General features: G+C 41.7%; 2 protein-coding genes and 2 pseudogenes across 3 annotated transcripts; 2 read left to right on the top strand and 2 right to left on the bottom strand.

Annotated features, from left to right (window-relative positions):
- Positions 1–13,359: 13,359 nt before the first annotated feature.
- NCKAP1 (NCK associated protein 1) lies at positions 13,360–115,314 on the top strand. 2 transcript variants are annotated; one of them, XM_041773906.1, is made up of 32 exons: positions 13,360–13,596; positions 27,173–27,190; positions 28,233–28,343; positions 48,992–49,084; positions 49,277–49,333; positions 50,056–50,198; positions 50,282–50,372; positions 52,952–53,089; positions 54,191–54,239; positions 58,502–58,658; positions 61,064–61,120; positions 63,370–63,466; positions 63,860–63,966; positions 64,723–64,855; positions 67,370–67,451; positions 69,306–69,364; positions 75,371–75,516; positions 77,420–77,552; positions 80,580–80,699; positions 81,289–81,428; positions 82,271–82,402; positions 84,637–84,855; positions 85,040–85,170; positions 85,445–85,542; positions 97,909–98,002; positions 105,072–105,154; positions 105,551–105,631; positions 110,230–110,323; positions 112,283–112,399; positions 113,036–113,145; positions 113,490–113,579; positions 114,386–115,314. In XM_041773906.1, the coding sequence occupies exons 1-32, from the start codon at positions 13,489–13,491 to the stop codon at positions 114,500–114,502; spliced, it is 3,405 nt and encodes a 1,134-aa protein (XP_041629840.1). In that variant the 5' UTR covers positions 13,360–13,488; the 3' UTR covers positions 114,503–115,314. The 2 variants fall into 2 exon arrangements, with proteins under 2 accessions (XP_041629840.1, XP_041629841.1); XM_041773907.1 differs by lacking the exon at positions 27,173–27,190.
- Positions 115,315–126,427: 11,113 nt separating this feature from the next.
- On the bottom strand, positions 126,428–138,378 carry LOC121471709 (annotated as a pseudogene).
- A 28,132-nt stretch (positions 138,379–166,510) lies between these two features.
- FRZB (frizzled related protein) lies at positions 166,511–197,236 on the top strand. Its single transcript, XM_041722582.1, has 6 exons — positions 166,511–167,247; positions 174,168–174,215; positions 189,049–189,114; positions 193,095–193,299; positions 193,679–193,742; positions 196,844–197,236. The coding sequence occupies exons 1-6, from the start codon at positions 166,767–166,769 to the stop codon at positions 196,958–196,960; spliced, it is 981 nt and encodes a 326-aa protein (XP_041578516.1). The 5' UTR covers positions 166,511–166,766; the 3' UTR covers positions 196,961–197,236.
- Positions 197,237–213,191: 15,955 nt separating this feature from the next.
- On the bottom strand, positions 213,192–221,982 carry LOC121471708 (annotated as a pseudogene).
- Positions 221,983–228,746: the final 6,764 nt, after the last annotated feature.

Raw genomic sequence — 228,746 nt, 5'->3', positions numbered from 1 at the left:
CCCAGGGAGAGGAAACTTCCTCCTTCTCTTATCTGGGTTATAGGTGTTTCTAGCAGCGCACCTTGGCCAGACCACTGAAACCATCATCATGGTTATTCTTGCCAAACCCAGACTCCCTCTCACACGTACCAACTCCTCCTAGGCCTTCCCCCTCAGCGCAAGGCTGGCTGCCTCGGGACCTCATCCATGCTAACGAAGGAAAAGAGGGGCTGGAGAACTGGGGTCTACCTTTGGGATACAAGTATATTTCAAAAGCAGCCTTTGCAGTCAGGGCCATTACATTTTCTGGCTCGCCTCAAGCATGTGGGGACTTTCAGAAGGTCGGGCGGCACCACAGAATGCCTACAAAAGGCATACTTTGCGCAATGGCCCCTTCAGCCAACAAAAGGGATGATTTTGGCATTGGGTTTTGTGAATGCCACAGAAAACGCAAAGAACCCCAAGTGGAAACTTCACGTCGGTTTCCACAGGTTAGTGAATTTTATATCTAAATGTCCAACTCTGGGGATCCCTGGGCGGCTCAGCGGTTTAACGCCTGCCTTTGGCCCAGGGTGTGATCCTGGAGTCCCGGGATCGAGTCCCACGTCGGGCTCCCTGCATGGGGCCTGCTTCTCCCTCTGCCTGTGTCTCTGCCTCTCTCTCTCTCTCTCTCTCTGTGTCTCTCATGAATAAAAAAATAAAGTCTTTAAAAAATAAAATAAAATAAAAGTCCAACTCTATCAGTCATTGTCCACAGGCCACGTAGGACTGGAAACGGCAGTGCTTGCCTTGTCTTGACCATTTCTTTTTGGACCATCAAGGTTCCAGGTGTCCCTCCCTCAAGACCCATTTCATATAAAAGAATCTTGGGTTATGACCCAAGTACTTTGAAGGAGCCTGAGCGGTAGTTTAGTATTTCATCTACTTTCTCCTTTCTGCTAAGAATCTGAAGATGAGTAATACCATAATGCTTTAAGTATCAAGAGCTTACAGTGTTACTCATATCACATCAAGTTGGTGATCTACATGCTTTTATTATAGGGCCTACTTTACCAATAAATACACACCTTCTAGTTCTCAAAAACTAAATAGAAGACCAAGAACTTCTATCAAAAGCCTCAGCTAGCAGCAGACATGTAACAGGTTTCAATAAGACCTGAATATCCTTGTTTTCTTTCACTGACATGGAATTGCTTAGAAATTTCTTAGTAGGGATATGCTATGACTCCTGTGACTATAAGAATTTAAGTTGTGTTTAATCTATGTAATTATAAATAGTATCCTTACACGCAAAATTGTTTTTATTTTGGATTTTTTTTTTCCTTAGGGAATTTCCAGTAGTCAAATATTCAATTTATGTAAGTATTTATATACCTGTATTTAGAAGTTATGGATATTTTGAATGTTTTTCACATATATGTCCAAACTGACCTCCAAAAGGGTTACAGCACTGTTTAAAAGTGGTCTTTTTACTTCATAAGCAGCTTATCTTTATTTTTATTTATTTATTTATTTCACAGAGTGAGCACAAGCAGGAAGAGGAGAAGTAAGACCTTGGGACCATGACGCTTGATCCCAGGACCCAGGGACTGTGACCTGAGCCGATAGCAGTTGCCCAACCAACTGAGCCACCCAGGTGCCCAAAAGCACCTTATTTTTAAATTTAATTTTTGTTTTCCAAAGTATGAAGTCTTGCTGCTCTAATTTTTGGAAATCTCCTTTTTCCCGTACCATAAATTCATGAAGAAAATGCAGTTTGGATTTTTTGTGCTATAGGAAGGAAAAGGCATTTGATATCATGGATAACACAAAACTATAAAGATTAATATTTTTCTATGTTGTTGTAGCTCTTTTTCTTACAATGAATCTTAGGCTTAACTTAAAATTTACTAAACAATAACTAAATGGGGAGTATATTTATGAAGCTTGTCAAACTAATATAATTGCCAATATAATAAGCTAAATTTCCTAAAGCTATAGCCAATATTGCCAGCAAAAATGCTCTTCCATTATTTTTTTGGATATGAAAAAAGGAGAAACTGTTCTTAGGCTGAGTCAGTCAAAGTGATTTTTGTAATTTTCTTGCCAATTAGGGTAAATATCTAGCAAATGTTTAATAGTAACCTAAAAAAGGTTTTGTTTAACAAAATACTTTGCTATGATTTTGAATATTATCTGATCAAAAAAAATTTTTTTTGACTTACACCTACGTACCAGCCAGAGAGCTTTTCACATAAGCAAATTCTCATAGTCACAGTTGCCTGAGATGAAAATATACAGAACAAGCACTGGGTGAGTATTATTGTGGACAGGACAGGTAACAAAAGGCCTGGTGGCTTTCCTCCTGCCAGTCCTCAAAGACTCGTGAGTCACCTAGAAGAAAAAATATATCATTGTTTTTCAGTAGGTGGTTTATCTTTCTTTCAACCCAGTGACTCAGCACAATGAATGTGCTTGGTGCATTCTTTATTTGCTTCTCTGATCAAAGCAAGATTTAGGAAGCGCCACTCAGATAGCTGTGATATCACATGCTGCTAGCTTAGCTTCAGTTTGATAAAGAGATACGTATTTAACTGTTCTTAAATTTACCACTTGGTTTCGCTAATTGCTAGTCATGCCCCTTGGATATTTATCCTTATGGTCTCCTCTTTTAAAAAATCTGGCTAAACATTACCATTAAAAAACGTGAAAATAAAATTAACCCTCTTAAGAATACTATTTATAATTCTAGGTCCTTCCTTAGGAAACAATAACTACTGGTCTTTTTTTTTTTTTTTTAGATTTTATTTCTAAGTAGTCTTTAAATTCAACATGGGGCTTTAACTTACAACCCTGAGATCAAGTGTTTCATATTCCACCAACGGAACCAGCCAGGTACCCCTAAATAGTTGTCTTTTTTTTTAGTATTATTTTTTAAGATTTTATTCATTCGTGAGAGACACACAGAGAGAAGCAGACACAGGCAGAGGGAGAAGCAGGCTCCCTGCGGGGATCCCGAGGTGGGACTCGATCCCAGAATCCTGGGATCATACCCTGAGCCAAGGCAGATGCTCAACCACTGAGCCACCCAGGCATCCCAATAGTTGCCTTTTAAAAAATAATTCAAAGTAGGTGGATGAGGTAACTAGGTGATGGGCATTTTATGGAATAAACACTGGGTGTTACACGTAACTGATGATTCACTAAATTCTACCTCTGAAATTAATAATACACCATATGTTAATTAAATTGAAATTAAATTTTTTAAAAAAGAAAAATAATTTAAAGTGATCTCTTCATCAAGATCCCCTAGTTATTTATTATTTATATTATAATAATTTATTATTTATTATAAGAACTTAAGAATTTATTATTTATTACAATCATTTATTACTTATTATAAGAATTTAAATAAATTTAAATCTTCTGGTTTGGATTACAGACAAATTAAAATCCTTTACAGTCAAGTTTGGGAAAATGTTACGTGTCAAACTTGGGTAATGGGTACATGGGATAATTATACTCTACTCTTTTTATGTTTGAAACAATTTTGCAATAAAAATTAAAACTTAGAAAAACCTTCCTTTTGAATAAATATCTCTTGAAATTAAAGAAATACCTCTTTTTAAAAAAATATTTTATTCATTTATTCATGACAGACACAGAGACTCAGAGACACAGGCAGAGGGAGATGCAGGGACCCCGATGTGGGACTCGATCCTGGGACTCCAGGAACATGCCCTGGGCTGAAGGCAGGTGCTAAACCACTGAGCCACCCTGGGATCCCCTAAAGAAATACTTCTTGAAGTAAAAAAGACACATGAAGAAAAATAAATCTTTTGTATGAATTAAACAAAACTGTCTCCCATGGAGGGAAGGGGGAAAAAATCCCTTAATCTTAGCATTTGGTTATATTTTTACATGATGTCACAGAATTTGAGGCACCTTACTTAACTCTGGTAACTGTAGTCAAGTCCATCGTTTTGTGTCAAACTGTTACTTAATGTTAAATAATGCTGGTAGTGGTGGCGCTTGCACTTACTTTATATCCATGTTTTGCCTACCTGGAAAAGCATTAGCAGTGGAAAAAAAAATAGGGCCAATTATATGGTGGTAGAGTGGGAACTTGCCACCTGGCAGGAGTATATTATCAATGTTCAAGGACACGTTTCATGTCCAGGCATTTGAAAACCAACCAACACTGAATTTTCTTAGAATTCATTGCTTCTTCCATTTTTGTGATCCTTTCATGTATCCTAGGTCCCTTTCTTGCTCGAGTTAAGTTTGTAAAGTCTTACTTCTTACGAACAGAGTGTGTATCAGCAACAGATTTCCAAATGTGCGGCTTTATACAGAGCAGCTTTGAAAACCAAAAAGCTGGCTGAGTCTGCTTTAAGCAGCAGGTTTCTGAGACTAAATTTACAATTTCCCTGCAATCATTCCGAGGCCGACTAACTGTGGCTTATGTAATGTGCAGAAGCCACAGGAGCTCTTTAAAGCAGTGCACATTTCATTAAGGAGGCAGCCAGCCCTGTATTGCACGTAACAATAGGAGAAAAGGATAGGGAGGCAAATGATAACCTGCATGCAATTCAAAGCCTTAGTGCTCAACAGCAGTTTCCATCTTTTCCTCGCGCTAAGCTGTTTAGTCAAGGTATTCAACTGAAAGAAAAACAAAACAACTTGAATTTCTTGCTTTCCGGACTCTTTCCCACCTTCTGCTGGAGGTGCCAAAGTTCTGGCAGCCAGAGGTAGATAAAGAGAGAACCTGAGTCATCCATCTACAGTGGGATGTTTAGTCCTGATATTAGCCTGATAAGAAGATTACCATGGAGTTGATCTATCTAACAGATAACAGAACTACCATAACTACTTGCGATTTAAATCAATTTACAGGGACGCCTGGGTGGTTCTGGGGTTGAGCATCTGCCTTTGGCTCGGGTTGTGATCCTGGGGTCCTGGGATCGAGTCCCGCATCACGCTCCCTGCAGGGAGACTGCTTCTTCCTCTGCCTGTGTCTCTGACTCTCTCTCTGTGTCTCTCATGAGTAAATAAATATAACCTTTTAAAAAAATTTAAAAAATATATCAATTTACAAATGCTTACTGTTCATGTCAAACTATTCTATAATTAAAATCTGACATAAGAAAGTGTTTATGTATATACATATATACACCTATATGCAAAAGTTTGCTTTAATATGCTCCTAATATTTTAAATGCAGAACCTACTATATAAAATAAGTGATGTTTTGAAACTAGTTAGAAGTAGTTGTCCTTGCTTTATAAACTAAAAGTTAATTGCTTATCCTATCATTTCAAATATGGCACAAATAAAGAGCATTAGGAATGGGAGAAACACAAAAAGTATGAAAAATCGGAATAAATTCTGATTCTGGGGCAGCCCTGATGGCCCAGCGGTTTGGCCCTGCCTTCAGCCTAGGGCATGATCCTGGAGACCAGGGATTGAGTCCCATGTCAGACTCCCTGCATGGAGCCTACTTCTCCCTCTGCCTATGTCTCTGACTCTCTCTCTCTCTCTGTGTCTGTCATGAATAAATAAATAAAATCCTTAAAAAAATAAATAAATTCTGATTCTTGAAGTTTTATTGTGAAAATAGGAATTACAAATAGTGGAAGAAATGGTAAAACTTTAACATGCAGACAATCCAGGTGGGGCAGTTGTATATTTATAATTTCAAAGCAGGATAAAAAAAAGGATTTGGTAGTAGCAGCTTAGTTTTTAGGATAGTGGTTAAGTAACACTGGATTTGAATTTAAGCGGGAATACAAATTTGAATTTAAGCATCAGCGAACACCTGACTTATTGTAAACATTTAGACTTCAGTGATGTTTTAATGGGGAAAAAATCATCTTATAATGAGTTTATAATATTTTAGCATAATGTATATTTTATAATAAGAAATGTAATGTTCTTAACATTTGCACATAATCAACACTTAGAAGCTTAATGATTATGGTGTGTGTCTAACATGAAATAGTGAAAATATCATTTTCAGAAATGATTACTTTGTAATAGGAATCTGTCAAGCAAAGCAATGTTAATACAATTAGGTGGGCTTTTAATTTTTTTTTTCAAATGTTAAAGCGCAGTGAGTTAGCTATATTATTCCCTAACCACTTCTCTCAACTCCTTTGCTACTTTCTCCCTCCTTTGCATTCACTTCAAAAAAGAAAAATCACAACTTTCCATCTTTCTTTGTGCCATTCTCAATATAGAAAATTACACAACTGAGCAGACTGGGGCAGTAATAATAATAATAATAACCATAACAGTAGTAATCATAGGCAACATTTATTCTCAATTGTATAAGGTACGGTGCTAAGAATTATCTCATGCATTCGTCACAACAATGATGCCCATTTAAGGTGAAAAATTGAGATTTAGAGAGCTTTAGTCACACGTTCAACGTCACGTTGCTGCATGTGGCAAAGGCAGGATCCAGCTCTAGCAGTCTGACCTCAGAGCTTAGGCTTTCCTCTGCGAATCATTTAAATATATAACACCAAGCTCAAATGAACACTTAACATTTTTCTGACACATGACCTTCCGTTTAGTCTAATGAACTATTTGTTACGAATATGAAACACATTAATCCACGAAAAGCACTTGGAATAGAACATGACACATTGCAAGTACTCAGTAAATATTAGCTAATATTATCTTGTCTCTCCCTACAACCCCCAATCAAAAATCAGTCTGGCTCTATGTTATCTGCTTCCCCATCATCCCTTTCCTTCCTGTTTCATCAAAGCTTTATTTATTTATTTGAGAGAGAGAGAGAGAGAGAGAGAGAGAGAGCGCGCGCACACGTGTGCACCAGAGCTGGGGGGGGGGGTAGGAGAGAGAATCTCAAGCGGACTCCATGCTGAAGGGGAGGTAGGGGCAGGGCGGGGTGCAGTGGGGCCAGTCCCTGGACCCTGAGATCAAGACCTGAGGCAAAGCCAAGAGTTGGATGCCACCCACGTGCCCCAAAGCTTCTGCTCTTTTGATTATCCTATTTCTCTGCGCTGAGTTATAAAATCTCCCTTTCCATAGGATAATTTGGCAACCACCACTGAAAATAAACAAAAACCCTCCCTTAACCCCTCCAGATACTGCCCCAGTCTTTGGTCCCTTTCATAATTATTTTGAGTCTCAGTTTGCTGGCTCTTGATCTTAAAAGTTGGGAGTTCCTTAGGGCTTTCGACTGATTTTATTTTATTTTTTAAAAATACTTCCTCCAAAAATGATCTCATCTATCCCTGTGGCTTCAAATAATCCATATTCTGATGATCCCAGATTTGTATCTGGGACCTGATACAGACTGTATCTGACCTACGTCTAGGTCATTCCTTGGATGTCCATCCAGTTCAGTACACTCAATATCCCTCCAAATTTTTGAAAGACTGTTTACTTTTGGGGTCTGCTAAATGTAAAAATGTTGGGTCTCATATGTTCAGCTGGAACTTAAGTATCATCATAGGTTTATCCTGTATTCTTTTTTAAAGAATATTTATTTATTTATTCATGATAGACATAGAGAGAGAGAGAGAGAGGCAGAGACACAACAGGAGGAGAGAGAAGCAGGCTCCATGCCGGGAGCCCGATGCGGGACTCGATCCCGGGACTCAAGAATTGCACCCTGGGCCAAAGGCAGGCGCCAAGCCGCTGAGTCACCCAGGGATCCCCTTATCTTGTATTCTAATTCAAGTTTTGTTCTACCATTGACTTTGCTAATTTTCTATGCATTCTCATATTTAAAAGAAGACTTAAGATCAAACTAAAAAGAGCCACCAATATTTGTATATACTGATTCATATTTTATCATCTACCATTTTAAAAAAGATTTTATTTACTTATTGTAGAGAGAGAGAGCACGAGCAGAGGAGGGACAGAGGGCGAGGCTGACTCCCCACTGAACAGGGAGCTCCATACGGGACTGGGTCCCAGGACCCTGAGCTCATGACCCCAGCAGAAGGCAGACACTTAAGCGACCGAGCCACCCAGGCATCCTTGTCATCCACTACTTAAGTGTAAGTCTAAGCATAACACTTATCTAAAACAAAACCAAGAAACTCACAAATCCTTTGTATTGGGAAAATAAGAAGTGAAACCAATCATAAAATTTTTCATTACATTAGAATTTTTCTACAGGGAAAACTGAAGTTTTCTGGGTGACTTTAATAGGAAAGACAAGTCTATCATTAGTTTTGCAGAGCGGAAGCAAAAAAACACCTGTGAAGTGCCTTATCAGAGATCCAGCCCGCTAAAAGATGAATCTAATTGGGTGTGAATGGTCAAGATCAAGACTGTTAACAAATTTTTCATTGTTTTCTTTTTGAACTTTCTGGCTCGGTCCTATGTCTGGCATCTCTTCTGCTGATTACTGGAAACATCTTATGTTTCATTTAGGCCTGTCTTCGTTACTCCTTTGCAATACCAAGTTGCAATCTCTGGCTAAGTCTGAACTCCTTACTTCATTTACTACAGATACTGGGATACTGTTGCTCCATCTGTTCCCTATCCTCTTTCCTAATTATTTTCCAGTACAGTACATTTTCATGCCTGGTTGTCTTTGGATGTATGGGGTACAGAACTTCAAGTATTGATTTAGCCATATATGTTACTGTCTATGAACACTGTTAAACAGTGAAATCTTCGATTGTTCTTCTCCATACTTCTTCACCCCAACTTGGTTCTTCTGTTTGCAATATGGTCCAAACAAATGTAGTCTTTAAAACAATTTTTAAAAACGCCAATTCCTTGTAAAACTCCATTAATTTCTATTTTATAGGTGGTCTGACCCTTCCCACTTTTTTTCTTTCTGTGCTCGATTCTATCAGAATGTAGCAGTTTCCCAAAGGAAGGGATGGAGGATAGAGAAACCCAATCTGCTGCACCATGCTCTCTAAGGCTGTGAGAAATTTGGCCCTCTATCTCTGAAGTCTGATGGGGAAAAGAAAATGTTGCATTTGTCTTGAAGAACAAGTGGAACATTACCTTTGACAAGGAACATCCTAATCAAATGGCTCTATCCCAAGAACCCAAAATGATGGGTTTTGGGTTCTTTTGTCAACTCTCTCCTTGCCTTAAGCATGGAGGCACCACAAGGCTGGGACTGGTCTCATAAGTGATTTTTAAAATTAGACTGAAATATTCCTCATGATTAGCAAAAAGCAATACAGAAATAATTTTTATCCTAATTTTCTGGAGAAAATAAAGCTAAAGAAAGCTATCTAAAAAAGCTGGCATATTAGGGGAAAATATGACAGAGTCTAGCTGTTATTTGAAGAGTTTAAAGAAGGGTCCTAGATGGCAGTCATTGCATCCTGGTTTCCTGTGGCCGAATGAGGTTAAGTGTAGAAGAACTGGCAAAAGGAAAGCTGCATCGGTCTCTTAAGGAACATTCTTGAAAGCTTATATCCTATTGGCCAGAATGTCAGTCATATGGCCATAGTGGGCTGCAAGAGATGCTGGGAAATGCAGTTTTTATTTAATTTCTAAGGGAGAAAGAGACCATGGATATTGAAGGATAGTCTATAACCCTTGTCACAGTCAGCAATGGTCTCAAATTATCTTTATTATCCTCAAGTTCCTCAAAGTCATCTTTTGTTCTCTGGCTTTCTTTTTTTCTTCTTCTCCACTGAATTTTTTTTTTCCTGCCTTAGCATTCCTAAGCCTATATACTTACTGTTCCACTTTTCTTTCCACCTTCATTTCTCATTCTGTCTTTTGTGTATGTAATGAACATTCTTATTATTTTCCTGCTATTTTTGCCTTTACTAAAGTTGAACTTCGTGCATAGAATGTCATTTTCTACAGGTTTGTAGGTCCAAGACTTCACACTTTAATTCAAAGTTCAATTATAGGTTATTCTGAAAAGGGTTCCTAGAAGCTTCAGTTTGAAACCGTTCTCTTTAGGTCTTGTCCTATAGCCTTGTATCTCAGGCTGCCTCATGTTAGAGCTGTTTCCTATTTCTTTTCTCATCAGGATATGAGTTTAAGGAGATCAAAATTTATTATCGTACATAGCTGCATATGTCCTCAAAAAAAAAAAACAGTACTCTGCATATTTTAAGTATTTGATTATTTTAATGTATTATTTAGAACTGGATAATATTCATTAAATCCATCCACAATTGTTACTGTAAATGATCAAATGTTTTATAATACCTATATAAAGAGCTGTGTGCCATAGATTAGTTTCTGAAATTTTATGAGTAGAATTTTTATAATTGAATCATTGTAAAATATATTTGGGAGCCACAAATTATAATTCTATTATAAGTTCTTCTATAAGGCCAACTTCACTCCTCCTACAATTTAAATATTTTCTAGTTTGGATTTCCAAATCCTTACTTTGCATTTTGCTTAGAGTGAGTACATTTTGCCTGGCTTAGAAAACAATTTTTCAAATTTAGATACATAACTTTTTAAGAATCAGATTTATTGAGATAATTTATATACAATAAAATTCACACTTTCTTAGGCATACTGGTCTCAGCCAGTTAATTTTACTAGTTAATTTTCTAAGATTACTACAAATTTGAAGCTATTATCTACTTTCTATATCTCTGAAGGCTTACAATTTTAATGATCTCTGAATACGTTATAGGGACAAAACAGTAGAAATCTCTTAACTGAAGGGAAACTATTTGGAGATCTTTAGTACCAAAGGAACTGTTAAGACTATGCTTTACATGATGAGGGGAATAATTTATCTCCAGTAATGCTTTTAAAGCTTAGTTTCCTAATCTTTTTTAAAATTTTATGCTTTTCCAGAAAGCTATGTATGGTAGGAAAAAAACATAACAGGCACACTTTTTCATAATAGCCTTATAGGCTGATTAACATGATACAGCATATATTTTCAAAGACTGAAGAACCGAAAGAAAATATAAAATGATACATACTGACTACAACTGCCATAAAATCATCTGTACATGGTAAAATATATAATTACCTTAGCTCTGATAGTATAGTTTTTATACATATAGGCAGATACTTGAAAGGGTTGAATCTTAGCAACAAAATGCTTTTTGATGCAAACTGTAGAAAAAAAAATGCAAGAATTATGAATACTTCATCTAGATCTAGTCCCTTTTATTCAAATAGGCATATTCTATTTTCAGTCTACGGTCAATATGTCTAGAAATAAAAACTGGATAATGAACGAGTATCTACAGAGTTCTCCCTCTATTGGGTATTCTGAATTATAAGCAGGTACAAGTGTTCAAGTTCATGTGGAAACTTTTCTTGAGGAGTAACAGTTGTGTTCAAATTATAATATGGTGCCATTTCCTTGTTCTCTTTATACAACACTTTTGAAAAACTGGAAAATGATGTAAACTTTCTTTTTTCAAACAATTTATTTATATGAGCAGAGAGAGAGAGAGAGAGAGAGTGTGTATGTGTGTGTGTGTGTGTGTGTATGAGCAGGGGGGAGAGGCAGAGGGAGTAGCAGACTCTGGGTTGAGCAAGGTCCCAGGTGAGGCTGGATCCCAGGACCCCAAGGTCATGACCCGAGCTGAAGACAGATGCTCAATGGACTGAGCCACCCAGGCGCCCCGTGATGTAAACTTTCATTGGTGGGACTCTGTAGGTCTGCTTCTAGCTAAATTTGTTTGTGGTCGCCCCAAAGAGCACATCTTTCCCTCCACATCCAACATCTTTCAGTTCCCTTCTTGGCTGGTCTCAAACCCCTCATGCAGCTTAGTTTCTCCCAGATCCATCACTGTGGCAGGCTCCAGATAATCGCCTCCTCTAAAGTTTTAACTATCAGGTTGGAGAGTAACCAGATAAATTAAATCCCCCAACAGGTTACTGAGTAATAATAGCTCAATAGGTCATCTCTCTGAGGCGTCTGGATTAAAAAAAAAAAAAAAAAAAGGACTCTAGGTACAAAGCCTTCATTCAAGGCAAAGCAGTTCTATTTGCAGAATTTAAAGCGCAGTGTCAGGTCTGATTGGTGGATGTTGGATTCCTCTAACGTCCCTTAAGTCAAATGCATTCAGTCCATTCCCTTTCCCTTGTCAAGACGTTAAAATAAAGATTTCTGTAGGAATAGTACGTGTCTCAGCTTTAAAGACTTTAAAAAAGCCATTCATCATCATTTCCTTTTCCTAAAGCGTTTTGATCGATGCAGCGATAGCTTATTTGCTCTTAGAATGTCTTTTTTTTTATTTTTGCAGGTGCCAGAGCATTTTGTCATCCACTTAAAATTAAGGAATACACTGGGAACATCGACCCTGGAAGGAAGTTCAGGGCAGACCCTCCTGGCTCCGCTCAGGCCGCTGACCCAAGTGCCTGGTTCCTCCCCTTGGGGACCGAGGGCCGCGTTAGAGCGCGGCCGGGGAGCAGCACGCACAGCGGGCGGGAAAGTAGGAGGTTTCCAAGAGGAGGTGGGAGTTCGGGTGGAGGCCCCGCCAACGAACCTGGGGCTCCCGCAGGCCGGGGCCCACGAGACTCCTCTCCGGACGGGAGCCGCCAGGAACGGATTCCGGGCGCGGAGCATCTCCGGAGCTCCAGCCGCCCTCGCTTCCGACCTCGGGTCCCCACTGGGGGCGGGGCGGGGGGACGGGGAGGGAAGGGCTTGGGGCCACCGCCCTCCACCGCCCCCCACCGCCCCCTCCACCCCCTCCACCCCCTCCACCCCCTCCGGGGGGCGCTGCGGGGACTCGTAGGAGCGCCGTGTGGGGAGCAGGGGGGGCCGCAGGGACGCGCGACCCCTCTGGGGCCCGCCCGGGGATCCCGTCCCGGGCGGCGGAGGCGGGGAGGCCGGGCGGGGCCGGGAGGTGGGGAGGTGGGGAGGCGGGATGCGTGGGGGGGACCCCGGCGGCGGGAAGGTGGGAGGGCGGAGCCGGGGATGCGGGGGCGGGGCCAGGAGGCCGGGGGCGGGACAGAGAGGCGGGGCCCGGAGGCGAGGGGGCGACTGGGAGCCCGGGAGGGGCGGAGCCTAGAGTGCGGGGGGCGGGGCCGGGATGCGAGGCCCGGAGGCGAGGGGCGGGCCTGAATGCGGGGGGCGGGGCCAGGAGGCCGGGATGCAGGGCCAAGCGGCCGGGGGGCGGGGCCGAGAGGCGACTGGGAGCCCGGGGGCGGGGCCGGGGGCGGGGCCGGGCGTGGCGGCGGCGGCCCCCTCCCCTTCCCTCCCCTCCCCCCGGGCGCCGCTCCCCGTCCGGCCTGGCGGGGGCGCCCGAGCGTCGGATCAGGTGACCGAGCGTCCGTCCGGGGCTGCGGGAAGCGGCCTCGTTCTCAGCCGCCGGAGACGCCGCCGCCGCCGCCACACCTCGCGGAGGAGCCGGGGAGGGCGGCGCGGAGGGCGGCGGGGCGCAGGGCGGCGCGGGCGGAAGGGCGGCGGGCGGGAGGCGGCGGCGGGGGCCGCGGGGGCGCGGGCGCGGGCGGCTGCGGGGCCGGGCCCGAGGCCGGTGTGGGCGCCGGGGTCATGGGCGCGCTGCCCTGAGCCGGAGGCCGCGGCGGGGGACGGGGCGCGAGGCGGCGGCGGCGGCGGCGGCGGCGGGGCCCGGCACCATGTCGCGCGCGGTGCTGCAGCCCAGTCAGCAGAAGCTGGCGGAGAAGCTCACCATCCTCCACGACCGGGGCGTCGGCATGCTGACTCGTCTCTACAACATCAAGAAGGTGCGCGCGGGCCGGCGAGCGGGGGCGGGGGCGGCGGCGGGGGCGGGGGGCGCGGGGCCGGGCCCGGGCGGCCGCCGAGCGCCGCGGCCTGCGGGCGGGTCCTGCGGGCGCGTCCTGCGGCCGGGCCCGGGGCCGGGGTGACGCCGCGTCGGCCGTCCGCGCCCCCCCGCGGCCCCCCCAGCGGGGTCCCGGGGGAGGGGGAGGGGAGGGGAGGGGGAGGGGCGGCGCGCGGCGAGCGGGGGCGGCGGGGCCTGGGAGGGCAGGGGCCGCCCGCGGGGGGGCCGCGAGGGTGGAACCAGTTTTCTTCCGAAATACTTGTGGCCGTGAGTCACTGCGACCGGAATAACCGCCTCCCCCCGCCCCTCCCCACCTGGTCCGACGCCCCGGGCCCGTCCCCCGCTCGCTGCGGGCGCAGGACCGAGAGCGCCCCCGGTGCGGCCCGCCGCGGCCCAGAGCCCCGGGAGAGTCTGCAGATGGCTCCGCCGACTGAGCCAGGGCCCGTCCAGGTAGAGCGGACGCGGCCAGGCCCCTCCCTCCCGGTCAAGGCAGAGCCGGTCGGTGCGCCCAGGGCCTCGGTCGGAGGGGAACGAGGGCTCCGAGGGCACGGCCGGCCCCTGGGTCTCCAGCGTTGGCCTTTCCGTGTCTGCCGAGCGTCCCCTCGGGCTGGACGCCGCCGGGACCCCAGCGTGCGTCCCTCGGGGCTGCTGCTGCTGCTGCGGACACGGTTCTGAAATGCAGACAGTGAGGTTCGAGCGCGAAAGTAGATCGCCGCAGCCGTTTGCCGAGGATCCTGGCCGCCCAGGGAGGACTGTGCGCCTCAGGGTAGGGCACACGGTGTGTAGGGATCGCTGCTCCTGTGGCCCGGCGCGGTGCAGCTCACCCGAGCTGGCCCCCACCCAGCTCAGCGCGGCCTGGAGAGCCCCTGAAACCGTCCAGGTTGTCACATGGTGGGCGGAGCAGGAGCGCAGCATCTTTACAAAGAAGCCGTCGGCCTTGACCCGAGAGCCTCGGCCACACGCTTGTGCACTTGCAAAGAACTTGATTTTCCTGACTCACAGGCTGTGTTGACCTGAGCTTTCTGGCCAGATTATTATGCTTCTTGACAGACTCTGAAACCGGTTCCTCTAGGAGCTTTGTCCAAAAGGACGAGCAAGGCAAACAGTACTGAAAATTACTAGACCTGTGGTATTGTGGTTAGAGGAAATGGTTACGATGGTTTTCAGAAGAGGAAGTGAGAGTGACATCAAAAGTGATTTGGGTGTTTGGGCGACCTACCTTTCCAAGCGTGCCTTGAAACACGTTTATGGTGTAAAATACACCCAGACTTTACCTCCTCCACCCTCATATAAATTATACAGAAGATTAAGCCGAGTTTTAAGCGTTTCAACTCGTATTATTTCAGTTCGCTGCCTCAGAAGCATATTTTTTCACTTCCTGTTTGTTGAGGAACTTCAGGCTCTTCTATTACTGAGCTACTGAAATTTAAAATGGATCGAACCCCAATGGTGACATCCCAGGGTCAAATATTTTTGAGTTACTGGAATGTGTTTCAGCCTTTAACACATATTTAGAATTTATTGAGGAATGTTTTGTCTCCCCTGCCTGATGGTGAGTTCCCTCTGGGCAGGGAGAGTGCTGCTCATTTTTGAATTACTTGTGCTCAGGCCCTTACCTGGTCTACGGAGTCTTGAGTCAAGTCTTGTTGAAAAGGACGAAGACACAGTATGTCTTAGGTTATACGTATATGTTTCGCATATGAGCGTATGATCTTTATCTAGTTTTAATAGTGCCTTTGGGTTTGCTCTCCTTGTGTAATTTTGCATACACATGCATCAGATAGGTTTAGAATATTTCAGCCTGTAGAGTTGTCTGTAAGACTGGCACATCTTCCTGGCTGACTAGGGATTGAAACATTTGTTCAGAAATCTTGCCAAAAAAAGTGAGTAAGATTCGTTCACCATGTGTTTGTAAGGTTCATGCCGCCTGCATTTTTTATGACAGTATAAGCTACATAATCTTTTAGATCTCAATCTCAGAGTCCTCAAAAAAACACAAACCAAACCCTTCCACTACACAGTACATGTCTACCAATCACTTACTACGTTTTTACTAATGCATACGTGCATCACATTGCCTGTCAGGTCCAGTTGCTCTGTTTCTATTGGAAGTCTGCATGGAAATATTTTAGTGAGCATACACAATGAAAATATTTAAATGACCTGAGTAAGATAGCTTCATACTGTGATCAAAAATAATATGCTTTAATGCTTGTCATAGGAAGGTAACATGGTTGTTGAAAATATTTTGCCTTTTTAAAGAAAATTTCATCAGTTGAAAATTTTTTTGAGGTCTTAATATGTACAGATTATGGAAAATTTAGCAAAATCGTAGACACCTCAGGCATGTGAGAACACATGAAGGAGTATTTTAGAGAAAAGACAGGAAGGTGGTAGGTAGTTTTACATTTAAATTTATTTGTTTCTTGGTTTCTTACAAATTCTGTTTGTTTTTTTTTATTGAAAATATGTCTTTTTCCAGACCTGATAATGCTACTCACTTCTATCTTGACTTTTAACATTTTCCAGGCTACTTTTATATCTTTTACCGTGGCATGGTAGGCAGTGTGGTTGTGGAAGTGGAGTACTAGGCCAGGTTTGGGGGGACCTGCCTCCCAGTCTTGAGTCTGTCGCTAAGAGTTCTTTAACATTGGGAGATGTCTCGACTTCCCTGAACTCCATTTTTTCCTCATCTGTAAAATGGGAAAGTTAACTGTTAAAAAAAATGGGATCCCTGGGTGGCACAGCGGTTTGGCGCCTGCCTTTGGCCCAGGGCATGATCCTGGAGACCCGGGATCGAATCCCACATCGGGCTCCCGGTGCATGGAGCCTGCTTCTCCCTCTGCCTGTGTCTCTGCCTCTCTCTCTCTCTCTCTGTGACTATCATAAATAAATAAATACATTTTCTAAAAAATGCTAAAGTCCATTCCAGCTCTGATTATCTTTTCTCTAGAAGTGATAGCCCATTTTAAACAGTGCCTAGGCTCAGGTTAGTTTTCTGTAATACACAGATGGCAGTGCCTTCTCTGCCTACCTCACAGGATCCTGTACGAATATAAAAGACAGTAACAATGTGAACACAGTTCAGAGCTTCAGTGAACGTAAGGTAGTATTTATTTAGGAGTCTCAGCCACTATTTTTGGGCGACATTTGTTTCTCTGAAATTTTACTGCTATTTGCAAACACATTTCCAAATACCAAAACATTTTAGCTGAGTTCAGAAAATACTTGTTTTTTTTTTTTTTTTGTCTTTCTTTTCCTACCTGTCACCAACCTGAACTTGATGGTTCTGTACCACGAAGGTCTCCGGTAATACTTGCATAATTTTTCTTGTTACGTTATTGCCTTAATTCTAAGGGATAGAAAAGAAGAGCCACCCAACTATTGCAGACTTTTTTTTTTTTGAATGGCGTGTGTTTGCAGATTTCAATGCACTTCTACTTGTTTTTTAAAAAAATTCCTCAAAAAAAATTTAAAAAAAATTTCTCTTATTAGTGATTATTTTTCTTTTTCTTTTTTTTTTTTCCGTAGTTTTCCCCCCGTGATTTTTGGATATGTTTATTTTATGAGGAAAAAAATGAATGAAATAGCAGTGTAAAAAATTGAAAGTATTTGGCTGGTATCTGCTTATTTAATGGAGAAAAAAAGATGTGTGTGAAGGGTGTAGTGCAAGGTAAAGGGAGGGGGAGCCACCTTTAGCTTTCTCTTTCAGTGTTAACCTTTCTTTTCATTTAGGGTATTTTCTCTGTTCCTCAATCAGGAGCAGAAACATGCTCCAAAGATTGGCTTGTAGCAAATTGTAAACTAATAAGTATTATTAGTATGAGATTTTTTTCTCATCATTATGGGGTTTCATTATTAAGAGCCTTAAACATGTTAAGGAAACATACATCTCTTCATAAATCTGAATTATGTAATTTTATTTATTTATTTATTTATTTATTTATTTATTTATTATGCAATTTTATTTTTCAGGAAAGCTACTCATAAAAATAAGGATTTGATCATCTTTTTTGTTATGTTGGATGGTAGGCTGAGGAGATAAAGATCACTGAAAAATACTTAGGAAAACTTTTTTTTTTTTCCAAGTGGCAATGATAGATTGTCCCTTACGGACTTGTTAAATAACTTAATACTAAGCTTTTCTACCTAATACAAAAGGAATATATGTTTATTATCAGCAACTCAAACATAAGAGCATTGTGTCACTTCAGAAATTCTTTGCCTCCCCTTCTCCCACTTTTAAAAATAAGCCTATATACTTACATCCTTTTCTGTACAAATGCTAACATATGTGCATGCATATTTTATTATATTTTGATTAAATTAGACTCTTCACAAAAATAAAATTGAAGCAGCATGGTGCAGTTTGCATATCAATGAAATTAGGGTCCTTAATATATTGCTTGTGTACTTAGACTAGTAAGAAAATTATAAAGGAATGAACATACTTAACTATCTATATCCAATATGTAAAAAATGAGGGAGCTCAGATGAAAAGTATGTCAGTGTCAAAAGTTCCTGTCCTTACTGGTTGGGATGATTGAAAGATCTATTCCATATTCTTGTTTGATAGCATAGGAATGTTCACATTAACTGAAGTTCCAGCAGTAATTTTGAGTCAGCTCCAGTAGTTGCACATTTTAAATGTTACTAGAACTAAATAATTTCATCTCTTTATTGCCCAATAAAAATAATGTGTAATGAAATTAACACTTGCTGCCATTTATTGAGGCTTTACTGTATACTCTGTATTTTTTATTTTATTTTATTTTATTTTTTTAAAGTTTCTTTTTTTAATTTTTATTTATTTATTTATTTATTTAAATTTTTAAAAATTTTTATTTACTTATGATAGTCACAGAGAGAGAGAGAGAGGCAGAGGCACAGGCAGAGGGAGAAGCAGACTCCATGCACCGGGAGCCCGACGTGGGATTCGATCCTGGGTCTCCAGGATCACGCCCTGGGCCAAAGGCAGGCGCCAAACTGCTGCGCCACTCAGGGATCCCCTATATATATATATTTTTAATTTGTCTTTAGGTCTGTGATACATATACTTATTTATTAGTAAAAAATTTGAATTTGGAGAGATTAAATAACTTACCCAAGTTATAACTTACCTAAGTTATTTTGGGTAAATAACTTACCCAAGATATTTACTATATCTTTTTTTTTTTTTTTTAAATTTTATGTTTTACTAACCTACAACCAGTATTGGACTCTTAATTCATGACTCTCAATCAAGAGTCACATGTTCCTCTGATGAGTAGGCCAGATGCCCCATGCCCAATTCTTATTCTAGAAAATAATAAGAATTTAGATTGACACCTTTTTTTATTGACCACTAAGATGGTTTCTAATTTAATTATTTTGCCATTAGATTTATAGTCATTATTGACATTTTTGTGGGAGATACAATTAGATTTTTTTTTTTAAGATTTTTATTTATGTATTCATGAGAGACACAGGGAGATGCAGAGACACAGGCAGAGGGAGAAGCAGGCTCCATGCGCCGGGAGCCCGACGTGGGATTCGATCCTGGGTCTCCAGGATCACGCCCTGGGCCAAAGGCAGGCGCCAAACTGCTGCGCCACTCAGGGATCCCCTATATATATATTTTTTTAATTTGTCTTTAGGTCTGTGATACATATACTTATTTATTAGTAAAAAATTTGAATTTGGAGAGATTAAATAACTTACCCAAGTTATAACTTACCTAAGTTATTTTGGGTAAATAACTTACCCAAGATATTTACTATATCTTTTTTTTTTTTTTTTAAATTTTATGTTTTACTAACCTACAACCAGTATTGGACTCTTAATTCATGACTCTCAGATCAAGAGTCACATGTTCCTCTGATGAGTAGGCCAGATGCCCCATGCCCAATTCTTATTCTAGAAAATAATAAGAATTTAGATTGACACCTTTTTTTATTGACCACTAAGATGGTTTCTAATTTAATTATTTTGCCATTAGATTTATAGTCATTATTGACATTTTTGTGGGAGATACAATTAGATTTTTTTTTTTAAGATTTTTATTTATGTATTCATGAGAGACACAGGGAGATGCAGAGACACAGGCAGAGGGAGAAGCAGGCTCCATGCAGGGAGCCCGATGTGGGACTCGATCCCAGGTCTCCAGGATCATGCCCTAGGCTGAAGGCAGAGCTAAACCGCTGAGCCACCCAGGCTGCCTGAACACACAGTATCCTTAAAGAAACATGTACATAAACATAGTACAGAAATTGTTTTGTTTTGTTTTGTTTTGTTTTGTTTTTTACTGGAGATGACTTTTGTATGAACTTTCTGTGGATTTGCATGAAAAGATCATTGAGATCATACTAACTGTATCAGAACGATTTTTTTTAAATTAATTAATTTGACAGAGGGAGAAAGGCAGGGAGAGAGAGAGAGCACAAGTAGGGGAAGCAGGGGAGGGAGAAGCAGGTTCCCCGCTGAGCAGGGAGCCTGACGTAGGGCTTGGTTCCTGGACCTTGGGATCATGACCCCAGCCAAAGGCAGATGTTTAACTGAGCCACCCAGGCACCCTGGGTAATTATTTTTTTTAAGAAAGATTATTTGCAAGAGAGAAAGAGAAAGAGGGAGGCGGGAGGGCAGGTGGAGCCCCATGCAGATTTATTTATTTATTTGAGAGAGACTGAGAGAGCGTGCGAGCTCACACAGGCGCGAGCTCACACAGGTACGGGCAAAGGGAGAGGGAGAGAATCTTAAACTCCCTGCTAAATGAGCCCCACACAGGGTTCTATCCCAGGACCGTGAGATCGTGACCTGAGCTGAAATCAAGAGTGGGGTACTTAACCGACTGAGCTACCCAGGAGCTCCTGAATTTGGAAATTTGAATGTATTTTTTCATTTTAAATCTTACATACAGTTAAATGGTAACATTTTCAGGTTGGGCTCTCTGCTCAGCAGAGCCTGCTTCTTCCTGTCCCTCTCTTCTTCCCCTTGTTTGTGCACACTCTCTGTCTCTCATAAATCTCAAAAAAAAAAAAAAAGAAAATTCTGTAACATGAAATATAAGAAATGCAATTAAGAAAGTCAACTGGTAAGTTTGTTTCTTTCTGTCTTGGGCAGAAACTAGTAATTAGTATGTCAGTTGTATGCTTTTTCTCTTCTCAAAATGCGTTTTGTTGTTGGTGGCTTTTTATTATTGCCTTTATCAGTAAATGTAGTAAAGTCTTATTTGGATCCTATTAGACATTTGCAAATAGTATAATTAGACTGGCAGATTCTTTACTTATCTGACAGCGAGGAGACTGGCTCATCATTTTTTCAAATATTATTCTGCAGTGTCTTAAATAAGTTAACAAACTTCATACACTCTTAAATTGCTAATTTTTAAGTAGGGTTGTACATGTGCCAGTTTTAAAGGAATTTCTTGTTTTAAGTAAAAGCCTGTACTGGAAAATACTTTTGTAATTGCACAGCTGATTATTTTAGATACTTGACAGTAATAAAACTGCATTTTTAAAGAAGTGTTTTATAAATCACATGAACTATTCTTTTAGTTAATCCCAAATTTTGAGGGTTTCCTTTTCATTCATTCATTTCCTCTTTTATTGAATGTCTGGGGAGACAAATTAAGATGCGGTCTTCAGTGCCAAGAAATTCACATTTTAGTAGGTTACGAGAGATTTACAGATACTTACCTAAAATGTATTATGTAAGTGTTCTTATGGGAGTCTTGAGAAGGGTGTTGAAGATTCCATTCTGGGGAAGAAGAGATAGTAACTTTTGTGCTTGATTTTGAAGTACTAATAGCAGTTTCAGGTAGGCAGTGACAGGTATAGTCAGTCATTATTTAAGATGCCAGAACTTTTGTTCAGAATATATAAAGATAGATATATATAAGGTTACAAAATAATGCCCTAGTAATGTCTAATGTCCTTGCTGGCATACAGCCTCTGAACTTCTCTCTCGTTTTCCATACTTGCAGTATATTCTATAGCTTGAGAGAGCTTGATTCAAGATAAAGCTCTGATACTATTTTTTTAAGCTTTGGACAAGCTATTTAACTGTTGTTCCAGGTTATAGTTTCTTATAAATTGGGGAGACCAGTTTTAAAAGTTTTTTTTTTTTTTAAGATTTTATTTATTTATTCATGAGAGACACAGAGAGAGAGAGGGAGGCAGAGACACAGGCAGAGGGAGAAGCAGGCTCCATGCAGGGAGCCTGACGTGGGACTCGACCCTGGGTCTCCAGGGCTGGGCCCAGGGCTGGGCTGAAGGCGGCGCTAAACCGCTGGGCCGCCGGGGTTGCCCCCTGAAAAATGTTTAAGAGCAATAGTGACATACACATCTTCTTATGAATTGAATAGTAATTGGTAACTCATTTGAATCATTAAAGTTTTTAATAATGAATTTTGAAATACCTAATGCTTTGAAATATTTAAGTTTGTGAAATTCCCAGAACTTGTGCTTTGAGACCAAATACCATAATATATATTTTTAAGTTGGCCATTATTGGCTCTAAGTAACAGTTATTGATAAATTTGCATTAACTCAAAAGTATTTCCAGTAATTCCAGTATACTTGCCTATAAAGCCTCTTAATCTAAATTTTAGCAGTGAGTTGCTTTTTTTCCCACCTCAGCTCAAGGGGAAGTTCAAAGCAGATTGGTTGGCCAAAATGTAGGTGATACACAAGAAAACAAAACTATTAGAGACTAAACCACTTAGTTTAGTTTCTAAAAAACTGCAAGAATTTAAGGCTTGTTTTGCTCTTGATAATTTTCCAATATTTATTGAAAATTTTCATTGTATTTCTTTCATCATTTTTAAAATTAGAAAATAAAAGAATGATAGGTAAGTTGTTTCTATAGTTTTTGATTTTAGGTAATGTCTGTTTTCCCTCTAAGCATTAATGACAGTTAATTTCCTTTCAGACTCAACGGAGAATCTTGGTCCTGTTTTGCTTTTAGTTTTGCAAAACCTTTAAAAACTATGATTTTTCTTGTTTACTGAGTAAAAATTAAATTCCTGTTTCTAGCATAAATTGGTCACATTTTACATTTTCCTCTCCTTCCCTGACATATTCAGATAGGGCTAGTTTATTTCCTGTACTCTCACAAATAGCATTCTCACTCTGAACTCTGGAATTTTGTTCATATTTTCCATTATGTTATTATATTTAAAAAATTGGTTTGTTCTACAGTATTTTGGCAAAGGAATGTGTTTTATTGCTGAGTTAGACTAACAGTTAAAAATGAAACTGATCGAATTAAGCGGATATTTCCTTTTTAAAAATATTTTTATTTTATTTTTATTTTTTAAAAAGACTTATTTATTCATGAGAGACATAGAGACAGAGGGAGAGACACAGGCAGAGGGAGAAGCAGGCTCCCTGCGGGGGGAGCCCGATGTGGGACTGTGACCCATCCTGGAACCTCAGGATCACGCCCTGAGCCAAAGGCAGCCGCCCAACCGCCCAGCCACCCAGGCGTCCCCAGATACTTCCTTTGATAGTAATTACTCCAATTAAAGTTTTGGGCGGTTGAGGTAATTAAAGAATGGAGATCTTTTGTGTGTTTTTTTTGTATTTTTTTTTTTTACTTTTTTTCCAAGCATATATTTTTAAATAACCATTTTAGTGCTTTGGAATCTTTAGGTACTCACAGCTAAGCCTTGAGCAAGTCACTTAATTTTTCTGAAGCTCCTTTCCTCTCTGCTGAGAGACACTTTTTAGACAGTTTCAAAAGCATAGATGTTTTACACACAACAGGTGCCCAGTAAATTTTCTTTTTATTCCCCATTCTTCGTTTTTTTTTTTTCTCTTGATTGTTGCTTAACCTGTTACGAATAGATAGAAGACTATTTCTATATTTGATTTTTTTTTAACATGATACGTTTTTGAAAAAATACGTAGTATTAACCGTGTAAGGTTAGTCTGTGGGATGTAATCTGACGTTGTTACAGCCTGAGGGAAGGATTTGGGAAGGGGTTTTTTGGTGGTAGATCGGCAGAAAAATTAGTTTTATTTTATTTTATTTATTTTTTTTTTTTAGAAAAATTAGTTTTAAAGTCATACTTTAAAGTTTGGTCTTAAAGTTTTTAGTGAAAGATCTTTATTTTGTGGCCTGAATAAAATATAATGCGGTTTTCTAAAACATTTTTATTCTTTATTTTTGGTAGTAATATTATATTTATGTTTCATGAAGAAAATGAACTTGGAGATGTTGATTAATAATTGATACTGAGCTAATACTGAAGTCAAATGGAAAATCTTACTTTAATAATTGGGAACTCACTATAAATATCAATGTATTTTTGAGAAGTTTTATTTTAAAAAGTAGAAGATGATTACTTAGAACTTACTAAGAACTACTGTATCAGTCACTGGAATAAGCACTTTATGTGCATTTTGTCTTAAAAATCTGAGCAGTTTACCCAGTGAAGCAGGTAGTATTAGTGCCCTTAAGTTTATGGCTTAGAGAATTGAGGTTCAGAGATTAAACAGCTTGCCAGGAAGTCATATGGGCTGTGCTCCTGACTCAGAGACAGATTTTTTAATTATTATATTTAAACATTCCCTGTAACACGAGTACAATTTTATCTTCTACATTAAATAGTTCTAACTTTGTTGAATTTAAAGATAAATAGAATATTCATAGAAAATAAAGTTCTAATTGTGAGAACTGGAAATTTAAGTATATAGATATTTAAATTTCCTTTAGATCTTCTGGAATTTTAAATTGGAATTTTAAATTACAATATTTTATGCAATATGAAAGCTTGTTGAGTCAAGATAAAGTCACATACACAGTTTTGAGGTTGTGGGTTTTTTTTTTAAGTTCTGTGGTTCAGATATGGTTTCCTTTTTGTCTAGGAAAAGTAGCTGTTTTAACCACTCATGCAAAAAAACTTTTTCTTTTTTTTTTGATAGGACCATAAGGTTCAGTTATTTAGATGCAGTTTTGGCCTGTACTCCCTTTTTCTTTTTCTTTTTTGGTATGGGAAAGATAGAAGTATTCAAAAGTTTTGTTTGATTGAATTAGTAACTTGTTAAACCTTTGGTTCAGTCTTTGTGGTAAGCCTTTCTGATACATATCAGTCTAAAATTTATTAATAACCATTGTATGTATTTTCTTAAATGTGGTACTTCAAAGGGTGATATTTTTGAGAGTGAAAGATTAATTTTGTGTAATTTTGTAGTTGAATTAGGATGAAGTAGAGTTTCAGGTATACAACTGCAGGCAGTGTTTTTGAAATCTAGGTTATTTTATGATTTCTTTGTCCTCTGTGTCCTGAGAATGAAATGCTTTCAGTTAGGGTAGAGAAGAATAATTTTTATAAACTGAGATATCTGGCTAGTTGCAATTTTGCTATACTACTTTGGTATGGTAAGAAACCCATTTTAACTGAATTACTAAAAGTATGGCTTTTTGTCAGATTTTAATTACTTAGACATTAGTTTTTTTTTTTGGCCTGAGTGTTCCCTATACAGTATCACTGTTGGTATTAAGTAAATAAATCAAGCAGATTGATTTCAGAAAACAACAACAACAACAACAAAAAAAAAATAGGGCCTAGTTCTGTATAGTATCTATGAGCCTCGTGTAGTTTATTGGCATATTGGAGTGCTCATGGTATTCAAGATATTTGTGTAAACTGCATGCACACATGTGTGCACACACGTAATCGGCCTAAAAACTTTTTAGGGTAAATTGCAATTATTATCAACCTATTTAGCAGATGGAAAAGTTGAGGCACAGAGGAGTAAAATCATGTGCCTATGGTTCTGCAGCTTAGAATTGTTGGAGTTAGAATATGAACCTGGGCAGTCTTAGGACTCATGTTCTTAACTACCAGGCTAAACCCTTTCTGTAAGTACAACATATTTGGCATTCAGACTTAGGACAAATGAAGGAAATGTGTGATTGGAAGAGGGAATTTTAGTCATTATCATTAGTTCTGTATATTATGAGAAAGACGATTTTGCAGTTATATTCTTATGAGACTTTTACTTGGGTAATTATAATTTTGAGGCGGTTATTGGCAACAGCAAACATTTTTAGAGCATCTTAGAGTGCTTACCTGTTAGTCCTGCTAAGTACTGTACATGGTTTATCTGTCTCTTTTCTAATCCTCATAATGACCCTAGGAGGTAAGTACTAATTTCCCCATTTAAACATGAAGAAACAGAGTAGGAGGTATTTTGTAATATATTCAAGGTCCTATGGATCGTTAAGTGGTGAAGATTGAAACTCAGTAAGTCTTATTCTAGAATGTGTCTCCTGCCTCCTGGGATAGGATGTTTAGGTATGGCTCATTGAGCAGTGTGGAAAAAGGTAAATCAATTCCAAGGGAAAATTAAACAACCATTTATTTTTCCATTGAAATGAAATTGGATTCTTTTTGTTTTCAGTGTAAGAAGGAAGAGTTCCTCACATACATACATGCATGTATATGTATGAGAATACATAAGTTAGTTTGTAGATATTTGATTAAATTCTCATACAGTATAATTTGTGATCATGGGAAATGCATATGGTAGCCTGATGTATTTTCATTATTCTAAAGTCACTGATATTGTTGGAATGGAAAGCTAAATTTTAAAATACTGGAATATGGAAGATAAAACATACCATTAAAAAACTGAGTATAATTCGGAATCACGTTAGGATTCTGGACCACCTCAGGCGTATTTAGGGAACTTGATTTTCATTGTATTACATCGCTGTAAGGAAATGCTAATCTGTAGGTATTTCTATTTGGACAAACTCTTAGTATGTGGTTCTTAGTTATTCTCTTATATAGTATAATATTTTTGGGGAAGTGGATTAATTGGCAAATGAATTTATAAGAAATAATATTTTAAATGAACGATGGTCTGCTCTGAGGAAAAGTCAGGTACAGTTAGTATTTATGATGTTGAAATGAAATTTGCAAAGCTGCCTTGTGTCACTCTGGTTAAGGATTATGAAATTCTAAGTTTCTTGAGTTAATTTTGTTTTATCTACTTATGTTTCAGAATTAGGAGAATTCTTAACTGCATTCCTATTTCCGTTTGGAAAATACAGGAATGTTTGCATTGATTTTTATACTTTGAGTTGGAAGGGAGTTAGGTGAAATTTGAAAAGTAGTTACAATTTGAGCTGAAGTAAAAGAGTCATCCAATAACGATTTATTTTTATTCTTGGCTACCGTTTCTTTTTAAGGTATGTAAAATTTCACTGACGGTTTTGCTCCTACTTTTATAGCTGCATGTAGTCTTCATTTTTTTTCTTCTAGTATTATTTTAAGTTTATTTAGAAAGAGCACCAAGAAACTTACATGGTTGTACACTTACACAATAGTATTTAAATATATATATGAATAATATAAAATCTATTGTATACTAAACTCGCTACTTAGAATACCTTTAGAGTTGTAGCACCATATAGTTGTTTTGTTATTCATAGTCTGCAGTGCATAAAGTTCTCTACTGAAACGTATGTCATAGTTTGACAATCATTGTTTACACGTAATTTTCTCTCTTTTTATTACAATGCTTCCCCAGCAAGGACAAGTTTGGAAGGTTTGCAAAGCTTTTCACCTTCCCTCTGCCCGCTTGCCCGCTTTCAGATCAGTTTCATGTTTCATAACTTCTCTTTCTGCAATTCACAACATAGCCATAGTAAACAATGAAAGAAACATTAAATTGCAATACGGTATTTCCTCACACGAAGTAGAGATATATAAGGGAGAGACGAAACTTTGCAAAGGACACACTTAAAAAAAAATGCAATGAGAAGTTAAATAGCAGTGCTACAATTTTAGTAATTCCCTAAGAAATAACATCTCACTAGCACGCAGTTAATTAAATGTCACATCACAAAATGCTGAATAGTATTGATTATATTTGGTAGTGCTAATAGTTTAGGTAAAAAGTTCTTTCTAATACAGTTTACTACAGAGAATGCTGTACGGCTGATGTGGTCAAAATGTAAACATTCCCATTCATTCTGTGCTTACGAGACGAGATGTAGGACAGATGCAGATTCATTGTTTTAAGTGCTGCTGGTATGATGGAAAGATAGTGCTGTAACTCAGATGTTCAGAGGAACAGGCAATACACTTCAGTACTATAAAGACAATTTTAGCAGCTTCCAGTTCTTTTGAACTAGGGCTCTTGTATTAAAATGTTTAAAGTGAATGAGGAAGACATTTTGGAAAAGACATTTAAACATAAGCTTTTATTTTATAACACGTAGAAACATTTCCAGTACTCTTCTGAATATTTAATTTTGTAATATTTTATTAGCTTCAGATGAATACAATCCTACCTCAAACCAAGACTTTTATTTTCTTTTTCTTTTTTTTTAGGTTTGAGCTTTTTCCTTCACTGCTGTTCTGCGCTAACTGCTTTGAAACTTTCCATGCATTTTTTTCAGTAGAAGAACATCTCTGTACTGTCTCCCATTGCATATTTCAGCTGTGACAATCCCTGCACTTTGCCTATTCATTTTATCACCTGCTCACCAAAAACAATAAATATCTTTAATTTCTGATTACAGATTTGCTTTACTTGGTTTTAGAATAAGGATGCATTTCACCTTTTTATTACTGTTGTTTTATAGGCATGTGGAGATCCCAAGGCAAAACCATCCTACCTTATTGACAAAAACCTGGAATCTGCTGTGAAATTCATAGTCAGAAAGTTCCCTGCTGTAGAAACTCGCAACAACAATGTGAGTCATAGAAATTTTCGTATTACCTGATTTTTGCCATGTGTGAGAGAAAGTAATGGTTAGTGTAATACTTGAAGTAGTTGTTATTTGTCTAATTCTTTATATTTTGGTATGCCATTTATGTACGTTGATTAAGGGCTTTTCGGGACAATATTTTTATCTCTGAAACTGGAAAAAAAAGACTGAATCATTTTATTACAGAAAAAATAAAATCTTAATTTCTTACACACTTCTTCCCTTTCAAGTTGCAACAGAAAGTAAGGTAATATGTATATATATTCCAGATATTTGCATGACTAGTTGGGGAGTTTTTCTTTATGGTAATAAACCTTATTTTGAGGTAAGTGAATGTCTTCATAGAACTTGTATTGTTTTTAGTAATTAGCTGTGTTTATTCTAAAATATATTTGTTTAGTATTTCTACAATTGAGAAAACTTTCTGAAAAGTATGTAACAAGGTAATACTGTTGGACCTTTATTTTTCCGTATTTTTTCAGATTGGATACTTTTTCATAATATATAAAATACAGTCATACTCACAGTTTTCCTGATAGGTTACAGAATCTTTTGGTAGTTCTTTATGATAATTTCTACATTTAACTAATTTTAGAAAATTGGAGTTAATTTTTATCTCACTCTGGTCTTTTCATATGAATTTTATTGACTTGGAATCTTTCTGCATGTCTTCTTTTAAATTTTTTTCTGTTTGTAGTCTCATGTTATAATCTTTGTTCTCTTTTTATGTACAAACTTAGTCTAGAAATTTCTTTATATATATGGTCTCCCTATTCCTAAGAAACTGTTTAAAAAATATTTTGTCATCTTTTGGTTTCCTCAAATCACGTATATTTATTGAAGATTCATATTTAACCTATGGATATCACCTTTACTTAAAAATAATGTAGGAAGAAAACACCAGTCAGAATTTATAGTCTGGTAAAGTGCTTTTTAAAGAACTAGAAAGTCTGTGATTCTTGTAAGTACAAGTTAATAGAAGTCTCCCTTTGTTAGAATATCGTGTTTTATAATTGGTATATTAATGTATCACAATTAGTTCCTGATTACAAATGGGTGATTCAAAGTATGCACTTCTTAAGAATACCGTTATTTGTGTGGAGAATTCTTTTTTCGTTGTTGACACTTCTTTTTCTCTGGGCTCATAAAATCTCTGTGATATGAGCTCTTCCGAGAGTCATTTAAATTTAGTGTGTGTGTGTGTGTGTGTAAATTTCCATATAAAAATAACCATAGTTCCTAAATCTGAGGTCTTTTCTTAGAAAATTAATAAGATACAATTAAATACATATTCACTGTTTTTATAACAGTAACATTTTTTTGTTAAAGAGTAAATTAAGAATCTTTGCTCTTCCTGATTTGCAGGGCAAACTTTATAATGCTTCTGTTTTTTGCTTTTTAATAGTTTTACTTCCCTTCTCAACTTCTGTAGTATAAAACTGATTTTTTTTTAAGTAACAGTTTTATTAAGGTATCCACATATATCCAGTTTACCCACTTAAAGTGGGTTCAGTGGGTCTTTAGTACATCCACGGAGTTATGCATCCAGTACCACAATCAATTTTAGAACCTTTTTGTCACCCAAGAAACCCCAAACCTGTTAGCATTCACTTTTGTCAATCTCCCATCCCTAGGCAAACACTAATCTTTCTTACTGTATTGCCTGTTTTGGAGATTTCATATAAATAGAATCATATAACATGTGGTCTTTTGTGACTGGCTTCTTTACATTTTACATAATGTTTTTAGGTTTATCCAGGTTGTAGCATAGATCAGTACTTCATTTCTTTTTGTTGCCAAAAAATACTCCATTGTTCAGATACACCATTTTATTTATTCATCAATTGATAGATGTTTGAGTTTCTACTTTTTTTTACAATTATGATTAATGTTGTGAACATATGTATAAAAGTTGTGTGAACTTATGGTTTCATTTCTCTTGGATATGTATCCTTAGATGTGGAATTAGTCATGTGGTGATTTTTTGTTTGACCTATAAAGTCAATTATATGGTATTGTTGAATATTAGGCTGCTTGTGGAATTGACTCTGGTGTTTTGTTTGCAAAGCCTGACTTTTGTCTTAGAACCTTTGCATCTATTCTGTGATGCTGTTCTTTTGTATTTTGCCTACTGAGGTACTATGTACTGGGTGCTTAGGAAGTTTTGTGATCTCAGTTTTGATCTGAGCCTGCTAAAATCCTGGTGAGGGGTTCCTGGCAAACTTGGGTTACGAAATGAGAAATGAGTTCTGTTTTGTTTTCGTTTAATTTCATAGAAATATTTAATGGAGGTTTAAGGACTGGGAATGGTAGTAGCATCTGGGAATGATAGATACTCGTAGACTTCTGGCTGTTAGGTACACTGAAGATACGGTATTGATATCATGGTCGGGGTTTTTTTCCCTTATTTGGGTCATTGAGTCATAGTATAAATATGTGCCCCAGAGAGTATTTATCTCCCTTTATCTCAGGGAGAATTACTGGTTAGCATCGTTTCTATTTTGATTCAGATAAGCACCACAGTTTCATAAAAGGCCATCATAAATTGTTTTGGTGAAAATTAAGCACAAATTTATTTTGAAGTTTCCATGATTAGAGTCGTGTGAAAAGGCTACCTATGTGCTCACGGATGATTATCTTACACTCTAAGAAAGGAGGGCGCTGCTGACAGATCTAGCCGGATTGGTGCCTAACATAGCTTTAACAGTGATGCTGTTGGGCTCTGTTGAGTCAGTTTTACTGTCTTGCTCAGGCCCCTTTGTAACTAGGTAGAAATTTTTATACTCTCTCAATTTTGGGTTTAGGGAAAGTCTGGATCAAAGAATTATTATTTTTTTTTTCCTGAGTGCCCTGTAGGCTTCAAAGCAGGCTGATTAAATTAACATATAGTATAGGATATTATGTAATAATTTTTTAAATATTAAATAACAAATTAAGTAGTTTATAGCATCATTTACAGAATGACAAAGCAACTCTAATGTGAGACATAGCTTTAGAATCTGGTTTTATGTTTATTTATTTTTTAAAGATTTTATTTATTTGAGAGAGAGAGAGTGTGTGCACACACACACACACACACACACACACACGGCATGAACAGGGGAAGGGGCGGAGGGAGAGGGAGAAGCAGACTTCTCGCTGAGCAGGGAGCCCAACGTGGGGCTCCATCCCAGGATCCTGGGATCATGACCTGAGCCAAAGGCACATGCTTAACTGACTGAACCACCCAGGTGCCCCTAGAATCTCTTTTTAAACATCATTTTATTCAACTGAATAAAAGTGATACCAGTTTATAATTATACCAGCACTTACTGAGTGTCTCATATGTGTCAGGCTATGTATTTTAATAGAGTTAATAGATTTTCTTATTTAATTAATTTATTATTTATTTATTTTTAAAGATTTTATTTATTTATTCATGAGACACAGAGACACAGGCAGAGGGACAAGCAGGCTCCCTGTAGGGAGCCCCATGTAGGACTCCATCCTAGGACCCCGGGATCACGACCTAAGCTGAAGGCAGACGCTCAACCAGGCATCCCTTATTTAATTTTAAATTAAAGAAAGCATTTGTGAGCTGATTGTCTAATTTATCTATAACATGATATCTTCTAGTATTTTGAATATGTGACTGCCAGATGGGTGCATAATTTGTCTCCTGTAAGTTTCTAATGAGCATATAGAGGGAATCTGTTATTTTCCTGGATAAAGAAAATAGTAGAAATTTCTTATTTTATTAACAGGTAAAAATTGTTTTGTCCAGGAAATTCTAAGGGGCATTTTAAGGAAATGTTTGGGTGTATGTATGTTAAAACATTTCTTCTGAAATATTTTTCCTAAAATATTTTAAACTTATTTCCTGCTTGTTCCTGTGTTGTATTTCCATCCAAAAGCTAATTTGTGTTTTTTAAAGATTTTATTTATTTATTTGACAGAGAGACAGAGAGTCAGAGATCACAAGTGGGGGGAATGGCAGAGGGAAAGGGAGAAGCAAGAGTGCCCAGTGTGGGGCTTGATCCCAGGACACTAGGATCATGACCTGAGCCAAAGGCAGATGCTTAACCTGACTGAGCCACCCGAGCGCCCTAATTTGTGTTTTTTAAAATAGTAAAATTATCTGACACAGAGGTGTTATAAGATTTGTCTATTTACTGTACATTTCAGTATAAAATTTTGGATTTAATTCCCAAATTAATGGTAAAGTGATATAAATTACTGCCCTGTATATGTTGGATTAGGTCTTAACTCCCTAAGAATGAAGGCATTGTTGGTGAGGAGAGTGCTATTAACAATCTTACAGGGATTCTGAAGTGAGATATAGGCCATTATTGAAATAATTTGAGGGGCATCTGGGTGGTTCAGTTGATTAAGTGTCTGCCTTTGGCTCAGGTCATGATCCCGGAGTCTTGGGATCCAGGCTCACATCAGCTCTCTGCTCAGGGAGGAGTCTGCTTCTCCCTCTCCCTCTGCTACTCCCCCTGCTTGTGCTCTCTCTCTTTCTCAAATTTAAAAAAAAAAAAAAATTTTTTTTAAATAAAACTTGAAAATTAAGTTTTCAAACTTACAGGAATACCTTTTTTTAATTAATTAATTAATTAATTTATGATAGTCACAGAGAGAGAAAGGCAGACACACAGGCAGAGGGAGAAGCAGGCTCCATGCACTGGGAGCCCGATGTGGGATTCGATCCCGGGTCTCCAGGATCGCGCCCTGGGCCAAAGGCAGGTGCTAAACCGCTGTGCCACCCAGGGATCCCCCAGGAATACTTTTTTTGTAGATGTTAATTATCTCTGCTCTTAAGGAACACGGTATTATAGGATACCTTGTAATAAATTTAAGTAGCTTATAGCATCATTTACAGAAAGACAAAATAAAGCAATTCTAATGTTGGTTGTGAGACATAGTTTTAGAATCTATTTCTATTTTTTTATTATTTTTATTTATTTTTAAAAGATTTTAAGAGAGAGAGTGAGTGCGTGTGCACACACATGAACAGGGGAAGGGGCAGAGGGAGCGGGAGAAGCAGCCTCCTCCCTGAGCAGGGAGCCAGATGCGGGGCTCCATCCCAGGACTCTGGGATCATCCCTTAGCCAAAGGCACATGCTCAACCGATTGAAATACCCAGGTGCCCCTAGAATGTGTTTTTAAATACCCTTTTATCCCTAGTGCTGAGTACGTAAAAGAAAATAAATATATGTTTGATGAGTGCATAAGATTTCCTTTATTCAATCATTGTTTTAAATTTATATCAGAACTCAAACTTAGTAATAATTTTTTAACTTCGTTATGTTATTAGCTAAAAAATATTCTTTTTAGTAGAGCTACACAAATCCATCTCATTAATGATACTATTGAGAGTAAACTGGAATAAGAATAGGAGTCCCAGCTTCTTAAAAACATGAATGTATGTGGGAGTGGGATGGTGGTATGGAGGATGGGTACGGGGAAGCCTGACACACGCACTGTGGTTTAGTTAGTAGTTAGAAGGAAAGGGGAAGGACTTCCTTGTTTCTAGCTAATCTCTAAGAGAGCATGTGTTGTCTTGTCCTGGCTTCCATTATGATGAGGTAGTTAAGAGTTTGGACTTCAGAGCTAATAAACCAGAATTTGAGTTCTGGTCTTTCAACTTACTAGCTGAGTGGTTTGGGCGTCCTTTCGCATCTAAAAGCCTGTTGGTTCTTATCTATAAAATTATGATAAAACCCAATTCTCAAGAAGCAGTTTAATATCTTCTAAGTACTTCACAGATCTGTGTGACAAATTGCTTCTGAGAGAAGGAAGCTGTTACTTAGATTACCTCTCTTTTTGGTCTACTTCACTGGCTTTTTTTGTCCTTTAAATGTGGGTGTTTCTGAATAATTTCCCCCACCTCCCCACTCCTCCCTGCCCCCCTTGCCTGCAGTGTATATGTATGAAATGAAAACATTTACTTCCATGGCTTCAACTAAGTGATATACTCTCTTCTTTTCTCTGGGTTCTGGATTAGCTACCTTTTGGACAGCAGCACAAGCAAACTTCATATCCAGTATTGAACACATGATTGTGATCCATTTTGTTTCTCTTATGTGGTTTCTGTCTTGAGCCATCATCCTCTACTTGGTTACCTACACTAGAATTTTCAGAAATCCCTTTGACTTTTATAAAATGTCAAGTTATTTAGGGGTCATCAGTTTTAATACTTGTCAGTTTTAATAATGTCTTGAATTTATCCCCTTCAGGTCTGCATCTCCTGCTGGGAGAAACGCTGTGATAATCCAAACACTGCTTTTCGTCTTTTCCAATCTCTCTTATGTTGTCACCCTCTGCCTCCCACACTAGGGGAGACCAAACAAAACAAAACCCCTCTATTTCTCTGTGGTAACTCACATCTCTGTTTTCCTGGCCCAAGCACTCATCTTTGAATCCTTTTCTTTCTTTTTTTTTCTAAGATTTTATTTATTTATTCATGAGAAACAGAGAGAGAGAGAGAGAGAGAGAGAGAGAGAGAGAGGCAGAGACACAGGCAGAGGGAGAAGCAGGCTCCATGCAAGGAGCCCGACGTGGGACTTGATCCCGGGACCCCAGGATCACACCCTGGGCTGAAGGCGGCACTAAACCGCTGAGCCACCCGGGCTGCCCTGAATCCTTTTCACTAGGATATAGTAGGCCAGCAAATAATACTTTGGTTTTAAAAGGATTTATCTTACAATAAAATGATGTTACAAAAAAAAAATAAAAAAATAAAAAATAAAATGATGTTACAGTATTTTCATGGTATATTTTGTCCTTAGTATGTCTCTCTCTACGCTAATGGAATATTACGCTAATGGAAACTTGTATATACGCTAATGGAAACTTAAAGAGATATCTGGTCTTGACCAATTAAACTTTACCAAAATTAAGCAGAACTAACTAAAATATCTGTTCTTTGAAAAAAGAATCATCAGGGTGCTTGTTTGGCACAGAGAGCTCAGGTCATGATCCCAGGGTCCTGGGATCAAGCCCCACATCCTGCTTCTTGCTCAGTGGGGAGCCTCCTTTTCCTCCTCCCTCTGCCTGCTGAGTTCCCTGCTAGTGTGTTCTCTCTCTCTCTGTGTCAATAAATAAAATCTTAAAAGAAAATAAAAAGATATCATCAGTATTCATTTAATATTTTTTCTACATGTAATGGTCTTTAATTCTAACTTGAATAAACAGTAAATAAAAGAATGAACCCCTCATTAGCAGATGCAAGTAAGTCATGCTTAGATATATTTGAAAAGTATTTGAAATTGGTCAGATGCTGGCAGGGAATTGCATTAGCACTAATGACTTACCTAAACTGGTTTAAATGATCTTTTAATTTTTATCAAAATAATATGAATGCATGGTAATGAGTCAAGAAATTCAGAAGAATTTAGGATAAAAAGTGAGTATATCTCCTTCCTATTCCACTCTTTCCCAACCTGGTCATGTTTCTCAGAAGGAACTTCTATCTCTTTTTTTAAAATATTTTATTTATTCATGAGAGACACACAGAGAGAGAGGCAGAGACACAGGCAGAGGGAGAAGCAGGCTCCATGCAGGAAGCCCCGATGCGGGACTCAATCCCGGGACCCCAGGATCATGACCTGGGCCGAAGGCAGGTCCTTAACTGCTGAGCCACCCAGACGTCCCAGGAACTGTTATAAGAAATATGCTTATTCTTTTTTCTTTTATAAATTAATTTAATAGTGTTAGACAATATCTGTTATAAATTCTTTGCTATAAAAAAATGAAAGTTAATTTCATACTTCTTGCCTACTCTCCTCCCGATATTTGATAGTTTTTTTTTTTTTGGTTAATATTTTTAGATCATTGGTTACTTTCTTTTTAAACTTTAAATAATATAGTTCTCTATTTTTATAGCCTTACTCTTGGGCATATACTTAAATGTTGTCAAAATTGTTAGTGCTCCCTTTTGTTTCTGAACTCATAAAGTGTTCTGAGATTGAACTATATGCTGATTCTAAAAATTAAAAACTGGTAAAAACCTGAGTGATTATTTTGCATTACTTCACTCCATTGTCACACTGGACTTAAAATAACTTTTATTACATGTATTTATTTATGTTTATATATATGTAACAGTAAAATTAAATGGATTCTTCTAGAATTATTTTCATACTTAAATTTGTCTCAAAGGTATATGTTGATTTTTCTGGACTTACAGTAATGTGCCTTGATAGAATTCTTAAATTTATCTGTCCTAATAATCATATCACTTTTATAAGCTTTCCTTTTTTTGTGAAGCCCACCCTCCTATAACCCGCAGTCTTCTAACTTCTCTCTGGAGCAGACATAACATAACTAACTTCTCTCTGGAGAAGTTAGAACTTATGTTAGCTTATGTCTGCTGCATAGTTTTCATCCTGGGAAATCTTCTTTTTGTTGTCCGTGGGCTTTCATATGGAGTTTTCTTAGAGTTTGGGAATCCCTTGAAATTGTGTACAACGTTTGAGTGTGAATATACTTTCAGCTTTCATTGTATTCTCCAGGATGGTTTTTATGATCCCAAACCACATCTGCTTTGAATCACAGTATTGTGTACTGTATATGCTAATTATACAAAACTGTAATCATAACCTCTTCAGCTCATTGATGCTGTTTTCTTGCAAATGAGACTGCAAGTGGACATTATATTGGGGTTTTATAGCGTAGCCCCTAGCATAGCCCCCAAAGAGATACATTCCTGGTATTTGCAATCATCTCTATGTTTTCCTCAAATTTCCTAAAGTTATATCTTGCCTTTAGTGATAGCTTTTCAACTCTTTCTCCCTTTGGCTGTAATGGTGATTATGATGCCCTTTGTAATAACAAAGGATGCTACCAATACCTAACACTTGTTGATCTTTAATTTTTATTTTTCTTGGTCATTTGTTTGAAGGAGGCTTTAGCCACTTTTAGCCTGGTGCCCTTTGAGTGCTCTTAGCATTTATCATGGCAGGTCTGGTCTTTATCACAGCAAAAGTTATTTGCCAACATCCAGAATAAAAGACCACAAAAGAAATTACAATGGAGTAAATAAGAAATGTTGCAAAAACTCTTATTTTTCTTTATTCTTCTTCCTAGTGGTGATCTTGGCTAAAAATGTTTTAAATATGTATACCAATGATCTTTAGCTAAAAATAAATAGGGTAGTATATATTGTGTTAGCCCTCTGTCGATAGTGTTGGGTAGGTGTAGAGCATGAGAAAATTTAATTGCTTATATATTTTTTAAGAATTTATTTATTCATCTGAGAGAGAGAGAGAGCATGGATGTGCCAGTAGGGGGAGGGGCCAGGGGAGGGTGAGAGGGAGAGAATCTTAAGTGGACTCCACACTGAATGTGGAGTCCCAAGCAGGGCTTGATCTTATGACCCTGAGATCATGACCTGAGCTAAAATCAAGAGTCAGATGCTTAACCAGCTGAGTCACCTAGGCACCCCTAAATTGCTTGTTTTTTAAGAAGTATTTTACTTTGGGAACATATAGTGTATATACAAATAGCCATGCTTTACTTTGCCTCTAGGCCTTTGTTTATGTTGTTTTTACTCTGGAAAAATACTTTTCTCTATAATCCTTCACTAGGCTAACTTCTACTTGTTTTTTGGGTCTATCCTTAGATGTCATCATTCCAGAGAAGCTTTTCTTTTAACCCTTTCAAATTAGGTTGTGTGCTGCATGTATAGTGTTCTCCTTTTATCACTCATTTTTATCACTTTATTCATTTATTTAAAAATTTTGTGGAGTGCTGTCTGTGAGCCAAATCCTATTCGAGAAGGCAGTAATGAATAGACAAATTACTGCCCCTGAGGAGCTTACATTCTATTGGGTAGAGATAGAAAAGGATTTAAATGTAATACTAGGTAGAGGTAAGTTCTAAGAAGAAGAACAAAGCAGAGAGAGTGTGGGGGAGATGCTTATTTACTTAAAGTGACCAGGGAATGCCATTCTGAGGAGGATGAAATTTGTAGTCCTTGAGATAAGAGGTGATAGTGGCTTGGGGTAGAATGGTAGCAGTGAGAAATGTTCAGATGCTGGAAATGTTTTTGAAAATAGAATCAACAGTAACTTACTCATGAGTTGATATGGGATATATGAGACAATAAGAAATAAGACCCCAAGATTCTGGCTTGAGTGGATAACAAAATTTCCTTGGATGAGGACACAAGAGGAACGGGTTTGGGATAGGGGTGTAGAAGAGATAGTACTCACCAGCTCAATCTTAGATATGTTAAATTTGAGGGGCATACTAGAAATCTGAGTGGAGATGTTGAGTAGCCAGTTGTATATATGAGTCTTGAGCTCAGGCTAGCCTGCACCTGAGAAGTTGAAGAGGAATTACTCAGTGTTTTAAGAGGGAGAAGTGGCATAATCACTGAGTGTAGGAGAATGAATTGATAGTAAAAATTGGCGGTGAAAATGGAGTAGTGTTACTCGTTATGGTTTATGACCATGAATTCAGGTTGAGGTCAAGGCAGCACATAGCACATGTATATGCTTTCTCTCATTGTGGGTTTTATCAGGCAATAATGATAGAGGGAGACAGGGGCAAGGAAGTAATACAGTGAGGGGCCATTCAATCTTAAGATGGATAAAAAAGGAAATAGGGACGGTGAGTGAAAAGATGGTAGGGTAAATGGATAGGAGGTGCCTCCGAGTTCAAAGACTTGATAAGGATATACAGGTATTAAGAGGGTATTAGAGGTATTAAGTGGGAGTTATTCTTCCATTGATGCCATTTTACCTTGTCTCTAAATCTGCTATGAACACAAATAAAAAGGCCAGAAAGAAGCCAAGGCAGTTTAAGCATTAACGTTACTCCTGTTTATAGGCCTGTGAATTGAGGAAATTTAACATGAGCCACTCTCTGTCAGTATGTAAGAAAAATAATTCCAGTCTTCTCTGTTTTAAGATCTCCTTTAACTTTCCCCTCTTCCTCACCATCCTCACTACCCTTAGAAACTCTGACAATTCTTATTGCGGTCTTCCTCAAACTGGAGTGTGTGTGTGTGTGTTTTAAACCTCTTTCATGTAATTACTAGTTGGTGAGGGTCTTGTTTGAGCATTATACATGATAGTTTTTCGCCATGTACTTTGTACCTAGAAGTTAATTGTGGTGTAACCAGCTTCTAAAACTGGATATTTACCTAGAAAAAAAAGTGAGAATTACCTGTATATCTACATATACATCCCTCAGTAGATTATATACTGATTTAGAGGGCCATCATTTTATTGTTTTATCCCCAGGTTCCCCCACAATGCCTGATAATCTAATAGGTTAGGATATTTGTTGACTCAATGAATAATATATTATTACAGTCTTCCCTTTCCCAGAGGTTACTTTTCATATCACTTGCCGCTTTGCATTACATCTGAGAACTAGGAAGGAAGCAATTCCACTTTTAAGAATCTTCCCAAGAGGACCACCTGGGTGGCTCAGTCAGTTAAGCACCTGCCTTTGGCTCAGGTCATGATCTCAAGGTCCTGGGATCTCAGGGTCCTGGGTTCAAGCCCTGAGTTTGGCTCCTGATCAGTGGGGAGTTTGCTTCTCCCTCTCCCCTGCCTCATCTCACCACTGGTGCTCTCTCTCTCTCAAAGAAATAAATAAAATCTTTTTTTTCTTTTAAAGCATCTTCCAAGAAAAGAAAGTATGTGTCCACTTATAAAGATATGTTTATAAAAGCATTCATTATTCATAATAGCCTAGAACTGGAAACAGGTCAAATGCCCAGCAATTGATGAATAAATAAACAAAATGTGGTATATCTATTTAATGGGATACACTGTTCAGCAAAACACTACTGATACCTATTATAGTATCAGTGAACTCCAGAAAAGTTTAGACAAGTGAAAGAAGCCAGATGCAAAAAGCTACATATGGTGTGATTCTATCTTCTAGGAAATGTCCCTCTAGAAAAAGCAAATTTGTTGAGAGAGAAAGTAAGTAGTTCCTTGGTGCTGGGGGTAGTGAGGTAAGAATGAGGTTAACTATAAATAGGCACAAGGGAAGTTTTTGGGATAATGGAGATTTTCTCAAATAGGGTTTGTGGTTGCACAAATCTAAATTTTACACAAATTACTTAATTGTTCATATATTATCAGTGAATTTTATGGAATGTAAATTGTACCACAATAAAGCTATGAAGAACAAACAATTTTGAGCATCCAGATGTGGTATTTTAGAAAAAATGAAGTTTATCCAGAAATAAGCTTTTTGGTTCTCACTATGCCAAGCCTGTTGAGTTTACTTGGGCAAAATTGTAACCAGTCTATTTTCTAACACAGTGTACACGTCGTACATTTAAAAGATACTGATCAGGAGCAAGTGATGATTGATGGAAAAGAAATAAAAGCTTTAAAAAGTAAAAAGTAGGGCAGCCTGGGTGGCTCAGCAGTTTAGCGCCGCCTTCGGCCCAGGGTGTGATCCTGAAGTCCTGGAATTGAGTCCCACATCGGGCTCCCTGCATGGAGCCTGCTTCTCCCTCTGCCTATGTCTCTGCCCCTGTGTGTGTGTGTGTGTGTGTGTCTCATGAATAAATAAATAAATTTTTTAGAAAAAGTAAAAAGTATATCCAGCAAAGAGTGTTTAATGTTGGCTTGTTACCTTATATATGTCAGTAGCACCTGAGGCCATCTTGACATTAATAGCTTGGTATAATTACTGATTACAGTGATGACATCTAATCAGTAAGAAAAGCTTGATTTATTTCTGTGTCCCTAGGTTATGAAAGCAAGGTAATTATATAAAAATTTATAAAAATTAATTATTAAAATTGAATGTAAAGGAACTAGCTTCATTTATGCTTTTATTTTTATTGGAAAATGGTGCCAGTGTATGAGGTAAATTATATTAACAGTGTGCTGTCTTGGTCATGTTACACCTGACGAATCACACTATACTAGGACCTGTAATTAGTGATTTTTCTAGTATTAATAATAAAATTACGGTAGTTTCATCAGTTTGCATTAACTTGACTGTCTTGTAACTAGAAATCTTAAAACTTTCAGGATTTTTTTCTGATGCAAGCTAATGCATTCAGATGGTAAAATAAAGGTGGTTTTCATTTAGTGCTAGTTTTAACCTAGTACTACATAACAGACCACCCCAAATCTTACTGAACTTAAAACAACTTATCTTTCATCATTCTGTGGGTTGATTGGGCAGTTCTTGTGCTTGTCTTACCAGTCTTACTTACATCACAGCTGCATTTAGCAGATGGGTTGCCTGGTGGATGGGCCAGGGGATGGGCCTAGCTGGGCTTAGCGAGATGCTGAGCTGCTTCTTGCCACATGATATGATATCTGAGGGTTCTTCACACATAGTGCTTTAGGGCAGTGTTCGCAAAAGAGCAAAATCAGAAGTTGTAAGGCCTTAAGTTAAGAGTGTCATTTCTGCTGCTTTTTGGTCAAAGCAAGTCACAAGGCCGGCTGAGATTATAAGGGTGGGAAAGTAGACTACAACTCTTGATGGGAGGAGCAGTAAAGTCCTATGACAAAAGAGGCATGCATACAATGTTTACTTTTTTTTATTTTTTGCCTTTCTGTTCTTTAAAATATAAAATTCTGCTTTTCAGAATTAATTGGAACAGATGACTAGGAATATAAACTTGAGGGATCCCTGGGTGGCGCAGTGGTTTGGCGCTTGCCTTTGGCCCAGGGTGCGATCCTGGAGACCCGGGATCGAATCCCACGTCGGGCTCCCGGTGCATGGAGCCTGCTTCTCCCTCTGCCTGTGTCTCTGCCTCTCTCTCTCTCTCTCTGTGACTATCATAAATAAATTAAAAAAAAAAAATTAAAAAAAAAAAGGAATATAAACTTGAAAAGGTTTGCTTTAATATAAAAAAAAATGAAGAGGTTGACTTAGAGGAGTTCTTGGAAGCTTCAGTCTGATGAGGCTACACGTAAATACAAGCATTTTCTGAAAAGAAAATAGCTTTAGCTTTGCTTGTTTCTATACTACTTTTGTGTCATTGTACGGCAACTTGAATGTCGAAGTGAGAAGAGGTGTTTTGAGCTTTGAAATTTGATTGACCTGGATGGGCATTTTATGCTTTTATGGTCTGTTTCTGTATCTGGAAAGTGAGGATAAAAATATACCTGGATTAGGAAGATAAAAAAAAGTTCTAGAGATAGATGGAAATGATGGTTGCACAACAGTGCTAGTATATATCTTTTTAAAGATTTTATTCATTTAGAGAGTGAGAGAGAGAGCGCACACATGGGGGAGGGAGTAACTGGACAAAGTGGGAGGGAGAGGGACGAGCAGACTTTTCATTGAGTGCAGAGCCCTATGTGGGGCTTGGGCTCCATCCCATGACTCTTGAGATCATTACCTGAGCCAAAAACAAGAGTCGGATGCTCAACAGACTGAGCCACCCACGTGCCCCAATGCTGGTATATTTTTAAGGGTGAACTCAACACCTAAAAATGACTGAAATGCTTAAAGTAGATTTTATGTTATGTATATTTTATTGCAGTAAAAAAAAACAAAAAACATGTACCTTGAAAAGCACTTATGAGGATTAGATTTAGTAATAGACACTCAGTTATGCTTATTCACTAGGCAGCTTGTTAGGGTTACCTTCCCTAAAATTTATTTAACCTTTACTCAGAGAAATGTGTTTCTGAAATACTGACTACTGGTAGAATCATTTTATGTATGATAAAAAGAGAATCCTACAAAATCCTATGAACCTTTTTAAAAATGAGTACTCTGGGTGAATTTGGATTTTCAGGTAATCAAGAGATTTGCTTATATTGGATAGAAAATGTTCTTTTTAGATGTTTCTCGTTTTCTTCTTTTATGCTTTCTTGTCCCAGAAGGACATAATGAAATACTTTGCCCAACAGTGGGGATTTATTCAAGGGGTTAAATATTACTACTCTTTGTTAGGATACATAAACTCACTTGAGACATGAATTGATGCCTGATACTGCATTCATTTATAGTCAGCAGTGCAATTTAAAAAATTAATTCATGATTTTTATGTTGAGAATCTTGAAGATTGGTAATTGATTGACAGTTCATCTAATATGTGCTAGTGTTCTAGATACTGGAGATACAGTAGATGATAATACAACTGTCCTGGCTCTCATGGATTTAAATTCAAGTTGAGATTTTAGTCAATAATTAATGGAAATAAATACGTACTTTGATTTGGAGATAAGTGGTAGAAAGAACTAAAAAAGCAGGATAAGAAGTTAAGAGAGTAATGAGGAAGAAGAGACTATTTTAGAGAAGAGGGTCTAATGTTGGCATCTCTGAAGAGAAGTGTGGGAGTGAGCTATGCAAAGAAGTGGGGAAGAGCATCCCAGACTTGAGAAATAGCAGGTGCAAAGGCTTTGAGGTAGGGCCAAGGGTGGTGAAGTTGATTGAGCAGGAAGTCCAGTAGTTGACAACTACTGAGTGAGGCTAGAGGAACATTAAAGAAGGTGAGGTCTTAAAGATAGACAGGTGTCCTATTTAAATTTTTTTCTGAGGCACTGGTAGGGACTTTGTATTTTAAGTGTGATGGGAAACCATTGGAATTTTTTTAAAAGCCTTTTATTTTGAAATGATATTAGACTTTAAAAAATTGCAGAAATAGTGCAGAGTGCCCATATATTCTTCACCCAGTATCAATATCTTGCATAACTATTATTGGAATCAGTTTTTTGAGGTAGTATTTTTTTTTAAGATTTTATTTATTGATTCATGAGAGACACAGAGAGAGAGGCAGAGACACAGGCAGAGGGAGAAGCCGACTCTATGTAGGGAACCTGACGTGGGACTCGATCCAGGGTCTCCAGGATCAGGCCCTGGGCTGAAGGTGGCACTAAACCTCTGAGCCACCCGGGCCGCCCTTGAGGTAGTATATTGCTTTAAAATTTGCACTCTCCTGCTTCTATGTGAAGACTGAAGAGGCAAGAGATGAAGTCTCGAGACCAGTTCAGAGGCTAGTGTACTGTGGAGAGTTGATGAGGGTGGGAAGCTGACAGTTCCTTAAAAGAGATGTACCCAAGTAGCTTCTTGGAACTCACATTTTTAAAAACCTGCTTTAGAGTATCTTACCAAGAAACTGCAGAAAGCATTCCCTGAGACCAAACTTCTGTACTGGTTATTTTTTAAGAGGAACAAAATACTAGCATAATTTAGATCAAGAAAAATATTTATGTATAAGCAATTTTGATAATGAAAGAAGGTAGTAATTGACACAGGTGAATAAAGAACAAATAGCCACATTTATATGTCTTGAAAATCAGTGAGTTACTTAGGCATTGGTTCCTTTATTGTAAGTTGCCAGTAGTTTTTCTTTGAAAAAGAAAACTAGTAAATATCACATTTCAAGTTTTTACTTTGTGTGGAAAATGCTTCTTATTTTGGCAAAGATTGATTACCAGGATGTTTCAGTGCAAAGATATAATCTGCATGGCTAATCTTTATCCTTTTTATTTTCAATTTTTACATATTTTACGTGAACGTTAAGAATATGATCCATAGTTTGAAAGTTTAAGGAAAGCATTGTACAAATATTTTGCTAATGTATATAGTTAATTTATAGATCTATGATGGTGCTTATATTTATTTATTCATATTTTAAAAAGATTTTATTTATTTATTCATGAAAGACACAGGCAGAGACACAGACAGAGGGAGAAGCAGGCTCCATGCAGGAAGCCAGACCTGGGACTTGATCCTGGGACTCCAGGATCACGCCCTGGGCGGAAGGCAGGCGCTAAACCGCTGAGCCACCCAGGAATCCCCCCCATGATATGCTTTTAAAGTATTAATGAAGTTCATGAATTATTCTCAAAATTGTAGTTTTCTAATGTTCTGTAATATCAAACAATTTACTAATTTATGTACTATTTCCAGCTTTTTGTTTTTTATAAAAACAGTGAGGTGATGAATTAAATAAACCTTGTTCTGAATGTTGAACCTAAAATTAAGTACTTTGTAGTAGTATCTACTCTCCTTCACTTTAAGAACTAAAAGGTAACATTTTTTTTGTGGCGGAAGTCTGAAAATTGTAGATACCTTTGTTCTTTGTTCTAATTCAACTCTTTAATGCATGGCTTTATGGAATTTATTTTCATTAAAGAGGGAACATAATTGAGAGGATTGAGTGAAATACTTGTAGAATATTTGGAACAAAGTCTGGCAAGGAGTTCATGCTTACTTAATATCAACTCTTAATAGAAGTAGTGTAAGTGGGATTGGGATTATTTAAAATAGCTTTATTTTTGCTTGTTTTGAAGAAGTGGTCTGTGAGCCCCCTTTGTTATTCACCTGATGTCTAATGGGTAGCTTCTGGGTGTCAGGCAGTGTCAGATGTTCTCATGTACATTATTTTGGCTTATGATGAGGGTAATAGGCTCTGAGATGTGAAGTTATTGAGTCATGGTTGCATAAGAGGTAGGCTTTCTAACAGAACTACCCAAACCTGCCATCTGTTGTTGACATAAAAGGCTTTTTAATATGTCAAAATCACTCCTGATAAATGTTTATATTGGATACTTTCTTATATGCAGAGCTGTAGGATATGGGCTCTGGAGATTGAAGATATGTTTGGTACACTGTCTTGTAGTGTTGGAGACACTGAGATACAAGGTAAAAACTGGTATTATTAGAAATTATACACACTTAGAGGACAGAGATGTTTGCTTCAGGGAGGAAGTTAAATCAGGGATTTTTTTTTAAAGATTTCATTCATTCATTCATTCATTTATTTATTTACTTATGAGAGAGCGAGAGGGATTGAGGAGAGAGTGTGCGCACCCACACGAGCAGGGGTTGGGAGCAGAGAAAGAGAATCTGGAGCAAATTCTGCCCTGAGTGTGGAGCCTGACAAAGGACCAAGATCCCATAACCCAGAGATCATGACCTGAGCCTAAATCAAGAGTCAGATACTTAACCGACTGAGCCACCCAGGTGCCCTCAGGGATGGTTTCTTGAAAACAGTTAACATTTAAACTGAGTGATTTGGGAGGAGTGGGATTTGGATGACTTAGTTGAAGAAACAATAACGAAACATGAGATGTGTATAGAAAATAGTGTGTAGTTTGTTTTGGCTACTGTGTGTGAATGAATGAATGTAGGGGAAATTTTATTATTTATTTTTAAAAGATTTTATTTTTTTATTCATGAGACACACAGAGGGGGGGGGGGCCGGGGCAGAGACACGGGCAGGCAGAGGGAGAAAGCAGGCTCCATGCAGGGAGCCTGACCTGGGACTTGATCCGGGTCTCCAGGATCACACCCTGGGCTGAAGGCAGGCGCTAAACTGCTGAGCCACCCGGGCTGCCCTCTAGGGGAAATTTTAGATTGAAAAGGTAAATTAAATTTAGGACCAAATTGTGTAGGATCTTGAAAACGTGACTTTTGAATTCAGACATTCATTAGTTGAGTGCATTTCTTTTAGTCACTATAGAAGCTAGGTACATATGGTTTGGAGAAAATAAAAGGGAATGAAAAATTTAGACCATGATGAGATTTTATTAAAAAGGGAAATTGGTGGGCATGCAGAATGGTAGAAAGAACATTCATTTTATTAGGATAAAGGAAATGAAATTTCCAATCCTTGCCCTGCCATGAAGTAGTTATATAATGTCAGGAGAGGCCTTTTACATTCTATGTGCATCAGTTTCTCAGTATGTAAAATGAGGTTTGTATAAAAGATCATTAAAGCCATAATGAAATGGTGACTGTGTCTTTTCTTGTCTAAACTAACTAAGATGCTGAAATTGAAAGGAGGTACTATTAATAATTAAGCTCAGTAGCAACTGAATTATATTCTTATTATGAGTCTACTTTCACCTATTTCAAAACTCAAATTTAAGCTACTGAAAAGAAAAAGAACTAAGATATAAATCATATGTTTAATGTTGAACAAGGTAAAAGTAGTATAATCTGAGGAAATAGAATCTTTTAAACATTATTTTTAATTGAAGTATAATTGGCACTTGGCGTCACATTTGTTTCAGGTGTGTAACGTAGTGATTCCACAAGTTTACGTGTTAATGCTGCGCTCACCACCAGGGTGGCTCCCATCTGTTACCTGCAGTGCTGCTGTAACACCCTTGACTGTATTCCTCCTGCTGGACTTTTGTTCTTGTGACTGACTCATAACCGGTAGCCTGTACCTCCCACTCCCCTTCACGCATTTTGACCATCTACCACCCCCCAGAAATAGAATCATTTTTAAATAAGTATCTGCTTGATGTTACATACGAGTGGTGATGATTAAAAACGTGCATATGAACATGGAATTGTTTTGAAACATATATTGTTCAAAATAAAGTCCGTTACTCTCATAGACAAAGCTAAAGACAATTACACGTCACTGTAAGAAGTAGTAAGTCTGGCATTTAGGGGAAGTAATGAGGTACTTCATTTACACGTGTTTTCTCAACATAATTCTTTAAATGTCTTCAGGGACTGCAGTCTTCAGGGTAGTTTACCTTGTATTAGCTGGTCTTCCAGACTGTTGTGCTTGCTGTTTTAAATATTCTTGTTACAGTTTTCAAGATCTTCCCTTGATGATAGACTGAGTGCTGTAATTTTCTGGCTTTTCATGATGGTTCAATACAATTATGCAGAGGCATCTTTCCCCCCAGCCGTCCTATATAAGTAAGAACTGCCTGAGAGCTTCAACACTATGGATTTTGATAGCCAGATTGTTATTTCAAGCCACTTTCCCATATTTTCTAGTTTTCTCATATTCTAGACAACAGATTCTCAGGCACTTGATGTACATGCAGATCATTTGGGTATTTTGTTAAAAGGCTAATTCTGATTCAGTAGATCTGTGGGCCTGAGAATCTGCTTTTCTAATAAGCTCCTAAATGATGTGGAGTTGCTATTCTGTAGACTGCACTCAGGACCAAAAGTTCTAGAAAGTTTACTGGAATTCTGTAAATCTTAGGATACGGGGCATTAAATTCCCCGGATTCTTTCAGAATTATCGATAGTTTTAAAAAAGAAAACTTAGTACTTCTGTAAATTTAATAATACAGCTGATTGAATAATGTTTATCTTTTATATTCACATTTCCCTCTTTCATGTTTATCTGTGTCTTAACTCTAGTTTTGCTTCTTTCTCATTTCTTTTTTTTTTTTTGTTGTTGTGGTTTTTTGCTTTTGTTTAATGTATTATTGTGTTTTGTGGATCTGGTCAGGGAACCGTTACTGTATTTTATGTTTGTATCTACATTTTATTTTGCATGCGTAACGTGGCTTTGCCTGGATGTTCTTTTTGGTAAGTTCCAAATTTATAAAGCATATTGTTTTTTTGTAGTGTAAGTTACAGTGTTTTTCATCTTTTTTTCCCCTCTCACTTCTAGTAATGTGCTCATGCTCATGAGTTGTTTTTAATTTTTTTTGAAGAATTCATTTGTATTTTTTCCTAATATTTTCCAACTTTCCTTAATAGTAGTACAGTTTGATACTAATCTGCTTTGATTGGTTTTATAGCCTCATGCTGTCAGTTGCTGATCACTATTAGCAATTGCTGTCTCAAGTATTTTGGTTTTTTAAAAAAGCCTTAGTCATCTAGAGATGTTGTTCTAAGAGCTTCTGCTTCCATATAGTAATCATAAAAGAAGATAGTTTGTAGTAATATTAAATATCTTTGTTCTGAATGAACAATGCATTCTGATTTTGTTTTTACAGCAACAGCTTGCACAGCTACAGAAAGAAAAATCAGAGATTCTGAAAAATCTGGCATTGTACTACTTCACATTTGTAGATGTTATGGAATTTAAGGTAATGTATTTTAATATGTAAAATTTAACATAGAATGATGTTTGTTAATTGTATAAATTGCTTTGTAACTTGTAGATAATAAAATTAGAATTCTTCTAGAACTAAAAGTTAAAATGCATTTTATTTGTATGTGTTTTCTAAATTCAGTATTATTTATATAGGTGAAAGATTAAAATCAGCTTTTATTTTTAGGACCATGTTTGTGAATTGCTGAATACTATTGATGTTTGCCAAGTCTTCTTTGATATTGTAAGTATTATTTTCAGTAAAGTTTCCAGTTCTATTCTGATTTTCTAATAGAACTATGGAGACTGAATATTTTTCTTTAAAAAAAAATCTCCATGGCTAGTGTGTGAAATTTTAGCATTGTTAATTTGGCTTATTTTCTAGCATTTTTTTAAGGTAAGAAGTTATAATGTATTCTTTGTTTTTGTTTATTTGTCACTGAGTATGAGTCTTGCATATTGAGAAACAGTTCTTAATTCTAGTATTTTATTTTAGTAGGTCTTTTAAAAAGTTAAGTGAATAATATTTTTCTCTGTAAAAGACATACTTGATGGGATCTTTCTTAGGTGAGACAATTTCTATATACAGAAAATCAAAGTGAAGAATGTCTCCGGTGACAATTTACTGATTGAATGACTTTTATTACTTATTTATTTAATACTTATTTTTTTTGCTTAGTGAGATTGGCTCCATATTCCTTGTTATTCTACTTTTGTTTATTCTTTTAAACTGTTACCAATTAAGGCAATAACAATTTTTTTTCATCCATAAAATTGTGTCACCAACACAAAACTATTATCTGTAACTTCCAAATTTTAGGTATGTTTTTTGGTGAAAGGAATTAGAATTTTAGAAATGGGAATAAAATAAATAACTATAGATTGGATTTCAGTAGCTGCTGTGAAGATTTTTGTGCATTTAAAAGTTAGCAAAATAAGGAGTTAAACTTGATTTTTGTTTTCTAGACTGTAAACTTTGATTTAACAAAGAACTACTTAGATTTGATCATAACCTATACGACACTAATGATACTGCTGTCTCGAATTGAAGAAAGGAAGGCAATCATTGGATTATACAACTACGCTCATGAAATGACCCATGGAGCAAGGTAGACCTCCATTATACAAATCTTTGTGAAGTTCTTAGTTTGATGGCTAACAACTCACTGATATTTGATATGTCTGTTTTAAGTGACCGAGAATATCCACGCCTTGGTCAGATGATTGTGGATTATGAAAACCCTTTAAAGAAGATGATGGAAGAATTTGTACCCCACAGCAAGGTAGGACCTGGTTTTTAAATGTGCTTTAATGGGCATGTGAGATACAGGGTAATGAGATTGAGCTCCACATCAGGTTCCATGCTGAGCATGGAGCCTGCTTAAAATTCTCTCCCATTCTCTTCCTCCTGCGCCCCTACCCCCCACCGCCCACCCATGCACACTTGCTCTCTCTCTCTTTTTCTCTCTCAAAGAATGAATGAATAAATAAATAGGCATATGAGATGACATAAGGGTGAATAGAGTTAACAAACTTCTTTTATGAAAAACATTAAAATGGGATATGAATAGTAGGCAAGCATGGTTTTATCTAATTGTGAACTGGAGCACTCATTAGTTAGATTCCAAACAGTATATGGAGACTCAGGGATCATTCATTATAATTTTCACATTTGGTATTGGGTATAGAGGTAGTGAAATTTAGTATTTGAGAATGTCTACTCTGATACCAGACTATCTTGGTACTAATCCCAATGCTGCTGATTATTAAGTATATAATATTGGGAAAGTTACTTAACTGTTTTCATTGTATCTCACTTTTCTTATCCGTAAAAATGGAGTAATGGTACTTGCCTCATGGTTGTTAGGATGTTTCAATGAATTACTTCATAAAAAGTGTTTGGATACATAGTACTTGATAAATTTTAGCTATATTAATTAATAAAGCTTTTTAATGAGGAAAAAATGACGAGTTTTGTGAAAATGCTTGGGAATGTCTGTCTTTTACAATATATTGAAAAAACTTCTGTTCGAAGGAGTCTTGCCATTATGGCTTCTCTGCAGTTAAGGCTGATTCAGTGTACGTAAGCACATGAAGGAAATGTATAGGTATCTCATAAATCCTCATTATAGGTAAGGAAGTTGAGTGCTGGAGAACTGACACGATTAGGCATTTGGCAGTAATGGCAAAACCAGAGCAAAAGCCAAGATTTCAGAATCTTAGTTCATTCTTTTTGAATGACGAGTATTAGACATTTTAATAATACACTATTTTGTATGCATCTGTTAACACCAAAATTTTCCTTTGTTTTCTTACCTCTGAAAATTCTGAAGGTGTATTTGCAGTTTAATTTTTGCATAGCTGTATTATAGCCACAGATTTATATATTTAATGTTTTGAAGTTAGTTGGATCATTAGTTATAAGCTAATAGATGGCATCAGATTTGAAGTAAAAATCATCCTTATAGATGGAAGTGTCAGGATTCCTCAGAGTGTTGATGAGCACATCGTAGTCATCTGTCTCTGATTTTAGTCATCTGTCTCTTTTTCCTCACCTAGAACTAGCTTCCCTACTTCTCCCTTGTTTTTCCTCTGGATCTGTGTCTGACTTCTTGCCAATCATGTCTGACCTTATTTTTAATTACCCACTTCAAATTTGTTTTTTTTCCCACTTAGGTGATAAAAATTTCCTTAAAGGTTTAAGGGTTGGATCTCTTTTTAAATAAGCTCTCCATACTCATTCACATATACTAGGCTATTAAATTGCTTGAGGACAATCATACAGTTGGATTAGACCATTTATTTCCTTATTATGATTTTTTCTGATGTACCATAATATCCCAGGTTTTTTGTTTTGTTTTAAGATTTCCTTTTTCTTCTTTTTGAGAGTGTGAGTGGGGGAAGAGCAAAGGGACAGGGAGAGAGAAAAATCTCAAGCAGACTGTACTGAGTGCAGAGCCTGATACAGGGCTCAAGCCCATGGCCCTGTGATCATGACCTGAGCTGAAATCGAGAGTCAGATACTTAACCAACTGAGCCACCTAGGCATCCTAGTATCCCAAGTTTTAGTGGAAAGCCTATTTTGTATTTGCTAGAATTTGTTAAAATTAATTTAATTTAAAAAATATAATCATTTGGTAGAGCATCATAAAAATAGAGATTTCTAGAGTCTACTCTCAGAGGTTCTAGTTTACTAAGTTATAGGTAGGATCCTGCTTTCTGTTTTCTGAACAAATCCCATGGTAGTTCATGTGCAGCTAGATTAAAGAATTACTCTTAAACAGAAGTTTTAGGAAGCAGAGATGAGTACCAAAGCACAGTTAAAAGCAAACAAGAAGCAGATGAGAAGAAACATTGAGTATCTTGATGATAAAGCTGTAGTTAACAAACCAAACGGCAGATAGAAGTTAAGTAATTTATTAAGATAGAGTACATTTTTTTATAAGGCATTCTTTGGAGAAATATGAAATGTGTTGCGCTCTCTTAATACTTAGTCATATAACCCTAATGTTATGTTATTTCAGTGAGAATTATCAGAGTACAAAAGAATGACACTAGGTTTCCTACCCCTTTTGAAATAAATATGTCATGATTGCCAAACATTTTAACTTCTAAGGAAGTAACATGATTTCCTGAGCTAAGCTCTTGCCCAGGAATGCAGAATCTGTTTTGTTTTTATGAAGTTAAAAAAAAAATTCTAAAGGAGATTGCCAGACCCATCTCAAATATTATACGGAGTATAGTTGTGATTAGGCTTTGTTGTTTTAGGATGGTACAGTTTTAGAAACACACAGCAGTTGTAGCTGAAATTTAAATGAGAAAGGAAAATGTTATTCCTCAACGTCCTTTTTTCCTATTTTAGTCTCTTTCAGATGCACTGATTTCTCTTCAGATGGTGTATCCTCGAAGGAATCTTTCAGCTGACCAGTGGAGAAATGCCCAATTATTGAGTCTCATCAGTGCACCTAGTACAATGCTTAATCCTGCACAGTCTGACACTGTATGGTTCTATTTTTCCCTTTTTGAATGAAAATCAACTTTAGTTGATTTTTAAAATAACATAAGTTTTACAGTATTGTTGCAGTTTTTCTTCTAATTGATATTAGCTCATCAGTGAAATTTATTGCTAAATGCTCAGTAAGCCCTACTGTTGAGTTTTATTTCTAAATTCTGATGCTGAGTTAATACAATTAGTGTATTTTCTTACACTAATTTAAATGTTTTGTTGTGTTATGGTAGAAAATTTGGAAAATGCAGAAAGTTTTAAAGAAAAAAACAAAAAACACCTCAATCTTCACCAACCAGAGAAAATCATTACAATTCTTTCACGTAGTTGACCCTTGAACAACACAAGTTTGAAGTGTGTGGGTCTCCTTACACTTGGGTTTTTTTTTTTTTTTTGATAAATACCATATTTTCTCTTTCTTAAGATTTTCTTAATAACATTTTCTTTTCTGTAGCTTAATTTACTGTAAGAGTACATTATATAATATGTATTAACATGCAAAATATATGTTAATTGACTTTGTGTCATTGGTGGGGCTTCTGGTCAATAGTAGGCCATTAGTAGATAAGTCTTTGGGAGTCAGAAGTTCTGTGTGAATTTTCAACTGCGCAGGGAGGGGGTTTTGACACTCCTAACCCTCATGTTGTTTAATCTTTTCTCTGTGAACAAAGATGTTCTGCAGGTGGAGAATACACACATAATTACTGATTTGGGTGAGACACTGAACATCCATGTACATTAATCTTTTTTAACTTGATTAAAATATTATCTTTTGGAATACTGCAAACTCTGAAATAGACAGGAAATTTGGAAGTTGCCATTTACCAAATTGAAGACAAGCAGGAGTATTATTTTAAGGGAGGTTTCAGGGAGTGTAAATATGAAAGGGGCACAGTTCTTATTGTCCTTTATGACTGCACATTTAAATATAAGTTATAAAACTATTATCTAGCTTTTCAAATATGTCATGGTGGTATTTGAGCCAACTATTGAGTAGTAAGAATTTTTAGGAGGAAAAAAAGGAGTGTAACTTGGTACAGGATTTGTGTTTTTAGAAATTCTTTTAATCACAGATTTGTATCTTCTCTTTTTAAGATGCCTTGTGAATATCTTTCTTTGGATGCAATGGAAAAATGGATAATCTGTAAGTAAAATTAGTTTTGTAATTACCCCTCAGGTTTTAAGTTTTTAGAGAAAAATAACAGGTAACATGGATTACTTCTATGCTAAGCACTGTCCTGCGCCTTCTCTGTGCGTTACTTCATTCAGTTCTTTTATGACCCTGTCAAGACTAGATCGTCTCTTTTATAGATAAGGAATCTAAAGCTTAATTCACATAGGTAATCGATAAAAGGCAAAATAAGAACTCAGGCTAATGCCAGGGCTCATGGTGTATTATGTTGCCTCTCAGTATAGCTGTCAAAACTACATTTTTTGTTTTGTTTTTAAGGATTTTAAAAAATATTTTGTTTATTCACTTAATGTTTTTGGTTTTGATTTACTTCAGTACATATAATAGCGACTCGTAGTTGGCAGTTAGATGCATGGAGGATAAAATTTCTTGTGCTCCTGAAAAGTTCACAAATTTTCGGGGAAATAGACATGGTGACACACAGATAAAATGAGAATGAGAATTGCTATAATACAGCTGCTTGTATCACCCCCCGGTCCAGTGGCAGAGGGAATAATTTTAAGCAGTTTGTGTTTTTTACTTTCTCTAGTTCTTGTTTCTTGATTTTTTTACTGTTAGGCAATATTTGTTGATTTCTTTATTATAGTATGCCTCAAATTATAGTGAAGGATCAGGTTTTTTTTTAAACAAATTTTTAGATTGATACTTACATAAAATATGAATGACTAAACTACTAATAACTGAAAGTGAATTACTAAAGTTACCAGAAATAAAGTAATAAAGATACAAAAGAAAAGCTCACATTTTTAGGGGTGGCTCAGTGGTTGAGCATCTGCCTTCAGCTTGGGTTGTGATCCCGGGGTCCTGGGATCCAGTCCCACATCAGGCTCCCTGCATGGAGCCTGCTTCTCCCTCTTCCTGTGTTTTGTCTCTGCTTCTCTCTCTGTGTCTCTCATGAGTAAATAAATACAATCTTTAAAAAATCCACATTTTTAATTATTAGATTGTTCGGTCTAATAGGTTACTAGATTTCTACTATAAATGTCAAATTTTTATGAAAATTTCTAAATACTCATTTTCTTTACTTAATCTCAGTACACCCTGTCACTTTGAACAGCACTGTTTTTATTATGAAAGAAAAGTAATTTAGGACATACTCCCTATCCTTAGCCTTTTTTTAAAAAGGTTCTTTCTTTCTTTCTTTCTTTCTGTCTTTCTTTCTTTCTTTCTGAGTGTGCACACACGAGTGGCGGGGGTGGGGTAGGGGGAGAGAGAGAGCGAATCTCAAACAGAGGGGCTCAGTGTGAAACCTGTCATGAGACTTGATCCCACCACCCTGAGATAATGACCTTAGCCAAAATCAAGAGTTGGATGCTTAACCATCCAGGTGCCCCTCCTTAGCCATTTTTATTAATTATATTTTTCACATTGATCATTTTTTTGATACTTATATTTTCTTCCATTATGATAATTAAGATTTTCATTGTTTGCCTCTTGGTTGATTCAAAAGACAGCTTTCAAAGTGTTGATTTTGCTTAAATGTATTCTGATCCCTGATTGTTCATGTTTATGGAAGTATGGTTGTAGAACAGAGGTGATTAGTAGAATTAGGTGGCATGGGTGACTTCTAGAATTAATAGCACTGGTTCCCCCAGGCTATACAGGAATGCTGATTGCAAGGCTCTGTACTATGGGCAGGAATGTGGGTCAGAAGGCAGGCTACACAAGGTCATATATAAGGCAGATAGATTTGGCATGAGAACAGTTGCTGAAGTATGGAAAGTGTTAACTCTGAGCTTTGCTGAGCCTTGAGTAGAGTTAACAGAGGTTAAGAATTACCTTCAACTCAGCGCTTTTTTGACCCTGATATTCATAGTAGGACTTTTTCTTTTCTTTTTTTTTCATAGTAGGACTTTTTCTGTAGAAGATAGTCTTTCTTTAGCACTTTGCTTTAGATTAGTTCAAAGTGTGGTCCCTGGGTCAGCAGCATCACATAGGAGCTTGTTAGATACAGAGAATCTTGATGTCGGCCTAGACCTACCAACGTAGACTGTAAATGGATCGTGGCAGTGTGATTTAATAAGCCTTCCCAGTACTGATACAAGCTAAAGTTTGAGGATCACAGGTCTAGATTGTAACCTGGGGCCAAAAGTTACTGAGTCTGGAATGTTGAAGACCCAGCTTTTTGGAATGCAGTTATAAAATAACTTACCCTGTTGTTCTTACTATATTGGTTGCACTCAGAGGGACTCCTTGGAAAAGATTTCTTTTTCATTTCTAGACTTTTGTGTTACTAATTTCTGTTTCTTTTTAAATTGATAGTTGATTCTTTCTTAAAAGATTTTCTCCAACTTTCTTGTCTAGTATTAGTCTTTTATCTTGTTTTCCAACAATTTTGTGGCTTAAAAAATGAAAAAAAAAAGTTCATTTCTTTTATTGGGACCTTGGTGGGGAAAGATGGGTAAAATGTGATTTAATAAACTATCCTGGGGCAGCCTGGGTAGCTCAGTGGTTTAGCGCTGCCTTCAGCCCAGGGCATGATCCTGGAGACCCGGGATCAAGTCCCACATCAGGCTCCCTGCATGGAGCCTGCTTCTCCCTCTGCCTGTGTCTCTGCCTCTCTCTCTGTTTCTCATGAGTAAATTAAGTAAAATCTTAAAAACAAAACAAACAAACAAAAACTATCCTGATCTGGGCAATCTTAAATTAATTTACTTTTTTTGATTCTATCATAAACAAATATAGATACACTAAATTCAGAGGTAATCCGTATCTTAAAAAATAAAACATGGTAACACATAGTATAACTGCTAATATTTTTAGAGAAACCTTATATTATCAGCAGCAATTTTGTGAATCTAAGTATTCCACAAGGTATAAGACACTAAGTGAAATCTCTTTTTACTCAGGGTTTTAGAGTAAGAAGTCATTATATAAGGAAAGAATCTTTTACAGACAATTTCTCATAAGGATTCTTTAAATTTCCATGCATGTATTCTCTGTCTTTGGTTGTGTACCAGGTCGTATAATTGGCTTGTGTTTAGGGGTCCTCTTGCATTAAAAATATGTTTACGTAACTTAAAAAATTAACCTGTGGGGCTACCCAGGTGGCTCAGGGGTTGAGCGTCTGCCTTTGGCTCAGGGCATGACCCCGGAGTCCCAGGATCGAGTCCCACATCAGGTTCCCTGCAGGGAGCCTGCTTCTCCCTCTGCCTGTGTCTCTGCCTCTCTCTGTCTCTGCATCTCTCATGAATAAATAAATAAAATCTTTTTTTTTTTTTTTAAGTTAACTTGTGTAGTGGCTCTGTTAAAGGAAGGTTCTTGAGCTAAAAATAAAAAGATAAATGGCAAGTTGTATGTTAATGATTTAGGAATTTGTTTAAAGATGGGAATGACTACTGAGAATCCTAGGGAGATTTCATGGGAAATACGGTTGATTTGTAACTGGCCCAGTACAGTAATTTGTGTATAGCCCGCACTGAGTAGACGTTGAATGAATGACAGTTGAGGTTTTGTGGCCTAGTACAGAGGGCTAGAGAGAGCACCCACAAACATATATATATGATTATACATTTGTGTAGGGTTTCCAAAGTAGATAACAAAAGATGAAAGAGTTACCTGAATTCATATACTAGAGAGCAGCATAATATATTGAGTGGATAATAGACTTTAAGGGTAAATACTTGAGGCTAACTCTAGCTCTAACATGTTAATAATATAACTTTATGTAAGTCATTGAGCCCTCATTTTTTCAACTATGAAAGAAAAGGATACCATCTGTTTTATCTTCTCCGCAGAATCATGTGAGATAATATACGTGGAACTTATTTGGTAAACTATGAATTGCTATGAAAATGCAAGATGCCATTACATCTCTTCTGGTGATTTAGAAAAGTAGATTAGCCTTATTTTTCAGTTATTATAACAGTTGTAACGATTAGTAAGTTATGTGTTAATTAGTAACTTCTGATCTTTTGTTTAAAATATAAAGATTTTATAAATAAATATATTCATTTATTAAAATGACTTATACAACCCAGAAGCAACATTTCCTTTTCTCATCAGTGTGGGTTCAAAGAACTGATTTTGCAGTATACAGAAGATTGAGAGAAATATGTTGCCATCTTTATGTATATGAATTATTGCCTGTCACTTGAAATCCTCAATTTAGTGATTATGTTTATATTTCTGAAAATTTTGAAAGCAACTTTATAACTGAAAGATTTCAATTTTGGAATACTTTTATATTTGTATTTACTTTTGTTTCTTTAAAGTTGGCTTCATTTTGTGCCATGGGATTCTAAATACTGATGCGACAGCTTTGAACCTTTGGAAGCTAGCTCTTCAAAGTAGCTCTTGCCTCTCTCTCTTTCGGGATGAAGTTTTCCACATTCATAAAGCTGCAGAAGACTTATTTGTAAACATACGAGGGTATGACATTTTCATTTATCTTGTCTTTTATTTTTTTTGGAGAAGGGTAGTGAGCAGATTATTTTTATTGAAGTTTGGTGATAGAGAAGGATCATGTGGTGATCACCTCCTGTACTTTCCTACTGGCCATAGCAAGTTGTTTTTAACAATTGTCCTGTTATGGTAGTATTCATAATTTTATAGGTAACTTTGTAGATTAAAGTTTCTAGTGTTTCTGCCTTTTCAAAATTTTCATTCTAGGATAGAGAAGATGTCTCCTCTTTTTCAAATCATGATATGGGTTTAGACATAAATATTGCTATAAAAGCACCATATACATTTTAGAGTTTTGACATTTTTATAAGTGCTATTTAAAATTGTGAATCAATCAAAAGCTCTTCTTTAAATTAATTACAGCAATTACAGAACTCAGACCACTGCACAAGAGAAATCACGGTTCCTTTTAATAAGATGTTCCAAGTGACTCATTTATATTCATTCCCTGTAAAGCAAACAGTTCATACAAATTCGTGTCCTTGAAATTTTTAATGCCTGCATTTCTTTCCACTTGAGGTTCTGTAGCTGTTGTATAGAAGTCAGGCTGAGCTCAGACTTGGTAGCAATTTTGAAATCTTTTGAAATTAGAAGCATCTAAAATATTCTGGGACCCCCTGTACCTGAGAATGTCAAATAATTATGTTTGGTTTTTTAGCTGCGGGTAGAAATGAAGTTTACCTAGATTTACTTCATATCCAGTTTGGAAATGTCTTGATGAAATCGATACAAAGCATCTGTTAGTCAATAAAAAATAAAGATCTGTTTAAGACTATCAACTTAAGCCTCAAATTTTAGTGTAAGAATTACTCTGTGATGTGAATTAAAAGCCTGGACATCATTCAGGAATGATGTCCTATTGTATTTCCTATATCTGTATCTTGAAGGGGTTAATGGAATCTGCTTTTTTTTTTCCCCTAGTAATTTTGAAGTAAAATTTACAGACAGAAAAATGCATAAATTTTAGGTGTATAACTCAACAACTTTGCATATGAATACTGTTGTTGATTTCCTAGATCAAGATATAGAACATTTCCATTATCCCTAGAAAATTGATTTGCACCCCTCTGGGTCACTGCTGCCACGCTCCATCTCCCATCCATCAATCCCCTTCTCAAGTGACTATTGTTCTGATTTCTGTCAGTGTGGGTGTTTCTGACATTCTCATTCGTAAACTGAGGTCTAGTGCCCCGTGTACTTTCCAACTCTTATGTGGCCTTTATTTTAGATGCTGGAGTACCTGCAAGTACCCCCTGTCTTTTGGGATGTTTTCTAATTGATTTTCATTTTCTAATTAATTCAGATTGAAAATCCTGAAACTTGTATTGTGTCTTACCATATTGATAACCTGTCTGTGAAATCATATTTATATATAAATTATAAGCATTTAGAACAAGGTGGTCTATATATTGAGCGAGCTTATTTAAGATACACATACGCTTCATGGCATCATGAGACCGTCTTTTTGTTACACTTTTCTTTCCCTTTTTTTTCTGTTATGCTTTTCTAATAAATTTACCAGTTAAGAATCTTATTTAAAGTTGGAAATTGTTAATTTTTTATTCAATCATGAGTGATCAATTTAAAATATGATTTAGCAGTAGTTACAATCGGATCATTAAGTATAAAAGCTTTTTAATTGTAAAGGACAATTAGTGTATTTTGGACATTTGCTCAAAGAGCATATAAATCTTAAGAGTATTTAGTTTAGAAGTTGAAGTTCTTGGTATAACTGGTTTTAGCCAGGTTTTCAGGAATATAGTTTTTCTTTAACATTATAGGAATTTTCAGTTTTTGTATGTAGTAGTTACGAAAATAACATTTATTAGCACTTATTTTTCAGATGTTACCTTTAAACTTTTTAATGTTGGTGTCCTGTTTTAGTTTAAAGTAGTCATATGCTTTCCCGCCCCAGTTTTTTGTACAACAAAACTCGTATGTCTAAACATTCACTAGTGTTGCTGACCTAATATATGTCCTTTCAGAATTTTTTTAATGAGATAGTATTAAATAGCTTTGTTATTACTTTAGATTTTTAGAAACCAATATTAATTACAATGGAAGAATAATTTTAATGTTTTTATGGGGACTGAGTGAGGTGTATTTACTCAAGATCTACATAGTGAGCTTTATTTTTTTTTGTTAGATTTAATATAATATGAGATCTGTTTTTCTAAGAATACTTAACTGGTACTGTAAGGGACCGAGAAAGGAGGGAGGTAGATTTCTTCCATGCACTTCTAGTTTGAGGGCTAGTTTTTCTTGTTGCTAATAGTCATTTTTAATTGACTTTTAGTATTTGGCTAACTCGTTTTGACTGTTACTGATGAAATTAAGATTAACATGGCTCTAAATTTTTTTTTTGCATGTAGCTATAATAAGCGTATTAATGACATAAGAGAATGCAAAGAGGCAGCTGTGTCACATGCGTAAGTAGTTCAATCTTATCTGTGGAAGTTACAATCAAGAAGAATTCTTTTCTTAAAGCATAATTTTGTTCAATGATTGCAGACTTTTGGTATGCAAGATGTGATAGAAATGGGGGACTTTGAATCAATGAAAAATAAGTATATATCAGTATCTTGTAAGCTTCAAGTTAGTGCATACATACAGTCCTTAAGTGTTTTTGAGGTATTAATAAAAATACTCTGTGCCTTACATAAAAATACAATGCCTTATACAAAAATACTCTGTACCTTACAGAGCCTTTATTTTAGGTGTCATTCAAGTCTTTTACCATTACTATGCTTTTGTGCCAATACTTTGCAAGTTGTGATGATTTTTGTACTATTTCATGAAAATTGACATCTTTACACTCCCCTCAATAGTATTTACTTTTCAAAATATGGCTTTCCTGAATTGTGGTAAATATTTTACATTAGTAAGTAGAATAACTTAAAAATTAGCATATTTAAGATCTTTGAGCAACTTCCCAATTTTCTCAGAAATAATTATAAATAACTTGATATTTCAACTTAATTTGTTAAATATATGGTATACTTGTGTATATCTTTTCTCTGTTGAGCCTAGGTAGAAGTAATATTTGACCTATCTGTATTTCTATAAGCCAGAGAGAAGATAATGCACCTTTGCCATTATAGCACTGCCAGATGTAAAGCCACAAGAAGTTTTAGAATTTAGGTTTAGGTTATGGGATGGATGTTGGGAATTTAAACCATCTTTATTCATTGCTGTCAGTGCTATATCATTTCTTCATGCATATTTTTTTACTTGAATGAAATGCTTATATGATTAAAAAGTTATTTTCTAGTACAAATAACATACTTTGGAGTGTGTTAGAATTCCTTTCTTAACATACAGAAATACAAATGTTTTTCACTTCTTCATGGGATAGAGTTGTAAGCACATATATGGTGTCATAGCTATCTTTTACGAAACTCTTTTAAAGGTAAGGCATTTCCCCCCCTTTATTATATAAAGTAATCATAAACAGTAAGCAGTAGTAATTTTTCATAGGAATTCCTCATTACCATGTGCCAGGCATACTACTTTATAGACCTTTTCTCTCTGTATTAATAACACTGCAGGTTCCTTGCAGCAACTCTGTATAGTAAAATAGTCCAAATAACCTTGCCCTTTTTCGTCTTAGAAATCATACTGGAGGACTTTATCGTTAGATTAAAAAAGTGCTTGTCATTGGAATTAACCTAACATTGTAAAAGTACTATGTATCAGCCATTATGAAAGATGTATCCTTTGAGGCAGGTATCATCATCCCTTTTTTATAGATGAGAGGCTGGAACTAGAAGTATCTGTGTCTTCTAAAACTAACCTGCTGTGTCCCAGCCAAATTTCTGGTATTCTGTATTCTTTACACTTGCTGTTCTGGCATATATACATAGTGTGTGAGTGTGTGTGTGTGTGTGTGTGTGTGTGTAGGACTGCCATTTTTTTTTTAACCTATCACAATCTTAAAATTAAAACTTAAATTGAGACAGTGTATGTCTTGCATAGTGTGAGGAGTTGGAATACTTAGGACATTCTGTGATTTTTTTCCATGTTAATATGTAAGAGTAATTATTTTTTAAAATTTTGTATTTTAAAAATACCTAGTAATGAATATTTATAATTATCTCTTCCCTTCCTCATCTTTCTGCTTTTGAACAAGAGTGCCAAATGATCTCATCCTAATATCTTTATTGTATATAGCTCTTTAGAGGGTCTTACATACTTAATAGAATGTACTTATTAGTAAACTAGGTTATAGATAATCAGATATTATCTTGTGTTCATTGATTTTTTTTTTTTGTGGGGATGACAGAAACTATATAGTAGAGCATTGCTTGCTTTCAAGGATTTCACAGTTCAGTTTATGAAGTGCTATGCTAAATGTTTTTAAATTTATGGAAATTATTTAGAAACAGACATCTGGATTTTGGGAAATGCTTCTTGAAGGATTGGTCTTAAAGTTTGGGTAGGATTTTGATAGGTGGAGAGTAACAGAATAAACATGGTTCTAAAAACAACGCAAGAAAGGTGAGGATAAACGTAAGATTGGGAAGTCATTTAATGAGGTGACATACCATAGAAGATATTTGTAGGGCTTCTGGTTTCTAAAAAAAAATCTTTGGAAATTGACCTGAAATGATAAGTCATTTAATAGCCAATAATGATTTTAGTGGCAACAGATAAATTATAATGATGTCTTTCCCTATAGTGGTTCAATGCACAGAGAAAGACGCAAATTTTTAAGGTCTGCGCTGAAAGAATTGGCTACTGTCCTCTCTGATCAACCTGGCTTGCTAGGTCCTAAGGTAATTAATTTAATTTTAATTATAGGTATGCCTTCTTAAAATGAAAAACTCATTGTGAAGTTTTACTAAAATTTGTTTTAATTCTTATCTCAACTATTGGTGTACCATATTAAAATTTAAAAATACTCTATGGGAAGTTGTGCTAAAATTTGAAATATTACTAAAACTGAGAATGAATTGACACTCACATATACACTTGCTGTTCTTTGCGTTTTTCTCACTTCTTCCTTACATGTGTACTTTCCCAAGTTTTCTTCTGTTGTCATTTTTGTTTTTTGAACTTGATTTTATTAGCTTTTGCCAGTGACTTTTCGCTTACAGAAAAATTATGAGTAAGGTTTTGTTTATAATCTTGGCATGAGAATAAGCAATGTTGTTTATTTTTTTAATTAGGCACTTTTTGTTTTTATGGCATTATCCTTTGCCCGTGATGAAATTATCTGGCTACTTCGTCATGCAGATAACATGCCAAAGAAGAGTGCAGATGACTTTATAGACAAGTAAGTTAGTGACATTTAAAAAGTTATTTTTTTAATATTTTGATATATGGAATGTGGAATTTGAAAACGTGGAGTTAAATTATTTTGAAAAATCTTTTTTAGGGCTTTTCATATTTCATAGTAAAGTAATATTTGTAATATATCATTAGATGATACGAATTATAATGCAAAGTCAACTGTAGCTTAATATTAGGGCTTTTAATGTTTCCTTTCCAATACCCTAGGTATAAAGTAAAGTTCTTACTTGTTTTCTTGCTATAACCAGTAATATTTCTTTTGGAATTCAGTTTTTAAAATGATTAACCACACAAAAATTTAAATAAGAATCCTTATGAAGTAGAGTTGCACCAAGTGTGTTATTTGAAATGTCTATCTTTTTAGTCTACAGTCTTTCAATAAGAGTTAGATAAGTGAAGCAGAGAAGTAAGAGCATATAGAAAAATCTTATTTCTTCCCAATTCTCTAATCGTCTTTTATTTGTGGTTTTTTTTTAATGATGTAATTTTTGAGATACCCTAATTTTATTTTCATTTTGGGTGGTCCTTTGTTAATTTTTTAGTTATAGCTGTTTTGCTGTTTTTTAAATTTTACTTTCCATGATGGGAGATATCTTTAAAAAGTAGTTCACATAAGATGATATTTAGCAGTGCTTTTTCTAAGAAAAAAAAACTTGTAGTAATACCAAAAGCATTTTATGTGTTCCTTGATAGTGATGAATTTATTTTTTGTATACTTCTCTTGAATTTTTTTTAAAAGGCACATTGCTGAATTAATATTTTACATGGAAGAGCTTAGAGCACATGTAAGGAAATACGGACCTGTAATGCAGAGGTATTATGTGCAGTACCTTTCTGGCTTTGATGCTGTTGTTCTCAATGAACTTGTGCAGGTAAAAACTGTCTCATGCTGTTCTCCCTCTTATTCCTTCCTTCCCTCCTTTCTAGTAACTAATTTGCTTGCTCAATATAATTTAGTGTCAGGTGGTGGAGATACAATATAAGTAAGTCATTGTCATATCTTGTCAAGGAGATACGTAATAGGTGTTATGCTTAAGTGTGTACAAAGCTCAGAGTGAACACAATGCAGGGAATAATTCTTTACTGTGGGGGTGGAGGTGTACAGTGATGAAATTTTAGAAGGCCTTGCAAAAAGATTTACTAACAGAATCCCTCTGGCTCAGTGTGGATGATGGATTTGCTGGGGGCCAAGGGAGGAGGCAGAGAGGTCAGAAGAGAGCTGATGAGAGCCTGAACTTGGTTGGCGGCTGTGGCAATAAAGATGAGATGATGGAGACATTATAATTGGTAACCAAGTTTTAGAGGAAAAGTAGAATATAAATAAATCTTTTGGCATAGTGTGTTAGTAAATGACCAGATTTAAAAAGAAATCATCTAGTCCTAATTTTATTTTATTTTCAATTTGGACTTCCTCTATGGATTCTTAGTCTTACTTTTGTCTCCATAATTTCTTTATTCAGTCTTTTTCATCTTAATGTAAATTTGTTTTACTTTTATTCCAGATAAGCTAACTGTAAGGAAAATGTTTTTTTTTCCACTTCATTTTATAAAAATAAAGATGTCTAAAGAGTGTCGTAAGCTAACACAGTATAAAGAACAGCATGAATTCTCTTTATAAGACTTTTCTGAAATTACTCATTTTCCAGGCAGCTCAGGTGGCCCAGTGGTTTAGCGCCACCTTCAGCTCAGGGCATGATCCCAGAGACCCAGGATCCAGTCCCACATCTGGCTCCCTGCATGGAGCCTGCTTCTCCCTCTGCCTGTGTCTCTGCCTCTCTCTCTCTCTCTCTCCCTCTCCCTCTCTCTCTCTGTATCTCTCATAAATAAATAAAATCTTTTAAAAAATTACTCATTTTCCAATGAAATAACCATACTTTGAAATACTGATTTTTTTTTTCAAACCTACCTAAAAATGCACATAAGAAAAGAAAAAATTGTAAATTGTTTATCTTAGATCATACACACCTTATAGTTTGGTATCCTGAACTGGTGTATTTCTTCCTTTATCCACTAGATGGAGCTCAGATGCTTCTTGTCTAGAATGTCCATTAAAAAAAGAAATAGAAGAGCTGATTTTATCCCTAAAATGTTACTGTTTTCTGTACTTTTATTTAAATAGTTATCACTTACCAGATAAAGGAGAGGCTTTTGTGCTATCACAATTTAAAAAATAAACCAGACTCCTGCTTTCATGTTATTTTGAAACTTGCTGAAGCTGGTTGGATATTAACTAATACATTTTACAGGTTTATGTTATATAATATTCAATTTTTTAAGTCATTCCATCTCTTTAGGTATCTTTTACATCAGTTGTGTTTTAACAATACTAGGAAAAATAATGTTTTATTTTTTTCTGGAATTACAGTCACATTACCTATACTATTACTAATAGTAATTATTATCAGATCTGTTGATGATGTATTTTACTATATCTATACAACAATTCTCTGGGGGTAGGTATTGTTACCATTTGTTGGGGAAAAAAGACTTTGTATGACTTGCTCAGTATCATACAGTTCATAAGTAATAGAACCAGTATTTGAGCATAGGCTTTATTAACTCCATAGCCCGAGCTTCGTATACCCTTTTTGGTTGTAAGGTACATGCATGGTGTTTTTACCCATTTACTAGGATTTAAATTTAGAACTAAGATTAATTTGTTAATATAGTTCATTGTAATAGGTGTTAAATTTTTTTATTGTGGTAAAATAAGTATCATATGCAAATTTTTATGTTAACCATTTTCAAGTGTACAGTATAGTGAAATTATGCACATATTGTATAGGTTTTAGAAAATTATGCTGTTTGTGAGCTAAGTATCTACTTTTTGAAAAAATATTATTCAGCATGCACTTCAGGTGCAGTTTATAAGGTATTCATTTTTTTAGCTGACTTGAGAGGGATTTTTTGGTCTTTTGTTGAAGTATAATTTATACACAATAAAGGTCACTTGTTCTCAGTGTACCATTTCAGTTTTGACAGCTGTGTACATTCATGTTACTACCACTGCAGTCAAGACCTAGAAAGTTTCCAACACTTAAAAGTTTTCTTGTGTACTTTTGTAATTGATTCATTCTCTAACCCTGGGCAACCATTGATCTGCTTTTGATCTGCTTTTTGTCACTTTTACCTTAAAAAAATTTTTTTTCATATAAATGCTATCATATGCCACATAATCTATTGTTTGTGATTTATTTGAATTAGCATAGTGTTTTTGAGATTGATCCATGTTAATGTATGTATCAATATTTCATTCCTGTTTCAGGCTGAAAAATATTCCATAATATGGCCATACCAGCTTGTTTATCCATCCACCAAATTGACGGACCTATGAATTGTTTCCCGGGTTAGATGTTTTTAACATTGTTCTTTGTTTCTTTTTTCAGAATCTTTCTGTTTGCCCTGAAGATGAATCAATCATCATGTCCTCTTTTGTTAACACTATGACTTCCTTGAGTGTAAAACAAGGTAAGTCTTCCAAATAAAAGCATATTTTCTTCTAATTAGGTTTTCAAATGTGATTAATTAAGGAGGGGATTTAACAGTTAATTTTTATATACTTATTTTTGGACACATTTAATTTGTTCTCTCTGAAGCAAAAGTTGCCAAAGTGTGTGTGTCATAATGTTTATCAAAATAATGAGGGATGCCTGGATGGCTCAGCAGTTGAGTGTCTGCCTCCTCGGGTCCTAGGATCCAGTCCCACATCGGGCTCCTGTGAGGAGCCTGCTTCTCCCTCTGCCTGAGTCTCTGCCTCTCTCTGTGTCTCTCATGAATTAATAAATAAAGTCTTTAAAAAAATGAGAATTATAGCTTGAAATAATCTTATTTTTTCAGCAGGGAGAAAAAAGGTATTTTGTAATTAAAAAAACAAAGCATAACGAAGTATATATACAGCCCAAGCATCAGCTATGACAATAGTTGGTACCACTGATAAAATGTTTTAAAAAGTGGTAGGCATGTACATATTATCCTATTTATTAATTCAGATAAGTTTTAAAAAGCTGTTCATACTTTTGTTTGGTAGATTTGGAATCTCAACGTTTGATAGTGAATGAGAGTTAACCTCTCAGTTATTTAACATGATTTGCTCAAGCTGTGAACAGGTATTAAGTACTAGTATAGGGATTTGAAGTTCAGGTCTGTCATTCCCAAAAGTTAATGTCGTATACTAGACTGCCTCTTTGTGATTTGAATACTTCATTCCAGCAGATTGGTATGATGTGTTAGTGTTGTAATCTTTAAGTAAAAGATATCCAAAACCTTGAAAAGTTCTGAGTAATAAATTTTATTTTTTTATTTTTAAAAATATTTATTTATTTATTATTTATGATAGACATAGAGAGAGAGAGAGAGAGAGGCAGAGACACAGAAGGAGGGAGAAGCAGGCTCCATGCCAGGAGCCTGATGCGGGACTCGATCCCGGGACTCCAGGATCGCGCCCTGGGCCAAAGGCAGGCGCTAAACCACTGAGCCACCCAGGGATCCCCTGAGTAATAAATTTTAATCAGTCTTTATCACACTTAAAAATAGAGAAACTATTGTAAAGTTGCCTGGTGATACTTGGTTTATAGTTACTTGGAGGAGCTTCACCATGCTCTGCAAAAGCCTCTGTTAACAGGACTTCTCAAGCTCTGTTCTAGCTTCTTCAAAATTGTCACTTAGAGTTAGGGGAGAAGTCTGTACTTTACACTTCTCCTAGCATAACTCCCTCCTTATATCAACATCTTTATAGGATTTGAGAATGACTTCAGTGTCTTAGTGATTAAATTATTTTTGTTTTTTTTTTTAAGTGTGCTGTGTAATGGTGTTTAGTGTATTCACATAATTGTGCAACCAGTCTCCAGAACTATTCTTCTTGAAAACTGCAATTCCATAGCTATTAAAGACAGCTCTTGATTTTTTCCTTGCCCCTGACTGCTTTCTACTTTCTGGTTCCAGGGGTTTGACTACTCCAGATGCCTCACAAGTGGGATCACTTTTGTCTTTTTGTCACTAACTTACTTCACTAGCATAGTGTCCTCAAGGTTCAACTATGCTATAGCATGTGCCAGAATTTCCTTCCTTTTTAAGGCTGAATAATGTAACACATTTGGTTCATCTATTCCTCTGTTGATGGACATTCGGGCTGCTTTTGCCTTTTGGCTCTTGTAAATCATACTGCTGTGAGCATGGTGTACAAATACCTCTTTAAGACTCTGGTTTTAATTCTTTTATGTAGATGGCCATACATGGAATTGTCTTAGATCTTAAATTTTAAAACTCTGATTCTATATTTGTGAAACATTAACTTCCTTTGTAATCTTTTTTCTCTTATTGTAGTTGAAGATGGGGAAGTATTTGATTTCAGAGGAATGAGATTAGATTGGTTTAGATTACAGGTAAGAATAGTTAATAATTTTGTCATTCTGTTTTGAGTATTGAATATTTTTGTTAACATGAAAACGTTTAATAAGAAAAAGATTCATTGTTGTGTATGTGTTGAGAAGACTAGTTTTGTATAACTAACTATAGTTTTTACCTCATAGAAGAAACATTTTTATTAAGGTATCAACATAGAGTTTTCAGGTTTACAACATAATGATTTTTGTACATATTGCAACATGATCATAATAAGTCTAGTTAACATCCATCACCACACATAGGTAGAAATATTTTTTCTTATGATGAGGACTTTTAAGATCTGCTGTCTTAGCAAATTTCAAATATGCAGTACAGTATTCCTGAGACAGTAATCATGCTGTACATGAAATCTCCAGGACTTATTTATCTTATAACTGGAAGTCTATACCTTCAGATTACCTTCACCCATAATGCCCACCTCTGGCTCTCCACCTCTGGCAACCAGCAATCTGTTGTCTGAGAGTTCAGTTTTAGATTTTTGGGGGGTTTTGTTATTTTTAAAAATTCCACATGTGAGATCATTTGATCTTTGACTTTCTGTGTCTGACTTACTTCACTTAGCATAATGCCTTCAGGGTCCACCCGTGTTGTTGCGCATGGTGGGATTTGCCCCATTCTTCTGATTAAATAATATTCCTGTGTGTGTGTTTATACATATATGTATTTGCAATGTCATTTCTTTTATCTGTTTATCCACCAGTTGCCACTTAGGCTATTTCCATGTCTTGGCTCTTGCAAATAGTGCTGCAGTGAACATGGGTTTGTAGATAATCTTTTTGAGGTAGTGTTTAATTTCCTTCAGATAAATACCTGGAAATGGAATTATTGGATCATACGGTAGTTTTAATTTTTTGAGGTGTCTCCATACTGTTTTCCATAGTGGCTGCATCCATTTACATTCCCACTAAGTGCATGAGGCTTCCCTTTTCTCCACATTCTTGCCTTGTGTTTTTGATAATAGCTTTTCTAACAGATGTGAGGTGATATGTCATTGTGATTTTGATTTTGATTTCCTTGATAATTAATGATGTTGAGCACCTTTTCATGTGTTTGTTAGCTGTCTGGATATCTTCTTTAGAAAAGAACAAGCAGGCAGCTCACAGGGTGTAGTTTGTTGTCCCGATATAGTGTCATATGCTTCATTTTTCTGAAATGCAGAAATAAATGGTAGTAGATTTATTCATTTAATATATAAATAGTTTAGTTTTCATTTAATATATAACTCACATACATAGTTTTTAAGGACTTTTAAATTCAAGCTTAAAATCTTTGTGTATACTATGAATTTAATGATGGGATTTAATTGCCCCTTAAATAGTTCTAGTAATTATGTGGAAACTGTGGCCCAGTTTTTTCAATAACTGCATATTTTTAAAATATATTTTTTTAAAATAATAATATTATGTTCTCATTATAAAATGTCAGAATACCCAGAGGTAAAGTAGGAAATGAAAGTTTGAACTTTTCCCAGTTTCATACCTCAGAAATACTCACTTAATAAGTGGCTTATATCCTTTTAGGTATTCAAACGGTAAGTGGGATTATACTATATATATACATGGCTGTGCAACTTAAATTAATTTTTATTTGTTTAATTATAAAGTAAAATATAACCAATATATATTGGTGGAAGTCATTTTTAGATCAGCCCAGTCTCAGGAAGGACTCCTAGGAAGAGCATACTTTTCTGGCAGTCTGCTTAGTTCCCTGAGGTAATTTTGCTCTCAGGTTCTTTTCTTCCAACCTCAAAATACATGGACATTTTTCTCATTCTCGTTCTTTGTTCTGTGGTTGCATACTTTTGGGGATGATTTTATAAAGAAGGCCACTAGTATTAAGTAACTTGCCTGAAGTTGCAGAGTTGGTTAGTGGGAAATCAGGGAAGAACGCTTAACACCACTACCCCAAAATAATAAGTGTGTATGTATAAAAGATTTTTTTCTTCCTATTAAAAATAAAGTTTAGAAATTAACATTTCTTTGTTTTAACAAGATCTGTGAAACAATATAGAAGTGGAGCATGTAAGGTGAAAATAAAAGTGAAATTGCTCTGCCAAAGGATATCCACATTTAGAATTTTGAAAGTCATTCACTGTCAAAAAGCTTGAACTATTTAGTATTTAAGTCTTCTGCTGTCAGTTTGTGAGAGTGCCTAAACCAACATTTGGGTTCAGAAAATTATAGAGATTTAGGTACATCCCAAATTTACCCTTATTAAATGCTTTCAGGATTATTAAGCTTACTCATTTGAAGGAATCACTTGATAATTTAGCTGTGTTCAGTCATATGACAAAATATAAAGCATTGTATAAGCATTAAGAATGTAGAACTGACAGATCCCTTTGTAAGTATTTTTAATTTTTATGAGTGATTATAAGAATATCACCTGCTCTCTGATTTTTTCATGTGTTGTATTCTTGCTTTTATTAGTTTGCTAAGGCTCCCATGATAGCATACCAAAGCTGGATGCCTTAAACAATAGAAATTTGTTGTTTTATAGTTATGGAGGCTTGAAGACTGAAATCAAGGTGTCAGCTGGATTGATTCCTGCTGAGGGCTATGAGGGAAAATCTTTTCTATGCTTTTTTCCTAGCTTCTGGTGATTTGCTGGCAATCTTTGATGTTTTTTGGCTTGTAGATGAGTCACTGTCATGGCATTGTCCCTGTCTCTCTTCATATAATCTGTACATATCTCTGTGTCCAAATTTTTCCTCTTATAAGGATACCAGTCTTATTGGATTAGGGCCCACTCTAATGACCTCTTTTTTAACTTGATTACCTCAGTAAAGAAGCTGTTTCCAAGTAAGGTCACTTTCTGAGGTACTGGGGACTATACTATGACTTCAACATATTTTTTGTGGATACAATTTAACCCATAACATTGCTCATAATCATGACTGGGACATAAAGTCATTCTCTATAACTCTTCATTTTTAGTGACAGAAGGGTAGAGCATACAAGGAAGAAAGCAGTGGGACATACAACTAAGCCAGAGAAGTCTTGTCTAAGCGGGAAAGTGCAACTTGTGAGGCAGTGGTGAGAACCCTGAAGGTTTGCGTAGGTGATGAAGAATGGGTCAACAATGAAGGTTCCATGCCTACTGACTAGACCATAGGATACAGGAGATAAAATATTGAACATTATTTTATAATCTGTAGAGGAGTACAAATCTTGTTTTGAGGATATTATAAATTTGGGTGTGGAGACAGGCATAAAAGATAATGAAAATTAAGTAGCGGTTGAAAGTCTAAAAGATGCTACTTGACAGAGTATGATTATAATTAACTATAGTTTTCTTAGAGGGGAAAAAGCTTTTTTTCATGTTGAAATTGCTATTAATGACTATAGAGAAAGCATCATTTTGCCCAGATTTTGAAAGATGGGTAGAAATTGAATAGGAAAATAGCCTACACAGGAGGAAAGGGCAAGTAAAGAGACTTTTTAGTGTAAAGTATTACTACAAGAGGGAAGAAGTCTTCACAAGACAGATGACTGATGAGTGATCAAATAGAAGGATAAGAGTTGGGTATGAGCACGTGGCCCCAGAGGGCGAAGAGTTCTCTAGATAGCAGTAATTCTTGTACTGCAGGGCCAGAAGGATAAGCTTTGGGAGAATTTTATAATTGCTTTCTGCCTTAACTGGAGTCCTATCCAATTTGATCTTAAGGTCATTGGTCTTTTATAGGTCATTTTGATCTTTCTCCTTTTTTCTAATCTTTAAAGCGTTCTTTCTCCATGTATTCTCTGTCATTTTCTTTCTCCTTCCTACTTCTTGTTCCCCTATGTATTCCAGTAGTGTCTTAAGCATCTTTAGTCATTTATCTTCATTTATCTTCTTTTCTTCTGTCATCAAATTTACTTGGGTTGTTCATGTCTTACACTTTTGTTTAAACCTTTTTTTTTTTTAAAACCTATTACTCCTTTCATTGTTGTCAAGTATTTCAAATAAGTCTTTTACGTTAAATTATCTCATTTTGTCACCATCCATTTCATCTGAAATTGTTTCCACAGTGATATTTTAATTCAGAATTTTTGAAATGAAGGTCAGTTAATGAAGGTCTTTATTAAGCTCATGGCCACAACTGTATTTCCTCTTTAAACTGTAAAGCTGATTAAAGATAAACTTCAGTTAGACTTAGTTTGTAATATATGTCCATGCCATCAGAATATTGCCCTCATTCTTCTTCATTCATTCAAAAACTATAAAATTGTTTTGTCTGTGGTGTTTCTGTGTTAGTAAACAGTAATTATCCATGCTCTGGCCCCTTGTTATTGTAGAGGCTAAGAGTTGATTTTTATCCAGTTTACAAGGAAATAATTGTTTATAGTCTACTGTTTCATGGAAACTGGCAGAAGACATGGGGCCCCTGCATCAGAGACAAAGGACTTAATTATTCACTGCACAGGAAGCATCATGAGCATTAGTGTATGTGTATCATTTTTTCCCCCTTGCTTCCATGACCCATGGTGGAAGGCCCAGAGGAACCCAGATGAATGGTGGGTACACAGTAGGTTTATGTTGCAGCTAAGGAACACTGAATTTGATGCACCCTCCGTTTTACCAATACAAGCATACTAGCTCTTTGATCCGGAGGTCGAGGTGACCTCATTCCTCAAGTTTGGTAGCTGCAAATACAACCTTGAGAAATGGCCTGAGTAATGAGTGCTCTGGGTGTTGCATTCTTGGCATATCCAATGTGTAGGCATACATGAGATCCATGAGGAAGTATTTCCCAAAAGCCAGAACCCTGGCCATGATTCGTAGCTCTTCAGTTGCCCACCATTTCTAGTCATTTCCCGGATGAAGCTGTTTTAAACTATACCACCATTGTAGACCAGACCATCATGATCCTGTCTGGATTATTGCCACTACTGCCTGCTAACAGATCTCTGCCTCCTATTCCCTTTCTGTCCACCTTTCCCCAATTCTCTCCACTGCATAGAATAATCTTTCTAAAACAATAATTGGCCACTGTGCAGAACCTTTAGTTCATGAAAGGGGTCTACAAGATCTGGTTGACTCTCGTCTTATACCACTTTCTCTTTCTTTTTTTTTTTTTTCTTTTTAAGATTATTTATTTATTCATGAGAGACAGAGAGGGAGAGAGAGAGAAGCAGAGACACAGGGGGAGAAGCAGGCTCCCTGCAGGGAGCCCGATGCGGGACTCGATCCCAGGACCCCAGAATCACGCCCTGGGCCAAAGGCAGGTGCTAAACTGCTGAGCCCCCCAGAGATCCCCTCTCTTCTTTTCACTTTAACTGTAGCCATAGTGAACAGTATTTATTCTGTAGACACTCCTCCTATTCTCGTTCTGTGCCTTTCTGGAATGCTTACTGTCCATGGACAGGTTTCTGCTCTCTGATTTGATACCCTTATAATAAACAAGAATAATAAAATTTTTTATAATAAAAAAGAATAATAGTGTTTCTTTTCCCTAAACCTATCCTCATGGTTTTGGTTAAGTTCTATCACCTTATTGGTCAACCTACATTAATTTTTACTATCTTCAGTTCTTTTCTAGAATCCATCAGTTAGTACAGTGTGTCATATTACCTAGTTTTTAATTATTCAGTATAATCTAAAACCTCAGTGAATCAACATGTACAGTACTTACTTTCATCTCTGTGTTTCCCACATATGTTTTCTTTCAAACTAGATTGAAAATTTCTTTTAGTAGAATTAACTGATAATTCACTGTTTTATACTTTTGATATTGTAACTTCAGTTCCTTTGGGGTTCAAGATGAATGACCCACATAGTAGATTTTGTTTTATTGACAGTAATACCTCTTTGTTTATTTAAACAATTTTCTTGATAGGAATTTCAAGTTGGTCACTATTGACAGCTTTAAAAAGGTGATGTTATTGATATGGTGTCAAATACTAGAAATTTTTCAGTAGTGGGTTTTTTTTTTCCCCCTGTAGAATGTCAAGGCTGAAATCATTGGTCTGTTCTTAAACTGCTTTTGTTTTTGACTTTCACAGGCATATACTAGTGTTTCTAAGGCTTCACTTAGCCTTGCAGATCACAGAGAACTTGGAAAGATGATGAATACAATAATTTTTCATACAAAAATGGTAGATTCTTTGGTGGAAATGTTGGTGGAAACATCAGATCTCTCCATATTTTGGTATGTGGTAATTTTTTAAAAATCAGAATTTGAAATTTTTAGTATTCAAAGATATCTTTGTTGGTTGTTTTTATGTTAGTGTTGTAGTCCTTGAGCCCATTCAGTAAAAGACTCCTAAGAATAAAAAGAACAGGGGTGTCTAGCTGGCTCAGTCAGTAGAGCATGTGACTCATGATCTCAATGATGTGGGTTTGAGCCCCGTGTTGGATGTAGAGATTACTTAAAAATAAAATCTTCAAAAAAATAAAAATAAAATGGAATAGTTGGTAACTTGCTAACAAAAAGCCTACAAAGTTAGGGATCTTATGTCTTTTTTTTTTTTTTTTTTAGTTCTCTATAAGAGTTGTGAATTTATTTTACTTTTTTTGAGGAGGTAAAAAACAGTCACTTTAGATTGCCTCAAGGCCCTCTTTTGCATCATTATATGAAGGAAAAGAAGTTGTGAATCAGGGTCAAATAGAGCAAATGTTGGAAACTAAATGGCAACTAATTCGCTCTGCAGTATTAAATTAGACGTTAATATTATGATGATGTGGTGACTACTCCTCCATGGTGCTCTGCTCCTCTCTGCTCTTATCATAGCCTTTTTAGTTCTTTTCTTCCCTCTCTTTCCCCTTACATAATGTGGTCCTTGAAGGAAGGAAGTATCTAACATGGTAGATACTTAATAAATGTTTGAAAGAATAAATGAACCTGATTGTGATCAAACTAATAAACAGTGGGACCAGGATTCATACTCAAGTATTCTGGCTCCTAAGCTGTGCAGTATCAGTGCTGTATCTGCTTCTTGGCTTTTTTTCTGTGTATGGAGGCTAATTGGAGTAACCTATTATCCTTTATTTCTACAATGCTGAGATAGTCTCAGTGGATAATAATAGTAGTTTCTATGTGTTGAAAGCTATCATTATGAATAGCTTCTCACTGTTTTTGTTTTTGTTTTTGTTTTTGTTTTTGTTTTTGTTTTTTTGGTGTGGGGAGATACCCCCAGTCCACACTGATTGGGCTGTTTGTTAGGATAGCTTTAATTAACAGTATTGCAGAAGAAATCCAGGTCATCAGATAGGGAAGGCATGAGAGGTTTCTTAAGGGAATTCCTGAAACAATATATCACTGAAACACAATATATCACATGTCAGATTTGTAAGAATTTTAAGATTATTTTTAGAACTGTATACTATTGTCTGACTTGGAAAGAAAAATGGAACATTTTAGGTTTACATATATTTGATCTACAGCAAGGTACCTATTGGTAAAAGAAAGCTACTGCAATAAAAAATCATTTTCCCTTTCCTTAGAAGTAAAAATACATTGAGTAATGTTTAAAATTTGTGATTTTCAGTCATATTTAATTAATTTTTATCCATTTTTTTCTTGTCACATTCTTATTTTGTCTACTACATCCAAAATAAAGACATATTTACTACTTTTGGTTGTCTATTCCAAGATGTACTATATTTTATTGACTCATAGTCTTTTATATTTAATATCTCCTAAATCCAGAAGTAATTTTAAATTGATGGTGCATCATTATTTAATTGACAGTGCTTTTCTTTCTTGGTGGCACATAAAATAATGGTGTTTCTTAAAATTGATAATGACTTGACTTTGATAAATCTGGTAGTGTGAGATTTGAATGTCATATGTTCATATGCCATAGATAGTTTTTTTTTTGTATTTTTATTTTAAAACTTGGTTAATATTATAAAATAATATTTCTATTATTCTGTAATGATTGTTGGTGTATGAAAGATAGTCTGGAGAAATAACTACTCTCTTCTTAAGGGAATAAAGGCTACCAGTTGATAGCTTTCATTCACTTGAATCAAACAAAATTAACTAAGTACTGTATCATAAAATTTTTAACTATAAAATATTCTAATTTTTAATTTGTTTCCTTATATAGTTTTTATAGTCGTGCTTTCGAGAAGATGTTTCAACAGTGTTTGGAGTTACCCTCTCAGTCAAGATACTCCATTGCATTTCCACTACTTTGCACTCATTTTATGAGTTGCACACATGAACTGTGTCCTGAAGAGGTAATTTCAGGGTAGTACTATGATTTATTTTTTTTTTTATTTTTTTTTTTATTTATATGGTATGTAGAGTACACCAGAGTACACAAAAATGTAGCTGGCTACATTTTGCAAAGTCACAATTACCTAATCTAGTTTCTTACCTAATTTCTCTGTTTGCAGAATCAGAAGAATGTTAGAATAGATTGAAATAGATGTAGTATTTACTTCCACAGATGGATAAATTCACATATATATTTTTAAGAACATATTATAAAATCACTTGGGGTTACATTTATTAAATGGATTAAATATTCATATTTATGCTAAAGTTACATACAGCAATTGATTTTGTATGCTTACTTTTCCTCTTAAATTATTATTGGAAAGAATAAAAAATTGAATTACTGATTACTGACTGTAAACATAAAACATGTCAAGGAGGAATTTTACTGATGTTAATATGATAGATATAGTAAACAAAATTAACATTATTAGTATTTGTAAGACATACAGCTGCACATAGTTATTGAATATTTGAATTACTTGGTACTTTTATCAATAAAAAGTATCAAAAAAGTATGCAGTATTTTAGAGAAGAAATGTCACTTTGTAAGTGTGGTAAGACTATATATTAAAGTTAAGTGGTCTGTTTTTTTATAGTTTAACTTATGTTGAGTCCCTTTACTTAGAACTACAGAGCTTGGAGAAAAGAAACTAACAAATAGCAGTAGCATTATTAATGTTTTTAAGCATTAAGTAACATCTGTTGCAGATTGTATTCCTCAGTGCGTTGGAAGGGGACTCTGAGACAGAACTTAGCCTGCAAGAGGTTTAGGAGGAATTGCTTTTAGGAATATTACCTGTGAGGGGATAGCAGCACCAGCAAATTTTAGACTTTTTAGATTTAATAGATTCTTTCCTTGAGCTTTATACCCAAGATATACTATTAATTTTTTCTTTGCAGTCATCCTTCCCATTCAGTCACCATGAAGTCTTCTTAATTTTGTCTGGTTTCATTTCTTGAATTCACCCTCTACTTTCAGTTTTGCTTTTGTGACTATTGTAGCTCAGATTTGCAGTACTCTTCACATGTACTCCTATTTTTTTTTTTTTTTAAGATTTTATTTATTTATTCATGAGAGACACATACAGAGAGAGAGGCAGAGACACAGGCAGAGGGAGAAGCAGGCTCCATGCACGGAGCCCGATGAGGGACTCCATCCCAGGTCTCCAGGATCACGCCCTGGACTGAAGGTGGCACTAAACCGCTGAGCCACCCGGGCTGCCCCCACATGTACTGCTAAATAGTTTTCCTGCCTTCAGTATTTCTGCCTTTAAGATTATCTAATACAATGCCACCAGAGTCTCTTTCCTTCTGGGAGAATCCTCAGTGGTTGTCTGTTGCATATGGAGAAAGTAAAAATTTCTCACCGAAGCACTTAGATCTTCAGCAATTTGAACTCTCATTCTTTTTTTCTCTTAAAAAAACTGTAATTAGGGGCACCTGGGTGACTCAGTAGTTGAGCAGTTGCATTTGGCTCAGGGCATGATTCCGGGGTCCTAGGATCGAGTCCCACAGTAGGCTCCTTTCCGGAAGCCTGCTTCTCCCTCTGCCTGTGTCCCTGCCTCTTTCTGTGTCTCTCATAAATAAATAAAATCTTTAAAAACAAAAACCTTTTAATTAAAAAAATATATATATACTTATCTTTAAAAACAAAAACCTTATAATTAAAAATATATATATATACTTATATTTAGTAATTTTGAAGAAATGCTAATTCAGTGGTCTTTTTTCGGAATTAAGTGATAGCAAGGGATATGTTTCATCTTCCAGGAGTCATAATTTGGTTACATAAAACCTTAAATGTTTACTATTTGAAATCTTTCCTTATGTAAACCAATATTTAATTGTATCTGTCCTGGAGGTTCGTTTTGGTTTGGTTTCCTATAAAAATTTTCAGTGGTGCTTAGAATAAAATACATTAAGGTATCATGATAGATCTAGGAACTGTTACTTTAGGTATTGAAGTATTTTTATATTCTTGTATATTGCATTTGTTTTATCACCTAGAAATACCAAATGTAAACTCTCGGTATATTTGTTATGTAATTATGGAAGATTTGGTAAGGTAAACTTTCAAAAATTTATCTCTTTGTAAAGTATTGCAAAAGTGTAATACAAAATTTTATTGCATTATATACTCAACATTCTAGTTACCATTGACAAGAAAAACCTATTAAATTATTATGACACCCACCAAAACTAAAAAGATTCAGATTCCTATAGAGAAAGATGGATGGATTTAAGTGAGTGTGGTGCGCGTGCTCTCTCTCTCCCTCTCTCTCTCTCTCTCTCTCTCTCTATATATATATATATATATATATATATGTATATAAAATCTCCTTAAAATTAAACATAATATAAAAATAATAATTCTTTTTTTCCACTGTTGTGTTCAGAAAATGCATGGTCAGCTTTTTCTCTCTTCTGGGTTGGGGGGTTTGATTTTAGCAAGTTGAATGTCTTGTGAATTTCTTTGTTTTATTGACATGATTTCTCACAATTTTAATTAAATATTTAAGCTTTTTTGTTTATACATTACCAAGTTAGTTTTTGTGCCAAGATTTACATATATCTGTATATATATAGTGTGTGTGTGTATCAGTTAAGATTAGAGAACATTACTCTTAATGTGTTCTTTCACATCTTCTGTTTGATGGTTCAGTATTTAAATAAGAACGAATGTAGGACCTTGCGAAAATTGAATTAATAGCTTTTCATGGTAAAGAAATTACTGGTCCTCTAAGATCTCCCCAATTGTACTTGACTTGTATAATCACCAAATATTTATTTTATGTCAATTATGTAAATACAGTATGATAGGTTAGTTGTTCTAAGAGATAAAAGTAATCTAGAACATTCTCTACTACCACTCCTTAGTGTACAATGGACTTTAACTTTATTTTCCGTGTTTATTTAAAAAATATTTTAATTCAAGCTACTTTCTTATAACTTTTATTATTGTTGTTATCATTCGGCTTTGACAGCGACATCATATTGGAGATCGCAGTCTTTCTTTATGTAATATGTTCTTGGATGAAATGGCCAAACAAGCTCGAAATCTCATCACTGATATTTGCACAGAACAGTGTACTCTTAGTGACCAGGTAATAATTTACATGTTTCCTTACAGACAGGACTTTTGTGTATGAAGGCAAGAGAATTAAGTGTTAGGCAGTTGTAATTTTTTTATTGTTAAACTGTCAGTAAATCTCCTTACCTCCTCTTATAAAACATCATTTTTAGGTTTTTAAAAATTTGCCACCATCTTACTATTTAAAATCCAGCCTCTAGCTTGGCATTCAAGTCCCTTCCTCATAGCTCAAACCATCTACTTCACCCTTCACTTGGTGCTTTAACACTGAGTAGTTCCCACTAAATTCTGAATTTTCTTTCCAGTAAAATGTTCTCATTCTTTGCTTGTCTAGTCTGTTTTTACTTACCATTTAAACTTTAGTTTTGATATAACTTCCTCTCTGAAGCTTTCTTCACACAAGATTTACCTATTTCTGTTTTCTACCAAGCTGTGTGACTTCCCTGACCCAGGTAGGTAAACTGCATCTCACGTATGCCTCTGTTCTTTGCGCTAGATGCTATTTGCTACCTTGTCTGGATTCAGCTGAGGTTTGCTTAAATAGTTAATGTTTTTTCAAAATAATTGGTGTAATGTAAGATTTAATTTCTTTTTAAATTTAGTTGTTGCCCAAGCATTGTGCCAAAACCATTAGTCAAGCAGTGAATAAGAAGTCAAAAAAACAGACTGGTAAGAAAGGGGAACCTGAAAGGGAAAAGCCAGGAGTTGAGAGTATGAGGAAAAACAGGCTGGTAGTGACCAAGTAAGCCATCCAATTTTATTGTATCTTTTTGTTACAAGTAGAAGTTTTTCTCTTTTTGTATGGCATTAGTACTGAGGGAATGCTCATAGTTGTAAATTCTTAATTTCTTGTCATTAAGTATTATCATTATTATTACTATTATTTTACCTTTGTGTATTTGAATAATTAGTGCTTATTTCCAAAATACAGATTTTGGATTTTTGAAGAAAATTCATTTAATAGGTAATATTTGTCTATATATAATGAATGCAAAAGGCCAAAAATCTGTCTAAAAATTGGGAGGATACACTATAAGTAATCCATAATTTTCCATTTATTAAAAAGCAGGTAATCTGAGACTTTATTTTGGCATATTGTTGTATTAGAACATAAATCATTTTTATAGTACGTATATCAGACTAGATATTATTAAGGATTGTGTTTTTGGAGGGTAGGCATTGGTGGACAATAATGGATGAACATTTGTTTTGTTTAAAGTAAATTTCTTACTTCTTGGCTTTTTTTATGTTGAGCAAGCTGTTTGCCATTTTGTAGACAACTTTCGTCCTCCAATACAGAAAGTACAGCAAGATTGTCTATGAGCATGTAATAAACTTTCTTGTATATTAAATCAATGTAATTGTCATCTGAATGGAGAAACAAATGAGTGATACTGTCTTTAGAAAACTGCTCTCATGTTAGTGATATCCTTAAAGATTTTGAACTTGTCAATTTAGGAAGAAAAATACTGAATTCTGGAATTATTATCCCCAAATGAGATCTGATACATTTATAAAAGTAATTTTGTATTGTTATGATGAAACGTTGAATATTTCATTTACTGTTCATTAATATTTTTTCAGCCTTGATAAATTGCACACTGCACTTTCTGAGTTGTGTTTCTCTATAAATTATGTACCAAACATGGTGGTTTGGGAACATACTTTTACCCCACGAGAATATTTGACTTCTCATCTGGAAATCCGCTTTACAAAGTAAGAAAGAATATAAAGTTTTTTTTGTTGGTTCAGTTAATGAGTTTGTTATGTACTTCATATCCATATAGTGTTCCTTGTTACGAGGAAAAGTAGTAGTAGAACTGATATAGTATCAAGAATAATGAATGGGGAAGTATAGAGAATGGTGAACTAGGAATCACTTTAAGTTACCCAGATTCTTGTCCCATACTTGTTATTAACCAGTTTTAACACTGGACAAGCCAGTTAATTCTGTGAGTCTCAGATTCCCTATAAGTAAAATGAGAAGATTGAAGCGAATCAGTATATTTCAGCTGGTAGGTCGCAACCAAGTCGGGTCATGAAATCAGAGTAGAAGGTTGTAGTAAACATTTAAAAAAAGAAAGAAGAAGCAGGGAAGGAAAAGAAACAAGAATAGAAAAAATCATCCAGTGCATGTAGTAAGTATAATACTGCTTCATGAAATTTTTCACTTATATGTATATATGTACCCAGTCATGATGCCACCACATACATATCTTAAGTCGGTCACAGTCAAATATTTGAAACCATCAGGACTAGATGATATCTTGTTTTTTCTGAGTTCACATGTATGCTCTTAGGTCAGTAGAATTCTAGACTCTTGGGGCACCCCTAATTAGAGTTCTATAAGTCTTATGTATGTTTCTTGAAATCATATTGCATGTGATATCAGAAACCTTTCAGTTTTATAAATGTTGCTTCAGCTTTTTTCTAAAGTTACACATGTATTTATTCAAGAAAATATTGATTGATTTGAGAAGTTTTTCTTAAAAAATCAATTTATAAAACAAAATTTAGCCAAAGATTTTTCAGTTTTGTGGTCATTAACAAGTAGTATTTATACCATGTGCTTGACATTGTTTTAAGTCCTGTAAGTAGTAATGAAATAGTATAAAGCTTAGAGCTATAGTTTGTGAGAAGACTACAACAATTAGAGAACAAAATAGGAGAATATGTAAGTGGGTACTAAATTGTGTGTTAAGTCATCAGTTGCCTAGTGAGATGTTAAACAAAGACTGTCTTTTGCTGTCCTTTATAAAGTAAGGCAGGCATTCTGACAGTGAAACCTAGAATAGTTTTTAAACCAAAGGGACATTATGCACTCTGGTATTTATTATTCTCAACTCGGTGGGAATGAGAGCGTGGTGGGTGAAAGATAGGGTTTACTTTACACCCCCCTTGTTTTCCTTCTGTAAGTAATCTGGTCTGTTAATCCATAGAGAAACAGATGTTCTTTTGACAAAACATCTACTTAGTTATCAGAATCAAAGCAAGGCTGTAAACTTGTTTACCTGGGAAAGATTTTCATGCCAAAACAATAGCTTGCATTAGTTTGTTGATTTTTGCTGATCACTTGAGTACAGTCTTGGAACTTGAGGGGATATATGCAAGAATAGCAGTTATTGCCTTGCGTTGATCTTCTGGGGGTTGTTTCCTATTAATGGAATTTGACGTTGTCTTTAAGGATTTATCCTTACAAACACAAGTTTAAGATCTTTACAGATCCAAAGCTCAGAGTTTTAAAGATGGTAAGATGGGGTGGCCAACATAGGAAAAGAACAGGTAGGAAAGTATTTTCAAAATTTGTGTTTCCTTTTAGGCTTATAGTTCATTGGGGTATAAATATAATAGAACTATGTTTTGTGTGCTGCAAATGATTAAAAAACAACAACATGGGAGGTTTTTTGTTGCCTTGTTTGAGTGTTGTGCATTTTGTTGAGTGGCAGCACTGTCAGGCGGATGTGGACTCAAACCCTAGACCCCCTACTTCCAAACAAAGTGACCTTATTCAGTTTACTTGAGTTCTGAGCCTTAGGTAGTGGTGGTGGTGGTGTTTAAATCTGTGAAATGGTGGTGATAATAACTACATAGTAGAGTTATTAAATATGAGAATGATTGGTATAAAGCCTACTGGTGTGTTAGAGTGCCAGATAAATTTGAGCTGTGGATTAAATAATCCATTGTACTTGCTATAGACAGTGTATCTTGTTAAGGAATTTTTTTAAACCCTCTTTATCCTTAAATCATTTTTAATATTGATGTCCTTAGAATTTTTTAAATCATATTTCTACTTTATTGTAGCTTTTAGGTGTTCATTTTTTTTGGAGATAATGATAGTAATTTCATGGCTTTGTAACAAATTGTCTTTAAAGTTCATGTTCTTGCTATCAGTAGGTTAAATGGCCTGCTTAATAAATGGAAAAGTCAGTTCTTTTATTCACCCCCAACAGGTCAATTGTTGGAATGACTATGTATAATCAAGCCACACAGGAAATTGCAAAACCATCAGAGCTTCTAACAAGTGTAAGAGCATATATGACTGTACTGCAGTCCATAGAAAACTATGTACAAATTGACATTACAAGAGTGTTTAACAACGTTCTTCTTCAACAAACACAACATTTAGACAGTCATGGAGAACCAACCATTACAAGTCTATACACAAATTGGTAAGCACATTTAGAAATTTGGAGTGATACAAAGTTTCTTTGTAATGAACTGCTTAGGGAAGTTTTTGGTTTTTTTTTATTAATAAGTGCTCATTTTTGTTATCAGTCAACTTATGTAGGAATTTATACCATAATAAGTATTGACTTAATTTCTCCTGATTATAAATTTACTTTTTCTTCTTAGGTATTTGGAAACTTTGTTAAGACAAGTCAGCAATGGTCACATAGCTTATTTCCCTGCAATGAAAGCGTTTGTGAACTTACCTACAGAAAATGAGTTAACATTCAATGCAGAAGAATACTCTGACATATCAGGTGAATAAAACGGACATGTTCTCTAGAGTGAAGACACCTCGATTCTTTTAGCTTTTGATTGTTACGACTGTTTTCATTTAATTCATTCAGTGCATAATCATACATTATATCTTAGACTTACTTTGCTTTTGTGTTACCTTGTTTATTCTAGAGACTTCTCAGGATTTTTGCATTAATAATTTGCTTCTATAATGAAACATTCCAGTGTGTTAACATTCATTTTCTGAAAGTGTTTGCTCTGTCAAAGTATAAAATTAATTACATTTCCTTTCAGAAATGAGATCGTTATCAGAGCTCCTAGGCCCATATGGTATGAAGTTCCTAAGTGAGAGCCTTATGTGGCACATTTCATCACAAGTTGCTGAACTTAAGGTAATATAGTCTTTATCGGTTTTCACTTTGAAATATTAAAACTGTTTCCTGCAAAACATTTTAAGAATATGAACAGCAAGCCAAGAATGTTAATTACTTTAACCCAACATGAAAGTTCTCATATATAAATGAAATTATAGAGCTAGCATGGCCTTTTTTTCTTTTTTTTTAAGATTTTATTTATTTATTCATGAGAGACCCAGAGAGAGAGGCAGAGACACAGGCAGAGGGAGATGCAGGCTCCATGTAGGGAGTCTGATGTAGGACTCGATCCTGGGACCCTGGGATCACAATCAGAGCCAAAGGCAGACACTCAGCTACTGAGCCGCCCAGGTTCCCCTAGCATTTTCATTTAGTACTCTCTCTTTTACAGAAGAAAAAACTGAGAACCTAGAGAGGTGAAATGACTTGCTAAACTCAGATTTCTTGACCGTTGGTCACGTCTTTATTCTGTTGTACCATGGTGTTTCTGTTTGAATGACTATTCAAAATTCCAACCAAAGTCATTTATTTAAATTTGTAGTTTGAATGTATTGCTTTCCACAGATTATATTACAAACATTATTAGGCTCACTGGTTTTGGTTTTGGTTTTTCCCTAAGTAATCTTAATTTCTCTGCCCACTGTGGGACTCAGACTCATGATCCTGAGATCAAGAGTCACATGATCTATCAACTGAACCAGTCAGGCACCCCTAGGCTCACTTTTCTAAGTAATCTTTTAAATTATCTTATACCCTTTACACTGGATTAAAAAAATGTCTTTAGAATGCTTACTTAGCATTTTTTTAAACGGCTTTGTTTATTTATTCATGAGAGAGACAAAGAGAGGCAGAGACCCAGGCAGAGAGAGAAGCAAGCTCCTCGAGGGGAGCCTAATGCAGGACTCGATCCCAGGACCCCGGGGTCACGACCTGAGCTGAAGACAGACACTCAACCCCCGAGCCATCCAGGTGCCCTGAGAATGCTTAGCATTTTATTAAAGATGTAAAAGAGCTGAAGCAACAGCATTTTAAATGACTTTTTTAAAAAGCCTTTTAGAATATCCCAGTGTCAAGGTGATTTACTTTGAATGAGTTTGTTTGTAGCTGTCAAGTGTTTGAAAGAATTTGAATTTGAGCCACTAAATCTTTTCAACTTACAAACAAAATAGGAGAGGCATATTTTTAAATGTGCTCTTTTAGGGGCAACTAGTTGGCTCAGTTGCTGGAGTGTGAGACTCTTGAGCTTGAGATTGTAAGCTTGAGCCCCACATTGGGTGTAGAGAAAATAAAATCTTAAAACAAATTGTAGAAATATATGCCCTTTGTGAAATCTTTTTGGTGGTTACTTGTGTCTTGCATTTTTAATTTCTTAACAGTATAGTATATAGCACTGTTAAGTAGCTTGCATTTTAAGTGTAGCACTTAGAGAGGTCTAAATGTGATCATCTTATTTACTGAAAATTGAGCAAATATATGGGATAAGTCAGTTCCAGCAAGGTGAGAAATATTTTACTGAAAGAATAAAATAGATGGCAAGAAGAGTCTGTGACTAAAAGGACAGGTGATATTACCCAGTGTTTAAGAACTCACGCTTTTTTTTTTTTTTTAAGATGTTATTTATTTTATTTTAGAGAGAGAGTGCATGAGTGGGGAGAGGAATGGAGGGAGAAAATCTCAAGCAGACTCCACGCTGAGCATGGAGCCTGATGCAGGGCTCCGTCTCATGACCTTGGGATCATCACCTGAGTGGAAACAAAGAGTTGGACACGCAACTGACTAAGCCACTCAGGCGCCCCAAGAACTCAAGCCTTCGAGACTGAAATTATCTTGAATTTCAGTCCTCTCACTTAATAAGAGCTTTGACATTGGGCAAAGTTTAAATTCCCAAACTTTTACTTTGAGAGAAATATATGAGATAATACATATCAGATACTTGGGTTCTGAGACTAGTCCTTGGCCCACAATAAACGTTAAATAAATCTTACTTGGTATTCATCATGTCCATTATCCTCTTACTGTTCTTTTTCAAGAGTGTTTTGCAATTTTTGTATAAAAGTTAACTTTTAGATACTTTGTAATATGGGTTTTAAATACATAAGCTGTCTACTTGATATAGTTTTGAAGACATAAACCTTTGAATGACAATTTTGTTCTTTACAGGCAGTCTAATTTCTCTTTATTAGACTCACTCACCTCTAAATACATGATCTCTTTTCCATCCTGTTATTCTTAGGTAACAAATTTCTCATCTTAACATACTTTCTTGTGTTCTTTACAGTAGGAGAGAAAAATTAGGACAAGATATTCTTGTTCTTGAATTCTAGAAAAGAATTTTACTTGTACCAGCTATTTTTTATTTCAGACTGAATAATAGGTACTTTTAGAATTCTTAAGTATTTTTAGTGCTTGTTTGCCATTTAATGTGATAGATTGAATATTGTCATGTAGTAGAAGAAATTAGCCTATTTAGATCTCCGTATCCATATCCATGAGAGTTCAAAGGCATGATGTCCTTAACAGTACTGAAGGCGGCCTGGAATATAGAGCTGGCCTTTCACTTTTCTCACCTTAACTCACCCAGCGTGGTTGGCTTACTTGTTCTTATTTCAAAATACTCTTCACTGAGGTATTGTCTTAGCTTACTTACTCGTAATATTCATCATGTATTTTTCAAATGTTGCCTTATCAGAATATCCTTTCTTCACCACACTTTGTAAAATAGCAAGCATCACTTTTTATTCTCTTTATTCAGCTTCCTGTGTATCTTACTTGTGACTCTCATGTCAGGTATTTGTTTATGTCCCTGTCACTAGAATAAAGTCTCAGCTATAAACTCTCTTAAAACTTTGGTACTAAATTAGTATCCACACATAGAAGGTATGCACTAAATATCTGTTGGGTGTAGAAATAAAAATAGGTAGCTATTTTGACTTTTTACTTTGTTCCAGGACTTTTCTAAGCTCCTTACATAAAACTGGTATTGTTCCTAATATATACAAACTAGGAAAATAAAACCAAGAAATATTAAGTACCTTGTCTGGGTTCACATGCTTATTATAAGTGGTACAACTAAAACTTGAACCTGTCTAGTCAATCTAGACTTAGAGCTTATCCTAGTACTGTGCTAGACTGTTCTTAGAAATGAAAGGGATCTAAGCAGTCATCTACCCACGCTTACGTGATACAGGAAAATATACTACATTTTTCCAGGAGGATGATCTGGTATTTTTGAAAATGAGGCAATCTTTTTAGTTAACTACATATCTCTGTTGAGTCAGTATCTAAGTAGCGATTTTTGATTGGTTTTTATTCTAACATCAAGAGGTAAAGATTGCCTTTGACAAAATTACCCTTCATATATTTTAAAAGCTTTTGTAGTGTATTGCCTTTGTCTTCCGCATGTGAAATATACTGATGCTTAGTCTCCCCTATACAAATTCTGCTGAAATTGTTTGTCTCATCCTTAGAGAATAGCGCTTTGAACTGAGAATAAACTTTAGTTAGAGATCCGATTAGTGAAGATGCACTTACCTATTCTGGATACTATGTTTACTAGTACAGGTAAAGATTATGTTGACACTTTTGGTAGCTATAGCATAATATTTTAAAGTTTTTTTTAATGTATTTTTTATTTTTTTTAAAGATTTTTTTTAATTTACTCATGAGAGACAGAGAGAGAGAGGCAGAGACACACACAGGCATAGGGAGAAGCAGACTCCATGCAGGGAGCCTGACGTGGGACTCGATTCCCCATCTCCAGGATCTGCCCCTGGGCCAAAGGTGGCACCAAACCGCTGAGCCACTGGGGCTGCCCTATTTTTAAGTTTTTAAGTTCTAGTTGGTGAACATGCAGTGTAATATTAATTTCAAGTGTACAATTTAGTGATTCAGCACTTCCATACAATATTTGGTGCTCTCCACAACCAAAGCACTCCTTAATCCCCATCATCTATTTAACCCATCCTTCCTCCTCTCCCTTCTGGTAACCCCTAGTGTGTTCTCTACAGTTAGGAGTCTGTTTCTTGGTTTGCCTCTCTCTCCTTTTTTTTTTTTTTTTTTTTTCCCTCTCCTTTTCCCCATGTTCATCTGTTTTGTTTCTTGAATTCCACATATGAGTGAAATCATACGGTATTTGTCTTTCTCTGACTTATTTCACTTAGCCTAATACTCTATAGCTCCATCCACATCATTGCAAATGGCAAGATTTTGTTCTTTTTTATGGCTGTGATATTCCAGTGTGTACACACAGACTACATCTTCTTTATCCATTCATCAGTTGATGGATATTTGGGCTGTTTCCATGATTTGACTATTGTAGAAAATGCTGGTATAAATATTGGTCTGCATGTATCCCTTTGAATTAGTATTTTTGTATTTGTTGGGTAAATATCTAGTAGTGTGATTACTGTATCATAGAGTAGGTCTGTTTTTAGTTTTCTTAAGGAACTTCCATATTCTAGAGTGGCTGCCTGCACCAGTTTGCATTCCCAACAACAGTGCAAGAGGGTTCTCCTTTCTCTACATCCTTGCTAACACCTGTTGTTTCTTGTGTTTTTGGTTTTAGTCATCCCAACAGGTATACAGTGAGATTGCATTGTGGTTTTGATTTGCATTCTGATGATAAGTGATGATGAGCATCTTTTCATGTGTCCGTTGGCTGTATGTATTTTTTGGAGAAATGTCTGTTCTTCCCATTTTTAATTGGATTATTTTGAGGGCTGTTGGTTTGTGTAAGTTCTTTATGTATTTTAGATATTACTTTATTAGATATGTCATTTGCAAATACCTTCTCCCATTTGGTAGGTTGCCTTTTAGTTTTACTGTATAGAAGCTTTTTATTTTGATGTAGTCCCAATGGTTTATGTTTGCTTTTGTTTCTCTTGACTCAGGAGACGTAGCTAGAAAGAAGTTGCTACAGCCAATGTTAAAGAGGTGAATGCGTATGTTCTCCTCTAGGATTTTAATTGTTTCATGTTTCATACTTAGGTATTTAATTCATTTTGAATTTATTTTTGTATATAGTGTACATAGGTTGCAACATTCTTTTGCATGTTGCTGTCCAGTTTTTCCAACACCTTTTGTTGAAGGGACTGTCTTTCCTGCTTTGCCAAAGATTAATTGACCATATGGTTGTGGGTTCATTTCTGGGTTTTCCGTTCTGTTCCATTGATCTGTGTGTCTATTTTTGTGCCAGTACCGTACTGTTTTGATGACCACAGCTCTGTAGTATAACTTGAAGTCTGGAATCGTGATGCCTCCAGCTTTTTCTTTTTCATGATTGCTTTGGCAATTTGGGATCTTTTGTGGTTCCATATAAATTCTCTAGGATTGTTTATTCTAGTTCTATGAAAAATGCTTTTGGTATTTTGATAGAAATTATATCAAATGTGTGTAGATTGCTTTGTGTGATATAGACATTTTAACAATATTCCTTCAATTCATGAACATGACATGTATTTACATTTTTTTAAAGATTTTATTTATGAGAGAGATAGTGTGTGCTCAGACACATGTGCACATGTGAGCTGGGGAAGGGGCAAAGGCAGAGGGAGAAGGACAAGCAGACTCCCCCCTCAGCATGGAGTCCCAACATGGGGCTCCATCCCAGGACCCTGAGATCATGACCAAGAGTTGAATGTTTAACTGACTGAGCCACTCAGGCACCCCATCTTCAATTTCTTTTGTCAGTGTTTTGTAATTTTCAGAACATAGATCTTTCTCCTCTTTGGTTAGGTTTATTCCTAGGTATCTTACTATTTTTTGTTGCAATTGTAAGTGGGATTGTTTTCTTCTCTTTCTGCTGCTTCATGATTAGTGTATACACTAATCTATAGAATATAATCTAATCTATACACTGTCTATACACTAATTGTATAGAAATGCAGTGGATTTCTCTACATTGATTTTGTATGCTGTGACCTTACTGAATTCTTTTATCAGTTCTAGTAGTGTTTTGGTGGAGTCTTTGGGTTTTCTATGTATAGTATCATATCACCTGCAAATAGAGTTTTACTTCTTTCTACCCAATTTGGATGCCTTTTCTTCCTTTTTGTTGTCTGATTGCTGTGGCTAGGATTTCTAGTACTATGTTGAAAAAAGTGGGAGATTGGACATCCTTATCTTGTACCTGACTTTAATGGGAAAAGCTCTCAGTTTTTCCTCACTGAGTGTCATGTTCACTGTGGTCTTTTCATGTATGACCTTTTTATGTTGAGGTACGTTCCTACTTTGTTGAGGGCTTTTATCATGAATGAATGTTATACTTTGTCAAATGCTTTTCCTGTATCTGTTGAAATGATCACATAATTTTTATCCTTTTTCTTATTGATGTGATGTATTACATGGATTGATTTGCAAATATTGATTCACCTTTGCATATTGGGCATAAATCCCACCTGATCGTAGTGATTGATTTTTTGTAAAGTGTTGTTGGATTCTCTTGGCTGGTATTTTGTTGAGAATTTTTTCATCTGTGTTCATCAAAGATTTTGGCCTGTAGTTCTCTTTTTTTTGTGGAGTCTTTATCTGGTTTTGTTTTCAGAGTAATGCTGGCCTTGTAGAATGAGTTTGGAAGTTTTCCTTCCTTGTCTGTTTTTTGGAATAGTTTGAGAAGAATAGTTATTAACTCTTCTTTAAATATTTGGTAGAATTCGCCTGTGAAGCCGTTTGGCCCTTGACTTTTCATTTGTTGGGAGATTTTTTATTACTGATACAGTTTCTTTGTAGGTTATCAGTATGTTCAAGTTTCCTATTCCTGTTTCAGTTTTGGTAGTTTATAGGTTTCTAAGAGTTTATTCATTTCTTCCAGGTTGTTCAATTTGTTGGCATGTAGTTTTTCATAGATTTTAGCATTTGGGAAATCCATGTGATTTTTCTTACTTGAGTTTTCATTTTATCTTCATAGAAACTTGCATATTTTATTAATGACAAGAAGTTGTAGTTACAGGAAGACATTTTTTTTTTTAATTTTTTTTTTTTTTTATTTGTGATAGTCACAGAGAGAGAGAGAGGCAGAGACACAGGCAGAGGGAGAAGCAGGCTCCATGCACCGGGAGCCCGACGTGGGACTCGATCCCGGGTCTCCAGGATCGCGCCCTGGGCCAAAGGCAGGCGCCAAACTGCTGCGCCACCCAGGGATCCCCCAGGAAGACTTTTTAAAAACCATGATTATATTTTGGTATTTAGGGACTTGCTGTTTTTACCTTTTTACTTCTGAAGTAGTAAATCCTGATTTAAATATTTTCAAAAGGCTCCTTCACGTAGGCAGCCATAAATATGAAAGCTTTACATTTCTAGCATTGTGCCTTTACCATTTAAGTTTCTTCAAAACAAAGCTAGTCCTAATGATTCGATTTTCTGGAATTGCACAGTGCTTTACAGCCATTTTCTTACAAATCCCTTTTAACAACCCCAAGATGTAATCCAGTTTTATCTGGATTCAACTACTTATATATTATTAAGAACTGGAGAAGATGTTATTTATGACTTTGTTTTCTTAGCCTCTGTATGCTGAGGCATACTTCCATGTATATTCTTGTATTTTATAACATAAGAAATCTTATAATACATTGGTGTATCACATAGACAAGTTCAATGTGTTGTATACTATTCTGTCCCATTGAGATAAATCTTTGAAAGTACTCAGTCTCTCAGTGATGATTCTACTTGTTTTACATTTTTAAATGTATAAAGTTACTTTCCTTAGAAGGACCTAATTTATGAAAACACAGAAACAAAATAGCATACAGATATTTGCTTCAAGTATTGATAGGCTAGGTTATTTAGACCATCTTTTCTCCTAAAGACAACTTAAAAAGTTGGAGAGAGATATAAAGAAAGATTCTTCTTTTAAAGAAGCTAAAAAGGTATAGGCCAAAATTAGGAGAATGTGGGAACTCAGAGACATGAGGCTAGCACTGGAAGCTACCCTTGACCTGAGGACATTTGGTTATCTAGAAGCAATATTTGTAAGAGTAATACGTAGGTTTTGTGGCCTGTGTACTGGTGGATTCTGTAGTAAAAAAGCCTGCTAAAGTGGAGAGTGGAAAATCTGCTTAAATTCCTCTCAACCTTCTTTACACATATACCCCCAAAGGGTTGTATCTGCAGGGTAATCATGAACTGGAAATGATTTGCCCCTGCTCAGGATCTCCAGCCCTTATGGTGTTGCTTTTTTTGACCAAGGAACCTGTAGTCTAAAACTTGGATTAAGGTGGTCCTAGATTAGTAGTGCCTCAAAGTGCTTGACAAAAGCTAACAAATACTCTTTGGAGGAAGGTATCTTCATCATAGTTTCAAATGATTCCTACAGTCCTTTTTCAAAAACAGTAACCTCCACCTAGAGAGTAGAAGTCTGTTGGAGATCATTGGAATGTGGAGGTAGGAGTTTCCATACATCTGTCTGGCTGTCTCAGGTCATTTTCTGCCCCTTCTCTTCCTCCTGTCGACTTTTGCTCCTGATTTTAGAGTTGTCGTAAATGGCATCACTTCTTAAGATGGTGAGAGGTGTGTGACAACCTCCCATTTAGACATGTAATAACTATCTTGTTTACATCTTCCAGTCTTTCTATGCCACTGCCTACAACTTCTACACCCTACTTGGGTCCTAAAGGCATGTATCAGCTTGCCTTCTCTACTATATTTCCCCTGCAGGAATTTGCTGGGTCACATTTCTCCCCTCTACTTATTCTTTGGTCCAGTTTCCATCTTCTAGAAGTTTGTTGACTTTCTCATTTGATCTTGTTTCCTGTAATGTTTTCTTATTTATTGTAGATTTAATCTTTTTTATTCTTTTCCTTTCACTTTAGTGAATTTCTGGAAGAAGAGTTTTAGACGTGTGTAAAACACTAGACATTTAACCAGCACTTCCGCATAGTTTATAAACATAATGTGAGCATAGGAGAAATTTCTGAAAATGGATCAAAAGATAGGGATGTCTAAATATTTTCTAATATTGCCAAGTATCCCTCTGAAGAGATTGTAACTCACACTCTTCACATTAGAACATGAGGATGCCTCTAATAGCATTTTATCCTTTTTTTTTTAAAAGTAGGTTCCATACCATATATGGGGTTTGAACTCAAACACTGAGCTTGAGCCTCATACTATACTGACTGAGCCAGCCAGATGCCCCACATTTTTATCTTTTTGAAATAAGTATATAAAGGGACATCTGGTTGGTTTATTTGGAAGAGCATGCAGCTCTTGATCTCAGAGTTGTGAGTCTGAGCCCCACATTGGGTGTAGAGATTTCTAAAAATAAATAAATGATGAAATTGGTATATAAAATGTTATGGAGGGAATTATAATACTTTTAAGATAATTTCTATAACTTCTTAGCTTTTATTTTTCTGTTTTTATTTTTCATGTTTAATCTAACTTGACATCAACTAAATATGTGGTCACGTATTTTCTTTTATCTTAAAGATGACCTTCGTTGTTTCAAAGAGTAAGTTTGTGTGTCAGGAAAAAGGAGAACTTCTTTATATTTAATGGTTGTGAATAAATCATGTGTCAGACATAGTCAACACTGTGCATGCATATCATGCATATTCATGGTAAAATGTGTTCATTGCTCTTTGGAGAAGAAAACAGCCAGTCTTCTTTCCTACTAAAATTCTTGAGGTGTTTCATTTGGTGGTGTGCCCATTGAGTCAATGTCTCCTTCTAATCCTGCCAAAAGAATCGTTTTTTGGCATTTTACAGATCAGTTCTTCTAGTTCTTCATAGAAGACTTTTTTTTTTTCAAATGAAGTAGAAAATTTAAATATGAGTTATGCCAAGAATGTAACACTTTCTTATTAACTGAAAACCAAATTTATTTTTAGTACTGTTGATATATTTCACTTGATTTGTATTCATTAGTATTACTTCCAGCTTATGGTCCATTTGCCAGTGATACTAATCAATGGCCTAAAATATTTAGAGTTCTGTTTCAGGATGCAGTTGAGGGAGGAAAAAAAATTTTTTTTAATATGTAAACTATTTTTTAAGTGGAGACATCATTAACTTTTTTTAAGGAATAATGTACAAACAAATACTTTAGGGTAATTATTTGTAAAGTATGATCCTCAGATCAGTGGCAGCAGCCTTACCTCAGAACTTAACAATGCACAACTTTTGGTTCTGCCTCAGACTTGCTAAATCAAAATCTGTGGGACCAGAACCCAGCAATGTGTGTTCTAATTAATAAGTCCTCCAGATTGTTCATACACTAAAAATTGGGAACCATTTCTTTAGGGATTAAGAGCATGGATTTTTAAATCAGAAATATCTGAATTCAAATTCCAAAACTCACTGTTTTAATATCTCTATAACTTTGGACTAGTTACCTCATTTCTCTAAGCCTTCATTTAGTTTCCTCAGTTGTAAAACTGGAATAACACCTCTTTTGTGTAGATCAGGTAAATGGGATTGTTTGTAAATTGGTCTGGTACAGAGCTAAAAGGTGATTACAGTAGCTTTACCATTAAATATACACTACAATTTATTGATTCTAAAACATAGTTAATATATATTTATGTTTCTGAAATTATAGGTATCTTAAAGTCACTTGATTGGAAACACTATCAATTTAATTGGTAAAAAAGAAAAAAAACAAAACTTTTTTTTCCTTAATGCCATATAAGATAATGGTGCATTTAAAATTCAGTGGTATCTGATTCAGTGATACATGTGGTATCATGTTCAAGGTGCAGGACCACTGTCAGGGTTGAGCATATATTTGAGTGTGTATTGACTGAATCAAGGTTTAGCATGGAACAGATTTTGAATTGGCCCCAGGAGGAGGAGATAGTATAATCAGAGACTGTAGAAGTTGAGTTTAGCAAACAGATATGACTGGAAATGTGTATCTCTTTGGGAGCATGAAGACAAATAATGTGAATACAGGAACACCTTGTTTCCTTGCACTTTACATATACTGTAGTTTTACAAGTTACAGGTTTGTGGCCAACCCTGTGTCGAACAAGTATATCGGCACCATTTCTCCAGCAGTATTTGCTCATGTCTTTGGCACATTTTGGTAATTCTTCCAGTATTTTGTGCTTTTTCATTATATTTGTTCTAGTGATCAGTGATTTATGATTTGCTGAAAGCTCAAATGATGGTTAGCATTTTTAGCAATGAAGTATTTTCTAATTAAGGTATATACATTGGTTTTAGACATAATGTTGTTACACACTTCATGGACTATGGTGTAGTGTCAACATAACTTTTTTTTTTTTATGTACTGGGAAACCAAAAAATTCCTTTGACTTGCTTTACTGCAGTATTTGCTTTAATACAGTGGTCTGGAACCAAATCTGCAATATCTCTGAGGTATGCCTGTAATATCAAGTAACCTAAACAAAAATTCATACTAGTATAGGAAAATGAAAAAAAAAAAAAGTATAGGAAAATGATTTTTATAAATTTTCTGAATAGGTTTTCATGCTCCCTTAAGTCAGTTACCATCATCCTTTGGCTTGTAACAAAACCCTTTTGGCACTTTAACAGTACATTTGCTGTTAAATCTTTGCAACCAGATTTGCTAAATTGAAATATCTAAGGATGAAGCTTGGATTTGTATGTATTTTGAAATATACCTAGGCTTCCTCCCTGGATATTTAAATACTACATCGAGGCTCTCCACATACATATATAGGCATTATCTCTGCCAGAATCAAATAAATTATATTTGTTTTAATTTTAATTTTTAAACTGAATTACTTTTCCAAAGTACCTTTTAAGAAAAACATTCTTTAATGAGTTATACTTTTCTTTGAGTAACTATCCTTTACTCTTCCTCTCCGTTATTTTTATCTCTTCTTCTCTTCTTTTTCTCAGTGGTCTCTGAAAGAGAAGGTAGATAGTTAACACTTTCATTTTTATAATTTGTGTGGGAAACCTTGCTCTATTATAATCCCCATGAAGTGGTATATACCCCAAAAGTTATTCTCCCTCTGATTGTATGCATCCAGTGATGAACTGTAGGCTATCTTTGGCTAGCTTTAACTTTAGCAAGTTCTTCTTATTTTGGTTGGAATTTATTGCTCTCTGTATCCACTTCAGTGTCTGTTTTTTATTATTGATGCTGTTCTGTGTTTAAGCATTAGGTAATCCTTTATCCTACTGCATATCTTTATTGCTTTTTCCTGAACCATCCTCCCTTCTTGAATTTGCAAACTGAAGAAAAACATTAATCCTATGTAAATAATTTTAAGATTCTTTAATGAAACCACCAACAAAAGTATATAGCATAGAACATCCAGATTTCATGAATTGTATTTCCTACTTTACTGGATTATGATTTCCAAGCATGCTCTTATTAACACAAGGTGGTCTATGCCTAACCTAGGATCTTTATTTTTTTTTTCTTTCTTTCTTTCTTTTCTTTTTTTTTAGAAACTTGTGGTGGAGAATGTTGATGTGCTAACACAAATGAGGACCAGCTTTGACAAACCAGACCAGATGGCCGCACTCTTTAAAAGATTATCATGTGGGTAACTCTTGAAACTTTCTATAAGCATTAAGAAGACCTTGACACTCAGTATTTATTTAGCTTTTGCTAAAACGTAAATATAAGTACTCCTTAGCTTATGAAGAGAGCAGAAAATATTTGCAGTGAAACAGTATTTTAAGTCTATGGCTTACGTATTTCACATTTATTTTACTATACTCTTAGTACCATGTATGAAATACTTGATGAATATTACTAGTTTATAAAGTCATTTAATCCAAGTAAGTCTATATTAATTTAGACTAAAGGAGAATTAACTTTTGAGTCTATAACTTTCTAAAAATCAACTTTATGGTGGTTTAGTTTGCATACGATGAAATTATGCATGTAAGTGAACGCTTTGATGAATATTGACAGAAGCATATATCTGTGTAACCATCATCACAGTCAAGACATAGAGCACCTGCATTGCCTCAGAAGTTCCCTCACGTCCCTTCATAGCCAGTTTCTGGCCATCCTCCAAACCCAGACGAAAAGTGATCTGATTTCTATGACTGTGGATTAAATTTACCTGTTTTAGAACTTCACCTAAATGGAATCACACAGCATATACTCTTGTATTTGCCTTTTTTCACTTAGTGTGTTTTGGAGATTCACCGGCTATGTGAAGTGAATCAGTAATCTGTTCCTTTTCATTGCTATCTAGTATCCATTGGATGAAAACCTGAGCCCTACAACTAAAAAAAATTGTTTTTAATATCTTCTTGACATTGGTTCTTTGTAGGAGAAGAAATAAGATTCATTGTGGAATAACAGTGAATCTTAAATATTTATCAAACTATATTTAGCCAGGTAACTATTTTAGATGCTTTTGAATTAATTTCATTTTCATTTGCTTTGGTCCTGGAACTTGACGTATAATTAAAAATCATTCTAAAGTCATACTTATTGATTCATTTAAAAACCTTTCCAACATTAAAAAATTAATGAAATACCAAATAAAGTATTCTTTGTGTTTGAGAAAACCAAAGAGTTTATTCTCCCAAATAAAAAATAATCCTGAAAAAATTATAGCCATGTATGTATTTTACTCAATACTTCGCCTTTGATAATTTTCTTTTAACTGTTACGTAGCTTTATCAAATTTTATAAATGTATAAAGTTTTAGAGAATCATTTTATTAGGCTATCTTATGCCTACCTTCAAAAATATAAACTTCTTTAATAAAAATTCATATAAAATTAAACTACATGATAGGTGACCTTGTAGAACAGCTCAGTTGCCAGAACTGGGAAGGCAATGAGGGAGTTTTTTACGTTGTTGGAACTGTTCCCCACGGAGGCAGTGGTGGTGACACAAATCTACATATGTTAAAATTTTTTTCCTAGAGCTATCTACCAAAAGAGGGAAGGAAGGTCAGGTTTACCATATGGGACTTTAAGAAATGAAATTAATGATAAAAATGAAAATACTGACTTGGTAGTATTAAAGGGAGGTAGAGTATGAATACTTAATAGGAGGTTATTTTTTAAATTTCTGACTGATCTCTTTGGTTCATTATTGTACTATATACTTATATTTTCCAGGCTCGTTTTCTTTATTCTTATATTTTTCATGTTTCTCCCATTTTTTTTTTTATTCTCCCATTTTTTAATAGTCAGTTGACCCACCCAAGAAGCCTAATTACCTAACTTCTTATTAGTAAATAACGTTTTCACTGTATCATCTGGTGAGAAGCATGGAATCCACTGTACTGTTCATTGCCTGTTTACTGTTACGTTAACTCTCCTGTTTGTGGAATTGAAACAAAATGGAGTTTGTTAAAATTCCAGACAGTTTGTAAATTTTTTTTTTCAGTTTGTAAATTTTCAAAATAAAATCCATAATCCTTTATGTAGATTCTGTTTACTTGAATTCTGGATATGGTAGTGGTGAGTCATGGTTTATGGAATTGTCCAAAATCAAAATCTGAATTGCTGAGTCTGAATGACCCGTGTATATCAAATTTGCCTATAAGTAGAATTTATTAATTCTTTTTTGTAATTTGGAAAAAGAAAAGCTGCTCAAGAATGGCTTACTTGGGACTAGAGAAAGCTGTTCTTTCAGTTGAAATATTTTCTAAAATACTCTGTTGTCTCGGATTCCTATCTTTGTTATCTTTGTGCTTCCTTCACCTTATATCCAGAAGTTGATACACTTTTGTAGCAGTTGGATTTCCATAGTCAACAACCATATTCTTTTTAATACCCTTAAAAAGCCATATAATTTATTAAAAGTGACCCTAATTGGGGCAGCTAGATGGTGCAGTCAGTCAAGCGTGTGACTCTTGATTTTGGTGCAGGTCATGAACTCAGAGTCGTGGGGCCTCAGGCTCAGCATGGAGTCTGCTTGAGAATCTCTCTCCCTTTTCTTCTGTCCTTTGTGCTCACTCTTGCATGCAGGCTTGCTCTCTCTCTCTCTCTCTGTCTCTCTCTCAAATAAATAAATCTTTTTTAAAAAGTAGCTGTGAATTGGGAGGTAATCTCAAAATAATTTTCAGTTTTTGGGCTTTTTAGCCATGTGACTTGAGCAAATTTAATACTGTCTCTATTTCTTTCTGTTTTCTCACAGTGTGTCTCCTAAGGCTCGCTTTATTGACTCCCTTACTAGAGACCTTCATTTTCTAGTTTTCCTGTAGTTATTCTTCCTTTTTAAAATCCATTTCATTCACTTTTGCCCTGATGTTGCCACCATCTACAAACCTACAAGTTGCTTCCAGAGACCTTTACTTTAGCAGTACTTTGGAAGGCAGCTATGCTCACCACTATACCACCAACGCTACTTTAGCAGTACTTTGAATGTTATCACCTGAAATTATTGCACTGGTAAGATCTTGAATTTGAAGCTTTACTCTCAGATCATAGTCCTGTCTTCCAGCTTTCCCACTTCTTCACTCCTACTAAATCTTTTGTTCTATCTCCTTGAAACTTGGATGTCTCCCTAGTTTTCTAATCAGCTTCTTCCTGGCTTTACTTCCTTATCCATTCTGGACTTTAAAATTCAGTGATTTTAATGGCATTCTCCTCTGCTATCAGATCTTTGACTTTTTGCTACGTTTGTCATTCCAAACAATTTTCCTGATCCCAGAAAAGTCTCCTGCTCCATGGAAGCCAGATACTGCTTGTAAAATAACACTTGTTAAAGTCTGTTGTTAAGCCTACCTTTTATTCATTCTAGTGTTATTCATATTGCTTAATTCTTGACTAGCTTGTATTCACTGTTTTGTTTTCCTGGTCTTCTGCTTTGAGTATAATGTGGCTACTCTCTGAAACTTTTCTGGAAGAGGTCATTAGTGACTACCCATTTGCAAAATCTGGGCCTCTTTCCTCTTACTCTACTTGAATAAGATTTCTTTTTTCCTCCTTTTGATTGAAATTTTATTCTCTTCATTTTCCAGTAATTTTACCTTTTTAAGCCATTGTTTTAATAATCCTATTGGGAAAATGTATCCAGTCGTATTCATCAGTGTATCTTTAAAATATTCATCCCCATCCTTGACTCTATATATGGAGCTCCAGGAATTTAATACCGAGGGCTGGTTTGGTCCGGGTGTGTGTGGTCTGTGGACCACAAGCAACAAGCAGGCATAGCATGTAGAAGTTTGTTAAGAATGTAAATTATTTCCACCCCAGACTTACTAAATCAGTTTGCTGCGGCCCAGCAAGTAATTCTGATTTGCATTGAAGTTTGAGAAACATTGTTAGATTATCTACAGCTATATGACCCACAGATACTTTGCAATATCTCTGGAATAGGAAGGATATTCCCCTCATTGGAGGTATGAATGGGTGAGGAGAAAAAGCCTGATATTCTTCTATTACTGACCATTTTATTACCTCCCATGCCATTCACCCAGTGATTCTCACAGGGAAACTTGGGTTCTGCTATCTTGACTTTTCCTATAATCACATTCCATATCTATGAGTAGCTGTTTATGTTCCAGATCAGAGTTTGCAAATTGATGGATCACATTTGGCCCAAAGAGAAAAAAATTTTGACTCTATGCTGCATTAAATTTAAAAACATTTTTTGATCATTATTTTAAAAATGGAAGATTTTGCATAAACATCCAAACTTCTGGGTCCCCTCCCCCCAAATTCTAGGCAGTATTTCCCCATATGGCAGTGATGGACTGGAGCTAAGTAGCAGTTGCCCCCTTTAGAAATGTTTTTCTTCAGTTTCCCCCCCTCACTGTTCTTTTGCTTAGTCTACTTCACTATTTTATGTTACCTACGGTAGATGTTTGAGCCTGTAACTCCTGCTGCAGATCCCACATCTTAAATATGATGCCTAAATCTATTCCTTTTATTCCCATGGTTCTCATTTAAGGTTTTGTCATTATTTTGTGAACTCCAGTCTTTGTTTCCTAACGTGTCCAGTCTTCCCTCTCTAGCCCATCTCCCACATATAGAGTCATATTGATGAAGATTTCTTTTCATATTACTCCTTATATTTAAAAACCCTGAACTACCTCCTCTTTGCTTGGAGGATAGTCTAAAAATCCTTAGCATGTTATTCAGAAGCCATTATTTAGATAACCTCTTTTTCCCCCACTACTTTTTGCCTGCCTGGCCTGAGATCCAAACATAGCCTGTGCTCAGTGTTAGTTCCTTGGCATGTATGTGCCTTAGTCTGTTTGGGCTGCTACAACAAAATATCACAGATTGGGTAATTTATAAACAACAGAAATTTATTTCTCATATTTCTGGAGGCTGGAAGTCCGAGATCATGGTGCTGGCATGGTTGGTGAGGGCCCACTTCGGGGTCACAGACTCATCATTTTATTTTCATGTGACTGAAAGGGATTGGGTTCTCTCTGAAGCTTCTATAAGGCAGTAATCAAATTCATGAGACTTCACCCTCCTGGCTTGAGTGCACTTCAAAGGCCCCACCTTCTAGTACCATCAGCTTTGGGGGCTTACGTTTTTAATATATAAATTTTGTAGGGACATAAACATTCACACCAGAGCAGGATGTTAATGGAAATTATGGGGGATAAAAGGAGATGCCAGTGCTTAAAAAGGTATAGCGAATAGTCCATCAATGATCAGTTAAACAACATTTCTTACCATGAAGTTTCTCAGAACTTTTAATATGTCATTATTACTGTGTATATTCAAGAGGAGGTCGTAAGATATAGTTCTGGCAAAATTAATTGATTGAATTCTGGGTATCATCCCATGGAAAATATATGATTCTACCCCACTACTTATTTTCTGATTATTCACCTTATTCTTTGCCATTCCTTTTTCTAGATCCCCTTTTATTTTGTTTCCTGGCCTGGAATGCTTTTGTCTTCTTACTCCTCCTTTATGACCAACTTGGATGACATTTTCTCAGATAATTACTTCCTTTCACCCTTCTTTCTTCTTTTTCTGGATGGTAACAATTTTCTAGTCTCATTTTTTGAATAACCATTTCATTAAACATCTTGTAGTTTTCTGAGTCTCAGGCACTCTACTGAGTGCTACAGAAAGATGAAAAGATTGATTTAACTGATAACTGCTCGTGGAATGTATAACATATTTGTGCCTTCATTTTGTGAACACCACTGTTTTAATTCTCATCACATTTTGGCTTATATTGTCGCTGCTAGCATGTTTTTTTTTTTTTTTTTTTTTGTTTTGTTTTGTTTTTGGCTGTTAGTATGTTTTAATAAAAGACGCTATGGTCACAGTTTAAAGCAAACCACGCAGGAGGTAGAAAGTCATAACAATTCTCTCCATTCCTATTTCTCATAGGTAACTATGGTTAAGGCTTTTCTGTACATCTTTCTAGAAATTTGTTATATATACACAAGTTGTGTGTGTGTGTGTGTGTGTGTGTGTGTGTGTGTGTATATATATATATATATATATACACACCCTACCATATATACATATGGGTAGGGTCGCTGACTCCCTGTGCAGTCAAAAATCTGCATATAATTTTTGACTCCTCCAAAACTTAACTACTAGTACCACTGTTTACTGGAAGCCTTGCTGATAAAATAGTTAACATATCTTATATATTATATGTATTATATACTGCCTTCTTACAATAAAATAAGAGAATAATGTTATTAAGAAAATCATAAGGAAGAGAAAGTACATTTACAGCACTATATTTAAAGAAAAAAATCCATGTGTAAGTGGACCTACACAATTCAAACCCGTGTTATTCAAGGGTCAGCTGTTAATCTTTTTGTCTCCTATAAATAGGGTCATATTTTCTTAGTTTTCTTGATAGTCCATTTAGACTGTTACTTATAGTCTAGATCATTATTCTTTTTTTTTTTCATTTTAAGTTTTTATTTAAAGTCACATACAAGGTTACTTTACTCTTGCATCTTCTCAATGGTTTCTTCCTTATATTTGCCCTTTTCCTTTCCTACATGGCGCTAGATCATTATTCTGTTTATATTTGTGTTCTTATTACACAGTATGATGCCTTGTATATTTGGAGTAATTCCATAAATGTTGGCTTTTTAAAATATGAAGGTATTGATCCTTCCCATTCTAATCTCCCTTGATTTTGTTAACTAAGTTTTAATATTGAATACATAGTAATAATTTTCAAAGTAATGCTTTCTAACCAAAATGTTAAATGATCAAATCCATTCGTAGTTGTCAGCAACCTGGTCTTACCAAAACTGCTTGTGATTTCAGTAGTCATTTTTTTGTTTCTTGACTCTCCAGACCTCCTCAACAGTTTAAGAATTTAGCGTCTCCAAGTTCTGGGACCATTTGAGGACTTAGCTCCTTTCCATTCTGGCAGCTTCCTGTTTCTCCCCTAGGCTCGCTCTCTCCTTCCCCCTACTTCTGCCATTTCTGAGAGGATTATACAAGTGGCTACTTATGTGATTATTTCCAGATTCTGGTGAACCATCTAAACCATTTTAAATAATAGTGTGTACTTGATGTGAACTGTAATTTCCTTTTAATATCATCTTTTGGTACCTTTGCCTCTTTAATGTTGTAGTCAAATTGCTCTTGTACCTTTTATCATGGGAATTTTATGACTAAGAGTTTTCTCCTAGTTAAGAAAGAATCAAATTCATACTCTTCTCCTCTCCTTTCTTCCAATTTAGCTGTCGACAGTGTCTTGAAGAGGATGACAATAATTGGTGTGATTTTATCCTTCCGATCGTTGGCACAAGAAGCACTTAGAGATGTAAGAAACCATTATAAGTACACATCCTATAGTCAAATAATCCCTTTTAATTTCCCAGGAATTAAAAGTTACTTAAAATTCTAGTTTACATAGTTATATAAAATCAAATATATAGAAATTAGAGTTATTTAAACATTTTTAATTTTGGTTTTGAAATTGGGGTGGGAGGGTATAGCTTGTCTGGATATTGCACTACTTTTTCAACTTTACTCTTCATTGAAGCATTTCCCATTTTGGCTGTATTCAGTTTGGCATTACTCTTCTTAATACTTTAGAAAATCATGTGAAAATGTTTTTAAAAAGTTATGAAAACTAGAAGTAATTGAATGGTAATATTTGATAAATTTGGGGTTCACAATTAAAAGTAACTGCATTTTTATTTGTTGTCCTGCCTAGGTCTTATCTTACCACATTCCTTTTCTTGTAAGTTCAATTGAAGATTTCAAGGATCACATTCCAAGGGAAACTGATATGAAGGTAATAAACCTTCTGTTCCAATTCTACAGGGTTTAAAATGAAATATTTGAGTTACACATGCAATAAAACTTAATAAATTCTAAACTACTGTAAAGTGTCTATTTTAGAGTGATCAGTTAGCATGCTTGCCTTTGAAAGTATATCTTTGAGGGACGCCTGGGTGGCTCAGCAGTTGAATGTCTGCCTTTGACTCAGGGTGCGATCCCAGGGTTCTGGGATCGAGTCCCACATCAGGCTCCCTGCAGGGAGCCTGCTTCTCCCTCTGCCTTTGGTTCTGCCTCTATGTGTCTCTCATGAATAAATACATAAAATCTCAAAAAATAAAAAGTGAGAAGAAAAGAAAAAACAAAATACATCTTTGAGAGCTCAGCACCAAAGTGCTACTACATAGGCATTTTGAAAGTTCATCTTCCTTGATTACCTATAGCAATGTAAAATGGGTTGACTCCTCCAAATACGGTTGACCATATTGATTTTTATCCCTTTTGCTGATAGCTGTCTATACATGGCCTTAAGCAGAATAATTTGACAAGCCCGTGAACTAAGAGTTGTTTTGTTTAATTAAAATTAAATCAGTTTTTTATAAATTGATATTAAAAAGTCTTGTAAAAGGATGTCAATTATAGGGTATGATTTTTTTAAATTTTCATATCCTGTTTTTATAAATATAGAATATTAGTAGCCATATATGAGTTTACAATTTTTGTTTGTTTTGAAATTTTTTTGATCATGAAATCCAACTCCTTATCTAACCCCAGCAATAATTAACCAGTGGTTACACATCCAGTAAGTGATCTCATCTGTATGTTTTCTAAACTTTCATGTGTCTTGGAGAAATTATTTTGTTTCACATGTTTTAAAGCACACCGTCTGAAAAAAGTTGTTTAAACTCTCTTGTTTGACACTCCGGGCTTCTCAGATTGATGCCACTCACTTCCTGAGGCTTATCTTCCATGGCTTATTCCATCCTTCTCCCATACTCCTCCCTTTCTTACACTGTGCTTCTCTTCCTTCTCCCATGCTCCTCCCTTTCTTACTCTATGCTTCTCTTCATATGTATCCTGTGAGGTAACTAGTTCTTCCTGGGTGCAATCTCACATCTGTCTGTTTCATCCTTTAATTATTTTACCTGAAAATCTTGCCCTTTTTCTATTTTCTGCCTTTGGAAATCCTGCATTTCTTTTGAGGCCAGATTCAGTTGCTCTAAGAAATATTCGTTGATCCCCAGGCAGTAAAGGATTTCTTTTTTATTATTATTATCAGAAAACTTTTTGTTTATCCATTGTGGAGTTACATATGTTCTGCCTTGTATTATAATTGTGTTTTTTCTCCTCAATTTATGCTAGATTGTGAACGTTTTGAAGACCTTTTTTCCTTTATTTTTGTGTGTCTCACGATGCTTAGTGTACACAGTACTAGTGTGATCGTTAGAGATCAATGATTGTCTTATGATTGTATGATTGAAAACCATTATGATTAGTACAAAGTGATTAAATGGAAACACTGTAGGGAAAAAAAGTTAAGAAAACATGAAAGAAGAATCATTCCTTGAAATACACCAGTGTGGGGATCCCTGGGTGGCTCACTGATTTAGCGCCTGCCTTCTGCCCATGTTGTGATCCTGGAGTTCCAGGATCAAGTCCCACATTGGGCTCCTTGCATGGAGCCTGCTTCTCCCTCTGCCTGTGTCTCTGCCTCTCTCTCTCTCTCTCTCTCTCTCTCTCTCTCTCTCGTCTCTCATGAATAAATAAATAAAATATTAAAATACACAGGTGTGTGAATTATGAGAATACTAATTAATATTCTAAGCAACCATCCAGCTCTCTCAGCACCCAACATAATTATGTTCAGTTTTTAGCAAACTTTCAACAGAACTTAATATTTTTTGAAAACTCATATATTTTTAAATTTATTTTTAATTGAAATATAGTTGCCATAAAATATTACACTAGTTTCAGATGTACAACATAGTGACTCCACATTTATACACATAATGAAATGCTCACCATGGTAAGTGTAGCTGCCATCTGGCACCATACAAGGTTGCTACGTTGTTGACTTATTCCCTATGCTGTACTTTTCATTCAAGTTACTTATTTTATATCTGGAAGTTTGTTACCTCTTAATTCTCTTCATCTGTTTGTCCAGTTCCCTTCCCCTCTAGCAACCACCAGTTCTCCAAATATATACTTTTTAATAGCTTTATTAAAATATAACTCAGATATCTTAAAATATACTCATTTATAGTATACAATTCAGCAGATCTAAGTATATTCGCAGAGTGGTGCAGCAGTCATTGCAGCCAGTTTTAGAGCATTTTCATCTCCTGGTAGGAAGCCTGTGCCCATTAGCAGTCATTCCAGAAATCTTCCTAGTCCCCAACCCTAGTTAACTACTAACCTGCCTTCTATATCTATAAGTTTGCTCTTTTTTTTTTTTTTTAAGATTTGTTTATTTATTTTAGAGAGAGAGAGAATACACCTGCCTGTGTGCATAGGGGAAGGGATTGCGGAAGGGCATCCTCAAGCCAGCTCCCCACTGAGCACAAAGCCCTACACAGGGCTTGACCCCATGACCCAGGAGAGGATGACCTGATCTGAAATTAAGAGTCAGGTGGTTAACACACCAAGCCACCCAGGCGTCCCAAGTTTGCCTATTCTTGACACTTAATATAAATCATATGATATGTAGGCATTTGGTGCTAGCTTCTTTTACTTAGCATAATGCTTTCAAGTTTTATTCATCTTGTAGCATGTATCAGTACTTCATTTTTTATTACCAAATAGTGGTCCATTATATGGATATACCACATTTTCTTTTTCCTTTCATCAGTTGATGGACATTTGGGTGGTTTTCACTTTTTGGCTCTTATAAATAATGCTACTGTGGATATCCATATACAAGTTATTGTGTGAACATATGCTTTCCTTTTTCTTGGGTATATGCCAGAAGTTGGATTGCCAGGTCACATGGAAACTCTATGTGTAACCTTTTGAGAAACTGCTGGATTATTTCTGAAGTAGTTGTACCATTTTGCATTTCAAGCAACAATGTGTGAAGGTTTCATTTTCTCCATATCCTGTCAATATTTGTTGCTGTTTGTCTTACTTATAGCCATGCTAGTATGTATGACATGGTATCTCATTGTTTTGTTACACATTTTCCTGAAACGATGAATATTGAATATTTTCATGTCCTTCGCTTGTTTTTTTCACTTGGATTTTTTGCTGTTTTAATTTTGAGATGTAAGAGTTCATTATATATTCTGGATACAAGTCTATTAACAGATACATGATTTGCAAATTTCTGTTGTACTGTGGATGTTTTTTTCATTTTCTTAATAATGTCCTCTATGGCACAAAAGTTGTTGGTTTTGGTGAAGTCCAGTTTGTCTATTTTTTCTTTGGTTGCCTCTTCTTTGTGGTGCCCTAAGAAACCATTGCCTAACCCAAGTCATAAAGATTTATATCTATATTTTCTTATAAGGATTTTATAATTTTAGTTCTTATGTTTAGGTTTATGATCATTTTGAGTTAATTTTTGTATGTGGAGTGAGTAATGAATCACCAAAAAAAAATGTTTTTCCTTTTTAAAAAAAAAAAAGATTTATTTGAGAAAAGGAGACTGAGCTTGCATGCACAGTGGGGAGAGGGAGAGGGAGAGGGAGAGGGAGAGGAAGAGCATCTCAAGCAGACTCATCTGCTGAGTGTAGAGCGTAATGCAGGGGCTCCATCTCACCACCCTGAGATCATGACGTGAGCTGGAATCAAGATGCTTTACCCACTGAGCCACCTACCCCCCCAAATGTTTTTTTTTGAAACTTATTCCATGACAATTTCCATTCATTTTAAGATACACAGTTTTACTTCATATTTTATCCTGAGGGTTTTTCTTCTAGTAGTATCAGAGGTAACCAACCGTGTAGGTGGTTTTTAACTGAAGTATTGAACAGAGTATTGTAAATACTTGAAATCCATATGTGAGAACCAAAAAGAATTACTTTAGTCATTAGAAATTCCTTTATCAGGTTTTAAATCATTACTCCTTAAAAATCTGTTGTGGAGCACATGGATGGCTTAGTTGGTTGAACATGAAACTCTTGATCTCTGGGTTGTGAGTTCAGGTCCCATGGTGGGCATAGAGCTTGAAAAAAAAATCTTATTAGGATAAGTAATTTATGATGAGGCATTGAACCACCCCAATTTCTCATTTAATAAGTATGAATGTAAATAAAAGTTCAGTGATTTTGATTCACTTTTGTTCATTTATTCATCTCTTTTGGCTTGATATTTTACATCCATGCTTCCAAGAAAAATAATGTTAGGATGATTTTGTTGGTATTTGCCACAGAGAGTATACAAACTTTCTTTAGTATGACAATAGGAAGTTCAAATAAGCAGTACGTCATGAAGTAATAACTCAGTTTTTCATTGTAGGCTGGGTGTGCTGTGGTTCCTATTTCAGCCACGTTTTGAAATTCTCTAGTGTTCTTATAGGTAGATTCTAATTTAAACAGTATATCTTTTCTTAGTAAAGTGAGATTTCTTAGAAATTTGCTAAAATATTTCTTACTCTATAATTCTTATATATTTCATCAGGTTGCAATGAATGTGTATGAGTTATCATCAGCTGCTGGATTACCTTGCGAGATTGATCCTGCCTTGGTGGTAGCTCTCTCCTCACAAAAATCAGGTAAAATGCATTAGTAAATACATATCAGTCTTAGTTAAAATTATCAGGGCAATACAGATACAGGTATGCAGGTTGTGGCACTATTCAAATGCCCACTTAATGTCATATTTGCTTTTTTTTTTTTTTTTTGGTAGTTGGAATATAGCAATGTAGAAGAGACAAAAATCCCTGTTTTCTGGAACTTATGTTTTAGCATAGTCATCATACAGATGATACTTAAGCCATAAGACTAGATGGAATTTCTAAGGTTAGTTAGCATAAATTCAGAAGTAAGAGGGATCAGGGTCTGAGCCTGAGGATACTTTCAACTTCAAGAACTCAGGAAGAAAAGGAGTAATTACCAGAAAAGAAACTGAGAAAGAAGGATGGATGAAGGAGAAAAAAAACTAGGAAAGAGGAGCTTCCAACAAAGTGGAGAGAGAATGATCAACTATGTAGAGTTAATGGGTAATGCTGCCAAGAGCAGTTGCAGTGGAGTTTTCAGAGCAAAAGGCTGATTAGAGAGGTCTTAAGACAGAACACGAGAAAAGGAATTGGAAATAAGTATAAAATAACTCTATCAAAGAGTTTTACTATAAAAGGGAACAAAGAAATGAAATTACAGTAGCCAGAGGCAGGAATAAAATCAAGAGAAGGATTTTTTTCAGGTGAGAGAGTAACATAACAGCATTTGCGTACTCATGGAGATGGACCATTAGGTAGCAAAATTGATACCTGGAAAAGGGCGTCCTGTTTTCACTGGGCTAGAGCTATTTACCAGTCAGTGCATCATTGTGTTATATTAAACATTTAAAAGATTTTAAAACCGGGTAGCCCTGGTGGCGCAGCAGTTTGGCGCTGCCTGCAGCCTGGGGCGTGATCCTGGAGACCCTGGATCGAGTCTCACGTCGAGCTCCCTGCGTGGAGCCTGCTTCTCCCTCTGCCTGTGTCTCTGCCTCTCTCTCTCCCTCTGTGTCTCTATGAATAAAAGAATAAATAAAATCTTTTTTAAAAAAAGATTTTAAAACCAGGTCTTCAAAATATAGAACCCAGAATGCTCTAGATATTTCTAAATTTGTCTCCAAAGTAGGTAACATTTTATCTGTTTCTGATACTAAAATGCCCTTCCCTATCCCGTTGTACTCAGCATGTTTGGCTGGGCTCATCAGTTCTTTTTTTATTTAACACTAGTTTTTGTTTCATCATTCGTGCAATATGTTAATTATGGTCACATGAGCAGTTGCCATTATTACTCGTTTGGCTACAGCTCTATTTTTCATAGCCAAATTTTTAAGACCTATTCTGGCACTTATGTTCAATTCTTATATATGCGTGGTAGGGTGAATAGTAGAGTAACTAGAATTTTCCAGGCACCAAATTCAAGTGCCGAGGTGTGACCTAGAGTTCTAGTACACATTATAGTAAATATTTTAGAAAGGATTATGTCTTCAAGGACTTAGAGCAGTGCTAGTTATTTTCATTTATGACTGGTTCCTTCTGTCTTTTAGAATGGAGAGGTTGGAAATCCAGTCCACTTTCCACATTTTATGTCTTTTAAATAGTAATTTTTAAATTACATTTATTTAAGGATTTTTTGGGAAGATTTTACAGAGTAATTTATGAGATAATTTTCTAAACTGTAGTACACAGAATTATCTTATGAAATAATAATTTATCAGTTTTCAGTTAGGAAATTTTAGGATTCCACTTATCCTAATCGTACTTTTTTGTCCTATCATCTCTGTCTTTTTGTCTTATTGGGTTTTTAGAGGTCCTTGAAATATTCTTGGATAGTTAATAATAGACAATAATAATATATGTTACTTCTATATTTCTTACAGCAAAGTTGTGATTAGTTCTGTAGAAGCTCAGTAATATACTTTATACAAAAATTAAATTTTGCATTTTCTGGTTTAGATTGATAACTCTTAACTAATATTGAAGAAATACCTTGGTTTTATTTTTAATTTTCTCCCTTAGAAAACATAAGTCCAGAAGAAGAATATAAAATTGCCTGCCTCCTTATGGTCTTTGTGGCAGTTTCCTTGCCGACACTGGCAAGTAACGTGATGTCTCAGTATAGCCCTGCTATAGAAGGTAATAGTGCTTTAAAACTGTTTTGGCAATGAAGAAGTAACTTTTGATATAATAGGTAGTTTTCAAGTAATTAATGTTTGTATATAATAGAATGCGGGTTAATTTAGTAGCCACTTACTAGCTTGATAACCATAAATAGTTTTTTCTTTAGAAAGAGAAAATAGATTTTTCTTTTTCTCAGCCCTAGTTTCCTGATAAATGAAATATGTATGGGTGAGCTTTTGGGTGCCTGAATGTGTGTGGCAGGGGATGGTGAAGAAGTATCCAACTCTTAAGATTATTTTAAAGATTGAATGACAAAATGTTTCTACAGCAGCTAAGAGCTTCTTTTTTTTAAGTTTCTAAGGCAAGATAAAAATGATACATGATTTCTTTTAGGAATTTTTTTTTTTAATAGAGACATCATCACTTGTTGCTTTTCTACTATAGTATTTTTAAAAGCACTAGTCCACATGAAAATGAAAGGAGAGCAAGGCAGGCTATGTCCTAGCTCTTTAATAATGTCACTATTTATATAAATATTTTTTATATTGTGAAGTTTTTTATATTGTGAAGTTATTAAAGACTTGCCATTTATGTATTATTTGAAATATCGGAGTCACACAGAAACCACAAACCCTATATGAACTTTCTCAGGGCACTGCAACAACATACATTGCTTGGCCAAAGCCATCAACCAGATTGCCGCAGCTTTGTTTACAATTCACAAAGGAAGCATTGAAGACCGTCTTAAGGAATTTCTGGCGGTAGGTATACTCAAATAGCAGAACTCTTGATGTTTTATAAGGAAAATTAAAATGATAACTATCAAATAAAGCAGAATACAGTCTCCGTTTTTTCCCCCCTGAAAGGAGAACCAAATAAAGGAGCCAGTTACCATTTGTTCCCTTAGCTGTCTCTCATTTCTAGAGCTCTGCAATATGACCTTTTTTTCTAAGCTGGTATTTGGACTGCCTAGAATTTTGCCCATTATCTTACAGATAGCCACTGAATGATTGAAATATATTGTAAGTTGAAACATACTGAAAATAAACAAGTAACTTGTGAACATTTCATTAAAACTTCCTTAAATTGTCTGTATCCTTCTAAGCTGGCATCTTCCAGTCTACTGAAAATTGGCCAGGAGACAGATAAAACAACAACGAGAAACAGAGAATCTGTGTATTTACTGCTAGATATGGTAAGTCTCATTTTATGTTTTATTAACAAGAAAACAGTTCCAGTCTGATAGTCTTTCTTGGCATTTAGTTAATTAAATAACAACATGAGCTGAAATTCCTTTTGATCCCCTCTGAGTAGTTGACTCAAGCCACACACTTTCTAAATATTGCTGGAAAGACTGACATGCTTGTGCTTTACCATATGATAATCAGGTCAGAAAACAAAGATGAGTAGCATTATCTATAAGGTATTCTAAGGTATTCTTCACTGTTTGAACCAGGTCTGCTTGTTTCTACACCGTGCCTCTTTTCTCACAGTAATTTCCTTTTCCTGCGGAGATCTCTATCTGTTCTGTGATCATCACTCCCGTCTTTTTCTGGATAGACTTTCCTGATGACTCTGCCCCACGTTAATCTTTCATCCCTTTTGAACTCCTCTAGCTTTCCACTTAGTTACATACAGTTGGTCTTATGTGTGATCTGGCCTCCTAGCTTAGACTTGAGAACCCAGTTACACTTGATGCTATGGACCATATTTTAAATATGTTTATATTCTCAAAAAATATGTTTATATTCTCTTAAAGGTCTAGTGTACTGTTGAGGGCAAATGAAAGTACTCAGTCTGTTCCTGTGATTAATAGACTTAATGGAAAAGTGATGATTTTAAACATTTTGATAGCAAAACAGTGGCACACTTAGACTTCAGGTTTTAAAGTTAAAAGGAAAGTAATTTTCTGTTTCTAGTAACACTGTAATACTGGCTGTGAGTCAATGTTGCTGCTATAAATAATTCCCAAATCTGTGATGCATTATTGCCACTTTTCAGATTGTGCAGGAATCCCCATTCCTGACCATGGATCTTTTGGAATCTTGTTTTCCTTACGTCTTGCTGAGAAATGCATACCATGCTGTCTACAAGCAAAGTGTTACATCTTCTGCATAAAATACCTACTTATTGAAGACAAGCACGCATTTTTGTTGGTCTGGTTTTACCTGTAAACTGTGGAACAATTTTACCTTAAGGCCTGAAAAACAGTTTTGTGGTTATAAATTTCTTTCATATGGTTGTGTTTTCTGATCATTGGTTTCATTTAATATGGTTGTATTACAGTATACTTGGTTGATTTAGGTTTCACATTCACTGAATTCACTAAAATTATTCCTATAATTTTAGAATATCATTGTTTGGAAAACATACATTTATCTCTATGTTTTTGATATTTGAAAATGAACAAAAAAACCCTTTGCTTGTTTATTTCTGAAAAAGAATTGTATTTAGTGATTATTTTAGATAGTGGTATTATAGCATTCATCTGTGTGTAAATTATTTCATATAGGGAAGAGTTCTGATCTGTACCTATGGTCCGCATTGAAAACAAAACTGGATGTGTATTTCTGTGATGTTATGAATACATTTCTACTTTATTTTGAAACATTTGCCAAACTAAATACTGTAACACTGTATAACATTAAAAATGTTTAAGGACTGCTTAGCATTAGAAGCAGGCTATGTCCAGAAATTCTAAAACGGCAGCACATGTTGTTGCTTGTATAAAGCCTGGTGATGATTTTTAGACTAACTTCCCTGGTGCCCTACTGGCAATAGCACTACCATTGTACCCTGCTGTATAATAAATAATCTTAGACATTTATCAACTGTTGATACAAATGTTAGTCCCTAACCACTTTTTATATGTTTTAAATTTTTGAAATTCAAGTGTACCTGCCATAACATAAAATAAACACTAGACTGTATCACATTTTGAATTATTTCTTTAATTTTAGATCTCTAGAAATTTATTAAAAATATGAAAGTTTTAGTTTCAATTTAGTTTAAAATAAGCTTTTAGTTTAGAAATGTCTAACTGTAGCATTTGATACCAAGTCAGCTGTCAGAAAAATCTGCTTAAATATTTTGAAAAACATCCCACTGGAAAAAAAATTTTTTGAATAAATAAAATCAGAAAATAAAATCATATGACATTTTTTTAAGAATTAAGAACTAAAAGGATATTCGTGTGCCATCAGCTTGCAGTTTCATGTGACCAAATGGACAGAGTTATTTGAAAGAATGGGAATAAAATGATTGATTATGGAACCAGTAAAGTGTTGCTGAGAGCTACTACATCAGTCAGTAATGAATGGGAAAGACCTATTGCTTAGTGGTTGGCCGAGGGTAGAGCAGCTAATTTTGTTTAAAAACTAACCAGATGTTTTGCTCTTTGATTGGCATTATAAAGACTATTTCTCAACAGCTTTGTATCTGGATATCAAATAGAACTTTTTTGCTCACAGCTTCTTAAATATATACTAGTAGCACGTTAAGAGAAAAGGAAGCTACTATGAACTCAGTTATATATTATTCTTCTTTGTTCAGGTAAGAGAGTAGAATGAAATTGAGGTGCCACAAGATTATCGTGTTGCTATTTTGTGTGTGATCCTTCCAATCTATATTTCAAGCAGGGAATAGTCCGCACTCTCTGTTGAAAATTTTCAATAGTTCAGTGAGGATTTTTGAAAAGAAAAGGAATTTTCTGGGGTGCTGGGTGGTTCAGTCATCTAAGCATCCAACTCTTGATTTTGCCTCAGGTCATGATCTCGGGTCCTGGGATCAAGCCCGGAGTCCTGCTCCATGCTCAGCAGCAGGGAGTCTTCTTGAGACTTTCTCCCTCTCCCTCTGCCCCTCCCCCTGCTCATATAGTCATGTTCTGTCTCTCTCAAAATAAATACATCTTTAAAAAAAGGGGGGGGGGAGAATTTTTTTTTTTAAGATTTTATTTTTCATGAGAGACACATATAGAGAGGCAGAGACTCAGGCAGAGGGAGAAGCAGGCTCCCTGCAGGGAGACCGAAGGGGGACTCGATCTGGGGAACCCGGGGTCACGCCCTGAGCCGAAGGCAGATGCTCAACTGCTGAGCCCCCCCGGGCGTCCCTGGGAAAGAATTTTTTAATGGAATAGTTTTAGATTTGAGATAGCCTGATAAGTCAATGAACAGTTGAAATTAAGAATAAATGTTTGTTTTGAAATCCTAGCATCCTAGAGTGGTAGTAACTGTTGGTAATGATATCCTGAGAGGTAAAGTGGGCATTTGAATATGTGCACTTATATTGGTAAATGTAGGGACCTAAGATGTACGCACGCCATTATTTACCCCTGCGCAGACCCAAGAAAAGATCGCCCCTTCCTAGTGACGTGAAGTTTTTCTTGCCCCTCTTTTTTCCTCATATACCCAAACTGCCTAACTGGTATAGTGTCTGATTATTCTTACAGGCAATCTTTCTATCAAAAAAAAAAAAAAAAAAAAGGCAAAGATAACTTAGAAAGTTAAAAGGTAAAATTAAATTGACAGTACTAAAAAAAATAAAATAAATTGACAGTACTATTTCTAACATTTTGTTTTACTGCTTTTTTTTTTACTTTTTTTTTGTCTTACTATTTCTTATTCTAAACTTAAACCACAACATGACTGTTTTTATTGTTTTCCATACAATCATGCAATCATGCCACATATGCTAGCCCTCTGCATAGTACTCTGCATATTTCACTCAAGAGTCAAAAAAAGTCTTTGATTTTTTTTTAACGCTTCCATATATGATATATGCCATGACTAATTTAGTAACTTCACTTGGGTGAACATTCAGGCGATTTCTTGGTTTTTCATTTTAAATATCTTGTATCTATATCTTGGTGAACTTGGCCTGTTATCTCCTTAGGATAATTTCTCACAAGTGAGATTGCTTAGTGGAAAGATGTATACATTTTAAACTTCGAAACATGATATTAGGTTCCTTCCAGTAAGATTGTATCAATTTTACCTTTTCAGTTATTTGAATATAATTTCCTCTATTAACTGCCAATGCATCTTTGCCTCTTCAAAAAGTGAAACACATGTTGTGTTTTAATTCACATATCTTTATTCATTAGGGAGATGGAATATCTTTTTTTGTGTTAATTGGTTATTTTTATTTCTTAAATGGATTTCTCATTTTCACTGTTTTAAGTGGAGTGTTGAAAAGCTGTTGTTTTAAAATACTAATTGAACACTTATTTGCATATGTAAACATTTTTTAGTACAATAGTTAGGGTTGAAAATAGCTCCCAATCTTGAGTGTAGTCATATGACTGTTAAAATCTGGTAGTGCATAGTAATTAATGTTAGGATGCAGCTACTTTGATAACTGAATTTTAATTGAGTTTTAGAAGTATAGGACATTTATTTCCAAGTCCAAGTTAAGAATGGCATTCAGGGATCCCTGGGTGGCGCAGCGGTTTGGTGCCTGCCTTTGGCCCAGGGCTCGATCCTGGAGACTCGGGATCGAATCCCACATCAGGCTCCCGGTGCATGGAGCCTGCTTCTCCCTCTGCCTGTGTCTCTGCCTCTCTTTCTCTCTCTGTGACTATCATAAATAAATAAATTAAAAAAAAAAAAAAGAATGGCATTCATATAAAAAGGGTGTATACACACACACACACACACACACACACACACCTGTTAGAGAATGATAAGATGTCCAATTTAAAAACATGAACTTAGGGGCCCCTGGGTGGCTCAGTCGGCCCAGCGTCCACCTTGGGCTCAGGTCGTGATCTCAGGGTCCTGGGATCAAGCCCTGCGTGGGGCTGGCTGTCCAGCGGAGAATATGCTTCTCCTTTTCCTCCTTGCTTTTGCCCTCTCTCACTTAGCTCTGTCACTATTTCTCTCTCTCTCTCAAATACATAAATGAAATCTTTAATACATGAATTTAAGAATCAATTAAAATTACACCAAGATTGCAATTCCTTTATTCTATTAAATAGGTATATTGTGAATTATATATTAAGCTAATTCAGAAAGATGCCATTTGTGTGTTTAAATACTGTATATAGGAGACTGTACATAGCAGTTTTTAACTTCATTCCTCAGAGATGTCATTTTGAAAACTGTTCTCAGTAAAAATGTCTACCAATCAGAAGGCAAAAAGTTGTAAGACTCCTTGCCTTTCATACCAATTGTCTGGTACACATCATTTTTTTAAAGACAAAAAAGACCAAAGAGGACTTCAGTACCTAAATTGGTGTAATTAATGTTAACCTTTGTCTTTCAGTTACATCCTTTGTAAAGCTTTTTATATTCTAATGGGCTTGATAAAATTGTTTCTGTCATTCATTCCACCCCAGCCTTCAAGTTATGGAAAGTTTTTCCATTTTACAAAATTTTTTGGAGCCAAGGTTAAGTGACCTTTAAAAAAAAAGATTTTATTTATTTGTTTTTAGAGATAGATTGTTCAGGGAGAAGAGTGAAGGGCAAGGACAAGTAGACTCCATGCTGAGGGTCAAGCCCCACCCATGTGGGGCTCAATCTCATGACCCTGAGATCATGACCTGACCTGAAATCGAGAGTTGGTCTTTAACCAACTGAGCCACCCCGGTGCTCCTAAAGTGGCCTTTTTGTTATTACAAATAGGAAGGAAAAAATACATAAAGGAAATGGAATCTATATCATACATTATTTTAAATGTAATTAAGATAATTCCTTGTGAGAAAAAAGCTGCCTGGTCATTAAGTCATCTTTATTTACTGTAATCCTGACCTTCATAGATGGTGCTAATGCAGGAAATCCGGTCACAGAATGTTCGGTAATGCAGTCAGTCTGACAGCATATGTCCATACAGTGGGATGAAAGAGACGTGTAAGATCTTGCACCTACCTTCCGGGAGCTCAGAGCGCACCTTGCTGTTAAGCCATAATCAACTGATTGTTCTGCTAGTGTTGCCAATCTCTTAACCCAGATGGGATGGAAAAACTCCAAAGTTCAGTGGACTAGGATTAGGGCCCTGGAGAAAAAAGGCTTCTGCGGATTTACAGGTGTTAACGCAGAGTGAGCAAGGCTTTAGTAGCTCTAGAGGTCAGGAGTTCTTGGAGCCTATGCTGGGCCGGGGGCCGGGGAAACACACTCTTCACAGTCAAGAAGGGCTCCCGACAAGGAGTAGTTTTTTGCAGGGTTATACACTTCTTGCGTTTTCTAAGAGCTCAAACGAGTACGGCCCCACGGGCAGGCATCCCGTTTTCATCTGATGGCATTGGCCTGAATTTTCAAACAATGGCTCTTTTTTATTTTATTTTAGTTTTTTATTTAGGTTTTATTTATTCATGATAGGCACAGAGAGAGGCAGAGACACAGGCAGAGGGAGAAGCAGGCTCCCTGTGGGGAGCCTGATGTGGGACTCGATCCCAGGACCCTGGGGTCATGACCTGGGCCAAAGGCAGGTGCTCAACCGCTGAGCCATCTAGGTGCCCCTTTTTCTAAAGATTTGCTGTGACCCTTGTCTTTTGATAAAAAGATTGGTTTGAAATTTTAAATGTGTTAATCTTTAATGACAAATGGTTATTTAGTTTTTTGGTCCTGTTGAATTGAAAGGAAAATCAGGATTTATTGAGCCCACTTGGTATTATTTTCAGGGTGGAAAGTTGCTTTAGGTATATTGAAATTTGGATATTTATATGAATCGAACTTATCGTACACATTATTGTCATTACCGTTTCAGGTCAAGCATGCCTAACTCTAATATGTCTCATTTCCAAGAAAGGTTCTCAGGCTGTTGTTTTGACCTAAAAAAGAACAATATAGGATAAATGAGCAAATTAAAGTGAGGAACCTAGCCAGAGAGGCCATATCTTATTTGATTTATGAATTATAAATCAAGATCTTCCACTTAGATCTTTAACTCTCTGAACCAAAAGCAGACGCTCAGCCACTGAGCCCTCCAGGTGCCCCTAAATAGTGACTTTCAAGTGGAGAGCAACTTATGAAGTTGCTATCAAATTAGTAAGATTTGCTTTTTCTCCGTTAGTAACTGAATAAGTTAAAGGCATATCTTCTTTAACTCCTGCATTTGAAGTTTTGGGGGTCAGTGCTAATGATAAAATTTCATTACAGTATTCTCCCAAACTGAAACTTCATGCATTATTGGGTGGTATTTCCAGAAACAAACCTAAAACGTGTCGCCCTTGTTTATTTTTTCCTAAGTTCTTGCATACATTACTGCATCATAATTACTTGAGAAAAAATTTTTTGATAGACTTTGGTTCTAAAAATGTGACAGTGGTACAAATGCAACTAAATTTTCCACTTGCATATTTAACTGTGTGCATGCTAATTTCGGCATCTTGTGGTAGAAAGAGAATCTTCACAGCAAGTAGTATCATGTAAGAAATCCTTACATTCTAAAGGCACATTTGTACTTAAACTGGTAGAATCCAATTTAAGGAGATCTCCACTCCAATTATATCTGAAATGTTTGTCTTGGGGCACCAGGGTGACTCAGTCGGTTAAGTGTCTGTCTTCGGCTCAGGTCATGGTCCCAGGGTCCTGGGGTGGAGCCCCTCATGGGGTTCCCTCCCAGTGGGGAGGCTGTCTCCCTCTCCCTCTCCCTGCCACTCTGCCTACCTGTGCTTTCCCTTATGTCTCTAAGTAAAAGCCTTATAAAAAAAAAGTATTTGAGAGCAGATATTCAATTATGAATCATAAATCAAGATGCCATACCAACTGGGTATGACCATAACCTATGGAATTACATGGCCATTGATCACACACAACTTGTAGAGGCCAAAAGGCAGATTGGAGCTGGCATTCGGTGGTTAGACCTTGCAAAAACTAAACCCGAATATGAGGAGCAGCTAATGCACAAGTTCCTAGGCTGACGCTGAACTTTCAGTTCATCCTAATGCCTACCTCCAACCAAAACGTACAAGGGTCTTTTTGCATAGCCTGAAGCAAGGCCCTGCCAGTAGGACTCAGATGGGAATAAAGGTCAAATTTGATCTTGGCTGTTAATAGGGGTTTGTCCAAGCTGAAAATGCTGGTCAGAATAATAATAATTAGAATTTATTGATAGTTCACTGTGCAGCGGACACTGCCAAGTTTTATCCCATTTGATCCTCTAAGTATTGCTCATCTAGTGTTCACAATAACCCTGCGTGGGGATTATCCTCAGTTACTGATGTGGAAACTGAAGCTCAGGGAAGGTGAGTAACTTGTACAAACTCATGTTGAAGGAAGCAGCAGCCAAGATTTAAATCTGGCCCCAAACCATATACTTATCCTTATGTTGTCTCAGATCTCTCGGATCGGAGGGTGGGCTTGTGGATGCAGTGGCATTTAAAGCTGCTTGGCACCGCCTTGGGTGCAGCTTCAGCGTTAGGAGCCACTTCTGGGTGCCTACATCATGCCATTTTCACGCCCATTGCCTGTTTTAATCCCCACAACCAAATTGCTCAAGAGGGATTGTCTTTTCATGAAGAAATGGTACCACAGAGCTTTAAGTCCCTTGTCACAGACACACGGAGTGACAGTAATAATGGAGCGCTTTAGTCTTTTATAGCTGGAGAGAGCCTTAGAAATGATCTACTTTAACCTACTCAAGGGTGAGTAATTTATCCAGTCACATAGAAGAAATCTTGTGATTTCTTTCAGAATTTTGTCATCTAGGTTCGTGGCATAGTAGGTCTAGTGCTCCTTCTACTGTGCCATGCTGCTACACGTACGTGCATGGTTCTACAGTCCTAACGCCTTAGTCATCATGAGCGTTTCCGGGTTCCTGCTAGGATTTTAGGGGTCTATGTGAGGGATGATCCCATGGCATCAGGAAATCTGGGATCGCAATCCCAGCTCTGTTACTTTCAAGTTACTTGACTTTTCTGAGTTTGTTTCTATAGACGTAGAGTGGAGATAATATCTACCTCAAAGGGCTGTTGTCAGGACTGAAGTAAGTGAGGTCATATGTATAAACTGATAAGATTCGATAGATGGAGGTTGTTTTTCTGATTTGTGGTTGATTTGACAATTTGTTCTGCATCTTATACAACTGTCTTCAAAGAGTTTGCTGTGGATTCTAGGAACAGTATCACATCACAACTTCCATTCACGAGACTGGGACACTTTTGCATCTTTATCCAGGCAGCCCGGGTGGCTCAGTGGTTTAGCGCCTGCCTTCAGCCCAGGGCGTGATCCTGGAGACCCGGGATCAAGTCCCACGTCGGGCTCCCTGCATGGAGCCTGCTCTCCCTCTACCTGTGTCCCTGCCTCTCTCTCTCTCTCTCTCTCCCTGTCTCTCATGAATAAATAAATAAAAATCTTAAAAAAAAAATCCTTTGTGTCTATACCCCAGCCTATGTTCCAGCTCTGGTCTGAGAGTATGTGATCTTGGATGGGAAAGAGTTCTTTTTCTCAGGCAGCTTTAACATAAAGCAATGCTCAAGTTGCTTGAAGCCTGCTCTTTACATGTGTAGGTTGTACTATATTTATGTGCATTATACACACGGATGTAAAAGATAGAAGCTTGCATTTTCAATGTCATTGTAGCATCCGGAACATTCCTAACAATTGCTTGCTGGACGTCTCTGTGCTTTTTCCTCATGTTGTTTCCTGCCTCTAGAATGGAATGTTTGCTCATATTCTGGCCTCAACCTCCTGATCGCATTGTCAATAGTGAGTTCAAACCTTCTTTGTACAAGCCATGGCTCTATAGGAGTGCCTACATCATAGCACATCATTCTCTGTTTTCTTCTGAACCTCGTAAATACTTTTATTACACACTTACTGGATCATAGCGTAATTGTTACACATCTGCGTCTCCTTTGATTCTTGGAATACCTTCTGGGTCCGTGTTCATTTCACCTTTTTTTTTTTTTTTAATATTTTATTTATTTATTCATGAGAGACACAGGCAGAGGGAGAAGCAGGCTCCATGCAGGGAGCCCGACGTGGGACTCGATCCCGGGTCTCCAGGATCAGGCCCTGGGCCGAAGGTGGTGCTAAACCGCTGAGCCCCCCGGGCTGCCCTCACCTTTCTTTTTAATCAAACCCCCAACTCAATGGAAAAGGCTGATGGCTGGACAGATGCTGTAGAAAAATGTCCTTTACTTCATGTTGGGGGCAAGTGGGTATTTTTCTTCTTGTTCTTGCTTGTGAAGCTCGGGCAGGTAGGGCTTCCAGGGCCCGGAGTGGAGGTAGCTCAGTGGTGACACAAAGTGGTTTCTGTGACTTCTCCCAGTGAGGTCATTCCCATGTTCGGAGTCTCAGGGGGACACTTGGAATCTGAACTCCTTATGTAAATAGGCATAAGCCCCTGAGACTGATGACACGCTATAAGTCAACTAAACTGAATTTAAATATAAAAAGTTTTAATAAGTAGGCATAAGGGGAGGGGTCGTGAGAGATCCAGAAAGTGTTTCATGTAACAGAGTAAAGAAAATGACTTTTTTTTTTTTTTAAATCTGGAAACGTAAGTGAAATGCCAAGAGCAAAGAAGAGGAGCTCTAAGAGAGATTGCAAAGTGACAGTTGAGGTCACCGTCCTGAGCCTGGTGACCCAGGCCTCCCGGAGGCGGGCGCTCCACGCACAGGCCCGGGGCTGCGAGGCCTTCACCGCAGGCCAGCCCTGGGCAGCGCTGCCTCCCGCCCCGGAGCTCGGCCGACGGTCCTCTGCGGCCATCGGGCGCAAGGCCCAGTGGACCCGTCACCCCATCCGGCCCCGCGATGCGCCGGCAGCTGCCCTGGCGGCCGGGCCCACGCTGAGGAGCGGCAGCTCCTGGAGAGAAGAGCCTGTGCCGCGGGTTCTGGGCTCGGCCCGAGGGGCGCTGCCCAGGGCGGGGGCCTGGCCTCAGCCCGCCCGGACGTGGCCTTCCGTACAGGGCGTCCCCGCTGGGAGACCGATGTGGCCTTTCGGGAGCAGCTTCTCCAGCCGCCCCCTCAGGCCCGGTGGAGGCGCGCACCGGCTGCGCTGGGCCTGAGGGGAGAAGCCCCGGGGGCCACAGGCGGGCACAGGTGCTCGGCCTGAGGGGAGAAGCCCCGGGGGCCACAGGCGGGCACAGGTGCTCGGCCGCTCGGCCTGAGGGGAGAAGCCCCGGGCGCCACAGGCGGGCACAGGTGCTCGGCCGCTCGGCCTGAGGGGAGAAGCCCCGGGCGCCACAGGCGGGCACAGGTGCTCGGCCGCTCGGCCTGAGGGGAGAAGCCCCGGGGGCCACAGGCGGGCACAGGTGCTCGGCCTGAGGGGAGAAGCCCCGGGGGCCACAGGCGGGCACAGGTGCTCGGCCGCTCGGCCTGAGGGGAGAAGCCCCGGGGGCCACAGGCGGGCACAGGTGCTCGGCCTGAGGGGAGAAGCCCCGGGGGCCACAGGCGGGCACAGGTGCTCGGCCGCTCGGCCTGAGGGGAGAAGCCCCGGGGGCCACAGGCGGGCACAGGTGCTCGGCCTGAGGGGAGAAGCCCCGGGGGCCACAGGCGGGCACAGGTGCTCGGCCTGAGGGGAGAAGCCCCGGGGGCCACAGGCGGGCACAGGTGCTCGGCGCGCCCCGACGGCCGCCTGTCAGTGGGAGGATGGGGGGTGGCGGGTTATGTCGGGGCCTTAGGCTGATGTCCGTGCTGTGACCATGGGCTGGAGGAGGGTCACATGCTTCTGGACCGCAGGCGGCGACCCCAGGTCCCTGAACGCGGGGCAAGTGGCCCAGGAGGTCAGGAGCACCGCTGTCGCCTCCGCAGCCCGCATCAGTTCAGCGGGTGCTCCTCAAGCCTATTCCCAAGCCACCTTCCCGCCGACGTGGGGCTGGAGCTCCCGACCCCGAGACCGAGAGCCACATGCCCCTCTGGCTGCACCAGCGGCGCCCTCAGCAGCGACAACACGTGGGTGCGTTATGGCTCAGCCTCCCCACGGGCGCACGTCCCGCCTCGCCTCCCCGCTTGCCCACGCGCGGTCTCTGAACTCGGTCAAGGAGAAGGTCGAGCATCCGCAGGGCCAGGCCCGTTTCCGGCCCAGCGACGAGGGGCGCCCGCCCCGGGCCCACGTGCCCCTTCCTGGGCAGGGCTGCGTCCCCTCCCTTGCAGAAGGCGGTCTCCAGCCCGCTGGCCGGTGGGACGGACTCACGCGTCAGACTCCAGTTTGCTGTTTCTTGTGACGGAGCTCAAGGAAAACTAGGGCCCAAGGAAGAGTCTGTTCTGAATGGACGCGGCCGCGTGGGAGCCGCTGGGCCGTGCAAATCCCTCCACGCCTCTGGGTGCACGACTTAGCTCGCTTCTGTCGTCTCTACAGATCTGGGCCGCGCCCCGGGTTTCCAGCGACGAGCGTAGGGTCCAGTGTTCCACCAGAAGGATCCGGCCTCGGGGCGTGCCGTCCGCAGAAGGGCCCATTTCACAGGAACTGAGCTAAAATCTCTATCGTGGAGCAAATGTGCTATGATCTTTGCGAGTAAAAAGCCAGTCGGGGCCGAACTCTGCTGGGGAACTGGCATCGGGGTACTTGAAGGCAAACACGTTTACGTGGATCAATATGAGGAGGGTTTCCTCGTTGTAAATCTAAAAAACACCCAGGACAATCCTCTTTTCACAATTGCTTACTGAAAACTTTTTCAAGAAATTTCTTACCCCAAAAAAGGACTGTGGAATTGGTCTACTGGTCAATTAAAGGTAATTTTAATCATCTTTTTAAAAATTCTTCATACAAAGCACAGATGTTGTGTGTCTCTCAAACAGACTGCATTAAAAAAAAAAAAAAACAATTGAATGAAGACCTACAAATATTTATGCCAAGCAGGAATCTGCCTGCCACTTCCCTGCAACATCAACTCAAAATTGATGTTGAGGGGCACCCGGGTGTCTCCGCAGTTGAGCTTCTGCCTTTGTCTCAGGTCGTGACCCCGGGGTCCCGGGATCGAGTCCCACACCAGGTTCCCCGCGGGGAGCCTGCTTCTCCCTCTGCCTGTGTCTCCGTCTCTTTCTCGGTGTCTCTCATGAATAGATAAATACAATCTTAAAAAAAAAAATTTGATGTTGGATTCAAGATTCTGAGACGAGGCTTCTACTACTTGAGCTCTAGCAAAATTTAAGGTTCTGTGGACTCAGCTAGGATAATGTCTTCCGTGTCCAAATCTAAAGTGATTATGCTGATGACCTCCATGCTGAGCGCTGTTCAGATTGGCCCCCCTGGTGACAATTCTGGCTCACCCTCCCTCCCCTAGCCTCCTCCTCGGCCTCCGCAACCACCTCTCTCTCCATAAGCACTGCCTTGATCGCCAGGCGCCCACCATCGTGGTATCTGCCCTGCTGGTGTCCACCACCCTGGTATCCACTTGCTGTATAGGTAGATGTTTGGAAGCCACCGTCACTACCGCCTTGGTAGCTACCACCGTGGCCACCACCATGATGGCCCCCTGGCTGGAAACCTGAATCTTTTTTTTTTTTTTTTTTTTTAAGATTTTATGTATTTATTAATGAGAAACAGAGAGAGAGAAAGAGAGAGGCAGAGACACAGGCCGAGGAGAAGCAGGCTCCACGCAGGGAGTCCAATGTGGGACTCGATCCCGGGTCTCGGGGATCATGCCCTGGGCTGAAGGCAGCCCTAAACCGCTGAGCCCCCCGGGCTGCCCTGGAAGCCTGAATCTTGGTAAGCACCATCGTGGTAGACACCTCCTGCTCCTTTCCCTCCATCCGTCCAGCCTCCTTCATGCTCATTTCCTCCTTCTCCCCCTCAGCTACCATGGGCGTAGCCACCTCGTCGACCTCCCCGTCCTCCTTGTTCATGGCCTCCTCGTCCACCATATGGGGAAGGTTCATGACCCCCCTCCCCCCTTCTTGGCCTGCTGCTTGCTGCTTGCTGCTGGGGGCCATCCTGCCTCTGTGCCATGCTGGCATCTCTGGAAGGGGAGGTGCGATTTCACGGGTCTCCCTCCCCTGTCGGGCACCCAGCCCGTCAACACCTTGCTGCTGGCTCGGCCGGTCTTTGCTCCCATAGAGCCATGGCTTGTTCTTAAAAGCTTTGACAGGTGTTGTCTTGTAGCCAAAAGGTGGGCCGCAGAAACGGTGCTTTTAGGAGGTCGAGCTTTTAGGGGATAAGGTTTCAGCTTGTCTTTGCTAACTTTTCTGTGTGACCTTTGGCTCCGTCAGACCAACCAAAAGACTGGACAGCGACATCCAACCATCTTATTAGCGGCCTTCTCCGGACCGGGTCTTCATTAGCTGCGGTTCATCGCCCCGGCCTTTCCCAGGGGCTGGTCCCAGGGGCTCCTGCAATACGGGCCTCCCCACACGGTTAGCTGCAGCTCCTGCCAATGTCCCCTCTAATTGTTTGTCAATCCCGCTGAAGACCTGGGACGCAGTCATACTGGCGGGGGGTTTGGACGTTCCCAGGGCACGACATGTGCCTTTCAAGTCTTGAGGGTCCTCGCTGCGCCGCCTCCTGAGCTTCTCCTAGAGCAGCGTTCCCACACGCCATTCTGGCAGGTTCCAGCTCTGAGATGAGGCATGTGAGCCAAAGGAGGCAGTTCTGAGTGCGAAGGTGCCTGGTCACATCCAGATGTGGCCTCCCCTAGTGGCCCACTAGCTCTGGCTAGAATTCTCAGCTGCCCTCGGACCGTTAGTCGCTCACACGTTTCCCTCTGGTTGATGGAGCTCGCTTGACCCATACACCAGCCCAGCACCGAGGCTGATGAGCTCGGGAACTGGCTCCGCAGACACGGCCGGCGGCCCACGACGGACCCACAACCTGGGTCTTCGGGCAGCGCCAAGATGGTAGCGTCCCCAAGGTCACGCTCCACGCCACTGCGCCACTCACACACCCGGGTCACTAGACTCCCTTCTGCCCCCGCCCCCCCAGCATGTGCTCACACATCTGCAGCCTCCCTGCAGCGAATGTTTATTTAATACCTGCTATGGGCCAGCCACTTGGGGCAGAGGAGTAGGAAGACACTAACCTAAAGCACAGTTTAACTAGACTTCTCCAGTTCCCAGCCCCATGCCCAGCCGCCCCTAAGGAGGAAGACTCCCAGCGGAGGCTCCTGCGATCCTACACTGGCACCCCACTACCCGTCCTCCTGCTGCCAGGCAGTTAATGAGAGAGGAAGCTGGATCCGTGGGGAGTTAGTCCACTGACTTGGAGGTGGCGGCCTGTTTCTACCAGATGTTTCTCGTAAGTGAGGACCAAGGCTGAAGGTTGTAGTGGTTGTTTCAGCTGCGAGTCTCATGGAGTAGAGATTGGGGCGGTCATTGGGGCGGTTTGCTATGCTCCCAGATTATAAGGAAGGAGAGAATCAGAGGAAGCTGATCGGGTGAAAAGAATGGTGTGGATGCCCGAAGAAATCAAAGAAACATGGCACGATGAAGTTGAGAAAACATCCAGACTCTCTCCTTCAATCTCTCTCTCTTTTTTTTTCACTTGAATTGATTTCATTAGATTTATATTTCTTACTACTTCCCAGTGCAGAGAAGGTCCTCAAAAAATATTTATTGAATGAATGAATTGTACGGGCATTGCATCCTAAATGCTTGGTGTATACAGGAAGCAGATACGGTCCCTGCCATCGCGGGGTTCGTCCCTAGAGGAGGAGACAGGTGTTACGTATCCGATCTTGACCATGACACAAATGTTGACTCTCATCATCTGATGCAGGAGGCAGGTATTGAACAAATAATGACTCTTCGATAGTGCGGTGTCAAAACTAACCAGAAGCTCAGGTAAAAGTTTCGATGTTATTGATCACGACCAATGGATACGTGAATGCATAAGAACATTGGTATCATTAGCAAAAACATAAACAAATTGCACTTCACTGGAATTCAGAGTTGGCTGGATATTTTTTTTCCCACCCTCCCTCTCCCTCTTTTTCTTCCTTATTTCTTCCCTTTCCTTCTTTTTGAAATATGACTGCAGGGATCCCTGGATGGCGCAGTGGTTTGGCACCTGCCTTTGGCCCAGGGTGCGATCCTGGAGACCCGGGATCGAATCCCACATCGGGTTCCCGGTGCATGGAGCCTGCTTCTCCCTCTGCCTGTGTCTCTGCCTCTCTCTCTCTCTCTCTCTCTCTCTCTGTGACTATCATAAATAAATAAATAAATGAAATATGACTGCAATATTGTGCTAGTGCACATATTTTAATTTGGTGCAGAGCATGCATAACAAAATAAGTGAAAAGCTGTCAATGTTAGAGCATACATATTATTAATTTCAATGACAAAGGAGGGATAAATCATTTTGCCAACTGCACTGTAACATTCAAGTTCTGCCTCTGTTATGTCTCATTGGCCAAGCATTTCCAATTCTGAACTCTGCAGACTGGGGAAAAAGCAATTAATTTATAACAATAGATCCCTGACTTGTCATACGTACCTTTCCTACTTCCTACTTTGTCTCTTTAACTGAAAAAAAAAAAAAAAAAGCCTTTCTCAAATATGTACTATTTACAGGTCATTGGAAAACAGTGGTGCACAATAATAGGATTATTATAACGTACTAAAACATAGCACTTTTATCTTACTGGCGTGCAGAGATCACATGTGAAAACTTTTTGATCTCTGTGGACTTTTTAGTGGAAAAGATTTGGAAATAAATCCTTTTGTCACTGGCCAAAACAGAACTGTGGTAGCTGTTTTATAGTCAGTCACTTTTTAACAATGGATAAAACAGTTTTTGTTGAAGCCAGTTTATTCATACATAACAGGCAACATGTTGCCTTAAAGACAAATAAATGCTTATTTTCCCCTCCTATCCAAAGCCTCCCCCAATTTTTGCTAATATCCAAAGATCTACATTCTCCACACACCCCCCTCCCCGGTCTGTCCTATGCTGAGAAATTGTACCGTAACCCTCTGAGCTTTAGCAGTCTTTCAGGGAAAAGGAATTTTTCATGATGTAATTGATATCATAACTACTCAGCTGGACATAAGCTTTTAAGGGCTAAGTCCATTTGCTGATTTGTTTGCGTTTCCTGCTCCAACTAGAAGAATTCAAAGGCATGAAGAGCCTATTGTGAAAAATGCATGAATAATGCAAAAGCCGTCCTGAGGTGGGATATCAGTAAGGTTCCAAATGCAGTTACGGCTTTCTAATAAAAGCATGAAAAACTTAAATTGAAGCAGCTATGGGAAGAGTGCATGGGGGAAAGCTCCCTGTGACATGTTTGGGTTTTCTTCCGTGAAGCCTCTCCCCTCACACCCCCACGACAACTTTGTCGAGACCGAGTTGACATATAACATTATGTAAGTTTAAGCTGTAAAACGTGTAGTTTTGATCCACTTATGTCTTGTAAAATGATTCCTACCACAGCGTTAGCTACTGTGCCCTCCAAGTCACACAATTGCCATTTCCTTTTTGCGGTGAGAACATTTAAGACCTACTCGAAATCAAAAAAAAAAAAAAAAAAAAAAAGACCTACTCGAGGGACACCTGGGTGGCTCAGGGGTTGGGCGTCTGCCTTCGGCTCAGGAGGTGACCCTGGGGTCCTGGGATCGAGTCCCACATCAGGCTCCCCGCTGGGAGCCTGCTTCTCCCTCGGCCTGTGTCTCTGCCTCTCTCTGTGTCTCTCATGAATAAATATATAAAATCTTAAAAAAAAAAAATTAAGACCTACCCTCATAGCAACTTTCAGGTATCTGATAGAGTAGTGCCAACTACCATCACTGTGCCGTACTTTAGATCCCTAGAACGTATCCATCTTAAGACCACAAGTTTGTAGCCTTGACCAACCTCTCCCCATTTCCCCCCACCTTCCCTCCTCAGGTAACCACCATTCTACACTGTTTCCATAAATTTGGCTTTTTTAGATTCCACATACGGTCATATCATACTGTATTTGTCTTTCTTTGACATGTTTCACTTAACATAATGCCCCAAATTTCATCCAGTTTGACACAACGGGCAGGATTTCCTTTCTCACGGCTGAATAATACTCCGTGTGTGTGTGTGTGTGTGTGTGTGTGTGTGTGTGTGTGTGCATTCCCCGGCCTCCCAGCCCCCACACACCAACGTGTGAACTGACGCTTTCCCCTAGGGGTCAATGCTTTGATTCCCTTCTCTTTGCCTTCCGTGAATCTACCGTGGGTTTCCATTGCGTGGTTGTTAGGCGGCGTACATAACACATCACATAGGTGTTAACAGTCTATTTTACACTGATAAGTTAACTTTGCTACAAAAGCTCTACCTTTTTACTTTATCTTTTTTTAGTCATAATTTTCATCTTTTTATACTGTGTCTCTAGTAGCAAGTTATTGTAACCATAGATTTTTGTTTTGACACATTGGTCCTTTCGCTTTTATACTAGAGTTAAGGGGTTATTTTCATATGTTTTTATGTTTCTAATTAGCATCCCTCTATTTCAGCATTTCTTAGAAGGCAGGTTGACTGGTAATGAACACCCTCAGCTTTTGTTTGCAAGGGAAAAATCTTTATCTCATCTTCATTTCCTAAGAACAACTTTGCTGGGTAAAGTATTCTTGGTTGGGAACGTTTTTCTTTCAGCGCTAGGATTATATCATTCTCTTCTTTCCTGGCCTGCAAGGTCTCTGCTGAGAAATCTGATGTTAGCCTGATGGGAGTTCCTCTGATGAGAGAATTGTTTTCCTCTTACTGCTTTTATTTATTTATTTATTTATTTATTTATTTATTTATTTATTTATTTTAAAGATTTTATTTATTTATTCATGAGCGATACAGAGAGAGAGAGAGAGAGAGAGAGAGGCAGAGACACAGGCAGAGGGAGAAGCAGGCTCCGTGCAGGGAGCCCAATGTGGGACTCGATCCTGGATCCAGGAGTCACGCCCTGGACCGAAGGCAGATGCTAAACCACTGAGCCACCCAGGCATCCCCTCTTACTGCTTTTAAAACTCCCTTTTTATTTTTCATTTTAGACAATTTTATTATAATGTGTCTTGGAGAAGATCATTTTAGATTGAAATTTTGGGGTGACCTATTTGCTTCGTGAACGTGTCCAAATCTCTCCTTAGAGGGGGAAAGCTTTCAGCTATTATTTCTTTAAATAAGCTTTCTACACCATTCTCTCTCTCTCTCTCTCTCTCTCTCTCTCTCTCTCCTCCTTCTGGAACTCCAGTCGTGTACACTGTTTCTCTTACTAGTGTCCCACAGGTGCTGTCAGCGTTCTTCATTCCTCTTTCTTTTTGTCCTTCTGATTGGATGATTTCACTTGGCCTGTCTTCTGGATCGCTGCTACTCCTGCTTGGTCAAATCTGTTATGGGAGTTCTCCGTTGAATTCTTCGGTTCAATCATTGCATTATTCTTAAGCCCCGACATTTGTTTGGTTTATTTCTATGTTTTCTATTTTCTGTGTTGATCTCATTTTGTTCTTGTATTTGTTTTCCTGATATTGTTATATTATTTATCTGTGTTCTCTTGTAGCTCTCTGAGCATCTTCAAAACAATTATTTTAAATTCCTTGTCAGACAATTCCTGGATTTCCATGTCTCCGTGGACAGTTACTTAAGGTTTACTACATTGCTTTGGTGCAGCCATGATTCACTGATTTTTCATAACCTCTGTAGCCCTGAGTAGGTGTCTGCACATTTGCAGGACCAGTCACCTCTTCCAGACTTTATGGATTAACTTCTTCAGTCATGGGACACAGTCTACTGTGACCCTGGGTCTAGTGGTATGGGCACAGGTGTGGGGGCATGTGGCAGCATTGGGTTCAGGGGTGCATGATGCCTCTTTGGCTTGGGATGCTGGAATGGACAGCATGAAGACCCACGTCGTCCTTGGTAAGCACTGTGTGGGGAGTACTGTGGCTGTAAGGGCTGCTGGGATCCTTAGTGGTGCCTCCAGGTCCCCCAACCAGTGACCCCAACCAGGGCAGGCAGCTACGGTGGGGAGCCCCCAGTGGTGTGGGAGGGACAGCTGCAGGTGCCTGTGTGGGGGCTGGGGCTAGATGCGGTCACACGTGTAGTGAGGAAGGCCAGGGCAGGCAGCAAGGGCCAGGCCAGCTAGGGGCTCACTGGCAGCTCTGGGGGCCCCGGCTGCTGGTGTGCCCCCTGTGGCTGCACAGTCTTCCCCGAGCTGCGTGGCCCATCATGAAGGCTAGTAAGGAGGGCGGGTGAGTCCAGGCTATGCAGGTGCACAGCTGGGGGCACTAGCTGCAGGCCAGCGCCATAAGAGGTGCCTTAATTTGAGCCCAACAGGTGTGCAAGCGGTCGGTGCAGACACTGCAGTGGAGGCAGGTGACAGGTGTCAGCAGAGCAGCAGGTCAGTCACAGCTGGAGGCCTGGCCCCGGTGCGTACGGGTGGTGGAGGTGGGCCAGGAACCTAGCAGTGCAGCTTCTGGGCCCCGGCATGGCGGGGGGACCCACAGGGGCTGCTGTGGGCAAAACCTGCTGCAAACCAGCCGTGCTGACATCCGTTTCTTGGAAGTCCTCCGTGTTGCTGTGCAGCGCAGGTAACCATGGGCCACGATGGCCCACGCTGCTCTTCCCCCTCTGAGCTGCCTCTCTGTGCCACCCCCTGGGACCTCCAAGGGCCCCGAGGCTGGGGCGGCTGGGCCTTTGCCCTGTTCCCCCTTTCCTGGCGAGGGGCCCCTTCCAGATGGGCAGCCCCTCTCCGGCGGGTGGGCCACAGGGGCGCAGTGTGGCTGCCGTCCTTCCCCCGCTGGGCAGTCGTTGGCAGATTCCTCGTTCCACTGCGCTGCTTAACTTCGGGGGGACTCTGCTGCTCTCCCAGCCTTGCTCTGTTCTTGGGTAGCTGTCAGGGTCTTGCTCTCTGCGGGGGAACGCGGCTACCATTTCCCGTGTCACCATTTTGGTGATGTCCTCCTGCCATTAAAAAAAAAAAAAATCTCCATCAACAGGGGTCTGTTCTCCAAGTGAAAGAGTAGGTGTTATTCAACATAAATGTTTAAATATTCCCCGAGGGAAAGGGGAAAAAAAATATCAAAACCGGTGACTTTGCCAGTTACAAGTCCCGATGATGGTCACTCCATTGAGGACTTACCATTTTGAAGTTTCAAGGGTCAGAATATTGATTTCACTTGTGTGTTCATGGTTTAAGATTTTAGGTTTCAGTTTTTCTAGATAGTCTGTTCATAACAGATTATGTAAAATATGGTAACTCAATAGTGAAGTCATGAATTTATTGCCATTTTTCAGCTTTATTTTCACTGTCCTTTAAATGTAGCCTTTTCCCATGTTCGCACTTGAAATCTCCATTGCCCAAGACGTGGGGGGTGAGAGGCCACCTCCTACCCTGGAGGCCCATTCTCCTAGCATCCCCCCATCCTTTTGCGGGGTACCAGACTCGGGCTCATCTAGTCAGATGCAACGACTCTGGTTTTGAACTGGGGGGTAGTGATGCAAGACGATGGGGAGTGCGGGTGGAGGCAGTCATGCCCTATCCAATTTCCCAGGCCCGTGGAGACCTCTCTAATGGTGGTGTCCAGAGTTCAGCTCTGCAAAGCTCTATTGTTTGTTGTTGCAGGTGGTGTCGGTGGGCTTCCCTCTGGGTCATTTCTGCGCCTTGGTTTTGATGCCTCTGGTTGCCTGGTGTTCGAGTCTGGTTTCTAGCCTTCCTGGCTATTCGGTGACATGCTGGTCAACATTCGTGACTAAATCCCCCCTTTGCTTAAGTCAAAGCTGTCCTTTTTTGTTCTTGCAACCTTGAGGCTTGTGACCACTCAGCCCACATACGGGTCAGATAGGCTCTTGGTACATTTATGATGCGCGGGGGCTTATGTTCCACCACACTGGACGCACTTGTGCAAGTCATGCCACCGCAACGTCGGTGTAACAGAGATGTACACTTGCTGGAGTGGCGATACCGGGAAGAGGCTATGCAGCTGGGAAGCAGGAAGGGGATCATTTGAACTCCGGATGTAAGCTTTCTGATACACAACGTAAAACTGTACACAGAGTCCCTCTGAACATGGTTCCATCTTACACAAATATGCTGGGTCATGTTGGCACATCAGAGTGTAGAAAGAGTCAACTTTCACGCATTGCTTAATTTACTTATTCTGGTAAAAGTCCCATTCACAAATACTAATTTTGCTTTATAGAAATATTGCAAAGTGGAGAAATATAAGTGTTCAATAAAGTTAAGCAATGTTCAGTGTGACGGGATTAACATGTTCCTCTTGCAGTGGAGTTCTGCGGGAACCAAATTAAAGACGTGTCTTCTTTGGCCTGACATGCTGCGTGTAACTTTAGGCCTTTAGGATGTGAATTCAGATGGAGTCGTGAACTTATAAATACTCAGCAATACTTACGACTACACAATACGTAGGAATGCCCGCACCTCCTTACTGATAGCCTTCTGTGAAGATGGCCAGACTTTGCAGATGCTCTCAGTGTCTGGCCATCCACCTCCTCAACATGAAGAATGAGGAAATAGGATTGGATTGCCAGGGGTGTCCCAGAAAAAATAAAAAGGTGTTTGAGGATGTGTTACCTGTGAGGTCGTGAGGATCTCTTCCCACAGAATGTGGACGAACTTCTTGGGCGTTCTTTTACACCCGTTGTCTCATTTGACGTGCACAGCAGTACTATCAACAGGGTGGGCAGGAATTATTCTGACTTCCCGGGGCGAATCCTGAGGGTCACAGCGTCAGACATCTGGCTAACAGGTGGTGCACTGGGGACACAAGCCTGTCCTCTGACTGGCCCCGTCCTCCGGCCAAGACGAAGGAACCTGGCAAAAGAGCCTCCTCACTGGGTTTCTTCACTCTAGGAACCCACGGTCTTTATCCGAGACGTCGATCCCTCTATACCCTTCCCCAGAAACCACTCGCAAAATGTTTTCTGCTCACTGTTCAAAATTAGTGGAATGCCCACGGCTTTGGTGTTGTCCATCAATATCAAAGCAGCGGAGCATTTCACTAATTCAGGTCAGTTCTGACCTCTCTGAGATTCTCCTTTGCACTTAAGTGCAGGCAGGCGCCTTCTTTGCCAAGGAATCATGACCCAAATTTCCCAAGGCTCCAAATGTTGTGTGTGCATATGGGGACATGTCAACATCCATGCCCAAATGCTAGTCACCGTTCCCCTCATGCACTCAACCCTGGCCTCCAAACCTCTGAGAAATCTTCCCTACCTCAGTAGGGTGTCCTCCCCTGGGTACAGACCCAGACCATACTGGCTCTTTCATACAAGAACTGCAGCTTGAACGGGCTGCTCTGAGCTTCCGCTCCGCTCGCCGGTGAGCTACAGACCTGTGCCAAGCACCTCCGTTGGAGCTGGCACAGCCGGCTGGTCTCCCAGGCAAGGAGGAGAACGTGCCTTCCCTCTGGGGGTGCTCGCTTCAGGATGGTGCTGGAATGCCTAGGGTTGTCCTACAGCAGGGTTACGTGGACCTCAAGTGTAGAGTTCTGAAGGCCTCTCTCTGAGTTTGCATCCAGAGCCCTTTTGGCTTCCAGGGCACCTCTGGACCACCAGGTGGTTGAATCTGGACAAGTTAAAGAATCATCTACACAGGGCAGCCCTGGTGGCCCAGTGGTTTAGCGTCGCCTTCAGCCCAGGGAGTGATCCTGGAGACCTGGGATCAAGTCCCATGTCAGGCTCCCTGCATAGGGCCTGCTTCTCCCTCTGCCTCTCTCTCTCTCTCTCTATGTGTGTCTTTCATGAATAAATAAATAAAATCTTAAAAAAAAAAAAAAAAGAGTCATCTACACAGCTTTGCACCAATCAGTATTTCGGTGCAGTATTTGGGCCCTTAATTCCGGGGCCCAGCGGCCGAATTCCTTAGAGTGAGCTTTTGCTTGGAGCTCGACAGTTTCCTTTTGTACTTTAGTCTTCACTGAGCCCCTTCCACCATGGCGCCCCTATCCCAACAGGCACGTGCAGATGTGTCTGAACACCAAACGTGACCGAAGCTGTGGTCTGTGACCAGAAGGCTACTTTCCCTTTGTATAAACCAGTGGCTGCAGATGGAACTGAGCAAAATGTTTTCCTTAGGAGTGACCAAGAAGCTCATTCTGAACCTCATCTCAGGGTGGGCTCCCTTCTTTATTCTTAGCACCCCCAATCAAATTCACAATGGAGCATTGGAAACTCTCCGTTGCCATCAAATTATTTATATTTTGATGCTCTGTGCCACTAATATTTTCTCAGGGAAAATTTGGCTTTAAATTTTATTTTTCGGGGTGCCTGGGTGGCTCAGTCCATTAAGTGTCTGCCTGCGGCCCAGGTCATGATCCAGGGTCCTGGGATGGAGCCCCACATCAGTCTCGCTGCTCAGTGGGGAGCCTGCTTCTCCCTCTTCCTTCCCCCTTTCCCTTGCTCGTGCTTTCTCTCTCTCTCTCTCTCTCTGTCTCAAATAAATAAATAAAATCTTTTTTAAAAAGTTATTTTTCACTTAAACAGATAAAATAGCAAAGTGCTCATCAACAGAGGAATGCGTACACAAAATGCCGCACATACAAGCAAGGGGATAGGATTCATCCTTGAAAAGGAAGGGAAATTGGACCCATGCTGCCACGTGGATGAACCTTGAAGCCCTTGCGCCAAGTGAAGTAGAGCAGTCAGGAAGGGAGAGAGATGGGTGATTTCTTCCATACGAAGTGCCTGGAGTAGTTGGATTCACGGAAGCAGAAGGGAAACGAGCGGCTGCCAGGGGCTGGCAGGGCAAGGGGGTGGGGAGCAAGCGCTTCATGGGGACAGAATTGGGGAAGACGGAAAGGTCCTGGAGTGCGTGCTGGTGATTGTCGTACAGCAGGGCGTACCTTTTCAAGAATTAGGGTGGTTTTTTTTTTGGTCCATCATATAATTGGCAGATATTTTCCAAGTTTATCATTTGTCTCTACACTTTTTAAAAGCTAGACCGAACTCCTGACTCATTATGTAGACACCCATGTACCCACTTGTTCAAGATCAGAAAACCTCCACGTCATTTCTAGCACTTCTATGGGTTCATTCTTGACTTCGCAGTCATTGACTTATTATTCTGCTGTTAGATTGCGTCCGCGAGACTCGGCTCTTCCATAAACACAGTAGCTCCTCCTTAAGCACGTCGTGAAGCACTGTGCCAGTGCCTCCACCCGTCACAACGTGGAGGGACAGGTCGGGAAGCGGCTCAGCAGGCCCCATCGCCCAGCCCGGAGCCCAGCTACGCCTGCTGAAGTGACCGGACCCGTGCCCTCGCCGGGCTCCGAAAGGCTCATCTGCTCACAGAGTCTAGGACTGTCGGGGGACGTCTGCTTTCATACTCCATCGCTTCCTTCACTTCACACGAGAAGATCTGAGCTCTAGAGACATCATCGCCCCAATAGGAGCCGCAACTTTGAAAATCTGTCAGAGCACCCGAGTCCCAACCCAGGGTAAGTAGGCCTCTCTTCCAAGAAAACCTTTATCCTCAGACTTTCCCGGGTCAGGACAAAAAGGTGTGCAGGACGTTTCCCCATGCTGCTGCGTGGCCACTTCACCTGCAGAGACCGCGGGGACCGAGGGCCTTCCTGGGTGTCCCTGGGCACGATGAAACCTGGGGGTGCCGGGGTGGGGAGCAGGCCCAGAGACTCCCGGCCACCCAGAGAAACCAGGCTCTACTGCAGGAGGCTGGTGAGCTTGGCTCTGTATTTACATCGGTGTAGTCTGTCCCCTGGGGCCGTAGTTCATCTTGTTCATCAGATTTCAGAGAGGGAGAAGGTTGGGAGTCACGGCCCTGCGTGTATAAAATAGCCGTGGATGGCCGCTTGCCTTGGACTGTATTTCTTCTTGAAACATTTCGTGGGCTATGCACCATGTCTTCTTGCAAGATTGTTCTGTTAGAAATTCCTCAACCAACAAAGGTAAGAGGGTCTGTTATTTCACTGTGGGCAGATGTGTCAACATTTTACAAATGTTTCCTTTTCCAGAGGGCCCCCCCCCCACCTCTCCCTTCTGGAATCTTTCAAGTCTGAGAGGCCAAGTACTTCTGGGTGTCGGATCGTTGTTCCCTCAACACCTTGGGGGCCATGAGTTCCCCCAAACACGGCGTCCTGGCTGTCCTGTGGCCAGAAACACAGTCATCTGCGTGATGGATCGGCACAGGGCCCAGGCCCCAGGCCCCGGGAGGACACTTGGTCCATTTGGCCTCCAGCAGCCGCATGATTTCTTGAGCTAAGCAGGAGGGGAACAGGGGACGAGGAGGCAGGGCCGGAAACCCTGCAAGTGAGACCAACGTTGAATTGATCCAGAATGGAGCCTTTTTTTCCGCTCCTGAGCTGCAAGTCTTTGAAATGCTCCGTGGTGTCTTTGGGGTGGGAAATTAGCATCACTTCCTTCTCTCACGGTCAGGTCTTCAGCCTCCCAGCGGGGCCTCCCTTTGAAATCTGAGGAGCATGTGTGCAGAGGATTCAGGAGCCAGGCTTGCAGGCCCGGAAGAAAAGCAACCGGCCTATTTCCCATCCAGAGAGTAACCAAATACAGCTGTAACTCTACACTGAGGTGCTTGGGAAAAGTGATTTTTCTTATTAGTCATTATTTTCTAAGAAGCAAGTGTGCAGTGCTCAGGAAAGGATCCAAAACGCGGCTCGAGGAAATCTAGCTGGGGTGATATCGTCCCATCTATTATGGACAATTTAACAAGTCAGCTGATTTGTTTTCTTAGGAAGAGAAGCCTTGCAATTAAAAGAGTTTTGTTTTTTCAATTTTAAAGACAAAATGATTCGATATTGAGTTAGAAATACAAACCAGAGATTCCCAAACATGCGGCGCGTACGATATGCTTGCAGCCTGTTGCTGTTTCCTTATAGATTAGCTCCATCCGAGTTTGAGCAATTATTAAAGGAAGCTAGAATTCTCTTGTGTCCTGTCTACCTGTGGGAGCTATAACGAGATCGCCGCTGAAACAGGAAACGTACAATAAATTCCCCTTTTATGACTGGAAGTGAAGTATTTTATGGTGTTTGCAAGTCATGTAACTTTGTGGGGGAAACAAGTAAATTACGTTGTGAGTTATGTATTACTGGACAGCCTCCGCTGCATAATAACCTGTTTTGTATATTTGCCACCTCTTTGAGGTTGAGGCCGGTGTCTGCGCCGTAGGTAGCACATAATCAACCGTGATTCTGAAACGAAAAGAGGCACTTGATACTGAGTTTGTGAAAGGTGATACGTAATGAGGTTTCCTGTGAGCAAGGTAGACCAACAATGATATATCGTGTCCTATTAGTTTGAGTAGGAAAAAAAAAAAAAGTTAGGTGACTTAGAAACCGGGAGATATTTCAAGAATATCGTTTGTTGGCTCAATGTTTTTTTTCCAAGGAGTCTTTATGCGTCTTTTCTCTGCCATTTTAAGAGAGATTCAGCGTAGTTATTCTTTGATGACTGTGACTCAAAAGCTAACTTCCAAAAAGAAGAAAGAAAACAAGACATGAGATTATTTTTCAAAATCCAATTTATTTGCAAAGCCTATAGGGGTGGCTGCCAGAGTACGTGCATCTGAACCAAACTCGTTTTGCTCGATGCCGTCGACCTTCCTGAGGCCCAAATGTGGTGGTGTTTCCTGTGGTACCTCTCCCGGGTCTGACTGTGCACCTCCAGCGTGTCACCTGGTCCAGGGTCCATGTAATCAAGACGACGCTGGTAAGGTATATCCCTTATCGTGACACCGTTGAAGATTCCAGTGTACTGACTTTTTTTTTTTTTTAAGATTTTATTTATTTATTCATGAGAGACCCAGAGAAAGAGGCAGAGACACAGGCAGAGGGAGAAGCAGGCTCCATGCAGGGAGCCCGATGTGAGACTCGATCCCGGGACCCCAGGATCCCACCTGGGCCCAAGGCAGACGCCCAACCACTGAGCCCTCCAGGTGCCTCAGTTTCCTGTCTTTAAAGTCTTGAGAGACCCGCTCTGTGGATCTCCAGTGTGAGGGTTTTGGTACATGGTGGTGACCGTCCTGTCCCTGTAAGCAAGGCTGTGTCCCCAGAAGGAAAGAGACATTCCTTCCTACAACTGGAAGCGAATTCCTCCTGGAAGCCGCTCCGTGGGAAGGGCGGGAAGCGACGGGAGCGCAGGGGCCTCCTGGACCTGTCTTTGGGGCGGGCCTGGGCCCAGGGGAGGTCAGGGAGGGCCTCGGGAGCGGGAGGCCGCGAGCCCACGAACCAAATTGGGGAAAATTAAGGAGTAGGAAGCAGTGTCCTCCCACGAGGCCGCGGCCGCCCAGCCCGCTCAGCCTCGCTCCGGGCCAGCCTCGCCCGGGGCCGGTGGCCTGCCCGTGTCTGCGTGCCCGCCGGCGGCCCTCCGGGCTCCGCATCCTCCCGACTCGCAGAAGAGCACTTCGAGATTTGTCCCCAGAGCAACCCCCTTAGGAGCCGGCGTTCTGCGGAGGCTGCTCTGCCAGGGACGGTGGCCCAGGTGCGACTCCCAGGGGAGGGGACCGCACTTCCTTCTTCGTTATCACCCGGGGCAGCGGGACCCCCAGACCCCGCTTCCCCTCCCGGGCATGCTGGGCCCCTCACCGCCTCCCAAGGCCCAGGGTGCAGGCAGCTCGTCTCCACTTGGAGAGCCCCCAGGGTTTCCCGACCAGCTGAGACTTCACTGGCGCAACCAGTAAGGACCTCTCTATCCCGTTTCAGATGATAGGGGCTCGGGTCCTAGAATTTTTATTTTTAAGATTTTATTCATGAGACACACAGAAAGAGGCAGAGACCCAGGCAGAGGGAGAAGCCGGTTCCCTGCGGGGCCCGAGGCGGGACTCGAACCCGGGCCCCGGGGCCAGACGCGGCAGCTTCATCTGAGCCACGCAGGTGCCTCGCAGTTGGTGACTTCAGACAGGTTGTGTCAGGCGCCTGGAAGCCCTACGTCCAAACCTAACTCTGACTTACCAGCTCTTCGCTATCGGGCTGACCTAAAACTTAGTGTTTGGGTGAAGATTCAATGAAACAATGTATCTTGAGTGCTCAGCACGGAGTTCACACGCAGGAAAAGGCCCTTTGCAGCTTGGCATGCAGGAAAAAGATGTTTTAGGAGGTGGAACAGACAACTGTTGGGGATTCCACTGATTTTGCCGGGTCCCCCAGGTGTTACTGGGGGTTACTTTGCCGCGGGCCGGTCAAACGCCTTCCCACTTGCTGCCGAAAGCCCAGCGTCTGCGCAGCGACACCCGTGGATTCCGGAGAAGCTCAGGGCCGCGGGCCTGGTGGCTGAGGGTGCCTCGCTTTCCCGCGACCGCATCCACGGTCGGGGCCACGGTGACCCTGACTCCGAAATCATTCACCAGAGATATTTATGTCCGTGGAGGAAACTTGCCCGGAGGTTCAGGGGGCGGGATTTATCACAGCCGCATGGACCCTCGAGTGACACATGCCACGCGGGCTCGTCCTGGTTTAGGGAACGCCCAGGACGCGTCTGAAAAGTGGGCTCCGGTTCGAAGGGGGGTGAGTAGCGGTCGCCACGGCCCCGGGTTGTTGGGAGGCTTAAGGGAGCTAAAGCTCCCCAGGGCCCGAGAGCAAGGCCTGGCTCGCAGGCCCAGCTTCTCCCGCTGCCCCCCAGGCTTGCCCCCCACCCCCGCCACCCGCCTTCCTGGTAGTGGTCTGGGCAGCTGCTGGCCTGTGGCTCTGGCCTCCGCCCAAGGCGTTTAGGAAAACATTTCCCAGGCAGACACAGTTCCCTTTCGAAGAACACTTCTGCCGGCAATTATGATAAAAATACGGATGCTCTGCGCCCTACACCTCAGCTATCCCGAGCTTATGAGCTAGATTCAGGTGACCGTCACCCTCCTGCCCTGCATGGCCTACGCCGTCGGACTCGGGCTCTGCCCACTGACCAGAGAGTGCTTCTGGCCTTTGCGACCGGAGCGCCACCCCCGACGGCGGGGTTGCATCCAGCACACCTCAGTTTGAGCCAGGCACTCACGGGCCATGGGTGTCACCAGGGATGACTGATTTTGTCCCCTCCCCCCCGCTGTGCTGGGAGCTGCGGCCGCCTCTCCGTGTCCTGCCTCCTGTGAGATTCCCAGGAGCCAGTGATTTCTGGCCCAGAAGCAAAAGCAACGTGGTTTCCATTGGCCCTGAATTCACAGGAGGAGAGCCCACAGTGAATCAGGGGGCTCGGGGGGACCCTGGGGAATCGGCAGGCCGGCAGGGGCTCCCGCCTCGAGGGCCCCCCAGGCCTGTCCAGGCCCTGGCAGCAGCTGAAACAGGGCCACCTCTCTGACGGGGGGGTGCTTATCGAGAGGGTAATATTTTCCCTTTACACTTCTGCAAAATAGATGGCTTCCGTGATAAATATGAGAGAAGCCCTGTTGCAGGAAACAGCCGATGAAATGAACAGACTCCACAGTGAGTATGTTTAGTTCCCAGGGAAAAAAGCTTTGTTTTGTTTTGCTTAAAAAAAATTAAAAAAAAAAGAGCGGGCAATCTTTTTAAGGGGGCGTGGAAAGCTTTAATTCATTCGTGGGGTCCCAGGGGCTGGAACGCGGGACGGCCACCTGTCGGCCGGCCACCTGTCAGCCGCAGTGGAACCCACGGCTGGGCAGCATCCTGGGGACGTTTCATCTGAGGGCTGAAGACACCTGCTGTGGGAGCAGGTGCTCTGGAAGGTTCGCTGGGTGTGCACGTGTGTGCATGAGTCTGTGTGTGTGGGGGGGTGCACCATGCGGCAGCAGGGGTGGGGGGTGGGGGATTGGGGGGGCAGGGGGGCACTGTCCAGCCCCGTGTCTCCTGGAGCCTTTCTCCACAGCTTTGGACGCGTGTGGCCCTTGACCTGACCCTGTAGGTCACCTGCTGGCCTTGGGCGGGACACGGTTTAGGATGTTTCCTGTGAAGAGGCCATTTACCAATCTGGGACTTCAGGCTTCAGTTTTCACCACCTGAACGCGTGGACTTGCCGGCCAGTGCACCTTCCCCGCGGCTCCTGGACCTTCACCCCCCCACCCCCCCACCCCCGTCCGGTTTGGCGTCTCCTTCCCCTGTCCCTAGGGCTCTGCAGCAGCACGTGCAGGTACATGCGGGTATTTCCTGCCACCCGCACGGATTCCTGTGGTGTCAGTGTATTGGCATTTTTTTTTCACTTCATACATCGTGGGTTGGTGCTCAGGTCACAGCTGCAAACCCGCCTTACTGCAGCCAGTTGCTGCACAGACTGGCTCTCGGGGCAGCTGCCATCACTGACTGGACCGGGTGATGGCAGTCACACTGTTTCCAACTTTTTATTATAAACTATCCAGCAACAAATGTCTTTTTAAAAGCAGGGCTTAATTTAGAGCCTTTATATTTTTCTATGGTTTTATCAATGAATTTAGTCGTGCAAAGCTCTTAGTCCTGAAAACTGGTAAAGACATGGATTGTGAAGACTAAAATTCTGCGTTTTCTCCTGAGAATTGTGGGATGGATTGGTTAGAGTGATAATTATACATCTATACATGGATAATTATACAAATAGGTCTTGCATATGTAATGAACCTGCTGTAGCCATGTATCTTGCTCTGTTAGGGGCCATAGAAATCATAGGATCTTCTAGTATATTCTTACTGGTCTTCAAATCATTTGGACACAGTCCTGCTTCAAGGTAGGATGAAGAATGAGATGATATGTAAGATCACAATCAGTTTAATAGTCTATTTATATTATAATTGGTTGTATAATTAGAATAATGTAATTATGAGGATGTGGCCTCATAGTCTCATAATGATATAGTGCTGTGTATCGTAAGCCGATGGCAGTTGGACCTGATTTCTATAAGCCAGGGTTTCTGAGCCACTTCCCCCACGGCTTACCCTGTTTAGAAATCCATTTAATGAGGTTATTTCACAAAAACTTAGCCATCCAATATGAACTGAGAGCCTGTTTGTAAAAGAGAAATACAAAAATATATATGTTACAAAATTTCTGCCCTTCAGAATCCTGCTATAAGCAGTCAAAGATTTTGTACTTCATTTCAGCGTATGAAAAGTTGAAGGAGTAGCTATAAATGACAATTATAAATGACATTATGTAATGAAATGCTGAATAAGTCAAGCAGACAGTCAGTTTAGTCAAGAAGAAATGAGGGAATTGACTCAACTTATCCTTGATATTTCATTGTTAAAATGATTCGTTTAGGGCAGCCCGGGTGGCTCAGTGGTTTAGTGCCACCTTCAGCCCAGGGTGTGATCCTGGAGACCCGGGATCGAGTCCCATGTCGGGCTCCCTGCGTGGAGCCTGCTTCTCCCTCTGCCTGTGTCTCTGCCCCTCCCTCCCCCGTATCTCTCATAAATAAATAAAATCTTTTAAAAAAAAATGATTCGTTTAACGTTGTCAAGGCTACGACTTACAAATTTACACCGTTTTTAAAAATATATGTTATCTTATTTCACCCTCAAAGACTGCTTTTTGATATAGAGTGAGAAAGAATTCTTGGGCTCATTTTACAGATGAGGACACTGAAGGTCCGAGCAGTTCAATGACTTACACAAGGTCAAGGTATTAGTACGAGGTGGAACCAGGACTGAAAGCCAATACACCTCGCTAGACTTTATGTTCAGGGGGTTATTATAATGAAGAACTTCTTTTTTTTTTTTTAATGAATTTGGTTTTTTTTATTATTTATTTATTTATTCATGAAAGACACAGACAGAGATAGAGGCAGAGACACAGGCAGGGGGAGAAGCAGGCTCCATGCAGGGAGCCTGATGTGGGACTCGATCCCAGGACTCCAGGATCACTCCCTGAGCCAAAGTCAGACGCTTAACCACTGAGCCACCCAGGTGTCCCTAATGAAGAACTTCTCAATGCTGCTGTGCTTTTGTGGAACAGTCAGGAAAGATTCTTCTTCACACTCATTCATTAATTTGTGACACAAATATTTTTTGAGTGTCTACTAGGCGCCTGGGTCTGTTGTAGGCTCTAGAACAAAGTGGTCAAATTCCTATGCTCGTGAGCTTACATTCTAGGCCACAGGATATCCACATATATATTACTGTTTGCTACCGGGTCTGAACAGTTATGGAGACAAATAAAGCAGTAGAAGAGGGATAAAGAGGCCATGGGATTGAGCATTTACCTTTTTAGATTTACCTTTTCAGGGAAGTCTTCACTGAGAAGTTAACATCTGAATTTTTTTTTTAATTTTTATTTATTTATGATAGTCACAGAGAGATAGAGAGAGAGGCAGAGACACAGGCAGAGGGAGAAGCAGGCTCCATGCAGGGAGCCCGACATGGGACTCGATCCCGGGTCTCCAGGATCACACCCTGGGCCAAAGGCAGGCGCCAAACCGCTGCGCCACCCAGGGATCCCTAACATCTGAATTTAGAGAAGTTTGGGCCGAGAAATCCGTGCATCAGGAGCATTTCCATTCCCAGCATGTTCAAGAAGCAGCAAGACAACACGTGGGTCGGGGGGAGTGAACGAGAACGAGGCTAAGAGTAGTAGGCCATTCAGCCAGAGCGAAGGGAAGGGGGATCCCTTGGAGCCTGGGTGGCCGCCGTAAAGACAGGGAGTCTGCGTTTCGGGAAAAAGAAGGCCGTTGGAAAAGTAACAGGATCTGACTTATATTTTTAAAGTGTCACTCTGACCAGAGTGTTGGGATTAGACAGTGAGGAGCTGAACACGGAGGCAGGGAGATGAGTCGGGAGGCTCTAGGAATAATCTAGACTTGTACCGCTGGGCTAACAGTCGCGGTGATGACAAGCAGTAGACTATATATTTTGAAGGTAGAACTGAAGGAAATAGAGGCCCAAGGATTGTGGCCTGAATTAACTAGAAGGATGGATCCATTAACTGAGGTTGGAAAGATTGCAAGTGGGCCAACTTTTTCATTCTTTAGTATTTTATTTTAGGTGGGTGGGGGTGGGGGTGGGGGTGGTAAGCAATCAGGTGGGGAAGAGCAGAGGCGCGGTTTGGGGCATGTTAACTTTGGGGCGTTCATTAGATACCCCAAGGGGAAATTGTTGAGTAGGAAGTTGAGGAGAGTTCAGAGCCAGACTTAGACTAAGAGACATAAACCTGGCGGTCATCAGTTTCTAGATAGAACATAACAAGCCATGGGATTGGATGAGATCACCATGGGCGTGATTGCCAGGGAGAGACTCGGATCTCACTGAGCTCTGGGCTCTCCAGTTCACAATCGAGGGAGACGAGGATTTCTCTTTCCTGGATTTCTCCGGGATCATCTTTTAGGTACAGAACATACCAGGATTCTCCTACGTACGCAAATAGTTCTCTGCTGCCACCACCACCACCACCACCACCACCACCACGACCACCCCCCCACAATCCCCCCGCCACAACCACCACCACCACCACCCCCGCCACGACCACCACCAACACCACTATCACCACCACGACCACCACAACGACGACCACCACCACCACCACTATCACCATCACCACCACCACGATGACCACCATGACCACCACCACCACCACGACCACGACCACCACCACCACCACCATCACCACCACCACCACCACCATCATATTACTTCCACGACCGCATAGCTGTTGTATGATGCTGGTTATGTGCACTGGATCTGCCATAATAGTGCTTTGCAGAGCAAGAGTGACCTCTTTGCGTACCCATAAGGGTGGTGAAATTGCTGAGTGCAGCCTTTCCTTACCTGACTTTTCTACGATAAGACATGCCTCTTATTCTACTACGATAGAATATGGCTGCAGAAAGGGCTTTGCCTTGGATTAACATGCCTTGATTATAGAAGCCACATAAGGTAATTCTAGAGGAAAACAATAATCTCTTCTTCTTTGGGTTACAAATCCTAAGCACATACCTTGGGAGTTGCTCACTGGGAAGCAGGGCAGGGTATCCAGAAGAGTTGCACTATGGCTCTCACCCCGAGGCCTCGGAAATTGTTACATGTCTCTCTAACAGAGTAATCTGATGAAGTGAGGTGGTTGGGGATGAGTCACCGCATGCTGCCGAGACTGGGGAAGAGTTCGTGAAGGTCGTGCTCATGCAACAGCCTTCCTGGAGCAGACCACGTGAATTGGAAGGCCGCTCTGTGACTTGGAGAGAGGGCCAGGTAAGGTCTCAGGGGCGTGGGACCAGGGCTTGGGAGCCTTGGGGTAGAGGTGGTTTGGGAGGGGAGCATGGCCACAGCAGTGGGAAGATGTCAGGGGTCCTGGGCCAGGCCTCTATAGGGTTTTGATTAAAACTTTAAAGGGTAAGTCTCAGCCCCAGCCACTTACAGTGCTTTAAAGAGACGGGTTTGGGGAAGCCTGGACATCAGGACTTGGCACCTTCTCATACTGGAGGTGGAGGCTGAGCAGCCCCACTGACCTTCTGGGTCCTTCTTAAATCTCAGGACCAGAGGCTCACAGGGGTGACTTCCGAGGATAGCTTGCTTTCTTCCTTTCACGCCCACTAGATTTCGTGTTAGATTTAACCTCACTCAGAAAATGTGTTGTGAAATTTTTACTGGTCTTTTATATCAAAATGTTCTTAAAGAACAAAAAGTTGCTATACTAGACAAAAGTGACCCATATCCTTTTGCTTATTTTTTCGTTCACTCTCTGCTCTCATAATCTACACTTATTGAACGTGTATAAAAGACATCGTGCTGAGGGCATAAGATGGGTGGAGCATTATTTCTGCCTTCTGTGGAGGTTCCTGATGTTCACATCAAATGATGTCATACTTGGAATACTTCCTGGTAGAAAAAAAACCCATTGAGGTATGTGCCCCATCACATCCATTTCATGACCTCAAATAGTGGATTCAGTTTAATTTTGCACCTGTGAGCCTCAAAGGGGAAAGCAATGACCAAGCGCGTTGTTAAATAAAGCTAAACTGTTCTTTTAGTTGCCGTCATCACGTGCTCACCTTGAAGGCTAAGAGCCTACAGAAGAACCCAGTGCTGAAGTTATTGGAGTTTTATAATTTTACTCCACTAATAAGTGATGCTTTTCCGAGAGGGAAAGAGGCATAAGGCATTCAGTGGGATAGGTCGTTTCAAGACTTTTTACTCAAAGGATTTTTATTTCACTATTAACAACCTCAGATTATTCTCTGAAAGCTTTCTTTAGGAGAGACCATGTTGAACCTCAGAATGTATTTTAAGTGCCTTAATCACTGTAATAAAAAAAGATAAACACTGTGGCCGTTTTCATAAATTTCAATGTGCATTTTATGTCTTTGCTGCAGAAGAAAGTCAAAAGGAAAAAAACGAACTCTAGGACTTTGGCATAGTTCATCTAGAATTTATTTTTTTATTTTTAATTTTTTTAAAGATTCTATTTATTTATTTATTCATGAGAGACACACAGAGAGAGGCATTGACACAGGCAGAGGGAGAAGCAGGCTCCCTGTGGGCAGCCCGATGCGGGACTCGATCCCGGGACCCTGGGATCATGTCCTGGGCTGAAGGCGGCGCTAAACCACTGAGCCCCCCAGTCGTCCCTATTTTGTTTTTTTTGCTTTCTTTACAGTTAGGGCTATATTTACCATTTGGGACTGGGTAAATGCAGCAACAATGACTTTGGCAAAAACTTTTTATTTTTATTTTTTAAAGAAACTGAGAATTTTGGAGCATTTCCAAAGCATTACACTAAGGAAACTTTAATTGGTAGCAGTAAAGTTTTGTTTAAGCTTAGCCATTTGCTATGTTATGTTTGTCTGAAAAAAATTGCCGAGTCCATGGCCAGAGAGCATACAACACACGCCGTAAGTCAGATCTGAAGCTCAGTCTGGCATCTTGAAACAAAACGGTGGCTTAGGGGAATTTTCAAGTCGATGTCACATTTTATGCGTCTGGGAAATATTTAGCGTGGGTTGTTGTCGAGTCTTCTCCTTTAGATTGCCGTATTAATTCGACCGTCCTGGAGAGCCTGACTCTGAGGTGTTTCTAGTTAGTTTGCTGTAAAGCAAATGGATTTAGAATTCATTGGTGGATATTCACAAGTTGGAAGAGCCCTATAAATTAAAGTCTGAAAATCTTATTTTTTAGAATACAGTGGAATGCCTTCCCAAGGAGTTGTATTTTGCTCACATTTAACCCAGTTTCAAAGCCTCCTGCCTTCTTATGGAGCCAGGCTGTGCAGATAAAGGCTCTGGGGGGACCCTTGGCTATGGTTAATGGCACGATGACAAGTGTAGACGGTCTTGTCTTCCCAGAGGCCCTAATAATGAGACACGGCATCTAATTCTAACCTTACGGTGCTTCATTCGTTGAGTGAGGGCCATGTAATCAGAGTTCGAAAGAGGGGAAAGAGGTGGTGTTGATAAATCTCTGATGAAACTGGTGCAGAAGGCGACTCCCCTCTCCCTCCTCCTGCAAACTGATTCGGAGCCCAGAGGTTTTCTCTGCATGTCTCCGTGATCTGTTTTCTCCTTCCTCTCCGTTCCCCTAAATTATCATTATCAACAAAACAATTAATACGTACTTCTGATCTAATAGAATGATTTAAGTTACATAAATGTAATTGGATTTTCTTAACATTGAAAATAGGATTAAAAAGCCCCAACACCGCCACCAACCAGACACGTCAAATTTCTACTATATTCATATATGTTCTTCATTACTCTAATTTGTTTGTTAATATATAGATTCAACCATAGGGACCAGTAATTTATTTTCTGTTTTCTAAGGCCATAAGACGTAGGCATAACATTGATCTAAAAATAAAATTGAGCATATAGATATAGGTATACATGTGTGTGTGTATGAGGGGGAGAGAAGGGAGGGGGAGGAAGGAAGGGAGAGGGGAAGAGGGAGACTTAACCTTCCAGGTGGTGAGGGACCAGCGTTTGAAGGTCTCAAGGTGGAGAAGTTGTGCTTTCTACGGAGTATTTGCAAATGTAAATAATTTCCAGACTGCGTCTCCTCTTAAGGACAGAGGAATACATTTGGAAGATTCTAATTTCAGTTTTCTTCTCCGTTCCTCCTCTGTTGTCCCCTGTGTTAGTTTGAAAGTGTCATTGGTAGTGGTTCCCCGAGGCACTTTGAAGGACACGCTTAACCTATACAATCTAATGTTAATAATTAGACAATCAGGGATGCTTGGCCGGGGAGGGGGGGCTCAGTGGTTGAGCGTCCGCCTTTGGCTCAGGTCATGACCCCAGGGTCCTGGGATCGAGTCCCTCATGGGGCTCCCCGCAGGGAGCCTGTTTCTCCCTCTGCCTGTGTCCCTGCCTCTCTCTCTCTGGGTCTCTCATGAATAAGTAAATAAAGTCTTTAAAAAAAATTAGAGAATCAAATAATCCTTCCAAGCAACAAAGGATCACCACACCTTTTGGAATTACATGCTACTATTACCCAGTACGTAGGTACCTGTGTGTGGACATTCTTTAAAAAAATAGGAAATCGGGGCAGACCCATTAAGGGTTCAACAGATGTAAATTTTAAAAACAATTTACATACTAATTAATGTTGGAACTGTACAGGAATTTTTATCCATAAGGCCTCTGCATTTTGTAGTCATTCCCCATCAGGGGACAACATATTTATGTCCTGACTCGAGCTTTGGTTCAGAGGCTCCTGCGAACATACTCGGAATTCATGACTTTTATCAATGAAGAGTTGCGAAAAAAATAAGCAGGAGCATCTTGGCGACAGCACATGATACCCTGGTAGGGCCCGTGGTAAGTTACAAGCGGGGTGCACAGCGGCTCGGGGGTTTCATGGATCTTGCCTCAGAGACTTCTACTGTTTTATGGCTTTAGCTACACTACAGTGCAGATCAGATTCCTGAACAGGACCCATAGGATAAAAAGGTACAACAGGATTTTAGCCTTAGAGAAACACACAGTGTGCTAAAAGCACCTTCAGCCCCCGGTTTTCTGGGGAGGGGGCAGGGTTATTTAGCACATCATCTGTTCCATCTTATATTTACGTCATGCTTAGTCTCCAGGGCATTTCTGTCCATAGGTGGGCAAATAACAGGCAATACTAGAGAGAAATTGGTGGGAGGGCCTTGGCAAACATGAGAAAAATAAAAATGCCGAGAGTTGAAGGATTGCTAAATAGTGTATTTATCATCCGTGACCTATTTATTCTCTATGATCCTACTTACAAAATCACACAGTCGTATTGACAAGAGTGGTGCACATCTTTTTGGAATCGAATCCTTTTTGGTGGTGTATCGCCGAGGCCTCCCACGCAGGGCCCGTTACCATCCGTGTTCCAGGGGAACCGGATTCCAGTGGCACACAGTTGTCCCGGAGGCCCATCGGGTGAAGTTGGGCAGTTGGTAAATCTTGAAGGAGTCTAATCAACAAAGCCCTCTCTTACCAGTGCTGGGCCACCCCTCGAAAGACCACCTGGGACGCCAGGAGGAGCGGAAGGGCTCCCAAGGAGAGAGGGGAAGCCTGAAGTACTCTTTGCTCGAATTCACAGGTCAGAAAAATTGCCCCTTGTCCAGAATCCTCCCAGGGTCTTCCATCCTGGGGAGAAGAGTGCACATCACCTCCTATCTGTTGAAATATCTCCTGGTTTCTCTACCAGCATCGAGTTTGTCCCCAGCATCCTACCAGCCTGTTCCTTTTTCTCTTCCCTTCGTTCTCTTTCCCTTCCTGGGGTCAGTGGGTGCTTGCATGCTGTATCGATCACGGGTAGCCATCAAACATTATTTTCTGCATTTTCTTCTAATAACTTATTTCCATCAATGCATCCTAGCCTTAGGAATATAATATCAATATTAGTTATACCCATTTAAGATGCAAGAATGGGAACATGTATTTTATATACCTTGAGATCTATATGTGACTATGACACAGATCTTAATGATCTGTATCCAGGAAAGAAAAATTAATTTTGTACTTTGGTTGAAAACACGGAGTTTGTGAACACCTAAGGAACATTACATTTCTTAAAACTATAGAATAAGTTTATTTATATACAGAACCTACACATTTGTTTTGTTTCCCTAGAGGGTACAATAAAAACAATTGATTGGCTGTCTATTTGGGTAATATTTTTCTTTCTCAAATGTGACTGAATTCTGTTCTGTGTAGTTTTTTTTTTTAAGATTTTATTTATTTATTCGAGAGAGGCAGAGACACAGGCAGAGGGAGAAGCAGGCTCCCTGCGGGAAGCCCGATGTGGGACTCGATCCCGGGACTCCAGGGTCACGCCCTGGGCCGAAAGCAGACGCTCAACCTCTGAGCCACCCAGGTGCCCCTGTAAAGTAGTTTTTTGATTGCCTTTGCTTCCTTTGTTATAGTCTTACTATGAATTAAGTGTTACAGTTTTGTGGTTTTCTGTTTGGTTCTTCTTGAATACTTTAGGGAAAACTTTAGCTCTTGTGGACTGCATTCTTCTGAGAAAAACAAGTCCTAAAACAAAATGCATAGCAGATGGAAAGCCCTGCAAAGTTCCCCACCTCCTCTTTCACTATGGATGGTATCTGTAACACCGGGCGGCCCACCCCGAGTTAGTGATGCGGTGCTGGGTGACAGAGAGCTCCTTGTGGCTTGCACAAAGCTGGCAATTCAGGTCTTACAGATACTTCTGTGAACATTTTTTATATCTAGATGAGAAAATGCAATTTCCTGCAAAAAACAAAAACAAAAAACAAAAAACAAAAAAACCCCAAAAAACCATGTCCATGGATATTGTAGGGGAAGAAACAAAAATAAAAAGAATATATGGACCTGTAAGTTGGTGAAATGAAACATTAAATGCCACCTGCCAGACAAATAATCATTTCAAATGTATACACTTAGGGTACTAAGTGTGACTAAATAAATATATACACCAGCATCACAATATGTCAGTGAAATGTAAGCAGTTTTCCAAAAGCTGTTTATATGCACTATCAAAAATGCCAAATTAACCATTTTTCTACCTGCCATTTCTTCCTAAACTTCACCTCCCAGGGCCTCCGTCTTCCACGTTAAGCGCGTAGGGCCTGACTGAAGATGAAACGGCGATCTGTGACCTGGTTTGCAGGTGGAGTCGTCTACACTCTTGGAAGAGAAAAGTGTTCTCTCTTTCAGTTGTAACTTAATTTTTAAGGGGACAAATTCAGGACTTTATCAACTTCTACCTTGAACATTCTTTCGATCTAATGTAATTCTTTCTTGCTGTAGCATCATGTTGTAACCTGGTCCTTCCTCAGTTAAGACACAGGGCTGACCATTTACAGTTCTTTCCATTTTGTACAGAAAAAAATGATCAGAATGCCAACTTTATGATGGCCATGACTTTGTTTATTGTGCTGCTTATTCCACCTAAAACTATCTGGAACTTACAAGGCCGGCGTGAAGTGTTGAATGAATGAACGGGCCAATGTTCTTCTCCAGAACAACACTATTCTTTTAAGCTTTCTCCAGAGATTACATCCCATTCCTGCCCCTCAAGGAAGATGCTTCATGTTTCCCACCAATAGTTTGGTGCTATTGGACCCAGATTTCTGGACCTTAATCGCTATGTTCTCATTGTGTTAATCACCATCCTTATCGTTGTAATAAGAAAAACATGAAAGCATTTATACTGTTTATAAAACTGTAAGTGGGAGCCAATGGACTCTCCTCTCCAAGGCCTTCTTGAAGACCTATAAACTGTTTTCAATTTTTTTCTTTTAGTTTTTTTGAAGATTTTATTTATTTGACAGAGAGAGAGAGAAAGAGCACGAGTAGAGGGAGGGCAGAGGGAGAGGGAGAAGCAGGCTCCCGCTGAGTAGGGAGCCCCTTGTGAGGCTGGATCCCGGGACCCTGAGATCATGACCTGAGCCGAAGGCAGACACTTAACCCACTGAGCCACCCAGGTGCCCCTAAACTGCCCCTAAACAATTTTTGTTTAAAGCAGATTATATTATGCTTACCAATTAGAATCACTTAAGTTTCAAAACTAACGAGAAAGAAGAGCCAAGAAAAGAGGCACTCTGTCTTATTCTTGAAAGATATTTAAAGAATTCAAAATGTTTCTGTTTGGCCGTTACTAGTGAAAAGAAAAAGAAAAGAAAAATCTGACCTTCCATCAAGACAGGAGGTAGATTTAGAGAAATTCTGTGTTTAGAAAGTATCTGGACAGCCTCTGATCTTCCCTTGTGTTGCTGCTTTCATAATTTCACCAGGTCTTTTATTTATTTTTTTTTCACAAGGTATTTATCTTTGACCCGCCAGCAGGAAGGATGGCTGATTCTTTGTCCCCATCTAATCTTCTAACCTCAGATAGAATAATGGAGCGATGCTAACTCCATATAGCATTTCCCCTAATTCTCTCAGGGAAACACTCCATGCACCGTGCTGCCTTTCAGAGGACGTGGAACAAGGGAAAGGAGTGCTTTCCCAGACCTACGTGCAGAGTCCTAGCCAATCCTAAACTTCATCAGGTCAACCAATAAATAGGAGAGCTGGGGATCCCTGGGTGGCTCAGAGGTTTAGCGCCTGCCTTCAGCCCAGGGCGTGATCCTGGAGACCCGGGATCGAGTCCCACGTTGGGCTCCCTGCATGGAGCCTGCTTCTCTCTCTATAATAAATAAATAAAATCTTTAATAAAAAAAGAAAAATAAATAGGAGAGCCTCTCACTTCTCTGTTACTTTAATAACGTACAGGATCAGACTGACAGCTGGGATTGAGGATCGAAATAAATATTACTTATAATTACTTATGAATTATAATTATTAAATATTTTCGAAATAGGCTTAGAACTGATTTCTTTTTTTAAAAAATATTTTATTTATTTATTCATGGGAATACACAGAGTGGAAAGAGACACACACACACACAGGCAGAGGGAAAAGCAGGCTCCATGCAGGGAGCCTGATGTGGGACTTGATCCCAGGTCCCCAGGATCATGCACTGGGCTGAAGGCAACTCTAACCGCTGAGCCACCCAGGCTGCCCCAGAACCGATTTCTTATAAAGGTTATAAGTAAAAACAAATTTTTATCTAGATGGAAGGTATAGAAGAGAAAGAATTATAGAATAATTCTCCCCTAGAATGATTCCAGAGACTGTCATGTATCATAATGTTGTAAGGAATGGGTTTAACCAGATGTTTTTCCTTTGGGCTCAAATTTTGTTTTGCTATCGTGCTCAGTTAATAATATCGCATTAATAACATATCATGTCATACATTCAGGGTAGGATCTGAGAATTATCATCTTCCCGTCTTGCCTTATTATTTCTGAGAGATTGCTCAAGGAAGACAGGCTTTACAAGACAAGTGACCTGAGATAAAACCCATCTTGGTGTTAAGATCTTCACTACTTACCATCAGATGGAATCAGGTTATCAAGAGAATCAGTGGAATGGAGTTAAGAATCCAGGCAGACCCTTAATGTCTATGTTCACTTGATTTTTTTTTAAATGTACTTAAAAACATTTATTTAAATCACACATTAAAGTAACAAAGACACAGAAATGACACAGTCAATAAAGTTGGATTCCAAAGCTTGATAGAAGCGCGAACTTTTCTCACGGTAGCCTTCCAGCTGTTCTCTCTTTAAATCTCAGGCCGAATTCGTAGGTTTTCAGGATGGTTTGGAAGTTAGCTAGGTAAGTTGGTGGGGACAGGTGACTTGGGGATCCTACTCCTCCGCCAGCTTGCCCCATCTAGGTGTTCACTTGATTTTTGACAGAGGTGTCAAAACAAGAAATGGGGAAGGAAAAATCTTCTCTACAAACGGTGCTGAGACAACGAGATAGGCACATGCAAAAGAAGGGAGTCGGACCCCCTTCCTCACTCTCTGCATGAAAGCTTGCTAAAAATGGATCTTGGCCCTAAATACAAGAGCTGAACCTATGACATTTTTAGAAGAAAGTGGAAGAGTAAATCTTCATGACCTTGGGTCACTCAAAGCCCGCTTAGATATAACACAAAGAGGCAACAGAAAAAAAAATAGATAAGTTGAACCTCATCGATATTAAAAACTTTCTGTGCTTCAAAGAACACTATTGAGCAAATGGAAAGACAAACCGTAGGATGAGAAAAGATATTTGTAAATGATATATCTATCTGATAAGGGGCTGGTGTCTAGATTATATAAAGAACTGCTACGACTCAAGAACAAATCATCAATGACAAACAGCCCAATTAAAAAATGCAAAGGGTCTGAATCAAGATCTCCTCCAAGATGATTAGATAAGCAGCAAATCGGCACTTGAAGAGACGCTCAGTACGACTAGTTGACTAGTCGTTAAGAAAATATGCACCCAAACCACAGAGATGTCCTCTTACCCGCCTAGGACGGCGATGATGGAAAAGACGTTGATAGTAAGTGTTTGTGAGGAAGTGGAGAAATGAGAACCCCTTCCACATCGCTGGTGGAATAGTGGTATCGCTACTTGGAACAGAGATTGGCAGTTCCTCAGAAGGTTTAACATAGGGTTATTATGTGGTCCAGCAAGTTCCCTCCTGAGTATGTACCCAACAGAAATGAAAACACACGGGCGCCCGCGTGGCTCAGCGGTTGGGCCTCTGCCTTCGGCAGAGGGCCTGATCCTGGGGTCCCGGGATCGAGTCCCACGTCAGGCCTCCCTTCATGGAGCCTGCTTCTCCCTCTGCCTGGGTCTCTGCCTCTCTCTCTGTGTCTCTTATGGATAAATAAATACAATCTTAAAAAAAATATGTCCACCAAAAAAAAAAAAATGTGTGCACAGATACTATGGCAGCATTATTCATTGTAGCCCTAAAGTGGAAAAAAACCAAAAAATCCCAAACAGGTGCCCATTAGCTGATGGGTTATTTTTTCAGGTTCTGGCTACAATGCAGATGGACCTAAAACATCGTAGGAGGGGAAAGCAGCTGGCGGGAAGCTGTGCTGTACGGTCCCATTTGTGTGAATTTGCATATATGTGTTTAAAATAGGCCAATGTGTAGAGAGGGAGCCGAGAGTCGCTGCCATCTAGGGCTGAAGGGATTAAGGGGGAAATGAGGAGTGACTGCGAATGGGTATGGGTTTTGGGGGGAGGTCTCAAATTGACGGTGGTGACTGCTCGGTGCCCGTGGGCGAGCCAAGGACCACACGATTCTAGGCTCCGGAGGAGTGAGCTGTGTCCGTGAAAGCCACCTGGGGGATGGCATGCGGTTTAGTAGGTAGAGGGTTTTTTTTTTTTTAAGATTTTATTTATTTATTCATGAGAGATACAGAGAGACAGAGAGGCAGAGACCCAGGTCGAGGGAGAAGCAGGCCCCATGCAGGGACCCCGGGGTCATCCCCTGGGCTGAAGGCAGGCGCCCCACTGCTGAGCCCCCGGGGTCCAGGTAGAGGGTTTCTGATGCACCCAGCTCCCCCCCAGCTGCGCAGGCCGCCGTGCACCGTGGGCACCCCCACCCTGACATGACCTTTGCTTGCGTCTGGGGCCTTGGGAAAATGGGTCACCCGAGACTAAGCTTCCTCATTCGTGAAGTGGGAAGAGGTTCGCTGCGGGCGGCCGCTGGGCCGGTCGGGGAGGTGCAGGCCCCAGCAGCGCCAGGCTGAGCCAGGGCCCGCGGGGGCAAGCCCTTGTCGCCCCTCACCGAGTGGCCCACGTCCAGAGCCATCCTCTGGTGCTCTCTGAATTCCAGCTCTTTCTGTCTCCAGCTTAGTGAATAAATGCGCTGAGAAAGGCGCCCGGGCTCAAGTAAGGAAAACAGATCGCCCAGGGACGAAGTCGGGGAAGTCGGGCAGGTAAGGAAACAAGGTGGGGAGGAAGCGTAGGATGAGGCCTGCGCTTGCCTCCTGGCGGCCCAGTCCTGGACAAGACGTGCAGGGAAGGACTGGAAGGGGGGGTGGCGGCCAGAGGCCGGGGGTGGTGGTGGAAGGGCAGAGTAGCTGAGGCCCCGGTGAGCGTCGGGGCATCAGTTAGAAAGGACGAGGGCTGGGGGGATGCACGGGCTGGTTTTTTTTTTTTTTTTTTTAAGATTTTATTTATTTGGCAGAGAGGAGGAGGGAGCACAAGCAGGGGGAAAGCAGGCTCCCCCGATCGGGGACCTGAGGGGCTCGATCCTGGGGCCCGGGAACCCCGCCTGAGCTGAAGGCAGCCGCTTCGGAGTGAGCCGCCTGCCAGGCGCCCTTAAGGCCGATTAATGCCCTCGTGGCAGGAAGGCGAGCAGGCCAGGATTCGCACAGGGGCCCTATCAGTTGCTTGGTGACATAGGATAGTGGCCCCAGTGCCCCAAAGGTTCTGTTAACACTCGGAGCATGCGTGGGAAGATTTAGGCCCCTAACCCGGCCTTGGCTATTCTTGAAATACCTCACTGTGAGCGAGGAGTCCTTCAGTAACCATTTCGGATATTCCGGTGTACGCTCATCCTCCAAAACCGAGGAGACGATTTTAGACTTAAAAAAAAAAAACCTCCCTCATTGGTTTCGGTAATTGATGCATCTGCCACGCTGGGGACTCACGCTCTCGCTATCTACCTGTCCTTGGCAGAGAACAATCCATCTTCCAGGTTAAGGCTGCGGTGCACGACTCACGTGTAACACGTCACAGGTGACTGAGGACTCGCTGGGTTCTGGCCTCTTAATGACCGTTTTTGCAGGATTTCTAGTTCCGTGGGGATCCTTTTCAGGCTTCTCTGACTCGGTCTTGACGGTCACAGTCAGTTGCTCAGTTGTTCAGTCACAGCTCAAGCCTAAAGTCCCTGTTGGGATGACGCGTGTGCCACCTGACTTCCCTTCGCCATCAGAGGGGCACCCGGGGAGTAAATCGAGACTTTAAAGATCCAAGAGGAAAGACGTAGCACAGCGTGTAGGTCTGTCCCAGAGCAGGACGGCGGAAGGGTTGGTCTAGCAATCATCTCTAAGTAAGTGTTGTCGAAGGGAGATTAGGAAAAAATTCGGGATCAGTTTCCCGCCGACGCCAGACAGAGGGAGCACTGGAATCTGGAGTCCACTTGGATGTGTCCCACACCTCCCCTCCTGGACCCCCAAATCCTTTGGGGCTGTTTGGAAGGTTTGGATGATTTTAAGGGATTGTGAAAGCTGGATACCATCAGGTGTCATTATCCTACATACTTTCTATGGTGTCCCCAAACGTAACTTCCGACGGAGGCTGCCGTGTAAATAGGTCATTGAAGGAGCACCCGTTAACCGCCGTCGACTGCATGATTCTGCACAAGTGATTTTTATCTCTGAGGGTTTTTTTTTTTTTTCCAGACTAAGCTAGGGAAGGCTGGGAGGTCAGAGGGGGAGGAACAGGTGGGCGGGCTAGACTGCGGAGGTTCCTTCCATTGCTAAGATACTATGGTTACGTCTGGAACTTCTTTGAAGCTGGATCTATTGTTCGTCTGCGGCGGTGGCAGTGGAGGGGTGCTAGTTTCCTTTAGCAAAGTCACTGGGGTCAGAGAGCCAGCTGATTTTATTGTCAAGGCTGGCCTTTGAAGGACCAGTAGGGAAATCTCGTCCTCTTTTCCTTCCTCGCCCCCCTTCAGAGTGTCGCTTAGCTGTCAGGCTGCTTTACTGAAATTTTGTTTCTAGATTCTTCCTAAGGAAACATAACTAGGAGGTAAAATAATGAAATCTTCGTAGCTTGCAGAATTTGCTGAGGGCAAATCGGGGCCTCATATCTAAGTGCGAAGTGTGGTCCGGGGACAGCAATACCAGGTCACCTGGGAAGGTGTGGGAAATGCAAGTTCTTGGCCCTGGCCCAGACCTACTGCCGGACACTCGGCTGGGGCCCGGGCGTCGGGGCGTCAGAGGCCCTGCGGTCCTGCACTTCGCGGGGTCACCGCCCTGATGTCCAGGTAGCTCGCAGGCGGCAGCTTTTATGGGATGGCTTGTGGAGGCCGGAAAGGTGACACGTTCCCAAAGGTGCACAGCACCTCGTGAGGAGGCCCTGAAGGCCCCCCCATTTGGAGAGCCTGTTCCCGGAAGGCAAAGCTAACATCCAACCAGGACAGGCCCCGGGAGAGACCTAGGCCCCCAGAGAGCAATGGCCCTTGCGCTTCCCGCATGCCCTCTGCCAAGGAAGTGATGGCTTGAGTAGGGGAAGGGGCAGGATTCAGGTGGCATCTCTGGCCCCTCTGCAGCTGCCGGAGCCCTGGGAGATGCCTCATTGCCTGGAGCCTCGGCCTCTTGGTCTTTGCAACTAGCACCTCTGCGAAGCACCGGCTGGTTTCTGCACCTCGCAGGTAGTAGGTACTCAGTAAACCCAGCTCCTTGCTCTCGGGGCCCGGGGGCCGCCCCCCGCCCCCCGTCCGAACAGAATGGGACTGGCCTCAGTCCACAGGCTGGACGTCTGTGCTGTGCTGCTGTTCCTTACTCCACGTGTCTGCCCTGCTTGTGGAAATGCAAGCGCTAATAAAAAAAAAAAAAAAAAAAGATTTTATTGATTTATTTCCCAGAGAGGGAGAGAGAGAGTCAGAGAGACCAGGAGGCAGAGGTGCGGAGGGAGAGGGAGCAGTAGCAGCCTGCTGAGCGGGGGGTCAACACGGGGCTGGGCCCGGGTCACGGCCTGAGCCCAAGGCAGCCGCCTAACAGACTGAGCCACCCGGCGCCCCGGAAGCGCCTTTCCTTAAGGGACAGATGGGGACCAGATTACAAAAACAAACCTGGGGGAAGTTTCAACCGTGTTCAAACCGATGAAAAAGAATGTTGGTACTTAAATTATCGACAAAAACAAGACATAATTTTTTTTTTTTTTTGAGATTGGTCAAATTCAAATTTTGGCAAGATGGCTATTTTGTGCTGAAAACTCTAGGAAGATCTTTTTTTTAAATCTGTTTGGTCTTTTATTTTTATTGATTTAAATTTTAATTCCAGTGTGGTTACCATACAATGTTAAATCAGTCTCAGGTGCACAGTATCGTGATTCAACGATACTATCGTGATTCAACCTTTGCTTGAAATCACTGGAAATCTCGTCAGAAAATTAGATGAAAAAAAATGAAAAAAAAGATGAAAAAAAAAAAGAAAATTAGATGAAATGCCGATGACCGTGTTGCCGTGACGCTTTCTGAGAAGACCGGCTGGCCGTGCTGGGCCTGGGGTCCCTTCCTGAGCATCTGAGAGCCTGGAAGTGACTCACAGCACCAGTGGGTGCGGGGGCGGGTGTTGAGCTGCAGCTCTGGGGGGTCAGGTGCCACGTGGTTGCTCCGAAGCGCCCCCAGCCCCCCGAAGAGCCACCGCATGTGCTTTAGGGAGCCTTTCGAGGTCCTGGAACCAGGTCTCCATGGATCTTTCTCAGGAGGGTATTGGTACATTAGTTATTTGCATTTGCACCTCGACAGCCTTCTCAAATCTTCTCAAAAATCTTTGATTTTCATCCTTAGTTCTAAAAAATGAGTTTTATTTATTTTTAAAGATTTTATTTATTTATTCATGAGACAGAGAGAGAGGGAGAGAATGACAGGCAGAGGGAAAAGCAGGCTCCATGCAGAGAGACTGATGCAGGACTCGATCCTGGGTCTCCGGGATCATACCCCGGGCTGAAGGTGGCGCTAAACTGCTGAGCCATCCAGGGATCCCCTAAAAAGTGAGTTTTAAAAGATTCCTATTGCTACATGCAACAAAACAGCCTTTATCTGATTCTCCAGCCACTTGTGTGTTGCCTGCAAATGATTTCGTCTGCCCTTTCTTCAGCAGACGGGGGAAAGGTCTGAGGCAGTCAGCTGCCCTGCATGCAGCCCAGGGGCACTTTCCAGAAGGATTCTGTCCTTTTAGCAACTGGTTAAATAAAGCCGAGTGAATAAGGTAAGACAAACAAGCCACCTATGATCCACTTCCTCGGAGGACCGGGATTCACCCTCCCTTAGATCTCTCTGAATGTGGGCCTCCTGGAAGGCGCTCACTTGGGGCTACGGCTCATCCACCAGCGGAGACCGTAGGTCACATCTGATTTGTATTTCCCTCAGCATCACATCGCCTACTTTTCAGACTTCACTGTTTATTCAAATCGTATCTTATTTCTCTTTAAGATGGTTATTTTTTTATATTTTTGGCATTAAAATCTTAATATTTAAAGTATTGCATTCTAAATTACATCAGCTCGCATTTCTCAAATGCCTATTTCGAAAGAAATATTAGATGAATTTCCTTCTTTAAAAAAAAAAGAAAAAAAAAAAGAAAAACCCATACATGCCATCTAGGAGGGCAGAGGACACCCAGATGAAATAATAAGAAACAATTTTCTTTTTCTTTTTTTTTTCTTTTTTTTTTTTTTATGATAGGCACACAGTGAGAGAGAGAGAGGCAGAGACACAGGCAGAGGGAGAAGCAGGCTCCATGCACCGGGAGCCCGACGTGGGATTCGATCCCGGGTCTCCAGGATCGCGCCCTGGGCCAAAGGCAGGCGCCAAACCACTGCGCCACCCAGGGATCCCAAGAAACAATTTTCAGGCAATGACGGGACAGGTGCTAAAGAATAATTTGCAAAGTCGAACAAAGTTCAAGAGGAACTAACTAGAAAAATGCATGGAACCAGGCAGTGTACCCAAAAGCCTTGAGGGAGGCAGTGAAATTTAGTTTGGATTTTGATAAAGACAGATTTGGATTAGAGAAAAACGGTGGGGGCGCCTCGTAGACCAAGTGGATCATTTCTGTGCCGGGGAGGAAAGCAAACTTCATTTCAGAGACTCGCGGAACCATAAAGACAATTAGCTTGTGTCTTCTTCTAAGACTTACGATGAACCCGAGAACATAAATAGCACAGAATCTACTAGATCTACTCTTTGCTTCTTCCTTCCAATTTATTGAAAATCCCAGCCACCTATTAGATGCAGATTAGCCCCCAAAGGCTCTAATAGCCTCCGTTTTCCAATCTCTCCCCCACCTTGCACTTGCGGTATCACTTTCCTTTTTCTTTCTTTTTTCTTTTTTCTTTTTTTGTATCACTTTTCATCTAATTCATTTCTGTAATTCTTGGCTTTATTTTCTTACACGACATGAAATAACTGTAGATCAAAATTTGCAAACTTGCTAAATGACTCGTTATCTATCATCTATTATGGGGTATTTTTTTTTTCTCTCCTAAATGGAACAAACTGTCTTCTGAAAAGAATTTACTGACAAACTGCTGTTTACGGTCATCTTAGAGATAAAATTCCATAAACTCAAGGGAGCCGTGATGTTTTGGAGTCGGGGCTGGGGGCTGGGAGCCGGCATCTCCCTGTGGGCTCGGAAGGGGGGGGCATCTTTTTCCTGCTTCTTGCTGCCTGTGAGAAATGGCTGGATTCAAGCAGCGAAATATCTCAATGATGCAGAGCAGAGGTGACTTCCTGTTTTGTTTTAGGGTTTGTTTTCCTCTCTTCTCAATGAAGGCTGTGTTTTCTGACATTCTGTAATCCTCCTGCCGGGTGAAAGGGCAGGTGCTGGGCCTCCCCAGGTCTTCCCTCCACAATATGCCCCGGGGGGGGGCTCATTAGTGGAGGGAGCGGACCGGGAGGGGATCTGTTTTCCATTTTCTTCTCTAGATTAAGCTACTTTGGTTGGGAAGGGTCTTCTTGTCAGCGGCATCTTGATGGTCACTACCCGGGTGGTGTAAATTTCCTACACTTTTCTCTCAAGGGTTGGGCGAAACCTTTGGTGACAAGAGATAAATAGGAAGTGCCATTTTATTGTAGTGAGTGAAATCGGGGGGAAAATATCCAAATACTTCAAAGCAGGTAGCTTTTCACTCTAAACCTTAAGAAGCAAAACTCCAAATGTTTTAATTCTGCAGGCAAACAAGACGAATTTTCTTTTAAACCTGTTTCTTGCTTCTGGTGGCCTACTTGTAATTATGTGCACCGTGCTGCCTCTTTCTTTTTTTTCTTTTTCTTTTTCTTTTTCCTTTTTCTTTTTCTCTTCCTTTCTCTTTCTTTCTTTCTTTCTTTCTTTCTTTCTTTCTTTCTTTCTTTCTTTCTCTTTCTTTCTTTCTTTCTTTTTTTCTTTTCTTTTCTTTTCTTTCTCTCTTTTTGAAAGGCAGTGTCCCCCCCCCCCCCTTAGTTCTCCACAATGCAGACTCTGTAGTCCTGACCTTGGGGCTGATAAAGCCCCACCACAGCGTGCAGGGGGCTGTTTTCTGTGACTTGGACATTTAAAGCGACATAGCTGACGTCCATCCCCCGTCTGGCTCGGCGGGGCCGATCCGCAGAGGGAGAGCTGTAGTTTGCTTACGGAGCTATCCCCAGGGCGCGAGGGTGCAGGGGGGGCTCCCAGGGGGGCAGCCTGGGGTACTCCTCGGTGACAGGTTGGGGCGGGCTTTCAGCGAGGGCGGGGGGGGGGAGCTCTTCTTTGCAGCCAGGGTGGGGATGGGGAGAAGGTGCACGTCCCAAGTCCGCGCCGTGTCGGGCGATCGCATCCTGGCTGCTCCTCGAGGCTTCCCTCCCCTCCGCCTCAGCGCGCAGCCCTCCTCTCCCCCCCTCCCCGCCCCTCCCGGGAACTGGAGCTGCCGTTCGGGGGCTGGGAGTGCACGGGGTGGGGGGTGAGGGCTGGGAGTGCACGGGGTGGGGGGTGAGGGCTGGGAGTGCACGGGGTGGGGGGGTGAGGGCTGGGAGTGCACGGGGGGTGTGCTCGGGGGCTGGGAGTGCACGGGGGGGGGTGAGGGCTGGGAGTGCACGGGGTGGGTGGGTGAGGCTGGGAGTGCACGGGGTGGGGGTGAGGGCTGGGAGTGCACGGGGGGGTGTGCTCGGGGCTGGGAGTGCACGGGGGGGCGGGGTGAGGGCTGGGAGTGCACGGGGTGGGGGGTGAGGGCTGGGAGTGCACGGGGGGTGTGCTCGGGGGCTGGGAGTGCACGGGGTGGGGGGTGAGGGCTGGGAGTGCACGGGGTGGGGGGTGAGGGCTGGGAGTGCACGGGGTGGGTGTGCTCGGGGGCTGGGAGTGCACGGGGGTGCGGGGTGAGGGCTGGGAGTGCACGGGGTGGGGGTGAGGGCTGGGAGTGCACGGGGGGGTGTGCTCGGGGGCTGGGAGTGCACGGGGTGGGGGTGAGGGCTGGGAGTGCACGGGGTGGGGGTGAGGGCTGGGAGTGCACGGGGGGTGTGCTCGGGGGCTGGGAGTGCACGGGGTGGGGGGTGAGGGCTGGGAGTGCACGGGGTGGGGGGTGAGGGCTGGGAGTGCACGGGGTGGGGGGCTCGGGGGCTGGGAGTGCACGGGGTGGGGGGGTGAGGGCTGGGAGTGCACGGGGGTGTGCTCGGGGCTGGGAGTGCACGGGGTGGGGGTGAGGGCTGGGAGTGCACGGGGTGGGGGTGAGGGCTGGGAGTGCACGGGGTGGGGGTTGCTCGGGGGCTGGGAGTGCACGGGGGGGCGGGCTGGGGGCTGGGAGTGCACGGGGGGGGCGGGGGTCGGGGCTGGGCCTGCGGAGGCGGCGGGGCGGGCTCGGGGCTGGGCGGGGTGGGGGTGGCGGTGGGAGCTCCCGGCTCCGGCTGCTCCGGCTCCTGCGGGCGCCCCCCCCAGCCTGCGGGCCCCGGGCCCCCGCCCCGCCCGCCCCGCCCCCCACGTGGAGCCCCGCCCCGCCCCGCCCCGGCCCGGCCCGCGGGGGAGCTCCGGCCCCGGGTGGCTCCTCGGCCGGATCCGGGGACGCGGAGTCGGGTCTCGCCTGCGGTCTCCTCCGGGCCCGGACCCCGCTCGGCCCACGCCGCCCCCGCGGAGGGTCCCAGGGGTCCCGGCCGAGCAGCGGCGCAGCCCTCGGGGCGCGGGGTCGGGGCGCGGGGCCGGGGCGCCGTCGGGGCGGGCGGCGGGAGGAGCGGGGCGGGCGGGGGCCGGGGCCGGGCGGGGACCATGGCGCGCGGCGGCCCCGGGGAGCTGCTGCTGCTGCTGCGCTCCGGCCTGCTCGCCCTGGCCGCGCCGAGCCTGCTCTGGGCGCCGGGAGCGCGGGCTGCGGCGTGCGAGCCGGTGCGCATCCCGCTGTGCCAGGCGCTGCCCTGGAACATGACCAAGATGCCCAACCACCTGCACCACAGCACCCAGGCCAACGCCATCCTGGCCATCGAGCAGTTCGAGGGGCTGCTGGGCACGCACTGCAGCCCCGACCTGCTCTTCTTCCTCTGCGCCATGTACGCGCCCATCTGCACCATCGACTTCCAGCACGAGCCCATCAAGCCCTGCAAGTCCGTGTGCGAGCGCGCCCGGCAGGGCTGCGAGCCCGTCCTCATCAAGTACCGCCACGCCTGGCCCGAGAGCCTGGCCTGCGACGAGCTGCCCGTGTACGACCGCGGCGTGTGCATCTCGCCCGAGGCCATCGTCACCGCGGACGGAGCGGGTGAGCCCCCCCCCGGGCCCCAGCGCGGGGATCGCCCCCCATGGGTGGCTCCTGGGGCCACCGCGTGCGCCCCCCGCCCCCCGCCCCCCGCGGCTGCAGGGTCTGCAGCTGCAGGCTCAGGCTGCGCCCCCCCTTCTAGCCACTAGGAAGGCCTGGATGGTTCCAGGGACCCTGCCGCAGCCTCGATGTCAGTGGCATGTGTTTGCTGGCAGTCCAGTGTGAGCAATTGCCTTCACCCTAAATCCGCCCTCGTCTCTATGGGATAGATTGTTCCCGCATTCCAGCCCCGGGTGGCTGGGAAGCTGCTGGGCCCCCTCCACATGCCACAGCCTGCAGCCCTTTTGTGAGGGCCACAGGGGTGAAAGGGGTTATCCCCAAGGCGGCCGGCACCGTTCACCCGTGCAAGGGCATTTTAATCGCCCCCCAAGCTCCCCAGCCTGCTGTTGTGCTCTGCAGACCCGTCCGGAGCACCTCATCTCATGCCCTTTGTTCTGCGTGTGCATCACCCCGGTGTCCCTCGGGGTGTTCCACTGCCCCCCCCCCGAGAGCTCGCCTGCTCTCCGATGGTTAATGGAATCAGTCACAGGTGGTTTTCTCACAACTGGTCTCATTATGACAGTCGTGCCTTTGAAGACCCCAGCGAAACCCAGCTCCTGATGGTTCATTGAATTCTCACTCCGTACCCCTCCCGCGTAGGACCCCTCAACTCAACTTGCACCCCTCATATAATTTCATACATGGATATACTTATGGTTGGTGGTTGCTCTTCTTTCATCCTGTCCGGGGAGGAACTCTCTTATTAGATGTGATGACCCGATTGCCTCCTCTGTCCATTTCCTGGGCATCCCACCCCCCCCACTTCATCTGCTTCTCAAGTTGCTCAGCCTGTGCTCACACCCTTAGTCCATTTCTAAGGGATGGTTCTTGGCTGTCAGAGAATTGATGGGGAAAAACTGCTTTCTGTGCACGCTGACCCGCTCAACATACAGTGAGCAAAGAGGCGAAAAGTACTGCAAACCCAGGAACAGAAAGATTCCAGAAGCTTTTCCATCATTGCCTCGCTCAGTGAGTCGGGCTTCTAAATACCTGTTGTCTTGCTGCTTTTAATCAAGAGCCCAGGACGGGGCTGTGTGCTCTAAGCGGGGAGGAATGTATTTCTCTGGGCTAAAGGGACACTCTTGAGCCTTTGTACTCAGTAAAGTCACAGGCTGTGCAGATTCTGGAAGAGCTTGCTCAGCCGCTGCCCTGCTTTGCCAGGCACTTAGAATCAGTTAGATGCAGGCGCTTCGCTGCTCGGGCCAGCGACTAGGAATGGGGTGGCGATGGTTCCCTCTGAATAGCTTTCCTCCCCTTAAAGGAAAAGACTTGTTCTGAAACCTCTCTTGGAGACGGACCTGGACCTGAGACGAGTGAGGTTTGGCAAGGTTAACAGCTCTCAAAAGCCATGGTCAATATGGTTGGGAAGCAGTTTCCTTAAGTGTCCCCGAATTACCTATCATTGGGGACCAGATGCAGAACAATTGCCTCATTGAAGCCCTCAAATAGGCCATGCATGGAAACAATTTGTCAGTATGTGGGACCTGGTTTCTGAGCTGCTTTAAAATGCCATAATATCCGCTTTGTTGACAGCATCCTTGCTAGAAAAATAAGTAGGCTTAGGTGGCAGTTGGAACCATATTTTTATGACCGTCTCCCTTTTTTACCACAACCTTCAGTGTGAACCAGAGAGCCTGGTGGCAGGAGGGGTGGGGAGGGGAATGGAGAGCTGGATTCCAACCCGAAGGGTCTCCTGGCTTCCGAGGCCAGCTTGCTAAAAATTGCATTCCCTGTCCTGGGTCAAACTGTCAGGCACCTGGAGTTACTTAGTCACCACCATATGTGGCCGGTTTAATTTACGACGCAATATACTCTTTGGTTCAGCGGGATATGATAGTTCCCGAAGCACTTCCCCCGCCTTCCTTTAGGTATAAACAGAATTGCTTATGTTTTAGGATTAGAATCCGGCCTCCGAATACAAAAATGAGGTCTCCCTGAATAAAAGGGGCCACCCTTCGCATTCCTTCAATGCCAAGAGGACTTTCAAATCCTAGCGTTCAGGGATCTGTTCCTTCCTAGCACAGTATGATCCCACAAACCAGCCTAGGCCCATTTACAAAGCAAAGTCTTACAGAAACGGAGCAGTGCTTCAAACTACTCTTTGCTTTCGAAATACTAAGGGTCAGGGTACATTTAAAAAAGAAAAAGAAAAGAAAGCTCACATCCTGATTATTACGGACAAATTTACATGGAATTTGTTCTCTGTCCACATTGTATATTTATCACGGGGTTGGGGCTTCCTGCGGCTGCTGCATCCTAGGATTCACGTCCTCCGTTCAGACCCCTGGTCCCCTCTCGAGGATGGGGGGGCGAGCAGGGCGTGGGCTCGGAGCCCGCGGACCAGGTGCTCAGTCTGGACCCCTCTCAGGTGTTATTTTGGGGAACTTCTGTAACCTGTGTGAGCTAAAGTCTTTGGACGTGTGCGGGGCCTGGGAGATGAGATGAAGCAGCCTGGTCCCTGGGGCGCAGGCCCTGACAGATTGTTCTGCTGCTTTGCTGTTTTGCCCTGATTACCGTCCTTCCATCAAGATGAGATTTTTTTTTTTAAGATTTTATTTATTTATTCATGAGAGACACACAGAGAGAGGCAGAGACACAGGCAGAGGGAGAAGCAGGCTCCCAATGCGGGACTTGATCCCGGGTCTCCAGGATCATGCTATGGGCCGAAGGCAGGTGCTAAACCGCTGAGCCACGCAGGGATCCCAAAATGAGGTTTTTCTTTCTTGAAATGGTCCCCTGGCCAGTGCGGATGCAGCCTGGAGCTTTTGTCACTTGGGCTCTGGAACGCAAGCTTCACGCCTGGGCCCAGTGGGAAAGCGGATCTTCCTGCTGAACCCATGAGCTTCAGGTTTCATTTTGCGCGATTGACCCGGATCTCAGGCACCGGATCGAGTCCCTTGGGGAGCAGCAGGAAGGAGGAGAGAATGAGCCTGATGGGCGTCTGCTGGTGACAAATGGCGTGTCTGGGAAGCGCAGAGAGCAAGGATCCAAGAACACGCGTAGTCTGACATGAGTGGCCGCTGCTCCCGGCCCCGGGCTCGGGCAGCGCCGGTTTCCGGGCCGCTGTCACCCCGGCCCTTGCTCGACACAGTCCTCGGGCCCGTCCTGCCTGCTGGGCCACTGTGGGGTCACTCGTCCGCGCTCCCGGAACAGGCCACCTTTCCTTCGCCCCGGTCTACGGATATTTGAGGGGCCAAATACCAAGAAGGCAGAATGACCTAGTGTGATGGCCGGAGAATGGAATGGGAAGGACAAGGGGAGACTTCGGACTCGGGAGAGAGCACGGTTCTGTGGTCCCTCCTCAGGGAGACACTGCGGGGCGCTCTGGTGGCCCGGGGACGCGGGTCTCCGAGGGCCGAGGCTGACCTGCGTGGTGGGCATAGAATTTTGTGTAGGCCCCAAGCCTTATTTTAAGAATTCATTTTTTATCTCATTACTTTTTTTTTTTTTTAAAAAGATTTTATTTATTTATTCATGAGAGACCCAGAGAGAGAGAGGCAGAGACACAGGCAGAGGGAGAAGCAGGCTCCATGCAGGGAGCCCGATGCGGGACTCGATCCTGGGACTCTGGGGTCACAACCTGAGCTGAAGGCAGATGCTCAACCACCGAGCCACCCAGGTGTCCCTGTTTATCTCATTCCTGCCAAATTTCCAAGTAGTTGTTGGGATAAGTAGCAAAACTAAGCTGTGCTGGGCCTTTCCCCTTCGAGTAGGTGAGTAGAAGGACGGACACACGGACGTGACTAGTCCAGAACTGGTCTCATGTGCGCGGTTTCGCGGGTTTAGAGCGGGAGGCCCTTCGCCCGAACTCCGGCTTCGCGTGGCCCTGAGGCCCTGAGCCAGTTGGCGGAGAGCGACGTTGGCAAGAGGAGGACAGAGGAGGACGGAGGCGCCTCACCCGGGAAGCGCCCGTAAATGGCACAGCAGGACGGCGTGGGAGTTAGCGGCAGCAGCCCGCTGGGCCACCAGCGTCCTGGCAGGAGCGGGATCAGCTGCAGCAATAGGCAGGGCAGCGGCACCCCGTCCCCCTGCTGTTGGGGGGCAGCCTGGCCCTGTGACCGCCTGCTGGCTGCGCCGCCCGTGGGAAGGAGAGCAAGGCCAGCTCCGGGGACAGGAGGTCCAGCAGAGGCCACCCTCCGCCACCCTCCGCCGTGCGTGTCTCCTGAAGAAGGAAGGGACTCGTAATGTAACTTAAGACGAAGAATCTGTCGCTGGCTCTCAGGCTGCAGTTAAAGGATCAGGTTCTGGGCATTGTCGCTTGAAGCCCCGGTACACATAGCCTGAGAGCTCCGAGGCGGCCGCGGGCAGGGGTTCCAGGACACGACAGGTACGTGCTGCCCCTTGGGGAGGACCGAGTAGGTCCCAGGCCCCCGTCCGACCCCCAGACCTCAGGGGCAGCGCCTCGGAGTGAACTCTCGCCTCCTTCCCCGTGTCGGCCGATGCTTCCCCCTGTGTTGGCTCCAGGCCCCAGAGCCCCCTGATTCTAGCACCTCCCCCTTTTATGTTATTTAAGATTTTATTTATTTCTTTGGGAGAAGGAGCAGGAGCAGGGGGAGGTCAGGTCCCGAGCCAACGGCAGCTCCCGGTTGTACCCCCGCGTTCAAGTGTCCCTAAACCTGCTCTGAATCCAGTTTCCTTCCTTCTCCACTGCGGCTCGTTCAGCTTGGGCCTCCAGTGGGTCCCCGGGTCATGGGTCCGGGGCAGTCACCGCTTGCTGCCCACAGCCCGGTGCTCTCTGTGCAGAGGGTGTGCTGCTGACATCGGCGGTGCCTGGCCTGGCCTGCACCGGCCTCTCCCCCGCCTCTCTGGCTGCAGCTCCCCTCTGCATTAGCCTCGCTGCAGGGCTTGGGGGCCCTTGGTCACAGCCGCAATCTCTGTCCATACTTGTCACACATGATACTTTCTATTTGGAACCTGCCCCCACTCCCCGACCTTCCCCAGCAGCTTTGGGACTATTCTGGAAACTTCTGTGACTCCTAGAAATCCTTGGGGCATAAAACCCAATAATGCCTACGAATAATCTTCACTTAAGACGACTTTGTCGGAATGCCTAAGTTCAACTTTCTGAAAACAACTTTTTTTGGATGATTTATGATCAGATAACTTTTTTTTTTCTCTTAAAATTCTAACAACGGATACCTAAACGCTTTTATAAACAGAAATATCTTCCTGTGACTAAGAATGAGAGAAGAAAACCATTTTCCTAGGTTCAGCTATATCAAGAGTTTTCTTTCCCCCGGGAGAAGAGATTTATTTTTCATTTTTATTTCAACATTTCAGGACTTAACAGTTATTTTACACGTGGATTAATATAATTTCTTCACTTACAGAGAGCTCATTTTTTAAAAAAAGATTTATTTGAGAGAGAGAGTGCACGTGTGCACATGTGCGAGTGGGGCAGGGGCAAAGGGAGGGAGAGAATCTCCAGCAGACTCCTAGCCGAGTGTGGAGCCCGGAGGTAGGGCTGGATCCCAGGACCCTGAAATCATCACCTGAGCCGAAATCAAGAGACGGACGCTTAACCAACTGAGCCACCCAGACGCCCCCAGAGAGATCATTTTTGTATAGATCGTATGTGTGTTACCATGATTATTGGACTTTTTCAGGAATAAAACCATTGGCATGTTACTCTAACACTTCATTTATCATGAAGAAAGTCTTTGAATAGAATGAAAGTCATTAAATTAATAGTATATGACTGAGTTGAACCTCACGTTTTAGAATCAAGTATGTGTTGCCTGGTGGTTACTGTCTTTCCTTGTATATAGCTTTTTAAATACCAGAAGAATAACAGCTAAGGAATTTCTTTAAAAATTGAAAACAAACAAACAAACAAACAAACCAGATGATGATTACCAAGCCTGAGAGAATAATTCACTAATTGTAATTTTGAGTGCTGTTGTCCTAAAATGGTTTTTAACCACTCCTTTTTAATCATGATACATCCTATGAAGAAAAAGGACAGAGAAAGGATGGTATTTCCTGTTAGGATCAGTGATAACTCCTATAACATGAAGCGTTAATGCAAAATTAAAGCTTGCGTAGGAGTACGGAGTTGAAGTGTCCATAAGAATCTATAACTAGGGGAATCACTGAACTCTACCTCTGGCCCAAGAAATACAACGTATGTTAATTAATTGACTTTAAATAAAATAAAATAAAATTAAAATTAAATAAAATAAAATACTATATTGCTAGGGGCAGCAGGTCTCAGCATGGTGTCTTGCCGAGGCCTCAGTCACCGGAGGCTGCTTTCTTAGCTGGAACACAGAAGAGCTTTATACTCTTAGTCATCGTTGCCACGTCCGTTAATCGCGCTGGCTTGAGCGGTCCCAGCATGATGTGCTTCCTTTCTGCTGAGGGACGGTTTAGTTTACAGGCAACAAAGGGCATGAGAATGCGTTCTGGGTATTTTCCTTAGGCCCTAAGAATCTAAGTACATGCTAGGAACGCATGAGGCGCCTATTTGTTGAAGAGATGCGTTTGCTGCTTTTGGGTGTTGGGTGAGGACTTAATATGTGCGTGGACTTCATCGTGTCAGAAATTTCGTGAGACCCCAAAACTTCTTAAATCCTGAAATTGTATGCGTAGTCGGTGAGGATTCCAGAGAGTGTGTCATCCTTTCATCACACAAAAGAACCGACGGTTGTCCTTACTTGACCTGTAAGTAACAGAACCAAGCTCATGTCACTGATAAGAATCGACTTCCTTGAGGCACCTCGGTTTTTTACCCAAATTAAACTCATGACTGAATTAGACTTTTATATGGGAATTCTCGAAATAATAATGAATAAATGATAATTGCTTATTCTATCACCTTTCAGATTTTCCTATGGATTCTAGTAACGGAAACTGTAGAGGGACCAGCAGTGGTGAGTATACCAGTACCTTCCTACTTTTCGTTTGTGTTCACATGAGCCTTCGTGAACTATCTACTCAAGTCTCATTTGGGTACATTTGTGCCCTACATGTTAAAAGTAAACTTAAAAAAATCACTCATATTTTATTTAAAACATTAGCATTTACTAACATTGATGTTTTCTCTTGGTCATCAAAAATTGTGTGGATTTGGTGAGTTCTGTGGGTTTTAATGCAGGAGTAGATGTGCGTAACAGCCACCACAGTAAAGATAGAGAACTATCGTATCCCCTCAGAAGAAACTTGCTCATGGTGTCTCTTCATCATTACAAGCTTCTGCCCCCCTTAACCGCTGGTGGTCACTGATCCCTCCTCCGCTCTAGCTTTGTCTTTTTGAGACGATCTTATGCATGGAATGGTAGGGTCTGTAACCTTTTGAGATTGGCTTATTTCACTTGTCATAATGCCTTTGAGCTTCATCCAAGTTGGTGCTGCATGTGGCACTATGGACTCGTTGTAATTGCTAAAGATTTCATTGCTTGAGTCCACTACCGTTTGTTTAGCCATTCAGGCCTTGGAGGATTATCGGGCTGTGTCTAGTTTTGGTCGGTCATGGGTAGATCCACTATAAGCATTGGCACAAAGGTGTTCGAATAAACCTGAGTGTTCATTTCTCTAGGGTAAGTAGGAATAGAATTACTGGGGCTACATGGTCAGGGTGTGCTTCATTTTGTAAAAAACGGTGAAACTGTTTCCAAAATGGCTGTTCTGTTTTACACTTGGGATGTCTCAGAGTTCGAGTTGTCGTGCATCGTCTGGCGTGTAGTATTTTCAGGTTTTTATTTTTTAAATCTTAGCTATTTTGATAGCTGTGGAGTGCTAGTTCACACCCCTCAAGGTAGTGCCGTATCCTGGCTATAAAGAACCATTTTTTGTTTCATCGATTTTCTCTGTTTTCAATTTTTTTGGTTTCCGCTCATCAGTACTTCTTTCCTCTGCTTGTGTAGGATTTTTTTCCCCCTTACAGAAGTTTAGATTATGAATTGAGACTTTTCTTCTTTTCTACTATAGTAATTTAATGCTATAAGTATCCATCTAAAGATGGCTTTATTTGCTTCTCACAAGGTTTGATAGGTTTTATTTTCATTTTTCTTCATCTTAAAATATTTTATAATTTCCCTTGAGATTACGTTTTTGGCTCTTGAATTACTGAGGATTGTACTATTAAATTTGCTGCTGTTTGGAGATTTTTCTCTTTGCTTTATGTTGTTATATTTTATTCTAATTACCCTAGAGAACATACTTTGTATAATCTTGATTCTTTTAAATTTGTTAAGGTTTATTTTATGACCCAGGATATGATTTATTTGCCTTCAGGAAAAGAATACATATATTCTGCAGTTGTTGGCTGGAATGTTCTATAATGTCAATTAGATTAGTTAATACTGTTGTTTGGTACTTTTATATTGTTGCCCATTTTCTGTGTACGAGGTCTATTGATCATTTTGAGATGAATGTTTAAGTCTCCTAATATTGTAGTCTTTTCTATTTTCTTTTCAGGGCTGTCAGTTTTGGTTCATGTATTCTGAAACTCTGTTGTTTGGTGCATTCACAGTTAGTATTTTTATGTCTAATTAGGGAATCGACCCTTTGTCATGTAATGTCCCTCTTTATCTCTGTAATTTCCTCTGCTCTAAAGTCTTATTCCTTGGTATTTATATAGCTACTTCAATCTTCTTTTGATCAGCGTTTGCAAGGTATGTCTTATGTCTTTATATTTTTATTTTAACATACCTGTATTATTATGTTTCAAGTAAATTTCTTGTAGACCTGGAACAATTGGATCATTTTTTGGTAGGTTTTGATTTCTTTGTCCATTTTACCAATCGTTATCTTTTTTTTTTTTTTTTTACCAGTCGTTATCTTTTGATCAATGTGTTGAGACCATTTACATCAATGTGATTATTGATATATTTGTATTTAGATCTACCATTTTATTATTTGTTTTCTGTTTGTTCCTTATCTTTTCATTCCTGTTTTGTATTTCCTAATTTATTTTGGATTAGGTGAATGTCTTTCACACACACGCACACATATATCTTTGTGTTATATATATATTCACAAGGTGTGTATATATATCATGAGAGTATATATAGTTGTATTTTTTCCAGACATTAAAAATGTTTTTTAAAAAGATTTATTTATTTATTTTGAGAGAGAGAGAGAGAGAGAGAGAGAGAGAGAAGGTGGGAGGGGGAGGGGCAGAGGGAGAGGGAGAGACCGAATCTCACGCAGACTCCGAGTTGAGCATGGAGCCCATTGCATGGCTTGATTTCATGACCCTGAGATCGTGACCTAAGCAAAACCAAGAGTCGGATGCTTACCTGGCAGAGTCAGCCGGGTGCCCTGACTAAAAATGTTTTAAGCAACTCAATAGGAGAATAGCTTACTGTGTTTACCCAGATGTTTTTAATTTCTGTTGTTTTCCCCATTTTCCAGTATTCCTTCTGCCTGAGGAGCATCCTTTAACACTTCTTTTAGAGCAGTTCTGGTGGCAATAATTCTCTTAGTTTTCCTTTCTCTGAAAGTGTCTTTCACCTTCATTCCTGAAGGACATTTTTCACTGGACATAGACTTCTGGGTTGGCTAGTTCATCCAGTGCTTTAAAAAGTTATTCCACTTACTTCTGTCTTCAGTGTTTCTCATGGGAAATTGGTAGTCACTCGAATCTTTGTTCCCTGTATATAATGCATCAGTTTTCTCCGGTTGCTTTCAAGACTTTTTCTTGGTCTTTAGTTTTTAGCAGTTGGGTTGTGCTATGTCTGGACATTTGGTTTCTATTGGGATTATCCTGTTTAGGGTTAACTGTGTTTTTTGAATCTGTAAGTTTTAGCATTTGTCAAATTTGGGAAGCTTTCGGCAACCATTTCTTGAAATACGTATTTTTATAGCACATTCTCTTCTATTTCCAAGTCTATGATGATGTGAATGGTAGAGCTTTTGATGTTGTCCCACAAGTCTCAGAGGCTCTGTTCATTTCCCTCCCCAACCTTTTCTGTTTGTTCAGATTAGATAATTTCTCTTGGTCTGTTTTCAAGTTCATTGACTCTTTCCTTGATCATGTCTGTTCTGCTTGAGCCCATCCAGTGAATTTTTAATTTCAGTTATTGGAGTTTTCAACATTCAAAATTTCCACTTGGTTCTTCCTTGTATCTTGTATTTCTTTGTTGAGACTTTCTATCTTTCCATTCATTTCAAGAGTTTTCACTATTACTTTTTGGAGAATTTTATAAAAGCTACCTTGAAATTATTGTTGCATAACTTTAACATTTGTGTCATCTGATTTCTTTTCCCCATACATTCTGAGATTTTTCTAGTTCTTCATATGCAGAGTAATTTATTGCATCCTGGTCATTTTGATTATTATGTTCTAAGAAATTTGAGTCTTATTTAAAGTTCTATGAAGAATGTTGATATTTTTGTTTTAGCAGGAGTTGATCTTGCTGGGTTAAAACAGCAAATTCTGACTTGTCTTCTGTGAATTGTGATTTCAGTACCAGTTCCATTCTCAGTCTTTGCAATGCCTTTCAGGTCCATCCCATGTGTATCCTGCCCAGTGGCCAGTGTGAGATCAGGGCAGTGACCTACCACATGGTTTAGTTTTCAAAGTCTATAGTATACTGTTTTGTGTCAGATTCATATATACCCAGGGGTGAGCCTACCAGTTCATAAACAATTTTATGGATTTTTTATTTCTAAGTTCTTCCCTCTCTGTGGTCTTCTCAGTACTTTTCAGTTCCTTGGGGGCTCTTCTTTTTGGTCCTTTGGCTGGAAAGCTGGAGCTTTACTTATCCCACTCTGTGACTGACTGCATCTGAGGCCAGATGGTGGGAGGACAAAGCAATGGAACTTTGCCCCAATCTCATTTTTTTTTTGCCCCAATCTCTTGATACTACATATCTAATCAGAAGAGAAGGTTCTCCAACCTCAGCAGTTTAGGATTCTGAGGGCTTCCCTTGGTGCAGCTGTTGTCAGCACTGCCCCTGGATTGCTTGAGGGCTGGAATACAAGAGAATGGGGTGTTAGAAGACGCTTTTCCTACTTTTGATTCTTTTTTTTTTTTTAGATTTTATTTATTTATTCATGAGAGACAGAGAGAGAGAGGCAGAGACATTGGCAGAGGGAGAAGCAGATTTTTCGCAGGGAGCCCAATGTGGGACTTGATTTCAGGACCCTGGGATCAGGACCTGAGCCGAAGGCAGATACTCAACTGCTGAGCCCCCCAGGCGTCCCACCTGCTTTTGATTCTTAGCTAGAGGGCCTCTCCTGAAGAACTCTGCTGCATGGTGCCCGCTTACAGGCTATGGGCTGTGTTGAAACTAGGCCTGAGGAGACCAGAGGGGGAAAAATTGATGAACCTATTGCCACTTTGATAGTATTAGTCTTCTTCCCCAATCTCCTGCTACTATTTACTAGCCGAGTCCTTAAGTAGTTGCTTCACGTATTCTGTAACTGTGTTCAGGGGGACAGACATGGTGGCATCTAGTTACTCTGTCTTTCCTAAAATAAGCATTCAAATGAAGTATGACATACATGCAAAAAACATGTCATAAGCACGTAGCTCAGTGACTTGTCACAAAGTAAACATTCTTGTGTAACCATCACACAGATCAAGACACATACCGTGACAGCACTCCAGAAGCCTCCTTGTACCTCTTCCAAATCACTGCTTCCATCCTTTTTCTCCAAGGGTAACTACTAGCAGAAATTCCAATAGCATCTATTAATTTTGATCTTTTATGAACATATATATAGGGTGTGCCTTCCTTTGCTCTTCATTACCCTGTGTATAGTAGTTCTTCTGAATTTTCATTGCTGTATAGTATTTTATCATATGAATATGCCACATGTTATTCTAATGTTCTTGGAATATTTAGGTCGTTTCTAGTTTTTATTTCTATGATTTATGCTGTATTTGCTCTTATAAGAATGTTATAACTACAATTAATTACTATATACCTTTTCATTTCACGTTCCTCTAGTAATTTGCACTGATTTGGGTCTCTGTGTCCTGCCTTGTAAGGTGTCTTTTTTTCTTTAAGATTGATTGATAGAGAGAGAGAGAGAGAGAGAGAGAGAGAGAGATCTTCCCCTCTACGGCCTTGAGATTAGTGGGAAGTTCCTTTCTACATTTGCTTTCATTGCTGACTTTGCCTCCACAGTCCACACATCCATTCCTTCTTCATAGCTCCTTGAGTTCTCAGCACCTGCCATTCAAAGTAGAAACAACAAATAATGGTTGCACTTCCAAAAAAAAAGAAAGAAAGAAACCCAAAAAACCCAGCTTTAGTTGTCTTTCGATGTGTTGAATCCCTGTCCAAATAAAAATATTTAATGGAAGAAAAGCAGGAGGAATTAGGTCATGTAGAGGCTGGAGAAGATGCTGGTGGTGGGAGGGCTTAAGGGAAGATCTAAGAATGAGAAGATTTCCCAGTGGAAAGTAGTCAATCTGGTTTTATTTGTAGTAACTAATCAAAAATCAGCTTTGAATTTCGACTTTTCTCCTGATCTTGTTAAATACCATTAACTCCATACTTCTCTCCAAAGTCAAGGGAAAACAGAAACTAAGAGGGGAAAAATACCATTTTTTTCTTTCTAAGAATCACATACCTTGAAACTATTAATGCTAAATTAAACAAACTACTAATATGAAAAGAATCACTTTAATTGTTCATTTACCTGTTCATCCTCTACAAGAATCATTCCACTGAAATGACCTGAGATCGTGACCTGAGCCAACATCCAGAGTCAATGCACTCAGGTGCCTCTGCCTTGTAAGGTGTCTTATATGTGGAAGTGGAACTTTTCTTTTATTGGGTTGTAAATAAGTTTGAAATACCAGTTTTCATTAGACTGCAGCAGTTTTCACCATTGATTTCCAATGAATATTGTTAAGAGTGACAGGTGTTCAACCGGAGGCCATGTCAGAGTTGCCCTACAAACATTTATCTGTGAAAAACGTAAGTGAATGAAAATGATTTATTTAGAATGATTTCATTACCTTCTTGATACAGTTGAGAATGTTCTTGGAGTGTCATAAAATCACCTGGAAACCATTGGTGTCCAGCGATGGTTCTATTTTAATGATCACCCCTACTCTATATATGATCAAAACAAACCACAAGGCTCATTTGTATAGTACAGTTGGCTAAGTCACCATTTTTGGCAACTGCATGCGTGTGCTATCGAATTGTCCAGAAGTTATGGTTAGAATAATACAGCCCTTCAGTGTGTAAATGGAAGAAGATGGCATCAACAATACTATAAATAATATACGAAAATAGTTCAGTGTGTAAAACTACCTGGAATGAACGTAGTTTCCTGGGTTTAGGGTTGACTGTTCCTCTTTTACCAATGTTTTCCTGTTCCCTGGTATAATGGGAACCATGAAAACAAACCAACTAACAGGCAAAACCAAGCTCATTCTGCTTGTAAAAAAAAAATGCACTGGCATATTCACATGTTCTGCAAAGAAAATATAAATTATTCACACACAGAAATTCATGGCTTGGAAAAATGGAGCATTCGAGGTTGATGAAACAAGGAATGAGGAAGATACAAAAACACTGTCACTCACATGTCCCCACTTACAAAAGTGTTAAGCTGTTTCTGCTGGAATTTGGAAAAGAAATTCTTTTATTCCAGTTAAGTTATTCTTTGCCTAGAAGCTTCATAATTTTTTTCTTTTCTTACCTTCCTTCCTTCTTTTTTTTTTGAGCTAATGACTGAACAGCTTCCAATCTGTGAGTATGTTTTACTTTGTAAACCCACTGTCCCACTAAGGGGTGCATCACTTCTAGTTTCCATAACGTGGAATTTGGGGAAAAACAGTTCTAGTTTTATTCCACTGAGTCATTTGGTCTGTCAGATCAACACCGAAGATTAAGGCAGGTGCTCCAGGGATGCAATGAAAAGATCTATTTTGTATTGAAAGAATTCTCTCAGTTCCCCACTTTGTGATGGTGACCGGTTTATGAATTCCTATATTTGAAAAACACAAAGTTTCTGGGGGGGGGGGGGAGGTAAGGGGGTGGGGGGTAGGGGCGGGGATAGCGCTGGCAAATTCCGACATGAGCTAATTGACATAAGCATAACCGAATTACTTTACTGGTTGGTTTCCAAAGATATAAAATCAGACTGTACTGGCTCTCGGTTTCTTTCTGATACATATTCACATCCGGGAGACGTCAGCAGCGTCCCCAGGGTAAGGTGGGCACTCACCGGGTTTCCGCTGGCCTCTCCCTGCCGGTTCAGGGGTGCTTCAGAGAAGCTCCCCTGGGTGGCTGAGTGGCCGCTGCTGAGCTGGATTCCTGGTTGCCTGCACCTGCCAGGCCGGCCCCAGCTCCCTGCTCTTGGGGTGGCCTATGCCCGGCTTGGGCAGTATAGATTCACTCTCTCTCCTTCTCCAAACTTCTTTCCTCCCCTTGGCTTCCTCCTAATTTGGGGAAGGAATTTAGTTTTTTTGTTTTTTTTTTGTTTTTTTGCTTTAGGCTCACATGTGTACTGATTCTAGCAGCTAAATTAGGTTGGGTGCAACGCCTGCCCTTTATTGGGAAAAAATTAGGATGGATTAAAAAGTGGTCTATTTATAAATTCACAGTAGCTTCCAAGTAGAGGCGCCTTTTTTTTTTTTTTTTTAAACTCTTTGACACTGGACTCATTTTTATTCCTAAGCATTCTCCTCTTTGAGCTGTTTGCCAAATTGTGCCAGAGCTTCCCCTGCCCCCCAGCCCCCCAGCCAGTGCAGGCCTCTGCTCCTCCCGCCTTCTGGGGGCTTCTTCCCCTTGGAGCGCCCAGCCACAGGGGCTCAGCTCTCCCTCCCCTGACTCCCCGACCCGGGTCTTATCTCTGTCAGGGGCAGAGCCCGCGGTTCTCCTTGGATAAACACCTCTCCCTGAGTCACCGGGCTGGGCCTCAGATACAGCCTCGTTAATAATTAAGGCTCTCTTTGTATCGCAGATTTCCTCCTGGCAACTTTCTTTTTTAAATGTGTGGCACCATTGTTTTCTCAGGTCCCCCGGATTGAAACTTCAGAGTCAGTTTGTTGGTCCCTCCCCCCCCCCCCCCACTGGCCCTTAGAAGGGCCACTTCCTCCTACCAGGCCTCCCCAAGGCCAGGACTTGGGGAGAGGGAGTGAGCAGTGACTGCACCCCTGGGGGGCTAGGGGGAGGTAGATAGAGGCTGATGATCTTTTTTTTTAAAAAAGATTTTGTTTATTTATTTGAGAGAGTGCTGGAGGGGGAGAGGGAGCAGGGAAAGGGGCTGAGGGAGAGGGGGAATCAGGCTCCCCCATAACACTTCAGTCTCACGGGAGAAAGTGGACAGATCTCATGGACTACCCATATTTTGTGCATCCCCGATGATTCTTAGATCCAGAAGTGTTGTGAGGGACAGTTTATTTAAAAATTTCTGAAGGCATAAATCCTAAAGGAATACACTAAATTTCCTTTTCTTATTAATACAGGGTTAATCCCCTCAATCTTTTTATTTTATTTAAAAAAAATTTTTTAATCCCCTCAATCTTAAACAGTTCCCTTTTACAAAGTACAAATTACTATGAATAGAGACCTTTATTACAACATTTGAGGTTTGTTTTGTAGGCTAAACTGAGCAAGGGTTATTTTTGCTTTTTAAAGCCTCGTTACATTACCTGTGTTCACCAGTCAGCTGCGTCGCCTTCTGCACATACTGCTCTTATCCAAAAGGGAATCTAATAGATTCTTTGCCTTATGCATACGATTAGGAAATAAATATTATTCTAAACATGTAATGAACAGCTGCTAAGCCGTGGCACACTTCAGTTTATGGAAAAATGAAAGGAATGTCTCATGAATTTGTATGTTCCTGGCACTTTCTCGATATATAACTCACAATAAAAGGCATAATGAAGCGTGTGCCACATTGAATTTTGGCAACTGTGAACGCCTACATGGCTCTCACCGTGATCAAAATAGAGAGCATTTCTAGCACCCCTAAGAATCCCTCCGGGCCCAGTCACCCACCCCACTGTGAGGCAAGCACAGGTGTCGTTTTTTGTCACCCTACATTGGTATCCGTTCTTCAGATTCATGTAAATGGAATCATATAGAACCTATTCCTTTGTGACTGGCTGCTTTTGTCTTGGGGTAATGTTTCTGAGATGTATCCATTTCTGGGTATCATTATATTTTGTGGAGTAACGTTCCCTCGTGGGACCGTAATACCAGGGTGATTTCTAAATTCTACCTTTTTCCATATAGCTCCCCCCCAAAACCAAGTATAATACATACAAAAGTTTCTGTCTCCAGGAAAAAAGAAAAAATCTAGTAGATTTTTATCTTTAAACGTGAACTTTTAAGTCTAAACTTTAATTTTTACACCAACTTGGAGATGATTTTCTGTTAGAAAAATCATCTCTTCTGCGTCATCAACCGCTCTTGAATTTGCATAAAATATCTTCAGATCTTTTTGGTTTGTTTATGTATGACTCCTGCTAAGAGCTAACGTTCAGTGAATGATTTACTCACTAATAGGCTCTGCGCCAAATTGTTTAAGTGAATTATTCTTTAAATTCTTAACAATAACCCTAGGCGGTAGACAGTCGTCGTTTAGACCTAGGCTTTGCCGAAGGTAACTGGCCCAGGGTCACACGATGGGAAAGGCATGGAGCTGGGAGGCAGACCCATGGGCCCTTAATCACTTTGTCATATTCTCTTACATTTTAATACGTATGAGAATGGTCACATATGTGATCATTTTGGCTTGCTAAGCTTGATCCTTCAAATTTGGAATACGTACATGACAATTCAAAGGGACTCCTTACATGGGGACAGAAATGAGCTTGGTCCACCTGGACCAAAACAGCAGAATCTGGCACCGTTGAGAAGCCTGATTGCCTAAGTTTGGTGGGTACCACGGTTCAGTGGGTGGCAAGGGACCCTGAAAAAAATAGAGCTTCTCTTACCCATTAAATGGTCTTTATATATAATGAATTAAAAAACCCAGTGAATCTTGATTAAATCTGACAGTTACGAGGTATACCAGGTGCTGTGATAAGTATTTTATGTGTATTCTCTCCTCTAATTCTCCCAGTAGTTCTATAAAGGACATGTCTAAAATTACATAAGGGCATGCTTATGGACATGCCTTAGGTGGTGAGAAATACAGATCTGGATCTCCGTAAAGAAGTCATAGTTAAGAATGTAGACGTTCAAATTATAAAAAATAATTTTTATGTCTGTTTTAAAACTTGTGGTTTGCTCCTTTGTTTTTTTCAAATGGAAGGAAGGGGGCAAGTGGGTTCCTAGGGTCGAATGCCAAGATATAAAACATATAATACATTTGGTACAAATTAAAATTACTTAAACTCTAATCTGATTAGAATGAGTCAATCTTGAAATAATTACATTGGAAATTGTAAAACAAATAGGATTATACTTTCTTTAACCCCCACGTACTTTCTGACAATAGATCCTGCACACAGATCTAAGATGTTTGCTTCCTAGAAAAAGCAGAAAAATACTAATTCATAGAGAGTAGTATTCCAAAGTTATGGTACCTGAAAAGCTACAGGGGTTTTGAAATCTGGCAAAGGAGGTCCGTTAGGTTCCTCCGGCTCTGGATGAGACCCAGCAGTGGTCCGTTTCAAGGAAAGGTCAAGGTTAGAAAGTAGTGTCACCCTTATTAGGCATCAACTTGAACAGATTCCATCAAGTAGCAAAGGTCCACTGATAATCGAATTCCATAGTTGTATTGGGTACTTCTAATTCTTTAGCTCTTATGAAACTATGTGACTATTTTTTTTTAAAGATTTTATTTATTTATTCATGAGAGACACACCGAGAGAAGCAGAGACACAGGCAGAGGGAGAAGCAGGCTCCCTGCAGGGAGCCCGATGTGGGACTCGAACCCAGGACCCCAGGGTCACGCCTTGGGCTGAAGGGAGACACTCAACCACTGAGCCACCCAGGGGCCCCACCATATGACTCTTTAGGAAGACTATCATCATTATGTGTTTTCAGTAAACGAGCCCATTTTTCTGAACCAAACTTCAAATAAAGAAGTTTGTGATTACTTTCCTCTCTGAACTATGTTTGTAAGGCGCCTCATTGCTCAGGAGGCTGTTTAAGGCTCGGGCGCTGCAGTGCATGGGGCGGGGGGGGGGGGGGGATCTCCTCCGAATTGCAAACCAGATTCTGTGGAGCTCAGGCACGTTAATTTTGCAAATGAATATTTGTGTGAGGGTGATAAACTCGTGTTTGTACGAGGATGGGAAGCAGTGTTCACTATCGTTAGCCGAGGAGGGGGAAACCACTGATTCTGGGAGAGCAGGCCGACCAGGGCCTGCGGACGCCTGTGGGATGTAGGATGATGAGGATGATGATGATGCTCTTCTGCAACTCGGACGTTCTATTCAATCCTGGGCATGAGGTGAATGAATTGTTCGTCTAAAACCTTCCCCTCGTTTGAAGAATTCTTTGTCACATCCAGCTCCTGTGACTTTTTCATATTCCTTAGATAAAAACCTCAAGGCATTTCCTTTACAACCTTTGCTTCTCAGCAGCGGAATGCAAGCAAATCAATCGCTAAGGGTTTTTGTGCAAAGCTCAGTAAATAATAGATTTTATCTTGCCACTGTAGAAACCAAAATTTAAAACCTTTGTGCAAAAATAAAAAAAGAAAAAAGAAAAGAAAAGAAAACCTTTGTGCAGTTTGGGAAGCCGGGAGAGGAAGACTACTAGAAGAGTTATTAGCAAATCAAAGTAGAAATGATGGTAGTATTACTGGCTCCGTACAAAGTCCGAGGAGTCAACTACTCATAGTAATAGAAGAAGAAAAGAGGAGGCTGTTATAATCTGACTTAGGGTGGCAGGTACGAAAAACCTAATATGTGTGTACCGTATCCCTCCATGATTCTTTGTAATTTCCTAGCTCTTGGGCTTTGGGGATATATAGGTAGATGTGAGTAAATGTACTCTAGAAGAAGAACCGATCTAAGATGTATTTTTCATCAATACACTGGTATGATTTTGTTTGACTTGAGTTAGCATAAATAAGTGAAAGGAAGTCCTCCCCTATTTGAGCCATTTGTAGATACAAATTTCCACTTCTCCTTTGAGTCAGATATTTTATTGAGCTACTAGTTACTTTACCTAGGCAGATGTTTGCTTATAGCAAAAGCGAGGGATAGAGGCATGGCCAGGGTCACGTGTATGGCATGGCGTCGCCACCTCTGAGGCTAGCAGAAATGAGTGAGCCGTTGAGAAGTCAAATCTAGTCCCAGGAATATAATTGCTTTGCTCCTTAGCCATCAGGAAATGGTGCAGCTCTGTGTATATATCGTATGTGAATACCGATTTGAAATCTTTCTACATCACTTTATGATCTAATTTTTGAAAAATCTCTGCTTGGGAAGGTTATGGAATCGCTTTGTTTATGCTTCAAGCAGAGTCCTGTGGCAACAATCCCATATTCAACTCAATCCAGTGATACTTGGGATGGTTCTGCCAAGAATTTTTATTAGCATATTAGCAAATTTCTAAAGAATTACAAATATGTCGATAATTTATCTACATTATGTTTGACAAATACCTATTTTTAAATTATAGAGAAGCACAAATCCCTCTGAGGATAATCTGGAAATCAAAGACCATAGCAATTATAGCTTCAGAAATGGTCTCATCTCCAGAATATCTTTCCATCGAAAGGAACCGTCGTGAACTGTTCATGGGAATGTAAATTGGTACAACCATGGTGGGAAATAGTATGGAGGTTCCTCAAAAAATTAAAAATAGAGGGGCGTCTGGCTGGCTCAGTCAGTATAGCATGCAAATCCTGATCTCAGGGTTGTGAGTTCAAGCCCCACATCGGGCATAGGGCTTACTTAAGAAAAAAAAAAATAGAAACCCTGTATGATCCAGTAATTCCATTACTGGTATTTACCCAAGGAAAACAAATACACTAATTTAAAAAGCATATGCACCGCTTTGTTGCAGCATTATTCATAACAGCCAGATAGGGAGGCAACCTAAGCGTCCACTGATAGATCAATGGATAAAGATGTAGTGGGTGCGTGTGTACACACACACACACACACACACACACACACAGGAATACTACTCAGCCGAAAAAAAAAAAAACCTGAGATCTTGCCGTTTATGACAACATGGATGGACCCAGGGGGTGTGATGCTAAGTGAAATACGTCACTCGGAGAAAGACAACTACCATATGATTTCACTTATATGTGGAATCAGAAAACCAAACAAACAAACAAAAGAAAAGCGGAAATGGATCCATAAATACAGATGGGAAACTGGTCGGAGAATGGGCGAAAGGCACGAAGGGCAGTGAGCAGTGTAGGCTCCCCGCGGGGACATGAGTGAGGCCCGGGCCCGGCCAGCGGTGTCCTGGTAGCAGCCGGCGGCCGGCGGTGGCCGCGGGGTGGTGAGCACGGTGGCGAGCACAGCAGCACGGAGGACCCGTGGAGTCAGTGTCCCCTGCGCCCCCGTCACATGTCCGGCCAACTCTATTTTAGTTGGAGAATATCTCGTTCAAACCCGTGTGACATTTCGGTGCAGAGTAGAGCGGCCGTGCAGGAGAGCGAGGGAGCTGCCCATCTCGCACAGGTGGAAATGCAGATGCTTTGCCCAGAAGCGCGTCCTCGTTGGTCTTCACAGGGCACCCAGCACCGAGGCTGGCGTGGGGATGGGTCCGGGATCTCTTCCCCCGACACCCGTGTCAGGAGTCCCGTGCAGAGCAGGGGCGCTGCTGTGTGTGGTGGGGACAGGCCTCGCGCCCCGGGGCCCAGGGGAGGCCGCTGGCTGCCGTCGGAGGGGTTTCTGGAGCTTTAGGGCGGCGGGTGGGGGGCCGCTGCCCTCCTGGGCCGTGGCCGGGAAGCTCAGCTGCAAGGCAGCCGGGCCTCGGTGGGAGGACAGCGGCCGGCCGGGCCTGCAGGGCCATCTCCCTTCTGCGGGGCGTCCTGACAGAAAACACTTAGGACCCCTCTCATGTTGGCTTTCTGGGATTCGGAAAGAATCTTTGTTTTTTTCCCTTTTTCTGCTCTTTTTTCCTTTTTCTGCATCAAAACGTAAGCAGGTGCCATCCGTGGCTCAGGAAGCCTTCTCGGGCGCCAGTTACAAGTGCCTCACCCCGCTGGGCCGCAGCCCGGGTGATAGGGGAGGGGAATGGGGAGAATGAGGGAATGGGGAGGATGGGGGAGGATGGGGGTGGGGGAATGGGAGGATGGGGGATGGGGAGGATGAGGGTGGGGGGAGAGGGAGGATGGGGGATGGGGAGGGGGAATGGGGAGGATGAGGGATGGGGAGGATGAGGGTGGGGGGAGAGGGAGGATGGGGGTGGGGGGAGAGGGAGGATGGGGGAGGGGTAATGGGGGAGGATGGGGGATGGGGAGGATGAGGGTGGGGGGAGAGGGAGGATGGGGGATGGGGAGGGGAGGATGGGGGATGGGGGAGGGGGAATGGGAGGATGGGGGATGGGGGGAAGGGAGGATGGGGGATGGGGGAGGGGAATGGGAGGATGGGGGATGGGGGGGGGATGGGGAGGATGAGGGAATGGGGAGGATGGGGGTGGGGGGAGAGGGAGGGTGGGGGAGGGGGAATGGGGAGGATGGGGAGAATGAGGGATGGGGGATGGGGGAGGATGGGGGATGGAGGGGAGGGGGTGCTGCTAGGAGCCGCCTCACCCTCACCCCCAGCTGCAGCTCCTCCTACCAAGAAAAAAAAATGTGATTGAATAAAAAAGCTCAGGTTGCATTTTGGGCCAAAACCAAAAACGTTGTATTTTTCAGAGCGCTGCAAATGTAAGCCTGTCCGAGCCACGCAGAAGACCTACTTCCGGAACAACTACAACTACGGTAAGGATGACGTCTCGGGGCTGGGGGGGTTCTGGGGGGGGCGCAGAGCGATCTAAAAATACGGCCAAACAGGGACAACTTTTAAGCGCAAGTGCCCCGTCCCTGCCAAATAATTAAAATGTCTCCTGGGCAAAATTCTGTCTTTTTTTTTACCCCACGGGCGGAATTCTTAACAAATGCTTGATTTTTTAAAGTTAACTTTTTATGTTTATTTTTTTCTAAAGACTTTTCTGTATTTATTCATGAGACACACAGAGAGGGACAGAGGCAGAGGGGCCACCCGATCCCGCGACCCCGGGTCACGCCCTGGGCCGAAGGGCGCTGCAGGGCCGAGCCCGGGGCCCCACATGCTGGGTTCTGAAGCCTGGGGGTGAGCGCCCTGCGGGTGCGGTGGGGGCCCCTCCTTCCCCCGGAGGCCAAGGCCCGGCCCAGCTTGGAGCCTCGGGGCGAGTTGCCTGCAGGGGGGAGCAGGGGTCAACCCCCAGCTCGAGGGACCAGGGACCGATGGTTGACAGCACAACCTGGTGTCTCCGTCGTCGGTCTGTCTGCTGGAATGTGGTGACCCAGTTGGAAGGTGACACGGACAGAAGGTGATCCAGTGCAGTGAAGGAAATGGCTTTGTTGCTCTAGCTGGACCCCGGAGAGTGACCTCCTGTTGAAACCTTAGCTGGAGAGCCACCAACCCACATGTAGCCGCAGGCTTCACTGAGGGGGACAAGGCCTCCTGTCCTACCAAGTGCTGTGCTGGGTGCGTCCCGTACACCTGCCCCGCGAGATGTAGTACTGCCCTGATTTTATCAGGGATAATTTTAAAAAACAATTTTACTTATTTATTCATGAGAAACACACAGAGAGAGGCAGAGACACTGAGAGGGAGAAGCGGGCTCCCTGCGGGGAAACCCCAGGCGGGACTCGATCCCAGGACCCCGGGATCACGACTTGAGCCCAAGGCAGAGCTCCCCCACTGAGCCACCCAGGCGTCCCATCAGTGACTATTGAACCTGGGTTGTCCTTTCTTAATTATTTAGAATATACTTTTAGGCCCTGGCGGGCTTCAGACTCACAAATACCAATTACCACTATTTTTGCAAGGCTCAGAATTTCCCAGCTGATAATGTAAGGGACAAGTCAACATTGGCTGTCATCCAGAGGGATCTTATTGTGACTTTTCCCCCTTAATGTCTGTGAGATTGATAAAGGGTTGCAGGACTATCTCTGTTGATGCTGAGTCAACGAATGAACGTGACGATTAGATTCTTAAAGGAAAGTTTATTATTAGAATGGGCATTTTATTATTGAATTTATGTGCCTCCTTTTAGAGGACGCAGGACATATGGCACAGATTTGTTTCTATTTCTGTGCTGTGGGGAACCAGAAGGAGAGAAATCCGTAAGAATGATCTTTAATATCTATGAAACTGTGTATTAGAAGGTGTATAATAGGAAATTCTCAGTGTAAGTAAATCTCTTTGAAATAAATGGTTTCCCAAGTTTTTTTTTTTTTTTTTTCAATGGAATCAATTTTTATTTTTTGCTTACCACTCATCCTAAGAGGAATCCAGTTTCTCTTAGCCGGTGGTGGATGCACTGTGCGAGGTCGAAGGGTCATGTTTTCGTGAGAGGCCAAATGCCTGGCTGCTCCTCTGAGAACCCATTCCTCTAAAAACTGATGTGAAAAATCACGGGAATGGAGGTTCTTGATTTTTCAGGAGATTAGTTCTTCAAGATTGAAAACTGTTAGGTGAACGTTGAGTATAGTTATGCTAAAAACAAAGGCATAATAAAAATGTTATTTCAGGGACTTTTCGTTGACTTTATTGTACTCCTCTTATCAGTTTGCACTCTGCCTCACTTTCTGAGTGCTGTGACGGTGGGTGCTGCGTATTTTGGTTAAAAGTCGAAATACTACTAATACTTGGGTTGCAAGTCCGGGAACGAGGAGATCTTTGACAAGGTAGCCGAGGGAATATTACGGCGTAAAATGAAATACAGCTCACAGTCAGTGGGAAGAAGATCCTTTCTTCCTCGTACCCAAATAATGACCGGGTTGCCCACAGTTGAAGGATGTTCACGCATCTGCTGCCTACTCAGAGCTGCTTTGGGGGAAGGCGGGCACTCAGATGCTAAAATGGAAGGAAAAACTCTGAAAAGCAAATGCAATTCAAACTCTAAAATATGGTGATTTTGGTCACTAGTATCTGCCCGCCTCGAATGAGAAAACAAAGTGGGGGTGGGGGTAAAAGATCCTTCAGACAATCTCTGCTTCATTCAGATGAATTCAGTAAAAGCTCTTGAGCTTGAACCAAATTACTTGAATAATAAAGTCAGTCTTGTAGAGGGATATTTATTTTGGAGTGGGGACATGTGCTAAAAATTTCTAATGAAAATAGTAGACACACTGGGTAAATAAATCATTAGTTTGAGAACATTTGCACAGTTTGCTAATCTCTGAGAGCTGATGGAAGCTGTGAAGCACATTTACATAAACCAGGACACCCAGAAACGTCTGCCAGCCAGGGCTGTCGATTTATCATCAGTTCTCCCAAGTGACATTTCTCCCATCTTATTTCTTGTTCAAACACGGACCTGAGAGACAAGGGATTCCTTTGCTCCCCAGGAGCCCCCGCAGGGACGGCTGGCTGGCGCTCCTCCGTGCGCTGGAGTGCTCCCGCTTTCTCCGGAAATTGAAATACCTGTGGAGCAAAAATGGGTTTTTTTTCCTGAAGCTTTTAGAACCAGCAACTTAATTTCTATCCACCATCTGTCCTACTGATGGGATGTTGCTGAACATTTCTGCGTGAGGTTGGGGCATCGACGGGGGAAACGGTTTATTTGCTGGCTTTATGTTTTCATGGAGTACTTTTTTCCCATTCCTTTGTAGTCTAAAAGACCCTAAAATCCGTGGGAAGGCACCCAGATGCAAGGAGTATGCAGATATGTGCTTAGAGGCTTTCAAAAAGTGGATTCATTTGTATACATTGCGTAGTTTTCTGTATAACATCCCTGGGTATGGGACTAGGGAGCTGGGCCAAAAGCCACCAGCTTCTTGCTAGTTGACATTTTTACCTCTTTGCAGGCTTTTTCACCACCCACCCCCACCCACCCCCCAAAAAAAAGAAAAAAAAAAAGAAAGGAAAGCTCATTTATCAGAAAGAGGAATCTAAAAAATCTGGCTTTTCCAAGGGATGGAATATACAGCGTAGAAGCAGCACCGTACTTTCTAGATTCTGAGTCAAATGCTTTGACTTTGCAGCTGAATTGGTACTTTTAAGACAGTTTGTATGGAGAGGCGAAGCTGGCTTTTGTGAGCCAAGTCGGGTGCCAGGGTCTCCACCCGGAGAGGTATATGGTGCCGCGGACGCAGTGGAAGGAAACAAAGCGTGTCTAAGTAGCGGGTCTTTACCTAGCGTGAAATTAATGTAAATTCCTGTTGGCCGCAACTGAAAGCACATATGCACACATTCAAAATAAAATTTTGGAGGAAAATCACATCAGATTCGCTCAACTTTTGATTAAGTGGATTTCTCACAATGAGATACAGGCGCACACGTGTGCGTGTGTGTGCGCACGAATATGTGTGTGCCCGCGAATTGGAAGGGGGTCAGGGCTGACCAGTAAAGGGGGCAGGTGTGTTGTGTCGTGTGCCACTCCCCTCCACCTAAGGCAGAAACACCTGCTTAGGGCAGCCCGGGGGGGTGCTCAGCGGTTTGGCGCTGCCTTCAGCCCAGGGCCTGATCCTGGGGACCTGGGATCGAGTCCCACGTCGGGCTCCCCACAGGGTTCCTGCTTCTCCCTCTGCCTGTGTCTCTGCCCCTCTCTGTGTCTCTCGTGAATAAATGAATAAAATCTTAAAAAAAAAAAAAAAAAGAAATACCTGGTTGACTTTCACGCATCGACCGTGAGAAAGCCGACTTGTCTTTTTGGGATGGAGCATCTGTTGTGTGTCGTTTTACCATTTCAGCTTTATTTTCTCTTATCCAGTCATTCGGGCTAAAGTTAAAGAAGTAAAGACCAAGTGCCATGATGTGACCGTGGTCGTTGAGGTGAAGGAGATTCTAAAGGCTTCCCTGGTAAACATTCCAAGGGACACCGTTAACCTGTACACCAGCTCTGGCTGCCTGTGTCCTCCGCTCAGCGTCAACGAGGAGTACGTCATCATGGGCTACGAGGATGAGGAGCGCGCCAGGTAGCGGCTCCCTGGTGCAGGGTGCTTGCCTCTCTTTACTGCATTTCTCCGGACCTCTTCCTCTGCGGTTCTCACCTGGGGCCCTGTCCACCTGCTAGGGGACGATAGTTAGGTTTCAGTTGGGTCCCTCACCATCATGGACTGGGTAGCAGAGTGTAGGTGTGCGGTTTGTGGGCGTGCATTTTCCTGGGGGGACAGATCCTAGCATCATTTCTTCTTTAAGGAGCCCGAGACTCGTAAATTGTTGAGGGTTGCTAATCTAAAACTTGGCTGTCCTAGAATGAACAGGAAAGCTTTTTTGACCCATGACTCCTTGTATTTCTCAAGAACATGTTTTAACCTGTCAAAAATGGTTGCTTCTCTTTAAAAAAAATTACAGATTACTGTTGGTGGAAGGGTCTATTGCTGAGAAATGGAAGGATCGACTTGGTAAAAAAGTCAAGGTAAGCCTGTACTTTGTGTTCATAAAAAAAAATAAAAGTAGAAAACCAGCCATTTGTCATTTAAACGAAAGAGTTGCCCTTAGGAGTGTGAGAAATACTAAAACCTGAAGGGTGTGTGTGTGTGTGTGTGTGTGTGAAATTCTAAGGATGGGGTTTGTTTTGAACTGACTGAGCTACTCAGACACCCCTGGACTTTGTTTTTAATGTCCATTTAATTTGAGGAATGAATTCTCTGTAAGCGTATCAGAGATTTAACCACAATAGCCTCATTTCTCACAACGAGAAATCTGGCTGTGGGGAGTCGAGTCCTGGTTGGGTGGCTGCACGTTATCATCAGGGCTCCAGGCTCCTCCTGCCTTACTCTTCTGCCCTTTGAAAGGGTATCACTGCCGTGCTCAAGTTCACCTGGAGGTCACCTCCAGCATCGCACCGACGTTTTAGGGAGGAAAAAAAGGGAGGCGGAAAGCCAACTTATAGTTAGGTTTTAGTCTCGTATCCATCCCTAGCTGCAAGAGAGGCAGGCAAATGTAGTTTTTTGTTTGTTTGTTTGTTTGTTTTTTTTTTTTTTTAGCTGGGCATATTGCTTCTTTGAACAGTTTGCAGTTCTGCAAGTCAGGAAGGGGAGGATGGATGATGGGCAGGAAACTGCCAGTGTCCCAAATCATAGACCCCAGTTCTTCCGTACGAGGTGCAGCCACATTCATCTGCGTGTAAGAGATCTGGCTCAGTTAGGTCCTTAGAGCAGTCGCGCAGCTTTATTTTTAAGCGAGTTATTCTCAGATTCTGGAAGTGATGCGTTTTTTAAAAATCACAGTAAATTACCTTACTGTAGAAAGTTGGGTTTCATTTCTTCTTACTCTACGAAGCAAATCTGTTTCAAAGAAAGGAACGTATGCGTAGAATGGCCAAGAATTGAAAAAGGTGCTCACGTGTGTGTGTGTGTGTGTGTGTGTGTGTGTGTGTGTGTGTGTAGTGGGCGGGGGGGGGGGGAAGAAAGAGTGGGAATTGTACTGAACATAATACATCCTCTTCCTTCTGTGAGTTTGAAGGCTTGGGAAACATTTACAGGGTAAGTTAAACACCCCTGGGCGGTTTATCTTCTACATCTGGCACTTGACACAGCAGACACATTTGAGCCTAAGTGACCTACAAAAATGTAAAGGGCATTTTGTTATTATTATTTTGCAGGGAGAAACTATCCTTCAGTAAGTGCTTCCCCCCCCCCTGCCCCGCCCCCAGTGTGTTTGTCAAAAGGGAGATGCATTTCGGGTTCAGGCTTGTGGGAATTGTCCATTTGTATCTCTTCAGTTACTTTGGTATTTATTAAAAAGTGGCTCTTCAGTACGTTGGAATCTCTTAGTGTTCTTTTAATTTGGTTTTCTGCTTGCTAATGCAGAACAGGAATTTGTCCTAAATTCCTGTACCAGTTGGAAGACCTTTCAACATCCCTGCTGCAAAGCATGTAACGAGGCTTGCTGCTTCTCTTTTGGTACCAAAACAATGACTAGCATGTAAAGACCCAGGACGCATGGCTTGTTTATCCTGTTTCTTAGGCAAACATACTGTGTCCATTGCTTTCTACTCACAGAATTGTTGTGAAATCCTTTATATTCTCAGTCTGGATTTAAACATGTTAAAGGGAAGAACTAAACCCATAATGTGAACCCAATTTCTAATTCACATGCAGATACTCATGGCTAAAGATCTTGGGTAGAAAAATCTCTTTTGGCTAGAATTATTGCGATTTTTACTTTAGTTTTCTAGTCAATTTGAGGATGTCAAAAAGTTTTATGGAGGACACTTTTTTTTTCAGATATGAATTTCCCTTTTCAGCTGATTTTTTTCTTTTTGCTCAGTGAATAGAATTAGAAATAAAGAACTTCTTATGATTTTGCTGTACAAATGGTTGTTTACCTAAGTCTCTGACATAACAGGTTGTTCAAATCAAAATATTTGGTCTGCCTTGGGCAGCTGAGAATCAGACTATTTTCTCATATGAAAAACAGTAAGATTGTGGAATTGAGTATGCTAAAATAAAGAATTCCTTACAGTAATTGAAAAATGAGAATTTATTATGTACTAAGCCCTTTATACACTTTTTATTTGTTAATCATCACAACTGTCTTCTAAGTATATTCTATTATTAATTCCAATGTGTTAATGATGAAAATGAGGTTGAATAAGTTCAAGAAACTTTGCACAGTGACCAATGGAATTTGGATTTGAATTTGGGCCTTTGGACCAAATTAGCTCCTTGCTGCTCGACGTGTGGTCTCTGGACCTGCCACACTGGCATCACCTGGGAGCTTGTTAGGTGTGAAAATCTTGGGCCCCATCCCAGACCTACTGAATGAGAACCTGCAATTTTAACAATATCTCCAGTTATTCCTATGTTTATTGAAATTTGAGAAGTATAGCTGTAGTCCTTATTCACTAGCTGTGATACTCAAAATATAACTCCCTTTTAATTTTAATTAGTTCACATGTGGACACTGTTGGCATTGTTAATATGAATTATCAGTGGGCTTGATTGTGATTATTAGAAATGTTGGTGATGTCTGCTTTGGAAAACTTTGAGTGCAGAACCCTGTCCGTTGTGATTGGTCCACTTGGTAGACGTTTTTAAGAGATCCCATTTGCCCCCCCAAATTTCTATTTTTTTCACTGCTTAAATTCCATATGTTTTAAAAGACCGTGTTCTGATGTGCCATAAGAGACGATGAAAAATAACCCTTCGAATTCCCCGTGCAAAGCTTCCATTTGTTGGTCACCTGTGAAGTGCCAGATTTGTGTATGTCACTTGCAGAAATACTTGCAGATTTTGATAGATTCTTTTGTCATCACTTGACATGGAGATTTTGAGTTGAAGGTTTGATATGAAAACATCACTGATACGTCAGAGGGGCCAGTTTTGCGCTTCTTATGATCAGAGAATCATGTCCATTTAGCACCAGTTTTGTTACCCTGAGATAGCAAAGGCTTATGCTGTTGGAAAATGCTTTTGAGACCTGACTTTGCGGCCTTGCTTAGTTGTTAGAATAATTGTAATGATGACCCTGGTGATATGTGCACGTGACCATTTCCTGTTTTGAATTTCACAGCGCTGGGACATGAAGCTCCGTCATCTTGGACTGAACAAAAGTGATTCTAGCCACAGTGATTCCCCCCAGAGTCAGAAGTCTGGCAGGAACGCCAACCCCCGGCAAGCACGCAACTAAATCCTGAAATGCAGAAAGAACACCAGTGGACTTCCTACGAAGACTTGCGTTGCTGGATCAGCAAAGGAAAATTGCACTATTGCACGCCATATTCTATTTTTTACCACAAAAAATCATGTGGTTACTGATATTACTTCTATTTTCTCTGTTTTCTGTTTCTCTCTCTTTTTTTTGTGGTCTGAGTGCAGATCCTTAAATATATGTATTCTGTTTCACTAATCCTGGGAAAACTGTTCTTTGCAATAATAATAATAAATTAAACATGTTGATACCAGGTGCTCTTTGCTGGAGTAAATGTGAATTTGCTGTCCTGCACCCAGACTGGGGATGCAATCCCGGATGCAAAGGGAGACTTCTGGGGCACACGCAGAAGGCCAGGCGCGCCGTGAAACGGAGTCTGCTCCTCTAATTACGGTCGCCTCATTTTCTCATGCCTTTTGGGCATTCTCCTCGCGCTTCAAAGTTCTGAATGTTTATAAAGGTAAAATGGCAGTTTGAAATCAGACGCCACACAGGCAGAGCAATCAAGCACCGGGAAGCATTTATGAGGAAACGACACACAAGATAAATTATTTGCAAGATTGGCAGGAAGCAAAATAAACAGTGCTGGTAGCTGGGGAGAGAACATTTCGCCTGATTGAGAAGCACAACTGAAACCGGGAGCCGTTGGGGTGTTACCAGTAGCGTTTTTCTTTTGGCCAATACACTTGATTTGCTTCTGAATATATTAATCAGCACTAGGGAAGTGAGTTGTAAGGAGACCTCAGCTGTTAGCAGCGGAGCTCTGTTAAATTCGCTTCCCTGGACATAAACCCATCGGCATAAGTCTTCCCCCCCCCCCCCCCCCCCAGTCTTTTAAGATAAATCTTGACTTGCTGCGCTGACCCGGAGAGGCAGGATGCATGCACGGGCACCGCGGTGTTGCTTTTAAAAGATGCGTAGCTCTAGAAAATGCTGTGGTTTGCAGGACGGTGAAGTGTGCGTGTGCGTGTGCACTCCCACCCGAGCTGGGCCCAATCGCAGGCCTGTGCTCTTGTCACCTGGATTTGTGCTGTTTCATGTTCGGTGAAATCTGCCCCGTAAAGGGAGTCCTGGTCGTCGCGGGGAGGTTGTTGGGTGTTGGAGCCAACAGCAGCCAAGCTGTGCATCCCCCACCCTGGGGACCTGGGGGCGGCTGTCTCGGCTTTCCCCCCCAGCAGAGTCCCTCCCCTCCCTGTGGGACATCAGCAGAACCACAGTTCTGAGCTTCGGGCCTGGACAGCAGGCCAGGTGTGCACAGGTGTGCAGCCCCCTGCTGCCCTTTCCTCGGCTACAAGGGCCGTTTTGGGGGGCAGTGAGGCATGCATTCGGGAATGACCCCCCAAATAGCAAATAAGTCTTCTAAGTCCCCCCTCTTGAGAGGGAGCGGGCACCCTGACGGCTGGCTCATGCCTGGGCCCGCAGCTTCTGGAATCCTGGAGGACCCCCCAACCTGCCCACCCGGGGCGCCTGCCTCCACCCGCCCTGGGCCCCGGCAGGTGCCTCCCTCGCCAGATGCGCCTGTCCTCGGGGTGCCTCCGGCCCCCAGCGGCCCCCTGGGATCTCGGCCCGTGGTGGGGCTCACCGTGGGCGCCCAGGAGGGGGGCCCAGGTGGTTCTTCTGCGTGGTGGGTCCTGCTTGATTCCTGCGTTTCTCGGGTTCGCTTTGGTCAGAAGGGCCAGAAGGGGGGACGGCGGGAGACTTCCAAGGCTGGGGTTCTTGAACCCACAAGGCCTCCTCCCCTCTCCAAAGCATAGTGAGACATTTTTTGAGAGAGCAGGCGAGCAAGGGGGGGAGGGAGGGGGCAGGGAGAAGCCAGCAGGTGGTGTCCCCCAGAGCAGCTGGCCGTGGGGGTCACGGCCTGAGCCTCCACCCAGGCCTGGTGGCTTAACCGCCCCCCCAGGAAGTCTAAGTGAGGGACCTCTTCCAACGCCCCGCGAGGGCGCAGGTGTCTCCAGCGCCTGCAGTGTTTGCTGAGCAGGGGAGGTAGCAGCCGCAGGAATAATTCGATTCCACATGCATGTGTGGCACAGTTTACACTCAGGACACCTACACTCAGAACCAACAGAGGACTGCAGCTTTTGATCCAGCCGTGTCCTCGGCCACGTCCCCGCCGGCCGTGGGGTGCAGCAGCTGCACCCCGAGTCCGTGCAGGCCTCCCCAGGCGAGGAGGTGACTGTCCCCAGGTCGGGCAGGTTCCTAATCCGGCTGCTAACTTCCAGAGCCACTAAAAATGTAATATATACGCACCCTTGTCGGTAACCTGGAGATCTAGAAAGTTCATTTAAAATTCCTTAGACACCAAATCCCTTAAAAAAATAAAATAAAATAAAATAAAATTAAAAATAAAATAAAATAAAATAAAAAATAAAATAAAATAAAATAAAATAAAATAAAATAAAATAAAAATAAAATTCCTTAGAAACACCTTGTTCACCTCCGGGATTTTAATTTCCCCAGCCAGGTAACAGCTCCGAAATATTCGGCGCCCGCTGCACAGGCCAGCACAAACGAAAATAGCAGCAAACTTGGATTCTCTTCCCAGATTTGTGAGTGTTTTACTGTGTCACATAGAGAGTGTAACCTGATTCGGTGCCATATGTTGCACTGAGCATTTGGGGGTGGGGTGGGACAAGTCCACGGCTTTCCACATCTGTTAAGTATTAAGAAGGCAAATACAAAAATTACAGTCACTGTGAGTAAATAGCACTACTTATTGCCTTCTGCAAGAAATTGCTTGCTATTATTTTTTCAACAAGTAAAATGACAAATAAGTATTTCAAGACTGGTGTTTATGCAGACTGTGAGTTTTAATACTTAAGTAATATAAATGTTCGAGAAGATGGTAAAAATGAGACAAAACAGAGATTTCTAATGCTGTCACTGAAATCCAACTGATAGAGTTTTGGAATATGGTTCCCAGCTGTATTAGTAGGAAAAAATGGTACAGTCAGGTCTTTTTTAGTTGTCTCTTTGGGTAATAATATCTAACAGGGGCTAGAGCTTTATAGAAAACACCTGTACGTGTGTTACCTCATGTAATCCTGCAAGGGCTGTCACGTAAGTATTATTTCCACTTTATGGATGAAGACATCAAGGACTGGGAACGCAGAGTTTCATAAGCAGCAGAGCTGGGCCTCAGACCCTCTTATTTTTATTTCCCAACTTATGTTTCCCACCATCGCAATAGCTGATAAAAAGATCAGGGCATCCTGACATTGATTTAAAAAAAAAAAAAAGTAGTGTCAGGCTTGGAGTGGGGTGCTGATATTTTTTTCTTAAATGGAGGTCTACTGACTGAATGCCAGAAAGTGCATGTAATAGAGTTCCAGTTCTGATCCCAAGCGCTGTCGTTTTTGCTTTTCAGTTTTCCCTGCCCGAAAATCAAAGTTTTAATGGAATGATTCTTGTCGAGGATGAGCAGGTAAATGAACAATTAAAGCGAGTCTTTTGGCATTAGTTGTTTTGTTTAGCATCAATAGTTTAAAGATATGTGATTCTTTGAAGAAAAAAAAATGGTATTTTTCCCTCTACGTTTCTGTTTTCCCTTGAATTTGGAGAGAAGTATGGAGCTAATAGTATTTAGCAAGGTCAGGAGGAAAGTCGAAATTCAGAGTTGACAGTTACTCCAAATAAAACCAGATTGGCTACTCTCCACGGGGAGCTCTTGTTTCTCACTCTCAGATCTTCCCCCAAGCCCTCGCACGGCCAGCGTCCTCCCCAGCCTCTACATGACCTAATTCCTCCTGCTTTTCTTCCATTAAATGTTTTTATTATGACAGGGATTCAACACGTAGAAAGACAACTAAGGCTGGCGTTTTTGTTTCTTGTTTGTTTGTTTTTGGAAGTGCAACCATTATTGCACTTGAACGGCGGGTGTTGAGAGCCCAAGGAGGAGCTGAAGAAGGAAGGGATCTATGGACTGTGGAGGCGAAGTCAGCAATGAAAGCAAATGTGGAAAGGAACTTCCCACCAATCTCAAGGCGGTGGAAGGAAAGGCCATTTCTTAGTGGCATCGTAGTGCCGGGGCTGCCCTTCCAAGGAGCCAGCAGCCCCTCCGCACACTTAACATTATGAAATAGGATTGAATAGGCTTGTAGGGTTGGGTCTTAGGAAAATTTGGGGCATCACTGGGGATCCCTGGGTGGCTCAGTGGTATAGCGCCCGCCTCCCGCCCAGGGCGTGATCCTGGAGTCCAGGGTTCGAGTCCCCCATCAGGCTCCCTGCATGGGGCTTGCTTCTCCGTCTGCTTGTGTCTCTGCCTCTCTCTCTCTCCCTCTTTCTCTCTCTCTATGTGTCTCTCATGAATAAATAAAATCTTTAAAAAAAAGAAATAAAAGAAAATTTGGGGCATCAGCGAGGGTAGGCCGGGGTGGTCCATGAAGCTTCTGAGATGGTAAATAGTTTGTGAAACAGAAAACAAAGTGTTTCTTGTCTATACTGGATGACAAACAAGCTAATGAAGTCGATCTAGTTTACTCTCATTTTATTTCCATGTTCTTTTGGTGACTCTGCAGGGGAAGGATCAGGGCTTCTCAGATCGGATCCCTATGCTAGTATTAACAGAATTTGAGGTAAACAGTTATGACTTAACTGGACAAAGGAACATATGACTACAAACAAAAGCTCTACTGTACAACCCTTTCCCTGTGACGTGTAACTCAAAGCTTTAAAAAGAAGCACGAAGCTCGGAAATAGTATCCCTGCAAAGACTTCATTGTCCTGAGCACATTTGTCTCTTCCCGTCTTGTTCATCCTCCCCTTTTCTGTTCCTCCTTATATTGCCGTGCTAAGTCCCATACAGGCCCGTAGGAAATAAATTCAGAATCGCGAGAAAATCAAGCACGAAACCAGTAGAAGAGATGGACATTCCCCAAGCCCATTGATCAATAACCATGACGCTCATCTGAATTTCTTTCGAATCACTGGTTCACGCAGTCTTGTCTTCTCTTCTCTTGCGTACCCGGTACCAATAGCCTGAGACTACAGTTGCCTGCACTGCCTCCTTAGAAACACTCAGTCATTCAAAATGGCCCCATTATCACACCCTGAAAAGAGCCCTGAAGTTAGGACCCCTGGATTCAACTTCTTGCTTTGCAAGTTACTGTGTGCTTAGCCTTCTCTCCAAGTCCTAAGATCAGGTGAGCTGGGCTGGGCAGAGCATGTTGAGCAGAGCCTGGAGCGGGGTAGGTGCTCAAAAAATGTCAGAACGATTCCACCTTTACTCTTGAATTCTCTAAGGTCCACGGTTCTCCAACATGGTGCCAGTGCATGCTTACCCAGCCAGGAAGAAAAAGTGGCTTCCAAGACATCTTACACCCTGACCTGTTCTGGCCCCACCATCTTCAAGATGCCGAACTCAAAAAAATCCCTTTCGTTCATTCTCAGGTTGAAGATCGAAATCCTCTTTCTTTCCTTCCTCTTCCTATGCAGATGTGCTTAGACAGTAGCATGGTCAGGAGACCAGATGAATTCTTATTTAATTAAGAAAAAAAAGAGAGATACAATTCTGGAAAGACGGGCAGCCCCGGTGGCTCAGCGGTTTAGCGCCGCCTTAGGCCTGGGGTGTGATCCTGGAGTCTCAGGATCGAGTCCCACATCGGACTCCCTGCACGGAGCCTGTTTCTCCCTCTGCCTGTGTCTCTGCCCTTCTCTCTGTCATGAATAAATAAAATCTTAAAAAAAAAAAACAATTCTGGAAAAACTTCATAATACTCAATTCGGCAAGTACTTATAGAACTGATAAAAAAACTTTTTTCTTCCAAATATGATTTGTTTTGGAAATCGAGAAACCAAAGTGCTTCTCTAACGACTTCTGAATACAGAAGACGGTAAACGTACGGGAAGCTTAACATCTTTATGTTGGTTATCTCCATGGAGATGTGGACTTTCCGATTGATTCACTTAATCTTCCAACTTTGGAAATGGGCTTTTATGCTTTAAATGTGATTCGTTTTAGGTAATAGATCATTTCACGTAAGGGAACCAAACAAGTAAACCAATATTTTTCTTGATGTTATTGGTAAAATTCTGGTCCCCGAGAAGAGCCGTTGTTCACTGTTTAGGTGAGCAAGACGACGCCTCTTGCAAAGATATGTGCTCTCCGTGCGAGCTGAATTTTGTCAGAGGAGCTTCTTGGTGTTTTTCATTTCCTAGGGTGTTCCAGAAGTACTAAAATTATATCGAGATGAAGTGTTTATGTTTCAAAAGTGCAGGCTCTGCATTCCAGGCTGCACACTGAGGGTTCTCAAAACAGAGGCAGCTTTAGTTGAAATTTGGGAAATAAGGGTAACTCCTCAGGCCTTGGACTAGAACATATTGGAAAAGCAGAGGATAACCTATCAGCCAGCTGAAACAGGGAACAACCAAATTCTAGGGTTGGCATGCCTTCCTGTAAAGGGTTGCACAGCAGACACTTGAGGCTTTGTGGGCCGCGCGGCCTCTGTTTTGAGCTCTGTCCTTCAGGCTTTGCAAGCCTTACAGGCTTACAAGCTGTAGTTTGCCTGCCTTTGTGGGTCGTCTAATCAAATGTCCGCCAACTAGCTTCAATGATCATTTTTTGGGGCTTGATAAAATAGGTAGTTTTGGTGACATAGACGCTTTCCTGGGAAAGGTTGGGCTTGTGCTTAAATAGGACTTTGCCTAACATTTTACCAACAGAGTGAATCTACTGCGTAGAACACTGTTCTCTTCAGGAATGAAATGCAAGGGCTTGGGAAATATATCAAATTACCCCTTCCTTAGCATCAATTAAGTAACGAGGGCCGAAAGAGGCCCTAGAAGTTGCCAGAGAGTACATGGTACCTGGCTCGGGGAACAGGAGATTGAAAGAAGTCGGGAAAGGGAGATGTTAGCTGCCTCCTTTAAGCAATTATTCACAGGACTCGGCTGACCACCCAGTAATCGTTTGTTGTTTTCTACAAAGGCATATTCTTTAGGGTGATCCAGCAGGGAAAATCCATGTATAATACACGATTATCTATAGGATCTATAGGTAGGATCTATAGGTAGGATCTATAAAAGAAATAAGAACAAGAGGTAATTCTTTGAAAAGTCCCTCCGACTGCTGGTCTCATTTCTTCTCTCTGGCCTCCCCTCCCGTTCATTCTGGTTTGGTGTCTTGAAATGTGTTCCTACCGCAAACTATCCCCTCTCTTTACAGCTGGCCTGCCTGTAATGATGGGAGACTATCAATAGGACTGGTAGCTATCATTTAAAAAAAAAATGTTATTAAAAAAATAAAAAATTAAAAAATGTTATTAACTCTTTGCTATTTCCTTAATATTTCCATTTAAGTTGCTAAAACTAAAAAAGAAAAGAAAAGGGGAAAAAAAAGACAGTAGGAAGCGCTGCCCACGCATCAAGACCCTCTTGTGTGTTTAACCCATTCGCCCTGAGCTTGATTTACAGCTGCTTTCCCGGCCTGATGAATCCCACATGCCCCATAATTTAAACATCTTAATGTGCCTCTCACTGGAGTCCCTTTTTATTTGAACGTAAATTGATTCTGAAACTGCTCCCAGTCAGAAGTTTGTGTTTGAAATACCGTAGCTTTGAGTCGAATATGGTCATACTAGGATTCAGTCTGCGAGCTTAGAGGAACGAGGTTCAATTGCAGGCATAATTAACCTGCCTCGGGTTAATTTAACCATAAAATATACACTCCAGCTGACTGTTGATCCCGCCATAAATAAATAAATGGCAGAGACCCTGAGCCATTCGACAAACGGACTGCAGTTTGCTCACACAAATACAAAAGAACTTTGAGTTTGTGAGTTTATTCCTTTTTTGAGGACTTTTAGGGACTTTCCGTGAAAGGCAGACATGATTCTTGCAGCATTCTACACCTGAGAGCAACCCCAGGAATTCTTACCTAGTCTAGGTAAAGCCAAATATACTCTATACAAGACAGCGACTTATCTATCATCTGTCTCATTCAAAAAGAATATTCTGGAAGACATTTAATGATCTCTTTTTGTAGGTAATTCCGGAATTTAAGAATCATTTCTTAAATTCCGCTACAGGTTTTTAGCACAAGGAAATGTCAAATTACATGAAATATTTAGCGACAATTATAACTGTTTTACTTTTTTTTTTGAAGTACTTGTTCAATACCTTACACTTAAATAGCCAGATCTGTATTTTGGACTTAGGTTGGATATTTTCCTAATAAGTCTTGGTAACATTTTAAGTCCTACCTTTCTCCTTCAAGCTCAGGGCGGAATGTGTTAGCTTCAAATATGCCTGGGTTCAGGCGCTAGCTGTCCTTGGAGACAAACCACAGGCCCTTGACCTGATCCCCTTCTCGGAGCCACAGCCTGGAGAGCCGGGAAAATGTCTTGTACGCTGAGGCCAGGCTGCCTAACACAGCCAAATGAACAAAACAACAAAAAACATGAATAAAGGAGGCAGTGGGTGCACAAATGTACCCAAAGATAGGCTTTGAGCCTAGAAAAAGTCCAGAGCTCCTCAGAGGAGGCTAGTACCTTGGCCCTAGTCTAGGTCAAAGAGCCACAAGCCATGTTGAAGCAGAAATCTTCCTCCCAGACACAGTGGATGGTGACTTCCACCCAGGGAACCAACCTCTTGGACAACTGCTTTTTTTTTTTTTTTGTCTCAGGAAATTGGGTTGTGGTGTTAAAAAATTCCTGAGGCCTGGAGTAGATAGAAAGGGCACAGCAATTGTTTCCTCTGCACCAGAAATTGTCCATACTGCAAACTTCTTACCATGGGAGAAAGGAAAGGAACAAGCCTGCTTTAATAACATGCAAATTTAAGTTGTCAAATAGCTCTTTACATTTTTTTTTTTTAGATTTTATTTATTTATTCATGAGAGACACAGAGAGGGGCAGAGACACAGGCAGAGGGAGAAGCAGGGAGCCCGATGTAGGACTCGATCCCGGGACCCCGGGGTCACGTCCTGGGCGGAAGGCGCTCAGCTGCTGAGCCCCCCAGGGGCCCCAGCTCTTTACATTTATCTGGCAGTGTTCATCTGAAAGGACACTTTGTCATTTACTCATTCAAGGGCACATATTTACTGAGCGCCGCTGTGCCAGACGCTACGTTCAGTGGAGGGCATTCTCACGTGGTGCCTGCCCTGCTGTAGCACATGACGTGGTGCAGGGAGCAGACAAGTGACGTGCTGTGAGAGGTGCTGAGAAGGATGAATAAGAAGTTAGAGGTGGAGGTGGGGGTGCAGAGGGAGGGGATGGGGAGCAGGTATCTGCGGAACAAGGGGCGTCACCGAGGTACAATCACTGTGGAGCTAATGACACTGAGCTTCAGTGTCCTTCCCGCGTCCTGGCCTCTTTCAAGGCCCAGAGGCACCCCGTCATCGTGTGTCTTTGTGAAGTTTGCAAATTTAAGATTCTAAAAAATTGGTTTTCCATAGAAGAAGATTCCCTCTAATTGCATGAGTTTTAGGGCCCAAGGAGTCTGGATCCATGCTTGGTGGCTAGGGGAGATCTCTCAGTGGAAGAACTATTTCAGTTGATTCCAACAGGATCAGAAGGAAGCCGCCACGCTTCCTTCCAGGATGGTGGGGGTGGTGGTCCGGGTGGGCCGCTGGGCCATTTGAAAATTCTGAAGCTGGAAATTGCCTTGGGAGGACCTGTGGAGGGAGAAATAAGGCTGGAGATGTTAGCAGGGGCCAACGCAGAGGCCGCGGAGGCAGGATTACCTCGTTTGGTTTGTGTCACTGGGGCATGTGAAACCATCAGCATGTTCGGAGCCGGAGAATAACACGATCAGATTGATGTTTTTAAGAGATGACTCTGGGGCCCCTGGGTGGCTCGGTCGTTTAAGCGTCCAGCTCTTGATTTGGGCTGAGGTCGTGATTTTAGGGTCATGAGATGAAGCCCTGTGGGGTGCTCTGCGCTCAGCACAGAGTCTGCTTGAGACTCTCCCCACCCCACCTCCCACATCCGAACCCCCTATCCTTCTGCTCCTCCCGCTGCTCAGGCATGCGCTCTCCCTTTCTCTCTAAAATAAATAGATGATAGATAAATAAATAAAACTTTAAAATCTTAAAAAAAATGGCTCAGATTCTGTAAGAATGCTTGATATAGGGTTGGGGGCCATGCTTAGAGAAAGAGGCTGTTGCAATATTCCAAGTGAAAGATGCTGGTGGCTCAGGTTATGGAGGAAAGTGGACAGACTTAAGGCCCACCTTGGATTCCGGTCCCACGGAACCCTAGGACTAGCTGATGGGCTGGATGGACAGAGCCGGAAAGAGACAGAGTCAAAGGCGACAAATGATTTTCTGACTTGAGCCACTGGATGGAGCGTAGTGCTACCTGGGGCCCAGGAAGAGGGAAAAGCTGGGTGGGTGGGTCTGGGGGGAAATGAGAGTTCTGATTTGTTGTATTAAGTTTGCCATTCTTACTTCCCAACGGGAAGAGAGTGAATAGGTGGTGAGAGACATGGTCTGGAACATAGAAGAAAGCTATAGGTGCAAATTTAGGAGTCGCCAACGTACGTATGGTAAACAGCACATTTCCAGACCCTACAAGATTCCTACCTCTGCTCTTTTGAGTGGTTCTTCATTCCATAATGTAACCAAACGAGGCAGGAAAAAGCTCCTAAGCCAGATTAAGTAGAACTGCTCAGTTGCAGAGGTACTTTATGTGGAACTACGGGATCCTTATAGAAAGACGTTGGAGTCTGGAGTACAGCTGGGAGGTTGCAATAATCACAAAAAGTTGTATTAGGAATATCTCGAAAGGCATTTATTAACCTTATAGTGGATATGGCTTTGTAAGTGTAAATATGTCCATGTTGACATCTCTTTGAAGGTGATATGAAAGCAGGATTATGGAGTTAGACGTGATCCTATGTTATTTAATCCCACTCGAGTGTGCAGGAATGAATTGGGCATGTGAAATATGTACACCGTCTCCACAAATCAGACTTTAACTTTGTTATCCGAGTAAGTTTACATTTCTTAGTGGCCTGCGAGAAACAATGGTCTGACTAACACTGAATCATTCCAGTCAATGAACAGACCCGGCTTTTAGAGCGCACGTGAAATGGGGCCAACATTGTGTTTGCCTGTGGATTAAGATCTTGACTTTAGGAGGTTTCAGGAGGCTTGTGTTTTCCCAGAAGTTAAATACACGTTTTTGCAAATAAGCAAGGAATAGGAATCTTGGCTCATCTGGCTGAAAAGTCCTGAATGTCAACTTTATTTAAACACAATCTGAGGGTTCGGGATCCCGACAAAACCATATTTCTGCGTGGTGTCAGTAGCACTGGGGACAATTTCAAAGAGCTTTGAGACGGAGATACTGGAGTATGAGGGCAAAGGAATCTGTTACTCTGGCCTTTCAAAAATGCTTACATGGGGATCCCTGGGTGACTCGGCGGTTTAGCGCCGCCTTCAGCCCAGGGAGTGACCCTGGAGACCCCGGATCGAGTCCCACGTCGGGCTCCCTGCGTGGAGCCTGCTTCTCCCTCTGCCTGTGTCTCTGCCTCTCTCTGTGTGTTTCTCATGAATAAATAAATTTTTTAAAAAAATGCTTACATTTTCCTTATGGAATTTAGGTGAGCACACGTAGTCAGGACTTGCAAATGCAAAGAAAGTTGTGCTGTTCTTAAACAGCTTGAGTCTCAGCCTTTAAAAAATGCACAGGTATTGAAATCACTTTGGGATTCTGGAAGGAGATTCTTAGGCTACAAAGTAAGGTGGGTCGGGGAGGACACCTGTAGCTATGAAATATGAAGATGCCAGAATCAGGGCAGTGTTGGACTTTGTAAGCGTTTTTCCACGGGGGATCTCGTGGGAATGACCCCTGTCTTATTACAGACCCATTTCTTTGGATGCTTTTCTGTTTTTGGTGAGACTTGGTGACCTAGAAGGCCTTTGGACCTTATCTTTATGGGATTTCTGTCCTCGACTGCCCTGATGCATACCATTCCCGAAATACTTCTTTTGAAGGTTAGCGGGATTTGAGTAGAAATCTACTCTAGAAAAAAAAAAAAAAAAAAACCAAGAAGGGAGGCGTGAGGAAGGTAGCGGAGAGTAGGAAGCACCAGCAACCCCGGACCTAAGCACTCTAGGGGCGAAAATCACACTCTTGCGGCCCCCTGACATTAGTGTTAAACCCTAAAGAGCGACACATTCATGACAAGAAAAAAACGTTGGGGGGACGTGGAGTAAGAGGCAAGGCCCGAGCGAGGACTACCGAGGACCACCCGGGGCCACCCTGCAGGAGAGGAGAGACACGCGCTTGCAGGCTCTGCTCTGGTGCATTCTGGGTCTGTGAGCCACGGGGACAGCTGTCACCCTCGGCTGTCGCGGCCTCGGGAGGAGGCCGCTCTGGGCGCACCTGCTCTGGCCCCACCTGCTCTGGCCCCACCTGCTCTGGCCTCACCTGCTCTGGCCCCACCCGGCTCTAGGCCCACCCGCTCTGGTCCCACCTGCTCTGGGTGCACCCATTTGCCCCACCTGCTCTGGGCCCACCTACTCTTGCCCCACCTGCTCTGGCCCCACCCACTCTAGGCCCACCTGCTCTGGCCCCACCCGCTCTGGCCCCACCTCTCAGCCACCGTTGGCACATAGCCTGGCCTGTGGCCGCTGCTGTTCCCTCCCACTGGGCAGGGGAGGCAGTGAAGGGACACCCGAGGCGCCGCTTGCGGGGTTGAGGAGGCCGCGCGGAGGCTCCCGGAGCTCAGCCGTGCCATGTGCACCTGCGCCTGCAGGAGTGTGTGGCCCAACTAGCGGAGAAACGCTTGACTAAGAGTTACCTGCCCTTTTGCCCTATGGACTGGTGTCCCCCTGAGTGTGAGGACCCAGCTGCAGGCTCCGTGCACCCCGGCGGACACCCGCCCGACCAAGGTAGGAACCCGGCAAGCACCCTCCAGACCCGGGCCCACTGCTAAGGCTCAGGATTCACACCTGATGGACACACACCTTGTTATTTCCAACCGTGGCGGTGCAAAGGTTACTAGGCTCCCACGTGTGATGGCACAAGACGCCGCACCAACACAACAGCTCCGTTCCACACCCGGGGAAGGAGGCAACCGCAGGCGTGCAAGCTGGGTTAAAAGAAATACCGGTGGCATTTGCAGGCAAGTGGCTGGGTTAGTGGTTAGGCGGCCTCAGCCCAGGTTACCAGTTTTTCACACTGGGTGAAGTCCTTCTCTGCTTCCTAACCGCTTTCGACCTTGACATGTGGTTTACCCCCTAAAGTCATTCATAAAGTTGTGTTAAGCTCCAAATGACATCTCAGCTGGAAGTATTCTTAAAATCATCCCTGGGGTAAAATACCTGCAGGATTTTTTTTGCCCCCAAAGCCATTTTCAGGCGGTGGTACCGTGTCGAAGCGACGTCCGCTCTAACCTGGGAGAAGCCACAAGAAAGATGGGCCCAGCGACTCCGGAGGCACATTTAAAGCTCTCAGTTAAAAAAAAAAAAAAATCTCTCAGTTAACATTTTTCTTAAAAGTAAGCTTTTGAAAATAATGTAAAAGCTTGAAGGCTGCTAAGATGGTTTGGTCCACCTCGTAAAATTGTTCCGCGTGAAGACAGGCATTGCAGCCCCACCTTTTAAAATGGAAATTACGTAATAAGAGTGAAAATACATACAAATTTTAAAACGATTTTTTTCAGTCTTTAACATTCTAGCGGGCGAGAGTTTGTGGGAAGTATATTTGAGCGTGTGTGTTTATTCATATCTGTATATGGCTATTTGTTGGGAGTGAAAATATTTTGATCAGCTGATTCCAATTGGTCCTTAAGTATGTTTTTCAGTTAGGGCATGACATACTGCAGTAATTTAATTCTTTAAGGATTATTTTTGTTATTTCAAGTGTGGACCGTAAGTGCCTTTACTGTAGACAGCAGCATCCTTTGTTCTGTCAAGTAAAAAGCAGCTGTAATAAGACTGGCTTCTTTGCTTCTGTCTCTTTTTAGTAAATCAAGGATATGTCCTAGAAAATATTTCCTATGATCAACCCCCCCCCCACCCCCGCCTTTCCTTCCAGCCCCAGTGAAAACTAATCATCTTTAGGAAAATTAAAGTCTACGTCGTACAACATGTTGACTCAAATTCTGTGGATTGTGAGCACAGATCTTTTTTTTTTTTTTTTTTTTAAAGATTTTATTTATTTGTTCAGGAGAGACCCAGAGAGAAAGGGAGGCAGAGACACAGGCAGAGGGAGAAGCAGGCTCCATGCACCGGGAGCCCGACGTGGCATTCGATCCCGGGACTCCAGGATCACACCCTGGGCCAAAGGCAGGCGCTAAACCACTGAGCCACCCGGGGATCCCCAGATCTGACATTTCTAATAGCAAAAACGATTGCCACCAAGATCGCAGGACGCATAAACATTCTATTAGTGAGGCTGCATCGCACCTACACCTCACTCCTGCAGCGCTTCTGTCAAGTCAACGTAGGTGGACCACGGTGACGCTCAGGGAGAGGCTGTAAACCCAAGGGCTGGGAAAAGTTTTTCTTTTTTTCTCGCTCTTCTCATTTTTATTTCGTCCTTGTTTATATCCATCTTGTGGCAAGAATCGCTGGTATTCGAAACATCTGCTCTGAAATGACCGTCTTGGCTTATCGATTGGAAGCAGCTGTTCAACCTGAGGGGCTCAAGGCGTTTCCAGTTTCCATAGGCATTTAGAAATGCCCACGCTGGCTCCCACATGATCAGGATTGTTTTGCATTCTCGGGATAAAAGCTTGTGGGGCTCCTGGGTTCTCCATGGGCCTCGGCGAAGGCTTTGCAATTCCTGTGTGTACTTTTAAAAATACTCAGATACCAAATGAAAACTGAGCGATGAAGAGAAAGCCGGCGCGAGACGTGGCCCCGCAGTGTTTGCAGTCAATTAAAGCCCTGTTCAAGGTTAGGCTGGCGCTCCTCCAGCTGTGGCGTTCCATGTAAAATAAAATAGTGCCAGCTGTGGTCAATTATTCGATTTCCCCCTGAAACCCGAGAAACGTGTAATCACTGTTAATATGGTAAAAATTGATCAAGTGTGACGTGCTCGGTAATTCACTGATTGCAATAGCCTTGTAGGTAGTGGCTCGGGGCGCGGTGCCCACGGATGAAGTTCCTGGGCCTCTGGAGCTGAAGCAAGAGTTAGGTGAAACTTTTTTTTTTTTTTTTTAAGATTTGTTTATTTATCATAGGCAGAGAGAGAGAGAGAGGTGGGGGGTGGGGGGGCAGAGACACAGGAGGAGGGAGAAGCAGGCTCCATGTAGGAGCCTGATGCGGGACTCGATCCTGGGACTCCAGGATCACGCCCTGGGCTGAAGGCAGATGTTCAACCACTGAGCCACCAAGGCGCCCTGGGTCCATGTCTTTATTTAGGATTAATTTCTAGAAGTGGAAGCCCTGGGTCCAAACCCAGAATATTGTGAATTTTAATTGATATTGCTAACTTAAACTCTAAAAAAGGTTGTATTAATTTACAAGGCGAAAAAAAAAAAAACCTATTTCTTTGGATACCTAACAATCCACATCTTTGCTAACATGATGGGGAAAATGTGTTTTAATTTTCATTTTTTAATTCCGCGAAGTTTAATTTAGTTTCCGTCTTCATAATTTTGGTTTCTAGCATTATCCATTTTCAATTCATTACCTTCTTAATTTCTAATTTTAGCCATGTGGTGTTATTACTCTTTTTTTATAAGGAACAGCCTATTCTTCTTACATCATAACATCCCATGGAATCTCACTGAAGATCTAAAAACAGTTTTTAGAGGTCTCAGACATTTCTTTTTAACCTTTAAAAAGGTAGTGTCCTACCTGCCTTTTTACTATCCCTATGGAATTATTAGAGTTCTCAACTTACTGATTTCCTGAGTGAACAGAACTTTTTCAGAAGTGTGATGTAGATAGAGAAATCAAAGTTCGTATTTTGATCTAATTTTCTTTTAATATTTGAGCCCTAGCTTTTCTGTTCTTAACCCATTTCTGAGTTTTGGACAAATCTGTCTAGTCCTATCTTTGTAAGTCCTGGTTTCAACTCATGCTATCAGGGATTGTCTCTTTGGCTCTTGGTAGATATGCTACCCTAGGCGGGTGCTGGTCCTTGATGGGCAACACAGTTATAGCAAAAAATGTTTCACAAATGATGTCTGATATGGTCTAGTTAAGATTAATAAAATCACACTGCTTAGAAAGAATTATCCATTGACTCAGTCAACAAAAGTGTTTTTTTTTTTCGAATATTAAAATATAGATAGAATTGTTTGGTGGGCGGGGGGGGGACTAACTTGAAATAAATCAAAAAATATCTTCACATTAATCGTTCTTCCCATATACTTCAAATTTGTACTTAATGCCTTTCTCCTCCTGGACATCAGAAAGAACACCTGGGTATTCTGGCAGAAGTTTATATTTCTCCAAATCAATTTCTGGGAAAAAGGGGGAAAACAGGCAAGATGGGGGCAGAGCAGGGTCCCCAAGGTCACCTGTCCTCAACAAATTACCTAGAAAACCATCCAATCATCCTGAAAATCTACGAATTCGGCCTGAGATTTAAAGAGAGACCAGCTGGAACGCCACAGTGAGAAGAGTTCGCGCTTCTATCAAGGTAGGAAGACGGGGAAAAAGAAATAAAGACACAAAAGGCCTCCAAGGGGGAGGGGCCCCGCGAGGAGCCGGGCTGAGGCCGGGGCGAGTGTCCCCAGGACAGGAGAGCCCCGTCCCGGAGGAGCAGGAGCTGCACCGACCTTCCCCGCAGAAAGGGGCTCCCCGGGAATTGGAGCAGGATCCCCAGAAAGGCGGGGATGCCCTCGGGCTCCCTGGGACAGTAACAGAGGAACTGCGCCCCGGAGATGCGCCGAGCTCCCTAAGGGCTGCAGCGCTCGGCGGGACCCGGAGCAGCTCGGAGGGGCTCGGGCGGCGGCTCCGCGGAGGGGGCTGCGCGGCTCCGGGAACAGCTCAGCGGCGGCGGCTCGGGCGGAGGAAGAAGCTCCGCGTGGAGGGGCTGCGCGGCTCCGGGAACAGCTCGGAGGGGCTCGGGCGGCGGCTCCGCGGAGGGGGCTGCACCGCCGGGAGCGAATCCAACAGCGCAGGCCCCGGAGCACAGGGCGCCGGGACACAGCCCAGGATCCGGCCTCTCCCGGGACAGGCAGAGGCCGGGAGGGCCCAGGACAGCGAGGACGCTCCTGCCTGGAACTGAGCAGATCAGCGGCCCCGCCCCGGAGCCCCCAGGCCCTGCAGACGGAGAGCCCCGGAGCTACTGCGGGGGCTGACTCCAGGGTCCCAGAGCTGCCCCCGCCACTGTGGCTTCCTCCCGGGGCCTCACGGGGTGAACACCCCCCACTGAGCCCTGCACCAGGCAGGGGCAGAGCAGCTCCCCCAAGTGCTAACACCTGAGAATCAGCACAGCAGGCCCCTCCCCCAGAAGACCAGCGAGACGGACCAGTTCCAGGGGAAGTCAAGGGACTTAAACTACACAGAATCGGAAGATACTCCCCCGTGGTTTTTTTTTTGTTTGTTTGTTTTGTTTTGTGCTTTTTTTTTTCTTCTTGATTTCTGATTGCTTCCCCCACCCCACCCCACCCTTTTTTTTTCTTTTTTCTCCTTTCTTTCTTTTTCTTTCTTTTTCTTCTCTTCCCCCCCCCTTTTTTTTCTTCTTTCTCTTTTCTTTCCTTCTCTCTCTTTTTCTCCTTTTCCCAATACAACTTGTTTTTGGCCACTCTGCACTGAGCAAAATGACTAGAAGGAAAACCTCACCTCAAAAAAAAGAATCAGAAACAGCCCACTCTCCCACAGAGTTACAAAATATGGATTACAATTCAATGTCAGAAAGCCAATTCAGAAGCACTATTTTACAGCTACTGGTGGCTCTAGAAAAAACCATAAAGGACTCAAGAGACTTCATGACTGCAGAATTTAGATCCAATCAGGCAGAAATTAAAAATCAATTAAATGAGATGCAATCCAAGCTAGAAGTCCTAACGACGAGCCTTGACGAGGTGAAGAACGAGTGAGTGACATAGAAGACAAGTTGATGGCAAAGACGGAAACTGAGGAAAAAAGAGACAAGCAATTAAAAGATCATGAGGATAGATTAAGGGAAATAAATGACAGCCTGAGGAAGAAAAACCTACGTTTAATTGGGGTTCCTGAGGGCGCCAAAAGGGACAGAGGGCCAGAATATGTATTTGAACAAATCCTAGCTGAAAACTTTCCTAATCTGGGAAGGGAAACAGGCATTCAGATCCAGGAAATAGAGAGATCCCCCCCTAAAATCCACAAAAACCGTTCGACACCTCGACATTGAATAGTGAAGCTTGCAAATTGCAAAGATAAGGAGAAGATCCTTAAAGCAGCAAGAGAAAAAAAGTCCCTGACTTTTATGGGGAGGAATATTAAGGTAACAGCAGACCTCTCCACAGAGACCTGGCAGGCCAGAAAGGGCTGGCAGGATATATTCAGGGTCCTAAATGAGAAGAACATGCAACCAAGAATACTTTACCCAGCAAGGCTTTCATTCAAAATGGAAGGAGAGATAAAGAGCTTCCAAGACAGGCAGGAACTGAAAGAATATGTAACCTCCAAACCAGCTCTGCAAGAAATTTTAAGGGGGACTCTTAAAATTCCCCTTTAAGAAGAAGTTCAGTGGAACAATCCACAAAAACAAGGACTGAATAGATATGATGACACTAAACTCATATCTATCAATAGTAACTCTGAACGAGAACGGGCTTAATGACCCCATCAAAAGGCGCAGGGTTTCAGACTGGATAAAAAAGCAGGACCCATCTATTTGCTGTCTACAAGAGACTCATTTTAGACAGAAGGACACCTACAACCTGAAAATAAAAGGTTGGAGAACCATTTACCATTCAAATGGTCCTCAAAAGAAAGCAGGGGTTGCCATCCTTATATCAGATAAATTAAAATTTACCCCGAAGACTATACTGAGAGATGAAGAGGGACACTATCTCATACTCAAAGGATCTATCCAACGAGAGGACTTAACAATCCTCAATATATATGCCCCGAATGTGGGAGCTGCCAAATATTTAAACCAATTAATAACCAAACTCAAGAAATACCTTGATAATAATACACTTATACTTGGTGACTTCAATCTAGCTCTCTCTATACCTAGATAGGTCTTCTAAGCACAACATCTCCAAAGAAACGAGAGCTTTAAATGATACACTGGACCAGATGGATTTCACAGATATCTACAGAACTTTACATCCAAACTCAACTGAATACACATTCTTCTCAAGTGCACATGGAACTTTCTCCAGAATAGACCACATACTGGGTCACAAATCGGGTCTGAACCGATACCAAAAGATCGGGATAGTCCCCTGTATATTCTCAGACCATAATGCCTTGAAATTAGAACTTAATCACAACAAGAAGTATGGAAGGACCACAAACACGTGGAGGTTAAGGACCATCCTGCTAAAAGATGAAAAGGTCAACCAGGAAATTAAGGAAGAATTGAAAAGATTCATGGAAACTAATAAGAATGAAGATACAACTGTTCAAAATCTTTGGGATGCAGCAAAAGCAGTCCTGAGGGGGAAATACATCGCAATACAAGCATCCATTCAAAAACTGGAAAGATCTCCAATTCAAAAGCTCACCTTACACATAAAGGAACTAGAGAAAAAGCAACAAATAGACCCCACCCCCAGCAGAAGAAGAGAGTTAATTAAAATTCGAGCAGAACTCAATGATATCGAGACCAAAAGAACTGTGGAACAGATCAACAGAACCAGGAGTTGGTTCTTTGAAAGAATTAATAAGATAGATAAACCATTAGCCAACCTTATTAAAAAGAAGAGAGAGAAGACTCAAATTAATAAAATCATGAATGAGAAAGGAGAGATCACTACCAACACCAAGGAAATACAAACGATTTTAAAAACATATTATGAACAGCTGTACGCCAATAAATTAGGAAATCTAGAAGAAATGGACGCATTCCTGGAAAGCCACAAACTACCAAAACTGGAGCAGGAAGAAATAGAAAACCTGAACAGGCCAATAACCAGGGAGGAAATTGAAGCAGTCATCAAAAACCTCCCAAGACACAAGAGTCCAGGGCCAGATGGCTTCCCAGGGGAATTCTATCAAACGTTTAAAGAAGAAATCATACCTATTCTACTAAAGCTGTTTGGAAAGATAGAAGAGATGGAGTACTTCCAAATTCGTTCTATGAGGCCAGCATCACCTTAATTCCGAAACCAGACAAAGACCCCACCAAAAAGGAGAATTACAGACCAATATCCCTGATGAACATGGATGCAAAAATTCTCAACAAGATACTAGCCAATAGGATCCAACAACACATTAAGAAAATTATTCACCATGACCAAGTAGGATTTATCCCTGGGACACAAGGCTGGTTCAACACTCGTAAAACCATCAATGTGATTCATCATATCAGCAAGAGAAAAACCAAGAACCATATGATCCTCTCATTAGATGCAGAGAAAGCATTTGACAAAATACAGCATCCATTCCTGATCAAAACCCTTCAGAGTGTTGGGATAGAGGGAACTTTCCTCGACATCTTAAAAGCCATTTACGAAAAGCCCACAGCAAATATCATTCTCAATGGGGAAGCACTGGGAGCCTTTCCCCTAAGATCAGGAACAAGACAGGGATGTCCACTCTCACCACTGCTGTTCAACATAGTTCTGGAAGTCCTCGCCTCAGCAATCAGACAACAAAAAGACATTAAAGGCATTCAAATTGGCAAAGAAGAAGTCAAACTCTCCCTCTTCGCCGATGACATGATACTCTACATAGAAAACCCAAAAGCCTCCACCCCAAGATTGCTAGAACTCATACAGCAATTTGGTAGCGTGGCAGGATACAAAATCAATGCCCAGAAATCAATGGCATTTCTATACACTAACAATGAGACTGAAGAAAGAGAAATTAAGGAGTCAATCCCATTTACAATTGCACCCAAAAGCATAAGATACCTAGGAATAAACCTAACCAAAGAGGTAAAAGATCTATACCCTAAAAACTATAGAACACTTCTGAAAGAAATTGAGGAAGACACAAAGAGATGGAAAAATATTCCATGCTCATGGATTGGCAGAATTAATATTGTAAAAATGTCAATGTTACCCAGGGCAATTTACACGTTTAATGCAATCCCTATCAAAATACCATGGACTTTCTTCAGAGAGTTAGAACAAATTATTTTAAGATTTGTGTGGAATCAGAAAAGACCCCGAATAGCCAGGGGAATTTTAAAAAAATGAAAACCATATCTGGGGGCATCACAATGCCAGATTTCAGGTTGTACTACAAAGCTGTGGTCATCAAGACAGTGTGGTACTGGCACAAAAACAGACACATAGATCGATGGAACAGAATAGAGAACCCAGAAGTGGCCCCTGAACTCTATGGTCAACTAATATTCGACAAAGCAGGAAAGACTATCCACTGGAGAAAGGACAGTCTCTTCACTAAATGGTGCTGGGAAAATTGGACATCCACATGCAGAAGAATGAAACTGGACCACTCTCTTGCACCATACACAGAGATAAACTCAAAATGGATGAGAGATCTAAATGTGAGACAAGATTCCATCAAAATCCTAGAGGAGAACACAGGCAACACCCTTTTTGAACTTGGCCACAGTAACTTCTTGCAAGATACATCCACGAAGGCAAAAGAAACAAAAGCAAAAATGAACTATTGGGACTTCATCAAGATAAGAAGCTTTTGCACAGCAAAGGATACAGTCAACAAAACTAAAAGACAACCTACAGAATGGGAGAGGATATTTGCAAATGACATATCAGATAAAGGGCTAGTTTCCAAAATCTATAAAGAACTTATTAAACTCAACACCAAAGAAACAAACAATCCAATCATGAAATGGGCAAAAGACATGAAGAGAAATCTCACAGAGGAAGACATGGACATGGCCAACATGCACATGAGAAAATGCTCTGCATCACCTTGCCATCAGGGAAATACAAATCAAAACCACAATGAGATACCACCTCACACCAGTGAGAATGGGGAAAATTAACAAGGCAGGAAACCACAAATGTTGGAGAGGATGCGGAGAAAGGGAACCCTCTTACACTGTTGGTGGGAATGTGAACTGGTGCAGCCACTCTGGAAAACGGTGCGGAGGTTCCTCAAAGAGTTAAAAATAGACCTGCCCTACGACCCAGCAATTGCACTGTTGGGGATTTACCCCAAAGATTCAGATGCAATGAAACGTCGGGACACCTGCACCCCGATGTTTCTATCAGCAATGGCCACAATAGCCAAACTGTGGAAGGAGCCTCGGTGTCCATCGAAAGATGATGGATAAAGAAGATGTGGTTTATGTGTACAATGGAATATTACTCAGCAATTAGAAACGACAAATACCCACCATTTGCTTCAACGTGGATGGAACTGGAGGGTATTATGCTGAGTGCAGTAAGTCAATCGGAGAGGGACAAACAGTGTATGTTCTCATTCATTTGGGGAATATGAATAATAGTGAAAGGGAATATAAAGGAAGGGAGAAGAAATGTTGGGAAATATCAGGAAGGGAGACAGAACATAAAGACTCCTAACTCAGGGGAAACGAACTAGGGGTGGTGGAAGGGGAGGAGGGCGGGTGTTGGAGGGGAATGGGTGACTGGCACTGAGGGGGACACTTGACGGGATGAGCACGGGGTGTTTTTCTGTATGTTGGTAAATTGAACACCAATAAAAATTAATTAAAAAAAAATTTCTGGGAAAAATGTGTCACTTTCAAATTCATGCATCACCCTTGTCACAAATAGTCTAAGATGGCCTGGTTTGTTCATGGCTTCCTTATAAACAGAACTGCCCCCACTGTCCAAACCATGTCCGCTTTATTTGCTGATTCTGGTTGCTCAGTAGGTTTTAAGGCATCATCCAGACTTTTGGCAAGAAAATGAGCTCCTTGTGGAGGTTCCTTGAGGTCTCTGCTGAGAACTATATTAATTCTGTCCTTTAAAGGTCGATTCTTCTTAGGAGTGGAGAACTATGTCTTCCTACCCATAATCACCAAATTCTGTTTACCTTCCACGGAGGAGTTCGTGGTCATTCTTTGGAAATACTTGAATTCATTCCTGAGCGGGGGCCAGGGCAGGTCCCCGTTCCTGCCGATGCCCGTGTTCTGGGACATGGCGACGGTGCGGTTCAGCGTGCGCACCCTGGCACCGGGGCACACCAGGCAGCCGCTGCCCGCGCCCCAAGTTAGCCTGAGGACCTTGATGGAGGAGCAGCTGAAGACCCATGATCCATCCACCCGGCAGAACAGAATCAAGTAGCAAACGTTTCTGTGTGTTCAATGCTTGTGCTCGAATTCGAATGAATAAAGCGGGACTCGAGGTTGCATATGTGGTGATTACAGTCGCATGAAAGAAAAATCTGAGGTTAAAAAAAATCTAGAACATCAAAACATCTTTGTTTGTTCTGGTTTCCCTTTCTACTAAGCTAAACGTATTGCCTCAAAACGTGCAAGTGGCAACGTGCATGTGACCTGGGTCAGCAGAGCGGTGGCCGGGCCACGGTGCGGCCGGGGTGGCTTTCCCCGACCAAGGCGGGTCCCTACCTGGTGGCAGCCCAGCCGGAGGGTCGGGTCGGGGCGTGGGGGAGCACCAGGAGCCCAGCCGAGAAGCTCTGCTTCCCCCGTGGTGGCCCAGCGCCTCGTCCGCTCCCTCGTCCACCGCAGAGGGGCTCTTATTTCCCGGGCCTTTGGTCGGGTCCCCGGGTCCTCTGGGAGGACTGTCCCCTGCCAGCTTGGGAGGGTTTGCACCGCGGTGCACGCATCGTGTCTCCTGCTGGCCTGGCTGCTTCCGGGCTCCGGCCACCAGCGGCCCGCGGGGAGAGGTCCGAGGTGAGCGCCCCAGACGTCCAGCCCACGGAAATTCTGGACACCCTCGAAGGTGGATGTCGTGTGGGTGTGACACAGACCCCGTTCCAGCCGCCTCTGTGGCGCTTCCCTCCACGTTTGCGGTCCTGGAGTTGGTGGATGCCTTCCAGGATTACGGAACCACCGGGTTTAGGGGACGCTCAGCGGGTCGCTCCTGCCAGGGGTGCCCATGCCCAGCCCTGTCCCACCTGGGGCTCACTCCATGTAGATGCCACCTGCTGCCTGGGGCTCACTCTGGGTAGACACCACCTGCCCCTTGGGGCTCACTCCATGTAGATGCCACCTGCCCCCTGGGGCTCACTCCGGGTAGACACCACCGCTGCCTGGGGCTCACTCCATGTAGATGCCACCTGCCCCCTGGGGCTCACTCCATGTAGATGCCACCTGCCCCCTGGGGCTCACTCCATGTAGATGCCACCTGCCGCCTGGGGCTCACTCCATGTAGATGCCACCTGCCCCCTGGGGCTCACTCCATGTAGATGCCACCTGCTGCCGGGGCTCACTCCATGTAGATGCCACCTGCCCCCTGGGGCTCACTCCATGTAGATGCCGCCTGCCGCCTGGGGCTCACTCCATATAGATGCCACCTGCCCCCTGGGGCTCACTCCATGTAGATGCCGCCTGCCCCCTGGGGCTCACTCCATGTAGATGCCGCCTGCCGCCTGGGGCTCACTCCATGTAGATGCCGCCTGCCCCCTGGGGCTCACTCCATGTAGATGCCACCTGCTGCCTGGGGCTCACTCTGGGTAGACACCACCTGCCCCTTGGGGCTCACTCCATGTAGATGCCACCTGCCCCCTGGGGCTCACTCCGGGTAGACACCACCGCTGCCTGGGGCTCACTCCATGTAGATGCCACCTGCCCCCTGGGGCTCACTCCATGTAGATGCCGCCTGCCGCCTGGGGCTCACTCCATATAGATGCCACCTGCCCTGGGCTCACTCCATGTAGATGCCGCCTGCCCCCTGGGGCTCACTCCATGTAGATGCCACCTGCCCCCTGGGGCTCACTCCATGTAGATGCCGCCTGCCCCCTGGGGCTCACTCCATGTAGATGCCACCTGCCGCCGGGGCTCACTCCAGGTAGACGCCACCTGCCGCCTGGGGCTCTCCCCGCCGGGGCCGCCGGGAGCCGGTTGCTGGCTAGCCATGAGTGGTGTTCTAACCTGGGCAATCAGGCCACCCGGGTGAAAGTCCCGACACCTGAATCCACTGGTGGGCCCACAAGTGCCTCCACCCAACAGGGTCCTCCTCCTTCGGTCACCTGCTGTGCGAGGACCGAGGCTGACAGTCCCCGAGTCACAGGGGCTGGTGAGGACCGAGGCAGATGAAGCCCGGGAGGCGGAGGCTTGTGTGACTCTGTCACCCCTGAACGGAGGCTTTAGTAGTTTTCTGCCCCCCCCCCCCAGCAGTGTGTCATCCGCCTGGGGGCCTGCGCTGGTGTCCTCCGGCTGGTGTCCCGGGAAGGAGGTGGCGCCCTGATGCCCGGCCCGGGGGCTGCAGTGCTCGCTGCTGTTAATAAAAGGGAATTAAAATCCCGCCTTTTTCGGGAGAGCCCGGCGGAGCTGCCGTGTGCTCCCGGGTGCGGGAGGCTCGGTGCCATCACAGGCCGGCGCCACGTGTGCCCAGAGTCGAAGGACCGTGCGGGTCCCACGGGAGCAGCTGCCACCCGTGGGCCGCTCCTGCCCCCCTCACCACTGCTTCGCAGCCAAGGTCGCAAGGCCCCGGGGCACAGGGCCCAGCCCAGGGGACAGCGCCGGCACAGCCCACCTGAGGCTGGTCCTGGGGCCCTGGGGCCCCTGATCCCCGGCGGTCCCGGCTGCGCTCATCCCCGGAGCCCCTCTGTCCAGGGCCCGGCCCGGCCGCTGCCCAGGGGCCACCGTGAGAACCGGCCCCCAGGAGCCCCGACCCGATCCGCCGTCCTGCTGGGGTCGCCCTAGAAAACATCCAGAAGGGCCATGCTGCTGGGGACGGGGCTCTGGGGCGGGGGGAGGGGGGGGCGTCGGTGCCCAGGGCGAGAGGTGGAGGAGGGAGGCCTTGGACAGAGACGCGAGGACGGCACAAAAGTCCAGACGGAGGCTTGAATTTGCAAAGGCATCCTGGGCAGAGCCGGTATGTCAGCCACGTCTGGGGGCAGAAAACCAGGGGAGCAGTAGCGGGTGTAGGGGGACCCAGGGGAGGCCGCCGGGCTGGGCTGGGTGGGGGCTGGGTAGGGGCCGGTGCGCCCAGGGTCGCGGGGTTGGGGTCGAGGCCCGCCTCAGGCTCCTCACTCGGTGGGGCGTCTGCTTAGAGCCTCTCTCCCTCTCTCTCAAATCAAGTAAATAGTTTTTAAAAAAGGATTTAAAGGAAATTCTTAGTAAGGGTGTTGGGGTCTCCCCTTCCTTCTGAATGTCCCAGAAATGTAAGTGCAGGAGGGTTTGTGCGTGTGCCCCTCTCCTCGCCGCCGCCCTCCGGGGTGAGCCGGGGCCCACGTTCTTACGACCCTGCCTCCCCCCAGGAAGCCCCCACCCGCCGGCCTCAACAGCTCCCTAAGAAATGAGGATTAGGAGGAGGGAGGTTTCAAGGACTCAAAGGACTGGACTCTTGGGGCCTTTTGCTGGAGTCTGGGGAGACCGCGGCCCGGGCCACGATGAGGGTGGCGGGAGACCTTGGAGAACTTGCCCAAAGGTTCCCATCACCCTTGGTCGGAAGTGACCCTGGGGTGTGAGGTTGGGGTGGCAGGAGGAGGTGGGCCCTACCGGGGGAGGGGCGCCCCAAGCACAGGCAGGCTCCCCTGGGGAGGGTGGGGTTGACTCAGGGCCGGGCCTCATCAGGGCTGGGGGGCTCGGGGCGGGCATGCAGGAGAGGCCTGGGACTTGGTCCGGGGAGACGGGGCATGGCTGCCCGCGGGGTGGGGGGCCCCCAGCACCCCTCCCAACTCTCAGTTGCTCCGACAGGAGTCGCCACGTGAAACCCCCGCCAAGGCACCGTTCGTTTGCCAGTTCTGGCTGCCCTCACCCACGCTGCAGATCCGGCCCCCGGGGAGTCCCCCTCTGCCCATAGTGGCGCATGCTCCCTGCTGCAGGAGGCATTAGTGGGCAATTAGAACATGACCCCCCAAGTCCAACTGGGAATCTGGTTCACGACGAGCAGGTTCACCGACTCCCGAATCCGTGAAACAGTGGGTGCCACTGGGGTGGGAAAGAAGTGGAATTTAAGATGTAGACGGGCCAGATGGGGTTCGCTGTACCTTGGTGTCAACGGTTAATCTTTTCATCCACGAATATTCGCAAATACTTTCGGCAACCCCGTGCCTAGTAGGAAACAAACTGGTTTAACAGGCGGAAAACCTGAGATCTAGTCCTGGTTCTGACGATTGTGTCGTCTTCTTCCAGAATGACCGTCTCTCAGGGCAGCCCTGACGCTCTGTCCTTCGTCGGGCCCCCGGGTTGAGGCGTGAGCTAGGCCTGTCCTGTCCTCGCCGTCTTCAACTAAGAGTCAAATTGGAGAAAACGCCCGTTTGTTTCCTTGGGTTGGGGGTGAGGCCAGCTCGAGGCTTAAGAGCACCAGGAGCTCAGTAGAGCCTTGTCCTCTCGGTGGGAACGTGCGGGACAAATGTTATGACGGTTCGTTTTTGGTAAACAAGAAAGTTGGCCCAGTTAGCAGAGCCCCACAGTGGAGCTCAGTCCCTTCAGGGTCCTCCTCTTCTCTGGAGGTGGAGGGAAGGTTACATTCCTCAAAGGACGCTGTTGACCAAAATAGAGGAGACTGAGACTGGAATCTTTTCTTATAACAAACAGCAAACCTTTCTTGGTCTCTTCCGTCGCCATCCATCGGTTCTGATCCGGGCAGCCCAAAACAACGAAGGCCTTTTTTGAGATTTGGCCCTTGATTTTATGTGACAGTTGAATAAAATTATTCAATTATTATTCCCGGTCCTGTTTCTACCTTCAAAGGTAATGCGTTTCGTAGCTACGGTAGAAAGTTCTTCTAAAGAATTAAAATTCCGACGGAACGAGTGTGAACTCAGAGTGGGTCATCGACGATTTAATCAAGAACTTAAAATCTGATATGAAGGTGACTATTTCGTGCAATTGCATTAAATAAGAAAATGATAATAATGAAAATCCTTTACAGATCGTTTGTGGCTTGTCAGTGACATTCTATAGTCCTACTAGAACCTAATTTTCTTTCTTTCATTCTTTCTTTCTTTCTTTCTTTCTTTCTTTCTTTTCTTTTCTTTTTCTTTCTTTTCTTTCTTCTATCTATCTATCTATCTATCTATCTATCTATCTATCTATCTATCTATATCTATCAGCAACCCAGAGAGAGAGGCAGAGACACAGGCAGAGGGAGAAGCAGGCTCCATGCACCCGGAGCCCCACGTGGGATTCGATCTCAGGACCCAGGGGTCACACCCTGAGCCAAAGGCAGATGCTCAACCACTGAGCCCCCCAGGCGCCCCTGAAACATAATTTTCATTGGATTATCAATATAAAACTTATCCTTCCACTAGTTCCTGGTCCCTCCTCTCATCTTCTGGCAGAGTTTTCTCTATTTGTGCCCCCCCCCATATGCTCAGGAGGTTCCCATCCTGAAAACCATTAGACCCTGTCCCCACACTGCCGCGTTTCCCTGTCCGCGCTCTGTCCTTTCATCGCTTGCTGCCTCCGTTGCTCTCTTTCTCCGCAGCCGCCTTCCCCGTCCTCCTCCTCCCTCTCCCCCGCCTCCCCCACTCACCTGGTGGGGTGCCGGCGATGTGTCTGACACTGTGGTGAAAACAGGAATGTGCTGGAAAGACCGGGCTGTGTCCTCCTGGGGCCCAATATTTGGCACAGAAGACAAACACTTGATAAACAAGGGGTGGAGTCGTCTCGTCCTCACTTCCTACCTCCGACTTATCCCCACTGGGCTTGATACTCCAGCCCAGGCCAGCCACGACCGCTCGGTTCCAAGAGCAGGGGACCTTTTCTGTTCCACTTCTAATGTCTCATCGGAGTTCATCACATCAGTCTTCTGGAAACTGCGTTCTCCTTTGCTCTGTGTCCCCATTCTTCACTGGGTGTCTTACCCCCTGGGCCCTTCTGGTAACTCTTCTTACGCTCCTCAGTGAAATAAATGGGTGGCATTTCACAGTGCTCTGATTAGTCCTTTTGTAATTTTTCTTTTTTTTGATTTCCTGGGGCAAACCTACCTGATGCCGTGCGTTCTGCTGCGACCCACGTGTTCGATCACACCCATTCTCTGAAGGATGGGCCCCATCCGCTCACCTGCTTGGCACCATCCTGTCCCGAGCTCAACAGGCTCCAAGCTGAACTCATTATCTTTAAAAACTACGCTTCCTGGCTGATTTTAGAGAATTCCCATGCACGCCATCACCTAAACTGGGTCGTAAAGAAGAGCAGCAAGGTTTTCAGGAACCGGCTTTTACAGGTGGGAGTCAGTGAGATTTCAAAGAGCAGGAGGAGCAAGTGCACAAGCAGCGGGGGCCCAGGTCCTCTAGGCAGGGGCCGCACGAGCCAAGGCCCAGAAGCAGAGCGCGATCACGGGGCGCACAGGCTGGCAGGGAGTGTGGCAGGAGGGAGGTGTGTGCGCTGGGAGGTTGGCGCACGTCACACCAGAGCTGTCGTAGGTCACCAGGCAGCTTGAGCTTTATTCTGGTGATGTGGGATGCTTGGAGGGATTCTTCAGCAGGGAATGGCCTGGGTTACACTTTGTAAAGATTATTTCTACTCAATCAACAGCAAACTGGGAGGCGGGCGGGTAAGGGAGGCAGGAGAGGCTGAAGGCGGAACCAGGGAGAGGGGAGGCTTTGGCAGTAGCCTCCGCGAGCCTCGCTGATGAGGGGGGTGATGCAAGGGAAGTGGAAAAGGGGCATCAGGGGTGACTCGCAGGTTCTGGGGAGGAGCCACCGCGGAGAACTTTCAGGGGGATGGAAAGAACGTGGGAGGAAGTGGGGTTCTGGGGAGGGGGGCAGGAAGGCCAACCTGCTCCTGTAAGCTTTGGGGTACCTTTAGTATCGACACCAGGACGTGCCAGATGGCCAGTTGGGCAAATGCCCGTGGGGCCTGGACGTGGGTGGGAGGCCTGGCAGGGCAGTGCAGGGGGCCCCTGGGGTCCAGGGTAGGAGGGGAGCAGGGGGCCCGGGAGCAGCTGGCTTGCCCGGAGTGGGCAGCGCGACCAGCAGGTGCAGCAGATGGGCCACAGGAAGGGGGCCCGGGGTCGTCTGTGCCCCACCTGGACAACAGAAGTTTTGGGTTCGAGGTGGTCCCCCTTTGAAAGCGAGCACCTCAGATCGTCGGGTTGTACTTCACTCGCATGATTCTTTCGGTGTTCAGGGGGCTGCATGGCTGCTGCCCCGGTCCTTGGGGGCAGCTGATGAGGGTCGCCGCCCGACATTCAGGGCCCTGGGATCGGTTGCATGTGGCCAGAGCTTACGGGGTGTCGGGGAGAATGAAGGTGGAAGAGGATCAAAAAGAGTGAAAGTGAAGTTGGGACAGTAGACAGGACAGATGAAGAAGAGTAAAGTTTTGTAGTTTTGTAGTTTTCCAGAGTTTTGTCGCTTTCCCCAAATAGATCCTACGTATTTTCTTTTTAGATTTGTACCCGAGTATTTCATGTTTAGGGGTGTTAATGTGACTGATACTGTCCTTTATTTGAAATGTCACTGTTCATCGCTGCTCTGGAGAAAAGGGACGGACTTGTGGGTAGTGACCTTGTGTTCTGCAACCTGGTTATAACTTCTTACGTGAGTTTCCTATAAGGAGGTTTATTAAGGTGTGTTTTATGGCCTACAATATGTTCTATCTTGGTGAATGTTCCATGTCAATTTGAAGAATGTGTATTCCGCTATTATTTGATGAAATAGGCTAAAGTATTTATTATATTCAGCTGGTTGATGGTGTTGAGTTCAGGTATTTTTGATTTTCTTCCTGCTGGATCTGTCCATTTCCAATAGGGAGGCATTAAACCCTCCAATTATAATAATAAACTCACCTATTTCACCTTGCGGTTCTATCGGATTTTACCACATGTATTTTGATGCTTTGTTGTTCGGTGCATATGTGTGAAAAATTATTTCATCTTCTTAGAGACTTGATCTCTTTGTCATTATGTAATGCCCCTCTTTATCTCTGATAACTTTCCTTGCTCTGAAGTCGGCTCTGTCTGAAATTAATATAGCTACTCCTGCCGTCTTTTGGTGTTAGCATCGTATATTTTTCTTTATCTCTTTACTCTATATGGAGCTTTATCTTTAAAGTGCATTTCTTGGGGGCACCTGAGTGGCTTAGTTGGTTGGGCATCTGCCTTCAGCTTGGGTCACGATCCCAGGGTCCTGGGATCATGTCCCACATTGGACTCCGTGCTCAGCAGGAGCCTGCTTCTCCCTCTTCCTCTGCTTGTCACTCCCCTTGCTTGTGCTCTCTCTCCCGCTCTGTCAGATAAATAAATAAAATATTTAAGAAAAATAAAAATAAAGTACATTTCTTGTGTGCTTGGCTGGCTCAGTAAGTAGAGCATGTGACTCTTGATCTCAAGGTTTTAAGTTTGAGCCCCATATTGGGTATAGAGATCACCTAAAAATAAAACCTTGGAAGTGGGTTTCTTGTAAGCCGAGTCATTATGCTGTGCATATTACGTTTCTACAGAGCAATATGTCAAATATATTCCAATACAATGGAGAACCCCTCCCCCCCCCAAGATAACAAGTGTTGAGGATGTGGAGAAAAAGCAACTCTTGTACAGAGCTGGTCAGAATATAAATTGGTTCAGAGGCACCTGGGTGGCTCAGTGGGTTAAGCATCCAAATCTTGATTGGGACTCAAGTCATGATCTTGGGGTTGTGGGATCAAGCCCTGAGTTGGGCTCCGCCCACAGCACATAATCTGCTTGTCCCTCTGTCTGCTCCCCCTCCCACCCCTATCATATACTTATG

Source organism: Vulpes lagopus, chromosome 11 (assembly GCF_018345385.1).
Source record: "Vulpes lagopus strain Blue_001 chromosome 11, ASM1834538v1, whole genome shotgun sequence".
Lineage (NCBI taxonomy): Eukaryota > Metazoa > Chordata > Mammalia > Carnivora > Canidae > Vulpes > Vulpes lagopus.
This window is presented reverse-complemented; position numbering and strand designations above follow the sequence as displayed.

Excerpts from the sequence above, each read along its gene's own strand:
- NCKAP1 (XM_041773906.1), top strand. The coding sequence starts at position 13,489 with ATGTCGCGCGCGGTGCTGCAGCCCAGTCAGCAGAAGCTGGCGGAGAAG. Across the intron at positions 67,452-69,305 it reads TTCCTTGAGTGTAAAACAAG|TTGAAGATGGGGAAGTATTT; the intron begins GTAAGTCTTCCA and ends CTCTTATTGTAG. Across the intron at positions 84,856-85,039 it reads ACAAGTCTATACACAAATTG|GTATTTGGAAACTTTGTTAA; the intron begins GTAAGCACATTT and ends TTTTCTTCTTAG.
- FRZB (XM_041722582.1), top strand. The coding sequence starts at position 166,767 with ATGGCGCGCGGCGGCCCCGGGGAGCTGCTGCTGCTGCTGCGCTCCGGC. Across the intron at positions 167,248-174,167 it reads CGTCACCGCGGACGGAGCGG|ATTTTCCTATGGATTCTAGT; the intron begins GTGAGCCCCCCC and ends ATCACCTTTCAG. Across the intron at positions 193,300-193,678 it reads GAGGATGAGGAGCGCGCCAG|ATTACTGTTGGTGGAAGGGT; the intron begins GTAGCGGCTCCC and ends AAAAAATTACAG.